This window comes from Corythoichthys intestinalis, chromosome 4 (genome assembly GCF_030265065.1).
Source record: "Corythoichthys intestinalis isolate RoL2023-P3 chromosome 4, ASM3026506v1, whole genome shotgun sequence".
In the NCBI taxonomy this organism is placed as follows: Eukaryota; Metazoa; Chordata; class Actinopteri; order Syngnathiformes; family Syngnathidae; genus Corythoichthys; species Corythoichthys intestinalis.
Genome location: NC_080398.1, coordinates 51345587 through 51633944, shown reverse-complemented (window position 1 = coordinate 51633944; position 288358 = coordinate 51345587). Strand labels below are relative to the sequence as shown.

At 39.6% G+C, this 288358-nt stretch overlaps 2 protein-coding genes across 4 annotated transcripts; one reads left to right on the top strand and one right to left on the bottom strand.

Annotated features, from left to right (window-relative positions):
• Positions 1–61160: 61160 nt before the first annotated feature.
• On the bottom strand, positions 61161–97640 carry emc2 (ER membrane protein complex subunit 2). Its single transcript, XM_057835003.1, has 11 exons — positions 97492–97640; positions 96827–96940; positions 93801–93865; positions 91889–91974; positions 90482–90539; positions 80379–80464; positions 74455–74514; positions 70104–70185; positions 69808–69918; positions 68120–68224; positions 61161–61669 (listed from the first exon to the last, which is right to left on the bottom strand). Exons 1-11 carry the CDS (start codon positions 97571–97573, stop codon positions 61583–61585), a joined length of 936 nt encoding a protein of 311 aa, XP_057690986.1. The 5' UTR covers positions 97574–97640; the 3' UTR covers positions 61161–61582.
• Positions 97641–133818: 36178 nt separating this feature from the next.
• Positions 133819–282819, top strand: rspo2 (R-spondin 2). 3 transcript variants are annotated; one of them, XM_057835528.1, is made up of 7 exons: positions 133819–134014; positions 134176–134229; positions 160553–160882; positions 199684–199872; positions 221795–221938; positions 222128–222316; positions 281375–282819. In XM_057835528.1, the coding sequence occupies exons 3-7, from the start codon at positions 160783–160785 to the stop codon at positions 281488–281490; spliced, it is 738 nt and encodes a 245-aa protein (XP_057691511.1). In that variant the 5' UTR covers positions 133819–134014; positions 134176–134229; positions 160553–160782; the 3' UTR covers positions 281491–282819. The 3 variants fall into 3 exon arrangements, with proteins under 3 accessions (XP_057691511.1, XP_057691512.1, XP_057691510.1); XM_057835529.1 differs by lacking the exons at positions 133819–134014; positions 134176–134229 and adding an exon at positions 158926–159180; XM_057835527.1 differs by lacking the exons at positions 133819–134014; positions 134176–134229 and adding an exon at positions 159930–160307.
• The last annotated feature ends 5539 nt before the right edge of the window (positions 282820–288358 follow it).

The window sequence follows — 288358 nt, the reverse complement described above, 5'->3', positions numbered from 1 at the left end:
CGACAATTTTTGGAGAGGCCGCTGATAAAAAAGGTTGAATCAGCATATGGTGAGTTACATTTTCCATGCACTTAATGTTTGTTTTTAGCCCCGTTGTGTTATTGTACATTTACTGTAATTTTCTGCCACACATTGCTGGTTCGTGAAAATAAAGCTCACATTACACTGGTCCATGGTGCAAAAAAGGTTAGGGTGTATAGTTCTCAAACTTTTTTCAGAAATGAAAAACAACAGACCTTTTAGGTCCATTATTAAGTCTTTTGTTCATTCAAACAATTCAAATTCAATTCAAAATCAATCAAAATTCAATTCATCATTTAAAGAGAGTCACCTCGCCACAAAGAATTACACCCTCTTTGATGTTTTTCATGTCCGCTAAAAGATGTTTAGCTATCAAAGGCTGGTCAAGGTTACAGAGAAAATATGTGTTGCAGTATCAAACCATCTTTCTATCTTTTGTTTTCTCTTTTCAATTCGTGTCACTGTAGTCAATGAACCAGGCCAATGGCCCACAGTCAATGATTGTTTCAAATTTTTACCCTGCGATATGCTGGTGACCAGTCCAGGGTAGGGTACAGCTTCGGTAGGCAGGAGTAGGCCTTTCCGTGACCCTGAGACGACAAGCTGCGAAGGGTGAAGCACGAAGGTGGCATTTTACATAAACAAAGAGAGAAGAAAGAGGAGCATATTGTCATAAGTGTTAACTAATGAACTAATTCACTAATATGAAATATTAGGGCCAAACAAGAAAGAAAAAAAATAGGACCATGAGAATAAAGTCATAATATTACGAGAATAACATCATACGTTGTAAAATTAAGAGGTTGACGTCGTAATTTTATGAGAATAATATTACGCGATATAAGTCATACATTTGATAGTGTTTAACCTTAGATGTTAGTTATTGCTAAATGGTATTATTGGTAAATAGTTATTGGTTCTGTATATACACACAGTGGTACCTCTACTTATGAAGTCATTCATCGTTCCAGGACCTTGTTTGTAAGCCGAAATGGTTGTATGTCAAGCAGGATTTTCCCATAAGAATACATTATAATTCCATTAATTCGTTCCAAAAGATGTGAATAACATCAAAAGCTGCCTCAAAGTCCTGAATAGGAATATGGTGACGATTAAGAAGTATTTAAGATGGATATTGATCCTGAATTTACTTGACATCTGATCAGGACCAAAATATGACAAAGCACACATCATTATCACAAACTGATGACACAGCATTAGAAGAAACTGGTAACTCAGCAGTTTGCTAAAAAAAAAAAAAAAAACACTACAACAGGGCTGCAAGAACCTGTGGATGAAGCTACAAGCTGACCACTCTGTTACACAGAGCCAAGCCACCCACCAGTTAACAACTTCACATTGTCCATGACCATCATGTAAAATGTATTATATTACTCTGTTAAAATAGGGGAGTGGATATAATCCAGATGAAGTTTTGAATGCTAAACCAGAGTGTTTCCCACATGAGTATCACTTAAGAAGTGTTGGCACCTGTATCAACAATTGTTCCGTAATAAAACAGTTTGAATTGGATATGATTGCTGTAAAAGAATCACCTGCAGGCTTTTGGAAACACTCATCAATCAAATCACTCCCATTAATCCTCAGATTTACCAGATTTGAACACCTCTTTGTGCTTTATTGGAAACTGATTTGCTAATAATACATTAAATCCATTAATCTTGCTCTCCACGCCCATCTATTCCAATAAACTCACTCAAATAAGTGGTATTCCCTTTACTTTGTAGATTTTTATGAACGATGGTACAGTTTTCTGCTTTATTGAAATATTTTCTTTCAAAACGGAAAAGAGAATGACATTTAAAATAAAGGAAGAAAAAGCCTCAGCGGTAATCCCTTTTGCAGCTTTCAACGGTAGCCTGAAGTCATGGGCTTAAACAGCTTCCTTCGAGTATTGTTAGAAATTACTACACAATTTAAAATGATCTGCCTGGATCATATCACCAATATTACAGATATTTTACAGGACCAGGGCCACACTCAGAAGGACTGTATAAACTTTAGGTAGCCACACCCACACAGCCCTACAGTAAATGTCTTTTTTACAATATGACAATATTGCAGTTTTATTCCAAAATGCAAAAGATAGTACAGTAATATAGAAATAGGTATAGGATTCCACACTGATTTGGAAAGTTTTCTTACTAAGAAATCAACTTTCCATCCATTTTTCAGTTATGAATGAGGAAGTTGCAGTTTAGTTTGGTTTACTTTATTAAATGTCCCTTGTAGGACGATATGTCGCAGCAGGTCACTGACACACCACAGAATTATATGCACATACATATAAAAATAACAAAAGTGAAAATAACGTACAGCAGTCTCCAGCATTGGATGTGCCAAACACACAGACACAAGCAATTGGGTCATATTGCAACTGAAGGCACAACATAGTGGGAGGAGTGGGCCAAAAACCCAGGTTCGAGATGCCCTGTTTAGGTCCGCCTCAGAAAATAATCCTGCCGGTTGATGAGGTGAAAAAACTTTATTGCTACTTTTCATGTTTTCATTTTCAAACAATATCTGATGTATTTAGAAACAAATTATGAAAATGACTTTACAGGACCTCTGATGCTGGCACCAACAGTTGCCCTTTTATTCCTAAACCAAAAGAGCCCTCCTGCTCTGGCAGACACTTCATAAGTGACAAGGAGAGACCATAGTTAAAATAAGAAGTATTTGTGCGGCTTCAGGGCTACTGACGTAATACGCCGGCTCATCTGAAAAACGACCTTCTTCTAGAATTAAAAGACTGATGTGAAAGGGAGGAGAGCTCTGACTTATGCTGAGGATTATCTGTCAAAATGGTGAGTCACGCCAACACACTGCAGTTATTCTAAATAAACTGCAGAGAATTACATTCTAATGTTGGCCCAGATTATTGCCTGTTGTTTTATTTTCAAAAGCGTATTACTATTTTAAATTCTGTGAGTCATTTCTAAGTGGTTGTAACTCCTTGCTGTCTTATACTGTTCCTGATTGCATAACAGCCATTTCCATTTGTAAACGGTAATGGATCTAGGTGCCGATTTCAGTTAATAGTTCCCTGAGTAGTGAAGAAGAAAAAAGTAGATTTTCTCTTTTAAAGGGTTCTTTAATTTTCTTAATAAACAGGAGATAACATTGCACAATTCAGGAACAAAATATAACAATAATACGGTCGTTTCGTAGCTTTGTCATTGCAAAGATGGGCAGTCATCGCTCCAAGTTGGTAAGCATTGTTTACATCATATTCGTGTTGCACATTTACAGTGGGGCAAATAAGTATTTAGTCGACCACCAATTGTGCAAGTTCTTCTACTTGAAAAGATTAGAGAGGCCTGTAATTGTCAACATGGGTAAACCTCAACAATGAGAGATAGAATGTGGGGAAAAAATTGAAAATCACACTGTTTGATTTTTAAAGAATTTATTTCCAAATTAGAGTGGAAAATAAGTATTTGATCACCTACAAACAAGCAAAATTTCTGTCTGTCAAAGAGGTCTAACTTCTTCTAACGAGGTCTAACGAGGCTCCACTCGTTACCTGTATTAATGGCACCTGTTTTAACTCATTATCAGTATATAAGACACCTGTCCACAGGCTCAGTCAGTCACACTCCAAACTCCACTATGGCCAAGACCAAAGAGCTGTCAAAGGACACCAGAGACAAAATTGTAGACCTGCACCAGGCTGGGAAGACTGAATCTGCAATAGGTAAAACGCTTGGTGTAAAAAAAATCAACTGTGGGAGCAATTATTAGAAAATGGAAGACATACAAGACCACTGATAATCTCCCTCGATCTGGGGCTCCATGCAAGATCTCACCCCGTGGCGTCAAAATGATAACAAGAACGGTGAGCAAAAATCCCAGAACCACACGGGGGGACCTAGTGAATGCCCTACAGAGAGCTGGGACCACAGTAACAAAGGCTACTATCAATAACACATGCGCCGCCAGGGACTCAAATTCTGCAGTGCCAGATGTGTCCCCCTGCTAAAGAAAGTACACGTCCATGCCCGTCTGCGTTTCCCTAGAGAGCATTTGGATGATCCAGAAGAGGACTGGGAGAATGTGTTATGGTCAGATGAGACCAAAATAGAACTTTTGGTGGAAACACAGGTTCTCGTGTTTGGAGGAGTAAGAATACTGAATTGCATCTGAAGAACACCATACCCACTGTGAAGCATGGGGGTAGAAACATCATGCTTTGGGGCTGTTTTTCTGCAAAGGGACCAGGACGATTGATCTGTGTAAAGGAAAGAATGAATGGCGCCATGTATCGAGAGATTTTGAGTGTAAATCTCCTTTCATCAGCAAGGGCATTGAAGATGAGACGTGACTGGGTCTTTCAGCATGACAATGATCCCAAACACACAACCAGGGCAACAAAGAAGTTGCTTCGTAAGAAGCATTTCAAGGTCCTGGAGTTGACTAGCCAGTCTCCAGATCTCAACCTCATAGAAAATCTGTGGAGGGAGTTGAAAGTCCGTGTTGCCCAACGACAGCCCCAAAACATCACTGCTCTAGAGGAGATCTGCATGGAGGAATGGGCCAAAATACCAGCAACAGTGTGTGAAAAGCTTGTGAAGAGTTACAGAAAACATTTGGCCTCCATTGTTGCCAACAAAGGGTACATAACAAAGTATTGAGATGAACTTTTGGTATTGACCAAATACTTATTTTCCACCATGATTTGCAAATAAATTCTTTAAAAATCAAACAATGTGATTTATTGTTTTTTTTTTTCCATATTCTGTCTCTCATGGTTGAGGTTTACCCATGTTGACAATTACAGGCCTCTCTGTTATTTTCAAGTGGGAAAACCTGCACAATTAATGGTTGACTAAATACATGTTTGCCCCACTGTATGCCTTGAGGTGATGTATTCGTTTAGCATCTTTGAGATGTGCTGTAAGTCCGATTGAGTGTAAACTGCTTAGCTGTCGCCACGTTTTGTGGCCAAATTGACTGCGTGTGTGTGAGGTGTACTTCTGGGTTGTGATGCGCACATCCGCGCCTGCCCCCACTTTTGTGTTAATTGCACTGTGCAAATCATTTGTCTGTTTTTGATTATTGTGCAGTAAATTTGCATTGTTTTACATGGGCACTGATATACTGGTAACCCTAACCCAGAATTCAGAATTTTTGATTAATTAGTCAGTGGAGTTGATTTCAACAAATCCCATGTCGTTTGTCAGTTATTTGTTAGTTTCAGGGCTCTGTAGTGGCTAAGCTAGCGCGAGTCAATGGTGGTTGAAATCAATTCCATGGACTAATTAAACCTCGCTAACTCGAAAATTAAGCCTTATGTGAAAAATTCTTCCCCTTTAGTTTCAGTTATCAGAAAGTTAATTAGATGCGATGACATTTTTCTGTTGTCAGTCTTATGTTGAGGCGGCAAAGGGAGAAATAGTGGTAAAAAGTAACTGATAAATTACTTTTAAAGTAACTTAGTTACTATGATAATACTACGTTACTTTTTTGAGCCGTAATCAGTAATTAAATGACTTTTTCAAGTAATATGTGACACATGACAAAGACCTATTCTATTCTATTCTATTCTATTCTATTCTATTCTATTCTATTCTATTCTATTCTATTCTATTCTATTCTATTCTATTCTATTCTATTCTATTCATATAAACCAGAGATACAATGTGTGCCAAATCATTTTTTATCTGTTTAATACTTTTTTTTTTTTTTTTAATGGTTATTTATTACTTCAAATTCACTTTCGTAGCTATTGCAAGTTACAGTCATTGTTAACAATATGAAGCTCATTTGTACATTTACATTACGATGGTGTTGAAGGTGTTGGATGAGACTCTCCTGGAAGCACAACTCTTGAGTCATGTGAAATGACTCTGAAGCGCAAATTGTGAGTATTTTGGGACCGATGAAATTGAACTCCTCCAAAAGCACAGTGTGCTGCGTTAATGCAACAGAGCTGCAATCTTTTTCATGGCTCAAACTTAATATGAGAAACATCTGTTTCAACATCTATCACTTCCCATAGTAATGTTCTTTGGTGGACTCTAACATTGTGATCCTCATTGTATTTGTTCTTCTGAATCTGTAGTCTGCAATTTGCCTTCTGTTGTTTCTGGGGGCAATTAATGTCTGGAGGTTTTACTGTTGTCAAGCAGTGACTGTTCAAATGTTTCCTTTTAATATGGCTAGATGCAGTTATATACTAACAATGAATAAGGTACAATATGTCTTGGTTGGAATTTTGTTCTTATTTCTGTTTTACAAGTAAGCAGTACATGTTAGTTTTTCTTTTTTACCCACATTCATCTTCTCTCAACACCCTTTGTTGTTTCTGGTCTCCTCTTTTGGGAGAAAAATGTTACATAAAAGCCAAAAGCTATCATAACTCAAAAATGGTAGTGTCTATCAAAGCTGACATCTTAGAAGCAGACAAAAGCAAAAATGAAAGTCTTCTCACCAAGGCCGGGCTACATAAGGCATGAGAAAGTTTTAGGAAATATATCTCACAGTCAGTTTTCCTATCTCTGTAGCTTTGACGGCAGACAGCAGGCCTCCCAATAGGAAGATATCACGGCTCATTCTATAATAAATTCATATTAATATAAGTGTTCTATATGCAAAATAAATGGATTCACGATACATATTTATGAGACAATTTGATTCGCACTACCTGCCAACTAGACAATGACCCTTAGCACACAACTAAAATAACAAAGGAGAGGCATCAGAACAATTCTATGACTGCTATTGAATGGCCCAGCCAGAGCTCTGATTCAAACTCAATTGAGCATCTGTGGAGAGACCAGAAAATGGCTGCTCACCCACATTTGCCATCCAAACTGTCAGAGCTGGAGGGGATCTAAAAGGATCCAAAAGACTCATGGCTGTATTAGCTCAAAGAGTTCTCTTTTTAGATTCTGAAAAAAGGGTTCGAATTCTTGTGTCTGAGTGATATTTCAATCCTTCTATTTTTAATAAATCTGCAAAAATGTAAAAACAATTCTAGTTTTCTATTCAAAAAAACATGTTGTTCATCCAAATAGCTATAATATAACAGAATGGACATTTTAAGGGATCTGAGTACCTTCTGTTTTCACTGTATAAGTCATAAACAGCTTGATTTGTGTCAGAAGCAGGCAAACCAACAGCAGATCCACTAAAATTTGTGAAAATGTTTAGATCAGATTACATAGGTATTTAAAAGTATAATTTACAAGAGAATTGTAAAACATCAGCAGCCAGTTTCATGGGAAATGGCTGGGGCTCCCTTGGCCCTTGAGGAGCATTTCCCTATTTCGTCAATCCACTAGGCTACATGTACCTCTTAGTAGACTCTCAGAGAGGTAACGATGTGTCGGCACTCCTCAAGGTGACCCTACCAGAATCCTTGTCTAAGAGAAAGTGACATGCACCAAAAGCCGTTTGCAGAGCTACAGCACACTTGGGGCACATGACCTTGGTGGATATGGTGGCAGTTCCTAGGGTAGACCATTGAAGCTGTTCTATATAAGCTATGCTACGACATGACCCACAACAAGGAGAAACTCCACCTGGTTGAAGATATGTGTATATGCGTAAATGCAGAGTTGGAGAAAGAAGATTCCAGCAAGTTGCTGCCTATGCAAGGGGCATGGTATGCAGAACCTCACAAACCCACCTGTCAAGAGCTCTGGAGAGTTGAACTGCTGCGCACAAAGTTCATCATACAGTCAGTGTTTGATGCTCTCCACCAACCTTTATCTTTCATCAGGCATGACTTTTTGGGCTCTCAAATTCCACTGTCACTTCATGAAGAGCAAGGTGCACGAAACATATGGCCTGGGTGGCTCCACCTGTCTTGGCTACTGCTCACACTTCCCTCTGGCTGGTAAAGGTTTCCCCTTTCAGCAAATATGCACAACGTCACACCATTTTCTTATTTGCTACTGGCCAAATGGGGAGAGAGCAATGCGGAAATTAATTCTAAAGACACCATTATTTTATTTCTCTTTGTGGTTGTTCACTCGGTTTAGGAGAGCTACAGTGAGGTCTCAGACTTCATGCGTACAAACCCACGTGGAAAATAATGTCACTGTTGAAAGTCACTGTTAAAGAGAAGTCATATTAGATCTTGAGTACAGTTTGCCAAAAAATGTTTGGAAAACTTCATAGTGGAATAAGATTCTTTGGTCTGATGAGATCAGCTTTTGGTCATTAGACAAGAATTTATGTTTGGCGGAAACCAAACACTGCACATTACCAAAAAGACACCATCCCCGCTGTGAAGCATGGCGGTGGCAGCATCATGCTGCGGGGATGTTTCTCAGCAACCGGATCGGGAAGGCTTGTAAAGATAAATGACAGAATGAATGCAGCAAAATACACAGAAATCCTGTGGGACAATTTTCTTCAGTTTGAAGAGAAATGCGGCTTGGGAGATTTAATTTCTAGCAACTTAATGATCCAAAGCATATTGAAAAAGCTACACAGGAATGGTTAAAAAAGAACCGAATAAATTATTATTGTGTAACCGATGGTATCAACCGATAAAAGCATTAAATAAATAAATTATAATATTAACATATATATATATATATATATATATATATATATATATATATATATATATATATATATATATATATATATATATATATATATATATATACACACAGTGGGGCAAATAAGTATTTAGTCAACCACTAATTGTGCAAGCTCTCCCACTTGAAAATATTAGAGAGGACTGTAACTGTCAACATGGGTAAACCTCAACCATGAGAGACAGAACGTGGGAAAAAAAACAGAAAGTCACATTGTTTGATTTTAAAGAATTAATTTTCAAATCATGGTGGAAAATAAGTATTTGGTCAATACCAATAGTTCATCTCAATACTTATGTACCCTTTGTTGGCAATAACGGAGGCCAAACGTTTTCTGTAACTCTTCACAAGCTTTTCACACACTGTTGCTGGTATTTTGGTCCATTCCTCCATGCAGATCTCCTCTAGAGCAGTGATGTTTTGGGGCTGTCGTTGGGCAACACGGACTTTCAACTCCCTCCTCACCCCATGGCGTCAAAATGATAACAAGAACAGTGAGCCAAAATCCAAGAACCACACGGGGGGACCTAGAGAATGACCTACAGAGAGCTGGGACCAGAGTAACAAAGGCTACCATCAGTAATACAATGCGCCGCCAGGGACTCAAATCCTGCACTGCCAGACGTGTCCACCTGCAGAAGAAAGTACACATCCAGGCCAGAACACATTCTCCCAGTCCTCTTCTGGATCATCCAAATGCTCTCGAGTGAACCGCAGACGGGCCTATATATATATATGTATGTGTGTATGTATATATATATATATATATATATATATATATATATATATATATATATATATATATATATATATAAAATTAGTGATGCACGATAATACATTTTTCAACCAATACCGATAACCGATAATTTCCTCCTCATTCCAACCGATAACCGATAATGTCAAGCCGATAATTCTATTAAAAGATTTATGTAAAATTTTAAAGTATACACAAACGAAAATATTACTGTGCAAAAATATCATATAATGCTCTTTTTTTCAACATAAAATATGAACAAGTCCAAGTTCCAACATCTAAATAATGACAGATTGTCTGACATTGTGTATTGGTAAACTTTTGGCAACAATTACTTACAGAGTAAATACCTAAATTGCACAAAAATGTCTTTAAAAGTAAGCCATTCCTAACATATATAACATTAATACACTGCAAAACACACCTTCTTAAAACTAGTCAGTTTTAAGTGTAAATCTATTGGAAATAAGTGAAATTATCTGCCAGCGCTTCAAGTGTATTTCAGATTTCTTGGAAGAAAAATAGCTAGCTGAAAATAATCTTAACAGCCTTATTTTAAGCAATACGTTATTATACTTAATCCTAAAAAAAACTTGGAAGAAGGAAAGATTTTGAATGATATTTGTGGCTACAGAATATCAATCTACCAATCAACTTTATTTGTATAGCACATTTAAAAAATCCGCCAAGGAGACCAGAGTGCTTTACATACCATAAAACAGCAAAATAAGTTAACTTTCAAAGATAAAACAAACACAAAAATAAAATAAACGGTCATTGCACATTAAAAGCTGAAGAAAAATAAAATGTTTTTAAGAATATTATTGTTATTTCATTACAACAGGAATGTGCATATAAAAACTGATGTGTTAATAAGTGCCAATAAGTTTTGATTATCTACTGTGACTGTAATTGAGCAGACAAATCAGTGAAATCAATTTGAAAAGTGATTGCTAATGTTATATGCTTTGCTGCACACTGTGAAAATGAATAACTCAAAAGAGCGAGATGTCATATACCCATTCTGCAGCGCTTTGTTTACATTTGCGGCACACACGACATTTGCTTTACAGCAGCTAAACTGATACACAGCGGACGGAGTAGGAGCTCGCATCCCAGTGCGTGTTGTTTTGTGCCTGAGTTTTGTTGAGCCGAAAATAAAGGCAGCATTACAAAGTCATCTGACCGCTCGTCATTTTACACACTGAATGCATTATTGACTGGCTGACTTCGTTTTCTCCATGTTTAAATTATCATCTAACCACTGTGCCGTCATGATAAGCTTGCTTACTGGACATCACTTTTCCAAATGTCCGTGGTGAAAATTTGATTGGCATGTTTTTCATGAAGAATGGTGGTCGTATAAACTGCATTATTTTTTTATCCAGGGCTTTGGCTCTCGGGTCATTTCGGGAAAAATAAAATCGCGTCTTGTCTCGGCAGCGGCAGCTTACGTTCGAACTGGACAATCCGCCCGCACCGGCCGGTTCGCCGCGGCATATTCGGGGCCTGGCTCTGCTCGCACGCCATGGGGGAATGCTCAAGAAACCGGAGTGTTCGCCGGAGGTCCCGAAGCCGAGGGGACCGGGCTCGGTCCGCCCCGCCAACGGCGAGGCGGCGGCGGCGACCTGCCGGACCGGCCAGAATGGTGGGCTCCGTCGTAGTTTAACTTAGTTTGTGTTTACAATAGCTTTAGCATTCCCGCTAGCAGCAGCCTCGTATTCATTCCAAAAATCTTATGAGGTACATGTTTCGCAGATAGCGAGAGCGTTGTTTTTTTTTTTTTTAGTAACAGCCGCCATAATACTCAACTACTTCTTGTCATGTAACTCCGCCTCCTCAACCCCTCCTCCCTCAGTGGCTTCAGAGAGGGGAAGGGTTGAGGAGGCGGCGTGCTGAATTCTTCGGTTGTGCACATTTGGAGGCTAAATCAAGTATATAATTATCGGGTTGCATTATCGGTTGAATTTTTTTATTATCTGGATTATCTGTGTGACGTCATAATTGCCATTATCAGCCGATAATTATCGGTGACCGATATTATCGTGTATCTTTAATATATATATATATACTGGACTGTCTCAGAAAATTAGAATACACAATATTCTAATTTTCTGAGACAGTCCTGTACATTAATCCACCATTTAAAGCAGGGGTGTCCAAACTTTTTGCAAAGGGGACCAGATTTGGCGTGGTAAAAATGTGGGGGGCTGACCTTGGCTGACGTCCTTTACATAGAACAATATACAGGACTGTCTCAGAAAATTAGAATATTGTGTATTCTAATTTCCTGAGACAGTCCAGTATATGTGTGTAATCACACACACATTGAAGACTGAATAAGGCTAGCTTCATACCGCAGGTCTTAATGCGCAAATACGATTTTCTCGTGTTTTTCCCACTCAAGTGAAGCATTAACTTGACAGTCAACGTTACAAGTCGCATAGAAGTGGACCATTTCAAATCCGATCTGGGTCACTTTCGTATGTGGTTTAAATCTGATTTGGGCCAAATTTGTCCAAAATGTGGCAGTGGTCTGAACTGTCAAGTCTCCCAAATTGGAATTCAAGCAGCAATTACATCAGCAAAGAGCAATAGCGGCAGGGAGGACGGCAGTCATGTAGCTGTGCATTAGCGTTAGCGCCTACCTTGAACTCGGCTTTTGCAGGCGGCTGGACCACACAAAAAAATAAAATGATGAAAAGGGCAAGCCTGATAATGCTCGAATTTCTTTCCGTTCGCCAATTGAGCAAAATTTCAGTAATGCTTACATGGCCGAGTCGGGGCAAACTGACGCACACACGCAAGGCTTATGTGCGTGCATCATGCACGCACAGTGCGTGTGCGTTCTATCAGTCGATATAAACTTTGAATATAAGACTAAACAGGGATTATTAATGTCTGTTATTTGTGTCCTCTTTTTGGAAATCAAAATATGACCAACCTGGAATGATATACAGCCAGCATGTGTAGTTACTTGTTTTGATGCTTCTACGCATGCGGCTCAGTTAGCTCAGCGCGTGTTGGACTGCGAATTATTGCGCATGCGTCATACTTGAATGGGCTCAATGGACAGAGGCAGTCTGAACGGGCACGCCAAAAAAACATATATTACAAAAAATCTGAATTGTGCATTAAGACCTGCAGTATGAACCTAGTCTAAGAGCCTCAATCGCACTTTTCACTTGATTAAAAAAATTGATCTTTGCACTATTTTGATTTCAACACGTAAATATTGGTGCCTATATTGTTGCAATATAGGCACTTTTTCCATAACTTTAGTTGAAGTTGTTCTCTTAATTTACACAAAAAGTTTATTTGGAAAACCTTGAAGTTGTTACATTTATCATTATTAAAGTATCCATTGGGGCATCAAAATACAATTAGCCTATATATGTTAAGTCAACGATCTCATATATTGGTATCAGTTTGATATTGGTATCGGATTTCTGGAGTTCCATAATATCAGGATATCGGTTATCAGTTAAAAAGTAATTATCAGACAACTTTACAATGTTCTGGAGTGGCAGAGTCAAAGCCCAGACCTCAATCTTTTAGAGAATTTGGGGTCAGACTTGAAAAGGGCTGTTCATGCTCGGTACCCGCGCAACTTGACAGAGCTTGAGCAGTTTTGCAAAGACGAATGAAGCTAAATTGCAGTGGGCAGATGTACATGGCCGATTGAGACTTATCCACAAAGATTGCTACCAAAGGTGCATCTGCGAAATACTGACTTGAAGGGGGTGAATAATTATGAAAACCATTATTTTCATTTCGTCAATTTATCTTTTTTTCCATTGACATTACTCTGTAGAAATCTGTTTGCACTTTGACATTGAAAAGCTTTTTCCAATAAATGTTTGTGTTAAAAATGCCAAATTGTTTTGACCATTGTTGGTTTATGAGTGCAATAAAAGGGGAAAACATCCAAGGGGGTGACTACTTATGACAGACACAGAATATTTTACATTTTAAATATACCAAATACAGGAGTGGACCAATCTGCTTATCTTACATAATTTAAACTGGAAAGAGTGGTTAGCACATCCGCCACACAGTTCTGGGGTTCAAGCCCGGGCTGGGGCCTTTCTGTGTGGAATTTGCATATTCTCCCTGTTCTCGTGTGGGTTTTTGTCTGGGTACTATGGTTTCCTCCCAAATCCCCAAAGCATGCATGGTAGGCTGGTTGAAGCCTTTAAATTCTCCTCAGGTATGAGTGTGAGCGTGAAATGCTGTCTGTCTCCTTGCGCCCTGCGATTGGCTGACAACCAATTGAGGGTGACATATATGTATTGATTGGTGACCATTATGAAATCAGATGGATGTCACAGCACCCACACAGCCACAATCACCAGCACCAAAGACAAAAGAAAGTTAGACTGAATTCGTGTTTAATTGTGACTCAAATACAGGTTTGCTGTCATCATGGTAGCTGGGTAAAATTTTGCCTGGCACGGCCAGACTGTTCTTCCTGTATTTTTCAAACATCGTGAGAAAATCTGGGACCCAGCTCCTCATTGGCCTCTCCAGCCCGACCGAAAGTAACCGCTCAATCAGATTCGTTTATTTGCGCGATGTATTCTTAACGAGCAACGTCACTCTTGCGCGTCAGAAGTCGTCTCCACAACAACACAGGTGGCGAACGGGAGAGCTGAGAATATGTTCCAATTCGCAGTAAATTCAGTTTTAAATGACCAAAAACACATCGAGTCGCTAAAACCCCAGCAACTGACAGCACTGGAAGCATTTCTTTTCAAAGAAGATGTGCTTCCTTGCGCTGAAGTTTCTTGTCGCTTTACCAGCGTCACGTCCGCCCATCGCTGATTGCTCCACTCCGCTGTCTGTTTGCTGTGGCTTGCTCCGCCCTGGGAATTTGATCGGCGGAATAGTCGCCAGACTCTATTGCTGGAAAAGCGGTGAGTCATGAGTTCCAAGCAAGGTAAAATTGTTGTTAACAACTGCCCTGAAAAAAAGGAAAAATAGAGTTGTTCAATTTACAAATATTAAACTGATTAAAATACCATGAATAATTTAGGTGCCCCATCAAAACACATGACTCTTGAAGATTGCACACAATTTTTAGAGGTGTTAGATCAACATGTCAAAATCATGTTGATCTTAAATTAAATTGTTACGTGTGTCCGTGCCCCTTTGGGAGAGGGACGGAAACCCCGTCTACAGAGCACATTTCCGCCCTAGGATAATTTTGAATCGGCCATTTTACTGTACCACCTGTGCTGAAAGTGCCTGGAGGCACCAGTCAACTGCCTAAGATAAATATAATTTCCTCTAACAAATTAACGTTTCCGAGTGGGAAACATCACTTGATAATTGGTGTTTGCACTTTGTTTAATCTATTGCCAAATCTAGTAACTATACTGGTGGTTTAAGCTAATGTTGGCCTCCTCTGTTGCCAGTGGTGGGAGGCAAGTAGGGTTGGGAATCTCTGGCATGAAGCTGATTCGATATATATCTAAACACACAGGTTACGATTCGATTAAAAAACGATATGTTTTTAAGACCGAGCAATTTGATATGATTCGATACAGTTTAAGAACGATACGGTTCGATACAGAGTGAAATCGATACAATAGTAAACATTTGTTGTGTGTGTTCGTACAGTATCTTAAACATATAAAAAAGAACACATTTCTAATAGCAAAATTAAGCAAAATTTCATACCAATGTTATGTTTTATTTTTTTTATGAAAAAAAAATAAAAATAAGGCTTACTATATGACCGTCATTTTGTTGGATGGGATTGATAATAGAATAAAACTCCAGTGACAGACAACAATAAAGTGCAATAATTCAATTACTGTACTTCCTGGTGTTTTGAACACAAGAGGTAAGTAATTTCAGTGCAAACTTTCAACGTAAACATCTTACAAACAAAAAATATTAATTATATGCAGCAGCTCCAGAAAAAAAGAAACCTGCAATGTTATCATGAATAAATAATAAATTACGCTTTACCACTGTTATAATGGCGTACCGCAAGCAACACGTCACTTCCGCTCATCAATATTCATGACATTAGCTACTGTTGCTAAGTAGGGACAAGCCACCGTTTGTTTGTCCCTAATAGGAAATGAATGGAAATCGTGTACGAAGGAGATGTTTACAGAGCTAAACCTACCAATTCTCTCCGAAAATGATGTGCCTGGTGCCAAATTCACTGGCAAAGATGTGGAAGAACATAAAAATGTTTAGTTAAAGAGATGGCTTGAGTGTCGAAGTCTTAAAAAGACGAAAAAAACGAGCCGACTAAAGCATAGCTTTAGCTTTTTTATCGACGCGACTGACAATGACATTCTCCTGTTTCAACAAGCTATCCTTTACCATCAGCCCTGTCTTTCTTATATATCCTCTGGTTGTCCTATGTCTCTTACCGTTCTTGGGGGTAATTTAGTTAGCTTTGTGTAGCGATCGCAAATGCTACTCAGTGACAGCCAACGAACACTTTTAATTTTTTCATTGATAACACATCTTAATTCTATAATGTATTTACACTTCCCCCTTGCTATATATATATATATATATATATATATATATATATATATATATATATATATATATATATATATATACATATACATATACATATATAAATATAACAGAAACAGTAACAGTGGCAGTCAGATACCATTGTAATTCTTTTCAGGTCATTCATTGTCAGACAGAAGCAGTACGTTACGCTAAAAGAATAAGTTAAAAATATAAAAATGGCTTACCTCTTTGTCCTCTGAAAGACCATGCCAACCCAACATAATGTTTACTGCATATGAAATGTGAATGGATTCACCCAGCTGGTGTTAAAGTCCGCACAAGTTGATTCGTTCTTCTCATTTTTTCCTCCCGAGTTTTTGGTTTCCGGAAACGTAAGAAGAAACATCCTTCATGTGTCGTAATGTCTAGAGTCGTTTCTACAAGTTCCAAAAAAGCAATGCGTGATCGGCATGTTCGTTTTTGAAAGATTTCCGGCGAAAAGTAGCACAAATTACGTTAAGTCTATGCGAGGGCGGGTCTATAATGTCCCACTTCGGCTTTACTTCCGCTTTACGATGCGACGTCACGGTCTAAAAATAGCAGCAGGGCCGAAAACCAAAATTGGTTTTTGCCATGTGGCAAAATGTTTTTGCCATGTGGCAATTTTTTTTTTGCCATGTGGCAAAATGTTTTTGCCATGTGGCAATTTTTTTTGCCATGTGGCAATTTTTTTGCCATGTGGCAAAATGTTTTTGCCATGTGGCAATTTTTTTTTTGCCATGTGGCAAAATGTTTTTGCCATGTGGCATTTTTTTGGCCATGTGGTAATTTTTTGGCCATGTAGCAATTTTTTTTGCCATGTGGCAAAATGGATTTTGCCATGTGGCATTTATTTGGGGTATGTGGCAAAATGCATTTTGGTTTGTGGGGGGTATATGGCATTTTTGGGGGTATATGGCTGTTTTGCAGGCCATACAAGTCCATGCCATTGACAGCTATGCACGTCCAAATTGTATTTTCATTTTAAATGGCAGAAAAACATGTGTGGCTGTGATTTTTGACCCTACACTTTACATTAGAGCTTATCGACATTCAACTGGCACCCCAAGTAAGTCCATGCCATTGAGGGCTATGGACGTCCAAGTTGTATTTTCATTTTAAATGGCAGAAAAACATGTGTGGCTGTGTTTTTTGACCCTACACTTTACATTAGAGCTTATCGACATTCAAGTGGCACCCCAAGTAAGTCCATGCCATTGACGGCTATGCACGTCCAAATTGTATTTTCATTTTAAATGGCAGAAAAACATGTGTGGCTGTGTTTTTTGATGATGCACTTGACATTACAGCTTATCAACATTCAACTGACACCCAAGTAAGGTTCTGCCATTGACGGCTATGCACGTCCAAATTTCGGTGTCAGCTGTCTTTCTGCACTGATGAATCTTGGTTATGCGGTCACTACGCTCACAGTTTGACCAGAGGCGTAGCAAGGGTCCCCGGGGGCCCCAGGCAACGAGCAACATGGGGCCATTTTGAGTCACGTGACACACATACATACTCACGCAGTATAATGAACACAAAGGTGAGGGGGTGCGATTGTGCGCTGCATGCACGTGCGGTCCATCTTGGCCATAAATGTGGCGAAAACTAGCACTTTACATTGACTCATATGGATGTACTTACATTCGTTCATGGACGCACACATTTTAACAGGTGGCCGTCCTCTGCTCGAAATGCGCACCTTACGCCTATTCTCGCTCCCAGAATACACAGCGCTTGTGACGTAGGACAATAACAGGACTGGTTGCTATGGGAACGTACGCATACCCAAGGAACCTTGCTAAAAGGAGTTTTGAAATTGCTAATAAAATGGGTTAGGATTATTCTAGATGCATATATGTTGTATTTTTCTTATAAAGTATTCAACGAGGAACACAATAGACCCATTAATAGACTTTTTGGGAAAATCACCATTTCATTTAGTAGTTACGAGTAATGAGTTGGCCTGTGAAAATCAACGTAAAACAACTCGGCAAGGACTTTCCAGAGAGTTTGGTGAGTCACTCTTTAAACAATCATGTGGTATTAATAGCTGATTGGACTTTCTTAAACATGTATAATCTACGTGACATAGTTAGTGCTGATTGGGATTGATAACAGAATCGTTAGATAATCTGCCAAATGATGGCAAAAAAATTGCCACATGGCAAAAAAAAAAAATGCCACATGGCAAAAAAATATGCCACATGGCAAAAAAAAAATGCCACATGGCAAATACCACTTTTGGTTCTCGCTGTCTCTCAACAATAGCCTGCGTGCGGTACGCCATTGGGGGAATACAAACATGGCATTTTAGACAGACAGGTCAATAATCATTACTTAACCTTATACACAGCAAAGTCTTTCACTTATGCCTGTGCTTCCACATTTTTTATTCCTCATCACTGTCCATATCTTTTTTGAAGGGCAGATTTTTTTCTTGAGGAAGAGCAACTAATCCACATGTTAATGTTTAAGTAGACTGCGTTTCGTGGAAAAAAAATCTCCAGAGGGTCGTGCTGCCCTTTCCACCATTGTAGTGGGTTATTTTTCAGGGTTAAAAACTCACGATCTCTGTACCGCTCCACACTTCACACTAGCTCTGTCCCATGTGAACAGATTTAGCTGCCTTCCTCACTTCAAAGTCCGACTTTTGTTTTTCCCGGATGCGTTGAAAATCAATCGCTGCACATCGCTGGCGTCGGTGCTCAAACTGTCCATTGTTTTAGCATGTTGCTTCGTTGCCACCAATAGTTTCGTTTTCGTTTTGGGCTGTGAAGAAAACGCTACGGAGCGTGCGTTACAGTGGTTTTGTCAGCTCTCGCGTTGTTATCACACGCCCGTGACGATCGGGTAATGACGGCGACTAGTAGCGGTTCTGCCGAAATGCATGGGAAGTTGAGGCAACCACGACCGTGAGTTGTGCTTGTCCATATTATATCATGCGTGCGGTCTCAATCTAAATGCGCTGTGGGGTGAATGACACAAGCGCAGCATGTGAAGTAAAAGCTAAATTATTATCCCATTAAGCAATGCATCGAACTAGGCATTAGAAGCCGATTCTTGTGCTCGCGATAGCCGAATTCTATCTCTACTATCGGTTCATTGAATATTTAATGGCTAATTACTGTCGAATGGTAGCTTTACTATTGATACAGGTGTATCTCTCACCTGTAAAACCGGATATCCGGTCGTATCGGTTTATCGTTCTCAAGCTTAGCGGCAAGGTGTTCGGGTTGTTGCTAGCTAAAGCTAACGCTTGTGAAACCTCTTAATATCAAGTAGCTTCTCTATTTTTGTTTAGACTCTGATGGACCCCTGAGTAATTTATTCATTTATTTCTTTATTCTCACAGGTTTTACCCTTACATTTCTTTCTGAGTTTTTATTTGTTCTGAAATGACAAATTATACTTTAAAACTTTTCTAAAGTACTCTGTACAGTTGTGCTATTTAGAGCACTATATACTAGTAGATAATCAAGTGTTTAAAAAAAACCCTAAGAAATCTGTCTGCTTCCCCTTCATGTGGTGATTGGCCATTTTCTGAAAAAATAAAACTTTAATGAAATTGTTTATGTTCTGTAGAATGAAGACTGCTGCAATCCAAGAGGCAATTGAGGACACAACGTTTGGAATTTTACTCATAGTTGGAAGTGGCAGTGGTGAGGAAGAGGACATCTGTGTCCTTTTTGCACTGTCAAAACTGAATATATTTGTCATTGAATCGAAATTAAAGGATTGAATCTTTCCTTTGTGTTCAATGTCCTGTGTTTGATTATTTGTAATATTGCATGTAGTTCTTTCAGAAAGTATTGGTATAATTTGCCTTTTTGAACATAAAAATTGGTATAATTTGCCTTTTTGAACATAAAAATAAACTGAAATTGAATATTAAAAATGCCATTTGCAATCCCTTAAAATTATGTATATTTCAATGAAATAATTGCGCTGTTAAAACATAATTGTTTGCTAAATGTAAACAAATTACAGATAACTACATAATAAAATCAGGTTTGTGTAACGTAAAATTCACAGGTGTAAAAAGGAAATATTTGTTACGGTATAACATGATTTTGTTATGTACAATATTCATGTTGGATAACATGATTTTATTGTGTGCAACCGATATCCATAGTTTTTTAATGTAAATCCAACAGATTTTTTTTTCAGTGTGTATGTACAGTATATAAACTACACTAATAACAATCATGACTTTAACATTGTCCTTGGTCAGTTATAATAATTAATATTTCATTTTAACTTAGTCAGACATTACTTTGTCTGACATTACATTACAGATTTAAAATATCTAATGCTGCATTGATATAAATGCATTTTCCCCTTGTGTCTGATTTGTGAAAATTTGATAGTCTTATATTCTTTGGAGGCTGGACCACCACACTAGACTGGACATTAATGCTTTACCAAGAAACCTAAATATTATTTGAATGGAGTCCTAGATGTGGGTACAAAGATTACAGATTATATGTTGCCTTAGAATTGGCCACCCACAGAGGAGTGGTCTCCAGAACAATAAATCCCTCCCTCTGTCTGAATAGCCTCACAATGAAATGAGTAAGTGTCACCAGAGTCCATTAAGCCTCGCCGTAAGAATTTGGTGAGGCCAGATCAGTGTGGGGTGTCTGGCGCCTCCAGTTATTGTTGCTTTTTCAGAGCAAATGTTGTATTTTATTGGTCAGTAAGAAAATCTTGTTCATTTTTGCAGTCAGTGGGTGATACAAAAAAAATGTGATCGTTTTTCCTACTGTTTTGTATTTAGTAAATGCCATTAACTGAGTTAGTAATATTAAAATCTTTATATATGACTTGGTTAAATCATTCTCTCAAATCCTTTTACATTTAGCTATTTAGGACATACTGGATACTGTAAAGCAGCCTGATTAAAAAGCAATTAAGATTACCAGAAATTCCCAGAGATTTTTTTTTTTTTTAGATTATATTAAATGTTTTATTGCTAAACACGACAGCAAATAAGCCACATCATTCTGCAAGCCTCAGGGGAAAGCACAGAGGAGAAAAAGTAGCACTTTATAGAGAATTTACAGTAATGTATGACAAAGCAGTCCCTGATGGCACAGTGCAGAGGTGTCCCAACATTTTTCTCCGCCCCCTAGTCAAATTGATTTGTCTTTCGCAGTCAATGGCAGTGAAACATCAGTCTTCCAAGTTGAAATGGATTTGATGTCTACAACGTTTCATGGCAGTGAATATATTAAGAGCTACAATCAAGAAAATAATCCACATTTATAAGGATATTGCAAAATACACAGTATATTTATATTTAAGCTACTGAAACAAACTTTGCAGAACATAGAAAAAATGTCCAGCGACAGCAGAAAAGTCAAGAAAATCACAACCCAATTAGTTCAACTTATCACATTGGATTATTTTTCATATTTTTGTAAAACAAAATACTGAAATTCTTCATTCTCTTACAGTGATTTCAACATGTTGTCAGGTTTTGACTAAAGATGCACCGATACCGATACTAGTATCAGCAGGGGGCGCCGATCCAGCCCGAAATGGTGGTATCGGTATCTGCGAGTACCAACATAGACGACGCCGATACCATTTACCGGTCCATTATTATAACATTTGACCGTAGCCTTTTTTTCCTCCTGGCGCTCACTACACTCTGTCTCTGTGTTGTGTGATGACACGTGAACACCAAGCAGCTATCGCTATTGGCCTGCTCCAGACCAATGAGAGCGGGCCAATAGCCACTCCTAACCAATGACAAGGCCGCTTTTTCATATGGAGGAAAAACAAACCAGGAGAAATGGCGGCGGTCGGGAAGTATTTTTAAATAGAAATCCCGTCGATGAAAATCAATGGCTGCATGCAAGATTTGCAGCCTGAAAGTTTCGAGATGTGGAGTTAAATCGGCCAATTTCAATACCTCGAACCTGATAAAACATTTGAAGACGAAATGTGAACGAACACAACGAGTTTGAGCCTGCAAGAGCAGGACTGCTATCCAGAGGAAGGGCGCTGGACCGGAGCGACAATCTCTGGTCAGTTCACTACGTCTACTTTACTTTTATTGTGTTTTACTGAAAGAAATGCCGCAGTAATTGTATACTGTTTCCAAAGTAGGGTTGCCACCTTTCAGAAATAGAAATAAGGGACTCCCCCCTCCCGAAAAAAAGGAGGCTAATAGAGAGACGGGATGCTGTGGTCAATTATTATTACTTATAATTGTTAGCGTCCACAAATGCGGAAACAAGGTTGGAACTCGAAGCAGACAACAAGCAGGGGATACGTACAAGGGTTTAATGATTGCAAACAAAAAATAACACACGATCGCGGGATAGAAGAAATAACAAAAGGAGTCCGTGACAGCAGGTCGATGGAGCTCAATACTACAAACTCGAAGGTTAACTAAGACGATAGGCAGCGAGCCAAAAAGCCAAAATAAAAACACTCAAATACCTGCACAGGGCAGAGGTTACAAACTAGAGCAGCACACTAACAGAAAAAAAACCCAATGCAGGGGCGTAACAAGCAAATGTAGCGAGACTCTAGTGCGAGATGTCAAATGGCGATCAGCCAGGCAAATATCTTTGAGATCACCCGTGCTTAAATTCTGCGCTGATGAGCCTGCATTGGATTCAGGTGCGACGTCTGAAACGCCCCCACGACCAGCCCAGCAACAAAACACAATCTAACCAGCAGCAGAATGTGACAATAATTTCATGAAATTTGCACCGTTTGGCCTTTGAGAGGTTTAAAAAAGTTTATTATTATGAATTTAGTTTTACTTTCTTACTGTTGGGCTAGCATTATACATGTTTTATTAATTTCACAAATGTAGCACTATTTTGGCCTTTGAGAGCCAAAGGTTTCAACTATTGTCTACTAGGGTTTAGTAGACTATTCACTGTGTACTCGTCTTTTTCCTATATATATATATATATATATATATATATGAACAGGGTGGTATCGGTATGGTATCTGTATCGGCCGATACTGCACAGCCAGGTATCGGTATCGGGGCCAAAAGATGGTATCGGTGCAACCCCAGTTTTGACCCCTGAGCTAATGGAAAGGCACTGTTTAAATAACTAGCTTCATCATTGAAGCTGAGAAGTGCAACAGAATGTACGCTAAACTTAAGTGTCTTGGACAGGCCATATTCAATGATATATTCATGATTTGCTGCAGGCCATAGTTGACCAGCGGGCAGGCCCGGCGTGGCTAATCGGGTGTACCGGGACACTTCCCGGTGGGCCGGCATGATGTTTGGGCCGGTTGTAATGTACATTTTTTAATGAAGCTGTCAGTTAAACTCGTTAATAAGAGCTATATAAGTGTAACGCCATTTACCATTTAATGACGGCATTAGCGCAACTCCCCTTTTATGGGGAGTAAATTATGGCCTTTCTAGCATCATCGCGCTCCTAATGCTGCCAGCTCAGGGAGAGAGTATAATCCTGTTAAAACCTAAATTTTGGTTTTATCGTCCAAAATGTGGCTCGTTGAGGCAGCGTGGCGAGCGTAAACCTGTCTGGCTGTTGGCGTGACCCATTGTGGTTGTTTTTTGAGCATGTTTGGATGAAAGTACACCGATGAACCTACTGGCGTGTTGGGAAGCTGTTGTGGCCGCCCGAGACGCCCTATAGGTGGGCAAAAGCACACGAAGGCTCGGGGTGAAATCCCCTTGGCCGGTGAAAGGTGATGTGGAATTCTTGTCATTTATTATTGCAATGTAGAGATACAGTGAACTGTGAATTAACGTGTAGAATGAAAGAATTTAAATGTTTTAGCATAGAATTTATAATATATTGACGGGACACGGGACATAAGGCCAATTAATAGGGGGTCTATCTCTGTCAAAGCTGACCGAGTGGAAACACAAAGAGCTTTTTACGTTGAAAATTCTTATGAATAAATGCTTACATCCCTGAATTCTTTATGGATATGGCCGTAAAACAGTCTCGAGTCTTTGTTAAAAGAGCAAAGAACCGAGCAGCTAGCATTTATATAAATATGACGAATGTGCTGCTAGTCTTTAAGCCACTGTGGCGCCGCCTTATCACCACAAAGAGCTTTTTACGTTGAAAATTCTTGTGATTAAATTCTTAAATCCCTTAATTTTTCATAGATATGAACGTAAAACAGTCTTGATTCTTGGTTAGAAGCAAAAAAACGAATTAGCATTTTAATTTACTTAACCCTCCTGTTGTCCTCGGGTCAAAATGACCCGCTGCTGTGTTAAAAACACAAAAAAAATCCACTAAACAATTTTTTTTTAACTTGAAATTTTATGACTTTTCCTAGATTGGCCCCAACAGCAGAAAAAGTGAAATGTTGCTTTTGTTCACATTTCCAACTAAGCTGTACAAAAAATTTTGCAAAGATGGTCTTCGGGTCAAAATGACCCATGAGGCAAATAGAGTTGAAATCAAGGTCACAGAGTCATTTACACACCACAGAATGTTACAATTTTTTGTTGTGTCTCAGATCAATCAGTAGCAGAAGTAAACAAGACAAATCAGGTGGTGTTCTCGCAGACTTCTGTGCCTTTGATCAGTCTCAGATCAATTAGTTGTAAATGTGAACAAGACAGTATCAGACGTAAACAACACAAGATAGGTGCCATTCTCGCAGACTGCAAAGCTTTTTTTCTGTGGATTTCCAAAGGATATAAAGGTGCTGCAGATGGCAGGACCCCACATTCTCTCTGTGCTGAAGCCATGAGTGTGCATTATAATGTTGAGGAGGCTCTAGAGCTGATTTTTTCAGATGTCCAGCAAGACAACTGTGATTCAGAAGAGGAAGTGGAGGATGTATCAGAAGAAGATGGGGAGGAATACAACCCAGAGCATGATAATTCATCTTCAGAAGAAGAAGAAAACCCTGATGCTGAAAGAGAGACTTTCCTTTCAAAAAATGGCAAAATAACATGGTCCTCAGCAGCATATGACCAACATGGCAGGCATGCAGAGCAAAACATCATAAAGATGACCCCAGGACCCACACGGTATGCTGTTTCTCATGCCCATGACATTGTCTCTACATTCTACCTGTTTATCACACCAGCAATAGAAAAAATAATCCTGGAAATGACAAATCTGGAGGGTTTTCGCAAATATGGAGACAGCTGGAAAAAAATGGATGACACTGACCTGCAGGCCTACTTTGGGCTGCTAATCTTAGCAGGTGTATACAGGTCCCGAGGTGAGGCTGCAGCTAGTCTATGGGATGCAGAGAGTGGAAGGCCAATTTTCCGAGCCACAATGCCACTCAAAGTCTTTCACACCTACTCAAGACTGCTACGATTTGATGACCATGAGTCAAGACCAGCAAGACGTGTGACAGACAAACTTGCAGCCATAAGAGACTTGAAATGTTGAAATGTTAATTAGTTGAATGGGTTAATGTTATTTTTCATATTTTTGTATTGTATATTGTCTAAAATTGTTCACTGGATAGAAAAAAAAAAAAAAAATTGATGTTGCCTATTTTCTTTTTCTTTTCTTAAGATATAGAAATACAAGTGAAGAGAGAAAAACTCAGGTATTCACACATTTTGTGGTGATGACAAGTTGTTTCTTCAAGAAAAATAAAATTTGGTGTTTAAAATTCAATTAAGCTGCTTATATTGGGGGTTCAGTGAAGACGGGTCATTTTGACCCGGAGGACACGGGGTGTATACAGAAAATGAGGACAACAGGAGGGTTAAATATTGTGAATTATGAGACCATGACGTTAATTTCTCCCATTGATTTTTTTTTCACGTTTCAAAATGCATGCATGGTACGAAAAATAATTACCTTGAATCCTCGAACAAATCACTCCTGAGAGAGAGACAATCCTTCCTGTTCGTATGTGGTACAGCTTTCGTACTTTTTCAACCTAAATCCGGCGTTAGATCGCTGCATGTGTTTGAGAATAACTGCGACCAACTTGGACCCACTGAAGCGGAGTGTGGGACGGCCCCCTACTTGAAGGCGTGGTGCAGTCATCATTATGAAGTCTATGGCTTTAGGGCTCTACTACAACCTCCAGCATGGAGGCTTCAGGCACTTCACGTTTCTATCGTGGCTGCCCGAAGCTCACTATTTTTAGGCATGAAGACAGAGGATTGGGGTGAAATCCACGTTCTCAGGCAAAACATAACTTTGGCATTTTTACCCAAAACATGGCACTTTGAGGTGGACTGATGGGCACGAACTACCCTGCAATGCACAGATGTTCAAACTGCGTAAGTGCTTGGGAGACAACTGTTTTTGTGAGTTCAATCATTTTATCTTTCACATTGAACATTTTTTGTAATTTTGTCATAAATAATATTAAACCACTGATGACTAATAATATGTTACATTTGCTATACAGTACTCCCCCAAAAATTTGAATATCAAGTAAAAGTTGTTTCATTTTGGCAATTTAACATAAAAGATTCAACCAACAAAATTGTATATGTCAATTTGCATAAAATGCCTTATCTCAAGCAGTTCCTCGTTATTCTTCTGATTCTTAAGATTTTTCAGCTTATTATATCAACAAACTTAAAAAAAAAAAAAAAAATTGACTGCGATGAAAAGCTTTAGTGTTGTACACAGTGCCCACATGTGTAATGCAAAACACCTGCAAAAGATTCCTGAGCCTTTAAAAAGTCAGTCAAATATATGAAATTGTAGATAGTACCCCAAATATAAAATTGTAACTCCACACAGAAGCTATGCTTGAGCCCTTGATCTCAGAACTGTCAGCAGAGATGCTAACCACTCTTCCTCCGTGCCTCCCTTTATACAAGTTATTTGGGGAAAATTAATGTTTAATCATCATTACAAGTGTAAAGCCTAATGAGGCTTAAAGTGCCTGTGACACGAAAAAGCATGTTAATTTCATAATACACACGGTATTTTATGCTCCTGAATGAAATGGACCGCTTGGATGTGTGTGGAAGCGATCGCTATATTTATTTAGTTTTTTTAATCCCGCGCCATGAAAATGAGTGACTTCCGGCAACAGTCTCGAGTTGAGAAAGAGGACGCTGTGACGTGTACGGAGGAAGGAGTCCTCTTCACTATACAGCCGTACTGTTGTATGAGAAGGACTAAGGATTCAGCTGATTTTGCGGATTAATACGTTTATTTTTCGCATCAAGCCAGCCAAACGGCTGCAGAAAAATCTTTCTGTAACGAGGGAGAGGTGTGTGCACCTTTTTGGGGTTTCAAAAAGTTACCATTCACTGGTGGATATTGGCCAAAACAAACCCTACTACTGTGGGACCATGGGACTTACGAGGAAGTGAGCAAACATCGTGTTTTGTATCATGTAAAATACCGGGATCATTTTAATATGTAGGTGGGTTGCATTTTGTGGCTGACACGCTCTTTGATCCCTCGCCCAATGACCGGCGGCTTGTCGCACATCCCCACGCCGGGAGAGCACTGTACTCGGCTTATTCCTCTCTTCATGTGCCCGGTGTTCTGTCAAATTTTCTGACCGATCAGAAATTTCAACTTTGAGTTAAAAATAGCAGCGAATACAGTGATTACAAAGTAAACACAACAAACCTTCTTTAAATAAAGGACTATGATCATGGATGGGCATGTACCATAAAAAGCTCACCTCATACACATTACCTGCATATGTTAGCTGCACAACAACTGCAGCCGCCCTCCTCTTAGAAGTGTCTCGCTGTTTACGGCTTTGACGTGTAGTAAAGCATTATTTTGCCGTATTCGTGTTGACCAATTGGCAGCTACATGCTCCTCCGACGTCGGCCGGTTTGTTCGGCTGTCAGTGTCCAGATGCTTCCCCGGCGAGCTCTCCTGTCCGTAGTAGCAGGGGAACGATCTGTAAATTGCTCAAACCGCCCGGCTAAGACAATCGACAACCCAGTCGTCATGTGAAATGAACCCGGGGTAGTTTTGTGTGATTTTCCGCTTCGGAGACTTTGAAACATCACTCGGTTTGGGTTAGCATGTCGGCTAGCTGGGAATTGACATAAGCCCAATTTAGGTGGCATAAAATATCGTTCGAGAGGTGTGACAGTAAAAGGTCAAGTCGACAGTTTTGACCATTATGGAGTAATTTTGCCGATGCATTTTTATTATTTCATATTCCATTTAGCACAAGACTGTTATTTGTCATGACCATGCCATTTATTTAGGTATTGGGGGAAAATACTTGGATAAAAAGAATATCTTGTAAAAAACATTGGAGTAGAGAGACTGAAACAATGACATTTTGCGGCTCTCTTCATCACGTTTTCCTCGTTCTGAATAATTACCCCTCAATGGGCTGCATACTAAATCAGATGAAATCGTGACTCCGCTGATGTCATCCACCTGTTGGGGATGCTAGAGCCCTATAATGGTAGGCGTGGCTAACCGGCAGATTAAGATACTAATTTCTCGTCATCAGTGCTTTGCTAAATTGTTGTATATAGTCGAATCGTCTCAAAATAATGATTCTAATTCACATAATAATGCTATTTAAGACTTTTTCTCTCCTGTTGTACGCACTTTAAATTTGAATGATGTAAGGTAAGCACATTGGTCATCTCCTGTGCTAATAGGTGTATTTAAAAATGTAAAATATATGTTAGGTCCTCTGCCCCTCCCTCCTGAGTCCTGGCCTACCTTGGGCAGGTGTGCGTGCTTTTATTCTGATTCAAGATTGGACGTCAGATGGGTGGAGCAGCCACAGGTGTTGTCTATCAGCCCCACAGGTGTTGTCTATCAGCCCTTTAAAAGCAGTGGACGCCGCCACCTCATCGCCCAATCACCGTGACTGTTGTCTAAGTCAGTTGTATCTCCCATTCTTTATTTACTTCTCTGATCACCGGCTCACGACATTTTTGCTGTCGTCATGGGTCCTGTTTTTTGTGCCCCTTGTCGGATTTCATGCTTGCCTCCTTCCCGAGCTTCATCGCCTCACGCCCGCTCAACTACCCTGATCAGAAAGCTCCAATGCATTTGTTTTGGACACAAATAAAGTATTTTGTTCATCGCTACACCGTGGCTGTGTCTGCATTGGGATCCTCTCCATTCCTCGAATCCTAACAAAATATAATTTTTGCTTACTATTAGTTTGGTTTACTATTGACAGCACGCGAATGAAATTGTTAATCACTTGACAGCCCATTTATTATTATAATATTTCAATACGGTAGGTAATGTATAGGTAATAATAAAAATTGGGCCAGTCCATGGCGTGAAACTCCCGAGGTGAAAATGAGTCCCATTACGGCCCTACCCGCAGGCCAAGGTATGGACACCCCTGGCGTTGTGGTAAATTCAGCGCAGGTAACGTGGATCGATTCCCACTCAGTGGCGATATGACTCCTAGTGCAAATGGTTGTCTGTCGATGTGTATGCCCTTTGACTGACAGTTGAGCGTCTAGTCTGCCTTTTGCCCGAAGTCAGCTGTATTAGGATTCAGTAATTTGTGACCCTGACAAGGATAAGTGATGTTAAAAAAGGAAGGATAGAATTTACAAATTCACATTTTTTTTTAATCCCGATGAGAGGGCTCTGCCTTTCGGGATGAAGCCCCAAAGGATGGGACCATAGAGTGCAATTAAAACAGTGCACGATTCCATCCAACAAGACGAGGGGCTGCAAGTAGACCGATGGGAGATCAGCCCCTCCTCTACTCCCAGGCAACCCACGTTCAATCTTGTCCTGGTCAGTTATTGCTGAGTCCATTCAACAGCTTTGGCCATCACTACCGAGCTCCTCTTGCAGCAACAACTAATTGGAATCATTCTAGTAAATGTTACAAAGTTGTTTATAAATCTTACAGACAGCAGTGTGTGACTGTCATACAAGAGATCACAGCGATAACACCATCAGGAGATCGCAAAGGAACTAAGGACAAAGTAATATAAACATCACTTTCAAATATAAGCATTTATTGCTAAATCGGAGAGGATTATGGGTTAATTGGAGGAGCAGTATCTTGAGATGTTGCTCACATGAGAGGGCACAAAGTGGGGGAACAACAGACAAATTGAGTTTGCCTCCACGATGAGTGAAGCCAGATGAGGTAGCGATGTCATCTGATTAGGATTAGGATGCCTCTTTCTGGTGAGGTTTTCGGGGAATTTTCCACTACCAGATTACTTTCCAGTGTCATATAGTTTTACCATTAGATACATGCACCTAATCTGGCATCCAGGATTGATTGAATGAGTAAAATTTGGCATCCCTATTTAGGCTGTTTCCCCCACGATAGGATACCCTGTTAAGTGGAAGAAAGTGGATGGATGGAAATGACGGAGGCTAATCCAAATTTTACTATATCCAAATTATGGAATCTTGGAATACAACCCCCAGTAAAATATTCAAAAGATAATTGTTTGAGGGATAATGCAACTCTTTGTTTATGTAATGCAATTTACAACAAAGATTTTGCTTCAGACAAACAGAAAAGCAAAGACTACATATCGAAAAATATCTGACCTGATGTAACTCTTGGTTGGAGCGTGAGATGCTGTGTTCAAGGCAAGAGTTCAAAGGGCCCGTATCAATAAAAGACAATGGGCCACATCCATATTTGCTGGATTGTTGTGGAATAAAAAGTGCTTGGCTGGAGTTGTGTTCCCATAAGAGCAAAGGTTTGTGCTGGAGGCCTGTCTTCCGAGTTTTGACTGGAAGCCATGGGAGCAGGCCATGGCAGAAAAACAGGTCAATACTGACTGTTAATGCCACAATGGGATGGTTTGTGGTTTGACCATTTGGAAGACTGAAGAGAATAATATTTTACTGGGGTTCATAAACCTCTCATGGATGTTCAAATGACTCCTTCATAAATCTGAATGTGTTGAAAGCAGGATATTAAAGTCAAAGCTACAGGAATAACAAAATGTAACTGAGCATTAGATGAGTCTGCAGCACATGCCTCAGAATTAAACTACGTAATATCTCGGGTATTTTAAACAACAACAATTTAAGCCAGTATTAACTGGTGAGCACTAAACAGTGTTGGTAATCTTACTTTGATTAAGTAATTAGTTAGTTACAAATTACTTCTCCCAAAAAGTATTTAAGGTATTAACTCCGTTACCTCATTGTAAGAGTAAGTAGTTACTCAGCAAAGTTACTGACATTACTTTTCAGATTCTACACATTATTACATTATACATTCTACAACATCTTTCACATAAACTATGTTTTTTATTAACTGATTGAAGTAAGCTGATTTTTTTCATTCAACAAAAAAATAATTAAAAATTTTAAAAAAACAGGTCACAGTTTTTACTTTTTTTGTTTTTTTTTCAAATTTTACCTATATAAGAGTGCAACAGTATACAAACTTTAACTTTCAAATGCTGTGAGGAAAAAAAAAAAGCCTTTTTATTTTTCCTGTTGTACTGAACCAGCACCGAACCGTGATATCCATACCATGGTACGCACTGAACCGTGACGATACAAACCCGTAAGACATATATAGATATATTTTTCAATACGCAGGGGAGGCTATGAATCTCCTGCCTCTCCTGTCTTTTCTCTAGTTGTTTTGTTTAAAAAACATCACACAAATTGCATGAATACATCATTAAAGAAAAGTTTAGGGCAAGTGACTATTTTTGGTATTGAAAAAACCAAATTATCATTATATTGTAGCGACTACAAGGAGAACGCCAACATGGTGATAATAATGCATACTAAGCAGGAAAATATATTCTTTTCAATTAATTGTAACCACCTAGATGCCACGCACTGTATGTAAAAAACAGTTGTCCGAGAGTTTAAGATGACGAAGGTTACGTCAGACCAGATAGATATACATGCGAATTACAATGTACAGAAGATGCATGTGTTCATATACAGTACTGCAACACTATGGGAACACCAACATTACATTGTGAGATTATGAATGGGACACTACACATGAAGGCAAAGCTACGGTAGCCCATACCGTACTTATTAGTTTTGATTTGTAGGTTTTAAAGGTGTTTTTAATACACAAATGTATCATAAATATGACACTACCTTTAGTATAGATTAGTGATAGGGGACGACAACAAGTTTTGAAATTAGTAAAAATATACCGTACCATTGTCATTGTAAAAAGGAATTCCATCTCAAACCAAGGACCCCCACTGTATACCGCACATACGGGTAGACATCCTTGAAATATGACCAGATGCTTAGTAAGAGTAATGAGTTGTAGATGTAACTTTTTCCAGAGGGATATTCTTAAGTCACCATTTCCAAGGTTTTGGAAGTCCAGCGATTCATGGTCAGAGCTATTATCCATCCACAAATGGAGAAAACTGGGCACTGTGGAACATCTCAAGAGTGGTTGGCCAACCAAAATGACTACAAGAGTGCAAGAACGACTCACCCAGGAGGTCACAAAAGAACCCAGAATGACATTCAAACCATTGCAATGGTCACTGGCGTCAATGCAGGTCAGTGTGCGTGACTCACCTACATGAAAAACATTGGGCAAAATGGCATGCTTACAAGGCAAAATCAACATCTGACTGAAAAAATAGAACACAAAGGCTGATACTAAACATAGCAGCAAACAGCTTTGTGATACCCAAGACCTTTGAACAAACATTGTCTAGAAACACAAGGAAAAAGATTTTTGGATGGTAGTATGAAAAAAAGACCACCGTTACAACATTGAAATATTGTGGTTGTTATGTGATGTTCAGGGGCTGCTTTGTTACTTCAGGGCCTGAAGGACTTGCTTTGGTTGATGTAACAATAAATTCCCTTTTCTACCCAAAAGGATTTACAGGGCTGTCATCTGGGCCCTTAAATTCAAGTGCTCTTGGTTTATACAACAGGACAATAACCACAAACAAAACAAAATTAAGTCTCCCTCTGACTTGTGGAAATAATGTTAAGGGGTGCCAATTGTAATGCTGTGGTATGACCTTAAACAGAAAGTTCATGCTTGAAAATCCTCCAGAATGGCAATCTGAAAAAAATTCTCTCTCCAGGAGAAGGCCAACATTCTCCACAGTGATACCAAAGCCACATCAAAGGTTGAACAATTGAGTTCACTTATTGCTGACAGAACTTGGCACAAGGACACATGGTTAAGGTAGGTTTGTATTTCTTTCCCTGAATGAATAAAAGCACCATTTAGAAATTGCATTAAATGCCCACTTGAACATTAATATCTAGGATATAATCTGAAAGATATAAGTGTGCTTAAAAAAAACCCCACTGAAAACAGAAAGATGGCAAATTCTTCTTTCTGGCTTTGAATATACTGTGTTAGGTCCATGTGTAACTCAGAACTATTGCACAAAAAACTGAGCAACAAATAAGTACAGTAATTGATAATCCTAAAAAGTCAACTGAATATTAAAAATGGTCAAAACTATAATTTTCTAAATATGCGAATATTGTGAAAAAGTGTAAAGTTGTGCATATTTATTTTGAGAAAATAGTATTTTGAACTGTTAGTTGTTAAATAAGTTTATTTTAATTAGCCCCTCCCCTACCCACGAGCCTCGGTCAGATGAGAGCTGATTGATGTTGAGGAAGCTACAAGCTACAAGGATAAGCAGTATTGAAAATTAATTAATATTCCAAGGTCATACAGGCAATGATACTTGTAGCCTTTTAAAAATAAATAAATAAATAAATATCAGGGCTTATTTTTGCCAGTAGGTTCTGAGCCAGTAGATGTCATGTTTGCCCATGTCCTGAATGTACTTGGTACCAATCTATTACAATCTACCAACATAGTAGGCTAATTGTCAGCACTGCTGTGATATGTCAGCGCGAGACTCCAATTGGTGCGTTCGAGTCGGCAACGCGGCTGGGACAATTGTCGGCGCCGCTGTGATGTGTCAGCACGACACTATGATCGGTGCGTTCGATACGGCAACGCGACACTCCTATTGATGCGTTCGATTCGGCAAGGCCACACTCTCATTGGTGGAGAAAAGTGAGCCTGATTCCTATGCTGATTTACTGGAGCACCATTCCACTGCCAATCTTTGCAAGCGTTACAGTATTAATAATTATCTCGTTTTATAACTGATATAATCTAGTTAATTAGACCAACAAAATTGTTTTCTGAACCATTTTGTAACGTAACTCAATGAGCGACAGGTGTTTAGCTAATAATATGACACAGTTCACTTCACTTGCGCTACGCAGCCAATCGTAGCACTGACAGTGTTGTGCATATGTGCCCTGCCCATACGCACCATGCAAGTTAGCTAGCTAACAACAGTGCAGGGGAGTTAAGAGACACAAATGCTAACCTCTCATCATGGAAATAGGATTGGGCCTCGATACTTAGGGATGGGAATTGATAAGATTTTTACAATTCCGATTCCATTATCGATATTGCTTAACGATTCTATTCTTTATCGATTCTAATTTGGACTAATGGACTGTATGAGGTTCTGGGTTCAATATGTTTTATGGTTCATTCGCCTCGGGGTGTCGGTTAGAACACAAGGAGCGGAGAGTGGAGTTGGTCTTTGGCACTTTTAATCCAACTTGGCAACAGGCACAACTATGTACAGGCAATGGCACTTGATATGAGAATCACTCAATAAGCAGATGAGAGCATGCGTGGAAAGATGTTGATGTATTTGTACATGTGTGGAAGAAGACTGGAATGTGTGGGTATATGTGGGGTTCTGAAAGGAAAGACAATTACATCATATTAGTGCTAATGCAATAAACAATGCAAATTGACTGTAAAGCAGTCAATAACACATACATGACCCGCACAATATAATGAACATAAAGGTGGGGGGGTGCGAGTGCGCGCGCACAACCCGGAAGCACGCTGCGTGTACGTGCAGTCATCTTGGTCATAAAAGTGGCAAAAACTAAGCACTTTACACTCATATGGATGTACAACATCATCTGAAGATGCTAAACTAACACATTGTTAGGTTTTGTGTTGGTTCCCTCCTAGTGCGTTCCTGTGATTGCCCATTGATTTCTCCTGTTGTCCCTGCTCCTAGTGTATCCTCCAACCTCCATCCTTCTGTGTCACCCACCTGTTCCTTGTTGTCTCTTTACCCCTTGTCTGTGTGTGTATATAAGCTCCCAGTTTCTTTGCACTCCTTGTTGCATCATTGTCAATGTCCATGCGCACATCCGGATCTGTTCTCGTCAGTTTTTCTCCAATCCTTCGTGCTCCCCTCAGTAAGTTTTTGATACCCAGCCTTTTGTTAGTAACCTGAGTTTTGTTTGCTACTGTGTTTTTTGGGATCACCTCAGTTTTGGTTTGTACTTTGTTTTTCTGTCGGCTTTAATTGAATTACTTTTGCACCGCCTTTTTGCCTCGCTTCCCTTTCCCTGCACTTTGGTCCACACTCCACTTGCCTGCCCGCATTCCTGACACACATTCCCTCTTGACACAAATGTGCAACGCGAATATAATGTAAACAACGCTCTCCTCGACGCAGCGAGGACGAGCGGGAGCAACCAGCCGACGTAACAGTAAAAACACGAAACGGTCGTGCTGATAAGGGCTCTAACTTACCATAAGAACTTTATGACATGAAGAGGAAATATTTACATTCGTTCATGGACGCACACCGATTAACACTTCCTCGCACACATCTTAACAGGTGGCCCTAACAATCTGCTCGAATGCGCACCGTACGCCTATTCTCGGTCCTAGAATACGCAGCGCGTGTGACGTAGGACAATAACAGGAAGTAACTGATTGGTTGCTATGGGAACGAATGCATACCCAAGGAAACTTTCTAACAGGAGTATTAAGATTGCAAATAAAATCGTTTAGGATTATTTCAGATGCATATATGTTTTATTTTATAGAGTATTCGAGGAGGAATACGATAGACCAATTAATAGACTTTTTAGGAAAAATCACCATTTCCTAAAGTAGTCTCATGAATAATGCCATGGCCTGTGAAAATCCATGCTAAATTACTCAGCGACGACTCTTCAGATTAAATTTATTTTAATTAATGATAATGAACAACGTCATAGCTTGCATAATCAATTTTGAAAAAAAGTGACATAAACTATTATTTATATATACATATATGTATATGTAGTTAGTAGCATTATTTGCTCTCATACGCACCAAATTGCAGCACCAAGCACTTAACAAATTATTAATTGATTAAATGTTTAAAAAAGAACTTGTGTGAACTTTACACTGTTTCAACAAACCCCTCAATCCTCAAGTTGACTAGTGCTGAGTTAGATAATAACCACGGGTGATGGCTTGAATCTGAACCTAAAAAATCATAACATATTCAAATTGTATTTTGAAATAAATTTTGTCTAAGTGTTCAGCCAAGACAAATGGTCATGAGTTCACATGGCTTGAAAGCAATGATGAAATGTTTTCGCACAGATTTTCAACAGCAGCTAAAGCTTTTTTTTTTTTTTTTTTTTTTTTTTTGCAGATTCCAAATCAACATAAAACTGATGCTAAATCAACTCTTGCACAATCACTCAGTCAAATTGTTTAGCGACATATAAAATGTCAGTCTGTAACGTCGATTAGAACAATTTTGTTCCAGCATCAAAACAAAAATTGCATAAGACACTAAATGATTTCATGACTATGTTTGTCAGATGTGAGATTGTTGGTCGAAGATAACAGGATTTACTCTCTTCCAAGGTTTTTAAATGTCACAGGTTAATTTGCCCCCTCCAACTCTACTTCAACCAGCAGACCATGTTCATTCTCCATGCATCCCAAACAAAATTTGACCCTTGCAGCATTGCCGCTTATCAGGCCCCTCTGACCAGCACAGTTCTGTTTAGTGAGTCAGAGTGTTGAGATGAATCCTGCACTAAAAAAGGTCAAAACATCATGATCCCCTTTCACCACTACACTTTTTATTCCCCAAGTGTGTGATGTCATAGAGTTCTTTTCTGTTTCAATGTGTTCTCAAGGTGCCTCAGTAATAAATTCTGGACACCTTTCAAGTGTGCAAGCTCATATTGAAGGTGTCTTTTGAATGTTTCCTGTCAACTTGAGCAAAGACAACAAAAACCTTGCAAGTGTTCCTATTAATCAAATGGTGTTGCCCAGTGTTATCATTGTGTGTCCATCCATCACAATCCATCTATTTACTAAAGCTCTTGTCTTCAATGTCACAGGCGAGCAGGCACCTTTACAAAAAACGTACAAGAAAGGGAAAATAAACTGTTTGTGCTGAGAGTCATCCCCATAGCCGCTTGCCTTTTAGGCAGAAATGTTATCCACTATCACAATGATGAGCTGTTTGTCCTCATATAATATTCAAATAATATATTGAAATTTTCAGAATTGATGGTGCAGCTTAAACTCTCAAAATCATTACAATCCTGATATAATGCAAACTTCACACATCTCACACTGTCAAACATTTGTCCTCAACCCAGCAATCTGAGGCAATGACCAGTCCCACACTTCCTAACCCCCTTTCCACAAAAAAACGAGGGCACTAGTTTGGTGCTAGTGCTGTGCTTTGTTGGTTTGAATCCTGTGCTGCCCAAGAACTGGTTTGGTTTTCCACTGGCAAGGAGTCGCATTGGAGTCACATAACAGCATCGTCTGGATGTCATTCACGTGGATGGGTTGAAGTTCAGAAATTTGTCTTAAGTGTGTTCCCTGACACACAGTAATAAAAAGTGGTGTTACCAAATCCAGTCTATTTATTAAGCATACATTGAACAGCTTCAACAGTTGAACACACAATAAGCAGAAAAAAGGTAGTAGCTTTCTGCTGGAGCTCCAGCGCCACACCAAATACTCGTTATGGTCTTGGCATGGGGTGTTCCTTGTTTGCGGGTAAAGATGCAATGGTGAACTTTTGACTGTGCTGAAGAGAAGCCACCACTACCAGGTCGAAACCAAGTGCTACATGTCTAATGTGACGCCGGGTATACTTGCACGACTATCGACACGTGGATGTCACTGTGACAATACCACTCGCAGTTTGCCTGGGGTAAGCTTCTGTACTGATCGCCAGCGACCAACCGATGCAGGGTGCGGCAGCCATGGAAAGTTTATCCGATGTCGACCAGTGCCCGCGTGGGACATGGTGCCAGGTGAGGTCGCACCAGCAGCCACACAAGTCCCAGTGTGGCGTGTCCGGGCCGAACTCTGGGGGGGCAACTTCACCAATTACAGTTGAGCTGCAGTACTTAACTCGATGTCAAATGGCAGCTGCAAATAGAGTTGAAGTCAGGGGTCCGGCAGTGCCACTGGCTCACACCAGCTCTCAACCGCCGTGTCGTCACTATAACCCGTGCCCTAACGCAGTTGGTGCTTCGCTGGCTCTTGTTTGGCCCAGCAACGTCTTGGTGTCTGCTCAGCACCCGTTTTTAGCACCCTATCGAGTGCTTGCCTGAGCACAAGCCTGGAACGAGCACGAGGTTTGGCTTAGTAGAAAAGTGGCCCCTGAGACTTGACTCTGTTAGAATTCATAGTGCCAGTACTTGCCAATGGGTGGCTATTAGGGTTGCGTGAGCAAGAGGGGATCCCAGAGCAGACACACAGAGGTGAGATGAGTAATCGTTTATTGGCGATCACGAGAATGTGGCTGGGGTGGATGACTTTGCTCGGGGTAGTTGAGCTGGTGTAAGACGAGGAGGCTCGGAAGGAAGGCATTTGGTCACGTACAAACAAGCAAGATTTCTGGCTGTCAAAGAGGTCTAACTTCTTCTAACGATGTCTAACAAGGTCTAACGAGGCTCCACTCGTTACCTGTATTAATGGCACCTGTTTTAACTCATTATTGGTATAAAAGAAACCTGTCCACAATCTCAGTCAGTCACACTCCAAACTCCACAATGGCCAAGAAAGAGCTGCTGAAGGACACCAGAGACAAAATTGTAGACCTTCACCAGGCTGGGAAGACTGAATTTGCAATAGGTAAAATGCTTGGTGTAAAGAAATCAACTGTGGGAGCAATTATTAGAAAATGGAAGACATACAAGACCACTGATAATCTCCCTCGATCTTGGGCTCCATGCAAGATCTTACCCCGTGGCTTTAAAATGATAACAAAAACGGTGAGGAAAAATCCTAGAACCACACGGGGGGACCTAGTGAATGACCTACAGAGAGCTGGGACCACAGTAACATAAGATACTATCAGTAACACAATGCGTCGCCAGGGACTCAAATCCTGCACTGCCAGACGTGTCCCCCTGCTGAAGCCAGTACACGTCCAGGCTCGTCTGCGGTTTGCTAGAGAGCATTTGGATGATCCAGAAGAGGACTGGGAGAATGTGTTATGGTCAGATGAAACCAAAATAGAACTTTTTGGTATAAACACAGGTTCTCGTGTTTGGAGCAGAAAGAATACTGAATTGCATCCGAAAAACACCTTACCCACTGTGAAGCATTGGGGTGGAAACATCATGCTTTGGGGCTGTTTTTCTGCAAAGGGACCAGGACGACTGATCTGTGTAAAGGAAAGAATGAATGGGGCCATATATCGAGAGATTTTGAGTGAAAATCTCCTTCCATCAGCAAAGGCATTGAAGATGAGACGTGTCTGGGTCTTTCAGCATGACAATGATCCCAAACACACAGCCAGGGCAACAAAGGAGTGGCTTTGTAGGAAGCATTTCAAGGTCCTGGAGTGGCCTAGCCAATCTCCAGATCTCAACCCCATAGAAAATCTGTGGAGGGAGTTGAAAGTCCGTATTGCCCAACGACAGCCCCAAAACATCACTGCTCTAGAGGAGATCTGCATGGAGGAATGGGCCAAAATACCAGCAACAGTGTGTGAAAAGCTTTTGAAGAGTTACAGAAAACATTTGGCCTCCGTTATTGCCAACAAAGGGTACATAACAAAGTATTGAGATGAACTTTTGGTATTGACCAAATACTTATTTTCCACATTTTGTCTCTCATGGTTGCGGTTTACCCATGTTGACAATTACAGGCCTATCTAATATTTTCAAGTGGGAGAACTTGCACAATTAGTGGTTGACTAAATACTTATTTGTACCACTGTACATATCCAAATGACAATATAAAATGTACGTAAACATTACGGAAGGACTTGCAAATCATTAAACCTTTAATCAATTGCATACACTACACCTGTTGCAACTGATGGAAGCTGAATTTAATATAGTTGCAGTGTTTCACAAAAGTGAGTACACCCCTCTTATTTCTGCAGATATTTAAGTATACAGTGGTACCTCTACATATGAAGTTAATTAGTTCCAGGAGCTTGTTTGTAAGTCGAAATGGTCGTATGTCGAGCAGGATCCTCCCATAAGAATACATTATAATTCCATTAATCGTTCCACAGCCCAAAAACCTATCCTAAATCTTTAATAAATACTGCCGTTACTATTGCAAATAGCAATTACAAGGAGCAAAACAAATAAATTATGAATAAAAATGAGAATAACAAAAATATAATAATAGCAATAATAATAATAATACCTGACAGTTGACATGTTTTATGTTAATATTGACAACTTTCACTAAGGGGTGAACTCACTTTTGTTGCCAGGGGTTTAGATATTAATGGCTATATTTTGACTTATTTTGAGGGGAAAATAAATTATTATATAAGCTGCACACAGACTACTTTTCATTGTGTCGAAGTGTCATTTTGTCAGTGTTGTCCTATGAAAAGATATACTTAAATATCTGCAGAAATGCGAGGGGTGTACTTACTTTTGTGATACACTGTAAAATGTTAAGGTTAAGGTTTTATAAGCTCGAACTGTTTTGCAGGGCAGGCACACACCGAATACCATTCATCGCACTACTATTATTTTGAAAACCCTCACATCAAGAATTTGTCACAGGGTAAATGGGTGAATGTGATAATTGAAAACCAAGTTCTGCAGATTGGCTGTCAGGATGGGTGAGTCTTGAAATACTGAGTTGAGAGCAACGCCGAGCGGCCTAGGAGATATGTGAGGCTTTTTCACAAGTTACGATGTTTATTCAAAATGGCTTTGCTGCTGAAACTTGTACCCATAAATTCAGGTGACTATTCCAAAAGTTCAACAGGTAAAAATATGAAAAGAACAACTTAAAAAGCCTCAAGTGAAAGCTTAAACTATAAAAATCACTAAATAAAAACTAAAAAATTACGAAAAATGTTGCTTATTAAAACAAGAAAATTACAACCAGGTTCATTTAAGGGGAAGAACTGGAAGTGGTTGTCGCAGTGGTGGAGTCCAAATGTATGTCGTGTGGACTGCAGCTCACGTTGACCTTCTCACCACTGAAAGCAGGGCCTGCGGCAACAAAATACTAACACCAGTACATGGTCAAGAGCACTGGTCACCACTATCGCGGTATTCAGCTCGCTCAGCTAGGTGTCGCAATTATATACTCACAGCCCAGACAGACCTTGTCGCCCTACGGCTGCAGCTGTCTTACACTGTGACACTCGTCGGAGAAGGCCTTGACATGGTCCGTTGTAGGTCTGCCTGGTTGTTGTTGCCTCATGCCTCTCATTGGCTTTTCATCTCCTGACATGTCCATCCATCTGTGCCTCTTATCATGTAGAGTCATTCCACCGTCCCGCCCCTGTCAGCCTCCAATTGGTTTAAATGATGCAGTCCTTCTTTTTCCATTGGATTGTTCATCTGCCTGTTTGAAATGGTCAGAGTCTTACAGGTGACATTATGCTTGAAGTCAAAAACTAAACACTACAAATAAAGCAAAAAATGCAAATAAAAGTCAGCACACAAAACTAAGGAACAATCTAAAATAAGATCACAATAAGCCACTATGTGACAAATCCTATAGATACGTTTCCGAGGTACTTCCGCTTTACTTCCTTATGTCTGCCTACCACTTCCGTTTCCGATTTTTTTACCATTGACTTCAATGATGCTGCAGTGGCATCATTCACTAAAAACCCTGAAAAAGCACAATTTGGAAATACCGCATCCTTCTGCCATCTCAACATGGGAAGACAACATCAAAAAGTGGCCGTGGGGGCCTACAAGTAAAATATTATCACATTTAATTGACTCTACGGCAGTCGATGGACACGCCATCAGGAAGCTCCGAGGCATTCCAGTACTAGTTGCACACACACAAAGTTGGATATGTCCTCATTCACGAACACGGGAATTTTGTCTTCATGAAGGCGGATGTAGAACCAAGCCAGTGCCTCAATGCTCCGTACCACAAACCATGGGTGCTCGTAAAACCGGAGGGAGGGAGACGTCCAGTCTGCAACTACTGCAGGCTCCCGCGGGTAAGGCCGTTTGTGTCTGACGCTGTCTTATGGAAGGTATGTGCTCCAAAAATCCTAACCTAAAATCTGGCGCATGAAACGACTTGTTGCCTTTGCTATTGATATTACAATGATGATTGTAATTATGAAGTTTAATCATTTTGACTGCAACTACGGCTGCTGCTAGCGTGTTGCTAATCAGTACGTGTTTGATGGCACCGCATGAATCCAAGTGTTACAAGTTTTTGTTTGTTTGTTTACAGCTGGAAAACGCTGTTAGGCAAGGGAAGACAACTTGACTTGTACTTTGATGGACATATATCGAGACTACGTGCGTTCTACTTTGATGATGGACGGCTCGACTTCCGGGAGCGGTCGAGAGGCAGGGGCTGGGACAGATGGTGGTTCGCTAAGATCCAACTACGAACTTTTTAACTGCAGCATCTTTAAGATATGCTATTGGAGCTGAAATTACCGAGGACAGCAGGAGAAAGCCCATCTGAATGCTGCCGAGGGTCTCGTAAAGTCGGGTGAAAGTTTGGCTTCCTTAAGCTCTGTTGTCTGATAATACATTCCTCGTATGCTTTACCGTCGTTAATATTTTTCTAAACATTTTATAAATTGTGATTTATTGACCTGTTTTGCACATGCACCAATTGTTTTAAATAAAACAAGAAATGGAATCATGTTCTCCAAATGTTTTTTATTGCGATCATTATCTGCATAAAAAAAGAATAACATACTACTTTTTCATTATATGTACGTAGCTTGTAGTATTTCCTTGTAACAACAAAATCCGTGTCAACCCTTCTGCATTCGGCAAATGCAATATAATGTGTAATTTCATCTCACTTTGGTCACTCAAGTGGCCGTTGTAGCAATCCATACCTTACGTCAACATAGGTTGACAGGTTGTTATAGTTTTGTCCACGAATGATCAACGAAGTGGTAAGAACAATCCTAAAATCGCATCCACGTCTCATCAACGTCGTGCTGAATCCATTTATGGAGATTCCGTGAGTTTCTCTGCTTTTATTTTGCAGTTTTAACTTTGACAAAACACTGCTTACTTGAACCGTAATTCATGTCGTTTTTTTCTGAACCGGAAGTTCGAAGCAGACATTGTCCAAGATGGGGCCGCCCATATTCCGCTCAGGAAACTATAAAATACACCATGGACCATTTGTAAGTCATGGGGCACTTTTGAATGAAACACGGGTTTTTACAATTTAAATGGTGTACGTTAAACAGATTTTTGTGAACCATTCCGCAGATTTGTCTCTTAGTTCGGGGTTGCACAATTTGCTACAAATTGGACTGAACTTCATACCTAATGCCAAAGGATTTTTTACAATGACAACATCATTGGTAATGTAAAGTAAAACTGTGAACATAATGAGATTGAGTGCATCATCAAGGGGTGTTATTTATTCAAACGACGTAGAACTAAAGTGCCACTGATAGATCTGACAGTTTGAATGATAGCAGTGTCTGTAGGATTGCGTCTGCTGGGTGGAGCCAGGCTCATTAATCTCGGCTCACTTATGAGTGAAAAAAGGCAAGAAAATGTCAGTCAGCTCATTTGACTCTGTACCATTGAGACATTGCCCTTGCTTTTGCTGGGGTTTTGGCAATCAAGTGTATCAAACTCGGCTGTTTTATGTTTGTCTGTCAAAGCTGATTCGAAAGCCATGCTCTTCACACCAAATGCACTTATTTTTTCCATTTTCAAATATGTATCATATTTTTTAAATAACCTTCATTTTGATAGAAGACACCAGTGTGTGTGGCAGAACACTGAACCCTGATTGACTGTATGCTCAATATGCTTGCTTTTTTGCAATGGTAATTCTGAATCTGAACGTTCCAAGTGTATAATACAACAATCGTCCTCATACCAAGACGCAAACACAAAATCTGTTGGGACTCTATCGCTGCCGCTCCTTAAGGGCACCAACATATACGACCTCCCATCAATTAAATCAGTAATCCCCAACCACCGGGCTGGGGACCGGTACCGGTCCGTGGCGCATTTGCTACCGGGCAGCAGAGAAATAATAAATTATTTGTTAATGACTGCAATCTGGCCTGTACTTCTTAACACATCAATATGCATGTTTACTCTATTGACTAATCCGAGATTTGTGTATTTCACTCTCTAGTGGCTGGCTGCCATTACTTGGGTGTTTGCACACCTATAGCAGCACAGCGTTGGTCAATGTAAACAGGAGCGTTAGCTGCTGTTGGGTGTGTGCTGCGGTCGGCGACGTCTTTGGACAGCTTTCTTACAGGGAAAAGGCTGACTGCTGAGCCTGAAGAGGAGCCTACAACCAAGTCCATTCTGCATAATACGTGGCTAAAAGCTAGCAAACGAGGTGACAAAAATGAATGCACTGAGAGCAACATACCCCATGGTGAACCGTATTGCTAAAGCAAAGAAACCCTTCACGATTGGAGAAGAACTCATTATGCCTGTGACCAAGGATATTTGTCGTCAAGTTTATGAAGAGGCCATTGTTAAAAAAAAAAAAAAAAAAAAAAAAAAAAAAAAAAAAAAGGTTGATTCAGCCTATAGTGAGTTACATTTTCCCTGCACCCTGCATGTTCATTTGTAGCCCCTTCGTGTTATTTTATATTTTCTGTAGTTTTCTGCAATACATTGCCGGTCCGTGAAAAAAATGCTCATATCACACTGGTCTGTGGTGCAAAAAAGATTAGGGGCCACGAATAGCGTACCGCACACAGGCTATTTTTAGACCGTGACATCGCATCGTAAAGCGGAAGTAGGACATTATATACAGGCCCTCGCATGCAAACCAATATATTTCGGCCTTCTTTCTCCAGTAATCTTTCAAAAACTGACATGCCGATTATTCACTACTACTATGGAACTTGTAGAAACGACTCTAGACATTACGAGATATAAATTACTATGTTACTATGGCGCAGACGTCTAAAAGACCAGCTTAACGCCAGCAAAGTGAAGCCGTTCAAATTTCATATGAAGTAAACATTTTGTTTGGGCCAAGAGGTAAACCATTTTGATATCTTGACTATATTTTTAGCGTGGCGTTTTGTCGTGCTGCTTCTGTCTGACAATGAATGACCTGAAAAAAAAATTAAAGTGGTATCTGGCTGCCACCGTTGTTACTTTTTCTGTTGTAAAGAAACAGCTCTAGTAAGGGGAAGTGTAAATAAACTAATAGAATCAAGATTTGTTATTAATGAAAAAATGAAGTGTTCGTTGGCTGTTAACGAGTAGCATTTGCGATCGCTACACAAAACAGCAATGTCCCCTAAAAGAACGGTCAGAGACGTAAGACAACCAGAGGATATAATATATAAGAAAGATGGGGCTTATGGTGTAAAGGATATATTGTTGGAACAGGAGAATGTCATTGTCAGTGGCGTAAGAAAAAGGTGTCGATAAAGAAAGCTAAGGGTAAGCTTAGGTCGGCTCGTTTTTTTCCATCTTTTTCAGCTGTTGACACTCAAGCCATCCCTTTAACTGAACATTTGTATGTTTTTCCACATCTTTACCAATGAATTTGGCACCAGGGACATGATTTTTGGACAGAATTGGTAGGTTTAGCTCTGTAAACATCTCATTCGTACACTATTCGTATTTCCTATTAGGGACAAACAAGAGCTTGTCCCCCCTTAGCTAACAGCAGAGCCACAGAGGCTAACATCATACATTTTAATGAGCGGAAGTGACGTGTAGCGTGCGGTACCCCATTTAAATGACTCCTCAAAATTCCTCTTCCACCCTACTTTTACCACCAGGCCATTGCCTCACTTCCTAATTTCACGATTTTACTGAAATTCCATGAAAGCATAAATACATGTTACCGACTTTTACTAGTATTGTCTTAATTTTTTTCACCCTCTTTTTAACCAGTGAAGTGTCTTCAAGGACAAGTGGTCTACAAACAAAAACGTAATTACATTATTATTATTTATTTGATGCTTTTATTATAAAGTGGCAGGACTGCAATGCACTTTAGAGTGCCTGTGACAGCATAAAAAGAAAAAGAAAATCTTAAATCGCATTATTATGTGAATTACACTCATATTTTGAGAAGATTGGACTATACAACAATTTGGCAGCGCAGATGACGAGAAATTAGTCCTTTAATCTGCAGTTTAGCCCTGCCTGTCATTATAGCGCTCTAGCGTCCCCAGCTGGAGGATGACGCCAGCAGGGTCACGTTTTTATCTGATTTAGAATTCAGCCCATTGATGGGGAAGATTCAGGAATGCAACAGAGAGCAGCAAAATGTCCCCTTTGTTTCAATCTTTCTACTCCAATATTTTTACAGGTTATTCTTTTTCCCCAATTGCTAAATAAATGGTATGGTCATGACAAATAAAAGTCTTGTGCGAAATGGAATATGAAATATTAAAAATGCATATTTTCAGTACGACAGGGCAAAATTACTGCATAATGGTCAAAACTGCTGACTTCTTCCTCTTCCTCTAAAACGGTATTTTATGCAACCGGAGTAAGTCCAGCTTTTGTCATTTCCCTGCCCTGGCTTCGGAGACTGAGAAAAGAGCGTGAACAATGGCGGGCTGGCAGTGCTGGTCGCCTGGAATGAACACCGAAAATAGCCCATTCTCGGTGGACAAACCGGCCGACGTCGGAGCAGAGAGCTGCTTGTTGCCAATCCGAGGAAATCGCATTTTCGGTGGGCCGGTCCTTGGTTGTGTGGCTTTCTCAGTGGTTTGTCACCCACATAATGCAAGAACAAAAAAATTCAAGCCACCTCCTTGTTAAAACGTTTGCCATGATCCCAGTATTTGACATAATATAAAACACGAAGCTTACTCACATCCTTGTCCATCCAATGGTTCCTCGTTTGTCGGACCTGTTTTGCCCATCGCGGTAAACATGAATCTTTTGGAAATCCAAAAAGCCTCACACCACTCTCCCTAGTGCAGCATCAAAAAGCCTGCAGCACATTGGCTGGCGTGATCTGAAAAATAAATGAATTAATCTGTAAAATCAGCTGAATCTGCAGTCCATATGCATGCAATAAAGCAATGGCTGTGTTGTGAGATGGTGACCTGGGTGACATCACATTCACATGCTTCCTCAACCCAAGACTGGACCCGGAAGTCACTCATTTTAATGGCGCGGGATTTAAAAAATTGAATAAATCGATCGCTTCCACTCACATCCAAGCGGTCCATTTTATTCAGGAGCATAAAATACATGGTGAAATATGAACTAAACATGCTTTTTGCTGTCATAGGCACTTGAAGTACTCAGCCAAACATCAATGGCCAAAATGTAGCCAGGTTAGACTGCTGATGCATGGCTCTAAACTGGCACAAAGGAACAGGAGCAAATCACTCAAATTTTAAAGTCATGTATAGAATTCCAGTATTTATTTTATTTATTTGCTTTTCCATTTTGAATCCATTCATGCTCTTGACCCACAGTAGTGGTCCCGTTTGCTTCATCTACATAACCGAAATTTTCCCTTATGTCATCAGATGGAATTTTGTATGTGTTCCAAAGTCAAAGTCAAAACTTACAGGCACTGCACGTTCTCAGTTGGGGCCTCAAAGATTGTGGAATGAGCTGTCGCTGCAGACACAAGCTAATTAATTTCCTGTTATAAAGCATGTGATTTTTTCCTTCTGGTTTTTAGGTTTGTTAATTTCAGAATGGTGACATGGAATTCTAGTACATATACATACTGTAAAATAACAAAAAAATGCATCCTCTAATTCCCATTAATTCAAACTGAATATGAAGATGAATCTGACACAGTTTCAGTGTTAAAGTTGACAAAAATAATTGCTGTCTGTGAGTCTGTACTGACTCTGTCAATAATATATTGCAGAAATTATTGGGGAGAAGAAAGAACAGAACTACAAAAATTCATTTATTTGAACCAGGTACTTTAGTTCAGAATTTTGAATTATAAACTATTATCTTGTTAATTAAGAATGGTGGTACAGAAACAGAAAACTGAATACTAATGCTGCCTAATGTCACTCATGTTGTCATCTTGATTTGACTACTCTAACCAGAGGACACCCTGTGAGGGGATACACCCAGCAACCGAAGGATACGAAGAAGGAGGACAGGTCAGATGGAAGTGTGACAGAGTAAAGTGAGTGAGTGAGCAGTGTTTGGAATGTGTAGTGGGAGACTAAGTATCAGGACAAATCAATTGTGAGTATGAGTGAGTGTTCACAGTTTTATACACTGGTCTAATGTATGTGTTAGTCTTTCCGAGAACTAAACCGCTGCATGGGAGCTATCGGATAGGTCCTGCACTGCTCAAACCAACCCAGAAGTCCTAGCCGATGGAACACCAACCACGCACCAAGTTTTAGGACAAGTTGCCGTCAGCCAGCCTTCGGGAATAGGAATTGGACAAGGGGGCGTATGGCCACTCACCCAATTCCCACACCAACCACCACCCGCCAGTCCGCACCCCCTGTCGCTGCCCCAACATGGAGCCGGAAACACAGCGGGACTCCCAAGACCCCAATGTTTAGGGCGGGACACCAGAGACCGTGACACCCCACCACTGGGGCCCCTAGCAAGACAACTGGCTAAAGTGGAAGAGGACGAAAGAGCCAAAAGAACGACAGATGGTCACTGCGGGACGCAGGGGGCTGGAACCCTGAACTCAACCACCACCGCAGCTTATGGTGCAAATGAGGCGGAGGCCTTGCCTGAGGAGCTCCGCCGTAAGAAAGTGGGACATAATTAGCATTCTGGTATTATGGTTGTTAGGTTCCCGACTTACAACCATTAACCCAACACCGTGATTGGATGCAAACGGCAGTATGCGTTGAAACAGAAGTGGAAAGAGTATAGAATAGGAGCAGCAGGACAAAAACAGTGAATTGTTTCCCCGCTGTCTGACCCTCCCGCCCATCGCCTTAGCTTCCCCTGTGGAATATGATGTGTGTGGTGCATTAAAAGAGGTGCAGGTGAGGTGGGGCAGGGATAGCTTTTCACTGGCATATTAAATCGCTTATTAGAATATAACACAATCATCACAAAGGTTAAGGTAACACAACCCTTCTGACTAGAATTAATCATTGTACAGCACAGCGAATTATATATGATGTACAGTATTACTTCCACATATATTTTGCAGCACTGTCTTGCATTGCCATGCAATAAATAGGAGCTAAATAGACACAGGCAGTGACAATTGAGAATATTGAACTGAACCACACAAGTGTCAATTTACACAAAGAAGGTAAACTTTACAGCCTCTTGCAGAATTTGATACATCACTGATGATACAGATCTTGTTTTGCTCGCTGTGGTGTCTACATTAACATGATAGGTGTGATATGTAATGTGTTCTAGAGGAAACTGTTGTGATATTACCATCAATAATTATGCTTGAATCTTGATTTACAGGTTGAAGCATATCCACTTGCATATGCACTTGTACCACACTTTTAATTACTAAATTATTAAATTCTCAACTGAAAACTTAAATCTTTGTGAGGGTGGAATCCACATGTATTTCTTACTTTTTTTGTCATCCAAAAGGCAGTGGTATCTTTCTTTGATGAAAGTAGTGGTAATTTAACAGTAAACAGTACTGTATATTATACTTTCCAATACCCACGAGGGCAAGCTTAAAAGATTGCATGTCCAATTTGTTACTTTATTATTGTATCATGTGCCATTAAAACTGGAAAAAATGCATTGGCAAGTATTACTAAAAAGAAAAAGGACAAGTAAAACTATACATATGAGCAGAGGCTGCAGCTGCGGCACTTGATTCAAGCTCCTGCAACACAGTCTAGATGTCATTGGGTCAAGGTAAAGAAGGAATCTAGGAACCCACAAACCGGTTAAATGAGGACTGCCAGATCTCATGCACAGACAGTAAATGGTTGGGACATTAAACATGTAAAGATCATTGCAGGTGAGTGTATGCAGCGCGCAAACCTGAGGCTTGCTGAAGCAGGTAGTGGGGGTAAATTGTTATATGGCGGGGCTGTTTCAGTGTCAAGGGTGAGCAAATGACAGCATGGCCAAGGAGGAGTATCAAGAGTGTTGATAGACTAGCAAGCAGAGTGTGTAACAATAAACTGAGGAGCAGATAAGTACTTCAAATTGCACTTACACACAGTACTTGGATGGAGGGTCTTGGCTGTAATCCACCTCTGATAATGTGGTGTGTGGCTAATCAAAATTGTGAGAAGGAAGTGTTCACACACCAGTGAATATGCAATGTAAAATAATCTCATTGCATTGTTTCCAGTTTCAATGAGATGATTGCATGGAATTATAAAGGCGTAAATATATCAGCATAGGAGATGTCGCCAAGGCAACCCCAAACCTCCTGTAAGTCCTCACTGTCCCATCTTTAGTTGAATCCCTTTCGGTGTATAAAATATCCCTCTGTGGTTGCCGTTAACATTCACCCAGGAAGTTCAATCAGTAGCCAATTCAGAACCCCCCCTTGTATAATTAGGCTCCAAGCAGTGTGGGATAAGGCCGAGCATTTTGGCTGAGAAGCCCCTGAGATGGGAATTTGCGGTTTGGAAAGTCTTGGCTGGAAGGAACAGCTGTATTTTGGAGCCAGCAACTTGCCTTTCTCAGATGTGAATCATGTCCTACATAGTGACAAAGTTCTAAGACAAGATGAGAATGCTGAGGAGTTCACAGACATGTACATGGCCAAAGATTCTGTCAGCTAGCCATGAGTTGTGAAGCCGGCAGAATAGTTACAATGGTCTCACATTTCTATCGGCTGGCTTCTTGAATGAGATTGCAACCTTCTAGAAGCTCCAGGACAAAATAAAAGGAAAACATGCTTTGCCCGATGTCAATTGCTTTAATTCCATGTTCTTTACGTCAGTGGTCCCCAACCTTTTTTTGCACCACGGACCGGTGTGAAGTGTGCCTTATTTATTTATTTTTTTTACGGGCCGGCAATGTGTTGCAGAAAATTACTGTTAATGTAAAATAACATGACGGGGCAAAAAACGACCATTAAGTGCAGGGGAAATTAACTCACCATACACTGAATCAACCTTTTTTAACAGCGGCCTCTCCTAAAACTTGACGGCAAATATCCTTGGTCGGAGGCATAATGAGTTCTCCCAATCGTGAAAGGTTTCTTGACTTTATCAATACGGTTTGCCATGAGGTATGATGCTCTCAGTGCATTCGCTTTTGCTGCCCCGTTTTGTAGTGTTTACCCACATATTATGCAGAATGGACTTGGTTGTAGGCTCCTGTTCGGGCACAGCAGGTGGCCTTCTACCCATAAAAAAGCTGTCCAACGACGTCTATTTTTCAGTCATCTTCACTAACGTGTGGGCTTATTATTTCCAGGAACGAATCTGATGCACCTACATAATTATCGAGGACAAGCGCACATAGATATAAAAAATAGAGGAGATGCCAAGAAAAACGACCGGAAGTACCTCATCCGCCATTGCTGAAGTGTGCCGCTTGCTGTACACAGTCAACAGCAGCTAAACCATGCTACCTGCTATAGGTGTGCAAACACCCCAGTAATGGTGGCCTACCACTGGAGGGCAAACTACGCAAATATCTACTCGGATTAGTCAATAGAGTAGACGGGCATATTGATGTGTCAAGAGACACATGCCAGATTGCGGTTGTTAACAAATGATTTATTATTTCTTTGCGGCCCGGTGGGCAAACGCGCCACAGACTGGAATCGGTCCCCGACCCGGTGGTTGGGGATCCCTGCTTTACATTGAAGAAAGATCTAACAACCAATGTCATGTACCCCACCCAAGCAAAGGCCTCCCTACATATGGTTTGCACTTTCATAATCACCAAGTGGCTTGGCAAATCTACTGTAAATATAAAAACAATGTAAAAAAAATAAAATAAAAACACCTACTGAGGACTGACCATGTTGTGTTACTACATGAACACAACTTGTTATATCCTTTATAAAAACATTGTGGAAAAAAATGCCAGTTCCTTTATTTTTATTATTTTTCAAAATGTTACATTTTTAATTAAACGAGCACTGATCTGAAGTGCAGTGTTTTCACGAAAACAGTGATCCTATTAGCTAAAACAAGTTCATATGAACAATGACCACCCAGTAACCGAAAAAATGCGATGCAGTATTGCTTTAATTTGGATAACTGGACTAGTTATATACTGGAACATGTCAGCAGTCAATTAATCAGCCCGGAGACACAAAAAAACAAACAAACAAACAAACAAACAAAAAATCAGGCTCCGAGAATACATGCCTAAAATTTACGAAACAAAAATCATTTTGATCAGTCCACGAATAACAGAGCAATAGGCATTTTGGTTAAGGTGCTCATGGGGAAGAACAACAGCACAACTGACCTTTTCAGCCATCCCTACAGCTAATTAAAAAAAAAAAACGTGATATGAGAAAAAAAAAAAGATGAATTTTAGAGTCTGCAACCAAAATTAGTCAAAAACAGGAGTAAGACCGAAAACAATGACAATAGCTTTTCCCACTGTATTTATTCATAGATAGGTTAAACCTGGGGTCGGCAACCCAAAATATTGACACAGCCACATTGGACCAAAAAAAAAAAAAAAAAAATCTGGAGCCACAAAAAAATTAAAAGGCTTTTATAAGCCTTATATTGTAGGCAGCACATGCTGTATGGATCTACAGTATATTAGATACATTAGCCTACTATCAAAAATGACTAAGTTGGCTACAAATACACACTCAATCAATCAACTTTATCTATATAGCCCTTCACAAAAACTCGAAAGCTCCATAAAACCAATGAGCCTTCATGATTAGTTTATTTTCCCTGCAGTGCATCTTACAGAGAATGACACACCACTCTGTTGTACGATGCCACCCCAGGTTTAACTTCATTACAATATAAATTAATTAGAAGAATGTTTGTGTCATGTTTGTCCTCCAACAAAAACCATATTAAACCAAAAAAATATTTTCCCTCCCCCATCTTTTTCCATTTTCAAACATTTTTCAAAAAGCTCCAGGGAGCCACTAGTCTAGGACAGCGCTAAAGAGCTGCATGAGGCTCTACAACCGCAGGTTGCTGACCCCCGGGTTAAGCTAAGAGGTGTTTTTGGTGTTAATAAATAAAGTCAATTTAGATTTACTCAAGATTATGGCAGAATTTCAACTCTCTGTCTCATTACAAAGAAATTATAATCACATTTTAAATCCCTGGCAATATGATTGAAAACGACAATTTTAGATTTGTATCTAGTATAGTTTATTCTTCTTCTATTAGATTACATTAAATGTAGTTATGTTCTCATTACGGTGGTTCGGGTTTTCTCTAGGTACTCCAGTTTCCTCCAATACATGTATGCTGGGGAAATGGAAAAAGCATAATAATTGCACATAAATGTGAATATGAGTGAAAATTTGCTGTTTGTTCATGTTTGTCTGCAGTAGGCTATGTGCCCTGTGATTTCATGGCAACCGGTGCTGGGTGTACCCTGCTTTTCCCTGTAAGTCAGTCAGCTGGATGAAGAATTGGAAATGCTGCTCTACTATAATAATATTGGCACTAGATGAAAACTAGAAACACTTTAAGTTTCATGATATCCTTACAAGATGATGAATGAGAGTATCACCATCCCAAGTTAATTAGCCAGTAGTTCTCACTGTTTTATAACTAAATATTGCTTTTCTGGACAAAGTTACCACCAAGCATGTCAGATGAATTGGAAAATATGACTCTACACAGACAAGTCAAATTTAGTAAGTAGATCAGAACTCAGTAGTAGAACTTAGTAGATCTAACGGTTTTAAGATGTTTAACCACATGCGACAATGTGTTTTGTAGGCTTTCACAAGGAGTCATTATCCTCAAAAAAGTTTGAATTCGCCGTTGCATCTTATAAAACGTATATCCTTTACATGAAAGGAGTGGGAGAACGAACCTATGCCGGCCAATTCTAGCTTCAACATGACCAAGTCCCCATCAGTAAGTTATTGTTTCCATTAAAATACTGTTACTTCTCAGAAAACAGTACTTAACTTTTATACTGTTATTTTTCCTTTAATTTGTTTTCCCATTCTCTTTGCAAGAAATATTGGCAGGTAGCAAAGTGTGTATCTGTACAGTACGATTATCGTCTTTGGCTATTGCTATATGGAAGCTATTGAAAGTGTACACTTTTTATCATTTCATACAGAAAACTTGGCCAGCAAAGAGGAATAAGGACAAGTTACCCTCTGCCAATGAAAATCTCTGGAAATCCAGGATTATAGTAAGCACTAACAGTATTTATTATACACAGTAAAATGAGCCAATGTCGTATGGGTGGTGGTGTCCAAACTACACTGCAACTTTATTACGTTTTAATCTGATAATTTTTCCTAAATCTAGTTAAATAATTTTCTCCATCTTGTTTTGAGTGTTAAAGTGTAGTTAACAGATGAATGCGTCAGATTATTCCACTTACTTTTAGTCAATATTACTATTTGTTCTTAATAACTCCATACATCTAAAAGTTGGTCATTTTTCACCGAAATCTAAGAAAAAAATTGCTTTCAAATAATGTTTTTAACAATATATATTCTTGAATTAAGAACATTTCTGTCAAACAAGTTTTTTTTAAAAGATTAAATATACTAATTTATTGCTTGAAATAAGTCTGTTGAGTTTATTTTGAGCTAACGAATTTTCTTATTTCCAGAAATTACAGTAAAATTTATTTGAAGCACTGGCAGATAATTTCACTCATTTTTTGTAGATTTACACTGAAAACAAGGGAATTTAACTAGTTTTAAGGAGGTGTGTTTTTGCTGTGTACAGCCGGAGGCCTAACTGAGGCCTGTGGCCCAGTTTTTATTGGCCTGCAACCAATTATGAAAATATCATGGAATATGGCTCAGACATGAGGCTTAAGTTCATTCTACATTCTGATGCGCTTGTAAGCTTCAACACTAGATGGGACATTTTATTATTTGATACAATATGAAAGTTACATTTACATCATTTTTCAACAACCCATCTTTTAAACACACTTCCATTGTCGCAAAAGCTTTCTGATACCTTCAGTAAAAATGTTTAGGTTGAGCAGCAAGCCACATACAGTGCTGGCCAAAAGTATTGGCACCCCTGCAATTCCGTCAGATAATGCTCAATTTCTCCCAGAAAATGATTGCAATTACAAATGTTTTTGTAGTAATGTCTTCATTTATTTCGCTGGCAATGAAGAAACACATAAGAGAAGGGGGGGGGGGGGGGGGAATCAAATCATTATCATTTTACACAAACTCCAAAAATGGGCCGCACAACAGTATTGGCACCCTTTGAAAAATCAGGTGATGCTTCTCTAATTTGTGTAATTACTAGTACCTGTTACTTACCTGTGGCACATAACAGGTGGTGGTGTCTACTAAATCACACTTGCAGCCAATTAAAATGGATTAAAGTTCACTCAACCTCTGTCCTGTGTCCTTGAGTGTACATCATTGAGCATGGAGAAAAGAAAGAAGACCAAAGAACTGTCAGAGGACTTGAGAAGCAAAATTGTGAGGAAGCATGGGCAATCTCAAGGCTACAAAAGTCCATCTCTAAAGACCTGAATGTTCCTGTGTCTACTGTGTAAAGTGTCATCAATAAGTGTAAAGCCCATGGCACTGTCCCACGTACTGTACTGAAAGACTTCTATGAATTTCAGCTCATGTTACACCTTCTGACCACAAAAAAATGTATTACAGAACGTTGCTCTTTTTTGGTGCAAATGGAGAGTGGTGCCACCACCTTAAATTCCCAGCAAAGCAGAGCACCCCATGGTTTATAATTATATATTTTTTTAGTCGATGATATTTGTTTCGGCCGTTTACAAGGAGCATGCCTGCGAGTGTTGTTGTATATTTTTATGATCTTTATTATTATTATGCATTTGTGGTGGTGTTTATATGTGTCTATACTGATTCTTTTGAGTTAAATAAGGCAAATCTGTGCTCATTTTCATTAGTGCATATTCCATTCTATTTTAGCATTGAGATAGAGGGCGCCATTGGAAAATATTGTACAATTTGTATTTTGACCCTCAATATCTAATTTTCTTTGTTGTGGATGTTTAATGTTGCAATTGACCTCAAATAGAATGTAATAAACATATATACTGTATAGATTTGATTAAAAAGAAAAACTGTTAAGATAAAACATAATCAGTGAACCAGCAATTGTGAAAACTGTGACAGAGATGCCGCGTTGCATTGCGCACAAACTTTTCTGTTGTTGTTGTAATTACTTAATTATGATTAACACATTGAAGTCCCACCCTTTATATACATACATACATGAATATACTAGTGTATAGGGGTTGGACAAAATAATGGAAACACCTAACATTTTGGCATCATAATTATTGAACTTAATTGTGAAACAATGGCATGAGTAACATTCTAATGAGGTTGAGCATCTCGTATGGCTGGCACAATCCCCAGACCTCAACGTTATTGAGCAGTCATGGTCAGTTTTTAAAAATTCAATTAGGACATCGATTTCCACCACCGTCGTCTCTAAAAGAGTTAGATGAAGGAGGTGTTTCCAATATTTTGTCCAACCCCTGTATACTTATACACACATTATATGTAAATATATGGGACATGGGGAAAAACATACCAGTGGCTGGAAAAGGCCGGACTGAAAGACAGCAGTGAGGCACTGATCATGGTAGCACAAGAACAGGCCCTAAACACAAGATCAATAGAGACCAGGGTCCATTACACCAGATAGGAACCCAGGTGCAGGCTATGCAAAGAGGCCCCTGAGATAGTCCAGCACATCACAGCAGGGTGTAAGATGCTGGCAGGCAAGGCATACATGGAACGACATAACCAGGTAGCAGGCAAAGTCTACAGGAACATCTGTGACGAGTACGGACTGGAGACCCCAGAGTCAAGGTGGTCGAAACAAAGTGATCGAGACACTAGGGGCAGTAACCCCCAAGCTGGGTGCATGGCTCCAACAGATAGCAGGAACAAAGTCCGACGTCTCCGTTCAGAAGAGCGCAATCCTAAGGACAGCTAAGATCCTGCGCAGAAGCCTCAAGCTCCCAGGCCTCTGGTAAAGGGCCCGAGTTTGAAAGACGAGACCATACTGCCCGGTGGGCGAGACGAAGATTTAAAAAAAAAAAATATATATATATATATATATATATACCTACACAGAATGTCTCTAGTGGAATCACATTATTTAAAAAATATTAGGGCTGTCAAACGATTGAAATTTTTAATCGAGTTAATTACAGCTTAAAAATTAATTAATCGTAATTAATTGCAATTCGAACCATCTATAAAATATGCCATATTTTTCTGTAAATTATTATTGGAATGGAAAGGTAAGACACAAGATGGATATATACATTCAACATACGGTACATAAGGACTGTATTTGTTTATTATAACAATAAATCAACAAGATGGCATTAACATTATTAACATTCTGTTAAAGCGATCCATGGAGAGAAAGACTTGTAGTTCTTAGATAAATGTTAGCACAAGTTATAGACATTTTATATTAAAACCCCTCTTAATGATTTCGTTTTAATAAAATTTGTAAAAATTTCAATCAAAAAATAAACTAGTAGCCTGCCATTGTTGATGTCAATAATTACTTACACGATGCTCATGGGTGCTGAAGCCTATAAAATCAGTCGCACCCAAGCGCCAGCAGAGGGCGGCGAAACTCCATAAAACACAATTAACAAGTGGGCATTTCACTGTACTGTCATTTAAATCTGTCTGAGTGGGGCATGTGCATTAATTGCGTTGAATATTTTAATGTGATTAATGAAAAAAATTAATTACCGCCCGTTAACGCGATTAAAAAAAAAAAAAAAAAAAAAATTATGGGGGGGGGGGGGGGGGGGGTCTCAGTCAAAAAGGTTCCTTACCCGTGCTCTACAGTTTGTCAGAGCATGGTCAAATCAATTTTTCTTTACTCTAAATTGTTTGGACAGCACAGAGGAAAGCAAAATAATGACCGCCCCATGTTTAGCGATGAAATTAAATCAGAGCTGGAGAAAAAGTTATTTTTTTGACAGCACGAGACAACTCTTTTCTTTTCAACTCTACTTTTCTCCAGTAATCTTTCAAAAACGAACATGGCGATCACACATTGCTTTTTTGGAACTTGTAGAAACGACTCTAGACATTACGACATATGAAGGATGTTTTCTTCATACATCCCGAAACCAAAAACTCGGAGGAAAAAATGTGAAGAATGAATCAACTTGCACGGTCTTTTAACGCCAGCTCGGCAGTAAACATTTATGCAGTAAACATTTTGTTGGGTTGGCACGGTCTTTCAGAGGACAAAGAGGTAAGCCATTTTGATATTTTTTTACTTATTTTTTAGCGTGACGTCCCGTGCTGCTTGTCTAACAATGAATGACCTGAAAAGATTTAAAATATCTGACTGACACTGTTAACATTTTCTGTTGTAAATAAAAAAAAAACACGTTAAAAAAAAAAAAAAAAAAAAAACACTTTCGTGAGGGGGAAGTGTAAATTAATTATAGAATTAAGATTTGTTATCAATAAAAAAATTAAAAGTGTTCGTTGGCTGTCACTGAGTAGCATTTGCGATCGCTACACAAAATATAAATTACCCCGAAGAACGGTCAAAGACGTAGGACAACCAGAAGATATAATATATATAGGAAAGACAGGGCTGGTGGTAAAGGGTAGCTTGTTGAATAAGGAGAATGTCATTGTTCGTCACGTAAGAAAGAGGTGTCGATAAAAAAGCTAAGGCTATTGCTTCGGTCGGCTCGTTTTTTCGTCTTTTTCAGCCCTCGACACTCAAGCTATCGCTTTAATTGAACATTTTTATGTTCTTCCACATCTTTGCCAGTGAATTTGGCACCAGGGACATCATATTTGGAGCGAATTGGTTGGTTTATCTCCATTTATTTCCTATCGGGGACAAGTCGCCTGCCCCCCCTTAGCAACATTATCTAACCTCATGAATATTAATGCGCGGAAGTGACGTATTGCTTGCGGTACGCCATTCGTTCTTTGCTCGAACTATAGATGGCACTATTGCTTCAGTATGTTAATCAAGTTAAGGCTAAATCAGAGTTTCATCATGTTTAATGATTAAATCTACAAATTCTATGTGAAATAGTCTTAGCCCATCCGCCTCACCTTACTGATGTTGCGGATTTGAATTGGACTATGGCATTCCTCTGGAGTTTGCATACTGTCCCTGTCCTTGCATTAAAATTCTCCTGGGTACTAATACTGTATATTCCAAAATATTGCTTGTAGGTATTTTAAGGCTACGTCTAAACTAGGAGAGATAACTTTCTCACGGTTATTTTGCAAACTATTTTAATACCTGTCCGCACTATGCATGTTTAAGACCCCCGCCCCCCCACTTCTGCAAGGTTCCCCTGCATTTGCGCAAAAGAGCAGCCTCATGTGTTACGTCATCGTCTGGGCGGTTTACCTCGGAAATTCATTTCTCATCGGCATGAAATTTTGAGAATACTACACTTTCTAGATCAGGGGTTAGGAACTCTGTTTTGTGAGCAGTTTTTTTTTTCCTTGAATCAACAAGCGGTGTGAGGGCGTGCTCGGATTTTACAAGCAGTCATCGACTTGTGATCGAAACAAATCTTTGGAAAACAACAACGAAAGCCTGACATCGTTACTGCGTATATTTCCTGGAAGTGGAACCAGTGAAAACCACAACCAGGGGACTAGTATTTAACAGTGGCTGAGACAGGTGGAGGCTCTCTCAGGGCATCCATTTCGTGAGTCTCACTCTCATGGTAGTGGAGACAATTTTGACAAGCGAAAAAGTCATGAAAGCGACACTGAACGCGACTCCATGACTCGGGGTACTGTTCAGTTTAATGGTCTAATTTTCCTCTACCCATTTTGTTATATACTCCAGTTTGGTCAGCACTGAGTTGGGGAGGCGACCAAGCCCGCTGCTGGCTTGAGCTGAGACTTAACGCGCAAGACGGGCTGTGTATGTCCATCTCCAATCAATCCACAACAGGAGGACCACAAATGGGCACTGAATTGAAGCATATTATTCCGACGCAAGTTTGAAGGTCCATGAAAAATGTGTGAACGTACCATCAGCTCATCACAGCTCGTTCATGTCAAGCGAGCCGGCCTGTTCCACATTTAAAGTGACGGGATGGCAGAGAGTCAGATATGGTTATTGAGGCATAGGTTCTCTACCCCTGTTCTTGACTCTCGAGGATAAACTGTAAACAATGGCTGTGGAAAAGAAGAGAGGAACAGGAATGCCACGTCCTAATCGATTGCTTTCATTATTTAAAAAGCCGAACTGAAAATGGCAATGGCGCACTCTCTGATGTCATTTTTGTCACTTCCTTTATATCCGATTATTACAGGTATACGGAGACACTAGTCTAGCGGTGGGTCCGTAGTTTACATTACACTACCTACCCCGTGCAAGAACACACAGAGAAGAGGTACATTAGTGTAGCCGACATGCCGCCGTATTGTCTAATTAACTACACACTTAAGGCCATTATCCGTTCTAGTGTAGACGTAGCCTAAGAATCTAAATTGTTGTGCAGTGTAAATGCTTGCCTATATGTGCCATGTGATTTGTTGGCGACCAGTTCAGGGCGCAACCTGCCTCTTGCCTGAAGTTAGCTGGGAAAAGCTCCAGATCAGCTATGAGTTGTGAAGATAACCAATTTAGAAGATGGATGGATGGATGGATGGATGGATGGATGGATGGATGGATGGATGGATGGTAGTTGGTAGATATTCTAATGTCCCAAAGTCCAGTACTTACAAATGTTTCCGAAATGTGTACCCAGCCGCACATACCAGAACTTGGATGTTTAGAGTGACAGGTTAAGATGGAAGATCATTTTGATAGCTTACTGGGTGTAAAGAATGGACCTAAAAACATTGTTAATGTTTACATAATGTTTTTGTTCTGCTTTCCAATACAGCGTAAAGCGTAAAATGATGTGAGACATTATACAGTGCGTAAAAGTTGATGCAGCTGCTGCCTCGGATAAGTCAAAGGAAGAATTTAAAAACTGAGTACACAAAAATATTTAAAATTCTGCTCCAGGACAGAATAGGTGCGGTTAAGTATCAGTGTGCCTCACCCATGTAAAACATTTCAACAAATGGAGACGAACCAAAAACCACAATAACTAAAACACCCCAAAAAATATAATCAGTTAAACTTTTATTAAGACATTTTGCTAGTTTTGACAAAAAGGCAAGTTTTGTTATTCATCAGTGCAGACAGGTCTCCGACATCTCGATAAATAGCATTGACTGCACATCTTACCCTATTTCTTGTGTACATTACTGTTGCTTATTAGGTCAAGACAACTGAATGTAAAATATATTAAAGCCAGTTTATATCAGCTTGGAGGACAAATGTTTTCTTTTGGGAGGAAGCAACATTTGGCCACTGCCGATATCAATTTCAGCCAATTACCAGACCCCAACTTGAAAGGGCACAAAACAAAACAAACCCATGTTAGATTAAGTTTCACTTCAGGTCATAGGGCTATTAGAGCTGCCATATGGCTCCAGAGTGTGTGGTCAGAGTGTGAGGAAGAAGGAAGGTCTAGGCAGAGGACACCTAGGACATAGTTATCTGCATGGATTCCAGCATCTCCTCCACTGCTTTTACAGAGCACTTGTTTTCCTTGGACCCACGACCAGCCAGCTGTATGTATGAGAAGGGGCGAGAGAAACCAAAAAGGTAAGGAAAAACGGAGGGTAAGAGCATAGCAGTTCAAGCTTTTCCCAACCAGTTTACAATAATGAATTGGCTTTTTAAAGTACAACACGACACAAACATTGCACGCTCACACTTAAAATAGCACTAAAATACTAAAATAGCACAAAACTATTTTACTATATACCCCCATTTCCTTTAAATGTTTAGTAAGCAATTTTCCTGGAGGAGGGTTCGTTGGTGGCCGGGCAGTGTACAGCCCAAAGAAGCAACATGGGTTCCCCTTCCAATGGGCTCAACACCTAATGGAAGGGCCAAGGGGATTGGGCGCAAAGACAGCTTGACGGTGACTCTTCTATTCTGGAGTTGCACACAACGAGAGTCGCCGCACAGGTGTGGGTATACTTATTTTTTCCAGGCTGAGTGACTGAAAATTAGGGTTCACCTCAGTAGAAGAGAGGGAAGCCTCCTAATTGTTGTGTTTTTGCACCAAATAGCAGCAGAGCGCTATATAAGTATAACACCAACACCAACCAACCAACCAACACCCTTTAGGAGTCCAGGAGGGGGTGCTGGAGAGCGCCCCTTCAGGGGATTCCCTTGTTTCGCTTGGGGACTTAAACGCTCACGTGGGAATTGACAGTGAGACCTGGAGGGGCGTAATTGGAAGGTACGCCCCCCTTGCCTGGTACATCAGACTCACCGCTGTTCCAGCTATTTCCAGGGCAGAGTAAGCCACAGCAAACAGACAGCGGAGTGGACCAATCAGCGACGGGCAGACGTGACGTTAGTAAAACGATGAGGGCAGGACGAGGGACTTGCGCGCGGAAGTAAACATACGAGGAGAGCGGAGTTTATTCAACATGGCTAGCGCGAGACAGACTGTTGTCAATAAGTCGTGTCGATGTGTTTTTGGTAATTTAAAACTGATTTTACCGTGGATTGGAACATATTCTCGGCTCACCTGTTCACCATCTGTGTTGTTGTGGAGACGACTTTTGACGCGCAAGAGTGACGTTGCTCGTTAAGAACACGTCACGCAAATAAACGAATCTGATTTGTCGACTGATTTTGTACCTGCTCGAGAGGCCGTTCATGGGCTCGGTCCCAGACTTTTCTCTCAGTGTTTGAAAAATACAGGGAGAACAGTCTGGCCGTGCCAGGCAAACACCCCCCCCCGCTCAGAACCCAAGTGGTGTTCTATTATTGGACATCTGCGCTCGTTGCAGATTTTGATAAAGAACACCATTTTCCAACATACGGATGTTCATATGTGCACTTGACACCTAGACACCCTTGCCCACAGTTTAATTGACTTTGTAGTTGTATCAAAATTATGGCAGCATTCTTTGGACACTCGGGTGAAGAGAGGGGAAGAGCTGTCAGGTGAGTTGGCTACGGTGGTGGGGGACGGAGACTGGTTCGTCCCGGCAGATCCAAACATTTTGTGAGGGTCTGCAGGGAAGGCCTAGCTGAGTCCCTCTGCCAGAATGAGCTTCAACTCCCACCTCCGGCAGAAATCTCCCATGTCTGGGGACAGTCCGAGTGGACCATGTTCTGTACCTCCACTGCAAAAATGGTCCTGCGGCCGTAAGGTAGTTGCTGCCTGTAGTGGCAGCAAACACGAAACCAGTTGGTAGATACCAGCATTGATGGATGCAGTCAGCCTTTTTGGCCAATGGAACTCCAGAGGCAGCTAATGGGTACCGGTTGGTCAAGCGGAACTTGGTTTTGGTGGTCACCGAGTCAAAAACCTGGGAATAGGAGGAATGTGGCGAGGCCATGGAGAATGACTTTCAGACGGCTTCGAAGAAATTCTGGTCCACTATCCGCTTTCTCAGGAAAGGAAAGCAGTGCACCAATTTGCAAAATTTTGCCCAACCAGTCTACATGTATTTTATGGACTTGGGTGTGCCGGAGTATGAGGTACTGGACCCCCTGTTATTGGCTGTTAGATACCTGTCCAACTGATGTCAGAGATTGGTCCGCATTGCCAAGGGTGCTCTTGACATCGATTATGTCTATAAATTTTATGGACAGAATGTCTAGGTGTACCCGAGGCTTGAGGCAATATAGTTTGGTTGCCTCAGTATGTATCTCTACTTTTTTGCAGTGTTGACTTCATGAAGCTGCAATCTTCAATTCTCACTGGATGTTTCTCACTAGAAAGTATTTGGGATGGTAATCGGCACCTCGAAATTTGGGACAATGGTCCTTGGTCTGAAAAAGGTGGAATGCCTTCTCTATTTCAGGGATAAGGTACTTCTCCAAATGGAGGAGTTTAAGTATCTCGGGGTTTTGTTCTGAGAGGGGGAGGGGGTGGAGGGATGGATGGATGAAGGAAGGGATGGATGGAAGGACAGCAATTCTATAAAGTAATACAATTGCAGCTATTGCAAAAATTGATTTATGTAATGAAATTATATTTGATCTGTGTGAGCTCCAAGGTACGATCATACCTCCTGTGAGGCCTCCATTATTAGTACACAAGATTCATTTTTGCACTCTCTCCAAAAGGATTCACAGGAAATGGTGCAGAATATAAACATTATCATTCTTCCAAAGGCATACTGTACATGAGCACACATTTTCAACCCAATTAAACTTGTCCTGTTGAATGAGCATGTCCTCACAGAATGGCAAAAGATTAAATCAACATCCTGAACCGCAGGCCATCCGTAACCTAGCAACGTAACCAAAGGGTCAGGCCAATTAAAATGAATTTGCTCACCATTCATTGTTCTATTTTTTTCTCCCTCTTATTTTCTTTTGATTAGGGAACCAATGAGTATTTTTTTCAAATTTACCTTGAAATAATTAAATGGCATTTAACTGATTTCCCATTGTCACCATTTTCCTACCTGTGGTTGCAGGCTTACTGTATGTACATTATTATACTCTGTCTACAGCTGTGTCTGTGCAAATAATGTAAACTACTGTAAACAGTTCAAGATTTTTTTTAAACTCCATGGTAAGCAATAACTTTGTTAAAAAAAAAAATCACTTTCAGAGGTCTCTGTTGTGTTGACCACAAAATGTAATCAAATTTCACAATTCGACTGTCATAAACAATTTTGACAACTGATTAATCAATGATTATTTTTGTGATTATTTGGATAATTGGCTTTTATATAACACTTTTTTTTTAACCAACTATTATTATTTAGCAAGACCTATGCACTGAGACGTTGGACATTGATTACTCTGTCTACTATGATTACTATACTGTATGACAACAAAATCAGATGTTTGCAAATTTTTTAATTTGATTACTTCAGGATAATCAGTCTGTTTTCATCGATTAAACAGGAATCTGAGAATGATCACTGTTAAAAGGCTCAAAGAAGAGATGTTGGACATTTTTGAGATGTCCCCCTCTCTAAATAAATCGACTATTGAAATAGTTGATTAGTTGATTAGTCATGGCAGCCCTTCAGCACAGTGACTACTTGTCACCCTTTAAATAGGTAGAGTGACTCATTAGTGACTTTGCAGAGACCAGTGATGGTGGTAGAATAACTGATCCCTAATTAAAAAAAAAAAATCTGTCCAGACCTGTTTTATTAGCATTATCTTGAAATGTTCAATTAAATTCAATTTTATTTGTACAGCCCTATATCACAACAAGGTTGTCTCAAAGGGCTTTGCAGAGGCAATATGATACACAGTCAGAAACAGTAGATGAATTAAATAGAGTTCTAGTCTAAGTCCTGGCCATCCCTGGGATGTTGTTCTTATTGAACCACAATAAAAAAACCTTCATAAGTATTTTAATTTTAAATTTCCAGTTTTTATTATTACTTTTGTCAGTGTTAAGTAATATATGTGACCCTTGTGGTGTTTTCTTTGATCAGCAACTGCACCAACAGCTCTGTTCAACTATAAAAAAACATACATTGCCAATGTAGAGACTGGACACACTTTGTTTTGCTACTGAATTTAGAAATTGTGACCAGATGTTTAACTGTGATCATATAATATAAAGTATTAAAAATTTGTCATTCAGATTAATTATGAAACTAAGGAGGTAATGAAAGCATTTGAATTAAAAGCACAATGAGTCTTTTAATTAATTTCTTAACTGTATATCAATACAGTATTTAAAATACATGTTATAAAAATTGAAAAGTGTTTCTACTGCTTGTATACAAGTCTAAAAATTGCATACACAAAACGCCTGTGAGACCTGTTCTAGATTTTGTTGGATTGTAATTGCAGTTAATTTACATATTACCAAACCAATCCTTATTTGTAGATCGTGAAAAAAAAAATTGCGCAATATTTTTGCCTTATGTATACTAAAATTTTGACCGTTCCTACCAAACTGTATTCATCAGTTCCAAGTGCTCTTTTTGATTGCCTCTGGCTCTGCACTATGATATTGACCATCACAATTTAGATCTTATTCCGTGACAACCACCTAAGCCCTCAGTTGTGCTCCATAGTTAGAAAACAGGAACTGTCACCAAAAGAACAATTTGCATGGCCCAAGGTTTTTTCCGCTCTGTTTTGCACAAAGTCCATCATAAACAGAGTACAAAAGTTAGCCAAGGTGGATTATTGGCTAAAATAATTCCATGTGTGATTAATTCAGCAGCATTTAGGGTGTCCAATAGCAATGTCATTTCATCGCCTTGCTCCGTAAGCGCCATTACTCCGGATGTGAGTCAATTATCTCCTCAGCCTGAGGTGTGAACACTATTTTCAAACAGGCAAAATGGACAAGACTACAGCCCTGCGTCTATTTAGCTCTTATTATAGAATCATGACGTAGCATGAGGTCATCGTCCCATGACAGTGAATCTAATACGATAATCTTCAGTTTGGGAGAGATGGAGCACATAGACAGATTTTTTGCAGATGATTTTAATACGCTGCACTGAGAGACCCCATCTACCCACGTCTTGACCATCTTTACCATGTCAATGGACCCCATCGCTAATTACCCGCCCCCTTTTAACATATGGGCTCCTGCTAACTTGACCTCTTGCTGACTTCTGCTCCCACTTGCACTCACCTGGCCACTTTTTTCTCGCTCCAGTGAATGACAATCACCAGGTACCGAAGCCTAATAAAAATAGCCAGCTGACATAAACACTTTAAATGAACCATCAGTCAACAAGCAAAAACCCACAGCAGCCTGTAGCTCTCTAACAGAAGTGCACATAGCAACTCCATTAAAAGAGCTCTGCAGTTCTTTTACAGGAGGGAAGGAGTTTTTTTTTTTTAACTTGTTTCAAATAAACATAAAAAAGAGAGAATGTTGCCTGAACATACCGTATTGGCCCGAATATAAGGCGGCCCTGATTATCAGACCACCCCCTCTTTTTCAAGACTCGTTTGAAAAAAAAAAAAAAAGACTTTTTGAACACCAAATTCTTTTTTTATACAAAAAATAATTACAGTACATCTGAAAAAAGTGATTATAACAATATATTTGAGAGAAAAAGCATTTTGCTTCATTCAAATCTTTATATCTGAACCTTTAAATATGTAAACTAAAGTGCACATTCGTAAATGAATGGCTTCTGGTTTTTGAAATGTAAATAAACCAATTTATTGCGATAAAACAACAAAATTGCAATAACCATCAAAGTGAGGTCTAACTGTAACTGTAGTCTTGAAACAAATCTGAATAAGGAAAAACATTGCAATAAAATAATGCAAACTGGTTAAACTTAAGAGTAGCTGAGATCTGTCATGACAGAACATTACTCCTCAAGTTCAGCATTCGCTTCAATGATATTTGGCGCCATCTAGGCGTCGTGAATGGGTATAACGTATAGACCGCGAATATAAGACGACCCCCCTTTATTCAGTCTTATTTCAATGCAAAAAAAAAAAACATCTTATATTCGGGCCAATACGGTATATTCTACATACACAATCACGAGGGAATCTGTTGAAAGCCAAATAAATTAATGATTACATAAAATAACAAAATATAGTAAAGCAGCAAGACTACCTCAGTCTATCGTCTCCTGAAATTTATCGCAGCATTAGAGTATTATTGCGTTTTAAATCGTTTGGGATGGTTGTAATAATGAAGGACTCCAAACATACTTGGCAAACCGAATAAAATGTGTTCATCTGCAATCACTTACTTAGAAGGATATTTCTCTCGACTTGCTCGAACTGCTCAATTGAAAATAACATTGAAGTCAAAACTGACATCAGAGGATGTAGTTAAATGCCCACACTTTGCTAAATACAAAAGAGCTGCATCTACTGATAACATGGATTTGTAAAGGCTGATGCATTCAGTACACATATCCCTTGAAAGCAAAGAGCCAACAACAAACAACTTAAAATGTGCAGTTAGTAGGAATCCTGTAACAAAAAAACATTTCCAGGACAAGACATCAGAACTGAAAACATCTCAAAAGGATATGTATCAATAATAGTGCAAATACTGCATATGATGTTGATGTCACTGACCTTATAAGCTCTATTTATTTGATTGGCAGCCCAGGCAGCATACTTCATGTTGTCCTTTTTGACCTTGGCACTAACCTTTGGGCTGGCAGCTATGTGACTTGCAGACTAAAAGAGTGGGGAAAGGAGACAAGGGATGCGGTGTTGTATCTTAACATGGTCAATAAACAGAAGTGTGACAGAATGTTTTTCAATTTGTTCCATTTACCCCATTTATCAGAGTAGCAGAATGAGGGAGTAAAAACTAAAACCATAAATATAAATACGGGGACCCTTTGTTGAGATGGGCATAATTGTCAACGCAAGTTTAAATGTTTCATATGCACAACATCAGTTCATAAGGACCGAATTCTCCAGCACAAATCTTCATGGAAATGAAATAACTATGTGCAAAATCTCTTGCCACAAAATTCTTTGTACTAGGCAACATGTGAATCATGATCTCTGCACGACCTAATGGCTCCCCTCCAACCCACAAAAGCAATGTCTATCCCATGTTCCTGCCATCATTTCTACACATCACAACAAGACGGCTTCCCCAGTCTGCAGTTTAAAACTGACCCAAACCGAATTCTAAAATGGTGACCACATACCAATCTACATGGCATTGTTTCCCCATGTTTTTTTTTTTTTTTCAACTTAACTGAAACCACAATTTAGATTATGTCAACCCAGACAGGCTATCCCTGCATGACAAAGAGCACTATTATGGTGGGGAATCCCCACACGTGTTGTAAATAACTTAGCCGCAGACCAACTGCGGTCAAAGCTACCAGTGTGTCTGCGAAATTGTCAAAGTTGGTGCAACCTGGTAAAGGTTCCATGCACTTCCAAAACTTTCTTGCACCTGTCAAGATCCGGACCAGCAGAACTAGGTGATGAAACACACTCAAACAGGACTGCAGATGATGAAGTACAAATCTCACCTGAAATATCACCTGAAGTACTCAGTTAAGACTCAACTGTTGCCGGATGACTTGTCAGGAAATCATAAAAAGGTCTGGTTTGTCTCAAGGCAAATATAAATGTTAAAGGAAGCGAATGTCTCCATTTAGCCCAACTCTGTTCCTCATATTTGTTGCTCAGCCTTCTGAGGAGTTTCTGAAGTATGCCGTTTTAAATTGTTTGGATTATATGAAGAATGCCAGTGCTCCACATGGAAAACAGAAGGGCTTTCTGTGTTAGAACTGCTTCCCCTATGCACCTTTAATTCCAAGCACCCTTCTCGTTTGTGTTCTTATGTCAGGTCTCACTTTCAGATGATGCATTTGCTATAGCAAACAACGTCCAGTTTAAACGAATGAAATTATGTGTGCGCTAGCACTACTATCAATGTGGCACCTGGAAGAATCGTTTTTCCAGAAATTCCTGCGCTCACTTTCAGCCCAGGACTACATTATTTATTTAAGTCATCATCATAAAAAAAAAAACTTTCCGACAAGGGGGTATTATTACTTAAAGAGCTCCAGTGAGGATGACTTTCCAATGCTTGAGTTCACCATCTGAGTCAGCAATAAGATGGCCTGTCTGACAGCTCCTTCTTCCCCACTAAAAAGGAATACACTTGATGTATTGACTTGCACGGTACTTGACACACCTATTGGCCCGCCTGAACACTTACAAACCAACGGGCAAAAAAATGTCCCATCTAGTTTTCTATCCCTTTTCTACACATGTGAGACACTACTCACCATATACAGCCCAAACAACGCTCTCATGTTTCTGTTGTTCAGCCTAAGAGCCTGGGCAAAATACTTTCTAGACAACTCCAGGTTTTCCAAGCCTCCCTGGGTGTACTTGACCTGTGAAGAATGAAACAATATCTTATATGCAATAAGCTTTGCATAGTGGTAGTATGTACAAATAATGGCAGTATGACACACAGTAAATATATTTTAAGTGTGTTTTTTTCTTGGTTGGGAGGGAAGCTATATTTAAAGAAGGTTAATGAGTATTTCGCTCTATTCTTAACCAGACTGTTACGTACCTCAGCATATTGCTCACAATATAAGTGATTGTGGGGATTAGTCATCATCAGCTCCTCAAGGCAAAATGCAGCTTTTCCATAGCTGTGAAACAAGATAAAAGAGTCAGGCAACAGGCTCCTGCACTGTCCAGATGCTTTAAGTTCTTTTACGGTCTAAAAAAGTGGTGTGATTCCTAATGCCGTGTTTACAGGACTTGCCTAAGCTAACCACCGAAGGCACACAATGTCGTAAAACCTGTGTCCTGTGCACAGAGCAGCAGTCTAGACAAAGTTTTGAGATGCAACCTCTTAAATAGTCAGAAATTGAAGTACAGTCTGTACGTTCTTTCAACAATTGTGCTAGCATTTGCTATATACTATTGTGGCAAAAGTATTTGCTCACTTGCCTTGACTCACTTATGAACTTAAGTGGCATCCCATTTCTAATCTACAGGCATTAGGATGGGAAGACATCATACAATTTAGCTACTACAACAACTTCAACTATTCTGGGAAGGCTTTCCACAATGTTTTGGACTGTTTATGTGAATTGTTTTCAGAAGCAAATCATGATGATCGGTGATATGCCGATCCCCCCCCAAAAAAAGGACATATTTTGTCTGTCTATCGCTTTTATATCCCCAGAGGTTCCCTCTTAATCTCACACTCTTGCCAGAGCAAGCATGGGAGGTGGGCACTTCTATCGATGTCAATTTGGGTAGAACCCCCCCCAAAAAAACTCTTTATTATTCAATTTAAAAAATTGCTTTAATCAAAATATATGTTTTAAATAAAGAAAAACTCAATTCAATAAAAATAAAAAGAACTCAATTCAATAAAAAAAAATACAAAACTTCCAAAAAACTGAAAGCAAAAATAAAGTTGAGATAAAAAAAAAAATTACATTTGAAAACTTTTTCTTTGATTCAAAATGTTTTCTCTGATAGACGCAAATGCAAAATTAAAACTAACCTCCCCAGAGAAACAAAAGAGATTCAAGAGTTTTCGTTTATTCCCCGGAATAAGCGGAAGATAATGGATGGATGGATGGAAAATATTTGTTTTCATTTGAAATATTTTTTTTATTGAAGTGAAAAAAGTTTTAATGCTATATTTTTGATTGAATCATTTTCACACAAATATTGCACTTCCCGAATTGGTTAGATATGTTTGAGTGACAAGTGTGTACCCCAACAGGATTGTGCTAAAAGCAATTGTTAGGGTGCCCTAATGGCAAGCTGATAACATTACCCGATGGGTAGCTATTATTTTGCTTTTCTTATTTTAGGGCCATATAATAGCTATTTGATTATCCCTCTCATGGGATCTCTTCACTCTCCACTGATAAGCAGCAGAAAGTAGGTTCTGTTAACTCTGAGACTGACAAGCACAGGGATGGCCTCTTTCATTCTCTGGGAAACTACCCAACTTCTGCCGTCAAGGATTGCAAACGGTCCCGTTTTGGTCGCTAGTGGATATAATACTTCCATGAGGGATTTCCATATTTAAATAATAATAATATCGTCCTGTACACTCTCAAAATAAAAGCAACTACAACAAATAGTACACTGTTGGGATAATTCAAAACATGAAAATAAGATGAAGTTGTTCTGTGCGCTGTAGATACCAGAAGTCATCATAGCACCTAGAATTCAGATTCACTGCAGATGACATATGGATGGATTCAAAAATTGCTTTTTCCGGGGGAGAAAAAGCAATGGCAAGATGGCATCATTGACTGACTTAAAAGTTTAATTCAAAGTTCGTTAGCTGTCTACCTATCTATTGGGTAGGCATTGGTGATTTTAAGATTCAGATAGTGGAACCCCAAAATATTTTAGTGATCAGCTATGACATATTTAGTGAATTATATGTGGTGGAAATGCAGGCGGACTATATTTTACAAATTCAATACATTAAATCTGGTACAAATGCAGCATTACTATTGTTTTGGCGTGATAGCGAAAAATCCCACAAAGAGTCCATTCAGTTCATTTAGTTTATTCCAATCCTACTGAGGCAAATTGAAAAACTAAAGATATTGTTTATTAAAATACAAAATACTGTACACTTCACATTCCTCCACTACAGATTTGTGGTATGGTATGGTTGTTGTATCGTACATGGTTATGTAAAATTCAGTGTGTAAGGACTTGGTGTTTGGAGTCGGATGACACAGGTTTGAATCCCACTATGAAAGAAGTGTCCCAAAAAAAAAAAAAAAATCCATAGTCGAGAATCTTTTTATAAGGCATTATTTCTGACGACTAAACTAATGTGGAACTGCAATTGCAACTATTTCACTCGCAATCTTTCCTTGGTTGAATGGTTCTATGTGTGGTAAGCAGCACAAAGTATACATTGGCGTGGGAGTTGAATTTTTATTTTAGCGACACCAATGAGTCTAATAAATTAAAATAATAAATCGTAATAAATGACAAAACATTATTGAGAACCTATAATTATGTATGCTCATGCTTTACATTATAGTGTGAAAAAAAGTTATACAATATACCGCCCAGCTTTAATTGCCCAAACAGTTATTAAAAGCCAGCAATAGCAACTGGCTGAAAGATTAACAGCATAGGAGGGAAAGGATGGTGGGGACAGAAAATGAAAGAAATAAACAGAGGGAGGGGGTTGCACAAGAAAAGGAGATCAGAGGGCTCAGAAAGTTGGGAGCTGCTTACAATTACCACTTCCTCTTCATAAATACTTTCAGATGTGAGCATGTAGTGGGCCTGGCTTGCAACAGGGTCTGTTCCATTAGCCCCAACAAGAACTTTGTAACACAGCCAGACTCTTACCTCTTCACTTCTTTCCAAGAAATCGCATCCTAACATCACTACGCATATTTCCATGGCTGCTCAGAAGCTCATGCAATATTAGTTTTTGAGCAAGTCTGTGGCTACAGTATTTGAGATACTACATAGTGTACAATTATTCTTGAGGTTTATTTTCCATTTTCACTCATTTAGGATATGTATTCAGATGGTGAGGGACATCTTCAATGGAAAAAAATATAGCGGTTTCCAAAACTATAAAATTATGAAAATACTGTTTAATTAGGGCTGAACGATATTGGGAAAAAACATTGCGACTTTTGATGGGTTTGCGATATATATTGAAATATTAAAACTAGAAACATTTTCACCAGATGACTGGAATAGCTCTGTTTGGGAAGACTTTGGTTGACTCACCATGTTTTGCATCGGTGTATTGCAATCAGTATTTTATAAGATTTTTGTCCTCTGTGTTTCCCCTTTGTTTTTCGTCATTTATCCTTGTATCCTTAATATTTTTTTTATTATATAGTCTTTAAGCAATTTAACATATTCATTATAAAAACGTTATCTTGGTTTCTTTTATATTTTAATGTTGCATTATAAATTTAAGGTGCTTCAAATTACTTTTATACTGTTTAATCCAGGCTAATGGGGTTCATCTGTGAATGATGAAGACTGCTGTAAATAAAAGGGATACAGAAAGCCATGTCTCGGCACACTTGCTGCTTTTATGAATCAAACCAAAAGTTGACGTGTTCAAAAAAATAATAATCACACATCCTGTGATTGTGCTTGTGCTCCATACGCTGCCAAATTGTGATTTGGGGAACGCCTTCACAATTCAATTTCATGTTTTAATGACCTAAAGGGGCACGCTGAGACAAGGTGAAAAGCATTAACCCACCTGGCTGTTCGGCGTGACCAATTATAGTAGTGTTTGGCCATTTTGGGATGAAAATACACCTTCAGATTTCAAGACAACACGTGTCGTTCTTGTAGCTGGGTTTTCGGCCACGCGGGACAAGAGAGTCGAGGTGAAATTCTGCTTATTTAAAGAAACTTAATTCTGATATATTTTATTGGCCAAAATGGGGGATGCTGAGGTGGGGTGACAAAAGTGAACATCCTTCTGCATTGTCTTCATATCAGAGCAACTAATACAACATTGAGCCAGATCATGTGTGCACCTGTCTTGTGTTACTTTGATAGAAATAGCCAAACGCTGTCAAATGACTAGAAACAAAACACCATCATTTCTCTCTAATAAAAATACATTAAAAGGAGAATTACGGTTTTGGGACTGTTGTTGCGTTTTCCTGTTATACGGACCCATAACTCTAAAACCACGGGACGTACTTTTCTGTGGAGTGTTACAGACTTAATACTTGGACATTTTAAATAAAATACAATTAAAATATCTGGTCTAAAGGCTTATACTATCTTCATTGTACTACAGTAAGGTGTGGCAATGCCACCACACGTAAGGCTGCGGTTTAAAAGAATTTTATGTTTTTTTTATGCTTCCCCATGAAATCCATGGCATTTGTGCACATCTATTTTTTTCAGCAAAATGCAAAAGTACTTACTCATGTTCATTTATGTAGAGTTCTGACAACTCATGCCACGCTTCCTGGTCCCCAACAAACCTGCACAAAAATAGTGACCACTGAAACATTCAAATACGAGACAAAATCCAACCGTGGCAGATTTTGTAATATCTGCAAATCAAAAGGTCAAAAGGACTTCTGATGCGCCCTGCCACTGGGTTTTCTTGTGTCAAAAGGCCTTTACACCGACTAAGTGCTTCATCCATTCACCTTCCTCAAATAAAGGTGTTTAGCGGTAACAGCCAAAACACCTGATGACCTACTACTGATGTGTAAAAATTTCAGTATTAAATGTGTTTAATTACACTGCTGGCCAAAAGGATTGGCACCCCTGCAATTCTGTCAGATAATGCTCCATTTCTTCCAGAAAATGATTGCAATTACAAATGCTGGTAGTAATATGTTCATTTATTTTCCTTGCAATGGAAAAACACAAAAGAGAATGGAAAAATAATCATTATCATATTACACAAAACTCCTAAAATGGGCTGGACAAAAGTATTGGGACCCTTTGAAAAACCAAGTGACGCTGCTCTAATTTGTGTAATTAACAGCACCTGTTACTTACCTGTGGTACATAACAGGTGGTGGCAATAACTAAATTACACTTGCAGCCAGTTAAAATATATTAAAGTTGACTCAACCTCTGTCCTTGTGAATACCACATTTAGCATGGAGAAAAAGACCAAAGAACTATCTGAGGACTTGAGAAGTAAATTGTGAGGAAGCATGGGCAATCTCAAGGCTACAAGTCCATCTCCAAACACCTGAATGTTCCTGTGTTTACCGCGCGCAGTGTCATCAATAAGTGTAAAGCCCATAGCACTGTGGCTAACCTCCCTAGATGTGGACGGAAAAGAAAAATTGACAAGAGATTTCAACGAAAGATTGTGAGGATGGGCGGCACGGTGGCTGAGTGGTTAGCACGTCTGCCTCACAGTTCTAAGATCAAGGGTTCAATCCCGGGCTCCTGCGTGGGTTTCCTCCGGGAACTCCGGTTTCCTCCCACATCCCAAAAACATGCATGGTAGGCTGATTGAACACTCTAAATTGTCCGTAGGTATGAGTGTGTGCGTGAATGGTTGTATGTCTCCTTGTGCCCTGCAATTGGCTGGCAACCAGTTCAGGGTGTCCCCTGAACTGTTAGCTGGGATGGACTCCAGCACCTCCGCGACCCTCGTGAGGAAAAAGCGGCATGGAAAATGAATGAATGAATGAATGAATTGTGAGGATGGTGGATAAAGAACCTCGACTAACATCCAAACAAGTTCAAACTGTCCTGCAGTCCGAGGGTACAACAGTGTCAACCATAGTCTGGCATGAAAATGGGTCAGGGGTTAGAAAGGTGAGAAGGGTGTGGAGGAAATATATTCCAGCACACTGTATTGTACACCCCAACAAAATATTGAGCTCTGTCGACCCACACTGTGTTTCAGCAGGGCCATGCAGAGACCGGTGGAGGGGTGGGTGCTCGTAGATCAAAAGGGGCACATGAACAAGTATTTAATACACCTTAAAACAACATAACTTCAATTTTAACCAGCTTTAGATAATAATTGGCTGCGACTGTGACATACTTTAATGGGGAGGGGGCAACAGTGAATAGAAATCAAAACTGTCATCAACACTTTCTGGCTGTGACTCAGTCAGTCTGCCTCTTTTCTTCCTTCAACCTCTGCATCAAAACTTCCTTCCTCAACTTGTTCATCTGAGAACAAACCACATCAGATGGTCACTGAGCCACCAACAGCACAGTTTTCTTAAAACTATTATTTCATTATTATCCATACTTAACAACTCTAGCACCTAATGATTAATAAAGCAATGACATAAAAATCTTATAGAAAAATAACATTGTAATTGTGTTTATAATTGGATTTAATACCCGACTATCCTTGCAAACTTGTTCTTACCAGGTCTGCTATTCACCCAGTTGATGAGGTATCCACTGCCTTTCGCAGCCTCATCTAACTCCTTTTTTTATCCCTCAATCTCCCTTCCCTACGACGCATGTCTATGTAATGAAATATAAATATTTTTTTTAAAAAAACAGACTCCCCGGTGGCTTTTAGTTTTAAAGCTTTCTTAATTTCTTTCTCACTCAATAACGATGGAGTTAGATTTGTGTTTTTATTATTCAATCAAAAAACAAAGTTACTTCTATCAAAAACAAAGTTGCTTCAATCAAAATACAGTATATACTTTTAATCCCAAAAAGTAGCTTCAATAAAAAAAAAAAATGTTTTTGATTGCAATAATAAATTTGAGACAAAAAAAGCATTTGAAAACTATTTTTCTTGATTGAAACAAATTTTTCCATTTAATGTTTTGCATTTGGGCCACATTTTGGCTAGGACATTTGTGTCTTTATTATTCAATCAAATAAGTTGCTTCAAACAAAAAAATATATATAAAAAGAAAAACTTTGCACATGTGCCAATCACCGTTTACCAAAGCCTGAGAGGGTTTGAGTAGACTCACTATGAAGCTTTTAATAAAGCCAAGCATTTTCTAACTACTTTATTCTTGTTTAAAAATAATTCGGTGGGGCAGTAACATGTTTAAAACTTATCATAATTCTTACATTTTGAAGTTCTTGAAAACCATTTATAAATGATACTTAGGTGAAAAAAGTGAAAAAACATGTCTTATATATATGTATCTTTTTTCCAATGTAAAATCTGAATAAATGCATTGAACACGCACAAAAAAATGGGGGGGGGGGGGGGGGGGCTACTTCGCGGTTTTCACTTATTGCGGCGGGTTCTGGTCCCCATTAACCGCGAAAAACGAGGGATCCCTGTATTTCTGAAAAGCTTTAAGAAGCAGGACTCATTCCCACCACTCGTCGGGCCGCTGTTGTGCTGACACCGGCCGTCAGCTCAAATCCAAGCCGAAAATAACGCGTCTCCGGCGGACGACGGGAGCGATGTGAGGCGCCCCCTCCATCCGAGAGAATGCCGCTTAATTTGACTCAACAGTGTGTTTCTTCGTTTATATTACCTCTAAATACACAAGCTTGACGCCAATTTAATGGGAGCTATTTTTTTTCATGGGAGATTTGGCTAGCTCTGGCAGTGTTCAATGCAAGCTGCAACGAATGGCAGTAACTTTTTTATATCGCAAAACGTGAAAACGATTGAACCCATTACTCACCAAATTCAGTCTGCTGGCAAATACAGGCAAGTGTGTATGCTGCGCTCTGGTCTGCCCCGATGTGGATAAGGCCTGCTTTTTGTTTTCGCAGCTTTGCAATGCAACCGAAGGCTCTCCGAGCACTCCATGTACACGCGTAAGGAGTGCGCGCGTTTGGAATAATGGAACGCAGCTTGGGCCGATGATTGGTTCTCGTCAGCGAAGCATCTAGAAGGATTTGATGACTGTGTTCTTAAGTGCTCAGTTTACGTACTAAGTTAATCACATGATGATAATAATAATTATTAAATAAAACCTCCCGACCCCCCCCCCCTCCTCCCAAAAAGAATTTCTCCTCGGATCTACGCAATTCACGTAGGTCGCCCTTTTTTACTTCAAAACGGCGAATTTCGCCGAAAGGTGAGAGATTTTCATGCCTGCATACTATCCGTCGCCGTCTGAATGAAAACGGACTCTATGGTGCGATACCTAGGAAGACCCCACGTCTGACCCAGAGACATAAAAAAGCCAGTCTGGAGTTTGCCAAAACTTACCTGAGAAAGCCAAAAACGTTTTGGAAGAATGTTCTCTGGTCAGATGAGACAAAAGTAGAGCTTTTTGGGAAAAGGCATCAACATAGAGTTCACGGAGGGAAAAAAACAAGGCCTTCAAAGAAAACAACACGGTCCCCATTAGGGATGGGAATTGATAGGATTTTTACGATTCCGATTCCACTATTGATATTGCTTAACGATTCAATTCTTTATCGATTCTCTTATCGATTCTAATTTGGGGAAAAAGAAGAACAAACGTTTTGATTGGCATCGAGTTTAATTAGAAGTCACAACCTTACAAACTCACAACGAGGTCAAAAGAGGCCCAAAGCCTCAATATTAACTGTGGAATAAGTGGCAAATGCACAAGAATGTGTAACATTTTACTGAAACATTTTTCTAATAGAAATAAAGAATATGAAAATGAATGAATGAATATTGGCATATTGGTCGTTGTTCTGCCGTTGGCAATATGTGTTAAAGTAGGGGTCCCCAAACTTTTTCCTGTGAGGGCCACATAACTTTTAACTGATGAGGGGCCGGGGTCAGTTTGAACAGAACACAGAAAAAGTGTGACGATTGCAGGAGTGCCGAAATGTAAAAAATGATTGCTTTTCAGAAAGCCGCAGTCAAATAACCCTTTCTGGATCCTTTACAGAACAAAAGTAAATAAAATAAAAATAATAATATTATATAATAATAATAAGAAATAACAATAACACTATTAATCAAATAGATAATAACCAAATAACCCTCTTTGAGTTCTTCACAGAAAAAGGCCAGAAAATTAACACTATGAAGAAAAAAAAAAAAAAAAAAAAAAACAATTAAAAATGCTCTCTGGTATTGTTCAGGGGCTGGACCAAATGTGGGGGCGGGCCGTATCCGGCCCGCGGGCCGTAGTTTGGAGACCCCTGTTAAAGTGTATTACTTACCAGTATATTGAAATGCATTAGTTTTTATGGCGCTTTCATGCTCAAGTGGGGGCGCCCTTGCGCTTCCTCGCGCGAAGAAGAACGCGTTAATTGAAGAAGAGCGCACTTACACGCGAAGAAGAAATGCCGCATCCAAGCGAGTGAGCGAGTTAGTGAGAGAGGGGAAACACTGCTACGAGCCTATGTTCTTTTTTAATGTTTGTAAAATATCTACAGAGGCAACGCTTGTATGTATCGTCTTTTGTGTTGTCGTTGTGTGCTTCCACTCGCGATCGGACACTTAAATCCAGTTGTGTAGTAGTTTGAACGATGTGCTAATGCTAGCGAACGCATGCTAACCGTTTAGCTGTATTAGCAGCTAATCATCGCTGATTTACGTTGATGCAAACCTGTTTGTTATTGGGGACGAAATTGACTAGTTTCATTTCTATTTTTAGTTTCACTCTTCAAGTGATGGTTGAATAAAGTCAGCAAATTATACCAACGTCTTCTGTATCCTCATTTGGGAGTTTAGCTAGCTATATAGCCAGAACTGAGCCTTAGTGTGAGGAGAGTACAGTCTTATTCCCTCCCGATGCAGTTATCTCCAACTTCCCTCCCGATGCAGTTATCTCCACCGTGTGCATGGCATTATGAAGTCTGAAGACTACCAAAAAATTTGCGGCATAATGTAGGGCCCAGTGTGAGAAAGCTGTGTCTCCCACAGAGGTCATGGGTCTTCCAGCAGGACAATGACCCGAAACACACTTAAAAAAGCACTAGAAAATGGTTTGAGAGAAAGCACTAGAGACTTCTAAAGTGGCCAACAATGAGTCCAGACCTGAATCTCATAGAACACCTATGGAGAGATCTGAAAATGCCACTCTTCAAATCTCAGAGACCTGGAGCAGTTGGCCAAAGAAGACTGGTCTAAAATTCCAGCAGAACATTGTAAGAAACTCATTGATGGATACCGGAAGCGGTTGTTTGCAATTATTTTGTCTAAGGTTGTGCTACCAAGTATTAGGCTGAGGGTGCCAATACTTTTGTCCGGCCCATTTTTGGAGTTTTGTGTAAAATGATAATGATTTGATTTTTTTCCCCATTCTCTTTTGTGTTTTTTCATTGCAAGCAAAATAAAGAATTAGTTTGAATTAACAGTATTGGCAATTACAGCTAGCACATTTTTTAAAAATTTCAATTAAATTAGGGGGTTTCAATTACGAAGAGAAATTTGCTAATCACAGCCTGGCTGATTCCCTATAGCTAGTTAATTTGATAGGAAGCTGAAGGGACTTACTGCTCTAAGTACTCATTGAGTTCTCTGATAGCTTCAGGGCTCTTTCCCTGGGCCTTCAATATAGAGATCTTGCGTTTCCGTGCAGCCTGAAGAGAAGAAAATAAACAGTATTTAGATCACAGTGTTTCTTTGCACAGGGGCCTTAACATTTCTTAATTGACTCCAACTTATCAAATTCGATCAATTGGTGCATTACAACAACAGCCATGAAGAGAAATGGAAAAGCCACAAACAACAGATTAATATTGTAAAGTGCATTTACGCCAATTATGGAGTTTTTACATTAAGAAGCCAAGACATTAGGGGAGATAGTGGCAATGTTTAATAAATGAGCTCACAGGCAATGACGAAGTGGTGAGTCATGACAGAACCATTTGGGGAAAATGGCACAATGGCCAAAACCCAAATGCAAGCCTTCCTGCTGGCACATGCTGCATCTAGGACTTTTGTCCAATTTACACGCGCTGAAAAATGCCTCACACTTTGTTTTGATGCTTAATTGACCTAGTAGGATGAGACCTTAACATATCACAATTATAAATGATCACTTCCAATGTTATGACTTTTCCCCTGCTTTACCCACCCCATCCCATGGTCCTGAGTGAAAAACTTAAGAAGCTGCTGTTCCATTCAAAGTGCACTGCCCTGCCACAGCTTACTTTATTTATGGATATCCACTTGATTGAGTGGAGCTTCCTCTGCTTCCCTCATTGCCAAAACCATTGGTAGCAATGTACGAGTTATGTCATGGGGGCTATAAATTTTGGCTTTCTTCTAACATGCTATCAAAAGGAATCCACTTATTAAGCAGGGATGTGGATCTTCAAGGGCACGGCAGTCCACACCAGATTTGGTCTCAACTGATTGTATAACACAACAACCTATCACCATGGTAGGAACTTTTGTTTTTGTACGAACATAAAAGGTTTAACATTCAGACAGTACATTTTTTAAAAGGATCCTTGTTGTGATGCACCACAAACAAATAAATTGATTATTAATCATTTAATGGTTTGGTGAGGTTACGTTCAATACGCACAATAATTGATATTTACATGGAAAGGAAGTGATATTTATTGGTGACGGGCTAAAATTCTGAGGATTTGGACAATTTTAAGCAATGAAAATAGTTATCAATTAATATGCTAAATAGATTCTTTATCAATTAATACATGCATCTGTAGTTTCAGAAACACGTAATTTTTGCCGGATGCTCTTTTTAAGTAGAAGTGTGTTTACCTATGCACATAAGGATTTTGCCAGGTTGTTGCTGTCAAAACCTGATAAAAGGCAATGGAATGCATAAGGTATTTTTTTTTGCTTTTTTTTAATTGGATACTGTCGTGGTAAAAAAAAAAAAAAAAACGAGCATTTTTGTTGATTCAACAATTTTGGTTAATGGGTACCACATCTACTCCACAGCCTGTAATTACAACAGCTCACTTTCCAATCTCTGCTTTGTATGCTGGCATGCTTTGCAAGTCTTCTTTGTGGTCACCAATTTTCCGTCATTTCTCAGGCCCATCCCCGGCTCACTCCTGAACCTGCAGGAGACTTTGCTAATGATAGTCTTGCACCAAGATAGTTGGCTAAATAATGAATCTGTGCAGCACTCTCCATCACTACTCCAAGTCACCAAAGAAAAGGGTGTTAGAAGAAGTCTTTCTTTAACACCTCACAATCAGAGGACCAATCAAAAAGCAGTCTGTGCTCATTAGCAGAGATGGGTAGTAACACATAACATTAACTTCAGTACCTTTTTTAGAAAAATGTACTTCTAAGAGTAGTTTTACTATGCCATACCTTTTAATAGCGTACCGCACGAATGCCATTTTTAGACTGTGACGTCGCATCGTAAAGCAGAAGTAAGCGGAAGTGGGACATTATAGACCCGCCCTCGCATAGAAACAATGTTATTTCTGCCAGTTTTCTCCGGTAATCTTTTGCTTTTTTGGAACTTGTAGAAACGACTCTAACCATTACGACATATGAAGGAATTTTTTTTTTTCATACGTTTCATGAAACCAAAAACTCTGAGGAAAAAATTAGAAGAATTTATCAACTTGCGCGGACATTTTAACGGCAACTAGGTGAAGACATTCACATTTCATATGCAGTAAACATTTTGTTGGGTTGGCATGCTCTTTCAGAGGACAAAGAGGTAAGCCATTTTGATATTTTTAACTTATTTTTTAGCGTGGCGTTGTACCGTGCTGCTTCTGTCTGACAATGAACGACCTGAAAAGAATTAAAATGGTATCTGACTTCCACAGTTACATTTTCTGTTGTAAAAATAAATAAATAAACAATAGTAAGGGGGAAGTAAAAATAAATTATAGAATAAAGATTTGTTATTAATGAAAAAATTAAGTGTTCGTTGATCTTTCAACGAGTAGCATTTGCGATTGCTACACAAAAATATCAATGTAAATTGCCCAAAAGAACGGTCACAGACGTAAGACAACCAGGATATAATATATAAAATAGAAAGGGCATGTGGTGGTAAAGGATAGATTGTTGAAACAGGAGAATGTCACTGTCAGTCGCTTAAGAAAAAGGTTTCGATAAAAAACGTAAAGCTTTGCTTAGAAGCCATCTCTTTAATTGAACATTTTTATGTTCTTCCACATCTTTACCAGTGAATATGGCACCAGCGACATAATTTTCGGACAAAATTGCTAGGTTTAGCTCTGTAAACATCTCCTTCGTACACGATTTCCATTCATTTCCTATAGGGGACAAACGGTAGCGTGTCCTCCCCTTAGCAACACTATCTAACGTCATGAATATCTATGAGCAGAAGTGATGTGCGTGTGGTGCACATGAGCAGATTTGTGACGAAGGAAAGCTACTCTTACTCCGCTACTTTGGGCTACACTAGATCCATTACATTTTTCCTTTGTTTGTGCCAGACATGCCAACAGTCGCGCTACCAGTTTCTCCAATGAGATTTCGCAACAATAATGCCATGAATCCCTTCCACCAATCAGAAATAACAATACAATCACATGATCACACACAAGCTTGCAGTCAGACGTTCTATGAATACACCAGCCTGTTCAATCATGCGCCGTCTTTAAAGTGCTGTAAATTTAATTATTTTTATTTTTTTTACCAGAAAGTGCAGATTCTACGGATTTCCACTTTAGACAGAACAACATGAAGTACAGTTGAAGTAGTATGTAGACAAAGTTAAAACTGCAAAATCCAACCAGAGGAACCCACGGAATCTCCAAAAATAGATTCAGCACGAGATAGATGAGGCTCCGAGACTTTCTCCGTTCTGCGTTTGTTCTTATAACTTCGTTGATGTTCCGTGGACAAAATTCTAACAATCTGTGCAGCCTGTGTTGAGATGAGGTGTAGATTGATACGCCGGGCACTTGAGTGACCAAAATGAGGCAAATATACAAATAATATTACAGTTGCCGAATGCAGAAGGGCTGACACGGATTTTGTTGTGACAAGGAAATACTACAAGGTATTTTTCATCTGGTTAGATTATAGTTATGGTATTATGAGCTCATCACACATGTACATACTGTATAAATAAATAGTATGTCAATTTTATCTAATTGCAGATATTGATTTCATATTGATTGCAATAAAACTTTTGGACAACATGATTCCATTCCTTGATTTATTTAATACGATTGATGCATGTGTAAAACAGGTCAATAAATCACAATTTATTGAATTATAAGAAAAATATTAAGGTGGAGCATGAGTCCATCATCAAAGTAGAATGCACGTAGTCTCGATATACACTATGTCCATCAACGTACAATAAGTATTGTTGTGAGGCACATCAAGTTGTCTTCCCTTGCCTAACAGCGTTTCCCATCTGTAAAACAAACGAACAAAAAATTGTAAGACTTGCATTTATGCATTTAGGGTAAGAAGCCCATGTATGACTTGAAGTAGATGAACGTTTTTTTTTTTCATTTCTTTATCATTGTATACCTAGGTTTAGCAACGCTAATGATGTCTCAGCTGTGAACCAAAACACAGAATTGTAGTCAAAATGAACATAATTGTGGCATCCTACACGTACTGATTAGCAACAGGCTAGCAGCAGATAGCATGTGTTGCAGCCACAGCAGTACATTACTTGAAATAAATAACAAATTTTCAACAGATAATAAGCATTATCATTATTACAATCATCATCGTAGTAGGAATATCAAAGACAACAAGTCGTTTCATGCGTAAGATTTTAGCTTTAGTATTTTTGGAGCTCTGGACACATGAAAATGCAGGGATAGAAAGAACATACCTTCCATAACACAGCGGCAACATGGCTACATAAACACCCGGTCTTTATGGTGACACGGGCTTGGTTCCACATCTGCATTCATGAACATGTTGTCCTCCCACGTCGTGATGATAGCAGATGGATGCGGTATTTCTCAATTGTCTTTTCTGAGGGATTTTTGATGAGTGATGCCACTCCAGCACCCCTTGTTGTTTTGGTTAGAGAACTTGGAAAACGGAAGTCGCGAGCAGAAATGACGAAGTGAAGCGGAAGTACCTCGGAAACTTATCTATAATTTAATGGTAGGAAATACGTTTTGTCTACTAAAGGGCACTCATGCTCTTTGGACATGTCTTGTTTTATAAATGTAGATTTTTCTAGTTTGAATGAGAATTTTATGAATTTTTTTTACCCAATATGGTCATTTAATAGCATATCGTGCAGTATAATAATAACAGTTCATATAAATGACGTGCTGAGAAAAAATACCATTGTCTAAAAGAAATATCAGACTTCGTAAGCAGTTACTCACGTTACTCATTCAGCATTTTTTCCACTGAATACTTGTACTTGAGTAAATTACTTAGATGACTACTTTTACTTGAGTAATATTTGAAGTAACGCTACTCAAGTAAAATATTTGGCTACTATACCCACCTCAGCTCATTAGGGTGGTAGTATTGTCATGCAAAGTAGTTGACCCTTCTCTTTTGCAAGGACAAGTCTGGAATTTCCCAAATTCCTTGTCACTTGACTTCCCAGCATGTTGAGAACATGAGGTAAAAATAAGAATTTTGAGGTTTGCCCCTGTTCTTTCTTGGCAAAGCCCACCCTGGCCTTCCTTTTCTTCCTGAAAATGAATGGTTTGCTTCTTCTAGTCAATCATCTTATTTGCTTGACCTCCACTTCTCCTCTTGTAGGGTTGGTGAATCACCAACCAGCACTTTTTTTTTTTTTTTCCATCTCTCAAAACTAGTGGTGTCAACAATAATCGATGCGGCGATGCATCCCGATGCAGGGCATGGACGATTCGATGCGGGCAACAAGCCGAATCGATTTAGCGCATTTTAAAATATATAAGTACGTTCAAAAATCTTCCTGCGCAATTCCGGTGATGCAACGGATTTGGTTTCCCCATTTGTATTATTATTCTCATGTTTCATTTTTCACACACTGCATAACTCTGGTCAAGTTTCCGACCAACCTCGTAGAAGCCAAAATGTCTCCAGATGTCTGCTTTCAATGTCTTAGGTGCATCAATAATCTTTCTCGCTCCCTCTTTCTCCGCTTCAGCCACTGTTATGTTATGTCCCATCTCTTAGAGGCTAGATCTTGTGCCCGAACCCGGGCCCAAAATGTTAAGCATTGATGTTCGGGTCGGGTCGGGCCCCCGCGCCGGACTAACAAATAATTTTTTTAAAAAATGGGATAAAACCGGGAGCAGGCTCTCTGTATTGTGCATTTGCTTGTGCATGCACATAAATGCAGTGGCGCCGCCCGCTTTTTCTTCTTCTCCTCCGCTGTGGCGCTTGCGATTCGTTACGAAAGACACTTTTATTTATGCACACAAAGGCAACACAAATGTGATCCTTTTGAATCTTCTCTGTGTGTCTGCAAAATCGCATGTTTTTTTTTTTTATATTAAACTTTCCCAGCATTATTTCGTTGTGTAAATGTTTTTATAATGATCATAAAAATATGTAGACTATTTAAACATTAAGAAAACTTGCGTTTTTTTTCTGCCAACTGAGAATTCGTTACTAAAGACACTTTTTTTATGCACACAAAGGCAACACAAATGTGATCCATTTGAATCTTCTATGTGTGTCTGCAAAATCGCATGTTTTTTTTTTTTTTTTTATATTAAACTTTCCCAGCGTTATTTCATTGTGTAAATGCTCTTATAATGATCATAAAAATATGTAGACTATTTAAACATTAAGAAAACTTGCGTTAATTTCTGCCAACTCGAAGAAATGAAAATAAATTGCTGCTGCTGCATTTTTTTTTTTCCGCATCAATCCAAGCCAGGTCGGGCTTCAATACCAGCGGGCCGTGTCGGGTCGGGCTGGATTTTTTAGGCCCGGTCTAACCTCTACTATCTTTCTGCCCTCTCGATTGCAAAAAACTGATATTTCCTCATGTTGAAACAGATTGTTATGGCCGCTAAAATGCTGCTGCACTTCATTTTAATTCATTATTTTTTTATTGTTATGTGGTAGTTACTGATTGCATTTCTAAGTTGATTGCACATATATAGTGGGCTAGGCCTACATTTTACTTTTGTCCTACATTGCAATTTAGTTGATGTTTTGTTTACAACTGAACTGATCCCTGGATTGATATTGCGATAAAGATGCTGCTGCACTACAATATTTTCTTTGTCGTTTTCTTTAATATTTATTTGAATATTTCTATTGATGGGTCGTTGTAACTAAAATACAGTGACTGTTATTACTGATTTTGCACAGGAGTTCAGATGTTGTGTGAAAGGCTGCTACTTTGTGTGTAAAAAAAAAAAAAGAGAAAGCCCTGGTCTCATTCAAAACACCAATTAAATGCTGATTTTTTTTTAATATATACATCTGAAAGTATTTTCATTTGACTTCAACCAGGAGTGACACAAGAGCCAATAAAAAGTTGTTTAATGTCTGACCGCTTGTGTTGCCTCATGATTCACGAAAAATATGCTTTGCTTTAGAATTTTAATGCATCCAAGGCTTTAATGCATCGCGATGCATTGCCGAATCGAACCGAATCGAATCGTGACCCTCTGAATCGAATCGAATCGTGGCCCTCCGAATCGTAATCGAATCGTGAGGGCAGTGCTGATGCACACCTCTACTCAAAACATCTTTGTCGTCACACAATATGTAGTATTCCTTGTCTTCCCCATCAACAAATGTTACTTAGTAAACCATAATTATTATTTGACTTTATTGTCTTCGGGTTATTTTAAATGTTGGCCTGGCTATGGTCAATGTTTGAATAATAACTTGACAGTTTTTTCGCTATGCAGTTCACCTGAAACAGTCATAAAAACATTACCGAAGATTTTTGATGGGTCAAAAATATACCACTAATGTCGCCGACGGTGTAATATGGCACAGCCTTATGTGATACTTTCCTTTTAAGGAGCCAACTTTACTTTGTGTTTATAAAACAGTACAGTACTTACTAAGGGTGTAACGGTACATGTAATAGTATTGAACCGTTTCGGTACGTGGTGCTCGGTTCGGAATGGACGCGTACCGAACGAGTTTCTGACGTAATATAACCCTTACTTTTCGAGGCTGTGAGTCGATCGGGTTACAGTTTCTTTGTGTAGATTATATTTACTCCACCTTCTCTACTATAATGAGGACCAACACGGTAGGACAGTATAACCCAGAAACGTTAACGGCGCGACATCGTGGCCTTCGCGAGAACGCGGTGAAACGCGGGCATTAGAGTCAATCAGCCAATGTACACCAGTCGCAGTGTGGCCGCGTGTTAGATGCGTCCCAGAAGCGGCTCAACGCAACGCACGCGAAAAGAACAGCAGAGTTTATTATTTAACGCGAGACGCGACCCTCCTGCGTCAGTTGTACTACCGGTAGCTAGGATCAGGCCGGAAGTCACTCGTGTAAAAATACGGTGGATCCGGTCGATTTTCAAACTAATATGCAATCCTAACCTACTCTTTGAGTCCATCAGATCTCTTGAGTGGTAGATCGGGGCACAGTTGACTTGTCTTTGTTGATTTACTGCTGTCTTCTCTGCTATAATAATAACCAACACGGCCCCGTGTTCAATACAAACCCTCCTACCACAACAAAACAAGTAGGAACTAATATTCACATAGGAACTAAAGTTATACAACATAAAATATACAATATAAATGAATACTACATCACATTTTTAAAATATAAACACATAATAAAATAAATAATAGCCCATTTAAATAAAATACATTGAAATGAGCTAAAACACCTGTAATTAAATAATAACACACACATCCTGCTTACACAATTAAATTTATTAATTTCTGTGTGGCGCTTTAACTTGAGAAAATCCAACAATAAAGCTTTTGAAAACCGTTCATAAGAAAAAAAAATGTTTAATTGAGGCATTTCATTTGTAAAATACATGTTAAAATCTTGGTCATTGGGATTGCTTTTCTCTTTAGCACAGGACTTCTTTTTTCTTCTTTCTTTCAGAAAGAAAGCTGACCAATACGCGGGGTCTGAAAGGCAATTTGTTATTGGATTATCTTTAAATACTCGCTACTTTTTGAGCAGAATTCTAGCTTTGTATAGGCTAATGTTCCTATTGTTGAAAACACAAAAGTGTGTAATAAACAACTAGCACATTTATATTTTGCATTTCGTTTTCTTACTGTACCGAAAATGAACCGAACCGTGACGTCAAAACCAAGGTACGTACCAAACCGAGATTTTTGTGTACCGTTACACCCCTAGTTCTTACAATTAAAAGAAACTATGATGAATGACAATAAGAAGAAAAAAGTTCTGTCTGGGTGTTACTAGGTGTAAATTGCCAATTTCGTGATGATACTATATTGATTCTTTGGAAAATCGAAACATTTACCGATTTAACTGTCTGGCAAGGATCTTTGATGTATTTAATACAACGTAAACACATTTAACGGGTCAGTTACATTTAAACTAAAGCAATAAAAATGAAAAAAAAAAAACATTTTAATGTTTGTGACAATGATGTTTCTGAAACGTTTCTGAAAAAGGCATTTGAATGAAAATCTTTTAAACAAAACAGGAAATTTAAAATATGGTGATGCATATAGATCTTTAGTGGATTGATCGATTGTGATTAGAATCTTGCCTAACTAATCAATATCCAAATGAATGTATCAATTGCCTCCCTCGTTGTAAAACTTGTCACCCAAACTTTGACCTAGAGCTCCTTATTTTCTTATCTATATTCACTGAAGCAGGGTTCTTGTACCATTTTAAAAGTGAAAGTTAATGCTTTTTAAGACGTTTTAAGACTTCAAAAATATAATTTAAGACCAAAACATTCGCAACAATTTCTAATGATTAAAAAAAAAGAAAAAAATTCACTTTAAACTGCTGCTACAGATCACTAGCGTTTTTCTCCTCTCGTGCGACTCGGCGGCTTTGACCCCCGATGTCCCTAGCGAAAAAGCACTTTTTCAAGACTTTGCAGTGGTCACTGTTGTTATTTTCACCGGGGGCCAGCAACCTCTTAAATAAACAATCTTCCATCCATTTTTGAGTAAATTTACACTTCCCCATCTCTGCATAGTCCCGATCACCTGTACAACAGCGAATAACCAGGAAATGGCGTCATGGCGACAACTCAAGTCACAGACGTCCACCGAAGTTGCAGATAACGTACCGTATAACATATATTATTCCCAAACTCTCGTATTTAGTGCACAACCATTAATAAAACAAATACATACCATTAGAGGTTTTACAGTGTACTACAGTGATTTCACTAGCTTTAAATGCACCGTCTGGAAATTTAATACTACTTTAATACTAATTAATTTAATACTAATTAATTTAATTGAACATAAAGCTATGGAAACCTGTGGTCAAATGTTTTGAGAGACTTCACCCTTCACTTGGATGAAAGTGTGTCTCAAAACCTTTGGCCAGGGGTGTATACTTGCAGGAAGCCATGACATGTTCTTAGAGCTGATACACAGGTTTACTGTGCACCCTTCTGCAAGCTAATTGCAGAGCATTTACCGTAAGTTCTACCTGCCACTTTAAGCCAGTGGCATTGAAGAACAAGTAAATATTTTTAATTAATGCACACAAACATGCCACGGGACCCTGGCTGAGAATCAATGTCTTACCGTATTTGTGGGGTCATCTTGAAGAATGGCATCATAGTGCTTGTTGGCCTCATCGTACCTTCAGTAAAAAAAGAAAAGACAATCTGAAGTTTTACACAATCCACCTTCAATCTTGTAAAATTAAGTGGTGGGGAAATCAGTGTTTGGGGAGAATCAAGTTTCTGTATACAGCAACATGGATATTTCTATGATTACAGCAAGGCTATACAGTAATCAGTGGTGATCTTAAGGATGAAATAAACACTCATTTAAGTGTAGGTTGCTGGTTACACAACCAACCTTGTGAGAGTCTTGTATCATTTCACAATGAGTCACGAAATCCATCCAAACAAAGCCCTTTCTTTTGAATATTCTATTTGTTTGATTGTACCCAATTTGATTCACCTTTAAACAATAACATTACTGCATACAATATTCTTAGATATTCCACGATATTATTGACTGTTTGTGTCTTGGCCCTTAACAACACATTACATGTCAACCTGGATACCTAAAATTGGTGTACATGATTATTTAAGAGCCAAAAATAAGTTTTATATGAGGAACCATACATCTGAGAAATAAAGTAGACACACCAAAATAAGATGTCACAGGTATTATCTTTCATATGTCATCAGACACATGACAATTGTGTCAATTATATGTTTTGTATGCAAATCTTAAACTGTGATATTTTAGCTGTCAAACCCAGTGTCCAGTAAGTGATCACAGAGTAGCCCAGCACAAGTACTACACCAGAGGAAAGCAACTCTGGTTTCCATTAGCGTTGAAAAGCTCCAAGTCCAGAACAGCTGCCTCTGTCACACTCACATTATAACTCAGCCACACTTTGGAATATTTCCAATGACAGTAGGAAGCAGGTCACTGATTTAGTGGGATAGGGGCGTTTTGGAATAATTGGTTAGCATTTACTTTAAGTGTACACTTATTGATACTAATGAACTAAGGTGTTAATAGTACTTAAAATCCATACAAAAGACTGAAATTACTATATTTATAGGTTTGTAAATAAACACTGACAGAAACGAAAACATGTAGAGTGACGTAAACAGTAACTTGTCCAAGACACACTCATTTGTGCCAGGACCAAAACCGGGCAAGACAAAAACAGAGATTGAAGAGCCCTGAGAATAACACTGGGATCTGACCACTTCCTTCCCGGGAATCCCGAACTCTGACTCGAGGGTTACCCAGTGTCAAAGCTTTCCCCCGTGTTTTCCAGTTTAGTAAATGAATGTTGAGTGATCCAACATAAATACCCTCAGCCCTCAAACCTTTCTGAACATGTACACACTCATATTGTTTCACAATCTGTAAATTGCTTTTGATTTTAAGCCCCCTCATATTTAATTCACAAAAATTATGTTATTGCCCCTTCTTCTCCAGATTTTGGTGCTCCATGCTTACCTTTCCAAAGCTTCCAACCTCATGCCCGATAATCGTTTCACTCTGTGGCTATCAGGAAACTGCTTCCTCAGTTCCTGTAGACAGGTCTACAAGGATGTGGGCAGACAAGAGACACCAATTATAGTTGGCTGTATCTACTAAACTATTTTATGCTTCATTCACGCAAGGGAAAGAAAGAAGTGTAATTTGGAGATTTTGGCTCATTTTGCGTTCATAAGACACTGTCCAACACAAACCACCCAAAATATATTGAGAGTTTATTTTTTACCTTAGTGTACGCGCTTACTGCCCCTTATTTCTTAATTTTGAAAAATAATAACATGGTTTCTACAGGGAAGGTTTTAAAGAGCTTTTCTAAATAATTTTGAATGACATTTAAGAGCTTTATCACAACAAAAATAACACAATGTTTCAATAAATTATTTCAGTACATTTATTTATATTGCATGCATTTAAGTAAGTTATGTACACAGTGGCACCTCTACTTACGAAATTAATTGGTTTTGTAAACTGAAAATTCCATAAGTAGAGATACGTTTCTTTGTAACTGCCCTAATCCTTTCCAAGAGGGGCAAATGAAGAGGACGCCGGGATACACAAATACAATAGAGGTCCCTCTTAGCAAATTGGATGCCAGGAAATGTAAGGCAAACGCCACTGGCATAGCAGCTATAAGTATGTTACATACAGTAAACTCTCCGCTGCGAGTAGCGGCCCTCACTGTATTTTTTGTCCTTTCGTATCCTAAAATTGATTTCGTAACAGAGGCAATATTTTCCCGTTGAGGCGTGTCTTAACCTGAAAATTCCTTATGTAGAGACGTTTGTAAGTGGAGATACCACTGTACCTTGAACTATTGAAATGCAGGAAAAAGGAAAGATCTTTCTGTGAGTTTGTAAAAGCATGAAGAAATTGTTGTAAATGAGTCAGTTGTCATTTACTTAGAATAAGCCGATTTCAGTTTAACTTTCTACAGAACTAAAATGGAATCATTGTACTGTAATTGTAATGAGTTTGTCACAAATATCATAATAATACTTGATTCCCAAGGAGCGCTTGACAATTACTCTAATTTTGATCGCGATTGGGTCATTCCATATGAGCTCAACCAGAGGTCTTCAGGTGATCGATAACAATTTCGCTCAAATTCCGGCAATACTTTAAATGATTAAGAAACAAGTGAAACATTTTAAACTCATACTCCAAGTGATTTTGGAAATATGTCCACCCCCCACCCCCCAAAATTAGTTGCCACACCAACTTTTTGGCCTCATGAAAGTAAATTTACAGGGATTTTGGAGGTCAATATTGGAAAAGAGACAAGAGTAAAGGCTGAAATTTCTTAACCAAGGTAAATCTGGCAGAAGCTTTCAGAATCTGGTGTCAGATTTTCCGCCCTGATGAACTCAGTATTTTGAGCAAGATACTGAACCCCACATTGCTCCTGGTGCTGCGTCACCAGTAGGTGAAGGGCGAGATAGTGAAAAGAGCTTCGAGGGCCTTGAAAGGCGGAAAGGCGCTATACAAGTATAACACCATTTACCACATCCATTCATTTACAGTAAAATGTGTCTAACCACCCATTGTTAGCCTTAGCTTTTTCTTCAGTAGTGGCAACAAGGGTTTTCTCTTGACAGCAAGACAACGTGTACCCGTAAATAACTCACCTTCTCACAAACTCAGCCTCGGGAATGCGATCCTTTCAACAATGCTAAACCATTGTTTGACAATGCACTCCAATTGTGCACTGCTACACACAAAAACTGAGTGCTGACACAGACAAACACTAAGCAAAATATATAAAGCATCCACTAACTGATCAGGTATGTATGAAGCCCATTTAGCTCTTAAAATTACATCTACAACTTGCTTTGTGAAGGAGTGTGTGTGAAGGAGCATAATAAAATCTTACCAGAGCCAAGTCATCCCGACTGCAGTCCAATGCTGCAATCATCACTTGCTCATAAATGATCCATACTGGGCAGAACAGAGACAAAAAAACAAGCAAAAAAGACTGATCACGCTTTCCACACCCGTTAGGTACGAGATGACAGGATATGTTAATCACAAGTCAAAACTTATTTTTACTTAGTTTTGTTTTTTCCACACAGTTTGATAGTATGGGTAAATTTGTGTGATTTAGCAAACTATCTTTAAATACAATGCATTATTGGAATGACCTTGAATAAGTAGGGGATATAGTGTTAACAAAATGATGCTACATAATTTGATAGAATTAGGTTTGAATGGTGGTTTTACAAAAAAGTTACTAAGAGTTACGTCTGAAAAAATAAGATGACTGCTCTATACAAATCTATAACACTTGTATTTTATTTTATATATCTTCATTTTATATACATGCATATCTTCATGAAATATAACATGTTTTGTCACTGGTTTAATATTATTTATGAAATAAAATTCCCAAAATAGTTGAAAAAATGAGAAAAATAAACTAACCAAAATGCGTGTCTCCCAAAGCATCAAAGTCAAAGGTGGGTGGTGTTAACGCCTTTATTAACATGCAAACTGACAGCACTAATCCCTACACAGTACATATATACATATACAGTTGTGGTCAAAAGTTTACATACACTTGTGGAGAACATAATGTCATGGCTCTCTTGAGTTTCCAGTTATTTCTACAACTCTGATTTTTCTCCGATAGAGTGATTGGAACAAATACTTCTTTGTCACAAAAAACATTCATGAAGTTTGGTTCTTTTATGACTTTATTATTGCCGGGCTCTGCCAGACTATTCTCCCTGTATTTTCAAACACTGAGAGAAATAGTCTGGGAACCATCCCATTAACGGCCTTTCGAGCAGGTACAAAATCAATCGGCAAATCAGATTCGTTTATTCGCGTGACGTGTTCTTCACGAGCAACGTCACTCTTGCGCGTCGAAAGTCGTCTCTTCAACAACACAGATGGTGAACGGGAGAGCCGAGAATATGTTCCAATCCACGGTAAAAACAGTTTTAAATTACCAAAAACACATCGACACGAGTCATTGACAACAGTCTGTCTCGCGCTAGCCATGTCGAATGACGATGACGAAGAAGTATCTGTTCCAATCACTCTATCAGAGAAAAATCAGAGTTGTAGAAATAACTGGAAACTCAAGAGAGCAATGACATTATGTTCTTCACAATCACAAGTGTCTGTAAACTTTTGACCACAACTGTACATACAGTGAGGAGCAGAAGTATTTGCACCCCTTGTGATTTTGCAAGTTCACCTACTTAGAAAATAGGTAGAGGTCTGAAATTTCGATCATAGATGCATTTTCACTTATACGGACATAATCTAAAAAAAAAAAAAAAAACGAATCCGCAACTCACATTGGATGATTTTTAAAATAATTTATTTGTAATTTACTGGAGTTCATAAGTATTTGTACCCATGAAAATCAGCAATAATTATGACACTGAAAGAGTTGTCAGTCTACCTTAATAAAAAGTCCACCTTTACCTCATGAGTAACCACCCACCCACCACCCGTTTGAGATCACAATTGTCGCCTGTGCACCCCACAGTCAGTCATAATCCAAATGCTACCATGGGCAAGACCAGAGAGCTTTCGAAAGACACCAGAGAAAATAAATGTTAAGCTCCACAAAGCTGGAAAAGGCTATGGGACAATTGGATAGCAGCTTGGTGAGAATAAATCAACAGTTGCAGCAGCTGTTAGAAAATGGAAAAGGCTAAACATGACTGACAATCTACCTCGGACTGGGGCTCAATGTAAAATCTCTCCTCGTGGGGTACCACTTATGATGAGAAAAGTGATGGCTCAGCCTAGAACTACACGGCAGGAGCTGGTCAATGACCTGAAGAGAGCTGGATGCACAGTATCAAGGCTACTGTCAGTACAACACTACGTTGCAATTGTTTAAAATCATGCATTGCTCAGAAGGTTGCCCTGTTGAAGCCAGTACATGTGAAGGCCTGTCTGAAGTTTTCCAGGGACCAATTGAATGATGCAGAGGAGTTATGGGAGAAAGTCATGTGGTCAGATGAGACCAAAGTAGAACTTTTTGGCGCAAACTTTACTCATCATGTGTGGAGGAAAAAGAAGGATGAATACAATCCCAAGAACACAATCCCCACTGTGAAGTATGAGGGTGGAAACCTCATGCTTTGGGGATGCTTTTCGGCAAAGCGGACAGGACGACTGGACTGTATAAAGTAGAAGATGCATGGTGAAAAATGTATCGTCAGATTTTGAGCCACAACCTCCTTCCCTCAGAGATTTGAAGATGAGTCGTGGCTGAATCTTCCAACATGAAAGTGATCCGAAGCACACGGCCAAACTGACAAAGGAGTGGCTGCGGAAAAAGCATATCAAGGTCCTGGAGTGGCCCAGCCAGTCTCTAGACCTCAAACAAATAGAAAATCTTTGGATGGAGCTGAAACTTCATGTTTCTCAAAGACAGTCCCGAAACATGACAGATCTACAGGCGATTTGTGTTGAGGAATGGGCCAAAATCCCCGTTTCCATAAGTGAAAACATGGTGAAGAAATACAGAAAGCGTCCGACCTCTGTAATTGCAAATAAAGGCTTTTGCACAAAATATTAGCACTGATTTTTTCAGGGGTATAAATACTTATAAATCCCAGTAAATTAAAAATAAATTATTTAAAAATCATACAATGTGAGTTCCGGATTTTTCTTTTAGATTATGTTCTGTAAGTGGAAATGCATCTATGATAGAGATTTCAGACCTCTACCTATTTTCTAAGTGAGTGAACTTGCAAAATCATGAGGGATGCAAATACTTCTGCTCCTCACATATATACACACATTCATACTGAATCACACTTATGACTGTGTTTCAATGTGCTTTGAATTACAATGGGGGTTTATTTTATGAGTATTCAACCTACTGTTCTGATCTACTTCCAATGAGCAATTAGTTATCAACAATGCACTTACTGTCATCTCCCAGTTTTGATGAATGATCGCAGATGAGCTCTTCGCCAACATCCACTATTTGTTCACTATTTCTGCAGTTGTCCTCTCTCCATTTGCGCAACTTATCTCGCATCTCTGTAGACACAGTACATAAAATACATTGAGACACCCTAAAAGGCTGCGTCTCAGGATAAACAAGCGATCAAAGTGTTGTGTAAGAAAATGTATGAAGGGTGAAAATAAATTCCAAAGACAGCTATTTCTTAACAATAACAGTTTGCGTCACGATACTGGTTTCTATATTTTAACTGGAAAAATTGGCATCACGTTACCAGTGACATTATAGTACAAAACTGTCATTAAATTACATAGAATAGATTTTCTGTAAAGGAATGGCTGATACGAAACAGAAAGTTTTATTTATTTATTACGTGTCTCGAAATTCAAATGAAATAATGAACCACATTTCAACAACATTTAAGTAAAACCGTATGTCATTTCCCTTCAATAAATTAATTTTGCGGATTACGACGCTAAAGCTAGTCTTGGTAATACTAGCAAGATAGCTCTCATCTTGGTTTGTTCTTACTTTAGTAAAAACAGTAAACGACCATCATACACAATGTGCACCGCAATACATCCAGAATCTCACACAATGATTCTGTGACAATAAACCATTTCCTTACCTTCCCAGCCTACATCGTACATTTCCGAAACAGACGCCATCTTTTCTTTACGGCACAACAACCCTCCATAGATAACACACATATGAAGCTAGATGGACGTGCGCGCTGTATACAACGAGGACGTGAGTCATCTCTCATCGGCCATTTTGCAACGGTGTTTTTGCCAAACATCAGTGTGTAGTCAATGAAGCATGGACTATGAAATAGCTCAAATTTTGCCCGATTTCCAAACGGCTTGTTTTGTCACAGACGTCCGAGATGCAGTAATTTTACTGCATACAGTACTTTGAAATATTTATTACAGTTTACAAAATCCAGCCTGAATCATTGCCACTTTAATACATTTTTTTTAACCAAACCATTTGGTAATTCGTTATGAATTCAGCAAGTTAAGAGTAAATTAGTGGGGGGAAATCATCACAGAAGCAGAATCTGCCATGTAAATTCTCAGACGCAACATGGCCGCCAACTGCTTACGCCGCGCACACCCCTTTTGCCCAAGAGCCTGATATCTATGACAGCGCCAGCCACCGTACCAAAGTCATGTGACTACCAGTGCAAGGCAACTCTTATATACTGGACTGTCTCAGGAAATTAGAATACACAATATTCTAATTTTCTGAGACAGTCCTGTACATTAATCCACCATTTAAAGCAGGGGTGTCCAAACTTTTTGCAAAGGGGACCAGATTTGGCGTGGTAAAAATGTGGGGGGCCGACCTTGGCTGACGTCCTTTACATAGAACAATATACAGGACTGTCTCAGAAAATTAGAATATTGTGTATTCTAATTTTCTGAGACAGTCCAGTACAAAGTTACAAGCTTATAAAAGTCCTTTCTTTAGTGTTCTTCGTTCATTTCCAATGGCATTTAAGTTTGTTTTTCGTTTTAGGTTATGCCACAAAATACCACATTGAAGTCCAGACCTTAATGTGAATCTTGGACTTGGATGTCCACAACCTTAATATTATTAATTAGAGCTTTCAAGTGATTAAAATTTTCAATCAAGATTAATCGCATTTTTCATTGTTAACTTGCACTTAAAAAAAAAAAAAAAAAAAAAAAAAAGATTTTGGGGAAATTCCATTATTCACAGCCATAACTTGATAGCGTACTGCACTGTAAACCGGAAGGGGGTCCAACATGCATAGAAGCGTGCTCGCATACAACCCAAGCTAGTGCTGCTTGTTTTCTGCCGGTAATCTTTCAAAAGAGAACATGCCGAGTAAACACTGCTGCTATGGAACTTGTAGAAACGACTCTAGACATTACGACATATGAAGGACTTTCCCGAAGCCAAAAACGCAGAGGAAAACGTGAACAATGGAAAAACTTGTGCGGACGTCCAAAAGACCAGTTTAACACTAGCGAGGTGAAGACATTCACCCTCATATGCAGTAAACATTTTGTTGGGGGCCATGGTCCTAGATGACAATGCTGATCCATTGCCTGCCACAGCCTGCCCCAAAGACCTAAGCCATTTTGATATATTTTAGCTTGGCGTTTTGCCGTGCTGCTTCTATCTGACAATGAATGTGTTAGGTTTTGTGTTGGTTTTCTCCTAGTGTGACTTGTCCCTGTGATTGACCATTGATTTCACCTGTTGTCTCCTAGTGTATCCTTTAACCTGCATCCTCACCTGTTTCTCGTTGTGTCATTAACCCTTTTCTGTGTGTGTATACTGGACTGTCTCAGGAAATTAGAATACACAATATTCTAATTTTCTGAGACAGTCCTGTACATTAATCCACCATTTAAAGCAGGGGTGTCCAAACTTTTTGCAAAGGGGACCAGATTTGGCGTGGTAAAAATGTGGGGGGCCGACCTTGGCTGACGTCCTTTACATAGAACAATATACAGGACTGTCTCAGAAAATTAGAATATTGTGTATTCTAATTTTCTGAGACAGTCCAGTATAAGCTCCCAGTTTCTTTTCCCTCCTTGTTGCGTCATTTTCAATTTGCATATCCACGTTCATGACAGCGTTCTCCCCAGTTCCTCGTGTTCCTCTTCCTGCTTCCAAAGTAAGTTGATTTGTTAGCCTGACTTTTGTTTGCTAAGACTTTGGATTCCCTGGTCATTTTGTTGGTACTTTGTTTTGTGTTGGCATTAATTAAAACATTATTGCACCGCCTTTTTTGCCTCGCTTCCCTTTTCCTACGTTTGGGTCCACACACTACCTGCCTAACCGTTTCCTGACATAATGACCTGAAAAAAATTAAAATGGTATCTGACTGCCAATGCTGTTACCTTTTCTGTTGTAAAGGAAGAACTTTAGTAAAAGGGGGAAGTGTAAATAAATTTATAGGATTAAGATTTGTTATTAATGAAAAAATTTAAAGTGTTCTTTGGCTGTCACTGAGTAGTATTTGCAATCGCTACACAAAAATAGCAGTATAAATTACCCCCCAAGAACGGTCAGAGACACAAGACAACCAGAGTATATAATGTGTAAGAAAGACGGGGCATATGGTGGTAAAGGATAGCTTGTTGAAACAGGAGAATGTCATTGTCAGTGGCGTAAGGCAACGCACACGAGAAAAACGCGTCAATAAAAAAGCTACCTCTGGATCAGGTCGGGTCTTTTTGCCGTCTTTTTCAGGCAAGGCAAGGCAAATTTATTTATATAGCACAATTCAACACAAGGCAATTCAAAGTGCTTTACATCACATGAAAGATGATTAAAATCACATTAAAATCAATAGAACGTAAAAACAAAGAATCGAAATAGGAAATAAAATTATACATAAAAATTGCATTCAATCACGAATAGAATAAAAAAATAAATAAAAAATAAAACAAATACTACTGCTACTGCTAATAATTGAAATCAGCAATGGAGATAAGCACAAGAGGAATAGAAAGCAAATAGATCGACATATACAGTATAGACAGTTATGGATATGCAGTGCTAAACAAAAGTGTTTTTAGCCCTGATTTAAAGGAGCTAACAGTTTGAGCATACTTCAGACCTTCAGGTAACTTGTTCCAGAGGTGAGGAGCATAATAACTAAATGCTGCCCTCGACACTCAAGCCATTTCTTTAGCTGAACATTTGCATGTCCTTCGACAACTTTACCAGTGAATTTGGCACCAGGGACATCATTTTCGGACAGAATAGGTAGGTTTAGCTCAGTAAACATCCCGTTCGTACACTATTTACATGCATCTACCATGAGGGACAAACGCAAGTTTGAACCCCCTAGCAACAGTTGCTAATTTCATGAATATTAATGAACAAAGGTGACGTGTTATGTGTGGTACTTAAGTAATAGAATTGTCTTTAAAAAAAAGCAAAAAAGGTTGGTAGGTGGGTCCCAATCTCCTATGGAATGGCTCCAGGGGCGTCGCCTCATTCTCAACCGGATTGTCAGTGCCGGTGGGGGAAGGAGGGGGTCCAGGGTTCTTGCCCCGCTCTATCCTGCGGTGGCCTTCTGTTGATCTGTCGTCCTCCTCTTCACCTCTAATCGGATGTTCTCCTTCAGCCCCGGTGGTGGTCGCCCCATGCTGTTAGCAGCCGTGGGGTGGCAGGGTGCTGCTTTATACAGGTGGAGGTACTCTCCTGCCCAAGGGTTTGGGGTCCGTGGGGGTCTCGCTCAGCAAGTCGCATGTGGTTGCATGTCTGTACGTCCCATTCTCAAAGGCAGGCTAGCGGAAATAGAAATGACCTTGGGAACCGCTCTGGGTTCTGAGGTGCTGATGTGAAGTGCTAGGATTGCGGGGGAGGGTCGTGCCGTACCTACTCCCCCCTCAGTTGAAGGGGTAGGCACCATGCCTACCTAATAGCTCATTTTCATTTTCTGCATGAGTAACACATATCAGAGTTGGTACATGCTTGATTAGTTGCATCCAAACACATTCAGGTATATAAAATTATTGGTTTAGATTAGAGATCACATAGCTGAAACGTAGGACGTCGATTCATCGGATATAGTCGTCAATGGAAATTTTCCATCATTGGAATTGACGCATATGAATGTCAATGGAATTGAGAAAATTGAGTGATTTTGAACCAAAGTACGCATGAAACGGTGGGAAAAAAGAATTTGAAGCATTGTGTTTAAGCTACAAATGGCCAAGGTGCAACTGAGGGTCCTGGCCCCATTAAATAATGGTTTGTATGTACTAAATACCTCAGTGCAGACATCACACGGTGGGTTACAAGATGATGGTAAAGTGCTCTGTGAAGAAATTGTCTATTACATATGGGTGTGATAAAGACAGAATTGAAGTGTAAATGACATGAGAATGACATCTTAAAAAGCATTAGTGTTGGAATTAAAAATGATATATTGAGACGATTCAATTATATAACACTTAGGTATAGCGTGGGTGACGAGAAATGCGTCTTTAAATCTGTCATTTAGCTCCTCCTGTTATCATAGCGCTCCGGCGCCTCCATCTTGGTGATGACGTCAGTAGGTCCCTATTTAGCACTGAGCGCAATTGAGGTAGAAACGTTTTTCATTCTGGTTTGGATTCTGGTTCAAGTGTGGATTTTCAAACGGTATTGTGGATCAAGAGGAAGTTTATGACTTATAGCCATATATGTTTAAATCATATTTGGAGGAGTAGGAAGATTCAGAACGAGAAGAAGGTGAGAGAGACAACAAATACGAGGCTGACGGCCAGCATAGACATGGCCAACACAATGCCATCATTGTTTTTATCTCTCTACTCCACTATTATAACAATATATCCTTTGTTTAACTGTTGATTCCCTGACTGCAATATAAATAGTATTTTTATGACAAATAACAGTCTTGTGCTAAATGGTAATATGAAAAATTAAATACGTATTTATTTAGTATGACAGGGCTAAATTACTACAGATTGGTCAAAACTCCCAACTTCTTGCACTGCTTTTATGCCACCATAGTTTCAGTGGACTACAACGGCGATTGTCACCGTCCTGCTGTGTCCTCGGCAAGCAGCCTCGCCGGACCCAGACCATTGTCGGCGAGCGTCCAGCGGGAGTACTCGCCGAGGTAACAGCAGGGGAATGGCAAGAGCCATAGCTCTCCCCTGCTGCGGCCTCGGCAAGCACTCCAGCATCCAAGCCGAAAATGACGCAATCTCAGCGGGCACGCGAGAACCGGTGGTGATGGCGGAGAGTACTCGACGGCTATTGTCATTCCCCTGCTGAGGCTTCGGCAAGCACTTCAGTATCCAGGCCAAAAAGAGCGCACACTAGGCGGTCCCTTGAGTATCGGTATAGGCGCCATGGGAAAGGCGTGAGCCCATGCCGAAAATAGAGTACTCTAGTCGGACACACCGGCCAGCGTCGAGCGAGCGCCTGACGACGGCCGATGATAGGAAGCACTCCCACTGCGCTCGCCTTCACCATTCAACGTCCAGCCGCAAACATGATCACCCACAGAATGCAAGCCTTTTATTAAAACATGTGACATGATGAAGTCTGTATTTGGCATAATATAAAACACTTAGGCTAGGTTCATACCAAAGGTCTTAATGCACAATTAGTTTTTTTGTCATATCTGTTTTTTTGGCGTGCTGGTTCAGACAGCCGTTGTCCATTGAGCCCATTCAAGTATTACGCATGTGCACTAATTCACAGTCCGAGACGCGCTGAGCAACTGACCCGCATGCGCAGGAGCATCAAAACAAATGACAATACATGACGTACACCCACAAACACATACGGACAGTTTGCCCCGACTCCCGGTGGTGTAATCTTAAAATATTGCTCATTTGGAGCAGAGAGAAAACCGAGCATTTTCATGGTTATCCTCAACCCATTTTATTTTTTATGACTGTTGTCAAGCCCGCTCTATCCCCAAAAGCCGCGTTCAAACTAGGAGCTAACGCTAATAATGCACAACTGCACCGCTACCGTAACACCCTATCTCTCTCGCGCTTTGCTGACGTACTTGCTGCATGAATTTGGGAGACTTGACAGTTCAGACCGCCACTACTTTTTTGGAAAAATGCGGCCCAGATCGGATTTTAAGCAAATATGAAAGTGACCCAGGTCGGATTGAAATGGTCCACTTCTAAGCGACTTGTCACGTTCAGACCGTCAAGTTAATGCCTTACTCGAGTTGGTAAAACACGAAAAAAACGGATTCGTGCATTAAGACCTGCGGAGTGAACTTCCACTGCCTGCCCTTCCGTCCATTGGTCCCTCTATTCTTGCACTTGTTTTGCCCATTCTTCGCAGTGAAAAGGAAACCCGAAAAGACTCACACCACTCTCCCTAGTGTAACAACAAAAGCCTGCAGCACATTGGGCTGGCGTGACATGAAAAATAAAGGGAAAACTTCAAAATCCACAAAGCTTAAGTAAAAGTAACGTGGCCACACGGTGAAGCACTCATCCACTAACATCACATCTGGCTTCTTCCTCAGTCTTAGACTCTAATTTTCATGGCGCGGAATTCAGTTGGATAAACATATCGATCGCGTCCCCACACTGCCAAGCGGTCTACTTTATTTAGGAGTACAATATACTGTGTGTACTAAATAAACAGGCTTTTTCAAGTTATATACACTTTAAGGCTCCTATCACAATGCACCCGTGTAGATTGGAGCTACAGATTTGTCACAATATGAAATATCAGTTACAGCCCTTTGAAAACCAAAATTGTGCCGCTTAAATGGTGCTTACAAAGGTTTCCCCACCTATCACACACAGGACAAGCGTAGAGTATATACAACATATATAGTATATTTTGCTTTGCAGTCTGTGTGTATAAAAAAATGTTCCAGTACAATCACTTCGCAGACATTATATTTTGATTTCTGACAGAAGCAATCAGAGCTGGCAATCTCTAAAATGAACAGTTATAGAGTAAAAATTGAGGTGAGGCTGAGGTGCTCTCTGTGGTTTTGAAATAGTTCCTGTTCCATCTAGATTTCATTTTCATTGGTGTTGTACAGTGAGTTGCGGAAAATGAAGACAGATGCAATTAGCCACCATGTTTGGACTAAGCCCTCTGGAGTCAGTGCCATGATGTTTACATTGGAATCTGATTGGTCCCCTGTCTGACCAAGTTGCTTTCAGCTCACCGCGAATAACTCTGTACAGATGACTTAAACACGCTTACAGTCTCCCACGAGTGCACCTTTGACCTATCCCGTATTCCAAGTGAGTGGCTCCGAGCAAGAATTGATGGAGCTATGCAGTTGGATTTCTTTACTGTCTTGCTCCTCTCTCTGCTGCTTTGGTGCCAAGAACAATATTCAGATTCATATCATGGTAACACTACATTAGTCATTTCTTTGGTGGAGAGCAACAACATTTTTTTTGCTGGATTTAATTTTATTGTACTGTTTGTAATCATATTTATTATTTAAAAAAAAAAAAAAATCAATTATTCGAAAGTTAAATATATATGTTAAATTTGTATTTTTACCGACCAACACAACTTCAGAGTGTAGATATTATAGTGGTCCCTCAGGACCTGAAGTTGGAGGCCAACATCAGCTCAATGCTCGCGCGGTTGCTGAGAAAGCACAACCTTTCTTATGTAGAGCCACTATTACAAAGAAGTCATTGAATGAATCCACCATGAACTGGCTTCGTGCTGCTACAAAGAAGATTCCATTCTATCGGACAATTAGGACTAGGGATGGGAATTGATACGATTCCGATTCCATTATCGATATTGCTTAACAATTCGATTCTTTATCGATTCTAATTTGGACTAATGGACTGTATGAGGTTCTGGGTTCAATATGTTTAATGGTTCATTCGCCTCGTAGTGTCGGTTAGAACACAAGGAGCGGAGAGTGGAGTTGGTCTTTGGCACTTTTAATCCAACTTGGCAACAGGCACAACTATATACAGGCAATGGCACTTGATATGAGAATCACTCAATGAGCAGGTGGGAGCATGCGTGGAATAATAATATTTGTATGTGTATGAAAGACTGGAATGTGTGGATATATGTGTGGTTCTGAAAGGGATGAAAATTACATCATATTAGTGCTGATGCAATAAACAATGCAAATTGACTGTAAAGCAGTCAATGACGCACATACATGACTCGCACAGTATAATGAACACAAAGGTGTGGGGGCTCGAGTGCGCGCGCACAACCCGGAAGCACGCTGCGTGCACGTTCAGCCATCTTGGCCATAAAAGTGGCGAAAACTAAGCACTTTACACTCATATTGATGTACAGCATAACTTTCAGATGCTAAACTAACACATTCCCTCTTAACATAAATGTGCAGCGCAAAATATAATGTAAACAACGCTCTGCTCGATGCAGCGAGGACGAGCGGGAGCAACCAGCCGACGTAACAGTAAAAACATGAAACGGTCGCGCTGATAACGACTCTAACTTATCATAAACAGAAGCGTAGCAAGGGTCCCCGGGGGCCCCAGGCAACAAGCAACATGGGGCACTTCGAGCGTGTGCAAGTAAGGGGGACAGTTGGACTTGGCGCGATAGAAGAAAGAGCAACACAAAAATACCACCATCGGATGCGGAGGTATATACCTTTGTGTGAAATCGGTAGTCAGATTGGCCCTACGACCCACTAAATTCAAATTATTCCGTAAAAACCACCTATTGGTGGACTACCGACCGAAATAAGTATTACATTTGCCAATAAAAATGTTTAGGATTATTTTAGATGCATATATGTTATATTTTTCTTATAGAGTATTCGACGAGGAATACGATAGACCCATTAATAGACTTTTTTGGAAAAATCACCATTTCTTTAAGTAGTCACATGAATAATGAGGTGGCGTGTGAAAATCAATCTAAACTTGGCAAGGACTTTCCAGAGAGTACTTGGCGAGTCACTCTTTAAACAACCATGAGGTATTAATAGCTGATTGGACTTTCTTAGAACTGTATAATCTACGTGACATGGTTAATGGTCATTGGGGATTGATAACAGAATCATTAAATAATCTGTCAAATGATTCCATGGTATTGAAACACTCCCTACACTTGTCGCTGCGACAGTGCAGTAAAGCTGCGTGTGCTAAATCTGTTGGCCTTCTAGGGGCCCCTGCTGGTTGGGGGCCCTAGGCAATTGCCTGGTTTGCCTAATGGGACGCGACGCCTCTGATCATAAGAACTTTATGACGATGAGGAAATACTTACATTTGTTCATGGACGCACACAGATAAACAGATCGCCGCATTCTGCTTGAAATGCGCACCTTACACCTATTCTCGGTCCCAGAATACGCAGCGCGTGTGACATAGGACAGTAACAGGAAGTAACTGACTGGTTGCTGTGGGAACGAACGCATACCCGAGGAACCTTTCTAACAGGCGTATTAAAATTGCTAATAAAACCGTTTAGGATTATTTTAGATGCATATAGTTATATTTTTCTCATAGAGTAGTCGACGAGGAATACGATAGACCCAATAAAAGACTTTTTTGGGAAAAATCACTATTTCTTTAAGTAGTCTCATGAATAATCACCTGGCCTGTGAAAATCAATGCAAAATCACTTAGCGACGGCACTTCAGATTATACTTGGTGAGTGGTCACTCTCACGTAATCATGTAGTCTTACTTGCTGATTCGACTGTGTGTAATATGCATAAATTACGTGACTAATATTAATAATTAATTCGCGCTAGTTAGAATCGATAAAAGAGTCGTTAGGTAAACCGCCAAATGATTTCAAGGCTTTGAAACACACAGAACCTGTTCTCTATAGGAATCGGTTCTTGATTCCCATCCCTAATTGGGACTGTTGAAGATGCCATGGGTGCCTACCTTCCTGTTACAAGAGATTTTCACGCTGCAAAAATTAGGACAAGGCAGCCAAATTCCCCGAGAAACGCCACATTTTAAGCTCCTTTCCTCAGGTTGACGGTATCGACCTATGCACACTAAAATTAGCAGTCACTTCAACAGTGTTTTCACTTTAGCAATTAACTTTTTAAACGTTACTATGCACCATGAGTGCCAATATGTCATTTTTTCATATCTCTGATCTGTTAGTACTATACTGTACTAGACACTCACTTATCGTCTGCATGAATTTCACATGAGGGCTGTTAACAGTATTCCACAAAACATTCACTTTATATTAAATTAATTAGCATTTCATACTATTGTCACTTTTTGTTGCATACCAACCGTATCAGTTTTCCTCCTTTCGCTACTATGAATTAATGTATGAATGTGTTTGTGAGTTTTTGAGAGTATTGTTGTTGTTGATGTTGTTTTTCCCACAAGACAAGATTGACTTTTTGTTAGACCTACTTCATAGGCAGACATGAAAAAGACAATATTGTTCTCATTTAGCAGCCAGTGCTTACCAATAACAAGGTGTATAATTTCACATTGATAATCCAAAAAATGAGTAGCACTGAATGATGCCCAGTATTTGGATTATTTTTTTATAGAACTAATTAATGAGAAACCACACCAGTTAGTATGTGCTAAAAACGCCCGATGTCCTGATTTAACAATTTGTTTGTATCATTATTGTATAAGAACACACAAAATCAATAAAATACAAACCTGTCAGTCACATATTACAAAACCTTTCCCCACGTAACAAAGGTACAACAGGTTCTCTCTTCTAAGTTGCAGAACTCCATTACATGGGGAGAAAGATTAAACATTCTGATGGTCAAATTTGACACCTTTTGATATCCAATTAAACAATTTTCCATCAACCACTGAACTAAAGGAATTTGTTTTACTGCTGTAGTACATTTGGATGGAAGTATACTTGTGTGAGGCATTTTTGCAAATGGATATATACTGGATAGATGTGCGACATTGAGTGGGGCAGTGATGAAGTAAACATGGACTTTAAAATAGCACTGTGGGCCACTTACTTGGATGCGACACACCGAATGTTAATTGCACAGAAAATGTCATCTAATTCCTTTAAGATGATCATTTTCAAAAAAACACAAAAACAAAAAAACCAACAACAAAAAAAACTTTGCAAAATGCAGCACAAAATTATCTGTTTTTCAGATCTTGGTTTATGGCTTGATACTGTATATGTATTATAAATAAAGCTAGTACTGTAGTGGGTGCTTTTAGCTGTGTCATCCCCTGATTTTCCTTTGGATGCATTTGTTGACCAGCAAAGCTTTCAGGGAACTGGAGAAGGGAGGCTTTTGTACAAGATGCAAGGTTGAGGTTTTGTTTCATGGAATATTTGCACTTAAGTGCCATCTATATTTGCAACGGTTATCATATCAAGTACTCAGGGTAAACAGTCAAAAGGTCAACTCATTTTAAGGACTCAGGTTACTCCTTTATTCTAAATACGGAACAAATATGAACAATGCCTGGGTGCGACGAGCATAAACGGTACCGTTAGTTTCAAATACCCCTTAATTGTGCCACATTTAATATTTCCTATGTGTATTTTTTACTTCAAGTATTTTTTCATTCTCACGATTTTGTTTATTTCTTGGCATCTTAACATGCCAAAAAAAAAAAAAAACAACCCGACAAAATAACACTGACACAATGAAAAGTAGTCTGTGTGCAGTTTATATAACAGAGTTCATTTATTTTCCCCTCAAAACAACTCAAAATATAGCCATTAATATCTAAACCCCTGGCAACAAAAGTGAGTACACCCCTTTGAAAAAACGTACATCCCTAAATGTCCAAATTGAGTACTGCTTGTCATTTCCCCTCCAAAATGTCATGTGACTCATTACCAGAGTGCTGTCAGCATTGCTGCAGAGATTGAAGACGTGGGGGGTCAGCTTGTTAGTGCTCAGACCATACGCTGCACCTTACATAAAATTGGTGTGCATGGCTGTCACCCCAAGAGGAAGCCTCTTCTGAAGACGGTACACAAGAAAGCCCGCCCATCTCATCAGACCATAGGACATGGTTCCAGTAATCCATGTGCTTTGTTGACATGTCTTCAACAAACTGTTTGCTGGCTTTCTTGTTCGACAATGTCCCTCGAGGAGTCTTGTGTGAGGGTTCTCTCGGATTATGACGTACCGGTCCTGATACAACTGATTTGGTCCGTGTATGACCGGTGTCAGAGTTTGGCCCTCTTAAGTTCTCTAAGTCTTATGCTATTCTATTAGCCCAACTTAATGTGCTAAATATACTTTGATTTAATCGTGTTCATCATAAAGACATGAAATTATTGCGTAGCAAGTACATATTATATTTAAATAAATCAGCCAGCCAACGTCCCTTTTTGAGTGTAACATTAGGGTACAGCCTGGACATTCGGTTGTGTTTTCCGTCAGTAGACTGTGGATTAGACATATGTGAGTCATGAATCCATGTTTAGAATTGTATTAAAAAAACAAAACAAAAACAAAAAAAACTAAGAAGGTTTTCTATCGATGCCCGGTATGATACAAAGATTTTTATTGAACTGAATCTGACTGATTTTTGCAAGTGAAAAATGGTGGACAAAATTTGTAATTAAACAATTAATTATGCTGATTTCAATGTAAAAGGTAAATCTACTGGTATGAAAATATTGCTATTTTTTGGGGAAAACCATCACTCATTTTCACCATCATCATTTTTCTCAGCAAACATCACGGACTCAAATATCCGATTTAAATGACTCTTAAATTTTCTTGGCATTCAAGATTTCTTTTGTTCTCTTTGTTATGTCTGAGAATACAGGCGGGGTCTTCCTCCGCCAGTGAATAGTTTTCCTGTTACAGTCTAATTCAATATTGAGTAATAACTATTATTGGCATGACAGAATTCAACCACTTCACTCACAATACAAGACAAATGTTTATACATTACTGAGCAATGATCCTTATGCACGATAGTAAGGGTAAAAGGACACTCCAGTTTAACGCCATGAAACAATGTGCAGTTGCAGAGACTAGTCTATTCACTACTCTGTCATAGAGTCTATGAGCATTAAATTTACAGTACTATTAATGCACTGCGATGTAATGAATGCATTGCAAATGGCTAGCGCAAGTAACAACAACACCACCAACAACAACAACAACAAAAACAGCTAAAAAATGAGTTGCAAGAAGAAGAAACGCATGCATGATAATGTTTACAATACAAAAAGTAACAATTACGCTTCTCCAACTCAAAATTTGAATAGGTCAGGAAGCAACCAGATGAGGGTATACCCCACCTCCTGCCCATAGTCAGCTGGGATATGCTTCAGAACACGCCATCATCCTTGTAAGGATAACCAGTACAGATAATGGAATGATAGAGGGCTATATTGGACTGGATTACTGAACTTGAACAAAGAGAAGAACATCTAAGAAGAAGAGTGACCGATCTCGACTATCCTCTATCAATCACAAGGCTGGTGCATATTTCAGACAGACACGTACATTCCAATAGCAAATGTAAAGTCCCATATATTGTTTATGGACTGTAGAAAGACAGGTTTGGAGAAGCCACACATAGCAAGGACATGCAAACTCCATAGAAACGTCCAATTTATTTTCTCAAACCTAGCTTTCTCACTGTGAGGCAATAGTGCTAAATACCATGCTGATGCTTCGGACACAAGAATACACAATATGATGATTCCATACTTCAATAACATAGTTGAGGCAAAGGCAGCAAGTTATCACATTGCGTTGACTGCCTGCAATCTCTGAAGAAAAATATGATGAATTCAAACAGCATTTTAGAAAGAAAACAGAGTAGAAACAAAATAAAATTGTGCGAAATCCCCCATTTTTATCAGAGGCCCACATATGGATTAAGTAAAAATATAAACACACCACCAAATACACCAGACCATTGTGATAAACATGAGAAAGTTCTTCCATTCTTGACCGATTGTTTTTATTTGTATTTGTTTCATAGGAGCTGGCATGAACCTTCAAATTATGTATTGATTGTACTCACTATAGTTTTTTCTGGTGGGAGGAGGTTTGTTTACCCTGAAAGTGTGAGATGTGATTTTTTTTTTTTTCCCGTTGGTGCCGTCTGGGGATGCTGGAAGTGGGATAGCCTGTACACCTGCTCCTAAAGGTAAGTAAGTTCCACTATCATGTCATGAATCACCCATGGGTGTACTTTTTAAACACCACTCTAAGATGTTAAACTTTTCCAGGCCTTTGGAAAAGGGCTTTTGCTGACTTCATTTAGAAACCGGGCTCAAAATTGGCCTGATATCGGTGGGGATCTATGTCTGGGAGGGTTTTTGGATGTTATGGGTTGCAAACAGTTTTTGAGTTGTATTTTCCCATGTTAAAGCTCTTCATGTTACGCCCATGGGGAATGTCATGGTGGATGAATCCCTCACAAAAAGAGAATGCACTTTCCTTGGCTTGGCCACAAGCAGCCCCCCGCTCCGACGTCGGCCGATTTGTTCACCAAGAATGAGTCGGGGTAGTTTTGTGTGATTTTTCGTTTTCGAAAGGCAAGAATAAGACTTGGACAAGCTGCTCAGTTCGGGTTAGCATGTCGGCTAGCTGTCATGCTTCCTGCTTTGTTTACGCTCTTTCCTCTGTCTCTGAAGCTGGGTCAGGGAAATGACAAAAGCCGGACAAACTCCGGTGGCATAAAATACCGTTCGGGAGTGGAAAAAGTCGGTAGTTTTGACCTTTATGCAGTCATTTTGCCCTGTCGTATTGAATAAATGCATTTTTAATATTTCATATTCCATTTAGCACAAGAGTTGTCATGACAATACCATTTATTTAGCAATTGGGGAAAATCCTAAAAAATACTACAAGAATATTCTGTAAAAATATTGGAGTAAAGAGATTGAAACAATCATGACATTTTGCTGCGCTCAGTCGTATTTTCCTTGTTCTGAATCTTCCACCTCAATGGGCTGAATTCTAAATGAGATGAAATTGTGACCCTGCCGACATCATCATCCAGCTGGGGATGCTAGAGCGCTATAATGACAGGCGGGTCAAAACCCCAGATTAAAAGACGAATATCTCGTCATCTGGGCTTTGCCAAATTGTTGTATACAGTATGGTCGAATCGTCTCAAAATATTATTCTAATTCACATAATAATGCTATTTAAGATTTTTTCTACGCTGTCACAGGCACTTTAAGGGGAGCATTTGGGATGCACGCACAATTATTACCCTATTCCTATATTCTGAAGAAGCCTATGGTATACTCCATTCATGCAGCATGCGGTCACCATGTTAATCATCACGTCCGAATTAGGTTTTCTGTTCCAAATTAGCTGAAAAAAATATGCGAAAAATGTTTTAAAAATAAAATACTAAAGTAACAAAAGAAAATTTGAACCCTGGACTAGGTGTCGTGTTGTTACCTCAGTTGCAAAGGCTTAGGTGATTGTGTATTAAATAGCACTTATGCAGTTGATGAATTTTGTCCCTTCTAAGAAGGGGGTAGAAAGGGGTGGTTTAACAGCTCTGTACTTGGAGTGGGCACAAGCATTTTTGGAAGGAGGGCACAACTCCCCATGACTAGCCCATGGTGATGGGTGTATCTCTGGGTACTGAGGTTTCTTCCCACATCCCCAACATATGCATGGTAGGTTGATTTACTGCTCTAAATTTTCTGGAGGTGTGAATCTGTGTAAATGGGTGTTTGTCTCTAAGCCCTGTGACTGGCTTGTAACCAGTTCAGGGTGCACAGTTAGGTTATGCTCTAGCACTCTGCGACCCTCGTGTGAATAAACGATCTCGATCATGAATGAATGAATGAATGATCTACAGTAGGGCAAATAAGTATTTAGTCAACCACTAAGCTCTGCTATTTGAAAATATTAGACAGGCCTGTAATTGTCAAAATGGGTAAACCTCAACCATGAGAGACAGAATATGAAAAAAATAAAACAGAAAATCACATTGTTTGATTTTTAAAGAATTTATTTGCAAATCATGGTGGAAAATAAGTATTTGGTCAATACCAAAAGTTCATCTCAATACTTTGTTATGTACCCTTTGTTGGCAATAACGGAGGCCAAACGTTTTCTGTAACTCTTCACAAGCTTTTCACACACTGTTGCTAGTATTTTGGCTCATTCCTCCATGCAGATCTCCTCTAGAGCGGTAATGTTTTGGGGCTGTCGTTGGGCAACACGGACTTTCAACTCCCTCCACAGATTTTCCATGGGGTTGAGATCTGAAGACTGACTAGGCCACTCCAGGACCTTAAAATGCTTCTTACGAAGCCACTCCTTTGTTGCCCTGGCTGTGTGTTTGGGATCACTGTCATGCTGAAAGACCCAGCCACGTCTCATCTTCAATGCCCTTGCTGATGGAAGGAGATTTTCACTCAAAATGTCTCGATACATGACCCCATTCATTCTTTCCTTTACACAGATCAGTCGTCCTGGTCACTTTGCAGAAAAAGAGCCCCAAAGCATGATGTTTCCACCCCAATGCTTCATGGTGGGTATGGTGTTCTTCGGATGCAATTCAGTGTTCTTTCTCCTCCAAACACGAGAACCTGTGTTTCTACCAAAAAGTTCTATTTTGTAGTGATGTTACGCTCGAAGCAGACGCTCGAGACAAGTGTCGAGCGCTCGCGACAGAAGTATCACGAATCAGTCGTCCCGATGTCTCGCTGGATCCGATGGAACAGCTCGTGACGTCACGCTCGAAGCAGACGCCCGACAAGTGTCGAGCGCTCGCGGCAACAAGTATTCCGATACGTTGTACTGATGTCTCGCTTCATTCAGTGGAAAAACACCTGGCCGCGGAAGCAAAGCGTTGTGATGTCACATGCGTGTCGGCCATGACCGTGGACGTGTCACTCAGGTAGCGAGGGGTCGAGTCAGTCAATTTGGTTCAGTCAAACTCACAATGCTTATAAAAAGGGGATATATCCCTCAAAATGTTGTGGGTTGTGAGGAGAGCTTTTGCGCGCATTACGTCATATTGAGAACGAGGGAGAGTAAAGTGAAATTAGATCAGATTACACATTAGATTAATTTGCAAATGCACATAGTATAGGCATTCATTGACACACTATACACTGATTTATATAATACGCACACAACACACGCGCACCCCCCCCCCCCTCCACAAGTTACTTTTTGTGTCTGTCAGTTAGTCAGTTTTTGTGTTTGTTTTTTGTGTCTGTCTGTTGGTCAGTTTTTGTGTTTGTTTGTCTATCTGCCAGTTTGTATATTTGTTCGTGCCACGTGAGAATATTCTCAAAAGCTGGAGAGGTCATTAGCAAAAAGAGGAACCGGCTGAAACCAAATGCTGCTGAGATGATTTTGTTTTTAAATAAAAATGTGTGAAACACCCAAATCCCCATCCCAGTGTCACTAGCATTCTATACACCTACCATCAAGAGTTCCCTATTCCACAAGCATTTCCGTTTTTCATTTAAAAGTAACAAAACAGCTTTTTTTTGTTTTTGTTATTATTATTATTATTATTATTAATATTAATTAATCTGGGGAAGAATAAAGAATACATTTCATGCTAGGGGTCGAACCCACTACTGCTTGCACGCTAGGCGAAGTATGTAATCACCATACGACCCACATATTTAGTTGCTCAGATGACACTTGGTTATATGAAAGTTCAGTATATATATATTTTTTCCAACAGATGTCATCAAACTGAATTGTGTCAAATGCCTCATAGCACTGAACCATTTCAACACATTTTCTTCAGTGATACAGAAAGCAGTGGTGAAGCAGTGTCGTGACTCACCACACTGATTCGTGGCAAATGCTTCATAACACTGAACCATTTTAACACATTTGCTTCAGGGATACAGAAAGCAGTGGTGAAGCAGTGTCATGACTCATCACACCGATTCATGGTAAATGCTTCATAACACTGAACCATTTCGACACATTGCTTGATATTGATTCACTGCTTCAGAAAGCTTCGGTTTCTCCATCACTACTATTTTGCTTTCATCTGACCATAACACATTCTCCCAGTCCTTTTCTGGATCATCCATATGCTCTCTAGCGAAACGCAGACGGGCCTGGACGTGTACTGGCTTCAGCAGGGGGACACGTCTGGCAGTGCAGGATTTGAGTCCCTGGGGGCACATTGTGTTACTGATAGTAGCCTTTGTTACTGTGGTCCCAGCTCTCTGTAGGTCATTCACTAGGTCCCCCCGTGTGATTCTGGGATTTTTGCTCACCGTTCTTGTTATCATTTTGACGTCACGGGGTGAGATCTTGCATGGAGCCCCAGATCAAGGGAGATTATCAGTGGTCTTGTATGTCTTCCATTTTCTAATAATTGCTCCCACAGTTGATTTCTTTACACCAAGCGTTTTATCTATTGCAGATTGAGTTTTCCCAGCCTGGTGCAGGTCTACAGTTTTGTCTCCGGTGACCTTCGACAGCTCTTTGGTCTTGGCCATAGTGGAGTTTGGAGTGTGACTGATTGAGATTGTGGACAGGTGTCTTTTATACCAATATTGAGTTAAAACAGGTGCCAATAATACAGGTAACGAGTGGCGCCCCGTTAGAAGTTATACAGTACCTCTTTGACAGCCAGAAATCTTGCTTGTTTGTAGGTGACCAAATACTTATTTTCCACTGTACTTTGGAAATAAATTCTTTAAAAAAAATCAAGCAATGTGACTTTCAGTTTTTTTTTTCCATATTCTGCCTCTCATGGTTGAGGTTTACCCATGTTGACAATTACAGGCCTCTCTAATCTTTTCAAGTAGGAGAACTTGCACAATTGGTGGCTGACTAAATACTTATTTGCCCCACTGTATATTTACTGCGTGATCTCTTGACATATTTAAATCTGAACAAAGGAATCCTCAGGAAAACCTGCCAATGAGCCAGCTAATGCCCTGCTTGCTCAAGACTTCTCCCTAGGGGTGAAAGTCACCAAATTATTGATATGATGGTGATTCTTTGGATAGCGATACAATATTTACAGATATTACAGATCTGTGACGATTCAATTCGATTTTAAGCAACACTTGGTAACTTTTCTGGTTTAGTCGATTTTAACACTGGTAGACAAAAGCAGTAGTGCTTTGCCTTAAAGGAAACCGCAGACTTGTAGGTTCTAATAAGCCACAATTGTTCTCTTTTACTAGAATATGTTGTTAGAAACAAAGTATTGCCACAGTTTTAAAAATCTATAATATTTAGTACATGTTTTGACCTACAGAGGGCGCTATGTTTCCTCCGTGAGTCATCACCTTATCGTGGTGGAGGGGTTTGCGTGTCCCAATGATCCTAGGAGCTATGTTGTCTGGGGCTTTAAGCCCCTGGCAGGGTCACCCATGGCAAACAGGTCCTAGGTGAGGGGCCAGACTAAGCATGGCTCAAACTGACCCCTTATGATGAGAAAAAGAAATGAACTCCAGTTTCCCTTGCCCGGACGCGGGTTACCGGGGCCCCCCTCTGGAGCCAGGCCTGGAGGTGGGGCTCGAAGGCAAGCGTCTGGTGGCCGGGCCTGTCCCCATGGGGCCCGGCCGGGCACAGCCCGAAAAGGCAACGTGGGTTCCCCTTCCCATGGGCTCACCACCTGTGGGAGGGGCCAAAGGGGTCGGGTGCGTAGAGAGTTGGGCAGCAGCCAAAGGCGGGGGCCTTGGCGGTCCAACCCCCAGCTGCAGAAGCTAATTCTTGGGACATGGAATGTCACCTCTCTGGCAGGGAAGGAGCCTGAGCTGGTGGGTGAGGCAGAGAAGTTCCGACTAGATATAGTCGGACTCTCCTCCACACACAGCTTGGGTTCTGGTACCAATCCTCTCGAGAGGGGTTGGACTCTCTTCCATTCTGGAGTTGCCCACGGTGAGAGGCGCCGAGCAGGTGTGGGCATACTTATTGCCCCCCGGCTTGGTGCCTGTACGTTGGGGTTTACCCCCGTAGACGAGAGGGTAGCCTCCCTCCGCCTTCGGGTGGGGGGACGGGTTCTGACTGTTGTTTGCGCTTATGCACCGAACAGCAGCTCAGAATACCCACCCTTTTTGGAGTCCTTGGAGGGTGTGCTGGAGAGCGCCCCCTCTGGGGACTCCTTCGTTCTACTGGGGGACTTCAACGCTCACGTGGGCAATGACAGTGAGACCTGGAGGGGCGTGATTGGGAGGAACGGCCCCCCCGATCAGAACCCGAGTGGTGTTCTGTTATTGGACTTCTGTGCTCGTCACAGTTTGTCCATAACGAACACCATGTTCAAACATAGGGGTGTCCACATGTGCACTTGGCACCAGGACACCCTAGGCCGTAGTTCAATGATCGACTTTGTAATCGTGTCATCGGACTTGCGGCCACATGTTTTGGACACTCAGGTGAAGAGAGGGGCGGAGCTGTCAACTGATCACCACCTGGTGGTGTGTTGGCTCCGATGGTGGGGTAAGTTGCTGGCCAGACCTGGCAGGCCCAAACGTATTGTGAGGGTCTGCTGGGAACGTCTGGCAGAATCCCCTGTCAGAAAGAGTTTCAACACCCACCTCCGGCAGAACTTCTCCCTTGTCCCGGGGGAGGTGGGGGACATTGAGTCCGAGTGGGCCATGTTCCGCACCTCCATTGTTGAGGCGGCCGATCGGAGCTGTGGCCGTAAGGTGGTTGGTGCCTGTCGTGGCGGCAATCCCCGAACCCGCTGGTGGACACCAGCGGTAAGGGATGCCGTCAAGCTGAAGAAGGAGGCCTATCAGGCCTTTTTGGCCTGTGGGACTCCGGAGGCAGCTGACAGGTACCGGCTGGCCAAGCGGACTGCGGCTTCGGCGGTTGCCGAGGCAAAAACTCGGACATGGGAGGAGTTCGGCGAGGCCATGGAAAACGACTTCCGGACAGCTTCGAGCTCCAACTCTCACTGGGGCGGTTCACGGCCGAGTGTGAAGCGGTTGGGATGAAGATCAGCACCTCCAAATCCGAGACCATGGTCCTCAGCCGGAAAAGGGTGGAGTGCCCTCTCCGGGTCGGGGATGAGATCCTGCCCCAAGTGGAGGAGTTCAAGTATCTTGGGGTCTTGTTCATGAGTGAGGGTAGGAGGGAGCGGGAGATTTACAGGCGGATCGGTGCAGCATCTGCAGTGATGCGGACTCTGCACCGGTCCGTTGTGGTGAAGAAGGAGCTGAGCCAAAAGGCGAAGCTCTCGATTTACCGGTCGATCTACGTTCCTACCCTCACCTATGGTCACGAGCTGTGGGTCGTGACCGAAAGAACAAGATCCCGGATACAAGCGGCCGAAATGAGTTTCCTCCGCAGGGTGTCCGGGCTCTCCCTTAGAGATAGGGTGAGAAGTTCGGTCATCCGGGAGGGGCTTGGTGTCGAGCCGCTACTCCTCCGCGTTGAGAGGAGCCAGTTGAGGTGGCTCGGGCAACTGGTTCGGATGCCTCCTGGACGCCTCCCTGGAGAGGTGTTCCGGGCATGTCCCACCGGCAGGAGGCCCCGGGGTCGACCCAGGACACGCTGGAGAGACTATGTCGCTCGGCTGGCCTGGGAACGCCTTGGAATCCTGCCGGAGGAGCTGGCTGAAGTGGCTGGGGAGAGGGAAGTCTGGGCTTCCCTGCTAAAGCTGCTGCCCCCGCGACCCGACCCCGGACCAAGCGGAAGATAATGGATGGATGGATGGATGTTTTGACCTACAGAGGGCGCTATGTTTTAAGCACGCAATGGACGCTCGGGGTGATGACGTCGATTGTCACTGTCACTGGACGAATACTACCGGGTTACTGCAATTCCGGGTTACTCCGCGGCGAAACGTCCAACACATGCGCTCATCGGTTAAAAGCGGCGAGTACTTACTATTTGTGTTTTTATTGAGTCTTTTATTACCTTTTCATTGGCTCAAAATACTTTTTGCATGCATTTCATTCTCATACTTTTAACCATTGTGTTTTCTTGTGGTAACTTTAAAGAAGATTGTTGATTTGTTGACAACATTAGTCACGTAGTATATTTAAACCACGGTTATTTGATATTACTACGTTTAAGTATTTTCTTAAGGCATCTTTAGTATGTTCTCCCTGTATGCATCTAAACAAAATAAGGTGAAAGCACACGGTAGTACTTTGGGTGTCAATTTGGCAGAATAATTTTTTTTTTCTATTCTATTCTCGTCTCGCCTCATCCCATTATCCCTGTTCATTTTGCTTTTGCTGCTCGTTTTTTGAAATATCGACAGCGCTGTCATGCTCATTAATGTTCCTCTCGGGTTCAGATTTAAAGGGTTGAATGGATGACATGTTTATGTCTCTAGAGTCACACTCTGGAAGCCTGGCAGTTTAACCATGTGATGTCACCGCCCTGCAACATCAACAGCAATGTTGACCTAATATTTAATGTAATTTTACAAATTGTATAAAAACGAAAACATCAAGAGGAGTTTCAATATCAAATTATTTTAACTAATAATAACGTTTATCTTTTAAGAACTTAAGTCTTTCTATCTGCGGATCCCTTTAAGGAAGACCAGTGGTGCATTTCCCATGAGGACCAGCGCACACCCGCATGGTGTTGTAAAATCATGATGGTTGCCTGCAGATGGATTAAACAACATTTTTGTTACCAGCGGCTGTGTGAAGGATGAAAAGTAATAAGGTAACGAATCTAGTTGTAGCTAAACAATACAATATGACTGTTAGGAACCGTGTGGCTTTGTGTGGCTGACGAGCATTGACAAGTTTGGTGGGGGGGCTTCACGCCATCGAGTGAAAGCCGGGCCAATGTTTATTCTGTATATCCTGGTAGCTGCCCTTTCTTTTTCCTCCTCAGACAAAACTTCGTCTCTGTTGCTCTGCCATCTTTGCAGAATTTGCGCGAAAGCTTAACCATCGACTTCTGTCTTAATAATGAACGAGGAAAAGGGGGAAGTGACGTATTCGTAAAACAGTCTGAACATTTGGAGTTTATTTTTGTGTGGCAGGGTTCCTGCCACATCAAAGTTAATTAGTGCCGGTGAAAGCGATACGGCCCCTCTCAAGATAGGGTAAGAAAGAGGTGTCATTCAACTAGTTGTCAGTCGACAGATCATCACAAATGTTACGAACATAATTTATAAAGGTTGAAAAGTTGCCAAGTTTTGCTTTAAGGGCCTTTGATCAATTTAAATATATAGTGTTCAAATCAAATCTGTACTGATCCAATTATGTCATGAGATGGAGTGTCGGGTGATATGGAAAAATATATCTGATACTATGTTAGCCATTTTATATCAGGACACGATACATTTTTAATTATTTAGGGTAAAATTGGACACAACAATAACGATAGCACCCCCACACACAAACTTCAATTTCTAATTGACACTAAATAGACCTGTCACAAATATGGATTACATCAAGTAGTGCTTCAGTAATTGTGTTGTCTATCTTCTGTGTGCGTTACATGTCTTGCACTGTTTTGTATAACACTGCTATTTCTAATAGAGATTGTTAATTAGAGATCATTTTAAATGAACAGCCCTAAATTCCTTGCACCTCATTCTTTTCTCTTGGTTTCCCCTAGCCAATCAACTTTTTACTCAAAGTACAGTGTTCATCTGAACAATGTCTTGAACGACCCATTTTTTCTTATGTTATGAACGGCAATCCATTGATGTGGATCCCAAACACAGACCAGGAGATCAGGTAGAGCGAATGTTTGTATTTAATAAGTACAACAAAGGGAGCACGCCAAAAAAGCGAGTATAACAAAGTACAACTAAGAGAACACGCCAACAAACACGAGTTTAACAAAGTACAACTAAGAGAACACGACAAAAAACGCGAGTTTAACATAGTACAACTAAGGGAGCACACTAGAATGCAAAAAATATAACAGAGTACAAGTACTCTAACTACAAAGTCCAAAAGAGCACAAAAGTAAAGATGACCAAGCCAGAATACGACCGTAGAACGTAAGGAAGCTCGGAGTATTACGATGAACACACAGGTGGTAAGCAAGGCAAATAGCAAGCAGTAGTCCGACACTTGCAGATGGTGACAGGCTTCCTTAAATACTGAGCTTTCCTAATCAAGCACAGGTGTGTCGCATTACCGCACCAATCTGGCTCAATCAGGTGCTGCATAAAGACAAAAGAACTGAGAACACACACAAATATGGCACCTTAGGCTTTCAAAGAGAAATGCTGTGGTCATACAACTCAATATTAGTTTAGTAATTCAAAGGAATGCTATAATACTAGAATCAGAAATGTTTTTACAGGAATCACACTCCTCAGTTTCCCCGGTAAAGTCTATTCAGGGTTGCTGGAGAGGAGGGTCCATCGGGAAATCGAGTCTCGGATTCAGGAGGAGCAGTATGGTTTTCGTCCCGGCCGTGGAACAGTGGACCAGCTCTACACCCTCGGCAGGGTCCTCGAGGGAGCATGGGAGTGCTCCGGGAGTATAGGGTACCAAGCCCCTTGTTAAGGGCTGTTCGGTCCCTGTACGACCGGTGTCAGAGTTTGGTCCGCATTGCCGGCAGCAAGTCGAATTCGTTCCCAGTGAGGGTGGGACTCCACCAAGGCTGCCCGTTGTCACCCATTCTGTTCATAATTTTAATGGGCAGAATTTCTAGGACCAGCCGAAGCATTGAGGCGGTCTGGTTTGGTGACCTCAGCATTGCATCTCTACTTTTTGCAGATGATATGGTGCTGTTGGCTCCATCAAGCCGTGAGCTCCAACTCTCACTTGAGCAGTTCGCAGCCGAGTGTGAAGCGGTTGAGATGAAGATCAGCACCTCCAAATCCAAGACCATGGTTCTCAGTCAGAAAAGGGTGGAGTGCCCTCTCCTGGTCGGGGATGAGATCCTGCCCCAAGTGGAGGAGTTCAAGTCTACGCCTCCCTGTAGAGGTGTTCCGGGTATGTCCTACTGGCGGGAGGCCCCGGGGACGACCCAGGACACACTGGAGAGACCATGTTTCTCGGCTGGCCTGGGAACACCTTGGGATCCCGCCGGGGGAGCTGGTTGAAGTGGCTGGGGAGAATGAAGTCTGGGCTCCCTGTTAAAGCTGCTGCCCCCGCGACCCGACCCCGGATCAAGCGGAAGATGATGGATGGATGGATGGATGGATGGATGGATGGATGGATGGATGGATGGATGGATGGATGGATGGATGGATGGATGGATGGATGGATGGAAATATGTTTTTACAAAATACAGAAGTTACAGAAGACAATTCTATTTTTTTAACAACCCCCTTTCAACTAAATGCCAAAAAAATTGTTTGATTTGTTTCATTAGTTTGAAACACTGGGTTGGTCTGAATAAACCGTCATTGCTGGTTTATGGTTGAGAGTTATTGTTATTTGCATCTAAAACTTTTGTGGACCTACTGTATGTTTTGAAGTCAAATTAGGTTATGTAATGATATATTTATGTTTCTAACTTTTTTTCTTTGTTGAAATGGTGTACAATGATGATCACTTTGGTGTACCTCACATTTTCACAGGGCCCTTATCTGTGTCACTCCCCCACATGAGAGAAGTTAGGCTCCATGAAGTCATTTAACGTGGGAAACCCAGTCAATTAAACGAAGGAAGGAAAGTTCATGCCATGGGTCTTGTTACAGTGTAGGCTACTACGAAGAGAGCTACTTATTCATATGTATCATCACCTAATGCAGGGATTGAATGTTAAGAATAAAGATTGAGTATCCTCAGGGAGTACAAGCACAGTAAATTTATTGTTGCTGGTCAGTCAGTGAAAATGTGCCCATTTCACAAACCAATGGAAACTTAAGGTAACTGGAAAAGCCAAGGTATTGAAACTTTTTCTAGCGTGGCAGCGTGAAAGCTACACTGTGTATGTGTAGAAAGTTGTTGTAAGGATCTAGGAATCACAACAAAGCACTGTATTGAAATTTGAAACAAGGAGAAAATAAAACACTTGTTGGCTACATCCATATGAAATATTCAGTTGCTGGTAGTGGACCTGCTATAGGTGTGATGGAATCCCTTTTTTCTGTCATGATTTAGCTAATTTGTGTGGATGCAATGAAAAGCTGTTCTTCTTTTGTCTTCCTTCCACATCTGCCATGTATCACAGTTGACTTATGTTGGTCGATGGGGGTGTATGGTTAGCATCTATGGATCTTTGGTCACTCAGTTGACACCCACTCTTACTTCCTGCTTGACTCATGTCACTGAGACTGGAATTTGCTGTTATCATGGTAGGTTTCCCAAGGGATCTTTGAGGGTAGTCCAATGTTCACTATGGTGATTGCCCTGGTAAACTTCAGAGGATTTCTCAACCTGTGTTTCATTACCAGAGTCATTTTTGTTTGTTTTGTCTGCTGAGAAATAAAAAACAGTACCCATCTAGAATGACTATCCCCACTAGCTCACAACTAGTTAGCCGTGGATCAAATTTCAGGCTAATTACACTCGGATTACAACAGAATTGTTGACATTTCTCCTACGTAATAGATTGAAATTAAAGGCAATTATCACTCTAAACCTACAACAAACTTATCCTTGAAAAAAATAAATGTTCTAACTTTACCTATGGGTTGAAAATAACGTTTCAAGACTGTATCTGTGCTTACAGCGAGGTTCATTGAGACGTTGAAATGAGTAATCGTGCCTCTATGCAGTTAGCATGTAAAATCACACAATCAAAGGCTTCAATTGTCATCTAGTCATGTAATTTTCCTCTGCTTATCTGTATTGCATAGCCACGTTAACACAGACCTTCCTGTAGCCAGATAAACGGCTCAAATTTGTTCAAAGATCGGCTAACAAAGACGCTCCATCATGCTGTAGATTTACTACGAGGCCTTCTCTTGTTTGGCAATACCATCAACAAGGAGGCATAAAAAAGGCAATCAAAGATGATGCTTGGCACCGCTCGATTAGGATTCCCTCTCAAATGACAGAGATCCTCACCGCATTTCTAAAGGGTCTTAGGCCACAGAAGCTTTTCCACATCACTTGTATTTACGGCCTTCTTCTTTCGGTGTCTTCTCAAAACTACGTTTGAGGGTTTGTCGTGGTGTTCTGCATCAAACTCTTAAAAAATAATTTATCCTCAACACGCAACAATACGTAACATTTAACTGTGGTCAGAAACAAAGTGAATCCAAATAACTAAATACTAAGGGGACTGCTGAGACAACAAGGCATACCTGGTTGTGCCTGGAGAGCTGATTGAATGACACACACATTTTTTTTTTTTTTTTAACCACAAAAGCAGACTTACATGATAGGACAGGAGTCTAAAACCGATTCCACAGAGGTGAAAAGGTGTGCTCTTGTTCGATTGGAATGAAAACCTGCACCCACTGCGGCCCCTTGTAGAATTGGTTTGAGACCCTTGTTATAGGAAATGAGAAACGATTGGTCTCCACTAGCAGTGCAACAGGTGACGACAAAAGAACAGACTGATAGATTTGATTCTATGATTTTTTCTTACTTTGTAATTTTAATGTGGATGATCCAGGATATGTGCCCAATAATTACTAGTGTTCATGAAATGCTCTGTCAACCATCTTTGTGGATAGACCGAGGTAGTTTGTGTTCTTTACAGTTTCACAATTGAGAAACCTCTTGTTATTCTTACCAAGGCTTGGCTCTGCTTTTGTTTCCCATCTCTTGATCAAAACTTCCTGCAGACACTCACCAGTGTCAGACCATCGGCTTCAACTTTTGATCACCCTTAACCAGACTCAGTAAATCCTAGCAAATGCCTTTTTGGTCTTATGAAAATACTGTGACTGCTGTGTTTTTGTTTGTTTTTGTTTTTTTTCCAGATATACTAGTATATATACAAGGCTGAAAAAGCAATTTCTGCTGTTGCACCACTCTTTAAAATAAACTGATGTATTTTAAGCCAAAAGAACTGTTATGTTTGATAGAACAATATGTCTATTTGCTGCCATAGCGGTTTCATGGCGCATTAAGCCCCTGAACTGTTTTTAATTTGTCAGGTTTACCCTGGAGACCCCCATTTACAGAGACCGCGCAACTGCTTTTGTTTTAACCCAGCCGTAAAAAAAAGGTAATTATATTTATTATTTGAAATGTCCATCATCTATAGCTTAGAATCATTAAATTATGTCTATTTTTTTCTCCACAATATTTTTATTGATTAAACACACTTTATACATAACGTGACAACACAAAACAAAAAACAAAACAAAACAGTCCACAAGTCAAATAATTTCACACAGTAGGATACCACAGGTGGTTGTACACTCTACTAGTCAATAAAGTCCTATAAAGTTTCCATATTTGGTCAAAATCCTCTGCCTTCCCTCTCACCACATATGTTAGTTTTTTCAGCATAACAGAGTTCCAAATTTCCTTTATCCATTGACTTTAGTCACTTGCATATTTTAAACATTTTAACAAATTACGTCACAATGAAAAAAATAGTGTCTTTAATCTGCCTCATAACTATCTCTTAATTGTAATTTTTTGGTTATTGTTGCATTTCCCCCAATATTTTAGATGATAATCGATCAAACAACGAAAAATTGAAAGAAAAAAATGTTTAAAATGGTAAATATTTGAAAAAGAAAATCTTGACCACTCCTTGATGTCTGCGATTTCTGCATCGCGACCCTTGTTATATTACCGTGTTTCACCCATGAAGTCCCCCAAAAGTCTGGCTGCGGCCATTTACAGCTGTGTATTGACACTTGGTGAGACATGCTACACAGAGTTTTTTCATCGAAACACGGTAAGAACGCGATCTCACCCTGCCTGCAGCTCCTACGCATGTAACACATAATGAGTCCAGTCTCAAGTGTATGTGTGTGACCCCTGAAGCCTCAGCTGCTAAACTATTTTCTCAAAAACTAGTTTTTGTCTCTGTGCAACTCTCTAAACGAATAATCCTAAATTTGCCGACTACTCAGCCCCACCCTTTAAACAAGATAGTCGCTCGCCATATATCAATTAGTAGATGTAACATAACATTCAGCACACGATCATTGTCAGTAGGAAAAATAAATAAAACTATGTATTATAACTCAATATTTAGTCTTGTGTTTGCATGTTTAATACTAGTAGCTACTGCTACTTGTTTAAAAAAAAACAAAAAAACTAATGAATATCAAAATAAACTCACACATTTTCTATCTATATATACTAAAAAAAAATATATATATATATATATTTATATATACACTAGTGTTGCACCGATACCATTTTTTTGGCCCCGATACCGATACCTGGCTGTGCAGTATCGGCCGATACCGATACCATACCGATACCACCCCGTTTATATATATATATATATTTTTTTTTTTTTTCTTAATTTTTTTTTTTTTTTTTTTCCAAAGAGCTACATAATTGGATGTGAAATCATTGTTATCAAGGCTTTGTCAGGCTGTTGCTTACCTTTGCAAAATAGGAAAAAGTACACTAAACTCTAGTAGACAATAGTTAAATAAACCTTTGGCTCTCAAAGGCCAAAATAGTGCTAAATTTGTGAAATTAATAAAACATGTATAATACTAGCCCAACAGTAAGAAAGTAAAAATAAATTCATAATAATAAACTCTGAATGAACTGAATAAACTTTTTTAAACCTCTCAAAGTCCAAACAGTGCAACTTTCATGAAATTATTGTCACATTCTGCTGCTGGTTGGATTGTGTTTTGTTGCTGGGCGTGGGGGCGTGGCACTTGAATCCAATGCAGGCTCATCAATGCAGCATTTAAGCACGGGTGATCTCAGAGAAGGCTGCCAAGATATTTGCCTTGCTGATCGCTATTTGACATCTGGCACAATAATCTAGCTACATTTGCTTGTTATGCCCCTGCATTGGGTTTTTCTGTTAGTGTGCTGCTCTCGTTTGTAACCGCTGCCTATCGTCTTAGTTTGTCCGTCGACCTGCTGTCACGGACTCCTTTTGTTATTTCTACTATCCCGCGATCGCGTGTTATTTTTTTGTTTGCAATCATTAAACCCTTATATGTATCCCCCGCTTGTTGTCTGCTTCGAGGTTCAACCTTGTTTCCGCATTTGCGGACGCTAACAATTATAAGTAATAATAACTGACCACAGCATCCCGTCTCTCCTTTTTTTCGGGAGGTGGGAGTCCTTATTTCTATTTCTGAAAGGTGGCAACAATACTTTGGAAACACTTCCCAAATTACTGCGGCATTTCTTTCAGTAAAAGATAATAAAAGTAAAGTAGACGAAGTGAACTGACCAGAGGTTGTTGCTCCAGTCCAGCGGCCTTCTTCCTCTGGATAGCAGTCCTGCTCTTGCAGGCTCAAACTCGTTGTGTTCGTTCACGTTTCGTCTTCAAATGTTTTATCAAGTTCGAGGTATTGAAACTGGCCGATTTAACTCCACATCTCCAAACTTTCAGGCCGCAAATCTTGCATGCAGCCATTGATTTTAATCGACGGGATTTCTATTTGGAAATATTTCCCGACCGCCGCCATATTTCCTGGTTGGTTTTTCGTCCATATGAAAAAGCCCCCTTTTGATTGGTCAGGAGTGGCTATTGGCCCGCTCTCATTGGTCTGGAGCAGGCCAATAGCGATAGCTGCTTGGTGTTCACATGTCATCACACAACACAGAGACAGAGTGTAGTGAGCGCCAGGAGGAGAAAAAGGCTGTGGTCAAATGTTATAATAATGGACGGGTAAATGGTATCGGCGCTGTCTTTGTTGGTACTCGCCGATACCGATACCACCATTTCGGGCCGGATCGGCGCCCCCTGCCGATACTAGTATCGGTATCGGTGCATCTTTAATATATATATATATATATATATATATATATATATATATATATATATATATATATATATACTGTATATATATACACACTCACCGGCCACTTTATTAGGTACACCTGTAAACTGCTCGTTAACACCTAATTTCTAATTAGCCAATCACATGGCGGCAACTCAGTGCATTTAGGCATGTAGAGATGGTTTAAAAGACAATCTCCCGCAGTTCAAACCGAGCATCAGTATGGGGAAGAAAGGTGATTTGAGTGACTTTGAACGTGGCATGGTTGTTGGTGCCAGAAGGGCTGGTCTGAGTATTTCAGAAACTGCTGATCTACTGGGATTTTCACGCACAACCATCTCTAGGGTTTACAGAGAATGGTCCGAATTAGAAAAAATATCCAGTGAGTGGCAGTTCTGTGGGCAGAAATGCCTTGTTGATGCCAGAGGTCAGAGGAGAATGGCCAAACTGGTTCGAGCTGATAGAAAGGCAACAGTGACTCAAATAACCACCCATTACAACCAAGGTAGGCAGAAGAGCATCTCTGAACGCACAGTACGTCGAACTTTGAGACAAATGAGCTACAGCATCAGAAGACCACACCGGGTGCCACTCCTTGCAGCTAAGAACAGGAAGCTGAGGCTACAATTTGCACAAGCTCATCGAAATTTGAACAATAGAAGATTGGAAAAACGTTGCCTGGTCTGATGAGTCTCGATTTCTGCTGCGACATTCGGATGGCAGGGTCAGAATTTGGCGTCAACAACAAGAACGCATGGATCCATCCTGCCTTGTATCAACGGTTCAGGCTGGTGGTGGTGGTGTAATGGAGTGGGGAATATTTTCTTGGCACTCTTTGGGGCCCTTGGTACCAATTGAGCATCGTTGGAACGCCCCAACCTACCTGAGTAATGTTGCTGACCATGTCCATCCCTTTATGACCACAATGTAACTCCCAACTTCTGATGGCTACTTTCAGCAGGATAATGCGCCATGTCATAAAGCTGGAATCATCTCAGACTGGTTTCTTGAGTTCACTGTACTCAAATGGCCTCCACAGTCACCAGATCTCAATCCAATAGAGCATCTTTGGGATGTGGTGGAACGGGAGATTCGCATCATGGATGTGCAGCCGACAAATCTGCACACAAATCTGTGTGATGCCATCATGTCAATATGGACCAAACTCTCTGAGGAATGCTTCCAACACCTTGTTGAATCTATGCCACGAAGAATTGAGGCAGTACCTAATAAAGTGGCCAGTTCCGGTCCGACTCCGGTAAAAAATAGCGCTGGAGCCAATCCGTTCCCATTATATCCTATTGTTCAAAGTATACCGGCCGCGTCAGTGCTCCAGATTGACTGCGAACCATCTCCGGCGTGCCGCAGCCCGCCGGATGGTATAGGCTATTTTCTATTTTTGCCGGACACGCATCCGACAAAATGGGCGGAGCTGGGCCTGGACGTAACAGTCCGGTTGCTTATTCACGGTTTAAACACCAGCGAACATGGACGTAGAACGTTTCATCATGGAGGTGGAAAGTCACAAAGTGATATACGATGCAGCAGATCGTTATTATAAGGACAGCATAAAGAGTGAAGCTGCAAGGTGTTTTTCTGGCAATGATATCAAACACACGACGTGCTGACAACTTTGAGCGAAAAAAAAAAAAAGCAGCAGCGTGTCTGGAAGTGGTTCAGCTGCAGAAATTCTCGTGCCTGGCGCACAAACAATCTCGGTTTGTATACAGAGTCCAGGGGGAAAAGAACGAAAGAGAAAAAAGAGACACCCACAAGTTTCGACCTGGTGGTTTATTCAAGACATTTCTCTTTCTTTCCTACATTTTACTTGACTTTTCATTGAAAAACCAACAGTTTGCGCTGGGCACAGGAATCTGCAGTGTTGAGACACCAATTCCAAGTACGCTGTTTTTTAGTTCATGTAGTATATAACTCGCTATCCATTTTATAAATATTACAGATTATTTAACAGTTGTTTATAACAGCTCTATCAGATGTTATGTGCCATAAATTCTTTATGTGCACAAAGATATAAACCCACCGACACAACCAAGGGCATAATAGGCCCCCGCCCCTCTACCCCCCCACACACCCAAACACGGAGCCCTGATCTCAACATGATGCAGTCAATCTGGAATTAAAAGACAGACACAACTAAAATATTGTAGCGACTGTCATCGGTGGGTTAATTTATGCACCAACACGGGGCTGTCATCGGTGTGCTCGTGCACCAGCACGATGCTCCGATTGATGGACTAGATAGCGTCAGTGTATATAGACCCCACTCACCAACGTCACACAATGACGTGTCGCTGTATTGTGCCGCCATATTGTCCGTCATTGTGTGTCCGTATTCTCAATGGTCTCAATTTATCGTTCAATTTATAGTGCAATTCCTGGAAGCCCCGGTGCTTTCAGACGCTGTAAACTCATTGGATGTGTTGCATAAAAGGCGTTATGTGGAAAAGCTTCGGTCGATCCATTCGCCAGATCCATATTTGATGCCTAAATCAATATTTTTCGACCCGCTGTCTTCGCCGTCTCTGCCTGACATCTGCTACCCTGATATCTGCAACTATCTTGTCCACAGAAACTCAGCCTATTCTCACGAAACTTTGAAAAACTTTAAGGGCAGCACTCTAAGCAACATTACCCCGTGTGACCCTTTACTTCCAATTTTCTAAAATGGCGACAATCAATTAAAAAAAAAAAAAGTTGACTGCGATGGCCGACACTTCAAGGATAGGTGGATATTGGACTATTTCTTCAATAAAATACGCAACAACTGTGTCTGCCTCATTTGCAAAGAGACAATCGCTGTTTTCACAGAGTTCGATGTGACGCGATATTACCAAACAAGACACGCTGACATGTACGACAACATTACAGGGAAGATACGCAGCGAGAAATGAAAGCAACTTGAAGCTAGTTTAATTTCACAGCAGCAGTATTTTGCAAGAGCCCGAGTGTTGAAAGAGAACGCCACAAAGGCGAGATTGTTGAAATGATGGATTAAAAAATTATAATAATAAAGCAAATGTGACACACAGAAGGGCTTGCTGAAATTTGTTTAAATATATTGTTCTACGTAAATCAGCCAAGGTAGACCCCCACATTTTTACCACACCAAATCTGGCCCCCTTTGCAAAAAGTTTGGACACCCCTGTTTAACTGATGAGCCATAGACGAGGCCAGCTTCTTTCACTTGTTACCAGCTAAATATTATTCAAAAAATAATGATGGTGGAAGAAATAAGCATCTTGAATTTGAAACTGCATGTTGTCGGCGATTAGCTTCGCAATGATCTTAATTGTGGTTGTCAGCCCAAAACCCTCTAAATATATATTAAATGCATCTTACTAGATACAAAATGACTACTACATAATCTGTGGTGATCGTTTGGTGCCCAGTTTTCTCGTCGAATTGCAGCAGTCCATCTCGCTCTCCTCTCCGTGTCTCTCGGAAAACGGTAGAACTTCGTCTCTCGGTCTATCTTCTCTGTTACTGCTACCAACCGCCACACACGCCTTCACCATTTTGATTATTAATGTTAACGAGCAGAAAAGCACGCCATAATAGGAGGAATTTACGTAGCGGTAATGCGTAAACACGACGAGCTGACGGACAATATGGCCGGAGGCGTGGTTGTGACGTCATGTGAGTGGGGTCTATACCGTATTTTTCGGACTACACGTCGCACCTGAGTATAAGTCGCACCAGCCATAAAATGCCCAACTAAGAGAAAAAAAAAAAAAAAACATATACAAGTCGCACCGGAGTATAAATTGCATTTTTTGGGGGAAATTTACTTGATAAAATCCAACACATAGAACAGATATATCATCTTGAAAGGCAATTTAATATAAAAATACAATAGAGAACAACATGCTGAATAAATGTACAGTGTACAGTGCATGAACAACGAAATGCGAATATACTGTCCTCACCAGGACGCTACCGCTCGGTCCTGGCTATATACAGCGAACTCCAAAAAGACAATGCTGGACATCCGCATAATTTGCTGAATCAATTTGGTCCTCGATAGCAAACAGGTTCGCATCAACGTAAATAAATGATAATTAGGTACTATTACAGCAATAACGTAACAGGTTAGCATGCGTTCGCTAGCATTAGCACACCGTTCAAACAACCACACAACTGGCTCTAAGTGTCCGATCGCGGGTGGAAAACACACAACAACAACAGAAAAGATGATACACGCAGGCGTTGCCTCTGTAGAGATATTTTAAAAGCATAAACAATGAACGTAGGTTCGCAGCCGTCTTTCTTTCTCGCTAACTCGCTGACTCACTCACTCAGAGCTACGTAGTTGTCCGTCTTCTTCTGGCGTGCGAACGCTCTTCTTCACGTAAACAAATGCGAGTGCGCTCCCAAGTGGGCGTGAAAGCGCCACAAACTAAATGCATCCATTTCAATATAAAAAAGTCAATAATACAATTGAACATACATTGCCAAAGGCAGAACGCGAACGTGGCCATAGCTATTAAGAGTTATTCAGATAACTATAGCATGCTAACAAGTTTACAAAACCATCAGTCCAAAACACCAAAAATAACATGTGAAATTATATCATAATGTGTTAATAATTTCACACATAAGTCGCTCCTGAGTATAAGTCGCACCCCCAACCAAAATATGAAAAAAAAACGCGACTTATAGTCCGAAAAATACGGTAGTTGTTGTTTTTGCATTGGTGAGGTGGCGGCAAGTTAATAAAGAAAAAGAGGAAAAAGGCGTTGAGGCTCGTGTGTTGTTTTCGCGGCCAAACTTGCGCTTAGCAAACGTTACAATATCAATATGCAAGGCAAAAAAATGTGCTCTCTCTCTGCTTCTCTGACTCCGTGTGTTTGTCGTTGTTTTAAATGCCACATTATCGCGCGCGATCACGCGAGAGCTCATGAGGGGACGGAGTTGGCGGACCGCAGCCGTGCGCATGTACTGCGTGGCACGCAGTCATCACTGAACCGCAACGATCATGCATCTGGTGTACTTGGGCCCTAAGTGTGTGTAGTAGAAAGTAAATAATATGCTCCAAGTTTACAGCAGGCTGTAAGCATCATTTGTTTGCTATATGCCTAACAGAAAGGTAGCTGTGTGGTGTGTGGGCCCTGTTGTGACGTCGGCAAGTACCGTAGGCTTATTCATACAGGGTGACCCAAAAAAAAGTTTACACTGCCATAATACAACTTAAATGCCATGTTTATTCAGTTTAGAATTAGAATTTAATCACAAATTATACATTATTGTAAAGAACATGTACAGTATACTCTATTTTTCAATGTGTCCTCCCTTAAGTGTCACAACAGCCTCCAGGCGCCTGCGGAACGCTTGATAGGTCTTCTTTATGTAAGGTGCTGTCATCTTTTCCCAAGATCTAACAATGGACCTCTCCAAGGCTGCCACAGAAGTTTGTGGCTTCTTACAGGCACTGTCCTCCACAGTTGCCCATACGCTATAATCCAGGCCAGGGGATTGAGATCTGGACTCTGGGGTGGCCACATATCACCTTGTCAATCAACTTTTTGGTCCGCACAGATCGGCACTTCCAGACCCAGGTTTTCGTGAGGCTGTTCCAGTATCCAGTTCAGCTTCTTTTTAACTTTGTAGACTGCACATCTGGATATTCTCAGATTTGCTGCAATCTCAGTAGGTGTCAGACCAGCATGCAGCAATTCAGGTACAGCTAAAGTTTTCTTCATTTTCAGCAGAAGCACAGGAATTGTAGAGACGAGAGATTACCAGCTGCATTGAGTGACCTTAATGAATCACTTAAGCATGACAACCTATTTAGATATGTTTCAATAGCATTTAAACAAGCAGTCAACTGAGTGTAAACTTTTTTTTGGGTCACCCTGTATTGTTGTTTTCATATATATATTTATTACTTGCAGCAGCAGCAATCGTGCCTCGAAAGACTGAGTAAATTAAGGAAAAAGAGCTACATCAAGGCGACCCAAGGAAGCAGCTGTTTTCTTACTTGGGTTATGCAGCCACGAACCAGCAAGGAGGACAAGGATGCAGATGATGAAGAGGAAAGGTCAGGAGAAAGGGTTTTATCATGTTTTTTTTAACCCTTTGCACCAGACATCACACTCTGTGGTTGCTAGTTTAGAATAGGTTGCTATTTATTTACATATTTAAATAAATACAGTATGTAATTACGTAACACATCTGTGATGTTTATTCTTTCTTTTTTAGATTCACATTCTTCTAACAAGGCAGCCGGGCTGGCAGTTACATACGCTGCAAAAGGTGACATTTTTCCCCCCTCTGCGCATCTGCCCCCAAATTATCTGTACAGGCCCCTGGCCTACGATATACGCTATTCTCGCAGCCAAAATCGTCACGTTAATTGTCACGTCCGAGGCAGTATTTCTATTCCCAATCAGCTACAAAAAAATATGTGAACATCATTTTAAAAATAAACTTGTAAAGTATCAAAAATGGAATCTGAACCCTGGATCAGATGGTCTTGAGCTTCTTTCAAACATTATTTGACTGTGCCAGAAGGTCTTAAATGGAAGAAAAAGCATCTTCAATGGGGATCACTAGTTATGTAAAAGTTCTGATTGAAATATGATAACAATTGCATTCATGTGACTGATGATTTTTGTTCCCCTAAAAACAAGGTATTTTAACACATACAAAACATTTATAGAACAAGATGCGGTCGGAGGTGTTGGTAACCAGTGGTTATCTTAAAGCAATGCACATCTCTGGCAACCGCTCAGGATGGGTGTCGAAAAAATTAAATAAGGATGCATTTATAACCTGCATCTCCGACGTTTTTGAAAAAAAAAAAAAAAAAAAATCTGTTGAAAATTGAGCAGTTTATAGCCATTTGAAAATATATGCACCATTGACTATACTGCTATGTTTATTGAATGGCACAAGCCTTTTGGGGGACTGACATAGCTGCTTACGGTCTGCCCATGGTCACAGGTCTGATCCTGCGCCGATATAAAGTTGAGCATTCCATGAATGACCTAATATAAATGTAACAGATATTGCAGTCTCTCATGCAAACTTACTGGTGATTGGAGGATAGAGCTTTGTGGGATTGCAAACATGCGAGACCATTACAAAACTGGGGGAGAAGAGCATTAAACTAAAACTAAACTGTTTATGTTGCTTTTAGTCTAAAAATCACAAATAGCACAATTTTTCTCCCATGTTGTCAGTGATATTTTCTGCAAAACTCAATAATTAGTAGACGCAAATTTGCAGATTATGAAATTTGAATTTGTTTTCCCATCTTGTAACTGTCATTTGAATAGCTAGGGAAATCTATGACAATGGGAGCATTTACATGGGTCCAAAAATCCTAATCATAATCCGACTGAAAGGCCAATATGATTACAAATGTCTCATATAAACACCTTACCCAATCGGATTCACCCGGATCATATTGCACTTTGGATCGGATTGGAAAAAGTAGTGTACAGTGATTGATAATCCGCTTCAGGCCCCATGTACTCTGCTCACCGGAGCGAATTGTGTTGATAGAGAATATTGTTCAGCTTGCGCATGCGCTCCTACTACATAAGAGCAAGCGAGTGAAGTACTGTACGTAAAAGACAGCGCAAACAGCTGGCAAATTAAATCAAACATGGCTGTGACCGCTGAAGCATATGGCAGAGTATTAGGGCCAAATAAATAAATGAATAAAGGACTAAAGGATTAAAGTCATATTATTGCTATTAGATAAATAGTCATATATTATTACGTTGGGGTAATGTAGCTGAGTAAACCGCTATGCACTGTACATACATGTACCTTTTATGTGGGAGCTACGTAAAGTGCGTAGCGGTTTATTCAGCTACATTTGACTTTTTTTTCTCATACTATTACTACAAGAATAAAAGTCGTATTATTACATAAGGATAATGTAGCTGAATGAAAACCTACGTACTTTACGTTGAGCGTTGCAGCCTCCGTTAAAATCCACAATATTGAAAGCATCTTGTGTTTGACGAATCGGTTTTACAAATAAGGGAATCCTTAATATTTTGGCTTATCAGCATCAAATTATTATCAATACAATGATATATACTAATACTTCGTCTTAGCTCCCAGCTATGTAGTAGCATTACGTAGTTTTACGTAAGTGACACAATCGTGGATTACTTAGTGTGGCTTTACATAGTTTTATGTAAGGGTAGTAATTGCCAATTGGAATAATATTGTGCATCTCCTGAGTATATTTTAGAATCTGCTTTGTAAATGAGGAAATCATTAATCTTTTGGCTCATCTACATCAAATCATAAGCGATAGAAGGATTTATACCAATGCTCCATCGCAACTCCCAGCTAAGGTACATCATGTACATAAAGTGTGTAGCGGATTATTCAGCTGCATTACACCTACCTAGTAATACTTTTTTCTCGTAGCAAAAGTACGACTTTAATCTTTTTTGGGTATGTTCTTTATTTGATTCTAACACTCCATCGTAGAAACGCAAATACACATTTCCATAACACAAAAAACATCTCCAACATAACTTGACATGGATCCAGGCAAACAGAAAGACAGATGTGCACTTTTTATTCTCTTACACATTACAGGTATTGGCAGAGAGTAACGTAATGTGCATGTGAAAGAGAACAATACAATCAGATTCAGCTGGGCCACGCAAACGCGTATTGAACGTGAATCCCTTTACTTAAACTTCACTTATACAGATCAAATCCGCTTAGAAACCAATTTACGTAATACGATTGATTTCAATCGGATTGAGGAAAAATTACCCATGTAAATGTACCTAATGTTATTTTTCATTGCAGAGTGTAGTTTCAGGAGTATGCGTTGTTTGAGAATCACGGTATAACAACAACTTGTCTCTTGTGTTTCAGCCCTTATCCACTTGACCTGTGACTGAAAATCAGTCCCCAACGGATTAGGTTTCAGCTACTGGGCAAGTCCTTGCCCACTGATGTATATCTTTCCTGGTTTCCTTTTACTGCTAGTAACCTAAAAGTAGGCAAACTGTTATGTGCTTGACAAGGTCTCATCTTTGGATGAGTTCCTGAAAGCCGTTTCAGGATAAATGTTTTAAGAGATCATTGTGTGTGTAGGTAATATTCAGCTTGAGAGTGCAGAGGTTGATGACATACTGTAGCTATTATGTGACTAAAGCACCCTGCACTACATTTAAATAACAAGATTTCACAAACACTAACCTAACAACTTATTAAATAAAGATGAACTAGATCCGACAAATGTTTGCCAATTTTAGGGCTTAGGAAGAGACTTAACTTTTAAATGGGACGGCGCAATGCTCGATAGACTGAGCAAATGCAATCCGGATGTTTTCCTATTACCGATATTACAAATATATATATATATATATATATATATAATTATAATAATAATTATTATTATTATTATTAATAAACATAGTGATTGATACACCTCTTTGTTCAGTCTGGTCTCTTACAAATACATAAATAGACACCAAACAAATCTACAGGAAAGCACTGCTCATTGCATTAGAAATGGCTAAAGCAGCAGTCTGATTCAATTCATTCTCCATGCTGCTTATCTATATCTTTGTTATGTTAAAATCACTTTACAGCAGGGGAGCCCAATCGGTTCTCAAGGGTGGCTGTGGTCCTGGTTTCTGTTCTTACCAATCGAGCAAAGACAGTTTAGCCAATGAGGTGTCTACTAAAACAAGCTCCACCTGACTGTAATCAGTTGATTGAGCCAGCAGGGAGTTTTAAAATTAGCATTTGTGAGAGCATTGTAATTCTCCTCCACCAATCAATTACTGTAATTTCTTGACTAATCGTTTAAATTCATAAACTTGTTTTTCCTTTGCCCAGGACGGACCCTCCCACCATGTTTGCTACTGTGTCAGTCATAGTCTCTACATACTGTAAATCCGGACATACACTGTGGAAGAGCCCTTTTCCCACAGCTTTAACTTACCGATTGATGTCTTCAGATGTTGCTTCATTGTTCCCACATAATGTTATTCCCTGACAATGCCATTTGCTATTCCCTCTGAAGCAAAGCAACTCTACAAGAGGATGCTGCCACCCTCTCCTTCATATTTGAGATGGTCATCTTCTGAAGTTTGCCAGCCTGAGATGGCCAAACAATTTAATTTTAGAGTAGACAGACAACTGGACATGTGTCCATTACGTAAAGTCTTAGTTAACTGTGTGAATCTAATTGATTTTACGTTTGTTTTACGTATTTTACATACGTATAATGGATCCCGGTAGAGTGGCCTTTCAGTCAGAACAATGTTGCTGTAATGACAAACCCTGACAAATTTTAGCAAACATTTCATTTTCTTCATAGCTTTTTGTGCACATTTCGGACCAAAGTACATTCATCACTCGGGTACAGAACAGATAAATGGCACCTTCAGTCATCTGGAAATTGCACCCATAGATGAAGCAGATTAGTGCAAATTAATGTCCATAGATGTCTTCCTGATATCTCGACTGATACTTTTAGAATATTCAATGAGGTTGCACAAAGAAGAAACACGTTTCAGATATTCCCCATAATACATGTAGGCTACAGGTGTCTTTACTCAAATCTTGTCAAAAAACCTATAGGAAGTTTCCCAAGACGTAGCAATCTTAATCTAATTGTAATCGTACTTTATGTCATATTTTGACTTTCAAAAAAATAATGAAAAACTGTCTCCAAAAATCGAATTATCCCTGCATTAACATATTTAAATAAAATAAATAAATAAATAAAATACTTTGTTAGACTCCAGCCCATTCACTTCATAAAACCCTACCAGTTCAATAAAAAACAGCCGAAATTACAACCTGCTGTTCAAGATAAGATGTTTGTCTTATACAACACTATGAGTATTTTCATATGCAGTGTATCACAAAAGTGAGTACACCCTTCACATTTCTGTAGATATTTAAGTATATCGTTTCATGGAACAACACTGACAAAATGACACTTTAACACAATGAAAAGTAGTCTGTGTGCAGCTTATATAATAGAGTTAATTTATTTTCCCCTCAAAATAACTCAAAATATAGCCAGTAATATCTAAACCCCTGGCAACAAAAGTGAGTACACCCCTTAACCATTAAACCTCATCAATCTCTGCAGCAATGCTGACAGCACTCCTGTAATGAATCACATGACATTTTGGAGGGAAAATGACAAGCAGTACTCAATTTGGACATTTAGGGATGTACGTAGTTTCTAAGGGGTGTACTCACTTTTGTTGCCAGGGGTTTTATTTTGAATTATTTTGATGGGAAAATAAATTAACTCTATTATAGAAGCTGCACACAGACTACTTTTCATTGTGTGAAAGTTTCATTTCGTCAGTGTTGTCCCATGAAAAGATATACTTAAATATCTGCAGAAATGTGAGGGGTGTACTCACTTTTGTGATACACTGTAATAATAAAAATAACAATAATAATATAACAAAGTCAAAAGTGACACATTGAAGTGGAATTATTGCTGTTTCGCCGATAAGTGTATGGGTGGATAGAAAGGTAAAAACTATTGTATTATTCTCGTTTCAATTAAAACAATAGTTAATAATTATATAATCATTAATAAATGTCAAAATTATATGGTTTTCAATAGAAATCACAGTGGAAGTACAACTTTAACAATATGTTCGGAAACTGATTCCAAAGTGCATTCTGGGAAAAGTGCTTCTATTGCGATAGGTGTCTAAAGCAGAAGCAAATCCACCTGTCATGGGAAAACTCATTCTCCCACATTTTAATGTTATGTAATTTTTAGGATAATTTTGTCAAATTTGACAGCGCACGTATCTACAAATTACATGCAGTTCACAGTTTACACAATGTGAATTGCTAGAATTTCCAAGTCTGTCAAAAGTTCAGTCATCTAAATACTTAAATTAATAATTGAATGCGAAGATTCTGCTTTACATAAGCAGCTTCAATGTATAAACATACATGTTTAACTGTTAAAAATGTAAAAAAGAAAAGAAAGTTTTTGTCTAAAGTTGCTGACACTTTATTAACCTACCCAATGCCTTTCTTTTCCCCCCTGAGTCTTTGAAAATGGCCCAATTGAGTGGGACTGGCAACACTGGCTGGTTAGGACATGTCTCCAAAAAGATGGATCACTGCCAATCTCATGTTATTTACCACTTTGCTTTTCAATTTTAACAGAGCATGTCTGGCAGTAGTACAAATGCCCCTTTGTTGACCTATAGCAAGATGGGTGGTTCCAAAAATATTTAAAAGCACCTTTAATACATTACCTGTAATGGTCTGCAAACATTTTCCACAAATTGGCCCATTTCAAGCCATAGTATTTAGTTTCTTTTTAAGATTCTCACACAGGCTTGTAAAAACTTTGTGGTAACAGAGGTAAAAGGATGTTTTACAGATCATAGAGGGTTTGATGTAAAGTGATACTCCATTGGGATGCGCTTGTCTTAATGAACCCTTGAAAAGAGTGGCACCCATCTATTTACTTATTACTGTAATGGCAAGATATGAGTATTTTATTCAAGCCTGCCGCTTTTAGTTCACTGGACACTTCAAAATGGTTTCAGCCAAGTTTAGATGTATCCATTCTTCTTTCCCACCAGTCTAGAATTGTTATCAGATGTTAGAGAGCCACATGTACTGTCTTTTTAAGGATAGGTCATCCATGTATCTGAAACTGAGCAAAATATTAAGTTAAGCAAGACATTTAATGAGGGTAGGCAAGAAATAAATGAGAAGTAGCAGAAAGTGAATTTGCTTTGTCAGTTCCGAGTAGGGAGAGCTGTTAACATTGACTGCTAACACTATGACATTCTACAGCTACACTTGTTATTAAAGGTAGTCGTTTACTGAGATATTTTTCCCCAACACATTTTGGATTAAAATTATACTATTGATAAAATACGACTGCGAGTCTGAATACATTTTTGGATCTCGAAGTTAAAAAATTGTGACTTAATCATTATGTAATTGGTCAGTATTACAGTTTAACATAGTTTAAACAAACGGCTGTTATGAATGATGATGAGGATTGTGTTGGCCCTTGATTTCCTGTTGTACACACACATATATATATAGCGGAAAACACAGACAAGGCTGAAAAAGAATGTTCTGCTCTTGCACCGCTCTTTAAAATAAACTGCTGTATTTTAAGCCAAAAGGACTGTTGTGTTTGATAGAACAATATGTCTATACTGCCATAGCAGTTTCATTTCACTTTGTCCGTTTTACCCTAAAGACTACCGTTTACAGACACCGCACAACCGCTTTTGTTTCAACCCAGCCATAAAAACAAGCTAAGTAATTATATTTATTATTTGAAATGTCTGTCATTTGTAGCTTAGAATCATTAATTGATGTCTAATATTTAGTTTTTTAAAAAGGCGTTAAAGAATTATTCACTCTCACATTTAAAATTTTAAACAAATTACGTCACAATAAAAAAAATAGTGTCTGTAAATAAGTAACAGATATCTACCTCATAAGTATCACTTAATTGTATTTTTTTGTTACTGTCGCATTTTCCCTAGTATTTTAGATGATAAATAATCAATCAAAACAAAGAAAAATTGAAAAAAAAAAATGTTTAAAAGGTAAATATATGAAAAAGAAAATCTCGACCACTCCTTGATGTCTGCGATTTCTGCATTGTGACCCTTGTTATATTACCATGTTTCACCCATAAAATCCCCCCACCATCTGGCTGTGGCCATTCACAGTGTGTCTTAACACTCAGTGATACATGCTACATGGAGTTTTTGGATCGAAACAAGGTAAATATGCGATAATATCTTATTAAAATCATGGCATCTTTAATTATGCTCTCTCATGCTCTCACCTTCAGTTAGGGTTTCTCTGTTTAAAAATTATTGATATTTGATATTGATATAATTGATATTTTAAGCTTTCTAATGATGTATCACACATGTATATAGGACAATTTTGAAATCTGGCCACATTGGGGGACTCAGAGTGGAACTTCAAGTCACCTAAGTGTTTTTCGCCATATATATACAGTGCCTTGCAAAAGTATTCGGCCCCCTTGAACCTTGCAACCTTTCGCCACATTTCAGGCTTCAAACATAAAGATATAAAATTTTAATTTTTTGTCAAGAATCAACAACAAGTGGGACACAATCATGAAGTGGAAGAAAATTTATTGGATAATTTAAACTTTTTTAACAAATAAAAAACTGAAAAGTGGGGCGTGCAATATTATTCGGCCCCCTTGCGTTAATACTTTGTAGCACCACCTTTTGCTCCAATTACAGCTGCAAGTCGCTTGGGGTATGTTTCTATCAGTTTTGCACATCGAGAGACTGACATTCTTGCCCATTCTTCCTTGCAAAACAGCTCGAGCTCAGTGAGGTTGGATGGAGAGTGTTTGTGAACAGCAGTCTTCAGCTCTTTCCACAGATTCTAGATTGGATTCAGGTCTGGACTTTGACTTGGCCATTCTAACACCTGGATACGTTTATTTTTGAACCATTCCATTGTAGATTTGGCTTTATGTTTTGGATCATTGTCCTGTTGGAAGATAAATCTCCGTCCCAGTCTCAGGTCTTGTGCAGATACCAACAGGTTTTCTTCCAGAATATTCCTGTATTTGGCTGCATCCATCTTCCCGTCAATTTTAACCATCTTCCCTGTCCCTGCTGAAGAAAAGCCGGCCCAAACCATGATGCTGCCACCACCATGTTTGACAGTGGGGATGGTGTGTTCAGGGTGATGAGCTGTGTTGCTTTTACGCCAAACATATCATTTTGCATTGTGGCCAAAAAGTTCAATTTTGGTTTCATCTGACCAGAGCACCTTCTTCCACATGTTTGGTGTGTCTCCCAGGTGGCTTGTGGCAAACTTTAAACGAGACTTTTTATGGATATCTTTGAGAAATGGCTTTCTTCTTGCCACTCTTCCATAAAGGCCAGATTTGTGCAGCGTACGACTGATTGTTGTCCTATGGACAGACTCTCCCACCTCAGCTGTAGATCTCTGCAGTTCATCCAGAGTGATCATGGGCCTCTTGGCTGCATCTCTGATCAGTTTTTTCCTTGTTTGAGAAGAAAGTTTGGAAGGACGGCCGGGTCTTGGTAGATTTGCAGTGGTCTGATGCTCCTTCCATTTCAATATGATGGCTTGCACAGTGCTCCTTGAGATGTTTAAAGCTTGGGAAATCTTTTTGTATCCATATCCGGCTTTAAACTTCTCCACAACAGTATCTCGGACCTGCCTGGTGTGTTCCTTGGTTTTCATAATGCTCTCTGCACTTTATATATACACATATATACATATATATATATACATATATATATATATATGTACACACACACACATATATATATATATATATATATATATATATATATATATACATACAGTGCCTTGCAAAAGTATTCGGCCCCCTTGAATCTTGCAACCTTTCGCCACATTTCAGGCTTCAAACATAAAGATATGAAATCTAATTTTTTTGTCAAAACTCAACAACAAGTGGGACACAATCGTGAAGTGGAACAACATTTATTGGATAATTTAAACTTTTTTAACAAATAAAAAACTGAAAAGTGGGGCGTGCAATATTATTCGGCCCCTTTCCTTTCAGTGCAGCAAACTCACTCCAGAGGTTCAGTGAGGATCTCTGAATGATCCAATGTTGTCCTAAATGACCGATGATGATAAATAGAGTCCACCTGTGTGTAATCAAGTCTCCGTATAAATGCACCTGCTCTGTGATAGTCTCAGAGTTCTGTTTAAAGTGCAGAGATTATTATGAAAACCAAGGAACACACCAGGCAGGTCCGAGATACTGTTGTGGAGAAGTTTAAAGCCGGATTTGGATACAAAAAGATTTCCCAAGCTTTAAACATCTCAAGGAGCACTGTGCAAGCCATCATATTGAAATGGAAGGAGCATCAGACCACTGCAAATCTACCAAGACCCGGCCGTCCTTCCAAACTTTCTTCTCATACAAGGAGAAAACTGATCAGAGATGCAGCCAAGAGGCTGTTTGGCGTAAAAGCAACACAGCTCATCACCCTGAACACACCATACCCACTGTCAAACATGGTGGTGGCAGCATCATGGTTTGGGCCTGCTTTTCTTCAGCAGGGACAGGGAAGATGGTTAAAATTGACGGGAAGATGGATGCAGCCAAATACAGGAACATTCTGGAAGAAAACCTGTTGGTATCTGCACAAGACCTGAGACTGGGACGGAGATTTATCTTTCAACAGGACAATGATCCAAAACATAAAGCCAAATCTACAGTGGAATGGTTAAAAAATAAACGTATCCAGGTGTTAGAATGGCCAAGTCAAAGTCCAGACCTGAATCCAATCGAGAATCTGTGGAAAGAGCTGAAGACTGCTGTTCACAAACACTCTCCATCCAACCTCACTGAGCTCGAGCTGTTTTGCAAGGAAGAATGGGCAAGATTGTCAGTCTCTCGATGTGCAAAACTGATAGAAACATACCCCAAGCGACTTGCAGCTGTAATTGGAGCAAAAGGTGGCGCTACAAAGTATTAACGCAAGGGGGCCGAATAATATTGCACGCCCCACTTTTCAGTTTTTTATTTGTTAAAAAAGTTTAAATTATCCAATAAATTTTGTTCCACTTCACGATTGTGTCCCACTTGTTGTTGATTCTTGACAAAAAATTAAAATTTTATATCTTTATGTTTGAAGCCTGAAATGTGGCGAAAGGTTGCAAGGTTCAAGGGGGCCGAATACTTTTGCAAGGCACTGTACATATATCTATACATATATATATATATACATACATACATATGTATATATATATATATATATATATATATATAGTGGGAGTTTGTGTTTACATTGTGTTTAAATTATTATACATTGGATGTTAGAGCACTTCTAGTATATCAAGAAATATTATTGTCGTTGATGCAGTCTTTGTTTGCAAAAGGGTGGTGAATTATTCTCTCTTGACATGTACATGATTCATTCATTCATTTGCTATTTCAGTGAAGGTTAAAGTATGGAACATGATCAGGGATGTTTAAAATCTTTAGTTGCAGATTGTATGGAATTGATTAGCAGTCCTAGTCATTTCTGGCACACTTATGAAATTTGATCCATTTACTTGTTGGGGGCCTCAAATGTTAGTGGTAAACATTGGAAGGGAAAGTGAATCTACAATTTTTGCTTTTTTCCCCCCACATCTTTTTAATGTTTTCATCACTGCGCCATTTTTTTTTAAGATTTGCAAAACAAGAGAATATCTAAGGTTTTGGGGCTTACTGTGTGTTGTTTATATAAGTGCTACAAGGATAGACGGACAGACGGATGGACATGTATTTCAGGACAACTAACATCTAAAGCCCCTTGCATCCAAGCAACTATTAATGACTTTGATGGTTGTTTCAATGTGGGTATTTTTTTGAAGCCGTTGACAGTAATGATTTCACAGATGTCTAGCTAGCCTTTTGCCTGCAGCTTGAGATATTGTAGACCAGAAGTTCACGTAAGGTTATTTTGTTCAGAAGAATACGGCATCCACAAATACTCTTTGTCTAGACTTTTTATTTATCACCATGTTTCAAATTGGGATTTGTATCCATGTTTGATTTCTAACATTTGTTGACGCCTATCATATTATTGACAAGAACTTACTATGACCTCAAAGTCAATTTGGTGCCCATTTGACACTTGGCTTTGAAAGAAAAAGAAAAGCTGTACAAAAACTCACTAGCAGTTTGAGTGGTTGTCTTGTGTATTTGGATGTAACTCCGAAGATATTTTTCCACCTAACATCAGAGTCATTAAAAAAAAAAGAAAAAAAAAGACCACACAATCATTTCAGATTCCCTGAAGAATCGATTGTAACCCAAGCTAAATGTGGGGTTGCTCCAAATGGTTTAAAATACTCTGAACCATATCATGTGTTAGTGTTTATCAGTGCATTAATTTCAAGCCAGGCTTGCTGAGGGGGGATTATTTTCAGATATGGACACTCCAAGTACTTCTCTCTTTTAACAGAATTAGATTCCTTTTTTTCTATGTGTGGGGCAGGCCTTGAGTCTCACTGGATTTCCCATGCTTGAAGTCAAAAGCTCAAGAGAGTTTAAGGGGTGAAAATAATAAGTATCTCCTCTCCCCTAAATACGAGGATCTTGGTTTTATAAAATAAAAGCAGTCATGGAGGCTGCTTGGCTAGGGCTAAGGACACAGAGATTTCAGTCGTAGGTATAGATTCTTGAGCATTGCCTGCGACTTCCAACAAGTAGTTCTCTTTCAGTTTTTAGTTTTTCCATTTTATGGTTAACAGGGGCTGTTGCTATGGCTTTGTATTTGACAATGAGATAAGGCAACCCTACTCTGAATACACACTACTCTGAAGTTTTTCCTCGGAGCAAAACATCACCAGCCTTCTTGAATTAGATTACAGTAATATGTTTTTGTATAGGTCAAAGCCTAAGGCACTTTTGGCCATTCTGTGTTTGAGTCTTATGCTTTACAGCTCACATTTAAAGAAGTTATGGTGAGCTTAGACTCCCCAGTGAGGGAACTAGATTGGGTTTGTTTTGATCATTGTATTTGACCTGGACATGACTGACATACTATATTTACCCACTTTACTAAATTGCAAAACACCCAGTACCACTGCTCGGCAATCACTTGAATCGGAATCAATAGAAAATATTGAATTGCATTAATTGAAATGTGTTGATGGCTAAAATAGATGAGAATCATGAAGGAGTTTTCATTAACTTCTATTGGTAGTGACGGGTCATTTTAACAGGTTTTGTCCTTGTATGTGCAAAAATAAACCAAGATAACTGTAACCTCCAGCCGCGAAACAATACAGTTAAGAGCTACAGTCAATAATATTTATTCATTCAACTTCTGAACCTGTGGGTGCCATTTTCCAAATTTCCAGCATTTAATTTAAACTTGCACAAGCTAGCAAACAGGTCTCAGTAGGACTTCAGCTGTTCAGTGTCAACTGAAATTAACTGACTATTGATGTCTTCTGTCCCATTTTTTTTTTTTTTTTTTTTGTCACACTCCTTGCTTTTGCATATCGTAGCTCTACTTAAGACCTCATTAAGATCCAAATGTGCAAAAGATAATTTCTAGCTATGTTTCAACTGGTCTTAAGATTTTGATCAGGTCATTAGAAAAGTGTAAACGTGACATGTGACAAAATATCTCCAGTTTTCTTGGTGTTAATCGGATCATTTTGTAATAGTCAAACATGTGCTACACATCACAGCTCAAATCTGAGTCATTTGAAAGCTGGCACGTTTTCCGTTCCTTTTTAAGTCTCTAACAATAACCCATTGTAGCTATTTTGTTGTCATATATCAGTTTCCACATGTTTTGATGACGTGTCATGACCAGCTGTGGGTCAGTACATAGGCGTCATATTGATCAGTCTCACTGTGACCTTTTTCTGTCTCCATTAGGGACACTAATGCTACATTTACATTATAGGCAATGAGGTTTTAGGCAAATATAGACAATACGGTCTTCACATGCAGAACACATGCTCCCTACACACGCATAACACACTCTGCGTAGGGCCCATGTGGTCACAACAAGCCGTTTCGAATGCATCGTGATTGTTTTATTGTTTTATTGCTTTATAGCAGCCAACCGGGAAATAAGCATCAGATAAGAAAGACAGAGACAGAAACGGAAAGACTGAGTGAGAAAAAGTGGAGAGCTCAAAAGAGAAAGGAACAAGAATCATATATGTAAAAGCACAGAAACAAAACAATCACCAAATATAACTACAGCTGTTGTTCACATCCATAGAGTTGGAATATATTGCTGTTTGTCTGAGATCCGGCATCACTTGTTGCCAGGGGTGAAAGTGGGCTGGAACGGTCAGGAATGCCGTTCCAGTAAAAGATTCAGGGCCAGGCCCGGGCGGAACGGTGCTTTAAACCCGAAAATATGACCCTATCAAAACCCCATGTTGAAAAAAATATATAAAATACTGCCAGGCTATCACACACGCATCTGTACATTTAAAGGTTATTATAATACTAAGGGCTATGAGATATCAATAGAACCGTTATGTGGCAAGATAACAAATATTAATAAAGTTAACAAAAAAAAAAAAAAATCACATTCATGAGCAGTTATCGAAAATAGATTGAAAATTACGAACATTTCCGAAAGTATTCCGGAAACAGCTGAACGGGGCGGAGACGTCACATCAAGGAAACAAAAGGGCGAGGCAGGGGCCATCGTTGTTTATCGACGAGAGAATTGCGTCCGTGTTTTATCAAAAATCGCTAAAATGGTTCAAACCTGTCATGCTATGTGGTGTACAAATAGCCATTTGTCGCAATGTAGTACCCATGAGTTCCCGAACGCGAGAAAAAGAGCTGGACTACGCAGACAATGAGTAAAGTTCATCCGTGCTAAGAGGGCTAATTTTGCAGACCCAGCCTCCGGCACGGTTTTGTGTGGTGCGCATTTTATACCTGAAAGCTTTTCGAACTATGGACAAATGAAATCAGGTTTTGCTAAGAAATTGCTGCTAACGGCAGATGCGGTGCCCACCTTACACACGCAGCCACCTAAATGTCCCGATATATCAAGAAAGAGGACGATGACTGGCTCTGATGAGACCACCCCACCACCCCAGGCTAACCAAAGAAGCGGAGCAGCCAAGCTCGAAATGGCCAGAGTGAGTACTTTTTTATAATAAAAAACATATCACGCATTGGATATAGGACTGGACACGTATAAATTATCGCTCGTAAAATATATACAACAAATCCTTTAATCCCTATATTTCCCTCATATTTGTGTCTGTTGGCAGAGCGAAAACCTATGATAGCACAATAAATGATAATTATTCTATACATTATTTTGCGGTCACGGTGTATCAGCTTCACAAAAAGAAATGCAAAACAAACCATTCGGTGTTTCCCACACGATCTTTTGCCGGTGTTTCATCAGTGTGATTGCTCCCCTCAATGATCCTTTCATTAGGCTGCATTGGCTTTCGTTTGGGCTCAAATTGATAACCCAAAACACCAAAGAAAGGTTCATAACTCTCCTCGTCACCATTAGAAGAACTTTCGTTACATCGGATTCGTCGCTGCAACTAGAAACAAAGTTGTCCGCCATCATCGCCGCCATTCAGTACTAAGCACTGAGCCGGTTGTTTCCTTGTTGTGACGTCACGCACACAGTATGCTAGATATCCGGGATCTCGGGCGCCGGTCGTTTTAGCTTGACAATCGATCCAAATTCCTATAATTTTCTTGGTGTTGCGATGTGTGTAATTACACGAAGTGGCATGATATGAATCCAAAAGGCATGTGTTTATGGATAAATGATGGAATATTAGCATGTCCCCAGGTGTTGTAATACCCTTTAAGATTACACTAAAAACGTTCCTATTTGACAAAGCTTATGGTCAGGATAGCTGAAATCGTTCTAGACTCACAGTTCAGTCTAAGCTGCAAAAGAAGCTATATTGCTGGTGGAAGTACAGCCACTGAGTCTTATCCCCTTTTTCTCACTCTACCTACCACTTGTCTTTACTTTATTTCTCTTTTCTAATTTTAATATCTAGTTGATTAGTCTCTTCATCACTATTCACCCGGCGTCCCCTTTCCCCACTCCCCTCTGGGGGAGGGGCTATTTTTCAGCCGCAGCCTCCTGACTATCCTGACCCCTGGCTGGATGGACGTCCTCGTTGCTCACCGTCTCATCTGGCTAGATGGACCCCGCCTTGTTTCTTCACTCCATTGCATCTCTACAAACTGGACCTCCTTCTGCTAATACCCACCATCAGTCCTGGTGCATCTATAGCCTGTCCGTCCTGGGAGTGGATCTCTCCTGACTGTGGTTGTCCCCAAGGTTTCACATTTTTCCAAAAGGGTTTTCGGAGTTTTTCCCTTGCCGACATGGAGGGTCTAAGGATGGGGGATGCGCAGGATATGAACTTCAGGACATGAACTTCATCTAATTCACCCACTGTTTCTGACTGTGTATCATATTGACTCTTCAAAGCCCTCTGAGACAACCTTGTTGTGATATAGGGCTATACCAGTGGTGTCCAAACTATTCCACATGGGGCCCCAGTGGGTGCGGGTTTTTGTTCAAACCCATCATGAGGACATCTTTTCACCAATCTGGTGTCTCAAAAGTGTAATCAGTTGATTGCAGTCAGGTGCTGCTTGTTTTAGCACAAACTTCATTGGTTAAACTGTCTGTGCTCGATTGGTAGGAACAAAAACCAGGACCCACAGCGGCCCTTGAGGACAGGTGTTTGACACCCATGGGCTATACAAATAAAATTGAATTGAATTGAATCTTCAAGAAGAAAAAAATCTACAAACATCACATTTACATGCACAAGTGGTAACAACAAGCCTAATAATGTGCTTGCGTAGTGTAATCCGTTTCCACATTTATTAATTCATTTATTCATTCCACAGAGCAAAGCCTAGTGTCCAGTGTATTGAGTCTGACGAGTCGCGTTGAGGCGCACATGCACATAAGCAAACCACCCTTGACTCAGTTGTCCGTTCAGTTGGCTGACAGACTAACATGTGATCAGCATGGATAGTTAGCTCTGATTACTTCAAATGCACGTTTTTGGAACAACAAATGGTTAATGTTAAATATATCTTTATTATTTCAAAAACGATAAGTCAATGTTTACATATCTTCCATTTCACTGTACATCCCATGTTCTTAAGTAGTTAAAATTTAGCTTTCTCGTTTAGATTTAAAGAAATGAGGGAAAATAAAAAATTACATGGACTTCTAGATTGAATTTTGCAAATTAGTGAAAAAATAGAATTTTGAATGAAAATCAGTTTCTCATTTATGCCTTGTTGTCCACGCCAACCTTTATGTCAGGGAGTTCCGGCAAGAAATTCTTACCACTTCACTTCGCTTGTTGCTATGTGGAACCACTTTTATAACACCTCAAAGGACAGAATCTCATAGTCACTTTGGTGTCATTGCATTATTAAGTCATAGTTGATCATATTGAGATCGTATGATGTAATTTAATGTGATGTTTGTAGATATTACTACATACTACATTATGAATGTTGCACTAAAGCTTGATATTAATACATTTTTAACACCCACCCCAACAAAAAATTAGCAATTACATTTTTTTGCCCAAATCATTCAGCCGTAGGTCAGACATACTGCACAAATAAAAGAATAAGCAAATCATTTCATGCACTACTGTTTTTTTGGCTCCTCTTTGTCATTAGTTTATGCAGAAATAGTTTTGAGTATAACCATCTGAATTTTCAGCTTACAGCTTCCAAAGGTTTAGCAGTGACTGTGTGCACATGAGACAATATGGTATAACTGATTGCTTTAGATGCCTGGACAAATTTTTTAACTCTTGAAACATTTATTACTGTAGTCACGATGCAGATGTGAAACTAAGCAGGCTGTGGTAAAACAGAACAATAAGCATCAGTGAATACATAATAGGTCATGACAAAGCTTTGGGCGGTTCCAAGTGGGACGGAAGCATATGCATTTCTCTGGCACCATACCGTTAAACTCTGTCACATTCAACTGCATTTTGCTGGTACTGTGTTTTGTTTCACTTTTTTTTAATGGTTTTCACCGTAAGCTACAATACATATATGGTAGTCAATCCATCAATCAATCATGGCAGCTCCCAAGCATGTGACTGTGAACAGGCTTGGCTTGATATACAGTAACATGTCAGGTAGGATCTACTACCCTCTTGCGTGCATGGACAGAGGTGCTTTGGTTTAGACTGCCATAGCCACAAACGTGCTCCATAGCTACCCAGGGTCCACTTTTTATCCATAGAAAGCTTTGAACTTGATAGAATGTGAGATATGTGAAGGATCCAATCAGAAAGTGACAGGCCAGGTGACAATGAAATGGCATCAGTGGTACACCAGGTCTCAAATTGTAGTGTACCTATGTGACTCAGCAACCCCTTTGCTCCACGGCCTGTTAAACAAAGTACATACAGAGAAATAAAATGACTGAAATCCCACAGGACACTACATTCAGGGTGATCTCGGTGGCTTTGATAAGGTATTTTCTTTTTATGTACCAATAATACTAAGTTATTGTAATTCAAGTCTTCTGTCATGGAAGAATATAGTACCATTTTTGTTATTGAAATATACAAACACAGTAGCCAAGTTACTGTGAAAGCAATATACAGTTACAGTACTGAAACATTTTAGCAATATATGAAATATCTAAAATTCAAAATAAATATATTTTAAAAAACCCATATTTTTAACCTGATTCCAATCCTCTAAAAATGAAAGTAAGAGGATTTCAAGTTGGCCCTTGCACTTTCGTATGTGGTTTAAATCCGATCTGGGCCACATTTTTCTAGAATATGCCGGCGGTCTGAACTGTGAAGTCTCCCAAATAGAAATTCATGCAGCAACTATGTCAGCAAAGAGCGAGAGCAACACGCAAGACGGCAACGTTGGCACCTAGCTTGAACTCAGCTTTTACTATGTAAATATTTCAGTATTGCTTACATGGCCGAGTCGGGTCAAACTGACGCACACACATAAGGGTTATGTGTGTGCATCATGCACGCGCAGTGAGTCGTTATTTTTTTTTAGGCTTCTGCGCATGCGGGTGGGACTGTGAATTAGTGCGCATGCGTAATACTTGAACGGGCACGCCTAAAAAACAGATATGACAAAAAAAATCAGAATTCTGCATTAAGACCTGCAGTATGACCCTAGCCTTAGTCATATTTTAGTCATTTCAAAATGTGTTTGTCTAGTTTTAGCCAACGAGAACTCAGACAAATTTTGTTTAGTTTTAGTCGACAATTCTCATAATGTTTTCATCCATAAATTGCGAAATTTTTAGTCCATGAATAAATAAGTAAATGTATAAATAAATAAATAAATAAAAGGTTTACAACAATTTCGAATGAACATGACAGACAAGCACATAACTGTAGAGTCTACAAGGACATCACCATTTTCATGAGGATAATACACACTCAGCAGGAAAACAGCACATTATTTGCAATTAATTAAACTCACCTGGACACTATGAACTGTATGTAAAATGTTTTCCAAGAGTTTAAGAAGACACCGAGTAACCGCGCGAAATGCTAATGCTAACGCGAACCCTATGCTAACACTGCAAGTTAGTTTAGTGTGTGATGATCACTCAGCACAGACCTTTAAAGGCTCAGGCAAGGAACATGGCATATCTAGACAAGATAAGAAAGCAAAACTTACCAATCAGCACCTGACACATATGTTTCACAAAATGAGCCTGGAATGGGCACAGGTTTACGATGAGTAAGTGTGTGTGTCGGACAGGGGGGGCGCGGGGAGGCGCAGCACGTCACATGAGTGACACGGCCAAACACTGCTAAATCTGCTGTAACTATACAATTAGAAAATATCACACATTGTGAGGTTATGACGGAAACTATGGCGAATTTTCATCTCGTTCTCGTGTCGTCAGACGACAACTGGCATCTATCTCGTTATGTTTTAGTCTCCCAAGACACATTTTCAGCGCGTCATCGTGACATCATCGTCATTAAAAAAATTGTTCGTTGACTAAATATTTTCGTTATCATCATCATTGACGAAAACAACACAGATGTGTATACAGTGGAGTCTTATAAAAGGATGAGTTTTTAAATCAAATATTTGTTAGTGAGAATACCAAGACATACAGTACTAATTTCAAAGCAATATAATGACTATGTACAACATTGAAAAAAATAAATATACAGCTAAAGATAAACGTAAAAATCTGCAACATACAGCACACATACGAAACACGCAAGATAATTCGCGGCTTTCAGTCGCTGAACGCCCTAACCATTCAAACAGCTATGTCAACATGAACCCAGTTCAAAGACTCTTAAATGATCAGGTCAGGAGAAGAAGGTTGAAGAATGCCGAAGACCCATCAACAACAGCGCTCTTAACACGAAATAAGCCAGTAAGAGCAAGTTTAACAGAGATAACGCTTTCATCCCTCTGTTGCTCTTAAAAGGCCTAATAACAAGGTAGAATTCAGGCAACCGTAAAACGGGACCTGAGCAGAATGACTCAGCTCAGAAACGTAAATAAGGTGGACCCTCACATTGGCTTTTGGCGAACATTACTCAATGCCCAGAGTCCCCTGCACTTAGGACTTTTTGCAGATGTGTAGCTCACAATCCAGTCATCCCATTGAAGTGTGTTTTTGATCTTGACCTTGTGATTTCTGGTGATAGATTGCTCGAATTACTGCAACTATGGAGACTATCATAATCATGCATGTGCTCTAAAATTGAGATGTGACTCGTTACTTCATACAGCTCCAACACTCTGAAAACATGCTTGTATGTCACAGTAGATTGATGGGTTGTTGTTTTAGCAGACAGCATCAAGGTCATGTAGTCTCAACAGACATCTTAAATTTTCAACTTTTAACTCTCCAGCATATGAATTTTAATGTGCCCAATTAACCTCCTCCCCAGTGTTCGAGTCACAATCATAGCACTGAGACCTCTGTCCTTTATATATATAAAAAATAAGTAACAGTATTACTGTAAGTGTACTCTCATTACAAAGATTGTGTAATTAGATAATAGAGGCTACACACAACACACAGTGCACCATTATATCCCTACGTCCTTAAGGCAACAAATCACTTACACACTGTATAGAAAACATTTACTGCCTACCATCTGGGCCAGCTGCTCAAGGTCCCTGTCAACTCACAGCCACCCAGATCTTACCAACAGAACACACACAAGGAAAACGTCAGGGTTTAACTGCTTGCACATTTTTTACTTATTCACATTTCTCACGGTCAACAATTAACAAAAACATTTGAGTTTGATCACCTCATGGTAACATTTGCAGATTTGTTTTCTTCTAGACACAAAGTTGGGCAGGTCAGGAAACCTTCAGTTGCACAAAGATACTGTAGATATTCCCTAATCATTGTGCTGCATTTGCCCCAACATGACACCAATGCACATGTCTCAAATATCTGATTTTATTAAACCAACAAAGCCAGTTAAGTAATGTCAAGTCAACCTCCCCAAAGATTGCCTTATTTCTGGACATTTCATTGCAGTTGAGGTTTGAGTGGTCAGACTTTATTGCAACAGTAATATCTTATGAGGTTTTAATGTGAATATAGAGTCATTGAGTGGTCCAGTTAAGTTCTCTGCTTAATATGCTTTGTGTGTGTGTGCAGCAATGATAAATGGCTGTTTAGTCTATTGGTTTTATGACGTTTAAGTGGTACACTTACCATCGGTGGCAGTCCCCTTGAGTTGTACTCCGGCTAAAGGGGCACACAGAGGTGATATACAGTTACCAGCGGTCACAATCTCTGCCAGTCATTCTACGCATTTGAGGACATGAGGGAGCCATAAAGAACCATTAGCCAGACGGACACAATCTTTTTAATGTCGCCCTCACCAACCCCTCTTTTCCCCCATACCTGACCTTTTCATAACTCAGTCTTCTGATACTCAAACCCTCCATTCTTATTGCAATTTACCTAAAACAGGCAATTCTTTCACCTTCTCCCTGGCTTTAAAATTCCTCCTCTTTTAGATAAAATCAAAATGAAGTGTAAATTCCACCTTCTTCACGGCCTTTGGAAATTGTAAATGATCTGTTTGACTGCTAAGCAAAAAAGACCAAAAGTATTTATTATATTTAGTCAAAGCCTGACAGTTATTTTCTTTTTATTGAGAAGACGGAACATTCTAATTGGCAAGCCCTTAATTTGAAAAACATCAACAACGTTTAGGAAAAAGACAATGGTTCATTGAGTGAGTATAAAAAGAAAATTTTCAGCATCAATGTTATTGGAATGAAAGTGTCAAATTTAAGACTTCTGCAGTACATTGGTCTTAGTAGCTACAGTAGAAAATGTCGAATTCACGAGTCAAAATGAAAAAAAAAAAAGAAACTTCCTAGACGAAAGAAGTCATACTGCACTTCTTCATGTCATTCATTACTGTTTAGTTTTATGCAGAGTCACGATCCACAGAGAATGAAGAGGCAGTCCGTCAACACTGACTTCTTTTCCTTACATTTTGTGAGCAAATTACTATAATTTCTTCACTGCTGACCGTTTTGCTTTTTATTGTCATGAAAGCATCATTAACTGTTATTTCTCGTGTAGCTATAGTTCACACTAATGTATTGCTCACAGCTTTCAAAAGCCGATTTTCTTATGTATTGTATTGTATTGTACACCATTAATATGCTAGTATCCGCATTTAAAAATTGTCAAATACATACGTTTCCCAAGTGAAACATGGGCTATCTTTGACATTTGCTGTAAATTTCAAACTGTTTAACAAAGAGTCAACATGACTAGAAAGTGCAGATTTCAACTTCTCTCCCAGTTTTTATTTGGCACCAACAGACCACAGAAAACCGGAGATATGATTGTGATTCAGTAAATCACAAATTATAAAATTATTGGAAAAATATTAACGAAGGTGGAGTATAAGTCCAGCCTTCCATCATCAAAGCAGAATGCACGTAGTCTCGATATATGTCCATCAACGTACAAGTGTTGTTGTGAGGCACATCAAGGTGTCTTCCCTTGGCTAACAACGTTTTCCACCTGTAAACAAACGAACAAAAACTTGCAACACTTGCATTTATGCATTTAGGGTTAGAAACCCATGTATAACTAGTAGTAGATGAGTGTTTATTTTCCATTTCTTTATTGTTGCATAACTAGTATTAGCAAACCTAATGATATCTTAGCTGTGACGCAAAACACAGAATTGTAGTCAAATTGAACATAATTGTGCCATCCTACACATACTGATTAGCAATAGGCTAGCAGCAAATAGCATATGTTGCAGCCGAAGCAGTACAGTAGTTGTGGTAAATAATAGAAAACATCATCACATATACCATCATCATTGTAATAACAATATCAAAGACAACGAGTCGTTTCATGCTCAAGATTTTAGCTTCAGTATTTTTGGAGCATTGGACACATGAAAATGCTGGGATAGGAAGAACATAGAGTACATTTCATAACACAGAGGCAACTTGGCTACATAAACACCTGGTCTTTCTGGTGGCACGGCCTTGGTTTCACATCTGTCTTCATGAACATGTTGTCCTCACATGTCGTGACGATGGCAAATGGATGCGGTATTTCCATATTGTCTTTTTTGAGGGATTTTGATGAGTGACACCGCTCCAGTTCCACTGTTGTTTTGTTTAGAGAAAGTGTAAAACGGAAGTCAAGAGCAGAAATGCAGAAGTAAAGTGGAATTTGATAGATCGCGATTCCTTGTGTTCAGACATGCATTTTTGTACAAAGAAATGTTCTCATTGATAACATTTTTGGCTTATCAAAACACGAGCCTTTGTCAGAGGAGTCAGTTCCTGGTGAAGCCCCTTCAAGAGATAGGGTTAGCTGAAGAACACTAGAATGCGTATACCAAGAGGCTACAGCAAAATGGCGATATCCTAGTATGTTATATAAATCATAAGACATTTTTGAACTTCAGTTTTACGGGCCTGAGTCTAAAATGAGAGTGTGTGTGTTCCATTACATTTCAATATTGATCCAACGTTTTCCAACTGGTCCAGAATGTAGCTGTGCACCTCAAAGTGATTTTCCAAAGTACAGTACTCCTTTTTCACATCTCCTACATCATAGTAATCATCAATAAGAAATTACATATACATTTAATTCTACATGTACCCAAGTATGCACCCTTAAATTATGATCGATTGATATAGCAAAATCTTTGTGTTTCAAACAAAAAAGTATAGGAAATTTGAATAGAGACACTTTTCCTAAGTTGTTTATTTTTACCTACTCTTTCTAAAACATTTTTCCCCTTTACATTGAATTATAAAGATATTGATGATACTGTATTTATGTATATAGGCAGACTTGCGGGCAAATGGATTGTGCCTGTTCTTTTTAATAACACAAAAAACAAGCTGAACAGGGTGTGTAGACTTTTTTCAGCTACATTAAATGCCTGAGTTCACAGAGGAGGTTGTTATAAATCTTTGCAAACAATTTGCTTTGGACGTTTGATGAAGTTTTATTGTCTTGAGTACAGCAATGTGTATATATTTACTATATATCTGCTGCATATTGTTATTTTAAGAATTAATTATGATCAACAAAACATTCTTTCAATTTCAGATTATTTGTAACTATGTTTTAGCATACAGATTTAGTAACAACAAGTGAAAAAAAAAACTTTTTTAGATGAAACTAGCAGCTTACCTCATTGCTGTTATGGCACTGAGGGCTTGGAGCCAGATCTTTCAAATGCTGACGTCATCTCCATTTATCTGTACACTGCAACAAGAGGGAGGGAGGATGGAGAGCAAAGAAGTGATGAGGAGAATAAAGTGATTGGTTTGCCGTCCCCCATTCTCGGTGACACATCATGAAAATAAAAAGTGCCCGAGGCATAAATTATCACGTTCACCTTAACAAAGCACTCTCAGATGTTATTTTAGTGAGGAAGCCAAACTAATTGCAGTGCCTGGAGCTAAGAGGCCTCTTGACCACAATGTCCGTTGCTGCTCTTTGGATAGATAAATAAATAAAAGATAGGACAAGGGTCAGTGTATGTTTTGGCAAGAAAATCTCTATGGGTCTTATGTATTTTTTTAAATATGTTCTTAGAAGGTTTCATGTTATTTTCATTAGTCCCGGTGATTAAATAGAAACTTTTATTGCCTGAGGGGTGAAATTTCAATTTACTGGGTTTTCTTGTTGTTTTAAGTGCAACTCAATTTTAATGTGGTGAAATTTAATTTCTCATCACTTGTTAAAATACCTCGTCAAGCAACATGTATTATGGTTATTATTATGATGATTTTGACATGAAACACTCTACAATGGATTGAGTGATGGTTTATAGTTATTAAAAACGCGTTGCACTCCTTTTAATGCTTGAAAGATTAAGTGCCACACCTAGTGGCTGCATTGGGTAAAGCATTATTTACCTGCAAGTGTACCTATCTTTGCTAACGCTGACGTGCAATCAGTTTTGGCGGTTTTGCTAAAAACACGATGGCATATTTGTTTACCTAGGTCTGCGCATTATCAAGTGACTTTTTAAAAGCCATGTGAAAGGTTCTGTTATGACCTTTCATTACACGAACCCCAATTATTCCTTGAAAGAGCTTTAAAGTTGACGAGGTGCCAGAATTTGAATGTCACTGGGAAGCAGATGAGTGCTAGCCAGCAGCCAGCGTCGTGTCTTTTCCTCAACTCGGTAGGTCTGACTGAAGGAGAAGCTGACCGGCCGAGCTTGTATCAATTTATGAGGTCACACAGGTCAGCCTTAAATACTTGAACCCGAGAAAACCCTTAAATTACTGAATGATTTATACACGAGCCGCAACTACTTGAGCCTCTCTGACGATTAACATTAATTTCGGGGACGGGTGGCGGATTTAGTCCTTGGCGCGCAATAAAACGACGTGGCGAGACTGGCAGACTCATCTTATTACGCACATTAGACACATCCTTCGTTTTTTTTTCCCCTTACCTCCAACTTCTAATTATTGAACTGTGCTATCTTCAGTGAAGCAACGCTTAGTCTGAAGACGGAAACGCACGTCATTATTTCATTTTTGATCCGTTTAAACTTGGGAGTTCAGTGGGAAAGCATTGGCTTGAAGTTAGCATTAAGGAAGTGGGAACTTTTTGGGGATATGGGTGATTGTACAGGAAGAATTTAAATTACTCCCGCAGTCACTACGCCAACATCTAGACAGCCCCCGAAACGATTTAATTCTTTCTCCCTCTCTCTTTTTTTTTTTTTTTTTTTTTTTTTTGCTCTTAAACTGTTTTACATCAACAGGCTCAAAAAGCTAGTTCACGCCCACCAGCACCCAGACGCAATTTCGCACCCACTAGTGTGTGAGCGCGCAAGGCAAGGGGTGGGTGGATGGAGGGGAGCGAATACACGACATGTCATCTTCAACATCATAAATAAGGAGAAACACGAAAAGTCTCCACGCGTGACATCAGCACGGCTCTATATGAGGAAGGAGGCAGAAAGCATCAGGACCAATCTGGAGTCAGTCACCGCTCAACCTCAGCAGCGCGCGCGGAAACGCACACGCCGCGCATTGACCGGCCACTCCGTCCAAATACAGCAACGCGTGGTTTTAACGAAACTTTGAGGAATCACGGAATCTAAGTATTTGACAGAATTCTGCCTCTCGTGAACGTCCACGCTGCAACGTCGTACTATCGGATCTCTGATTTCTTCTTGGAAAGTCAAGTTTTGTCACACAAGGAGTGATGCTGCGTGTTCTCGAGCCGCACTTGCGCATGAGGGGAACCTAAAATAATAGCGTGACCGGAACGGAGTAACAATTCATCAGATGAAAGGTAGTTTGATGTTTATTTCACCGGGCGTTTTGTTCATTTTTACGCACGATTGCGCTATAAGGTCCAGGAAGGGGCGTTTTTCCCCGATCGTCTACTTGTAATCGTTTTTACAAATTAACACCCAAACCACTCATTCTTTTAGTGGCTTTTCATCCAAATTGCATCACATCGCGCGTTTTTTCGGACTAGGTGTTGATTTTGTTACACTTAAATCACACTAATCCCCTCTGCGATTATCTCCACAGCGCACCGACTAGGAGGACACTCATACTCAGCGGAGGATCATCTCGCTCCATAAAATGATCCCAATTGGCGACTTAATACAATGTCGCATCTCGTCTGATGTGTGACAAATTTGCAGCTGGACTAAAAATAGCTCCAGGAGAACATTTACAGAGTCTAATACATCATCGCAGACCAGCTTGGCACCCACGCTTTTTTAAACCGGGGTCCGGACAACTTCCTCGCCGTCCAGATGCAGTTTCGACTCTTCTCATTTGCCCTGATAGTATTGAACTGTATGGAGTACAGCAACTGTCAGGCGCCGGTACAACGCTGGAAGAGAAACAAAAGAGGTAAAAGTTATGTCCATATCATTCTGCCTCACCAAGATTGTGACAACACAGAGTTCTTTGCACACGCGGTTAACTCATTGGCTGCCATTGACGGCGACAGACGTCCAATCCATTTGAAATGGGAGGACTGTTGGCATATGAGCAAATGTTGAATGGAATGTACCCCTCACACATTCGTGATAAAATAATCTAAATTCACAGCAGTAAAATGAAAATAGCAATATTCATTCATTCATTCATTTTCCATGCCGCTTTTCCTCACGAGGGTCGTGGAGGTGCTGGAGCCTATCCCAGCTAACTACGGGCAGTAGGCAGGGGACACCCTGAACTGGTTGCCAGCCAATTGCAGGGCACAAGGAGACATACAACCATTCACGCACACACTCATACCTACGGACAATTTAGAGTGTTCAATCAGCCTACCATGCATGTTTATATTATTGGACATATATCAGCGTCAATGGCAGTGAAAGAGTTAAGTCCCAAATTTTCATGGCAGCATTGTACAACATAAGACATGACGAAAAAAAAAAAATCAGACAAAACCAATTTCATACTTGAGATAACAGCAACATATAGTTAAGACAACAATAATAATGAATAATATCAGAATTTATTCATTGTGTCCAAAAAGCAGTAGGATGAAGCATTTGCTTATTAAAACTTAACCCCCTTTTCTATTCCTCAACTATATCAGTCCACACTATTTAACTAGTCCTCATATCAACGAAGAAATATACACTTTTAAAGAGTTCAAGAGTGAAGTGGCTTCGTAGACCCTATACGAGGAGTTGCAACAAATAAAAGCATGTTAAGTAAAGTTAGTGCAACTGTGTTAATCAATACAAATAATAGCAAAACTAAATGTGCCTTTTTATTGAGGATTATAAGTGAATTACCCCAAAAGCTTGTGATGCACATCACTCCATAATGTTACATCTCATTGGAGAGATGCGGCTGTTATGGTGAGAGGTGTTTAATGAATGGATACGGAATCCCTTTGCCCTGACTTATGAATTGCACATCTCCACTTAAGCCCCCTAAGCTGGTTTTAATTGATCTCATAACCACTTTGAACAGTTGGTAGGAAACCCGCATAACAATCGCTCAGCGGAGGCGTAGTTGAGGAGGGGATCAGCCTCTTTGTAAACACTGCTCTATGCTCTCAATGAACGAGGAGACAGTGGGATTAGGAGACTTGGCCCCAGCCAAGTCCTCTTTAGACTTGTGACATAACTCATCGGATCCTTTGGGCGCCCAATGGGTGTTGGCTGGGGCTGTGTTTTTTGCACCAACTTTTGAGCAACCGGTCCCTGCTGTGTGTTGGTATACTAGAGACCTCATTCAAAGTAAGGGGAGGGGGTGGGTTCTTGTAAATTGTATGGCTATCACAGATTTAATCATATGCACTGCGTGCCAGGGGGAACCTCGACACTCTGAAAGCCCTCCACTGTCCATCTGCAAATAATCAGGGAAGCACTGCGGGGTACTGGCACACACACAAGTTTTTTCACCCTTCTGTTTGTGTTCTTCTGTTCTTCTTTCATGAATGACTCCGTTAGATAAAGTCTAGGAATTATGCTTTTTTTTTTCCTTTCCAAACATTGGAATGTAGGATAACAACGCAAAACACTATTGTTTCAATTGTTACTTGTGAGTGCAGGGTTGCGACCATGCACGGACAACTTTAAGAACACTCTTTTTCAATACACCCCAAAGTCAAAATACTCTATGATAGGGGCCATGTCATTTTTGTGTGTGTGTGTTTGTATGTCTGTGAGTGATTGAAAGAAAAGGTTAGTGGCTGAGAGATTAGATGAGGTCAAGCCAGTTTAACTTTAAAAAGCCTTTCAACTACATACGTCAACTCAAGTTAAAAAGAAAAGAAAAAAATATTTAACTTATCAAAGTAATCCCATCGGGGTATCTTGGCAGAATAATTAGACACAAATGCCAATCGAGAAAGCCAACCCAAACATTTGGTATTTTCCTGCTGTTTTTTATTTATCATCACAGAGAGGTGTGTAAGACATCATTGTCCTGTCTAAAAATTCTAGAGTATTTTTGTAGCTTTTTCTTGACAGGTTTATACACAGTTCGTCTGGCATGTTCCAGGAGCTATCCAAATCGTTCAGCAATGTTGAGTACCAGACATGCTTGAAACTCAATTTGGCCACACTGTTCTTGCCCAGCACAACTGTTTTATAACAATAACAATAACACTCGTGCCTTTTTCAATATGCATGAAAATGTTTTGCCGCTGATGTGATGTGCTGTACGCATGTATCAGCATGACCAAGTGAGTTGTATGGGGTGTACTAAACATAGCAATTTTGTCAGGATTTCAAGGAGACCAACTCAATGTTTTTTAATTAGATAGACTGCGATTGAGATCTTTTCGATTTGGATTTTTTTGGAGCTCATATGCTGCATGAATCAAAGTTCTTGTTTGCTTCACACTTAAATTAGACAGGGAAAATCTCTAAAGCTCCAATTAAAACAGTGTGCAAAAGCATGCTCCTTAAATAATCCTTGATACTAGACAGCCACAATGCATCCCGTCGAGCCCTTTACAGATTTTCTCATGCATTCCAGTACAGGAAAAAAACATTTAGAATCTTCCTCGTAGGGGAGTTGGTATACTATAATTTAAATTCACTTTTTCACAAAAATGTAATTCATTGTACAAAATTGAAGGTGTGCTATTTTTGGCCCACCTGAAGATCTAATACATGGTTAATAAAACTAAATTGTTTAACAATTAATAATGCCAAAGCCTCGTGCTAGATTTGAGTAATTTGTGTTTTTTTTTTTTTTCGTTTTTCCTTTTTTTTTTTTTTTTTTTTTTTTTTTTTTGAATAGATTTAAACTGTTGGTCAGTATTGAGCAGGGTATGTAATATTTTTACAAACATATTGACCATTACAATGCACTGGACATGGCTTTCTCTTTTTGACAATGCAATGTTAGTAGCTCAGCAATTGGGACATTTTTTAAATTATTTGTTTTTAACTTTCACTAACTGTGATTTTGGAGAGGTAAGGTTCCCACCCGATGACAGCGAACTAAAAAACAAAACCAATCAAAACAACAACTTTGAAATCACTATACAGCTCATCCCCGGGTTACGAATGAGTTCCGTTCCTATGCTGGTGACGCAACCCAAGTCAAAATCAACCGTTTAAGCACCCTTAAATGCCCCCCAAATGTCAAAATAACTATCCAAAAAGATGTATTATACGTCATTGTACTGTCCTCCCCAAGACGTTGGAGTCCCAGCTAGAGAGCGAGCTAAGCTCCGAAATGACGATGTCAGATGTGTGGTTTGCTGACTTTATTCAGATGCTCATGACATCAAAACGTGCAGAATGAAACTAAAATAAAGATCAGATTAAATCAGTTTCACCTCAATGACAGCAATTCAAATTTTCCTTTATAACAAGTTGATGATACAGCAATAACAACCCACACAAACGATTAGCAGATAGCGTCCACACATCATCAAAAACAATCACATAAACTCGCCCTAAGTATTTGACCACAATTGAAAACACAATAAACAGTGCGAAAGGTGTTATATACAGGTGTTGCCTCTGTGTATGCTTCACAAGCAACAAAAGTGCGCACAGGGTTTCTTTCCCCTCTTTCTCTCACTCAGCTGTGCTCTTTCTCGTGTGTGCGCTTGTGCTCTTCTTTGTGTGCGCAAATACGTTTTTGTCCTGCTCTATGCTTGCAGCGCCAAAATAAAATCATGCATCACAAAAAAAAGACAACATTATTAGAAAATATATTTACCAATATTAAAAAAAAACAAAAAAACGACTAGAAACTAAAATGGCAGACAAGACTCCGGCGTCGTAAAGTCGAAATCACGTAAGTCGGGACCGTCGTAACCCGGGGACTACTTGTATTCTTTTTATCCAAAATGCAATAATGGAGTTGGCTGTACTGCCAAACTGTACTTTAGAATATTTAGAAACATTTTCATTAATATTGTACACGACATAAAACAAAATCCTTCGTCATGAAGTTCTACTGCACCGTATCGTACATCCACAAAGACATTTAGACATTAGATTTAAACCACTCATACACTCTCAATACTGAGCATGATTAACTTTTAATGCTAAATGTTTGATGCAGTGCATCTTTTTTCTGATCACATTTGGTTTTGTAGTGATGGTTTGTCATGTAGCTGGCATTGCACTGCTACTCAACCATTATTGCGCTCTCTAGAAAAGGGAGTTATAGACAAGACACAATGGTTTTTACCTGTTATTTCTATCCTCTGGCTAATGTTGCCACCTGCTGACTTCATAAAATCCCTCTTGAGTAGCATTGCCAGGAGCAAAATAGATACCCAAATGTTCAAACAGGTAATGAATATGTAGTAGCAGCTAGAGTGGTGAAAAATTGCCACGTGATACTGTTAACCTCTTCCAATCTGCAGCCAGGAGTGTGAATACCTAAATGTCTGCAGCTAATATACACTAGTGTTATGGTCAGTTCACAGTGATGTGTTACTAAACTGCATCTCCAGATGTTTTAAAAGGATGAAAGTGTTGGGATCAAACAACTGCGGCCTAGCAGGGTGCAGGGAGCGAAGTCAGAGATGCATGACATATTGTAGCGCTGATGACAGTCGGTTGGAGTATTGCGGCATGTGTTTCGAGGCCAAAATCCACAGAAAATACTGATGACGTGAAGCTAATTATGCCCTTATTTCAATAAAGAATAACAAGGTCAGACATTAGACAAGCAAGACAGTCAGAAACTGTTCCAACTTGATATACTTGAGTGTTTTACTCTTGTGTTTTTCATTTTGATGTTATGCCCATATAAGTGCTGATAAGAAGAGGTTGTAGACCCACATTAATTCAAATGTAAAATCTCAGATGGCTCTCTCGCAATCCAGGCTCTGAGAGGCAGGCCTACAGTATGTGTGCTGAAAGCTTCCACATAATCCCCAGTTTGTGGTTGGCAGTGTTAATGTTGGAACCCAGCATTTCTATGCAATATAATATGTTGATGAGAGAGCGAATGCTCCAAGTGGCTGCTTATATCCCGCCTTGCCACTGTAGCCTTTGGAAAAAGGGAAGGCAGCCTTACAGATGGCATGTCTGTTGACACTGCTCTCTCACATGATGCTCCTCTAATCCAGGTGATGTGATTCTTGCATCCTGACCTTCTTCTTTCCATAAAACTGTCAAGGTTTGTTGACTTTATTCTTGTGTGGCACCAGCTGACTGACACATTGATGGCTTTGCAGAAAGACTGAAAAATGATCTGAGGTTTTGATGGGCGAGAAAAAGCAGCAGGCCTCCGTCACTCTTAACATCCTTGCTTGTGAGAAAAGGGTGTGGGGGGTTTTAGAGGATGAGGAAGGCATATTTAAGCAGATCAGCTGGAACGAGCTGAATGTGAACAGCATCACCTGAGAGGGATTAAAGCAAACTAAGTCTTGACCCAGGCCTGAGACCCAGCAACACTACTCTTGTCTTTTTTTTCTTCCTCAGGCCCCTCCATTAATCCAAACTTGTGTGAGAATTCATAAATTCATCCTGCAGGTGCATGTTCTCGCTGGTCCAATCAGTGTATCAATTCCAGAACAATAATGCACATTCTTTCCGACAAGCGCCATATTCACCCTCCCCCGACACCTCCCCACTCATTGGGCAATGATGACCACGGCCTCTTGTGGATAATCACAGTCGATAAAACAGACAATGAACCAGTTTTGTGGTGTATTGATAAATCACATTAGTCTGACCCTGTCTCCAAACTCTGTCAAAAGACTAGCTCCTTGTTTGACCTACTAACCCGCACATGTTGACCTTGTCTGTAGCGTCAGCTCCTGCTTGGAGTCACAGCATATCAGATGAAATTGGTGAAAGGCTCCTCAGTGTGAACATGCCATACTACACTGGTGAAAGTCCCAGCAGAGGCGCACACATTCATGGTCATGAACTATCTATGACGGAGAGTGACACATAAGGCCATTTTTACAAAATTACAATTATCCACTGTGCTGGTTTTCTCATGAATACAATTAAATTAATCAAATTACACAGAGACAATATGTATGTACAAATTCATAGCAAAAGGAAATAAAGGATTCATATTGTATCACTTGCAGTTACTCCAAATTTAGAAGGCTTACAAGCCGTAACATAAGGTATATACGAAAAAAAAAAAAATCGTAAGTGGTGTTTTTCCAGTATTTGTCTTTTATGTAGTTGGAGAAAAAAATACCAACTACTGTGAACACCTATACATACAATTTAGAGCAGTTCTGTATCACAAAAATTATCAACACCATAATAGGTAAACACTGTATTTTCATAATATGCACTGCATATTTTTCTCAACACATCAATCCAAGCAAGACAATGTTATTAATATTTTTGTTTAGTGTGTACGATGAAGGAGGTACACAACAGGATCTTCTCTTCCACTCTCAATCATTATCATGACAGGATCACATGCTGGCAAATCTGAGTGCTGAACAGATGTTTTTGCTTTAAGTGACATTTTACCACAGTGTAAAACCAGATTTTTCGGAAATCTGAAATCAAATGAACATATTATGCAAAAGCCTATGTGGGCCACATACAAAACAAAATGTGGCTGTTGGAAACTGTAACTGCAGACCAAAAGATCAGTGTCCCTGCTGAATGCTAGGAAGATTTAATCCTCACCATACTGTATACTTGTACCCTCAAGTGCATGTTCCCTTGAGGCAATTACGCCTCAATATGTTTCCTCATAAAGCTACTAAGTATGACCAGCCAATTTGGTCCCAATGTCTCAAATTTATTGGGCTGTAAAATTTCTATTGCGTGGATCATTACTAACACATAAAACAACAACACAAAAGACGTACTTTTTTAAAAATATGACTCATACGAGGGCTTCACAGGTAGCAGAGCTACCCAGCTCCCCCCAACTTGGAGTGAACGCCACTTCCAGATTACTTTCCTCTCATATTACGAATACACAACTCAAAAAGAATTTAGAGAAGCGCTATGCAAGGATACAAAAGGCTGCCATTGATTTTCCCCCCATTTAATCTGGTTGTGGGAATTGTTGAAATCATCCCGTTTTCACCCCTTTGCTGTTCACAAAATATACACCTTGTCCAAACTAAGAACACACATTCTTGCCAAAGACAACTATGTGTCAAGATATGTTTGAATGGAAATAATGAGATACAGCTGTGGTATAGCTCCTATGTAAAGTTGAAAAAATAATGCCAACTATAAATGTGCTACCAGTTGACAGCACCAGGAAGGAACACCCATATATGGGCAACATTTTGGTTACAAGCTGACTACATTATATGTAATTCAATTATTGGATGTATATGTACATTAAATATCAGTCATCCTGCAATGACTACATAAAAAATTGACACACCTTTTAAAAATGGTTATATATTTGCCTATAATATATCAATAGTTTACATCATAATTACACTACAGGCTACGATCCCAAAATACTTAACTTTCATTTTTAAACTAATTTTAAAGCATTGACCTGAAAAATAAATGAGTTTTACAAATAGCAAGCAGAAAAAAAGTGTTTTCTACCATTGCTCATGGTGTTGGTTGTTTAGTCGAAAAGTAGTGAGGTATTTCACTTGTTGATGACGTATGGGTCACATTTATACAGATTTGCATTCATAGTGCAGAGGTGTCAGCTAGATTAACCCAGCTCAAGTGGAATTTGGCAAAAAATCAGCAATTGACTGTTAACTGAAAGAAAAATCAGATACATGTACATGTCGCATATGGTCAAAGTAGTAATCTCTTTCATTGAGATGTCTGACGTCATTTCTTTGACACAAATACTACTTCAGATCAATCTGGTGGCATTTTAACTCTGAAAGCAATTTTGTGAACATTTCGGCAAATAGCTGATGGTAGGTCTTTGTTAATGGCAATGGTTAATTTCCAAATAAACATCCATTATGGGGACCAGCATTTTCAACATGTAACTTTATTGTAATGTCTCATGTTTCGAGAAAATGCTGTGTAGGCTGTTTGCCATATCATTGTACTGTGTTCCATGTGCGTGCCGATTACTACCCATTTCCCATCGATCTGCAAGGCATGGAAATTCTAAACTTGATGAGGCCACTTGAGATAGTACGTCTACTGTACTTGTACAAAAACACGTAAGCATGTGTATGTATACACACACACACTTTGAGCATTATTTGCAAGAACAATAATATTCGTTGAGTGGCTTCTGCCCTAAAACTGTGAGCAATAGGACCCTGGTTGCTAAACCCCATGCCCACTTCCCTAACACTTGACAGATGGACATGACTCCCTTTAGCCCCCCTGCCTTTATGGGACCTCTAATTATGCTGACACACCACATCAAAATACAGCTCAGCATGAAATGCTTTTGTTATTGAGAGGAAGTAAGTTGGTCAGATGCAATAAAGCATTTCTCTGCAGAGCTTGCCTGTAATTTTGCGAACCAAATATGGTCATTAAAAAGGTAAGGGCGTTGTAACCCCTGCTGCTGCCCACTCACTCACTGTCTGATGTAGTAGTGTAGAGCTATTACAAACCTGTAGAATTAAGTGATACTGTAAGTTTCTCTCTGTGTGGCTTGCTATTGATGTGATCCTTCAATAATCTGAACCAAATGATAAAGAAATACAGACTCACCCTGATGCTCCAGTGAAGGATTGAAATCATCCTCTGTTGAGTCTATGATTGGGTTAAGATTGAGTTTGAGGTTAATTTTGGAAACAGGGCAACTTCAGACAAAATGAAGCATTGTCTATGGAATTAGTGTTGGACTAGTTGGTGCAAAAGTAATGAATGAATTAGTGGGAGAGGTTGACACACCTATCCAAGCTGTGTTCTCAAATCTCTTGTGCCTTGTGATTTGAGGAGGCCTCATGGCTGACTGCGGAGTGCAGAAGCACCCGGCATGTTTCTAATCAGGACTAAGGCTGGGAGTCATTACTGGGCCTTGATGCTGAGCTCATTGTCTCTCAGAGAGTAAGTGGGGGTGGGTGGGTAACAGAAAGGGGAAACGTAGCGTGCTTGTCATATGTAAAGAGGTCTTGGAGGGTCATTTGCTGCAGGTTTAAGTGGTCACAAAAAAGGGAACCCAACTAATTATGTACATGCTGTATTATTGGCAGAAGTCATTTGATAAGACATGTATCACTGTTTAATGCACAGGTATCAAACTCAAGGCACAGAGCCAGTTCTGGCCCGCTACATCATTTTATGTGGCCTACTATAGCAATTAATGTGTGTATACATTAATGTGTCTAAATATACGTGCATAAAATTCAAATAGTCTTTACTTTTTTTAACCTTTAAAAATGGTAAGCATTTATTTCTTTTATTAAAAATATTGTGCTTTCTCAACAGTTATCTATCAATTTGTTGTGTAGGCCTACATTCAGTAATCATGACTCTATCATGTAGTTACCGTGCTGAATATGGTTTCAGTCACAAAGAACCTATGAGGGAAACTCCAAATACAATGTGGATGAGTTTGAAAGAGCCAACCAATAAAGCTGTTAAATCAATCATCTCAAGAAAGTGAGCCAAGTATATTGTTCTGTTTGAAAGTGTTTCCTGTTGTCACTCATCATGTAGTATGTATTTGATTATTTGACACGAGAAAAGTTTATTTTTTCATAAATCCACTTTGAAACTGGCTTTCACTGTGGTGAATATATATTGAAGTGCATATTGTTCTTTTTCCTCCTTGCCAGATTCTCTCATAATTATTGCTTCATGATTTGAACTTTACGTTCTAAGCCAAACCCAGCTGACGTCTTGTCAAAAAATACTTATTATTAACAGGAGATTTGATGGTTGACTACCTGTCAAGAGTTGTCCCTCAAACTGGCAGGATTGCCAGTTAACTTGTGTCAATTGTTTTAGTTGTCATTAGTTAAAAAAAAAGGTGCCAATGTACTTACTGTCTGATGGAAACGAAACAAAAAGGAAAAAATCACAACCATCTGTTGAACATAAAATGGGTGAGTGGACTTGGGTGAAAAGATTTTTAGGTAGCCAGAGAGCTAAGTCAACCCAAAGTTATTTTAAGGTATTAAATATTAGATACATCTGTATGTGAGGGTTGTTTATACAGCCTGGGATAATGGCCAAAGCAAATTGTCTCACAAATTTTAGTAGTAGTGCAATAGTTGAAATAAGCAACAGCTGCACAGCAAACTAAAGGAAGCAACTGAGGAGATATGATGACTTAATGGGCATCAAAGTGATACATTATGCCCACGTGTCTTCTCTTGTTTTGACCAGTTTGCCAATGTTCCGTGTTCTGTATTGACTAACCCTAAAACAGCCTCCCTATCTGATAATATCTAATCCCTTAAGATGAGATGGACACATGGGAAAAACCTCTGAAGTAATTTCACAGCATGTTGCTTTAACACTCAATGCTAATTATTTGCTTCCTTAATGAATGAATTTGTACTCATTGTACCATATTGCATCCAGTTGCATTGTAGTTGTCTTCATCAATGAAGCACTGTACTGTATCATATGTTCGGTCTAGCTGTGTCCATAGGCATGTGGAAGACTTATCAAAATGTAAATGTGTAAATTGTACTTCGAAGGCAGCGCACTGTGATATTGTGCATACGAGAAACAATAATTGCAATGATTGTTGACCTTTCTTTCACTTGAAATAGTTCAGATATATAATTTGTTTTTTGTAGTATTATGTTAAACTGTTAGTCAAGTAATATTTCTGAAACACCTTAACTTTTTCCCCCACTCTACACTAGCGTTGCACAAATTGTTAAGTAAAAAGCTGTCACCTGTCTCAATGTTTGGCTATCTTCAAAAAGGGGTCACATGTAATTTACATGTTTACTGGCTAATAATTTTATAACTGGGTTCTGCTTTGTAGTGGTAAGAGACAGCAGCAAAGTACAGCTGACAATATGGGGCTGGTTAGCAAGTGCGTGCATGCATCCATATGCATGAGTAGAGAGGACTGTCTACTCTTACGGGTGATGATGTGAGAATAATCAAGTGTGGTCTGAAGGCACAAGGGCGGCACAGTTTGTATCCGATTTTGTTAGAGCTTTGTAACAATACACTTAGTCACCTCATTCAAGACAGACACGCAAACGCTCCATGCAACATCCTGCAATTGATATATACATCACTCTAACCAAGACTTAAGCACTAAAACTCAAATCAACGACTTTTTGAGATTTAAAATATCATTTTCATACACCCAACCGCTCATCAAATACCCTAACCCAAACACTCTAACCTGAACCAAAGAAAAACGTATTCCTTAAGTTTTACAAAATTTAAAATGACAGTCTCCCAAAAACATGCTCTAACTACACACACCTTATGGAGCATAAATTCAATTTTTTACTGTGGCAGTTTTTTACATTTTGTCAACCTCAATCAAAGTACTTTTACTAAGAGGAAATTAACTTTGCACAGACATTATTGCTTTCATTTTGCTTGATGGGATCCATCCGGACTTTTTTGGACACTACTGTTTAATGGCATTTGTTCCAAGATTTTATTTCCACATGGCACAGATGAAAAACATAATAATAACACAGTCTTCAGGGCAATGCTTTGAGTGCCAACACAGTTCATTTGCTGGTACAATGCCTGGGTAGTGCTAGCCGTTATGGACCAGTTTTGTTGTGATGATATAACAGGGAGGCCAGATGACAGAGCACCAGGCACCTGCTCGATGTCTGGATACAATTTATCTGTTTATCACATGTGTTAAACCACAAATGAACATCTCCCTTACAGTAAGTCATTTGTTTGTGCTGCTACTTAGTATGGCCAGTCTTGTATGAAGCACTTGGTAATGATATGTAAGTAAAAGTACAAGTATTTTAATGTAATTCATACCTCCACATTATAGTGTGCGTGCAGCACATGTAACAAGCACCAACTGATCATAACAAAATTAGAATGACTAGAGTTGCTTACAGCAATAAATGACCCTTGCAACACTTTTGGGGAACTAGCACATTATATATATATATATATATATATATATATATATATATATATATATATATATATATATATATATATATATATATATATATATATATATATATATATATATACACACATATATAAATATATATACAGTATATTAGGGCTGTCAGACGATTAAAATTTTTAATCGAGTTAATTACTGCTTAAAAATTAATTAATCGTAATTTATCACAATTAATCGTAATTCAAACCATCTCTAAAATATGCCATATTTTTATGTAAATTATTGTTGGAATGGAAAAATAAGACACACGACGGATATATACATACAACATACTGTACATCAGTACTGTGTTTGTTTATTGTAACAATAAATCCACAAATGGCATTATTAACATTCTTTCTGTTAAAGTGATCCACGGATAGAAAGACTTGTAGTTCTTAAACGATAAATGTTATAGTTACAAGTTATAGTAATTTTATATTAAAACCCCTCTTCATGTTTTCGTTTTAATAAAATTTGTAAAATTTTCAATCAAAAGTAGAGTTAATATAATAATAAGAAGAATAAAAATAACAATAATAAAAATAGAGTGAAAAGTTTTACGTGTATTTTGCATAGATATTTTGATATGGAATGCCAGTTCATTTTGCATTGTAGTTTAACTGTGTGTCAGAATAGGGCCTCATTACTATAGACCAGTGCTTCTCAATTATTTTCTGTTACGCTCCCCCCAAGCAAGACGTAAATGTTTCGCGCCCCCCCCAAACTCTCTGCCGCCACTGTAAATAGTATTGTCTATAAGATTACTATTATAAATACGCATCTGCCTAACATTGTGTCCTTTTTTTCTAATAAAGAAAAAAAGTAACAGATCAACTAAGCCTGTCGCAATATGCAATAATTCCATTTATCGTGCGATATATAAAAATGGAAGCGATAACTTTTCCGCTGCGATTTATCGCCTCGCGTGCACGTGTGTGTGCGCGTGCGGCAGACGTGCTGTTAAAAGTTCGTTACCAACTGCGCAAAATGCATCTTCGTTCCAGGTCCGCCAAAAACTAGCGCCAGAGCCAATTGTTCCCATTATATCCTATTGTTCAACGTATACCGGCCGCGTCAGTGCTCCGGAGTGACTGTGGACCATCTATGGCGCGCCGGTGTTCGGCCATTCCTTACTACGCGGCGAAACATCCTACACAATGCTCAGGGCGCTTGCGCATGCATTCACACGCATGCGCACATCTGTTAGAGGCGGCGATTACTCACTATTTTTGTTTTTATTTAGTTATTTAGAACCTTTTCACAGCCTCAAAGATACTTTTTGCATGTATTACCCTCTCATACTTTTAACCATTGTGTTTTTTTGTGTTAGCTTTGAAGCAGTTGACCACATTAGTCACGTAGCGTGTTTAAACCGTCCTTATTTGATATAACTACATTTAAGTATTTTCTGCAGTCATTTTTTTAGTACCTTATTCCTGTATGCATCTGAACAAAACAAGTTTAGAGCGCACGGTAGTACTTTAGGTCTCAAATTCGACTAATGTAGGACGTTTCGCCGATGTAGATATTTTGGCAGAACACCGGTGTTGTTGACGTGCGGGCGCTCCCGTCAGGAGTGACATTTCACGCGGGGCGGCTATTTTTCGGCACAACGCTGGATATTTACAATTAAGTCCGCCAAAACATTGTTACCGACTTGGCTGCTACGAATAACCTCACTTTGACAAAGAACAGCTGAATGAAATTACCGGTAAGAGCGCTGTGCTTCAAACTCGTCCTGTATATGAAAGCCCTCATATGCTGGTGTTGTGTAGTAATGAGCAGACGTGACTTCAGCGGCGCTTGCTAACTTTTTTAATGCGCGCACACACTAGATATCATGAAATGGCAAACTAGATGTGCTACTTCCCATGCCATTGGCTACGTGAGCCCAGAGTGATTATGGGACATGTAGTCCATATACTACATCGATGAATTCTAAACTGTCATTTGTCACATGAGATTAAGAAGGCCAAATCAATCCATACCAGTGCCTATAGATAATGTTGCAAGTATTGTTAATTCAGTACGTGACACAAATGGATTCGGACCATAAATAGGATGTCTTGCTCATGTAGTAAACCTAGCTACTAAGAGAGCTGTAGCAATCAACGGTGTGCCCTGCCTCACTTTACAAACAGTAAAGATTGTTCTCAGCACTTTTATGCAATTTTTTTTCATATCAGTAAGAAGTAAGCACATAAATATTATGCACTAAAATGCATGTTTATATGATGGCAATTTAATTTTTGCTCGTTAGCAAAAAAAAAACCAAAAATACAATTGTTTTTTGTTTTTTTACAGAGCATTAAATGTATTGAATCGGATCGAAAATCATGTCCCTCGTATCAAAATTCGTACCGAACCATGACTTAACTGTATCATTGCATCCCTATGGAACACCATTGCAGAAGCTATGACGGGAAATTTTTTTCTAAATGCTGAAGTTGTTAAGTGCATTTCTTTTTTTTTTAAACACATTTTATTTATTCTGTGTTTCTGTGCGGTATAAATATTGTTGTTTTTTACTTAAGAGGTATGGTCTATTGTTTTTAGTTGTGATTTCTTAAAAAGTAGATTTGAATTTAAGAGTAAATATCGCGTTTAAATGGGTGTACTTCATCTATTAATATATACTGTATTCGCACTGTGTTATTGTAAATTGGTTTAAAAAATTGGGGGGGGCGCAATAATATCGCATATCGCAATAATTTATGAGAATAATTATCGCACACTAAAATTTGTTATCGCGACAGGCCTAAGATCAACTCATAATAAAGTATAACTTTATTAGCATTGTTTTGTTTGTAACAGAGAAGACTTGACATGCTAAATTTGCCTGAATTAAAAAAAAAAAAAAAAAGTCACATTCAAACTGTAAAAATACACTCAAGGTACATTTTTGACCATGATACAGAAAAATAAAATGTAATAAAATCCGTAAATAATAACAAATTCAAATTGATTAGAAACATTTACTCATGAGGACAATATGCCAAAAAATTTGTCCGAAAAAACAAAAATGAATAAAGGAAAAAAAAGAGTGTCTTTGGACAGAAGGACAGTTTTTATTTTTGCTGCTCACACTCAGTATTACCTCCTTTGCAATGGTGTGGAGTCATTTTGCAATGAGCATGCTAACAATGCTCACTGGTTTACTGATATAACACTGACAAAGCAGGACTATTGTTGGCAATATTCGGCACGTTTTCGCTGAAAAACAATAAAGCGGCTTATCAATGAGATTGGGGTCGAATGTCTTTAAGTGGCGTCTTAATTGATTTGGCTTCTGGCAGTCCGCTATAATTATTTTCAGACACAGTAAACAGTAGTCTTTCCTCATCACCCCACTGTATTAAAAGTCAAAGCTAAAAGGCAAACAGCACGAAAAAAGTGCATTCTCGGCGGCCGAGGTAGAACCGTATGTGAGGGCGGTCGTCGTGACGATCCCAAGCCGAAAATGGCACTTCTCGGGCGGCGACGTGAGAACCGGACAAGACAGTGGGTCGCTGCGTGAATGAGTCCGGTCGGAAAACGGCTTTCGAAAACGGCAGCGGCGCACTGCTCTTCATATCTGTTTTCTGTGTGATGAGTGCTCTTCCTTAGTTCAAAAATACTGCACGCACTCTGAAAATGAGAGCGCCACTGCCACCCACTGAGTGGATGTGCAAGTACACTTTATTCCAGTCCGGCAAAAAAAAAAAAAAAAAAAGAAAAAAGCATGTTCCCCGAGGACACATGCGCCCCCCCTGGCATCGCTCTGCGCCCCCCCAGGGGGGTGCGCCCCACTATTTGAGAAGTACTGCTATAGACTGAAGTGCTTTTCTTTTTGTGAACATTATTTTTTTTTTTGAGAGATAAGAATATTATTTTTGTTGTGCTTTCACTAAACGATACTTATGTTTGTTGTGAAAGAGTTGCCGAAGCTTATGCCAATAAACGGCGCGGTTCAAAGAACGCCTGTGTCCACTCGCCTATACTGTATAACATACTGTATAATGGGAAAACCCATTGGCAGTGTATCAAATACTTGTTCTCCCCACTGTATCTGTACATATCTTACCCAAAATACAACAAGAGACACATAATTGCCACTCATAGTGAGAAAACTTACCCAAATATGTGTGGAGCACAAATAGCAATTTGCATTGCATTGTGAATACAGCATAAACGTCTCACAACTACTAATTCTCCCCATTTAGAAGAAATAACATGAGTATGGAATGGCGCTGCCCCCAAGCGCCCAGTGGCATTCTCTTCACTCTTAATGTCCATAAACGGCCTCATTGTAATGTGTTTGAGGCAATATGCCAGCGGGTCATTCATTGCATGTGTTAATTGCGTCAAACATTTTAACATGATTAATTAAAAAATTTAATTAACGCTCGTTAACGCGATAATTTTGACAGCCCCACTATGTGTGTGTGTATATATATATATATATATATGTATATATATATATATATATATATATATATATATATGTATATATGTATATGTATATATGTATATATGTATATGTATATATGTATATATGTATATGTATATATATGTATATATATGTATATATGTATATATATGTATATATATATATATATATATATATATATATATATATATATATATATATATATATATATATATATATATATATATATATATATATATATATATATACACAGGGGTATATATATGTATGTATGGGACACACAGAAATCATGTGTGTGAAAGTGAGAGCAATACCATTCGTCCCCTGTGGTGTGCTCCACTTTTGACCCTTGGTGATCACCTCAGATCTCCTACCTAGCCTTGGTGTTCAAGATAGGGTGTTAGATTGTGTCTTGTTAAAAGGTTAATGAGGTAAAAGCCATCATGTTGGGCCTCATTGCCATATGTGTGAGGGAAAACTGTTGTTGCCCACAAGAATATCTTTTTTTATTTCTTCATCTTATCTTTTAGTTTTTGTGAAAACGTTTCTTTTACTTAATTCATTTTTTTGTTCCCTTCATCACTTTGCTTTTCATTCTATAATTTTAGTCATTTTATTTTGGGAAGCCAATTCTCACTCCTAAAATTCATTCATCATTTTAGAAACAAACAAATCTGAAACAAAGTAATGTACATGGCTCAAACATGAATAAAAATCAAACCTAAGAATAAATGAGGAAAACAAAAACACACCATGTACAGTGGGGCAAATAAGTATTTAGTCAACCACCAATTGTGCAAATTCTCCTACTTGAAAAGATTAGAGAGGCGTGTAATTGTCAACATGGGTAAACCTCAACCATGAGAGACAGAATGTGGAAAAAAAAAAAAACAGAAAATCACATTGTTTGATTTTTTTTAAGTATTTATTTCCAAATTAGAGTGGAAAATAAATATTTGGTCACCTACAAACAAGCAAGATTTCTGGCTATCAAAGAGGTCTAACTTCTTCTAACGAGGTCTAACGAGGCTCTACTCGTTATCTGTATTAATGGCACCTATTTTAACTAATTATTGGTATAAAAGACACCTGTCCACAAGCTCAGTCAATCACACTCCAAACTCTACTATGGCCAAGACCAAAGACCTGTCGAAGCACATCAGAGACAAAATTGTAGACCTGCACCAGGCTGGGAAGACAGACCTGCAATAGGTAAAACGCTCGGTGTAAAGAAATCAACTGTGGGAGAAATTATTAGAAAATGGAAGACATCCAAGACCACTGATAATCTCCCTCGATGTGGGACTCCATGCAAGATCACACTCCGTGGCGTCAAAATAATAACAAGAACGGTGAGCAAAAATCCCAGAACTACACGGGGAGACCTAGTGAATGACCTACAGAGAGCTGGGACCACAGTAACAAAGGCTACTATCAGTAAAACAGTGCGCCGCCAGGGACTCAAATCCAGCACTGCCAGACGTGTCCCCCTGCTGAAGCCAGTACACGTCCAGTCCCATCTGAAGTTCGCTAGAGAGCATTTGGATGATCCAGAAGACGACTGGGAGAATGTGTTATGGTCAGATGAAACCAAAATAGAACTTGTTGATAGAAACACAGGTTCTCGTGCTTGGAGGAGAAAGAATACTGAATTGCATATGAAGAACACCATAACCACTGTGAAGCATGGGGGTGGAAACATCATGCTTTGGGGCTGTTTTTCTGCAAAGGGACCAGGACGACTGATCTGTGTAAAGGAAAGAATGAATGGGGCCATGTATCGAGAGATTTTGAGTGAAAATCTCCTTCCATCAGCAAGGCCATTGAAGATGAGACGTGGCTGGGTCTTTCAGCATGACAATGATCCCAAACACACAGCCAGGGCGACAAAGGAGTGGCTTCGTAAGAATTATTCAGGGTCCTGGAGTGGCCGAGCCAGTCTCCAGATCTCAACCCCATAGAAAATATGTGGAGGGAGTTGAAAGTCCGTGTTGCCCAACGACAGCCCCAAAACATCACTGCTCTAGAGGAGATCTGCATGGAGGAATGGGCCAAGATACCAGCAACAGTGTGTGAAAAGCTTGTGAAGAGTTACAGAAAACGTTTGGCCTCCGTTATTGCCAACAAAGGGTACATAACAAAGTATTGAGATGAACTTTTGGTATTGACCAAATACTTATTTTCCACCATGATTTGCAAATAAATTCTTTAAAAATCAAACAGTGTGATTTTCTGTTTTTTTCCCTCCACATTCTGTCACTCATGGTTGAGGTTTATCCATGTTGACAATTACAGGGCTCCCTATTATTTTCATGTGGGAGAACTTGCACAATTAGTGGTTGACTAAATACTTATTTGCCCCACTGTATCCTCGTTGATGGGTGCTAAAGCATATCACGTCTGACTTTGTGCAAGAGGTGGGGTACACCTTGGCGTGTCAGGTGCAGTGCAGTTACAGTATAGACAAATTACCATTGACACCCACATTCACATTTTGAGTCGGAATAGAGCCTTCAATTAACCTATGTATGTTTTGGAATGGGGAAGGAAACATACGGAATATTTCAGAATTCCGACTTTAAAGTGAGAGTTCTGACCAATGGTTTTGTTTTGTATTTTTATTCTTCATTGGCCCTAATCCTCTTCCATATCTACCAAACATTTCTTTTCATTCCTGGAAGAGCGTAATTTTCATTGTTGACTTGTGATCCGCTTGTAGTGATGCGGAGAACGTACACATTTCATACAAGGTCCAGATTTGAAAACATGACCTCTGAACTACGAAGTGGATGTGCCAACTAGTTGGCTATTGTGCCAACCATAAAATAAGTTCAAAACATTAAAACACTAAAACAGATGCAAAGTCCTATGTTGAGTTTGCAGCCTTTGAATTAAAATGGATTTTAGAGTTTCAAAACAAAACAGAAAAAAAAACATTAAGTACAGATTTTAACCATACGTATAATGAGTTAAAGCCATAACATAACTTGTTTTGGTTCTGCTACTATTAAACCAGGTTGTTATAAAAGTATGAACTTATGACAAAATTATTAAGATCATTACTGTTGAAATCTTGCATTGACTTTTGTTGGTCTTTGTTAGTAAGTCTGTTTTGTATTGCAGTATTAAATGCATTTATCTTACCAGTAATTTAATGGTCAATGAAATGATTCACAGTCTGATTTTGCGAGTTACCTGGTCAAGACATGCACAGTGGTATGAAAAAGTATCTGAACCTTTTGGAATTGCTCACATAGGGTTAGGGTTAGCATAAAGTCACCGTCAAGTGTGATCTGATCTTTGTCAAAATCACACAGATGAAAAAACAGTGACTGCTTTAACTAAAACCACCTAAACCTCATATTTTAATGACGATAGCATGCAAACAATGACAGAAAGGGGAAAAAAAGCTAAGTGAACCATCTGCCGAAGGACACTTAAAGAGCAATTGAAACCAATTTTTACAAAATAATTAGTCAGGTGCGTTCCGAATCACTGATGAGTGGTTTAAAGCTGCCCTGCCCACTATAAAACACACACCTGGTAAGATGTGCCAGACTGATCTGCAGCTACAGGAAGTATCTGGTTGAAGTTATTGCTACCAAAGGTAGGGGGGCACAAAATATTAAATGTAATGGTTCACTTACGTACTTTTCCCCCTTCTCATCATTGTTTGCATACTATCCTCATTAAAATATGAAAACCTATAAACGTTTGGGTGGTTTTAGTTCAAGCAGACTGTTTTTTCATCTGTGTGGTTTTGACAAAGATCCGATCACGTTTGATGGTGATTTTAAGCAGAAATGTGGACAATTTCCAAAGGTTCAGATACTTTTTCATACCACTGTATCTCTGGAACTTTGGCTTTTAGCATGTAGGAAAAATCCAAATCCAGCTCCGTTCGGTGATCAAATGTAAGAGTTGGAAGCAGGGCTTTTGTCAGCGTGATGACAAATGGTACAAAGCGTGTGATCAGCACTATGGGTGAGAAACACAAAGCAAAGCTTGACTGAGTGCAAATATTCATAGCATGCCCACTAGCTTACTGATTTTCTGTTGTGATGTCCTCGTTAATGTCCAGGACTGAAGCTGAGTGAGTGAGTGAGTGAGTGAGTGAGTGAGTGAGTGAGTGAGTGAGTGAGTGAGTGAGTGAGTGAGTGAGTGAGTGAGTGAGTGAGTGAGTGAGTGAGTGAGTGAGTGAGTGAGTGAGTGAGTGAGTGAGTGAGTGAGTGACTAGACTCATAGTGAGTTACTAGACTCATAGCATGTTGAGCAACAGGTGTGAAAATTAGGTGTGAGTTTTATGTGTTGTGAATTACCAACATGTGTCCTAATAAGAGCCACTCCACCCACCCATTTCTTCTCTGTCTCTTGTGATGAAAACACATTTCTCTCACAGCATTAATGGATTTCAGGGAGCATACTGGATGTAATAAAGCATTTAAAACCAAAACTTCCCCTATTTCCTTTTGGGTCCCATTTATTTCCCAGCAGCCATTGATTAGCTACTGACATCATGTTTTGGAACAGACTCAAGTTTTGCCTGTGAAATTTAAAACAGAACACTCACCTGTGTTTCTTTGCTGTGCTCTCTTAAGGGAGTCACATGTCTCCACAGTTTAGGAAGATTTCATGCCTGTAAAAAGTTTTGTAAAGACTTTCAAAAGTATAGCTAGACCATGCATAATTTTTTCTCGAGGTTTGAAGCTACTGAATGATACAGGAGTCAGTCACAAGAAGGAGGTCTTTCAACACTGCATACCCTTGCATTTGGGTCAATTCAGTGCAATGTGATGATTGATACTGGCCTCCCCCAGGGTAGTTTTCTGATGTGTGGTCGACACATTTTCAACACAGTAGTATACAGGATTGGTGATCTCCAACTTTTTGAAAACAATCAAAAAATATGCAGAGCTGCCTAATGTGGAAAGCCCTTTTTTTTCCCAAATGACACTTTTACACCTGTTGCAAACAACATGTACAATCTTTTAGAGTGAACGAACACGCTATTTTGTATCAGCTATTTGTAAACCAGACCCTCAAGCTTTGGTGTGCGAGATATTGTAAATGTAGTTCCACATCCAATCGAATTTCCTTGCAATTTTACTGTATTTTGTACACACCTACTACACAGCTGAACTAATAATTTCCAAACGTTGCTTTCAAGAGCTGTGTACTTGCCTAAAGGTGTTTCAGACACATTTGTGATTGAGTCGTAATGTAAGATTTTATACAGCAATAACTTACATTTGAAATGTATCATCTTTATTGACGAAAATGTGTTTTTTGTATTGACTCAATAGCTGATTTATCGCTCTTGTGGGGTTTCAACTGGGGCAAATTGCTGTAACATCTGTTTTCTTTTCTATAAGAAAGATTGAATAAAGATGTATGGGCAAGCGAAGGGACGAGTTGGCAAGAAGCAAACCACATGTTAGCTTCTACCCAGAGAGACACAGTCTGCCATCGTAAGTCATCAGATAACTCCAACTGTGCTTCAATTCTTCAGTGTCATAAAATGCTCCTCCACCTGCTCTGTCCAAGCACAATATATGTCGTGGATATCACAATTGCAAGGATGAAAAGCACATGCCGATTGATGGCATGTGCCTCTTGACAGGAAGATGTCGTAAACTAAAAGATGAATGAAAAGGAAGACATTTTGGGCTGATGGAAGCTACTGGTAGTTTATCTCTTAACTTGACTCACACATTTGTCACAAGTTGCTAAAATACTCTACGTGATGAGAGAATATCCTCACAACCACATTTTTAATACCAGAAAGCAGAATTTCATTTATTGAAATGGGATTCAATTGTAACCTCTAATACAGGGGTCCCCAAACTTTTTCCTGTGAGGGCCACATAACCCTTCTCTTCTCTGATGAGGGGCCGGGGTCAGTTTGTAACAGAAAAAGTGTGACGATTGCAGGAGTGCCTAAATGTAAAAATGTATTGTTTTTCAGAAAGCCACAATCAAATAACCCTTTCTGGATTCTTCACGGAACCAAAGTAAATAAAATAAAAATGATATAATATAATATAGTATAATATAATATAATATAATTAAGGCTGTCAAACGATTAACATTTTTAAGCGAGTTAATCACAGCTTAAAAATTAATCGATTTAATCGCAATTCAAACATCTCTAAAATATGCCTTATTTTTCTGTAAATTATTGTTGGAATGGAAAGATAAGACACAAGACGGATATATACATTCAACATACTGTACATAAGTACTGTATTTGTTTATTATAACAATAAATTAACAAGATGGCATTAACATTAATATTCTGTCAAAGCAATCCCTGGATAGAAAGACTTGTAGTTCTTAAAAGATAGATTTTAGTACAAATTATAGAAATTTTATGTTAAAACCCCTCTTAATGTTTTCGTTTTAATAAAATTGGTAAAATTTTCAATCAAAAAAATAAACTAGTAGCTCACCATTGTTGATGTCAAGAATTACACAATGCTCATGGTGCATAAAATCAGTCGCACCCAAGCGCCAGCAGAGGGAGACAAAAAACACAAGTAACAAGTGGACATGACACTGCTGTCATTTTAATCTGTTTGAGCGGGGCATATGCGTTAATTGCGTCAAATATTTTAACGTGATTAATGAAAAAAATTAATTACCGCCCGTTAACGCGATAACTTTGACAGCCCTTAATATAATATAATATAATATAATATAATATAATATAATATAATATAATATAATATAATATAATATAATATAATATAATATAATATAATATAATATAATCAGGGGTGCACATAATTTTTTTGCCCAGGTTCTCAGAGGAGGACCTGGAGATGTGACTTGGTCCTCATTGAGCTTGAGAGCCGACCCACCTGATGCGATAAATTTATGACAAGCTTTACTTAGAGCCAATTAACTTTGATTAATTATATTAACAGTTAATGCTTGATTAACATCAACTGGCACAACAAAATTGCCATTACTTTGAAGTGAAATGTAAAGAAATAAACATAAAAGCACCAATTCAAAATAAAGGGCATTATGCGGCTCCCACATTAACTCCAAGCCTTTTTAAAAGTGGGATGTCCTCCTCATAAGACCTCATTGAACGTGCATGTTTAGCTTTGTAAAATGCAAGCAAAAACACGTTTGTCAGTGCATGTCGCTGTTCATTACCTTTATTCCGCCCTATTCCGCCACATGTCCATAGGGCGAGTGGGGTCCTGTTTGACATCGATAGTTTGCTTAATTGCCACATGCTCTCTGTTTTTTTCGTGCTTTTCAAAGTTTGGATGGCTGAAATTCTTTGACCCTACATAAAATGCGTTGCTCTAATCGGCGACATTGGGATTCTCACGGCACATTTTGTACCGCATTTCCGTGCGAGCATCATTCGCTTCTAGCCATGGTACCTCCTGTAGCAACTTTTCAGCAAAAGTCCTTTTTTTCGGTAGCTCCGGTGACGTCTCTGTCGTCTGTCTGTCTTTTGACGGGGGTGGTGGAACACGGAAGTAATTACTCAGTGTGGCCTGCTTCATCGACATTTTGAGAAGTTATTTTCTCGTGTCCGCCGCAAATAGAGTGGTCAGCCATCGGTACGCAAAAGCGTATGGAAGCCGTTGAGGGCCAGCGCGTTTGTCTACGTCCAGTACGCATGTGCGGACCACTTATGTGCACCCCTGAATATAATATAATATAATATCATGTAATATAATATAATATAATAATACTGTATTAATTAAATAGATAATAACCAAATAACCATTGCTCAGTTCTTCACAGAAAAAAGCCAGGACATAAATAACTCTATTGAAAAAAAAAAAAAAAAAAATGTTTTTTTTTTTTTTTTACAATTTTTTTTTTTCCTTTGTTCAGGGGGCCGGACCAAATGTGGCTGCGGGCCGTATCCGGCCCGCGGGCCGTAGTTTGGGGACCCCTGCTCTAATACATCCCATGTCAAATGTATGGATAGTGTCGAAATTGTTGGTCATGACTAGCTACAAAACACTCCATGATTAGGTCACCAAGGTCACGTTCATTTACAATTTTCAGCAGCCCCAGATGCGGTTTGACCTCGGACATGGGATTATAAATTATAATCCATCTTTATGATGAAACAACAGGAATGAACTAACCCCAGGTTTTAACTTTGAATTGGACCGAGTAAAGGGACATGCCACATGGGTGGTAGTGGACAGCTGTCTAGAAAGTGTAGAACATGTTTTCAGATGGATGATTACTCAGAAATGTGGTCAAACTGTATGTATTGCAATATATATTCCTAAAATTTAGGAAATTGTGACATAATTTACAGTTTGACATGGGAATTACTCCCTCTACAGAAGCACTAAAGTCATCTGAGTGAACCACTACACTCACAGTGTTGCTTGGAGACCCACCCAAAATTGTACACCTGTTTGCGATTGGTAACAACCTGCTTAATAAAACCAACTAATGTCCCTTCTGCTTCTATTATAACACGCTCTATAAATTGTAATTCAGCCCACATTTTGCAGTTGTGTGCTTCCTTCAGCTGCTTGTTCTCAAGTCTCACCCGGTGGATAACAGGACTCTGTTGGCCTGGCTAATATTTCTGACACCAAACGTGTTTTCTCAATTTGATCTTTTGCAAAACTATTATAAGCAACAGAACAGTCTAAAATTATAAACATGTGCTTACAATATGATAAGTTAAACGTAAACCGGGGGAAAAGCCTTAGATTGTAGAACCTGACTATTTCCAGCTGGGAAGGAGTCCAACATATTTTCTGCTAAATTGGAAAATAAATGTGCCTTCATCACACATGCCTCACTCCTACAACTGCTTTCTTCACCATTTTTACCGTTACTTATCCTCTATATGGCTTCCTTTGCTGCTACTACCATGTTATTTTTCCTTTTTCTTTTCATAAGTTTGCAACAGAATGATTTGGATCAGTCCATCTTCAGTGGCTGGTAGGTGTGTAGTTGTACCCTTATTCTATAACTGTTGCACCAGTGAATTTATACCATAATATAAGGCACAGAAGAGAGTTGGACAAACAATAAAAGAGTCTAATCAAGCGTATAGTTCACTTTTGGATATAATCCTTTTCAAAGAGAACATTGGTCGTGCCTTGTGAAAAGTGAAATTATTCTATCTGATAAGATGCTTAATCAAGGTTTTGAGTGAATGTTGATAATGTTTCAGAATCAGATTAATTTTCATATCATTGCAGAGCAACGAAATGTGACTTCTTAGGTACAGCTCGACTGAGACAATTACGCTACGGAAGGCGCTCAGGTGTAGAAATGAAGCCATGAGGGGAGAGGGAGGATAAGAGGATAGGAATCCTGATCTCTCACTCAACTTCAAGAGGAAGAAGAATGAGAGACCTAAAAAAAATACCCAAACATAAATAAGCCCTGTTAAAAAAAAAAAACACACAATGAAGGGTAAAGATGGACCTATGTTGAACTTCCTTGTTGCAACTTGTAACTATTTTGATTTAATTAAGCTGAAGCTTTTGTTATTGGATAGCTTGTTTCTTTCAGATTTCTGGAATCATCACTCTCCTTAATGCAATTTAATAACTCTCATGATGTGTTTACAAGTAAAAAGGTGGCAACTGAAGAACATCCACAAATGTGAAATGAAATTTTCTTTAATTCAAAGTACAAACCATGAATATTATTTTAATAGTTTCATATATTGAAGTGAATACTTTTGTCATTGCATGTAAAATACAACAAAAGACATGGGCCAGTAAAGTGCTTAAGCCACACATTCGTCATTCAACAACCCCATTCATCCAACAAAAAATAAAAATAAATAAATGAAGAAACAACATTCCAATTGAAAAAGAAAGCATTGAGGTCAGAGCACAACAAACATTTCTCTTTATTTTGAAAATCAAGTGTATATTTCACTCTGCAGCACAATAGAACTTCCACTGCCGCTTGTGCTATGCTGAATATTTGCATTTTCCTTACAACGTTTGGCAAAAATAGAAATCCTGGATGAAGCTTGTTTCTGCTGCACGGATGCAGAGCTCACACGTCCTGTTGCACTACACACGGTGGTTATAATGGTTGCGAACCAGATCATGCTGCCGTTCAGCATGCGGTATAATTGAGCCTTAAGGGTTTCAGGTTGAGGCAAGTTAGAATTTGTCAATTTAAAGCTATTTCAGTAGAACAAATATGAAGTATGAACTGCACAATAGTAAAACCACCCAAAAACATACCTACCAAAAATCCCTCTCACTTTGGGCCTGAAGCATTCAAAACATGTTCGTAACTCCTTTCATTCCAGAATTTGATTAATTCTTCCTTACTTTTCACCATTGAGTTTGACAATCTAGGCGTGAGAAATCATTTGACATAACGTTGAATTATGCCGCAAATACCCGTGCTGGCCATGGCGACATGGAACCTGATAGGAATCACTTGAGATTCAACATAAGGAATCAGAGCCAAACCAGTTGCAGATGGTTGGCAACTCGTGGAAAGTTTTCGCAGAACCACGCACGGTGCATGTTGCTACTGAATAGTTCTGTTGCATTTCATTGAATTGCTCGGAGTGCGACTGGTCTGAATGAATAAATGAGTAACAGTTGTTAAGTGGAAAACAGATATTAATCTGTCTTTGGGTAGAACTTTATATGGTAAGTTTTTCCTAAAATCAGTTTAATCATACTTCCTTTGTGCTCATAAAAATAGTATACCTGAAAAGAAGTTTAGGTTTCAGCAGGTTATTATTGCAACCTTAATTGCTCTTGACTGGCATTCAAAGCAAACCTGGAAGCTGTAGAATGTGGTGGTTCAAACATGCTGTTATGTTTAATTTGCGGGTCAACAGTGATGCGTGAGCGTAACACCAGATATTTATAAACTAATGACTGAATGCAAACCTCAGGAACTACCTTACATTAAATTCTCAATAAAATGCTTAGTCCATATGGTTCAGATGTATAGAAATCTAGAAAATAATAACTTTGATGCTGATTGTCATGTAGTTCAAAGTCATGTATACCTAAATTACTGTAACAAATTTTCAACCTTCCGGTATGCACTGCACCAGCAAAGCTGGACAGTGGAAAGACCTGGTGAGACACAGGTTCTTACTGTATGTAATCTAGGTTCATATGAAGAGTTAGATCAAAAGCTTAAATTGGGTTAGAAGGTTTCTAATTAAGGAAATTATATGTGATGTTATGACTGTTATGCAAGGGTATTAAAAAATCCTTAAAAAAGTCAATATTAGCACCTAAAAATTTTAACCAGAATTAAGGGGCTTCTGACTCAACAAGACATGGAAAAACTTATGCATGCATTCATTTTCAGCAGATTGGACTATTGCAACGGTATACTTACGGGTCTTGATAAAAAATCAGTCAGGAAGCTGCAGCTAGTACAGAATGCTGCAGCCAGAATCCTCACAAATACAAGGAAGCTGGACCACATTACGCTGGTTTTGAAATCGCTACACTGGCTTCCAGTGAGTCAAAGGATAGACTATAAAATACTACTGCTCTTCTACAAAACACTTAATGACCTTGGACCAAAATACATGCTTGATTTGTTAGATTCCTATGAGACATCTAGACCCCTAAGGTCGTCTGGAACCGGTCTTCTGCATGTTCCAAGAACAAGAACCAAGCAGGGTGAGGCAGCATTTAGTTATTATGCTCCTCACCTCTGGAAAAAGTTACCTGAACGTCTGAAGTATGCTCAAACTGTTAGCTCTTTTAAATCAGGGCTAAAAACGCTTTTGTTTAGCACTGCATATCCATAACTGTCTATATATTTCAATCTACTTGCTTTCTATTCCTCTTGTGCTTATCTCCATTGCTGATTTCAATTATTATTAGTAGTAGTAGTTTTTGTTTTATTTTTATTTATTTATTTTTATTCTGTTTGTTATTAAATGCGATTTTTATGTATAATTTTATTTCCGATTTTGATTGTCTTAAATGTGATTTTTATGATCTTCATGTGATGTAAAGCACTTTGAATTGCCTTGTGTTGAATTGTGCTATATAAATAAATTTGCCTTACCTTGCCTTGCCTTGCCTTGCCTTGCCTTTGTGACGGGTACACAGAAAGTGTATCCGTTGTAGCACGTGGAAACCTCCCCGCCGATTCCTTCATGTAAGGACGCTAACGGCTGCGCCGTTGGCTCGAGCTTTATTGGCGCAGTGGTTACCGAACTTGCCTGCCGACTAGATTTGTCGCGGCGCGCGGGTTCGTGTCCCAGCCTAGTCAGAGGTGGGAGCGGAACGCGGGGCGGCACAGAACGGACTCGGGTTACAAATGGGGGCTCGTCCGGGATCGGCAGCGAAGGTTTCGGGGGGAGAGTGTGACGGGTACACAGAAAGTGTATCCGTTGTAGCACGTGGAAACCTCCCCGCCGATTGCTTCATGTAATGACGCTAACGGCTGCGCCGTTGGCTCGAGCTTTATTGGCGCAGTGGTTACCGAACTTGCCTGCCGACTAGATTTGTCGAGGCGCGCGGGTTCGCGTCCCAGCCTAGTCAGAGGTGGGAGCGGAACGCGGGGCGGCACAGAACGGACTCGGGTTACGCCTTGCCTTGCCTTGCCTTGCCTTGCCTTGCCTTGCCTTGCCTATGGGGACATTTACATGGTGATGTTCCAAGAATACGATTTCATGTTTGCGTTTACATGGTTCCGTCTTGGTTCCATTTCAATTCGAATGATGTCGCAATTCTGCGTAAAAACGATGTAGTATTCATGCCAGGCCATGAGGGGCAGTGCAGTTTTACAAGGTGATGGCCAATGATGCACTTCCTTGACAACAACCTCCTCAGCCTGGAAAACAACATACCCACCCACTCCAAGCAATGCCGTCCACGCGTTTTTTTCTTTTGCTTCAAAAGGCACAAAAACGCAAACATAGAATATATTTAAATTTAAAATATCATAAAAACAGTAAATTAAAGCCAACATTCCACCTTGTTTGCTGTTTTGAATGTTTAGTACCAACGACTGTGCACGCCCAAAGTGACGTGTGCGAGTGCTGACATCATCAAAGTGAGAGCGTTCCAGTCATATGGTTGCGGAGAAATCCCTGGAATCAAATCATTCCACTTTGGTGGCAAAAGTTTGCGTCTTAGCCTTCCGTTTTCACCGTCACTGTATAAAGGCTAGGCTATTCCGCAACACAATCGCTGCGTTTTGGTGTTGCAGCTTCACCATGTAAACGACCCCTACTGCTCTTACTTTTTCACTAGGACTGGCTTGCTGGAGTCCTTCAAAATACCATCCAACAAATTGTACATAAAATTACATTGCCACTAAATACGTATTCCTTTAGTTTGTTTTAAAATGGAGGACAACACTATTGATATTGAGGCGTATATGAAACAATATAAACATTTACAAACATTTGAGAACTGGAAAGAACATCGGTGACATCAGCAAAACCCTCCAGAGGGTAGACGTGAACATGTACATATATTTCATACATACGTACATACTGTATGCACATACAGTACCTAACCAGTGGATTCAAACCTACTAATTAATCAACAACTGAAATATGTGTAGATGAAGAATGGAAGTGTTTGGTTATATCAATGTGTCGAAGGCTTGATGAGTATATTTTCACAACCTAAAACTTTTCTAACAAATTTAAATTCTAGGTTAATCATTACAAAGAAATGTGTACTGTATTTCATGTATTGAAATTCCTATTTTAAAAAAAAAAAAATTTCATCTATAAAACTTAAGGGCTGAAAATATGATGAGTAAAAATGCTGAATGGTTCTCTTTAAACATATCGTGCACGTTGAAGTTAAGTATAATGGTTGTGTAGCACACCACATTAATTCATAATCTAGCTGTCACAATAGATTGTTGACGGGAGAGACAGAGGATATTTGCTAACTTTTTCATGTGGTTGCTAAAGAAGACCAGTGGCCTTATACAAGTTATGTGCCTTGCAGGCCTGTCACACTGAGTCACGTATTAGGCCTTTTTGTTAAGAACTCCACACTAGGGGTTCTTCACTGATGTCTGCCCTGATTTTTGCATGGATCCTGTCTTTCATAAATACAGCGCTTTAGGCTCAGTGGACTTTTCACTGAGAATGTTAGAAGTGGCAAATCTGGAATTGTTTTGCTTCACATCATATGTGTCCTGTGGCTGAAACCTAAAACGATCTAGTTTATCAAATGCAAGGAGGGCCGTTCTTCAAATTGCATGTATGCCGCTATTGAGTTTTGAACATACTCAAAATGGTCAACCTCAAATGCATAATCTCACAACAGCTTTATTTACACACATACTGTAGATCTGAGTTTCAACATAACTGACAGAGTTACACAAAAGCAAAAGAGAAACAAAAGATGTATGGTATTACATGATGGGAGGAGAGAGATGCATACTGTATGTTTCCAAATGCAAAAGACATTGGAAAAGATGGACTTCAATATGTGTGCTATACCAAAAGAAATAATAAAATGCCATAATGAATAGTCAGAACAAGGCCCCAAACTACAAATTTAATGAAGTATTCAAATTTAGGTCACTCGTGTATGTTAGATAGTATTAACAACAACACCTTGTTTGCCTGAGTTTCATTAAGTATCTTATTTTAAGTATTTTATTTTCCACAGTTTTCAGATTTTCAGATTACTGTTCACTATAAATCAGGGGTCGGGAACCTATGGCTCGCGAGCCAGATCTGGCTCTTTTGACGGCTGCATCTGGCTTGCAGACAAATCTTTAATTATTAAAAAAAAAAAAAAATAAGTTTTGTTATACTCCTTTGCGCTGTTACCGGCAACCCCAAGGGACCGCTGTCCCGTTTCTATATGACCAGCATTGCCAATTTAGTGTAGAAGAAGACATGGGTGAGTGTTAGGGGGGAGAGAGAGACAGGTACAGAGACAGAGAGTTGCGCTGGAGCGTTGTGTTGAGTGGCTGAGTGTTTTCCACTGGTTTTTGTTTGTGTTCATAAAGTCTCTAATAAAAAGCCATCCGACACGTCTATGTGTTTTCATACACTACGCCACTTACCCGAAGGAGGAACTGGACGTAGGAGCAATGACGAACGAGCCACGGAAATCGCCCGCCCCACTATTTGAGAAGTACTGCTCTAGGCTCACGCATCTAATGGCATGGGATCTAATGTAGTTCATCTAGGTTGCTATTTGATGATATCTAGTGTGTGCGCGCGAGAGTTGGCATGGGATCTAACGTAGGACATCTAGGTTGCTATTTGATGATATCTAGTGTGCGCGCTGCGCCGCTTGAGTGTTGTCTGGTCACAGAAGTCACTTCTGCTCTTTACTTCACAACACAAATGACAATCGACTTTCATAAACAGGACGAGTTTGAAGTACGGCTCTTTTAATTTGCCACTCAATGGTTCATCATGATACCATGAGTTTGCTTAGTCTCCCACGGTTTTAAAGTTTCTGATCCCATCGGCGCTATAATAGCAGGTGTTAGCTTACGCATGCTAATCGTTTGTGAATGCCATGTTAGATGAGCAGCGTAACATCGCGGATATGCGTTGTAGTTTACATCCTTAAAATAGAAGACGAAGGAGTTAATTTCGTTTGGGAATTTCGAGACAAAGACATACAGATGTCATGCAACGGGATTTGGGAAGTTAGCTCACGTGGGGAGGTACATTTGCGTTCAAGTGATGCCAGTAGTTGGTATTGGCGCCCTAAATGTTGGTACTCGTCGATCCCGATACCACCAATTCGGGCCGGATTGGCGCCCCCTGCCGATACTGGTATCGGTATCGGTGCAACTTTAGTAAGAAATACTCATCATTGATTAGCAACAGCATAACAATGTTATTAAAAAGAATTCAAAAACTTACTGTACTTTAAAAGTGTTGAAATTACATAAAATGCACACATTACTTGTATTTTTAGTTTCAAACATATTGTATGGCTCTCACGGAATTACATTAAAAAATATGTGGTGTTCATCACTCTCTCAGCCAAAAAGGTTCCTGAACCCCGCTTTAAGTATTCTGAAACATCAGCCTCACCAGTAGTCTGTATTTTACAGTTACTGTAACCTGCTGGTGGATTTTTGTGCACTAGCTGGAATTGTTTTAAGCGGGGACAGTGCAGCTCCAGACACTGTGAAATATAGCCTGCTTTCTGACATACCTGTGGCCTGAACCTCAAAACCTTTCCACAGACAAATACAAGCTAATCTCCCAAGATCAGCATGAGAGGTTGTCTCCACTCGATCCAGCCATTCTTTTTCTTTTTTGCCCCAGTTATATGCTCAATGCAGGACATGGGATGTGATGCACAATATTAATGACATTATCCATTTTATGCATGTTTGTCCCACCAGTTTTTTTAAAAAAAAAAACAAGTGAAAATAAATAATGAAAAATACTTCACTGTATCCATCCAAAACAAGATATACAGTATTCTATTTAGTTTGCTTTCTTTGTTGCCTGACCAGGCAAGGATATAAAATGACCGCAGCTTCAGTGTTTGTTTTTGTATTATTTCAAACCTACTGTACTCTTGATAGCATACAGACGATATTTGCTTGGTTGAGCCAGCAAGAAGCTGGAGATTTAGCTTTCCAGCCACACAAGTCCATTACTTTTGCCAAGATGTCTTTCCTTTTCTGTCAGTGCAGTATTTTTTTTTTTGCAAGTAATGTTGTAGATTCAATGCTATTCATGCAGATTTAGAACATTAGAGAAGGAAATTTGTCAAAAGGTAAGGCTGCTGTAGAAAAAGCAATAGAAACAGCTGAATAGACACACCGGCCACAAGAGTACAAAACACCTGCACAATATGATGAATTTCAATAATTCATCCATAAAAGTTCTCAGTCTTGACATTTTTACTGCGGTTTAATGTAACAATAACATAATGTAAGCTATCCACGAACACAACATCTCGATTACTTTGACATTGGACTCCAAATGTTTTGTTGGAGCCAAATGACCAATGAACATTAATTTACAGTTACATAGTTTAACAAGTATCACCATTTGTTCTCTGAACTCTCCTCCAAATTCTGTACCTCATTTGGCCACATCTACTTTATTTACATTATGCAGTGGTACCTCGACATACAATCACATCGACATACGATCCTTTCAACATCCAACGTAAAATCTGACTCGTCATTTGTCTTGACATACGACAACATGCTCGAAATACGACGAATCATGACAGCGTCGCAATTTCATTGTTTTCCCGCAAGACGGACACAAGGCGGATTTTCTTGTGAGAGAAATCAACATGGGTCCCAAGAAGGTTAGTGCAGGTGGTGAAAAAAGGAAAAAGGTGACACTTAGCATTCAAATGAAGTTGGAAATGATGGAAAAATATGAGGGGGTGTGCGTGCGCGTCAGTGAACTGGCCGGTTGGTTGGCAATGCGGTCGGAATATGTCTACGATCCTGACGGTCCTCCTCCGACCTACATTCGCCAGTCTTTATAAGTTAAGGTGACAATTATTATTGTAACATCGCCAAGGAAGTCGCCATCTTCGTCAGGTTTTTTTAATCATTTATTTCAGATCTTGTGCAACACAACACGGCTTTCTGTCTGTCGTATCCGACACCGATGATAACAGAAAATGAAATGTGAAAGTAAAAACTTACCTCTCTCACTCTTGTCGTCAGTTACACAGTGCATTCAGGAACAGCATGCAAAACACAACAGCCACATTAGAACCCAATTTGTGACATTATTATTTTATGTTATTGTGATGATTTGTATTTATAATTTATTTGATTTGCTATGTGTAACTGCGATTTGTAATTTTACTAGAAGTAGTTATTAAGGATTTAGCGTAGGTTTTTGTGCGTAGAACGAATTAATCGAATTATAATATGTTCCTATGGGAAAATCCAACTCGTCATACAGCCATTTCGACTCACAAACCATGTCCTGAAATGAATTCAATTCGTATTTTGAGGTACCACTGCATTAGATATTACCACAACCAATTCCACACTCTAAATTACTTTTGTTATAACAGTCAAAGTTTCAGCAACTGTGGATAATGAACATAACCTTCTGAGCAGATGACAAACATCTAAGTATATTTTTTGTCACACTTGGACGGAATGGAGTGGACTCAAATGCAGTATTTAGTTTTTTATTAAGATAAATGGTCAGATGCAGGAATAAACTGAGGGCGTTCCAGAAGGAGGAAATAATGGGCTATGAAACAAAATGATACAAACAAGAAACAAGAGAGCTAGGCTAAATGCTCTGGAGTAGACAACTACAACAAGGGGCTAGGCATGAGGCAGAAAATAACAAGGACCATGGCAGAACACTATGAACAAACTTACAATGTTGAATATCTTTGGCTATGGATACTGGCTGTAGTGGCAACGAAAGGCAAAGACACTTTGGCATGAGACTAGGGCAGAATTGTCCAAAGTCCGGCCCAGGGGCCAAATGCGACCCATGGTCAAATTTCATCCGGCCCCCAGCCTCTGTCATAAAATCAATAACGTCTGGCCCGCACACAGACTTAATGAATTGGTCAGCAGTACTGCTACCAGCATATGAAGTAGCTTAGACACTAAATGCTGCTCCTCATTTACCCACTAAAAGGCAGCAGCACTCCAAGCAACATTACCCCGTGTAAGGGCCCAAGTACACCGCATGCGTGATTGTTGTGGTTCCGGTCCGACTCCGGTAAAAATTAGCGCCGGAGCCAATCCGTTCCCATTATATCCTATTGTTCAACGTATACCGGCCGTGTCAGTGCTCCGGATTGACTGCGAACCACCTCCGGCGTGCCGCATGCCTGCCGGATGGTATAGGCTATTTTCTATTTTTGCCGGACACGCATCCGACAAAATGGGCGGAGCTGGGCCTGACGTCAAAAGCCCAGGTGCCTAATCACGGTTTAAAAACGAGCGAAGATGGATGATGAGCGCTTCATCATTTCATCATGGAGGTGGAAAGTCACAAAGTGATATACGATGCAGCAGATCGTTACTATAAGGACAGCATTAAAAGCGAAACTGCAAAGTGTCCTATTATGTGTGTTTTTCTGGCAATGATATCAAACACACGACGTGCTAAGCCAAAAAAAAAAAAAAAAAAGAAAAAAAAAAAGGCAGCGTATCTGGAAGTGGTTCCACTGCAGAAATTCTTCGCAGAACACCGGCGCACAAACAATCTCGGTTTTTATACAGAGTCGAGGGGGAAAAGTACGAAAGAGAAAAAAGAGACACCCACAAGTTTCGACCTGGTGGTCTATTCAAGAAGTTTCTCTTTCTTTCCTACATTTCACTTGACTCTTCATAGAAAAAACAACAGTTTGCGCTGGGCACATGAATCTGCAATGTTGAGACACCAATTCCAAGTACGCTGTTTTTTTAGTTCGTGTCGTATATAATCGCTATCCATTTTATAAATATGACAGATTATTTATCAGTTGTTTATAACAGCTCTATGAGATGTTATGTGCCATAAATTTTAAATGTGCACAAAGATATAAACGCACCGACACAACCAAGGGCATAATAGCCCCCCCTTCCCTCCACACACGGAGCCCAGATCTCAACATGATGCAGTCAATCTGGAATTAAGAGACAGACACAACTAAAATATTGTAGCGTCGCCGGTGTTGTGCCGACCGGGGCTGTCATCGGTGGGTTAATTTATGCACCAACGCGAGGCTGTCATTGGTGTGCTGGTGCACCAGCGCGACGCTCCGATTGGTGGACTAGATAGCGTCAGTGTAAATACAGTAGTTGTTGTTTTTGCATTGGTGAGGTGGCGGGAAGTTAAGAAAAAGAGGAAGAAGGCGTTGAAGCTCGTGTGTTGTTTTTGCGGCCAAACGTCCGCTTAGCAAACGTTACAATATCAATATGCAAGGAAAAAAATGTGCTCTCACTCTGCTTCTCTGATGAGTACATACTACAGACTCTGTGTGTTTGTCGTTGTTTTAAATGGCACATTATCGCGCGCGATCACGCGAGAGCTCACGAGGGGACGGAGTTGGCGGACCGCAGCCGTGCAGCAGCCTGTATGATTTGCCTGTTTTTGACGGACTGTGTGGCACGCAGTCAACACTGAACCGGACCGGAACCGCAACGATCACGCATGCAGTGTACTTGGGCTTTAACCCTTCACTCCCAAGTTTCTAAAATGGTGACAATCAACAAAAAAAAAAAAAAAAAAAAGTTTACTGCGACAGCCGACGCTTCAAGGATAGGTAGAAATTGGACTATTTCTTCACTAAAATACGCAACAACTGTGTCTGCCTCATTTGCAAAGAGACAGTCGCTGTTTTTAAAGAGTTCAATGTATGGCAATATTACTAAACAAGACACGCTTGACATGTACGACAACATTACAGGGAAGATACGCAGCGAGAAATTGAAGCAACTTGAAGCTAGTTTAATTTCACAGCAGCAGTATTTCACAAGAGCCCGAGAGTCAAAAGAACGCCATAAAAGGCTAGTTGCGAGATTGCTGAAATTATTAATTAAAAAAATATGAAAGCAAATGTGACACAAAGAAGGGCTTGCTAAAATTTGCTTAAATATTATTGTTCTATGTAAAGGACGTCAGCCTAGGTTGGCCCCCCACATTTTTACCACACCAAATCTGGTCCCCTTTGCAAAAAGTTTGGACACCCCTGGACTAGGGAGTGACAAACAATTTAAGCACGTGAGGAATGGGGCACAGGTGGGAACAATAGGTTATCACAATCAGAGACAGGTGAGGCAACAGGAAGGTGAGGCTTAAAAAAAAAAAAAAAAACAGGAAGAGATATGACAATAAACCTAGACTGGACAACCCTCACCCAGGCCTGACATTTTTCTGCTAAACTGTGTCTTATTGATCTGCACAGATCAAAATCAGGTGGCCAAATTAAACAACGAACTGCAAATTATGCTGATTTCCCTAGGGCTCATCCTTGAAGACCACTTTAGTGACACATAATATTAGTTTCCTACTCTTATGCTGGAGGATACTTTGTGTATATTGGTAATTAGTATGATCCTCAAAGGCTCTCACTAATTTACTCACTAAAATATTTAGTTTTGAAGTACTGAGATCACAGAAGCATCAAGTGGCAGGTGTTCTCAATTTTAAACCATGCATTGCAATGGGCCATCTTCGGTCTCTTTCATTTGGGTGAATCTGCCCACTGAAATCTAATATCTTCATCCATGGCCAGTAAAGAAAGCGTGTTCTGCTCTCTCTGTCTTTTAAGCTTTGTCCAGTTTCTATGTGTTTTATTAAGCACTGCGGTAGTGCGCTGAATTGGACCGGCACTGTAGCGTGGTCACTGCTTGAGATATTTAGGACTTGGCGAGGATCAACTGACATTTCCCATATTTGAAGAGACTGGATTTGCCCAAGGACTTTTTCCGGCGAATGCAATGCTAAGAACATTACACAGAAAGTCACATACTGTGGAAAACGGCTGTCTTTATATTGGATTCTTTGTCTTCCACAGGCAACTTGAGCCGAGAGAAGTCATTGTGGCTTTTTGGGTTTTTGACAGTTTCTAAACTGAATTATTGTGGATGCCAGCTCTGACCAGAATTATCACATTCATAACTATTCAACATTTAGAAGGGGAAACAGGGTTTGTGAGAGTGACACATTCCTGAAATTGGTGTTTGACTTGAGCTGATACTGGTTTTGTTTTACTTGTTTTGTTTTGTTTATTGAACACTTGTAACCTGATTATACAGATTTGAATATACAAGCCATTGTTATTGTGCGTTCCTCATTACTTTCATCATCATATATGTATGCAAGATGCTAAACACAAAATATAGTTTCAACCTTTGAAAACACCAATGGTTCATGAAAAAACACACAAATTGCTTTGTTCAGTGAGGCAGCACGTAATGGTTAGCACATAGTTAGCCAAGTTATTCTTGTTTAGTCCTGTGCATGTTTTTGCCACATTCTCCACAAAAGAAAAATCCCATAGAAGTGAATGCATAACTGTCTGAGTGGCTGTTTGTTTTAAACAAGTGCCCTGTGATTGACTGGCATCCAGTTCAGCATCCACAGTATCTCGCCCATGACACTAATGAGGTCAAGTGGCATAGATAACGGATGGATGGGTTGTTTAGTTTGGTGTGAACGCCGTAATCACAAGAGCACACAGTAAGCACCAAGGAGTTGAGAAGAAATAAAGGATACTGTATACTGTATACTGTATATACACACAGTCACAAACACGCACACACACATTTTTTTTCTTCACAAAATCAAACCTTTTAAATGATTTAGACCAGAGACTGGTTTTGATCTCAAATTAATGAATTATGATAATTTATAGTATATAAAGTGTTTAGGATTTGTTCCCCTTTTTGCTGATTGCCTCTCCTTTATGTCCTGCAGCTAGCTATGGAGCGTACCCCATCTGTAAAGGCTGCTCGGTTTGCTCCAGAGACAATGGCTGTGTAAACTGTCAGCCCAAACTCTTCCTGTTTCTGCGGAGAGAAAGGATGAGACAGTATGGCGAGTGTCTTCATGACTGTCCAGCTGGTTATTACGGCATGCGTAGCCCCGAACTCAACATGTGTTCCAGTAAGTGATCGTTTGCTGTCCATTGTCATTTCACCTGCATGTCAACTCTTCAGTTTACCATCACATGTTTTCCACACACAAACTTGATTTCTTATATCCAAGAAAAACAGTTTACATTATGTACGTACAGTATGTGATCACAATTTGCCTCACGCAATACAGTGCATCTCCTTCACCTAGAGTTGATAGGCTTTCAGTGGGTGTGTGAAGTTGCCGGATATTATTAGGAAGTGTCACATGCTGTTCTGATCTGCACGCCAGTCCAAAACATCGCAAACATCATCACTGGGTTACATGTCTAGTGAGTATGGTGGCCGTGCAAGAACTGAGATTTTCTCAATTGCTAAGAAAGTACCTCTACGCTTTCAAAATGCCACCAACAACCCCAACCCCACCCATGTGCCCCTGTTTGTTGTCCATTTCTTATGCATGCTCATGCCATAGACCCAGTACACTACAAATTAGTGTAGAAATGAGTCTTAATCAGATTTTTTTTAAATCGAGTCAAATAATTTTCTCCATCTTGTTTTGAGTATTAAAGACTAGTTAACAGATTAATGCGTCAGATTATTCCACTTACTTTAAGTGAATGTCACTATTTGTTCTAATGAAGCTCATACATCTAATATACTAGTTTATTGCCTAAAATAAGTCTGTTAAGCTAACAGCACGTGTTGTTAAGTTACCAACATTTTGAGCTTGCTATTTGTCTTATTTCAAGAAATCTAAGTGAGGAAAATTGCCTTGAAGCACTGGCAGATCTGGCACTTATTTCTAGTAGATTTAAACTGAAAACAATGGAATTTAACTGGTTTTAAGGAGGTGTGTTTTTGCAGTGCACCAATTTAGGACAGAGCAGCTCTCTATGCACAATACAAAATGGAAACGAGGATTTTACTGCAAAGATAATACATCTCCAAAATGCCAGACAACATTGAATATTAGTATTTTTCCACGTAAGTTAGTTTTAACTAAGAACTGTATTCAGGTTGAGATCAGGCTGACGGGGAAGCAGATGAGCTTCCCTAAAATGGTTTCTGGTTATACAACAAGCACCTATTTCAGCAGCATTAAGGCCTTTTCACACTAGTGTCAGCCCAGTGTGAAGAGTGGTCCACAGCAAGCGCAAAACAGGAGGAACCGCGTAGCGTGATGTAGACGCTGTCAGAAAATGAAAAGTGGCCGGCATATTTACTACAGGCCCAGATCTAGGTTTACCCACCAGAGTGGGCACTAAGAAATCTTGAGGGGGCACCCCCAGTGCAGGCTTTTTCCCCCCTCTGCATTTCTCCGGGCTTGAGACCGGTGTTGTGCCGAAAAATAGCCGCCCCGCGTGAAATGTCCCCCCTGACGGGAGCGCTTATTTATAACGCTTTATTGAGGTGAAAATATCAAATGTTTCATGGACGCATTTCAGTAATGGATTCACAACTGTAAAATCAGTTTTAAATAAATAAATTACACAAAATAGTTGTACTGTATTTTAGTAACAAATCGTGGACTGGGCCACATAAACATCTTTGAATAGAAATGTATTAGTCTATGGGTTTTCACGACCATATCCCAATGCCAGTCACACAGGTATGACATTTATTAGTTCAAGCAGAGTAAAATAATACATATTCGCAGTACAAGATTTATTAGTTTAAGCAGAGTAAAAAAATACATATTCACAGTACAAGATTTATTAGTTCAAGCAGGGTAAAATAATACATATTCACGGTAGAAGGAAGTGGTTTCCGTGTCCATCGATTGGTAAGAAAAAGCTGTTTGTCCGAGTGACGTGTGGGCACTCCCGTCAGGGGGGACATTTCACGCGGGGCGGCTATTTTTCGGCACAACAACGGCGCAAGTAGGACACTGGCTTGTGTCCCGTTGAGGCTGCATTAATTTTTGGGGGGTTTATTTATTTATTTATTTTTTGTTTTTGTTTTTTTTCATTCATCTTTCTACTTATTCTCGCAGTCAGCGTGATGTCACGATGACGTCATCTCGCATAGCAACGTGTCGCCATTTTGAGATGGGGGCACTCACAGGTAAACATCCGTAGACAAACGTTGTCTGAAATTCGTATATTTCAGCTGTGTTTTGCGTTTTTTTTTTTTTTTTTTCAATAAAAACGTCTTAAACATGACTTATTATTTTCACGAGTCACTGCCGACAGACGGGAGGAGGCGATACAACTTAAAATTAGCGTGTATTGGCCTGCAAAACTGCCCATACAAAGTTGCAGCTGATAGCTGGATAAATAATTCAAAGGAATTGCCTGCAGTGGAGTTCGGAAACATCTGTACTACCTCATAAATTCACCCAGTAAGTTGACCTTTATCAATTACGTGGAATATGTACTGTGAGGAAATAAGAAAACTGGTAGTATATACGGAGTGATTATTTCTGCCGTAACCGGTACTTCGCCTCCAAGCGTTATTTAGCCGTGAACACGTCACGGCAAAATAACCAATTCCCACCAGGCCAATAATATACCGATTGACCGATCAGAGCAGTTCACGGCAAAAGAAAAATAACACTTTGCGAGTTGTCGGTTACGGTAATAATAACCACTGCCTAGTCAATTGAATCCTAGCAGCTAAATGGGGCAAAAAAATCGATTAAAGTTTATTCACCAGTAATAAAATGTCGGCTGCAAACATAAATGTGCCTGGATTTAGGTTCCCACTGGCGGGAATGGTCCACGGAACCGTCTTCTTTTACTGTTCCTCGATTGATTGCTTTCAGCCATTTGCTTGTCCTTTTCTTCTCACGAGGAAGAATGAAGAACTTCAAATGCGGCTCCGAACACTTCCTTGTGTTACAACTCGCAACACGGCAACTTTTAGTCATTCCGACGGAAAAAAAGACCGCAAATAAGGCAAAAGTTCAACGCGTTGGTACTACAATGCAATGCAACTGCTTGTGACTCGTGTTTTGCCCCCATTTCAATACGGCGACGCTTTGTTGTGGCTGGTGACGTCATTAATGCCCAGATGTCCGACTGCGAGAATGTGTCTGGAGGAGAGAGAGGAAACGTGCAGATAAAAAACGAGGTTTGAAAAACAGCTTGTTTTGGTGATTGCTTGTTCGGCGTGGGTGCGGCCAACAGTAACCGTTAATACTGCAATAAAAAAGTAGGTGAGACCAACTCTCCGTGCGTTCTCTATATCCAGTGCCATGCTACAATAGATATTCCCGACATTTTGATTGGGTGGGCACGACTCACATCTGGGTGGGCCGTGCCCACCCCGGCCCCCCCATACCCCGATTTACTATAGTCTCAAGAACAAATGCGTTTATTTTTCATTGTTGCACAAGAAAACAGCGACTTTTACTATTTCAAGGAGTAGGGGGCATTATAATAGCCGTGTAAAGAGTTTTACTAGTTTCGGGGAGAAGGTGAGTAGTTTTTTTGTTGCTCGTGAACTACATTTCAACACAAATGCACATCGAGGTGCAATTTAGCTAAGCAAGGAGGGGTATGAGAGTATATTTTTTGAGTGTCCCAGAGGTCGCAAAACTTTAAAGAAGCACATTTTATCAAGGTTTCATCGGCCGTGGTATGTGCATATCCATCTGCCGAAACAGCCTGATAGCACATACTGTATATTAGTACGCCTGCCCCTCTGCTATTGGATGCGTTGTTGACGTCAACGTGGCGGCGCTCTGAAAAAAGAGCAAGGCTCTATTTTGGGCCAAGCCTCACGGCACAGATTCATTCAAGCTTGCCGTTCCGCACAAAACGGCTGCCCACCGCTCACTTTTGCCGAGAAGTTCCTTCCCACATACACAATGAATGGGTTGCTGCTGAACTCTTCACACTTGGCTGCTGCTAGATTGAAATGACCTTTAGGCGATTTTGACGGTGTAGATGTCGGTGTGGTCTGCAGGTGGAAGTCCAGTTGGTTTCACTGTCAAATTTACTGAAGCGCCCTTGAAAATGGATATGGAAGAGAAATGAACATTAGATTTGTCGTCAACAGCTCAGGTAGATATTTCTGTCAACAGCATGTCAACTGCTGACGACAGAAATATTATAGAAAATGGTTCCCTCAAAACTTATGACAGCTGTGGCGGAATGCCGTCAAACCAGTATTTTGATATGCAATACAGTACAATACAATACATCAGAAGAATAGTTTTTTAGTTTTATAGAATAGTTTATAGAATTCAGCTCATCAAAAGTGAGACCAGAAAGAAAAGTATTAAATTCATATTTTTGTTTAGCATATAATTAAATTTGTGCACGTTACTTTATCACACTGATCCATTAAAAAAAAATATGTTCGCCATGTCACTGAGTAGCGTTTGAGCTACTAAGATGATGGCATTCTAGCATTAAGGCATGAAGTTAATGTCTCTTGGCAATTTTTTTGCGAGCTTGCGGATTTGACTTTCACCAGACTGTGTAATTGATTGGCAGTCAAAGTCATTTTTTTACTTTGAACATGTAGCCAGTTACAGCTGAATTTTCCAGATTCCACACCATCATGTGTACTTTGACTGCGGTATGATAAAGCATTAACCTTTAGGAGTAATACAGTTTAAATGTGAAGAATCTCCATGACTCTATTAATGTAACACAATTAAACTAATTTATTTACCTAATATGTTTATTTTGTACATCTTATTTTAGTTGAATATTGAATATATGGTAATCGTGATGAATGTTGTCATTATTTTTTATTTTGTTTGTAGGAAGCTATTTTACCAACAAAAAAAAATCAAGGTTTCCACATAACGCATTGCTTTGTTAATCCTTTAAAACCATAACAATAAGAGAAGACATCTGAAATGGTAGTAGTAGTTGTGTTTAGAGCTGTCCCGACTAGTCGACATTGTCGACGTCATCGATGACGTAAATGCGTCGACGGGCAAAACATACCGTCAACGGGTAATGACGGGTTAAAAAAAAAAATACACGCGGATAAAGTTACAATAAAGTAAAGTAAAGTAGATGGCGGGCACTCGCGATGCAAGCGGCTGTTACTGGCACCCCCAAGGGGGCCGCTGTTATTTCAATGTGACCGGCACTGTCAGATTGAGCAAAGAGGAAGAAAGTGGGCGAGCGAGAGAGAGGGAGCGAGATCGGTGAGTTGGGAAAGTGTACGGGTAGCCCAGAGTTCAGGGGCTGCATGCCCCACGTTTTTGTTTTGGTCAATAAAAGTATTCATAAAGAGCCATCCTACGCCTCTCGGTGTTTTTATGCACGCCGCCGCCTTCCTGAGGGGGAAATCGGACAAACCGACGACAACGAGCCAAGTGAATCATCGGTTCACTCTTCATTATGGGGAGGAGTTGAAAACACCGCCAATTACCAAAAAGGGCAGAACTGGTGACACGTGAAAGTGGCATAAAGCCAAAAAGCGGACCACAATAGCCAGAGCCTGGAATTATTTTAAGGAAAATATGGAGGGCGCCACTGTGTGTACTCTTTGCTAAGCTGAGCTCGCATACCACGGTAGCACGTCGGCTATGAACGAACACTTGAAGCGCCGTCTCCCAAGTATAATTTTCGAGGACAACAAGAAACAACAAGCTAGCGGATTGTAAATCCATACAACTTTCTAACGATTTTTTAAAATGGAAGTTACCTTTATGTACGTCGTATCAACGTGCATTTTTATTTGATAAAATAATTAATATATTATATATATATATATATATATATATATTTTTTTTTAAATTATTATTTAATTTATTAGGGTGATGGAAGCTCCCGCTTGGGAAAAATATATACATATATCCCGTATAAATATATAATATAATAAAAAGATATATGGAAACAGCACTGGCCTGCTTACTCTAATCCATGACTGCACTAATGTTAATTACTTTACATTATAAAGTATCATTATGTATACACATATAGTAGTCTACTATAAAATTAATACTATATATTTAATTTTTGTTACTGTGAGTATGTGTGCCTCTCATTCAAAATAATTGTGGTAATATTTCAGTGTGCCCTCTACTTTATCTATTTTCAGGTTAAAACAAACAAAAGTTGAACAGTTTTTCTCCTCCCCCAAAAATGCGGAATGCACACCAGAAAAAGCATCTGAACTCACACAAAGTATTCTGAAAATGGTTGTACAGGACATTGCAATTCATTTTAACATTTAGAACAATATCGACAATAGCCACGTTTACATGCTGACTTTTATTCATACCGATTCAAATCATTCCGAATGGAAATTTCAGATCAGCTGTTTACATGTCACTTCATCTATTCCGATCCAGCGTTTACATGTGACTGCCTTTATTCCGTAAGGACGTTTGACAACTGCCGTCTGACATGCGCAGATTAATCAAAACAAAGTGTCACGTTGCAAAACATGGAGATCGATCGTCGGAGTGCTGCTGTTTTAACTTTAACCCACTTGTTGTGCTTGTGGGGTCGTATCCGCTTCTGCTGTTTTGCTCTTTTGCCTTGTAGTAGCTGGTTTTCCACCGGTTTCTAATCTGGTCAACGCTCCGGTCTATTCCGGCTTCGTGTAACCTCTCGTGAACTTTTTTAAATAGTTCACTGTTCCTCGTTTTACGCCCGTCTAAGCGAGCAATTATATTCAATTCTTTTAAAGTTTGAATTAAATACAATCTTTCCGCCGGACTCCAATTAGGTGCGCTGTGCTTGGAAGCCATGTTGCAAGTGACGTTACTTACGTCACAAAGTGACGTCACCACGTCAGTACGGAGCATATGCAGAAAGAACGCAACCAGACACCATTCCGCTTCCCTGTTTACATGATATAATTTTACTTCTAATCGGTTTGGGAAAAGGAATATTCCACCCCTGTGAATCGGAATGAAATTCCATTCGGTTTGGGCCTGTTCATTCCGAATGAGGTGTTTATATGGAACACATTTATTCGGTTTGAACAAATATTCCGATTGTAATTGGAATATTTGGCTCCATGTAAACTTGGCAAATGACATACCACAAAAAGAGTAAGAATTGTTTTGACTCCTGTTAAACAGATGAAGTCTCAGTAGCCACGTTTACATGCTGACTTTTATTCATACCGATTCAAATAATTCCGAATGGAAATTTCAGATCAGCTGTTTACATGTCACTTCATCTATTCCGATCCAGCGTTTACATGTGTCTGCCTTTATTCCGAAAGGACGTTTGACAACTGCCGTCTGACATGCGCAGATTAATCAAAACAAAGCGTCATGTTGCAAAACGTGGAGATCGATCGTCAGATCAGCTGCTGTTTTAACTTTTCGAGTGGAAACAAAACTTCAGAATGACACGCCGTTCATTTAAAAAGTTGTGTGGGTGCGCTGTGCGTGTGCTTGGAAGCCATGTTGCAAATGACGTTACTTACGTCACCAAGTGACGTCACCACGTCAGTACGGAGCATGTGCAGAAAGAACGCAACCAGACACCATTCCGCTTCCCTGTTTACATGATATAATTTTACTTCTAATCGGTTTGAGAAAAGGAATATTCCACCCCTGTGAAACGGAATGAAATTCCATTCGGTTTGGGCCTGTTCATTCCGAATGAGGTGTTTATATGGAACACATTTATTCGGTTTGAACAAATATTCCGATTGTAATTGGAATATTTAGCTCCATGTAAACGTGTCAAGTGTTTCCGATTACTTTTTTTTTTTTGCACTAGTTCATGCCAGCAGCATTTGACCTCATTGTTTGTGATTTTTTAATTGATATTTTTTATTTATCTATACATTAATAAAGAATTTAGGTGTTCCAAAATGTTTTTAGTAAATTAATAAGCTTCAACAAAAATTTCATTTTTAAAGTAATTTTTAAAAAATTATTAGATTAGTCGACTAATCGTAAAAATAGTCGGCTGACTAATTGGGAGGAAATTAGTCGTTTGGGACAGCCCTAGTTGTGTTTATCCAACCATCCATGCTCTTGACGCCTTTTCCTAACTTTTTGTCATGGGTATGCGGAAGTTCATCATAGCTGACTTAGGGTGGAGGTTACACCCTTGACTTGTCTCCAGCCAATCGCAGACTGTCATTTGTAAATAATGGAACGTATCCAAAACGTCCTCATGTAGCGCCCTGTTCTAATAACAAATTTAACTTTAAAAGAAAAAATAGGAAAGAGAGAAATAGCTAGAGTGTGAGAAAGATCATTTATGGGTTTACATAGGGCAGGAGGTGTTGGCTGAGTGTTTCTTATGTAAACAGAGAAGAACTTGAACTTGTGGGTCTTTGAGCCAAACTCCTAGCGGACGTATGAAGATGGAGCCATAGAGGAGGTTGCCAAAACCACTAGGCACAATAATATGTATAAACATGAAGGAACTATTGGAAGGTTCATTGATGTGTTCGCCTAAAAGTTGTGACTTAAATGCAAATCCTGACAAAAACAAAGAAAAGTAGGTTTGTATAACAAAATATAACTTTGATAATGGCAGAGGAAGGACAAGAAAACAACATGGAATGCGTGTTTGCACTGCAAAACACATTTCCTTAATTTTTTTCAAATTCCCTCGTTTTCAGTTTAAATCTACTAGAAATGAATGAAATTATTTGCCAGTGCTTCAAGTAGATTTTACTCAGATTTCTTGAAATAAGAAAAATACTGAGCTGAAAATAAGCTTAAAAGACTTATTTTAAGCAATAAATTAATACATTTAATCTTGTAAAAAGCTTTTTTGTCAGATATGCTCTTAATTCAAAATTAGATATTGTTCAAAATATTGTTTGAAAGCATTTTTTCTGGATTTAGGTGAAAAATCAGCAACTTCTACATGTATGAGCTTAATAAGAACAAATAGTAATATTCACTTAAAGCAAGTGGAATAGTCAGACGCATTAATCTGTTAACATTAGAAGTCTCAGAGAATTCTGGAGCATGAGTATTGATAAGCCTTTAACATTCAAAACAAGAGGGAGTTAATTACACTAGATTTAAGAAAACTATTCTAATTAAGAAGTTATAAATTAGCAGTGTACAATTACTAAAGCATTAAAAACCTTTTATCAGTCTTAAATAATAACATTTGTATATGTGTATAGGTGAGTGTGTTAATTTTTATACATGGACAGTGAGGCCAATTTATTGTTAGCTATACACTAAACATTTGAATTTACATCAAAAGATTAATATTACAGTTCATGTTATGATTTCAACCTTTCAGTTTCCAGATATTTACATATTGACCTTATCCCAAACTTAGATAGTACCGATCCATTTTTCATTAGAGCAAAAATATTGGACATTTGACAGATAGGTGTCTTTGGTTTCCTCCAGATATATTCATTTCAATGACTATTAAAAAATAATGTACGATTTCTACGCTCACTTCTAATTTGTGTTTTGCCTGTGAAGACTACACTAATGCTAATTATAGGTGTCATCAACATGAAAACCATCGGTGCTTTCGAGTTAAAAACCATTTTTAAGATGACAGCAGATTTTTAATTTTTGTTTCAATGTTGTCATTGCAAGAACAGTGCCCATAGCTGATAACCACTTGGTAACATACTGTATGTGTTGGGTAAACCTTTTCAGAGCTGTAAGAGAAAAAAAAAAAAAAAAAAAGGTAAAATAAAATCAATAGAGAGACCTCTAGCAACTTTTATGAAATAAACAGCAATATCTAGTGGGAAGGAGTGACTGTATAATGATTTACTGTTGACAGAAGACTGTATGGAGAAAAGTAAAAACATTTTAATTATGATTTTTTTTTTTTAGGCAACATATAAAATTGCTTGAAAATAATGTGTCGGTGCATGTTGTAGGACTTGCCTTTAAGCACTCTATTGCTTACTCTGGACAGTGAAATTATAATTTAATTCATAAATGTGTAATTTTTACTTGCGAGGCTGGCGAATGTTTTTAGAATCGATTACTCGTATCAATCATTATATCGATGAATCAAATAATCGGATAACGATCTGGTTAATGTTAAAGTTGAATACACGTACATAATCCTTGCTGTTCATGAACCAAGTATTGTTGTTTATTTGTTATTTCATGATTAAATGCCAACAAGGTAAAAGCGACATCACATAAGAAGCAATAATGCATGAGAAGGAGTGATGTTGTACTCACTAACCTTTTTGAAACCGAAAACTTCTTGGATTTGATGTTAATTCAACTAGCTTTGAGTTAGATAAACACTTTTAAAGCGGCTTCATGTTAAACTAAAGTGTATATTAATTGCAGGTTATTAATACTACAGTTAAATTCATGTGATTTTTCATTTATTTATATATTAAATAGACTGTTATGATCATTTTCCTTGAGCTGATTGTGATTCAGTTACTGGTTTAATCTTTAGCTAGCCCCAAAATTGGGAAAAATATTGATCATTGTTTTCCAAAGCGAAAGCAGATGTTTGCAAATGTCCTATTTTGTTTAATAACCAAGATAATCAGTCGGCTTTCACTGAGGACCACAGAAATCAGAGAAGCATTCATTTTTGAGAGGCTGAAATAAGAGCATTTTCACAATTAGTTGGAAAATGATTCTAAATAAGTTGGCCATTGATATATTTATCAATTAATTGTTAATTAATTGATGAATTTTGATAGCCCTAAAGGAGGCAGAACATGAGAAGATGAAAGTATGAAAACTTTGGCAATTCTAAAATCTTATCCACAAGCTTTCTCAAGTTCCAAAAACATGTCACTCTAAATATAAATAAAACTGCAGAGGCTACACACGAAAATGCAAACCACTAATTAACAAGAAAAATAGGAAGGTCAGGCTGGAATTTGTCGAAAAGTAGAGTACTGAGACAAACTCCAAGAATCAGGCAGAAGATTTTTTGGGGGACTCACACAAAGATTAACCTTGACCATAGGCGTGTATTTGGAGAATGAAATGAACTGCTTAGGAACTGATCCCAACGATACAAGCTCACATTTTAAAATAGCGTTGGTTATATGGAATTGCTTATTCTTACCAATCTTGTTTTCTGACACAGCACATCCCGTTATGTCAGCCGTGGATTGAACTTGGAAGTCACCTTATGTCTGCCAAATAAAAGAAACGTGACCAAACTGATTGGAAGGTCATTCTGCATTTCGCCTGATGTGACCCAAAACACTCTGCCAAAACAACAAAGAAGATTATAATGAGAAAAAAAAAAGTGGAAGGATTTCGATTGGCCAAATCCTTCTCCAGATCTTATAGAACACGTATTTTCCTGCTGAAGAGAAGACTTAAAGGACAAAATATACGACAACTGAGGGTCGTGATTCTGTAAAAAGCCTTTATAGGTATCACAAAAGGAGAATGCAAATATTTGGTGATGCCAAAGGGTCAGGGCCCACTGCATTATTAAAATCAAACGCTTTGCAACTTTGTAAGTGTATCTGTTCCAATACTTAATAAGTCATTCACTAGAAATGCGGTTTTCATTTCATTTTAGAAAGCGTGTCATCTTCTAAGTTTTGAAGAGATCTACATGTAAACAAGTGAATACCTAGAAATAAATTTTGAAATGTTTTTCGCATATTGTTTTTTTTTTTTGTTTTTTGTTTTTTGTTTGTTTTTTTTTGTTTTGTTTTTTTTTTTTTTAAACACAAGATACTATAATATTTGAAATATTTTCAGTCTACTAGGAAATAAAGCTATGGCCTAAAGTTTCCAGGACGAGTAGGGGCGTGTAGAGTATAGTATAATAGAATAAAGTTATTAACCTTTACCACCACTCCCCATATTTTCTTATAGATCACCACTTATAGCAAGTTTTTCAGTTTGCTACGACATATATATAACACAGACCTATGTGCTACACTGTATAGCCATTAGCGATCATGAAGGTCTAATGATTAAGACCATGTTTGCTGTGATCATGACTGTAGTCATGCCTATCTAATGTATTTTCCGTAGTTTCCTTCACTCATCATAAACTGCTCGATGGCTGCACTTCATACAGCAAATGCATATTGTATTTCTTCTAACACTCAGAGTTGGGTCAGTGAATATTACACGTGGAACGGCAGCGGGTTGCAAGTAAGCATGGTTCCAAACACAGTGTGCAAATAACAGATGTTGTCCAGTGACGTGGGGAAACTGCTGTGTTTCTGGCTTTCAAGGAAGCCTTAAACGCTGCATTTATGTCTCTGTTATCATGAGCTTTTTGCTTATTAATACACCATAGTGTTTTTCCCGCATGATCTTATATCATTGTGGACTTCCTGGATATGGATAGGAAGCTAGAAAAGAAAGTAGTTTATACGATTATTGGTAGAATCATTTTTATGACTGGAACGTGCAGACATTGGGATGCTCTTTATATATGTATCTGGATTCATAAAACATTATGAGGTCAGTTACAAGAAGGATATAGACCTTCATAATATAGTGAATAATTTCTCGAGCTCTTAGATTTTATTCAATCAAGTTTTTTTTTTTTTAAACTTTAAGATAGATTTTCACATTGTTGACTTTGAGAAAATTCAAGTTGAGCCCCTGGTTTCAAAACTGTGATTTAGAGGGGATGCTGACACATTGTTTTTGTGGTAACATGGTTGTGGCTTTAAAAACATAATATTATTTGCTACTGTGTCCTCTTGAATTACAGTATTAGGATTCCGGCCACAATTAAAACTGTACAAATATAACATTATCTGCTACTGTGTCCTCTTGAATTACGCTATTAGGACTCCGGTCACAATCAAAACTGTACATACAGGGGTTGGACAAAATAATGTAAACGCCTTACATTTTGCATCATAATCATGGAACATAATTGTTAACAAATTGCATTAGGAACATTCTAATGAAGTTGAGCATCTCGTATGGCCGGCACAATCCCCAGACCTCAACATTATTGAGCATTTATGGTCAGTTTTAGAGATTCAATTAAGACACCTACCGTATTGGCCCGAATATAAGACGGTGTTTTTTTGCATTGAAATAAGACTGGAAAAGTGGGAGTCGTCATATATTTGGGGTCTAGATATTATACCAATTCACGACGCTAGATGGCGCCAAATATCATTGAAACGAATGCTGAACTTGAGGAGTAATGTTCTGTCATGACAGATCTCAGCTACTCTCAAGTTTAACCAGATTGCATTATTTTATTACAATGTTTTTCCTTATTCAGATTTGTTTCAAGACTACAGTTACAGTTAGACCTCAATTTGATGGTTAATGCAGTTATTGCAATTTTGTTATTTTATCACAATAGATTGGTTTATACATTTAAAAAAACAGAAACCATTCATTTACGAATGTGATTGCACTTTAGTTTACACATTTAAATGTTCAGATATTAAGATTTGGATGAGGCAAAATAACATGCTTTTTCTCTCAAATATATTGTTATAATCATTTGTTTCAGATGTACTGCAATTATTTTCTGTATAAAAATTAATTTGGTGTTTAAAAAGTCTTTTTTTAAACTTGAGTCTTGAAAAAGATGGGGTCGTCTCATAATCAGGGCCATCTTATATTTGGGCCAATATGGTATTTTCACCGCCATCGTCTCTAAAAGAGTTAGTGGGTATTCTAACTGAAGAACGGCTTAAAATTCCTTTGGAAACAATTCACAAGTTGTATGAATCCATACCTCGGAGAATTTAGGCTCTAATTGTCGCAAAAGGTGGACCTACACCACATTAAATTAGTTTTTGTTGATATTTTAAGGTGTTTCCATTATTTTGCCCAACCCCTGTAGGTAGGCAACTTTTTTTTTCTTTTTTTTTTTTTTTAAAGAACTGTTTTCTGCCTGCTTAGCATTAGCAGAGATAACGGTACGGTCACCCACGACTGCATTCTATCAGATGCCCAAATTTCATTTATGTGTTTGCATTGTTCTTTCCAAGGTTTAGTAGGGTATTAGTTAAAAAGCACATTGTTATTTGTAAATGGCATATTTGCTTAACCCAAACCAGTTTGCATTCTAAGAGGCCCAAAATGTATTCCTACAAAATTACATTTGATGTGTAATACATAGCTCTGTGTCTACCAGTATTTATTATGGGGTGCTTGCCTTGAATATATGTCTTTTAACAACTTAGGGATAGGTTTACATATGATACTGTTATAGGTTTTATCCAAGGGGATGATTATCATCCACCTACTAGTGCACCCATACTAATAATTAGTGATGCACGATAATGCATTTTTCAGCCGATACCGATAACCGATAATTTCCTCCTCGTTCCAACCGATAACCGATAATGTCAAGCCGATAATTTTATTAAAGATTTATGTAAAATTTTAAAGTATACACAAGAGAAAATATTGCTGTGCAAAAATAATATTGCTCTTTTTTTTTCAACATCAAATGTGAACAAGTAGTAGTAGTAGTAAACTCCAACATCTAAATAATGACAGATTGTCTGACATTTTGTAATGGTAAACTTTTGGCAACAATTACTTACAGAGTAAATACATAAATTGCACAAAAATGGCTTTAAAAGTATGCCATTCCTAAAGTATAACATTACTACACAGCAAAAACACAGCTCCTTAAGACTAGTTAAAGTCCCTTGTTTTCAGTGTAAATCTATTGGAAATAAATTAAATTAACTGCCAGCACTTCAAGTATATTTCACTCAGATTTCTTGAAGAAAAATGGCCAGCTAAAAATAAGATTAACAGCCTTATTTTAAGCAATAAATTATTATACATAATCCTAAAAAAAAAAAAAAAAAAAAAAAAACGTCAGAAATATTCTTTATTCAAGAATATGTATGGTTCAAAACATTATTTGAAAGCAATTTTTTCTTGATTTAGGTGAAAATGACCTTATTTTTTTTAGATGTTTGGGCTTAATAAGAACAAATTGCAATATTTAGTTCAAGTAAGTGGAATAATCTGGCGCATTCAACTAGTCTTCAACACTCAAACAAGATGGGGAAAATTATTTGACTAGATTTAAGAAGAATGATCTGATTAAGACGTCATAAATTTAAAGCGTACTGAATGCATTACTGACTGGATGACTTCTTTGTGTCGTTTGGTGCATGTTACAATTATCAACTAACCACTGTGCCGTCATGATAAACATGGTTTGTTGACATCACCTGTGTAAATGTCCGTGGTAAAACTGATGTGATCGGCATGTCTTTCACGAAGAATCGTGGTTGTATAAACTGCATTATTTTTTCATCCAGGGATTTGGCTATCGGGTCATTTCGGGAATTTCCTCCCGCCTGTGCCCTTCAGTCCGCCCGGCTGCCAAATTAGCACCCGCGCCAGGCCTCTGTCTTGAACCGGAGTGGCGGCGGCAGCTAAGTTCGTACCGGATATCCGCCCGCCCCGGCCGGCTCGCTGCGGCGCATTCGGTGCATGGCTCTGCGCTCATCCTCTACCCGCCTAGGGCGAGGCGGCGGCCTGCCGGACCGGCGGGCTCCGTCGGAAGACAGCTACTTGTCAACTATCGATCTCGTGAGGTGTTTAGCCATAGATGGGAGTTTACCACTCGCTTTGGGCTGCATTCCCAAACCCCCCGACTCCGGGAGGACCGCAGCGTCTCTGTATCGTCACAAGCCCCGTAGCTTCCTTTATAGTTTATTTGTTAACAATAGCTTTAGCATTCATGCTAGCAGCAGCCTCATATTCGTTCCAAAAATCATTGTGATGCAGTTTTAAATGGCTGCTGGGTTAGTGCTAGTGGTGTTCAATGAGGACGCTTTCTTTAGGCCTTCAGGAACTGTTTTGTAGATGGCGAGAGCATCGTTTATTTCATTTCACACACGGGAAAAGCAATGCACGCTAGTGAGAGCGCCTCAACAGAGTCAACACTGATGTGTAACACCGCCTCCTCTATGACGCCGTACTCCTAAACCCCTCCTCCCACAGGGGCTTCAGAGAGGGGAGGGGTTGAGCAGGCGGCAGTGAAGAAGTGGAGAAAACTGCTTGGTTGCGCACATTTGGAGGCTGAATCAAGTATATAATTATCGGATTGCATTATCGGTTGATTTTTTTTTTATTATCTGTATTATCTGTGTGACGTCATAATTACCATTATCGGCCGATAATTATCGGTAGCCGATATTATCGTGTATCTTTACTAATAATGTTTATTGGGTTCAATTCACAAGAAGACAGGGGTTTTTGTAGCAATAGTCACACAATGAGTAGCACAATGAGTCCATAAAAGGTTGTGTCACATTTAACAACACTTTGGTTTTACATACAATATATTTCCATGTCTGAGTACTATGTTCCATATCAAACAAGCTCTTTAATTGATAGAAAGTCAGCAATTATTTTTTTTCTACAATGAAAAAATTGTTAAGATGGTCAGCGTGATGAAATGAATGGCCACCTCGCTCACTTGTTGTCAACCAAACACACATATACGTCGACTGCGAAAATAGTTGCTCTTATCCCTCCGCAGTGTTCTGTAACAAAACGAAAACCTCATATACAGTATATACTGTATATTCATTGCCAACCAGCATTCAGCCTGATCAAGGTACAGCATTGATCACATCTTGGAAACATGGCTGTTTGTGAAAGTATGCGGTAACGTGTGATGTAAAGCAGATTTTGATTAAGACCTACGACTGAAAAAGGTGTTTATTTTGTGTATCAATCACTACTTTTCGAAATCATTTTGGGACAACTTGTTTTGTTTGCAGTGAATGCTAGCCATGCTTGATCAGGCATCAGTCAAATGCGTAGATGTAGAGGACAGGATTCTTTTTTTCGGAATCTTTCTCATTCAAGACCGCTCTTTTATAGTTCAATTTTGAAGTTTGCTGGTATTTCCATTGCGTTGCCTGACCAATGAAGTGAGCAGTTGCTTTTGGCTTCGTAACTTTATCAAAGGACATTTAATCATCATAGCTTTACTAACCACATTTTTCAGAGCTGGCAGATGTAAAATGACAAAACCAAGCCCTGTCCCTTGGATATAACAGCAAGAAGGAGAGCTACATGCCTTTTGAATTGTCAAAAATGACCAGCGTTGTGTGACTATAAAAATATTGTATGTTCTTGAGCACTTTCTGAACTTAAGACATGCCTGCGTGTTCTGCAGCAGACTGTAAAGAAGCTGAAGTAGATCATGGTATATTCATGACTGTTTCTCTTTGACAAAGAAACAAGCAGAGCTACTAAAATGTCTTCTATTGTCATTCCCTCTCAAGGACATTGTGATTGACAAGAAAACCACCCCTGCTTCACCTAGTTTGACATTGGCAAGTAGAGGTGCACCCATGTGGAAAAGAAAGCATGGAAATAGTTGGGATGAACATGGCAGCTCTGGCCTCTGCCGTGAACTCTTGCCATCCATAGCTCCGCATGTCATGGCTGAGTGGCAGCAAGCAAAGCCAAAGCTTCCATGTCAGCCAAACCCCAGGCCTAGAGAGTAGGTCGGAACTGCTTTACTCAGCTTGGATGCAAAAGAATGGAAAAAAATAGGGCTTGTTTTCCTTTTCACATTGCCAGGCCTTTTAGGAAATGGACACTCCTGCTATGCAACATCAAGTCTGGTTGGCTTTCAGGAGGGGTCTGAGATGAGTGCTCTGACAAACCATATCCTGCTCAGATATGTAAAAGACCCGGTTTGGAAGACAGGAGATTAATCAATCTTTTCCAATATATTTTAGCACCCTTTTCTCTAGGCAGTGAGTATTCGTATAAATAAACTGCATGATTGCACTTGACGCTATTGGTCTGCAAAGAAAAAATTGCCTGTATCTGACATGAGGTTTTGCGTGTCCTTGATACAATTGGTACACTTCCTCTTCAAACCCATGCATCTGCCAAGCAAGTACAATCCTATGGCAAGTGACTCTTGATCACTCAAGTTGAAATGCATCTGAATTTAAAAGTCGTGCAGTATGACATCGCAATAATCACATTGCCTCAGCAGTAGCTTTTGAATTTCCTCTTACAGTGCCAACATATTCCTGCCTTCACGCTTTAACTCACAGGCAGAACCAGGCTAGAAGATAATGATGATAATATGTTTAAGTCCCAGGAACACCGGGCCATCAGTGAAATCTAATGACCTCATTATTTCTCATTAGTTTCCCAGAGGCACCTAGATGAAGCCTTTAAAGGTGGTCAAAAGGTTAATCCCGTTGGGAAAATGAACCCGCTCCCCTGTATCTGTTTTGGAACCACCAGACTTCCTAGTGGTCAATGTGGGAGAGTTTCTAGTGTCATAGATAGCCTACACTGTCCTGGATAGCCTTTTGCCTGATAATTGGACGGAATGATAGTTGCCTGTCAAATAGAACTCTTTCCTACTCATTCCTTTCTCTGATGACCTCAACTTCCATCTACATTGTAACTCTCAAGGAGCCACATCAGTGATACAATGCCATCCACCTCATCAATCTCACAGGAGAGAGATCCTCATTTATCTTTTATTTAAAAACAAACGTCTTAATCATTTTATTAATTGCCTGGCAAAACATGTATATATAATTTGCTACATACTTTTATCTTGCTTGTATTGTCTGTCGATACCTGAGGATTGCACAACAGCCAGTGAGTGTCGGAGAGTACTGCCAGATGTTCTCTCCCTTATTATTCTTTGTCTTTTTTTTTGTTTTAGGGAGTTGAAAGTCTTGCTGATGATGACAGGGAGGTGTAAAGGGTAGAAGACAGTGTTGTGCTTTCTAATTTGCTTAGTGATTTATTCACTTTGCAAATGGCCCCTGATTTGTGCTCTGTTTACATCAAACCTCCCCAGATTAGAATCATATGGGCAGAAGGTGATGTGTAGCAGAGAAGGAGAGATGTATTCTTTCCTACTTAAATGTTCCTCTGCACTTCTCTTTGTTACAATGTGGTCACTCATTGTTTAAAATAATAATAATAACATCATCAATAATAATGTCCCCTCATTCCGTGGGGGCGCGGATGGCTGAGGGGACCACCCTGGATCCCGGGCGGATGACGGCGGCCCTCTTGCTGGGGGCTGCGGAGGAGGAATGGGCTGCGCTGGCTCGTCATCCCACCCAGATTGGCTGGGGAAGGGCCGCGGCCCTGGGGCGGCTCCCGCCGGCATTTCCACTGGTCTGCAGGACTATCACATGTCTGATGGGATTCACGCATGACTTGATGCACTTAGACACAATCAATTAGAAAAACTTGGTGTCAGGATTAGCGATCAGATAGCATAGAATAGGATGCCAGCATACTCACACTGACAAGGAATTCACACAAATACTGGGTTCTACACCCCACATGGCTGATTTGTGTCACTCTACCCCTCCCAATCACTTATCTTTCTGACTCCCCCCTATTCTTTTTTTTCTTGGTCATCAGGCCCCCCACATGGGGTCTACTGGAAATACAACTGGCTAACAAACTAGCACCAACATAATCATAGTGTAGGCGTTCAATGTATTTCTTGTTGTTTGTACTTCTTCTGTCTCTTTCTCCTTCTTTTCTTCTGTCCATTCCTAACCCCTTCTTGTTCGGAGCTTTCAACTAATAAACAAGGCATGTGATCACAATGGGAATATGTCATACACCCATGTGATACATTAAAACTGTTCAGACCAATCGGACACTCAGATTTCCATTATCATAGTCAAGCAGCTGAAGAGAACAGGTTAAAAAAAAATATTATAACATTAAAAATAATTTAACCACAGTGATTGGAATTTTAATGAAAGCTAGCAATTATGAGAATGTGAAGTAACCAAATATGTTATTGAGTTATGCTCAGTGTTCAGTGCAACATTTTCCACTGTTTTGAACCTTTATTACACATTAGGCCTATCTCGAACCATATCTGATTCTAATGTGTGTTTGTGAATATGTGTGTGTCCATGGTTTGTTTACACAGCTCTGGAAAGCGTGAGACCAGAGTCATTGGGCTGAGGCCATACTTTAGGGTTCAAAGTAATGTGGGAAGGGACCCCCTTGTTTTGGAGGAATGTTGAGGAGGAGGCCTGATGGTTAGCTGGAGATGTTGTAATTAAGGGGTGTAATTGTAAGAGCCTTTCCTTTTATGGGCTCTGTAAGGGTCACAGATAAAAGTACAACCGCTTGCCTCTATCACTTTCACGTTGTGGAAAATCACGTTAACAATGTTTGAGTTCCCAAAAACTCAAAAGTTGAAGCCCAATGGCACTGACTTACAAGACACAAGCACCGGATGACACTGTACCTGAGAGGTCTCTAGAGAAGACAGATGATGGCTGTGCAAATTAGAAACTTTGTTTTGCCCAAGCAACACAGATTGGTCCAGTTAGATATGGAGCAGAATGTTTTGGGTTACCATTATCAAAAGATGCAAAGAACTAGTATGAATACGATATCTCGTTTGATGTTAGACCTAAGTCAATTAATGAATTTATTGACATTGTCATTTCTATGTGACATTTATGAAAATATGAACATCAGTGCATACAATTAAAAACATAGTGAGCTGTTAAAACACAAGGCAGAACAGGATTTAGTCTTTCAAAGTACCTCTTAGAAATGTGGAATTATGCTACTGTGTTTCCAACTAAGAAAGGATTTGGGAAACAGATATTGGAGGCCCCAATTCTTAAGGGGTTGTTGGTATTTAGCCCTTCCTTTGTTTATACGAATGCAGTAAAGAGCTTTGGTTTTGTGTGTCAAATGCAGACAGCAATTGTAGAATGTTGCGTGAGATGCTGTATTTGCTGTTAAATATATCAAGTTGTCATCAATGTACTCTGCCCCAAATTCAACCAGGGGAATTTAAGATGGAGAGGCCCCCAGTGCACATTACTTAAGGCCCTCACTTTTTTGCTTTCTCTTGTTGCGCCATGAGGCCCCAAATACTTACCAATGAGGGGTACCAGCGATTTTGGGTCTCATTCTTTTTGTTTTATGAGCTAAAGACAGTCTAATGCTGTTTCAACCATCAACCATTAGTTATTAGCATGTTTCAGTTGCAATTCCAGTGCCTCAAATACCTGTTTATATTGGAATTAGGGCCTACTTAAAATATATCACACACCACCTGGTCGGCTTATAAGGGACCGACCATTTGGGAGCCATCTCAAATTTCCCAATATCCACCCTGTGTCTGATTTTATTGCTCTCAATGTTTTCCCACCCCCTGCCGAACTCTTTTTTTTTTTTTGTATCAATAAATCCTAAAAGATCCACCATAGAGCCATATTAGATGAAACAGAGCATCAGTAATACAAACTTGACATAGTTCACCAGCAGAGTCACATCATTTGCTGCCCTAAGGCAAGTATTACTGCACCATACCATTAAAGGAAAACTTCTTGTTAAACGTTCTTTCAGCGGCATGGTTGTATTCACTTCAATGTGGCGCACAATTTTTTACTTTTCCATTTTCAGAAACTGGGAATCAAAACAACAGATATTGTGTTACTTACGGTCACGTCGGTAAATTCTTGACCACAAACACTACATTTCCAAAGAGGTGGATGGAGACACTGCATTTCTTGGTTGGTTGACAGCAGAGACAGAATAATGACTTGCTCGACATACAATCAAACGCAGTTAATGGGAGGGAGTTAAATGTGCCTTTACAGTATCTAGACAGAGCCTGACTTTCTAACCGATGGTCCTTGTCCAGTACCTCGTGTTAAATCCACTGGAAGTTGACACATTTTTTTGGTTTGATGTTGCACTATTTTATTTAATCACAAACTGGCTTAGACTCTCAATGGAGGAAATGTAAGGCAGTTTAATGTTTACTTTTTCAAATTAAATACTGTTGTGAGCTGAACTGCACTGTGCTGCTTCATGGATACTTGACATTTATGTATGTTCAGATAGTTAGTTGGTTGCCGGTGCACCCTGCTGATGCACAGTAGGTCAGTCTGACATGCAGGACATCATCGTAATTCCTGCTTGTCTCTGAATCATTTGTTTACTCTTTCAAAAAAAAGAAAAATGTCTTAAAATTCACAGTACTTTATTAGGAAATGATTCACAGGGCACTGGCAGCTGTTTTGAGAGGCATAGTCTCTCAAACCCATCTTCGCAATGCCCAAAACTCTTGATAAACTCCAGATGATAGGGCTGACGTCTCTCATTCTCTCTTTAGGGTGCAGGATAGAGAACTGTGAGTCTTGCTTCAGTAAAGACTTCTGCACCAAATGCAAGTCAGGCTTTTACCTACACAAAGGACGATGTTTTGACAAGTGCCCCGAGGGCTTTGCCCCACTAGAGGATTCCATGGAATGCGGAGGTAACAACATACATGAAAAACCTTGTTTATTTTTTTCCTTTACTGTACATTATTTTTTTCTTTTCACATATACTGAAAAAGCACACCCCACACAACAAGGTTATAACATCAAAGCAAATACCTGGTGTCTGTGAGTTCAAAATGACTTTCCGGTTTTATCCCTGAACATCCTTGCATGTATGTATACAGATGGCTGCGAGGTTGGGCAGTGGAGTGAATGGGGAGCTTGTACCAGAAGAAACAAAACCTGCGGTTATAGGTGGGGTCTTGAGACCCGGACGCGGCACATTGTGAAGAAACCACCCAAGGACACAATACCGTGTCCCACTATTGCTGAGTCTCGCAGATGCAAAATGGCCATGAGGCACTGCAGGAGAGGTATGGATTCCACACAGTACTGTTGAAATGATTGATACACAAATCCATATTTAATGTAAAGTTGCACTGTGGATATAATGGAGAATAGCCCACTTCCAATTCCACAGACCTCACAGTTCCACCTGTCCCACAAAACCTTGACACACCACATTTTTTTTCTTCGTCTGATTTTGAGGCTTTCTGTGGTGTCTCTGTGCAGAATACTGTATCAGTCATTTTCCATTGTGGGCTTGCTCAAGGCAGTACTTTCTCTGAGGTACATTTTCCCCCAACTCTCCCTCCCCCCATATTAACAGCAGGTTACCTCAATGGTCGCCTCTGTTTCCTCCAGTCAGTTTGAAAGATATTTGTGGTGCACACTGTAAACGTGTCAGGTCATTAAGTGAGGAGTCAAATCTGTAGTAGTCATTTTTAATGGCTTAATACACTATTTGGGGTGATGGCTTCATTTTACAGTGCTTTAAAAATAAATGTTCTAAACCTTAATGTACTCACTTGTAAACTTTGCATTAAGAAAGGCCAAGTATAAATATTTTATTCCTCAAATAAGGAGGCAATTACAGTGGCAGATATCATTTAGGCTGCCAAATAAAGAAAGTAAAATGCCAAACCGAGAGAGGAAAATACCCCTGCACATGAAGGAAAAGCATGATTAAGTGAAGCGTTGAAAGAGTTAATAAACTTCAATAAACTCTGTTAGGTTCATATTTCAATGATACAGAAGCTGCTGCCGTTGCTACTGGAAAGTGTGATTCCACCACACATTTATTTCTTAAAGCCTGTCCTGTTTGTCAGGAACTTCTCCCCCAACACCCACACCTCCAAATGCCTTTGACCTTTTTTAAGATACTGTACTACTATCTTTAATTAAAATATTCTTTTGTATGCATGTTTACTGGGGTAAATGATCTCTGGCATAAATGTGCTGATAAAAATACGATTGTGAAATCTGAATTGCAGAACTATATATTTTCATTTTAATTCAGTTCTTAGAAATGATCTGCACACTCCATGCGTTCACCCCTCCTAATACTACTGTTCCCCACTAATGTGGTCACTGTAAATCTCTCAGTACGATTCCTCACTAAGAACAACATCTCTGTTGTGTGGGTTTAAAGCTCTATGTAAAAGTGTCACTGTATGTACATCACAGCAGTTCCTAACCTTGTGACATGCTTTAATAGAGGTACATTTCAGACTCGGGCATGTGTTATTAATTCCCCACTGCTTAACTGCCTGTGAAAATCCCCACTTGACAAAAGCCAATGAAACGTAACACTCTTTGCTTTAAATAAATACAATGTAGCAAAACGTAGGCTGGTAAAGCTGAATAGGATTACGAAGTTAAAAAAAAACAAAAGACATTGACTTGATTTGGGTAAAAGAAATCACTTTCCTAAAGACTTACAATTTATAGTCACATTGCACAAGATCCCACCTTCTGAAATGCAGGTGATGGAGACATTTTGCAGAGTGTTTGACAAGATAAAATACTACTCCATTCATCCCCAGACCTGCAGTACTTGAACTATAACCTTTGGAATCTATAAAAGGGATTTATATCGGTCAAATGTGGAATATAATCTAAAAATGAACATTTGTATGTGCATAATTCCCTCGACGCAATACACAAATGTGTTTGTTAAGCACAGGATTACTTCTATAACCCCATATGGATTCTGTGGATTAAACAGAGAGGAATTAAAACAAAGCATCAGAAGTAAGTATATATTACTTACGGGAATGCTCATCCGATCACCCTAGCTTGCATTTCTAAGCAGTTGAATTACACTGGACATTATTGATGGATCTCTGTTTTCAAGCTTAGCCGACTCGAGACGTACAGGAACGATGTGGCTGATCATATTCTTTTCCTTGTGTCTGGAATGATCTAATTCCTCTGAGGAACAAGACACAAGCATGGAAACTAAAGTGCATATAATGTCAAGAGGCAACTTGTTTTTACAGCAAATGTTAAAAGTGGTGTAAACCGTGTCTGATGTGTTCCATATAAGTTACAGGTCAGTGTAAACAGCATACATTGCTCACACTGCTGGGATTCATTAGTTGTTCTCAGCTGGTGTTGCCACAATAACACTGTCTTGATTCTTCACTGCCCTAAAGAAGAGGGTTCATCCTTTATGTGGAGGGTGTATAAAGTATGTGGTGGTATCGTCCATATGTTGTTTTCATCCAACTGTCAAGCTGCATTTAAGTAAACTTTTGATGTTTGGCAATTTATTGTGCTCCCACCAGCTGGCTTATACTTATCTAGGGAATATCTAGTACATATGATTGTAACTTTCCACCTGTATGACAATACAGACCAGCTTTTGAGGATTCGGTTGGGGAAAAAAGAGAAACCTTAAAAGTACTGAAAACGTAAGTGATGTACAAGTTTGATCTGCTTGCCAGAATCTTTGAGTCACATAACAACTGAGAGCACAGTTTTTATAATAGGGCTGAGACATAAATGCATTAGTTTACAATAATTACAGACAAAGAACTTACTGGTACATTAAATAAGAGAAAGGCTGTGTACAAACCGTGGGACAAAACTGCTAAGCACTGAAGCACTAATGGAATATCATTGACTTCACGCACGCACATATACGTAGATATGGACACACCCCTAAGATTTACCGACTCCGAGCCAGTCCCCTTCCCCCACATCACAGTGAGAAACAGCCCCTACCCCAAAACCGCCTCACACTCCTAAATATTTTTCTCGAGATTTGGTTTTGTGGTTATTAATTTTCGTAGCTCTAAACTTGTAATTTGCAATGACAATAGTTTTTTAAACTGTTGGCAGAGATAACTATAGCATACGTTTCAGTTCGGGAAAAGCTAGTTGTTCTCGGTGATTGACTGAAAGGCCAGTATAAAAAGGGTTTTATTGTCACTAAAGCACACAAAAAATAGCCATGAAGTACATCAGCGGTATTTTTTGTGTGTATTTGAAAGGGCTGGGAATATTTGGCCAAGAGGCCAATTCGATTCAAATTTAGCTGCCATGGTTAGATACGATACATATATGAAAAAGACTCAGGTGACATGAAGTTCCGCTCTGAGACCCCCAATTTGGCCAAATTTCAAAATTGTCTTTTTTATGCAATTTTTAAACCCCTAACCTTTAACGCGAGGTGAAAGCATAATTAAAGATACAATGATTTTAATGAGACATTATTGCGTACACCGCTGTTCCAGCTACAGAGTCTGGAACCCAGCTCCTAATTGGCCTCTCGAGCCAAAACAAAATCGTCCGTGCAATCAGATTTGTTTATTTGCGTGGCGTGTTCTTAACGAACAACGTCACTCTTGCGTATTGGAAGTCATCTCCACAACAACACAGATGGTGGACGGGAGAGCCGAGAATATGTTCCTATCCGCGGTAAATTCGGTTTTAAATGACCAAAAACACATTGAGTTGCTAAAACCAACTGTCTGTCTCGTGCTAGCCATATTGAAAAACTTCTCTGTTCTCCGCTCTCCTCGTATGTTTACGTCCTCGCACTAGAGTTTCTTGTCGCTTTACCAACGTAAAGTTGTCTGCCCGTCGCTGATTGGTCCACTCCACTGTCTGTTTGCTGTGGCTAGCTCCGGCCTGGGAATTTGATCCGCGGAACAGTTGCCAGACTCTATAGCTGGAACAGCAATGAGTGTGGAGTTCCAGGCTAGGCTTAATGTGCCATGAAACTGCTATGGCAGCATATGGACATATTGTTCAATCAAACACAACAGTTCTTTTGGTTTAAAATACAGCAGTTTATTTTAAAGAGGGGTGCAAGAGCAGAAATAGCTTTTTCAGCCTTGCCTAAGTTTTCTGACATATATATAATTATGTATATATATGTATATATACATATGTATGTATAAAAAAAAATATATATATATATATATCATTAATCATAATTAATCACATTTACCTTGGGATAAATAAGTTTGCTCTTCAGGAAAATAAAAAACTAGGAAAATACTGTAATTGACTTAAAATTTGTTTTAAGATGAAATGTATGATGTGTGAATGAATTAATACTTAACCAAATGGAGTTTTAAAATTTTATATAACAACTCAGCCCGTATAAAATAATAAATAAAATAAATTGTATGATACAGCAAAGAGCTTTAACAGATTAAAGTGCTTCAGACTAACAATGTACGGTGGCTGAGAGGTGTCAGGCAAAATACAAAGTCCAAACACTTTGCAAATAGAAAAAGCACGAACCCCAATTGCAAACGCTTTGCAAAAGAAGAAAAGCACGAATGCAAACAGCCACAACACGATCCCCAATTCCTAAACCGCGATCGCAAATTGGCAAAAGCACGAACCCCAATTGCCACAACACGGCAACAAATGGCTCACAGCACGAATGCAAATTGCCACAACACAATCCCCAATTCCTAAACCACAATTGCAAATTGGCAAAAGCATGAACCCCAATTGCCACAACACGACAGCAAATGGCTCGCAGCATGACCGCAAAAGGCTCGCAAGACCATTGCAAAGACGATGACCCAGAAGTTAAAAAAAAATAAGATAACAATAATAATAAAAAATACGTCACTTTGTATATTGCTAAATGTGCTTTGTGAACATCTCTACGGGCCTCCGTAAAGTTGCCCACCCCCCATCAGACGCAAATTTATATAAAAATGATGGTAATCGTTTGTGCTGCAACGGTTTTGTAGATACAGTATTATGCTTTTATTGAGATATTAATTTCGAGTGGGGACATCACTCGTAGCTTTTTCTTAGCTCACGCAGCTAACAACTAGCACAAATGAATAGCACCAATTCGGAACCATTTTGCAGTAAATGAGGGGCTTAGATGGACGTCATCACTTGAAATTAATATCTTAAGCCCCCCAATTTACCGCAAAATGGACCCGAATTTGTTGTGCTCTGTTCGTGCTAGTTGTTAAGACACTCCTCTGTTATTGAGAGAGTTGGTACGCTCCATTAGCTGCGGGAGCTAAGCTATGAAAAAGCTACGAGTGACGTCCCCACTCGAAATTAATATCTCAATAAAAGCATAATACTGTATCTACAAAACCGTTACAGCACAAACGAATAACATCATTTTTATAGAAATTTGCGTCTGATGGGGGGGGGGGGGGGTCAACTTTACGGAGGCCCGTAGAGATGGTCACAAAGCACATATAGCAAAGTGTCGTCTTATTTATTATTTTTTAATTTTTTTTTTTTTACTTCTGGGTCATCGTCTTTGCAATTGTCTTGCAAGCCTTTTGCGGTCGTGCTGCGAGCCATTTGCTGTCGTGTTGTGGCAACTGTGCATTTGTGCTTTTTTTCTTTTGCAAAGCGTTTGCAATTGGGGCTCGTGCTTTTTCTATTTGCAAAGTGTTTGGACTTTGCATTTCGCCTGACACCTCTCGGCCACCGTAACAATGTGGCTCAAGTACCGTTTGGCATATTACCCAAAATTAACTGCCAATTTAAAGAGCAGACAAGCACAATACAGTAACAATAGCTAGTGTTTCAAGAAATGTGTAAACAACTTGTGTGTTAAATTGAATATTTCACACAAATAAATGCAGCATTTGCAGTTTTACACTAAATGGCCTGAAAGCTGTGTGAGATATAAAAAAATAAATTGTCAATTTTCACACACTTACTGAAAAACATTACACTAAACTGTGTGTAAAGGTGTTTAGAAACACTGCTTAAGTTAGCCAGTCATACTCTATTTTTTTTTAACCAACTGCTCAGGCAAACTAGCTTGTTGACATTTTCAGATAACAGAGCAGACCTTTTCTTTTGAACAATGTGCCCTGTCAAAGAAAACAGTCTCTCGCAAGGAACGGTTGTGGCAGGTGTGACCAGATCCTTTTTTTTTTTGCATGGGCCAGCTTACTGTGAGCACCACTGGATGAGACCACCACTGTAGGGGACTTGAGTCCATGCTGGCACTGCCTTGTACCTGTCTAGTAGTTTGTCATTGGTTGTTGTTCTTTGTTGTCATTGGATTTTCAACGCCCTCGTCTTCGACTATGTTAAAGGGATCCTCTCTTTTTAAGACAAGTAATTCTTAAAACATAAATGTTAGTATGAGTTATAACAATTTGATATTAAAACCCCTCTTAATGTTTTTGTTTTAATAAAGTTTGTAAACTTATTTTTAGTGATAGGTCGCCATTCTTGTTACGTCGCAGTGCGTGACGTCACTGGCCCGGAATGCCGAAATTCCAGCTTGTCACTCATTAGCTTTCCCAACATGTCGTCAGTTCTACCCTTCCTATTTGAACCAGATCTGAAAAGTGAAGAGCAGGACAGCACTGTCGGTTGTTCACAAGACGAGTTTCAGGGAAAAATGCGTGCAGCAAATACCTGATAAGACAAAAGTTGGGCAAAACTGGTGATGCGAGAGTCCTGTTGGTAACTCCGGTTGGGAGCGAGAGTGCATGCTGTTGGGATTCGGGAACCCCGGTTTTATTCGCAGATATTCAAGGTAAGCATATTGCATTTTCAAACGTTTTCCCAATATAATTATGTAGATTGTTAGCATCCAGAGCTGTCGTATGCTTTACATACAGTACAGGCCAAAGAGCACACCTTGTGTAATCCAGGTCTTGTACATTGTAACGCGTGGTAGCTAGGATACATGTATAAAAGTACCAGAAAGGGGAGAAGCTTCCACTTATGCACATTTATTCACAAAAAATAATATTTCCACCTTGACGACTCTTCACTCGGGAGCTCAGCAGTACGCAAACATGCATTCCCTGACGAACTCCAACGTTGTAAGGTCCACGTCAGAGTCACTGTCGTCACTGTAGCGTGCCATAGTGCTTTAATTATTTAGTATGATTTGGGGAAAACTCCCACATAGAATAGTCAACAAAAAAGATAGCAATACTAATCCAAATCCGCGTTTTTTACTCATCGAAGAACCAGGAATTAGACCGATCCCATGGCAATATCGTAGCCGCGATTAGGCCGTTGATTCCACAAAATAGACTGATCTGAAAAGCCGCTGTGGGACCGACGAATAAAAATAAATGGACAGATCCAAAACCATTATTGCAGACGCGATGGGACCCTTACTTAACTGAGGATCCAGGAAAAATGTTCGGGCGTCAGTTGTAACGCGTGGTGGGTAGGATACATGCATACAGGGACCAAAAAGGCGGAGAAGCTTCCACTTATGCACATTTATTCACTAAAAATAAGTATTCCACCTTGACCACTCACTTCACTCCCCTTTTTTCCATTTGACTGGAAATTGCATCCAAAAGCAGCACATCGTGGCATTTTACTTCGCGAGTTTAGGCAGCAGTAAGCAATTGTTGAACACGCTACACATTCGGAAAGATGCCAATTACGTCATCACTGCGAGCCCGCAAACCATGGCGCCAACTAACGGTCAAAATATGGACCAAATATTATAAAATATTACCATTGATTTAACATTTTATGTGTTTCTAACAACATATTTTAGTACAAGAGAACAATTGTGGTTTATTAGAGCCTACATGTATTTAAATCAGAGGATCACTTTAATGGGTCTACACTCTACAGTCTCTGTCTACCCATGTAGCGATAGCAGTGGTCAACCTACTTGTTGTCTTTTGTTGACAAGTCCGAGTCCGCACTCTGCCAGTGTAGCTTGATGACTGCGGCTTGTTTCCCGCAGTGTTAGTGTCATTGCTAACACTAGCTGTGCCGGAAGGTGGTACTTTAGACTGGTTGAGCTTCGATCGAACGACAGTTCATTACATCAGTATGTGCACACAACTTTGGTTTTATCCAGATTTCCATTAGGCAGCTTTTTAAAACGGAATTTGGTCATCATCCTCACTCATTGTGGCTGGCTGCATTATGTCCTGCATTGCCGCGCAGAGAATGTAAACATCAGCGTGTGGGACTACGGGAGGCAGTTGTGGCCAAACTTAGTGTGAGCGGTAAATTGCGTTATTTTTTTTTATATGCGTTAATATTTCCAGATTAATCATGGTCGTTAACGCGTTATTGTTGACAGGCCTAATATATAAATCGTCGTCTCGCTCACCCGGGCGGTATGATCTCTCCTTTCAAGCTCGGGTCCTCTACCAGAGGCCTGGGAGCTTGACGGTCCTGCGCAGGATCTTAGCTGTCCCTAGGATTGCGCTCTTCTGAATGGAGACGTGGGACGTTGTTCCTGGTATCTGTTGGAGCCATGCACCCAGCTTGGGGGTTACTGCCCCTAGTGTCCCGATCACTACTGGCACCACTCTTGCCTTCACTCCCCACATTTTCTCCAACTCTTCCTTCAACCCTTGATATTTCCCCAGCTTTTCATGTTCTTTTCTCCTGATACTGCTATCGCTTGGGATTGCTACATCTATCACTACTGCTGTCTTCTGATGTTTATCCACCACCACTATGTCAGGCTGGTTGGCCATCACCAGTTTGTCTGTCTGGATCTGGAAGTCCGACAGGATCTTGGCTCGGTTGTTCTCGACCACCTTCGGAGGTGTCGCCCACCTTGAATCTGGGGTCTCCAGTCCGTACTCGGCACAGATGTTCCTGTACACTATGCCTGCTACCTGGTTATGCCGTTCCATGTATGCCTTCCCTGCTAGCATCTTACACCCTGCTGTGATGTGCTGGACTGTCTCAGGGGCCTCTTTGCATAGCCTGCACCTTGGGTCCTGTCTGGTGTGATAGACCCCAGCCTCTATTGCTCTTGTGTTAAGGGCCTGTTCTTGTGCTGCCATGATCAGTGCCTCCATGTTGTCTTTCAGTCCGTTGTTTTCCAGCCACTGGTATGTTTTTTCCCATATCAGCTACCTCCTCAATTTGTCGGTGGTACACACCATGCAGGGGCTTGTCCATCCATGATAGCTCCTCAGGGTCCTCCTCCTTATTGGGCTTCTGTTGCCTGAGGCATTCACTGAGCAGGTCATCACTGGGGGCCATTTTCATGATGTATTCTTGGAGGGATGTAGTTTCCTCCTGGATCGTGGCTCTGATGCTCACTAGTCCTCGGCCTCCCTCTTTCCCCAGGATCCCCAGGTACTTGTAGCTGTCCTGCACATCTGTTATGTTGCCTTCAGGTAGTTCAGCCCCTTCAGTTGAGATCACCTTCCCTCTTCTGGATACCATTCGCCCACACTTATCTAGTCCGAATGACATCCCGATGTCATTGCTGTATATTCTCGTGAGGTGGATCAGGGAGTCGATATCACGCTCGTTCTTGGCATACAGCTTGATGTCATCCATGTAGAGGAGGTGACTGATGGTTGTTCCACTTCGGAACCGGAACCCGAAACCACTCTTGGTGATGATCTGACTGAGGGGGTTTAGGCCTATGCAGAACAGCAGGGGTAACAGAGCATCTCCTTGGTAGATACCGCATTTGATGCTCACATGTGCAATTGGCTTCGAGTTGGCTTCTAGAGTTGTCTTCCACAGCCCCATCGAGTTCTGGAGGAAGGTCTTTAGTGCATATATATATATATATATATATATATATATATATATATATATATATATATATATATATACATGCTGAAACTGCAGCCCCTGTGACTAGAGGTGTGCAAAATTTCCGATTCTTAGATTATTCGCGATTCGGCCGTGGAAGATTCGAGAACGATTCACAAACATCCAAATTCCGATTATTGAAATATGCCAAGTAAAGCGGAAGTACAACACACTCAGCGCGCCACGCGGTCCTCGGGACGGAACGGAGCGGGAGTAGCTAAACATCATGCTTCTCATTAACCGGCCCCTCGGGTAATGCCAACGCTCAACTCACGGCTCTAGCTCAACTCATGCCACGAGATAAAAAAACACAACAACATACCTGACTGCTGCCGAAAAGCTGCTACAAGTACAGCTACATAATGTTACGGTAGATATCATTTATATAGGACTAGATGCAATATAGACTCGGTAGCGGTAGCAGCACATCTGCAAAAAGCTAGATGCGGGCGTTAGTAAACGGCCGCCATCTTAAAGCAGTAAACTTCCCTGCAATGCTGTTGTAGCGAACCTTCCAAGCAAACCTAATTAACTTTTTATCTAAAATACTCCTAAATCGGTAAAATATTCACTTGAATCTATCTTTAAAATAGTTTTAAAACGTTCACATGTCAAAAGTAGACAAAAGGTAAATTATGGAATAACGGGAGCAATTTTAACAACTTTAACGGTTGATTCACAACATTAAATTAATTGAATGTAGTTTAAAGCTGCTGATACAGAATGGGGACTGGAGTTTTTTTATTTAATGTTATTTTTGTATATTTGTTTACTGCTATATGTTAACTTGATACTGAAATAGTAGTTTGGTTTAGCCTGAGAGTATTTTTGAACAATTTTGGAACTAATGTACAAAACTTTAAAAAAAAAAAAAAAAAAAAAAAAAAAGGAGGGGGGTGCATCAATAATCGTTTTATAATCGTATCGGAGCCTCTGAATCGTAATCGAATCGTTAGGTGCCCAAAGATTCCCAGCTCTACCAGTGACCTTACTTTGGATAAGCAGTTGAAGATGGAAGGATGGATCAGCAAAAAAAAAAAAAAAAAAAAAAAAAAATGACAGACTTTCCGCAATGCTATATGGCAGTGGGGGTGGAATAACTAAAAACATTTTAATTCAACATTCACTTCTCAGATTAAACAATTTTGATTTTATATTTTGATTTAAGTCTCAGAATATACACAATTTCTTTGCATTCCATTCATTGCATTGGTTGATTTTAGTGTGTTAATTTATATTTAATATACAGTGGGGCAAATAAGTATTTAGTCAACCACTAATTGTGCAAGTTCTCCCACTTGAAAATATTAGAGAGGCCTGTAATTGTCAGCATGGGTAAACCTCAACCATGAGAGATAGAATGTGGGGGGGGGGGGGGGGGGGGGGAGACAGAAAATCACATTGTTTGATTTTTAAAGAATTTATTTGCAAATCATGGTGGAAAATAAGTATTTGGTCAATACCAAAAGTTCATCTCAATACTTTGTTATGTGCCCTTTGTTGGCAATAACGGAGGCCAAACGTTTTCTGTAACTCTTCACAAGCTTTTCACACACTGTTGCTGGTATTTTGGCCAACTCTTTCATGCAGATCTCGTCTAGAGCAGTGATGTTTTGGGGCTGTCGTTGGGCAACACAGACTTTCAACTCCCTCCACAGATGTTCTATGGGGTTAAGATCTGGAGACTGGCTGGGCCACTCCAGGACCTTGAAATGCTTCTTACGAAGCCACTCCTTTGTTGCCCTAGCTGTGTTTTTGGGATCATTGTCATGCTCAACGACCCAGCCACGTTTCATCTTCAATGCCCTTACTGATGGAAGGAGATTTTCACTCAAAATCTCTCGATACATGGCCCCATTCATTCTTTTGTTTACACAGATCAGTTGTCCTGGTCTCTTTGCAGAAAAACAGCCCCAAAGCATGATGTTTCCACCCCCATGCTTCACAGTGGGTATGGTGTTCTTCAGATGCAATTCAGTATTCTTTCTCCTCCAAACACGAGAACCTGTGTTTCCACCAAAAAGTTCTATTTTGGTTTCATCTGGGCATAACACATTCTCCCAGTCCTCTTCAGGATCATCCAAATGCGCTCTAGCGAACCACAGATGGGCATGGACGTGTACTGGCTTCAGCAGGGGGACACGTCTGGCAGTGCAGGATTTGAGTTCCTGGCGGCGCATTGTGTTACTGATAGTAGCCTTTGTTACTGTGGTCCCAGCTCTCTGTAGGTCATTCACTAGGTCCCCCCGTGTGGTTCTGGGATTTTTGCTCACCGTTCTTGTTATCATTTTGACGCCACGGGGTGAGACACCATATTACATTTTTAAATTATATTCATTTTGTTTGTACATATTCCAATTGCTATTTTATGTATTATTATTTGTATCTATTATTATTATTTCTTTATTATTTTATGCTCTGTGTTTTTATACGCATGTTTGCACGTGGGTTAGACCTCGTTAGAAGAAGTTAGACCTCTTTGACAGCCAGAAATCTTGCTTGTTTGTATGTGACCAAATACATATTTTCCACTCTAATTTGGAAATAAATTCTTTAAAAATCAAACAATGTGATTTTCTGTTTTTTTTTTCCACATTCTGTCTCTCATGGTTGAGGTTTACCCATGTTGACGATTACAGGCCTCTCTAATCTTTTCAAGTAGGAGAACTTGCACGATTGGTGGTTGACTAAATACTTATTTTCCCCACTGTAAATTCACAAGTTGTGTGTTTGATTATTTTATTTGATTCACATTGCTAATCCATGAGGATAAATATTTGTGGACAATCTCAAAATACAAATTCTAAATTCTCATTTGCATTTCACGCTTAGTACAGTCTTCTGTGTCCCATGTGGTATTGTGAAATGCTAAACTTGGAAAGCCTACATTAATAGATGCTACACTGCTTTGTGTTGTGATATGATGGGAAGCAACAGAGGAAAGGTGAGATGAGTAATAGTGATCTTCCGTATAGATGGCATTAATGCATTGCCTGCAAATATTTCCCAGCAACCATTGTCTTGAGATTGATGGCATTAAATTCCAATAATCGCTTTCCGACATTAAGTTTTTTGACAGATAAGAGATATATTGTTTTCATCCATCACTCAATTGATCCATCCATCTATGCATCCATTTTCCACTGCTTATCTGAGTTCAGGTCGCAAAGGCAGCAGCTTCAGAAGTAAGCCCATAATTCTCTCCTGAGCAGCTTCTCCAGGGGGATCCCGGGTCTTTCCCAGGCCAGCCAGCCAGCCATGAGATTATAGTTTACCCAGCGTGTGCCCAGGTCCTCCTACCATTGGGATGGGCCCAGAACACCCCAACAGGGGTATCTTAATCAGATGCCTGAGCCACGTCATCTGGCTCTTAATGCGGAGGAGCAACGGCTGTATTCTGAGGCCTTCCCGGACGAATGACCTTCTCACTCTATCTCTAAGGGACAGCCCGGACACCCTGCAGAGGAAACTCATTCTGGCCGCTTTTATCCAGGTTCTTGTTCTGTCAGTCACGACCTACATCTCGTGACCATAGCTGAAGTAGTAACGTACATAATTCAATCGGGCAATAGAAAGCTTTACCCTTCCGTGCTGCTGCTTTATTTACTACAATGGACCGGTAGAGAGTGCATCACTACAGGTGCGGCATCAAGCCGCCCTCTCGATGTTGCACTCAATTCTCTACTCTCGCGGCCGGATGAAACCAACAGAACCAGGTCATCTGCAAAAAGCAGAGATGTAATACTGAAGTCACCAAAGTGGACCAGCTCAATTCCTTGGCTGCACCTAAATATTCTGTCCATAAAAGTTGGGAAGAGAATCAGTGACAAAGGGCAACCTTGGCGGAGTCCAGCAGTCACTGGAAACAAATCCAATCCAACATACTCAATGCGGACCAAACTCTGAGACCAGTGGTACAGGGACAGAATTGCCAATTTTACGGGGTCCAGGACTAGAGGTTAGATTTTGTGCCCGAACCCGACCCGACCCGGTCGGGCCCATATTTTAAGCATTCACGTTCGGGTCAGTTCGGGTCGGGCCGCCATGCCGGACTAATAAATTATTTAAAAAAAAAAAAAAATGGAGAGCAGGCTCTCTGTATTGCGCTTCTGCTTCTGCGTGTGCACGAACGCCGTGGCGCCGGCCGCTTTTTATTCTTGTCCTCCCGCTGTACCGTTTGCGCACGGCCGAGGCGCCGCCCTCTCCTGTTCCCTCTCCTTGACAGAGAGGCGCGTCCATGTGAGAACAATATCCCACACACTCAGAAATATGTTTAACAAACTTTCCCAGCGTTATTTCGTTGTGTGAATGCTTTGATAATTCTCAAATAAATATGTAGATTATTTAAACATTAAGAAAACGTGCGTTTTTTTCTGCCAACTCGAAGAAATGAAAATAAATTGCTGCTGCTGCGTTTTTTTCCGCGTCACTCAAAAAAAAAAAAAAAAAAAAATGGAGAGCAGGCTCTCTGTATTGCGCTTTTGCTTGTGCGTGTGCACGAACGCCGTGGCGCCGGCCGCTCTTTATTCTTGTCCTCCCGTGTACCGTTTGCGCACGGCCGAGGCGCCGCCCTCATTTTCATTTCCTTGTCAGAGAGGCGCGTCCATGTGAGAACAATATCCCACACACTCAGAAATATGTTTAACAAACTTTCCCAGCGTTATTTCGTTGTGTGAATGCTTTGATAATTCTCAAAAAAATATGTAGATTATTTAAACATTAAGAAAACTTGCGTTTTTTTTCTGCCAACTCGAAGAAATGAAAATAAATTGCTGCTGCTGCGTTTTTTGCGCGTCACTCAAAAAAAAAAAAAAATTGGGTTTTTCGGGCTCGGGCCTGCAAATCTAGTTAAGTGATCGAGCTCGGGCCGGGTCGGGCCTCAATACCAGCGGGCCGTGTCGGGTCGGGCTGGATTTTTTAGGCCCGAACTAGGCTCTGTCCAGGACCCCATACTCCCGGAGCTCCCTACACAGGACTTCCCGAGGGGCTTGGTTTCATGCCTTATCCAAGTCCACGAAACACATGTAGACTGGCTAGGTGAACGATGATGCCCCCTCGAGTACCCCACTGAGGGTGTAGAGCTGTCCTACCATATCACAGCCTGGACAAAAACACCATTGCTCTTCCTAAATCTGAAGTTCGACTTTCCGACGGACCCTCTTCTCCAGTACTCCAGAGTAGACCTTTCCAGAGAGGCTGAAGAGTTTGATTCCTCTGTAGTTGGAACACACCCTGTGGTCCCCCTTCTTAAAAAGGGGGCCCTACAACCCTTGTTTGCCTATCCAAAGGCACCATCTCTGATGTCCATGGGATCTTGCATCGACAGGTCAGCCGTGACAACCCCACAACATGTATTTTTATCTCCAATATTTTATAAATAACGAATATCTGGACACCAAAATGCAATCAAAGAGATTTTTGCTAAAAAAGGAGCTATAAATAATAATAAAGGTCCAGTGATCCCTCGCCACTTCACCCTTCAAACTTCGCGCCCTCAGTCCATCGCGGATTTTTTTTAATTTAAAAAAATTAAAAAATAAATAAATAATTCAGTTGAGCTGTCCCGAGCTGATAGCTCAGTCTCACGCTCACTCACTCCCTCCCTCTCCCTGCTCTTTGTTCGTCAGAGAGTGAACTGGAGTTGCTTATGCGTCAATCATCGTTTAACTAGTTAAACAGTTGCTGTGGCAACTCATTGTGTGTAAGTGAGCAGCTGGAGTGGATTTAAGTAGACACTCAATGACGCACTTTTTAAAGAGAAGGAATTTTTTTATTTTAAATGATTGGCGTCTACTCTTTTTTTGTGTTTAAAAATAATTGTCTGGGACAGTAACATGTTTAAAACCTATCATAATTTTTACCTTTAAAGTGCTTAAAAACCATTCATTATATACAGTATATATATACATACATATATATATATATATATATATATATATATATATATATATATGTTTTTTTTTTTAATTATACTTTGGGGAAAAAGGTAAAGGTAAGGTCTTATATGTATCTTTCCAATGACAGATCTGAATAAATACATTAAACATTTTTTGGGTGGGGGGGTGCTACAATGAGGTTTTGCACTTATCACGGAGAGTTCTGGTCCCCATTAACTGTGAAAAACGAGGGATCAATGTAATAATAAAAAACAAATAATAAACTACAATGACAAAAACTCCATACGCTTAATAATTAATAAATAGTTTTTAATGTAGTTGAAGTAAATCTTAGCATGACATAGCAATCTTTAATCCGTCATCCATTAGCCATGCTGCTTATCCACACGAGGGTTGCGGAGGTGATCTGTCCTGTCTTTAATCATACATTTGAGCATAATTATCAAACAACACAATTTTGTCCAGTGAAAACACTGATCAGTCGTTACTCTGGGATAGTACTCACCACAGTAGCTAGCATCAAAATTCATGTCAAGCCCTTCATTCTTAACAATTGCATTTTTCATAGATAGTTAAAATTATGTTGCTGTTATGCGTGGTATGAAATGATACAGCCCAATACAAGGATTAAATACTTATTGTTAACAGTGTGCTGATGCACAGATCCTGAATCCTATTTCAACATAACCACACAAAGGTTTGAGAGAAATCATGTTAAATATGGTTAGATTTATCTAATGGATTTGATACCTGTACCTAAGCATCAGGCTTTTGCGAGGGGTTTGATTTCACAGATATGTAACCAGAAACACTCCTCTTGCTGTGTGCATCAAAGGATGCCAATCCTCTCCATGTCCAATCCTTTCACCCCCCAGATGCTGTCCGCACAAACGTTTTCTGTTATTCCATGCGTGTGTGTTAATAAACAGGATAATAACTATTTACTACTTTCATCACAGCATTTCATTCTTTCTGCCACAACTGTCCCGTCTATCCTAGGGTTGATAGTAGAAGATAGAATAGACTGAATTCAGCACAGGCGGTGTGGGGTGTGGGATCAATTCCCACTCAGTTGCAGTGCGATTGTGAACGCAAATTCAACTTCTCGATGTCAGATCTATGTGTGCCCTATGACTAACTGGCAACCAGTTTTGGGTGTAGTCCACCTTTCTCCCAATGTCAGCTGGGATGGGTTCTCGCACCCCATGACAATGACAAGGAAAAGTGGTGTTGAAAATGAATGTATGGACTTTGACTACTACCTCATCACTCCTCCAGAGGGCAACATAGAAAAACATTTTTACCCATGTTGACACACTTTAGACCAGGGGTGGACAGTTAGTCCACAAAGCCCTGCAGTGGGTGAAGATTTTTATTCCGGTTGAGCAGTCGGACACCTTTTCACCAATCAAATGTCCTTCAAGTGTAATCAGTTGATTACAGTCAGGTGTTGCTTGCTTTAGCAGAAAACACATCTGTTAATTGTGCTGCATCAGTTGGAACAAAAAAACCTGTATCTACTTTGTCCCTTTGTGGAATAATTGCCCACCCTTGCTTTAAATAAAGGTCAGGTTTTATTTACTTTAGTGGCTAATATCTAGCTAGAGGCTAATGTAAATCCAGATCCTGACTCTGTGAGGATTCATTTGACTTGTGGGATCCACGCCGAGTAGGGTTGCCACCTGTCCCTTAAAATAAGGAACGATCCAAAATTGGGAATTAAATGGTGCGTTCCGTATTGAACTAATACGGAATATACCTTTTCTCTGCCTGTACAGCTTTGGGCGCGAGGGGGGCGTCCCATATTTCTTATTTCTGAAAGGTGGCAACCCTAACGCCGAGACCGGTCTGAAGCCAGTTTGGTTCTGGGATCAATCTGCCGCGCCGTTGTCCTCCGTGGTCATCACTGTCTGTGGATCATAATTTTAAGTGGGATAAGATTTTTTTTTAATCACAGGAATATTGAATGGTCTCAAATAATCCATATTCAGTGAAAATAGACAGCTCATACACCAAATTCATACAAAACTTAAAATCGCAAGATAATGCATGACCAGCTGATGGGTGATATTTATACTGCCAGGAAAAAAAACAACATCTTGCTCGGTATGCTTGCAGCCAATATAGCCAGGTAAAATTTGCATAACAAGGAAACCTATCCTCTTTCTTGTTCCCCCATAGAAATGGGTCCCGCGTGGTGGGAATTTGAGGTCTTAGCAGATAATAATGGACCTTGTCATGTGCAATGGCATAATTCCCTCCTCTCCTTAGCTTTTTAAAGTGTGTGTCATCGCAATAGGTTTAAACACAGTTGTTCTGTAAATATCCACGCCTTCTTTTGACTGCTCTTTTGATAAAATGTCCGCTTTTGAAAGTTGACTGCGGGCGAGCGTTCGAGTCCAAGCGGCTCTGTGGGGCGACTTGAATCTTACCAATATGGTAAAATTGGGCAGTTTTACTAACTGTGACTTTTAAAACCACCGTAAAATTTCGACCCGGTACCGTATTTTTCGGACTATAAGTCGCAGTTTGGCTGTGGGTGCGACTTATACTCAGGAGTGACTTATGTGTGAAATTATTAACACATTATGATATCATTTCACGTGTTATTTTGGTGTTTTGGAGTGACACTGAAGGTTTGGTAAACTTGTTAGCATGTTCTATATGCGATAGTTATCTGAATAACTTAATAGCTATGGCCATGTTCGCGTTCTGCCTTTGGCAATGTGTGTTCAATTGTATTATTGACTTTTTTATATTGAAATGCATGCTTTTAGTTTGTGGCGTTTTCACGCCCACGTGGGGGCGCACTTGCACTTGTTTACGTGAAGAAGAGCGCTCACACGCCAGAAGAAGACCAACAACTACGTAGCTCTGACTGAGTGGGCGAGTTAGCAAGAGAGAAACACGGCTGCGAACCTACGTTCATTGTTTATGCTTGTAAAATATCTCTACAGAGGCAACGCCTGTGTGTATCATATTTTCTGTTGTTGTGTGTTTTCCACCCGCGATCGGACAACCGCGAGCCAGTTGTGTGGTTGTTTAAACGATGCGCTAATGCTAGCGAACGCATGCTAACCGTTTGTGTCATGTCATTGCTGTAACAGCACCTAATTATCATTTATTAACGTCAATGCGAACCTGTTTTGTATCGAGGACGAAATTGATTCAGCAAATTATACGGACGTCCAGCATCGTCATTTGGGAGATTAGCCCGCTGAATAGCCAGAACTGAGCCGTAGCGTCCCGGTGAGGACAGGATATTCGCATTTCGTTGTTCATGCACTGTACACTTATTCAGCATGTTGTTCTCTATTGTATTTTTATATTAAATTGCCTTTCAAGATGACATGTCTGTTCTATGTGTTGGATTTTATCAAGTAAATTTCCCCCAAAAATGCGACTTATACTCCGGAGCGACTTGTATATGTTTTTTTTTTTTTTTTTTTCTCTCTCTTCGTTGGGCATTTTATGGCTGGTGCAACTTATACTCAGGTGCGACTTGTAGTCTGAAAAATACGGTACATGTCTGGTCTGTACAGAACCTCATATTAACAAGTTTATAAACTGTTCTGTGGTCACTGTTCTAATATTAATACTACATATTTTTTGTACTAGTGATGCACGATCATATTACATTTTCAACACACCTCCTTAAAGCTAAATTATCTTCTTTTCAGTGTAAATCTATTGGAAATAAGTTAAATTATCTGCCAGTGCATCAATTATATTTCTCTCAGATTTCTTGAAGAAAAATAGCTACAGTGGGGCAAATAAGTATTTAGTCAACCATTAATTGTTCAAGTTCTCCCACTTGAAAATAATAGAGAGACCTGGAATCGTCAACATGGGTAAACCTCAACCATGACAGACAGAATGTGGAAAAAAAAAACAGAAAATCGCATTGTTTGATTTTTAAAGAATGTTTTTGCAAATCATGGTGGAAAATAAGTATTTGGTCAATACCAAAAGTTCATCTCAATACTTCGTTATGTACCCTATTGTTGGCAATAAAGGAGGCCAAACGTTTTCTGTAACTCTTCACAAGCTTTTCACACACTGTTGCTGGTATTTTGGCCCATTCCTCCATGCAGATCTCCTCGAGAGAAGTGATGTTTTGGGGCTGTCGTTGGGCAACGCGGACTTTCAACTCTCTCCACAGATTTTCTATGGGGTTGAGATCTGGAGACTGGCGAGGTCACTCCAGGACCTTGAAATGCTTCTTAGGAAGCCACTCCTTTGTTGCCCTGGCTGTGTGCTTGGGATCATTGTCATGCTGAAAGACCCAGCCACGTCTCATCTTAAATGCCCTTGCTGATGGAAGGAGATTTTCACTCAAAATCTCTTGATACATGGCCCCATTCATTTTTTTCTTTTACACAGAACAGTCGTCCTGGTCCCTTTGCAGAGTAAAAGCCCCAAAGCATGATGTTTCCACCCCCATGCTTCACAGTGGGTTTGGTGTTTTTTGGATACAATTCAAGTATTCTTTCTCCTCCAAACACGAGAACCTGTGTTTCTGCCAAAAAGTTCTATTTTGGTTTCATCTGACCATAACACATTCTCCCAGTCCTCTTCTGGATCATCCAAATGCGCTCTAGCGAACCGCAGACAGGCCTGGATGTGTACTGGCTTCAGCAGGGGGACACGTCTGGCAGTGCAGGATTTGAGTTCCTGGCGGCGCATTGTGTTACTGATAGTAGCCTTTGTTACTTTGGTCCCAACTTTCTCTAGGTCATTCACTAGGTCCCCCTGTGTGGATCTGGGATTTTTGCTCCCCGTTCTTGTTATCATTTTGACGCCACGGGGTGAGATCTTGCATGGAGCCCCAGATTAAGGGAGATTATCAGTGGTCTTGTATGTCTTCCATTTTCTAAAAATTGCTCCCACAGTTGATTTCTTTACACCAAGCGTTTTACCTATTGCAGATTCAGTCTTCCCAGCCTGGTGCAGGTCTTGTGGACAGCTGTCTTTTATACTGATAATGAGTTAAAACAGGTGCCATTAATACAGGTAACGAGTGGAGCCTCGTTAGACCTCGGTAAAGATGTTAGACCTCTTTGACAGCCAGAAATATTGCTTGTTTGTACTTATGTTCCACTCTATTTTAGAAATAAATTCTTTAAAAATCAAACAATGTGATTTTCAGTTTTTTTTCCCACATTTTGTCTCTCATGGTTGAGGTTGACCCATGTTGACAATTACAGGCCACTCTAATCTTTTCAAGTAGGAGAACTTGCACAATTGGTGGTTGACTAAATACTTATTTGCCCCACTGCAGCTGAAAATAAGCTTAACAGCCCTTTTCAAGCAATAAATTATTATACATAATCCTAAAAAAAACTTGTCAGAAATGATCTTTATTCAAGAATAGGTATGGTTCAAAACATTATTTTAAAGCGGATTTTTCTTGCTTTAGGTGAAAAATGACAATTTTTTAAAGATGTCATAAATTTACAGCGTACTGAATGCATTAGTGACTGGCTGACTTCTTTGTGTGGTTTGGTGCTTGTTACAATTATCATCTAACCACTGCGCCGTCATGATAAGCATGATTACTTGACATCACTTGTCCAAATGTCCGTGGTGAAACTGATGTGATCGGCATGTTTTTCACGAAGAATGGTGGTCATGTAAACTGCATTATTTTTTCATCCGGGGCTTGGGCTCTCCGGTCACTTCGGTAAAAAACGTCTCTCGTCCGGCATCCCTTCCCACCTGTGCCCTTCAGTCCGTCCGGCTGCCGTGGTGCTCGATGAGTTGAACCGGAGAGGAGTGGCGGTGGTAGCTACGTTGATACCAGATATGTGGCCGGCTCGCCGCGGCATATTCGGGGCATGGCTCTGCTCCGGACGGAGGCGCGCGCCTCACGTCCCGCACGCCATGCGGGAACGTTCGAGAAACCGGGGTGTTCGCCGGAGGTCCCGCCGCCGGGGAACCGGGCTCGGTCCGCCTGCCCGCGAGGCGGCAGCCTGCCGACCAGCCAGAGCGGCGGGCTCCATCAGAAGACGGCTACTCGTCGACTATCAGTCTGGTACCGTTGTATAGCCTTAGATGGAATTTACCACCCGCTTTGGGCTGCATTTCAACATCCCGACTCCGGGAAGGCCGCAGCGTCTCTCTATCGTCACAAGTCCCGTAGTTTAGTTAATGTTTGTTTAGCTTTAGCATTCGCGCTAGTAGCAGCCTCGTATTCGTTCCAAAAATCTTTGTGATGCAGTTTTAAATGGCTGCTGGGTTAGTTGTGTTGAATGAGGACGCTTTCTTTCTGCCTCGTGGAACTTCTTCAGTGCATGTTTTGCAGATGGCGAGAGCGTCGTTTGTTTCACGCACGGAAAAATCAACCCACTCTAGTGAGAGTTGCCATGATATCGCCTCAAACCTGTTGTGTAACGCCGCCTCCTCATTGACGCCATACTCCTCAATCCGTCCTCCCTCAGGGGCTTCAGAGAGAGGAGGGGTTCAGGAGGCGGCAGTGGAGGAGTGGACAAAACTGCTTCGGTTGCGCACATTTGGAGGCTAAATTAAGTATATAATAGTCGGATTGCATTATCGGTTGAATTTTTTTATCTGGATTATCCATGTGATGTCATAATTGTCATTATCGGCCAATAATTATCAGTAACCGATATTATCGTGCTTCTGTAGTTTGTATTTACCTTTATATTCAGATCATTTACCCTTTGGTGTACGCTACAGAACTCTGAGACTTGTGTGAGAAATGTGAATAACAATTCCTGCTCTGATTTCTACCACGGTGGAATGATAGTTTGTGATTAAGAGTTATCTCTGGCCAGGCTAATATCATGGACAATATGAATCTTTTCTTCTCTCCAGCGGGAACCAAGTAAAAAATCCTTTCCCAGGACAGAAACAGAGAACTAATTGGCAGTTGCCCTGTCATAATGATTATGCATGGCTTACACTGTGGCCTGTTTTGACTGAGAAAGCCATGGCTTAAACTTCATTTAATAAAGCTGTTTCATATGGGCAGACACGCGCTACTGTAGTTACTGTAGAAGGCCTCAAAAGTATGCTTCTCTTGTCAGGCCAATTTGGATTTGGATATAGGCAGCCGGTTTAAAACCCCTTGCTAGTTATGTCCGCCGTTATGTCCGTTTGGAAAATGGATTATTTAGATTAAATCACCATTAAAACTGGCTGTAAAGAGAAACAAGAAATATACATCATGCTTATGCATTACTCAAGGTAAAGCTGTTCTTAGTGACTTGTTATACAGTACCTTTGCAGTAATCAGGATGCAGACGCTTTAACTAATTACAATGTAATTACTCCATAGTATAACTTAAACAGTCACCGTCCAGTTCCAGTGTTTACACAGCTATCGTGACTTGTTTTGTTATCTTATAGAATCTTTGTGTTGCTATTCACATTAGTCCCAGTGCTACAATGCCTAAATGGATAGCTTGAGAAATGCGATAAATGACACAACCCCTTGTCATGACTCCTTTTGAGTGTCCATCTTCATAGCAGTGGGATGGAGGGTTTCCTTTATCATGTTTGTATTTATTTCCTCATTTTACAAAGATTTCGGTAGAAGAGATGTAACACGGGAGTTGAACTGGTTAGAATGCTCTTAGGACCTTACCCTACATTATTGTCAGCGTAAGGGTGCGTTGGGTGTTTTTTCACAAAAGTCATACACCAGTTGAGTTTGGATTCTTGCTCATTTTTTTCTTTAACTTTTATATTTTGAGGGGCAGAAACTTTTCTTATGATAACATTTTATACTGTATATTGTGATTTTTAAAGTACAACTCTCAACATCTCCTATTTTTAGATACAGTGGGGCAAATAGGTATTTAGTCAACCACTAATTGTGCAAGTTCTCCCACTTGAAAATATTAGAGAGGCCTGTAATTGTCAACATGGTTAAACCTCAACCATGAGAGACAGAATGTGGGGGGAAAAAAACCCAGAAAATCACATTGTTTGATTTTTAAATAATTTATTCGCAAATCATGGTGGAAAATAAGTATTTGGTCAATACCAAAAGTTCATCTCAATACTTTGTTATGTACCCTTTGTTGGCCATAACCGAGGCCAAACGTTTTCTGTAACTCTGCACAAGCTTTTCACACACTTTTGCTGGTGTTTTGGCCCATTCCTCCATGCAGATCTCTTCTCGAGCAGTGATGTTTTGGGGCTGTCGTTAGGCATCTCGGACTTCCAACTCCCTCCGCAGATTTTCTATGGGGTTGAGACCTGGAGACTGGCTAGGCCACTCCAGGACCTTGAAATGCTTCTTCGGAAGCCACTCCTTTGTTGCCCTGGCTGTGTGTTTGGGATCATTGTCATGCTGAAAGACCCAGCCATGTCTCATCTTCAATGCCCTTGCTGATGGAAGGAGATTTTCACTCAAAATCTCTCGATACATGGCCCCATTCATTCTTTCCTTTACACAGATCAGTCGTCCTGGTCCCTTTGCAGAAAAACAGCCCCAAAGCATGATGTTTCCACCCCCATGCTTCACAATGGGTATGGTGCAATTCAGTATTCTTTTTCCTCCAAACAAGAGAACCTGTGTTTTTACCAAAAAGTTCTATTTTGGTTTCATCTGACCATAACACATTCTCCCAGTCCTCTTCTGTATCATCCAAATGCTCTCTACCGGACCGCAGACGGACCTGGATGTGTACTTTCTTCAGCAGGGGGACATGTCTGGCAATGCAGGATTTGAGTCCCTGGCGGCGCATTGTGTTACTGATAGTAGCCTTTGTTACTGTGGTCCCAGCTCTCTGTAGGTCATTCACTAGGTCCCCCCGTGTGGTTCTGGGATTTTTGCTCCCCGTTCTTGTTATCATTTTGACGCCACGGGGTAAGGAGAGAGTTGAAAGTCCGTGTTGCCTAACGACAGCCCCAAAACATCACTGCTCTAGAGGAGATCTGCATGGAAGAATGGGCCAAAATACCCGCAACAGTGTGTGAAAAGCTTGTGAAGAGTTACAGAAAACGTTTGGCCTCCGTTATTGCCAACAAAGGGTACATAACAAAGTATTGAGATGAATAAATTCTTTAAAAATCAAACAATGCTATTTTCTGTTTTTTTTTTCACATTCTGTCTCTCATGGTTGAGGTTTACCCATGTTGACAATTACAGGCCTTTCTAATATTTTCAAGTGGAAGAACTTGTACAATTAGTGGTTGACTAAATACTTATTTGCCCCACTGTACATGGTCAGTGTTTCCCCTAGGATTTCTTGAAGCTACGGTGGTGGGCTGCATTGGAGTCTGGTTGCCTCACCATGTCGTGCCACGGCAAAAATTGTCATGTCATTTGACATTTTTTTTCACATTTTGCTTCTCAAAAAGAACCATCACAAAGATCAGACAGCTATTTTTAACACACTTATTTTAAGCAAAAAAAAAAAAGCTTTTTTTCATCAGGAATGTTCTTAATTCAACAAGTGATATTGTTCGAAGCATTGCTTGAAAGCATTTTCCCCCTTGATTTTTGTGAAAAATGACCAACCTTTAGATAGTATAGGCTTAATAAGAACAAATGATAATATTTACCTAAAGTAAATTGAATAATCTGACCCATTAACCTGTTAACTAGTCTTTAACACTGAAAACAAGATGGAGAAAATTATTCGAATAGATTTCAGAAAAATCATCGTATTAAAACATTCTAAATTTGCAGTGTGAAAGTTGGTACGTCAATACAGATTTATTTTTGCATTCATCATTTAGCCTATCAATTAATTAGGTTCAAATTGGTGGTGAGAAATGTAGCCCTGACCTCCGTTCACCCAATCTGTTGAGTCTTATTACGGTAATGTCCGTCCCCAACAAAAAGTGTACATTCAGGTTATGCTGTTATATTGTCCCTACCAATATTGAGACCAAACCTACGCCCTTGTAATGGATCCATTTCAAGGAGTAAGGGGAAATTCTACTTGCCGTGTAAAGAGAAGGTGAATATATTTTTTTGTTGTTGTTCGTGAACTCCATTTCCACACAAATGCACATTGAGGTACCAATTAGCTCAGCAAAGAGAAGTATGAAAGTATTTTGCGAGTGTCCCAGTGCTTGCGAAACTTGGATAAAAAGAGCGCATTTATCAAGGTTTCGTCAGCCGTGGTTGCGTATATCCGTCCGCCGAAACAGCGTGGTAGCAGATATAATAAGTATGCCTGCCCTTCTGCTATTGAACGAATTGTTGATATTAGCGCGGTGGCGCTCTCCCTGCCTCTCGACGCAATTTCATTCATTCTTGGCGTTCTGTCCAAGACGGCCGTCCACGGCTTACTTTTGCCAAAAAGTCAGATCCAAAATATTGTAGTGCCCCGGATGGGGGGAAGAAGGAAAGGAGTCTGTATTGGCTTACCCACTTTATTGTGGCAACAATAAAAAAGAAAAAGAATAACAAAATAACAGCGGGCTTCCGTGACATGCGACTGCTATCCCGCTTCCCTCTACGTCACAGCTCCTCGTCTGAATGTCTCTTAAGGGGGCCTCGCCGAGTTACGGACATCACAATACACAATGAATAGGTTGCCGCTGAACCCTTCACACTAGGCTGCCGCTAGTTTTAAACCGCCTTAATTTTTATTTTTTTTTAAACATCTCTTTTGCACGGCTTGGCAGCTTTTATTTTGGTGTGGCGGTGCGCCACAATAATTAATATGTAGGGGAAACCCTGATGGTTCCGTGGTACAACGTGTGACAGAGACAACCATATTCTTATTATTATGAATCTCTCACCGGGAGATGAAGAAATTAGTGATGCCTTCAACATCTCTGTGTACTGCAAAGTAGGAACAAACTGAAGGAAAGGAGAAGGCAGCAAGGAATGCTGTGCGCAAGTAGAATGTTTCCCATGATCCCATGGTCCATAAATGAGGCTGGACAGTATATGATCTGATATTTTGCATGAAATGTATAAAGCTGTGAAGCAAATGCTAAGGAGTGTCACTGCTGGGCAGTTCACACTGTTTTTTATTTCCCACCTTGTGACACGACACATACTGTATGTTAAACTCAAGCCCCCTGGGTATATACTGCCCTCAATGTTTTCGCCAACACGTTACTAAGGTACGCGTTACTGTTTTCTGATTACTGTCTTTCACTTACAAGCAATCAAACGCATTAATTTTTCCAAACCAGTAATCTGATTAGTTTCCTTTGTATTTGTTTATTTTGTTATTGCCTCATAATGTATGTAGAATGAAGAATATTTGTAGTCATGTACAAAGAGTATTTTGAATAGAAAATGTTAGAAAAGTTTGTTTCCATGGTAACCGCTCATAGTTACTTCCTGTTTTGGTCTTGAGTCACACGCGCTAAGTGTTTTGGGACTAACGAAAGGCGTGATGATCGGGGGGGAACATTCGAGCCGAGTGCAGCTACCTGTTGGATTGTGTGAGGGAAAGTTGATCTGTGTGCGTCCATGAATATACAGTATTTTTCCTTCATTCTGGAGGGTTTCAGCGATGGGTTGGAGCCGTTACATGCACAGCCATTTCGTAACTTTGCCATTGCAACGGCAGGTAGTCATCGCCCCTCGCAAAGTCATATTGGTGCTGCAAATTTATGTGTTTGTTAAGCATCTTTGGAATGTCTGGTAATTTCGTTAGAGTGTCAAGTGCTTAGATGCCGCCACGTTTTGTGGCCAAATTGACCATGTGTTTGTACGGCGTACTTCCGGGTTGTGCGCGTGCATTGGCGCCCGTCCCCATCTTTGTGTTTATTGCAGTGTGCAATTCATTTGTGTTTGTTGATTATTGTGCAGTCAATTTGCATTGTTGTACATTGACACTAATATGCTGTTAATCCTAACCTGAAGTTCAGATTTTTTTACATTAAAGTTTAACCTTAGAGTTAGTGGGGGTTTAATTAGTCGGTGAAGTTAATTTCAACAAATTTCATACAATTTGTCAGTTATTTGTTAGTTACAGGGCTGTGGAGTGGCTAAGCTAGCGTGAGACAATGGTGGTTGAAATCAACTCCATCGACTAATTAAACCCCCGCTAACTCGAAGATTAAGCCTTATGTGAACAATTCTGATCTTCCGCTTAAATATAATTATCGGAAAGTCAATGACATGCGATGACATTTTTCTGTAGTCATTTTATGTTGAGGCAGCAAAGGGAGAAAAATGGTAAAAAGTAACAAGTAAATGACTTTTAAAGTAACTTAGTTACTTTTGTAATAAAGTAATCAGTAAAGTAACTAGATTCCTTTTTTTGAGGCGTAATCAGTAATCAGTTTTTGAATAATTTTTTTCAGTCATCTGTGAGAACTGACTGCCCTTTATGATTTGCTCTGATGGAAAAGACAAAATTGTTATTTTTGATTACAGTTATCTGATGCTTTTTACAGAGGACATAATGTATGTACATCCCCCAATAAAACTCAGAGAAATTTATTGTACATTATGCAATGACAATATGGATTGCACTTCTCATTCATTGTTGTAATCATTGTTGTTTTCGTCAACGATGACGATAACAAAAACATTTTGTCGACGAACAATTTTTTTCCTAAAATGTGACATTTTCTTATCGTGTGTTTAGTTTGCCTGCTAGTTAGCCTGCATCATAGCAGTTTATACAATACCCAGGGGTGCAACAATAGATATAGTACGTGAGGTGAGTGGAGTTTAAGTCAACAGCAGTTAACATCAGCTCAAATAAGGACTGTTAATGTAAGATTTTCTTTGCCAAACTGGCCAAGAGCAGTGACAATGCTTTGGATGTGCTGCATACATTTCTCACAGCGATGTCTGCATGCAACATATGCACCACATTTATAGGGAATGAGAGGAGCTACTTTGATAGGTGTTGAATGGAGTCTCTTTGTTCATGCTTTCAACAGCACAAACAGCCCCCTTTCTAATGTCCCTACTACCAACACCCAGTCAAACCAAATTTCGTGTCTGTGCCTCCTGCTGGCCTTGTCACAAAAAATTGAGCTCTTAATGTTGGGTGGGAACCTTTAAAAATGTTGAAATCAGAATTTCTTAAATATGAAAATGTGATGATCATTAAAGAGTAAGATTATTCAATGCACAAATGAAATATGTTTTGTTAATACATCATTCAATATGTGTACTGTAGATTTTGCTAATTTATCAAAGTGCTGCTCACAACAACAACAAATAAATGCAGACCGAATTATATCATCAAAACACACACAAACACATATATTACATTTACAATTCACTCCTAACCCACAGGCTGTATAAAGGTTGACCACCCTACTGGTGACAAAGTGTTAAATGTGAATAATTAGTACAGAAACAGAAACAGATGTTTTGAAATGGAACAGAGAGCACTTGATGGTTAATGGTGAATTTGAACTGTTTGAACTGTTTAATTTGGGATATTTTTGATCAGGTTTAGAGACATTATACCTCTCCACCAAATAAGGGAATATCTTTGTATAACTGGTTTTGTATTGCTCCCATGGTGAGCCAGAAACACAATGCCAAATCACATTGAAGCTGTTCTGGCTGCTTGCTTCAGTGTGTCACCTGTCTGTTCATCGATCTAACCCTTGTTTTACGTAAGGCTCATTTAAAGTTTATTACCTAATATTTAGATAACCCAAGCTGGTCAGAGTCTGCCAGACCTCCACTACAGTACTGCTGACAACTCTCCTGTTGGCCACAAAACTTTCATCATATCCCTCACCATGCAGATGACGAATCATATGCATACGTTCTCAAACAGTCCGTGAGAAGCAAATAAAAGTCACTAAGAAACAATAAAATAGACCTCACATGCCGAGCAAGTCACCACATTGGCAATGATTTTATTTGGTCTCCTATCCACCGTTTTCCTGTCTCAGATAGGAATGACACTGGCTTACTTGTTACATTTCACTCAGCGAGGCTGTCTGAGAAACAACGCATATGTCATAGAGGAGGATGTGGCTCACATAGTTAAGAGGAGCCCTGTATGCTGCTGGCTTCCACTGATCTAACTTGTGGAGAAAAGAAAGAACTCTGAACAAGGATGCTCGAAAACATCTGGTGCGCAGTTGCAGTAACTCAGGCTCCGCCACCAGAAGCTCATTCTCAGTTCTCCACCTCTTTCCACCCTCCTTTCCTGTCTATCGCTATATCTGGCCGTCTGTTTTATAGAGACATTACAGCTTTTAATTACTTTTACTGATTCAGAGTGAGACTTTGGCTTATGACCCAAACTTATCCATGAGCAATGAGCCAGGTTGGAGAAATTGAGACACAACAAAGTGACAAGTATAGACCTGTCCTCTTTCGTTGTGTGTGCATCTTTGTGATTTAGTGTGTTTGTGCATGTGTCTGTTTCAACTATATAGCGACAAAGACAAGGGTTGGGTCTTGGGGGGGTCAACTAAAAGTAGAACCTTTATGGTGTAAGTAGAGGCCATGAAGCAGAACCCTGCATTTGCACTCCTACAATCACAGAAAATATCAACACTTGACTTAGATGATGTCACACGAGTAATTTTACCCTAAAAACGTGACTTTAACATGTTTCTTTTTTATTGATGTCTCCGCGGGCCATCCCTCAGATGGAGGAGGATGGATGGATGGACAAAAAAAAAAATATGAAAGGTAATCTTTTAAGCTTGAAAGACCTTAACTTACTCATTTTTACATTATCATATTTGTGAACACCAACCGACTGTTATTTGGAACTGTTTATAATACCTTCCACCTTGACGAAGGCACTTACAGCTGACGGGGTCCAAAATGTTAACTCTACCACCACCATGTTTTACTGTAGGTGTTGTGTTGTTCTGGCAATAAGTAATGCAGTATTTGTGTCAAATATATCTTTTGAAATTTGGCCAAATATGTCGACCTTGTTGTCATCAAACACACTTTCTCACATGTGGTACATAAACAGTAATGGAAAATTGTTGTCACGTGGATTCAAATTCCACTACATCAAAAAATTACTGTTTTCTTATGTGGATGTCGGCTTCTTGGCAATGTTCCTATATTATTTTTTTTAAATAGAGGGGTGTCTAATTCTTGTTAATATCAATGTTGATCTGCATTTTTCCACTCAATGATGACTGTCTTCACTGTGTTCTTTGGCGTACTGTATGTAATGCCTTGGAAATTACTGTTTTTAGCATTCTCCTTGGCAAATACATTTGACCAATGAGAGCCTCTGATGTTGTGTTTTCTATGGTACATATCCAGTGTTATATAGTAAACCAACAACAACAACAAAAAAAGTCGGGAAAAGCCTACTGAAACCGCTGATTTTTTTTTTTTTTTTTTTTTTTTTTTTTTATAATCAAAGGATCTTTACATAGTGGTTGGGGTGTGCCGACTCACACTGAACATGATTTAGATTGTGACATGCATGGTGGAAAAAGTTTGTAGAAGGGTTTTATTTGGTCTCTTTTTGTATATTATATGTTGTATGTGAAAAACCTGTCTTTTGGACAAGGCTGTGTCTATGGCTTTACATATGGTGAAGAATGCCCATGGCTTGTATCCTTTCGTAGATACTGGTGGTCCATAGATGTAGGAGGACTGCATAACTGAATGATAAGCAAAATCCCAGCCTTAATTGTGTGGTTTCTGTCAGGAAGCTTCACTCCTCCCAGGTACCATATCAAACCTCTTTAGAAAAATAAATATCCTTTCTTGTTGGTTGAAAAGGTTCAGATCCGTGATCCTAATAGACCTTGGACAGCTCTGTTGGATTAGTGGGAGCTAAGGTCTCTCTTTGATTTGATTCCTATTGCCTTCCTGTGCTGTATCTGTGACAGATGCTGCTGCATTTTGGGGTACACAAACCTGAGTGAGGTGAGACCCTGAAATGACCGTTGAAATTGCACTGTAATCATACACATCTAAAACCAACAAGAAAATGTATGCCATATGGCTTAAAGCCCTCTGTTTGTGTTTGAGTGAGATGGATAGGGATTATTGACAAGAGTTTTGAGAGCCGTGTCTGGATAGATGAGCTGAGCAGCAGTGATTCTTGTTGGCCCGTTTCTGTGATCCGATCTGTCGTAGCCACTCAGCTGTCCATCTGCCTGGTGTTTGACAAGTGTTTGATGCAGCACAGGCCTTAAAGAGGATCAGATCCTTCCTGGATAGGCTTTTCCTTTTACCCCATGCAGCAGCAGCTCTGCTAATACATCAAACACACGCTCCCCCTTGTTCCACATCTCTGTGAACTAATGAGCTATTTTTATCGAACAACAATGTGTCGGATAACCAAAGGAGACTGAACAGTGCCGGTACCAGAGTTAGTACAGCAATCAGAGGGGAAAAAAATTAAAAGTATTTCCTCCTTTTGCTCCTGATGGCCTCTGTTTCGACGCCTAAGCTCCCTGACTTAGTATGGCTCCCACCTCGTTAGAGTCTGGTCCTGTTTTGGGACAGTTGCGCTCCATGTCCAAACATGTGAGGGATTTCCTCATGAAATTTCCCAGTAGAGAAAAAAGAAGGGATGAAAGGCCTTGTACAGAAATTACAGTGAATCATGCTGGACACTTTCCTCCTGTATTGTGGTCCATTATGTTAAAGGCCCAAGGAGGCCAGAGAGATGTAGTCCAGTTGAAATTAGGGAACCAATTCTGGCATGAAAACAAATTCTGCAGTGCATATGGAGGGAAAATCTATGGTTGCTGTGTCATTTCTAGATATATTTATTTGGGTAGTTTACATGAACAGCACTAAATCTGTAAACTAAAATTAATAGAGCATAACGCATTACTCTTAATTGGCCCACCTCAAAGTTTGGTAAATGACGCCAAACTGTCATGTGTATATCTTACCTTCAAAAACCACAGTTGCAGCCAATATACACAATTATAGGAAGAGGTAAAATTTCAAGTGGAGGAGGGAGACATTGGGAATTATTCTGCACCCGTTCTCTGCATTGGTAGTTAGGCACAATATCTTAAAGGTGTTCTCATTACACATGACTGCACTAACCGGAGATTACTGGATTTGTCTTAGTAATCAGTTATCTTAGAGTCACAGCACATTATTTTGGCAAAAAGGTAGGCAGGGTGTCTCATTCAATATGGTGATTCACCATGTGGTTTATGACTGGTGAAGCACTTAGCTCAGGGGTCGGCAACCCAAAATGTTGAAAGAGCCATATTGGACCAAAAAAAAAAAAAAAAAAGAACAAACAAATATGTCTGGGGCTGCAAAAAATAAAAGCCTTAAATAACCCTAATAATGAAGGCAACACATGCTGGATGTACTGTATCTGTATTAGCTATATTAGCCTACTATCAAAATGACTAAGTTGGTTAAAAATACATAATGGGCCTTCATGATGTTTATTTTCCCTGCAGTGCATTTATTGCACCATGTGTCTACTCTGCTGTACCTCAAGTTTAACTTCATTACAATATTATTGAATTGTTTCATTGCTTTTATGAAATTAAAGAAATGCAATGAAGAAATCCAATTGTTGATGTCATTTTTATTTTGAGGTTTCGAAAACTATCAAAATCGAAAGTGCATAACATGCCTTTTACCTGGGCACGTCTTTGATTTTCTTTATTATCTCGGTTTTGTTTTTGAAGTCTGTAAATAGGTGTTCTGATATTTTTATGAATGTCTCCTTCATGTACTCACCGTCTGTGAACGGTTTTTCACACTTTATTATTTCCCGGGTTGCAACAAAACTTGCAGCAGTAGTGGAGTTTGGCAATGCAATCCACTTCTTTAATCTATTTTTGCGGTCTTCAGAAGTAATGGAATCACACTTTTTCTGTCACTCCCAAATGGGTACTTGGCTTCAAATGTAGCATGCCTTCCCTGGAAAGAACACCGGTTGGTTTACAATAGCCACCTGGCTGGCATCCCGCCCTGCTGATAGAAGCGTATGTCGCAGGCTATGACGCAAATCTTCGTTGACAGAACTGTTGAAATTTAATATTCATTCTACACATTTTTACAGCATTGTAAAACGTTAAGAATGTTTGTGTCATTTTGTCCTCCTGCAGAAACCAGATCAAAACCAAAAACATATTTCCCTCCCCCATCTTTTTCCATTTTCAAACATTTTTGAAAATGCTCCAGGGAGCCACTAGGGCAGCGCTAAAGAGCAGCATGCGGCTCTCAGAACACGGGTTGTTGACCCCGGACTTTGCTCCTCTGTGAAGTCGGATATAAAAAAATATGAACCCAAAACAAATTTAGATTTAAACTCTGGCCTTAATTGAAAGCTGTAGTCGCCTTGAGTAATGGGATGATTCCAAACTTTACATCTTTGCTTTGCCTTGGAATTTTGTGTGTTCCTGAAGACTACTTCAGTAGTACTTCATTTTCATTTCTTCCCACAAACATTTTTATAAGGCTATTAATCATCCTTAAATTAATTACTCTCTCTTTTGCCAATGTAATTAATATATAGAGTATATATACTGTGTGTATATATATATATATATATATATATATATATATATATATATATATATATATATATATATGTATATATATATAATATTAGGCATGTGCCGGTTACCGGTTTCAAGGTTTACCGTGGTATGAAAACGTCACGGTTTCAAAACCACTAAAATTTTCCGTCATACCGTAGTACGGTATTCACTATTTTACAAGTCTCAAAAATGCAGCCAGAAGTATCTTGGAGCGGCAGCGCTCACCCCTCCCTCTCCGGTTGTTGATGTGTGTGTGTCAGTGACGCCATTCTGCTAAACACCAAAAAAAAGGCGTACTTTTCTTGAATTTATGGAGGTCTCAAATCATGGTAACTGAAATATACAGCTGTAAAACGTTGTACAATAGTATTTTACACGCGTGAGCAGCTTCATTAGCACAAACACAACAGAATGTGAGGAAGTCATCCATGAAAAAGTTCGCCAAAAACAAAACACACGTTTTCCTTTCAAATTCAAAACACAAATTAACTAAAAACTTACAAAGACAAATGTTAGCCTAGTCTTAGCTGGGAGAGCAACTTCGTCGAGGTTATAAATCTCACCGCCACTGAGAAACAAGCTTGAATGAAGGAAAAGGCATAACATCAAAGATCACTAATTGCAACAGATGATCTTGCCCTAAGCACAAATGTACGCTCGCTGGACAAGGAGAGGTCTCACTCCCAGTGTTTTTAGATTAAACCTTTACACAACAACATTCACATTTTAACGAACTTATCCATTTTTAAATTATTAACTTAAGAATTCTGCGTCTTTTTAACACAAAGGTATGACATGTAGACTAGAGTTGACACAGTGGCTGAAAATGGCGAAACTTCAGTTGAGCTTTTGCCCCCTCAAAAAAAAAAAAAAGTACAGTCAATATTTTTCAATTTTATTTAGATGTGTTTTTACTTTTTTATAAAAATTTATTTATTTCTTGCTCCAATCTTGAGCAACCTGAGCTGTGGCTGTGGGTAGTCTATAAGTTCTATTTATTTTAATGTAAATATTTTTTGGTTTATTTATTTTAACATAATATTCATGTTCCAATTTGCAAATATTTTCTGAAAAAAAAAAAAAAAAAAATCCCGGAATTTATTTATTTATTTTTTTAACCCATACCTTTCAAAATAACACATTTTGGAGCTATAATTGCAATACCGTGATACCGTAAAACGGCGGTATTTTTGCTCACGGTTATCGTACCGTCAAAATCTCATACCGGCACATGCCTAATATATATATATGGCAGAAAACACAGACAAGACTGAAAAAGCAGTTTCTGCTCTTGCAACCCTCTATAAAATAAACTACTGTATTTTAAGCCAAAAGAACTGTTGTGTTTGATAGAACAATATGTCTATATGCTGCCATAGCAGATTCATGAATCATTAAGCCTCCGAACTATTTTTAATTTGTCCGTTTTACCCTGGAAACCCCCTTTTACAGACGTCGCGCAACCGCTTTTGTTTCAACCTAGCCATAAAAAGAAGGCAAGTAATTATACTTCTTATTCAAAATGTCTGTCATTTTTAGCTTAGAATCATTATTCGATGTCCAATATTTCGTTTAAAAAAAGAAACGACTTTAAAAAAATTACTTACTTGCATATTTTAAACTTTTACACGGATTACGTCACAATGAAAAATTTGGCATCTGTAAAAAAGTCACGGATATCTACCTCACAACTATCGCTTAATTGTATTTTTTTTTGTTACTTTCGCATTTTCCCCGATATGTTAGATGATAAATAATCGATCCAAACAAAGAAAAAAATTTAAAAAACGTTTAAAAGGGTAAATGTATGAAATAGAACATCTTGACCACTCCTTGATGTCTGCGATTTCTGCGTAGCGACCCTTGTTATATTACCATGTTTCACCCATAAAATTCCCCAAAAATCCAGCTGTGGCTATTCACAGCTGTGTTTCGACACTCAGTGATACATGCTACATGGAGTTTTTGGATCGAAACAACGGAAGTACGCGATAATATCTGGTTAAAGTCATGGCGTATGTAATTCTGCTCTCGCGTGCTCTCACCTCCAGATAAGGTTTTGCTGTTTAAAAAACATATATATTTTTTTAAATGCCCTCCTGTTCAAAATTTTTCTTCCCCCAGAAAATAGAGATTTTAAGCTTTCCAATGATGTATCACACATGCATATCGGACAATTTTGAAATTTGGCCAAATCGGGGGTCTCAGAGCGGAACCTCAAGTCACCCGAGTGTTTTCCGCCATATATATATATATATATATATATATATATATATATATTTTTTTTTTTTATTGGGCATATTTAATTGAAATAGTGGGAAGATTTAATCTGTGTTTGATTTTGTTTTTTAAACACAATGTTCCATTCTGTGTGAATTGAATTCGGTGCGCTCTACTGTTTAGTAGAGTTATGCTGTAATTGGTGTCAACTCGGTGGTGGAATGGTTAGCACGTCCGCTTCATAGTTCTGTGATCAACGGTTCAATCGCGGGCTCTGGCCTTTTTTTGTGGAGTTTGCATTTTTTCCCTGTGCCTGCGTGGGTTTTCTCTGGGTACTCGGGTTTCCTCCCACACCCAAAAATATGCATGGTAGGCTGATTGGACATTCCAAATTGTTAGTAGGAATCAGTGCGTGCTTGAATCTTGTCTGTCTTGTTGTGCCCTGTGATTGGCTGGCAACCAATTACGGGTGTACCCTACCTATTGCTCGTAGTTAGTTAGGATAGGCTCCAGCACCTCCATGTCTTTAGTGAGCTTAAGTGGCACAGAAGTTGAATGAAAAAACATGAACAATTAGTCTCAATGAAAAATCTGAATTGAAAGCCCAAATCACATGACTGTGTGCAGGCAGTGTGGGTTCTGCTCCCACTTGGTGACAATGTAGATGTGACTTGCTGGCAACCAGTTCATGGTGTAGTTCACCTTTCGCCTGATGTCAGCTGGCATAAGCACCAGACTAGCCTGTATGACCCTAAACAGGATAAGTGGTATTGAAAATACAGTATATGAGTATATAAACAGTATGTTTTTCAAAATTCACTCGCAAATAAAGAAAAAAACATACATTATGTGACACTCGTGTTACAGTAGTAACATGTAGAATTGTCAAAATAAACTGAAGCAGAGCAGAGAAACAAGATCTAAGCAGAAATGCATGCCGCAATACAGAGGAAGAGTGCATGCCAATGATGAAATAATAAATTCCCAGGTGTATTTGAAACAACTTGTGGTTTCAAATTATTTAAATTAACAACAAAAATGCGACAAAGTAGTGAGTTTCTGCATGCTTTTTGCATGCTCACAAAAAGCCTTAAAAGGAAAAAAAAGCCTTTCAGCCTAATTTGGTCAAACCTGTTATATATTTTACACTAAATCAGCTCATTTTACAACCTCGGGGTTTGAATTCTGCACATGTTCATTGTAGGGGGAAAAAAACTAGAAAACGGTTTAAATAACACTGACAGAGACGGGTCGCTGTTTCAGAATTAAGGTACAGTCAAATGTTGTGAAATCCCATCTGCCCTCCAACATACACATACACACACACACAAATAGAGCAAGATGGATCCAAATCAGTATATGTTGATTGTCATTGCACATTGCCATACAAGATTGCAACACATTAAATTAGTGCAATGATGTAAAAATTTAAAATAAGCAGAAATAAAAATATATTTAAATAAAATTATAAATATGCAGTGAGTGCTAAATTATAGGATATATTTTTACTATGTGAATGAGTATTTTACCAAATACTGTTAAAAAAGTTTAATGTCAATGTAGGCTTACTTTATTTTTTAAAATACAGCAAAATCGTGAATTTCCAAGTAGAAAAATACCAAGAAATGAAGCATCAGCCGCCCTCTGTTAAAAAGTAAAAAATTTTATGCCACTTTAAAGACACCACATGATTGATCACACAGGCGTGATCATAGGACTGACGTGTTTAAGGTCTTTTCTCACTACCTGTTTACGAGCCAAGTGTGTCCTTAGTAATGTTACTTCTGGTTCATGAAGGTCAGGTCAGTGATGTTTAAGAACATGTATAATTACATATTTTAACATTATGTCAGTTGCACACCCATTCAAACTATGAAAAAAAGTTCAATTTGTAGTCTTGAATATACGGTAATAAGAATCAAAATTATTATTGTTAACGAAGTTGGAACAGCTATTTACTACAGCAAACAAGCCACTATAACCATGTATAAAATTAGGACAAACACACTGGTGCAGTCAGCCAAACAGCAATATAAAATGCTAATTAATGAAGTAATATGGATACAACCACAAATGTGGAGATGATTTCCTAACATTAATCTGTATAAGAAATCCCAATTGATGTGCTGTAACTTACTCTGTCCTTGAGTAATGAGTTCACATCTGTAGTAACTTTCCAGTTAGCATGATCAATTTGCTACCGTGTATCCCAGCGTGTTCCCAATCTTTCAGTCTGCGGTCACAATGTAACCACTCCCTTGTGTGCTGCTGCTATCTTAAGCTCACTTTGCCTTGACCCCATCTAGACAACAAATGCAAAACTATCAGTCCACAAGAGCAACACGCCTTTGGGAGCATCACCACGGCCCACCCTTTGATAAGTGCTGAGCTTTATGTTTTTCTCATCTGAAATAAAACACAACATTAAGCCATTCATTAAAGTCAACTAAGCCTAATTATCCCTCATTTACTCAAGTGCCAGTGCAGCATGAGAGGCACATGTACTTAGGTCCAGATGTGTCGATGAGTCAGTCGGGAGATAGCAAACCGCAGAGGGGGCTTCGCTCGTCTCATCAGTCCTGTGGTTTGCAGGCGTATCAGGCTGAGCGGCCTTTCGTTAATGGCTGTTCACTGGCTGCCTGCTTATCCTCATGACACCATTGGCTATGTGAAATCCCTGTTCTGCAGTTGGGGGAAAAAATGAATGCAAAGTGGAAAACAAAAAAGGAGCTTTATGCATTCACCAGCTAGTGTATACTACGGAAACAGACAAAGAACAAATATTGAGGGTACCGTACATTGCATTTATAGAATTTCTGCCTTGAATTAGAAAGCTGGAAAATATCTTAACTGAAGAGTGTCTTTGAGCATCTGTAAAATCGCTCTACAAATAAAAAATATTATTACAGTGATCCCTCGATCAGTGAGAAGTAAAAAAAACCGCAAAGTAGGGTTTAATTACAGTACCTGCGTGATGCGTGGGGGAACTTGGCACACCTCCTGGATGTCATGTGGGTCAGAGCTTGTCGTGGGGATATGATGTTTCATTTGCGGGTAAAAATGAAGTTCAAATTTCTCCGGAGATGTTAGAGGTTTGTAGCAGGCTTTGGGTGCTCTCAGAGCGGGTAAAAATGGTGAAAAGTACCATTAAAAATTACCCTGGATGTGTTTGGGGGGAGCCAAATTGTCCATTTGTGGGTAAAAGTTGTTGAAACTCATGGTGAGGTGGAAGTTTGTAGCGAGCTTAGGGTGTGATTAAAGCGGATAAAAATGTTGAAAAGTAAGGCTGAACATCCCCGTAGAGGTCCTGGAGGTGTTTGGTGGCAATATAGTGCTTTTGGGTAAAAGAATGGTAACAAAAAGGATAGAATTCCCCCGGAGGTTGTGGAGGTTTGGAGCGGGATTTGGGTGCTCTCAATGTGGGTAAAAACGGTGAAAAGTACCGCAGAAATGACCTGGGAGGTCCTCTTGTGTTTTTTTTCCCACGTGAGACTGGAGATGACTGCGATGTGTGCGGCCATTAAGCTCACGAGATTAATCTTCTCTTTATTCTATGGTTTGTCAATCAGCATATCAACATGCGCAACAACATACCACAACATAAGCAGCAAATAAGCTCATGGGATAAGGCGACTTTTATTTGTGGACTCATCTGTCAATCATATTCGGAGAGGCTATGATGGTGCACAGCCAATCAGCTCACTCTTACAGGCATTCTCATCGGTTGATCATAATGGGAGAGACTGCAATATTGCTCATTGGTGCTGTAATGTGTCAATCTTGCAGCAGGAACCAATCACATGCCTCGTATGAGTGCCCATGGGAATGTACAAAGCCCTTGAGTCATGTTTGCCTTTCTGCGAAACAATGTCTCCTGCGCCTCAAATAAAACAATGCATATTTTTTCCATTTTTATTTTCTGATGAATACTTTTTAAAACCAGCGATACACTAAATCAGCAAAACGCAAATCACGAAGTCGCGAGGGATCACTGTATTATCTTTCATGGTGATCAATATTGCGTGTCATCATACAATTTACTAATCATATCTTAAGATCCTCTTATATAGGAGGGATTACATTTGAATCATTTTCCATTCAATCATGACTTTTTTGTAACTCTTGAGTTGATTTAGATTTGGGCAAAAAGTATACTGTAAAAACAAACTTGCTGTGCATATGACAAGCATGTCTGCCTTTACAGTAATAAACTGTGTTCGAATCCCAATTTGGACCTTTCAGTGTAGCCTTTCATTTTTCAGTGAGCTACTTTGTATGATAATACTCTACAAATTCTACTGAGGTTAAGTCCAGCCTATAAACTGTCAATATGTGTGATTCTGATAGTGAATAATAAACAAGCTGTGAATGACTGGATGGACAGCTCTTTTTACCTTTAGTAAAATGGCTACTGTGTAAAGTAGACTATTGCGTAGTAATTTTACCAGGCTGCTGTGGAAGTGTTTTTTTTTTTTTGATCGAAAAGCAAGTGCATTTTTCCATATAGTATAAATCATGCCAAAAGTAGTTTTACACTGATAAACCTTGCATGGGTTGGTAAGAAACCATCTGGTCCTGTGTGGGGCCCTTGTTAACTTCCTCCAACCCAGTAAGAATTACAATGGGTGACAGCACATGGTGCAGCTGAAGTCAATATATTTTTCTTTTTCAAACTTGACTTTCAACTGATGCAATGAAAGACTTATACACATTCATCATATTAGTCAACACGCTCTGTCATTTGTTTGTTGTTAAAGACCATTTGATGTCAGCAAAACAGACATACTTTTTAATGCAAGATGTTGAAAATGTGTCCCAGGGCAGCTCATCAGTTGAGGTAAATGGCTACGTTAACACCCCAAGTCAGTTCCAATTTATTTGCCCATATGCAACACAAAGCCTATCTGACATTTTCATGCAGTTTTCGAATCTGACCTGTGTCTTTTTCATATGTGGATATAAGCATGTATCCGATGCCTCTGCACTATGAATTCTCATCCGTACACATGTGATTGATTCAGTATGTCATCAACAAGTGAAATAAGTGGACTGTTCAAGAAAACAAACAGCAGACGCAAAAGAGCCATGGTGGACAAAGGCAAAAAAAAAACGATAACCTTTTGCTTCTTGATAACGCACGTGCAATTATCAGTTTAAAACGACGTGTCATAGTGCGCATACGTGTAACGTCACAGAAGCATTCCCTTCACACTGCATTATTGCATATGTTGGTGCAATATGAACGACTACACAAAAAAAAAATCTGAATTAACAAAAAACAACTCATTGGAATTGACCTGGAGTGTGAACCTAGTAGGTTCACAACACAGGGCATGTTGCCCAGTTTCTTTGCCCATATGTGACACGTTTGTAATATTTTCATGCAGCATGAATAGTCCAATTTGGATCTTTGCAAATCAGATATATGTAATATGTGTGTGTGAATCTATACGTCATCAACACGTGAAATACGTTACCACTCACCACTGTTCGACAAAAACTATTGTAAGCTAGAAAAAAACCTAACCTCCATCATTTCAAAACAAAACTAAGGGATGATCTGTAATAAAAATGCTATTGTCCAATAAAATTAAATATATTTGTTTTACTTACAGATCTCTAGACAAAAAAAATCTGGATTCCTCCAGTATGGTCACAATTAACCCAAAAGTATTTAGCTGTGAAAGTATTATACTGTGGCTTCACAGTTATTCTCCAAAATGTACAGTCATGTCAAAAAATTAGGACACCCCATTAATTATTCAGTTCTTTGTTAAGAAATGTTCACATATCAATGTCTGATCTTATTTTTCTTTATCTCTGGGAAAGAAAGGTTTAATTGTAGGTGAACAAAAAAAAAAACTTAACATTGTTTTACTCATTAAACCAAATATATCAACAAAAATGCATATTCCAACTGAGGAAAAAGTTAGGACACCCTACCACCTAATCGCTAGTGTTACCCCTTTGGCTGAAATAACCTCAGTGAGACGTTTTTGTAGCCATATACTAGTCTTTGACATCAGTATGAAGAAAGTTTGCCCCACTCCTCAACGCAGAATACTTTCAACAGTGACTGAATGTTGAAGTGAGAGAAAACACCATGGTGAGATCAAAGGATCTGTCTGAGGCCTTCAGAAAGAAGATTGTAGACACTTATGAGTCTGGTAAGGGATTTCAAAAGATCGCAAAAGAATATAAAATCAGTCATTCCACTGTCTGGAAAATAGTCTACAAGTGGAGGACATTCATAACAACTGCCAACATGCCCAGGTCCTGCCATCCAAGCGAGTTGACCCCGAGAGCAGACTGCAAGATGCTAAAAGAAGTCTCCAGAAACCCTAAAATGTAATCACGGGACCTGCAGCAGGGTCTTGCTCCTGTTGATGTGACAGTGCATGCCTCTACAATCAGAAAGAGACTTCACAAGTTTAAACTTCATGGGAAGTGTGCAAGAAGGAAACCTTTGCTCTCCAAAAAGAACATGAAGGCCAGACTGAAGTTTGCCAGAGTGAATGTAGACAAAGACCAAGACTTCTAGAATAATGTTCTTTGGACAGATTAATCTAAAATTGAATTATTTGGACACTAGAACAGAGGATCTGTTTGGAGTAAACCCAATACAGCATTCCAGGAAAAGAACCTCATACAAACTGTGAAGCATGGAGGTGGAAGTGTCATGGTTTGGGGATGCCGGGATGCTTTGCTGCAGCAGGACTTGGCCAGCTCACCGTCATAGAATCCACCGTGAATTCTATCCTGTATTAGAGGGGCTTGAGGAACATGTGAGATCATCCGTGGAAAAATTTAAGCTGAAGCAAAACTGGACTCTGCAACATGACAATGACCCAAAACATACCAGTAAATCCACCAAGGACTGGCTGAAAAGGAAGAAAGTCCTGGAATGGCAGAGTCAAAGCCCAGCTCTTAATCCCATTGAGATGCTGTGGAGTGACTTGAAACGGGCTGTACATGCAAGAAACCCTTCAAGCATCTCATAGCTGAAAGTATTCTACGTTGAGGAGTGGGGCAAATTTTCTTCAGACCAATGTCAAAGACTGGTAGATGGCTTCAAAAAGCGTCTGACTGAGGTTATTTCAGCCAAAGGGGGTAACACTAGCTATTAGGTGGTGGAGCGTGCTTTTTCCCCTCGTAGAATATGCATTTTTGTTGAATGTTAAATTTGATTGTTTTCCTGCAATTAAACCACTTTCTTTCCCAGAGATAAAGAAAAACAAGATCAGACATTGATTTGTGAATGTTTCTTAATAAAGAACTGAATATTAAATGGGGTATCCTAATTTTTTCACATGACTGTACCTTGAAAGGCTGAGTAAGCATGTCCCTGTGTTTCCAGAATTAATGATATCAATTTCGAGAACACAAATCATTAAATGACAGCTTTCGTTGTAAAGTTGAAAGCAATACTTGAGCAATTGGCAAATTGTTGTAGTCTATCATTTACAGTATAATGAAGGTTTTTCCACCATACCTCTTAATCCATCTCTGGTGCCAGAGGTGTTAACCCAAACATCGCAATGGAACAATTAACACATTGTGAATTGCAGTAAACTATCACACTAAACTTGCAGACTGATACTTTCACGTGCAGGGACATCTATAGTTATTTGGACTACTAGAGCATTTGTATCTGATTCTTGCTTCAATAATACACCCTCACAGAGTGGGGGAAAAAAACATGCTGTCCGTACTGACCATCGGCCATATTAATCACCTTGTCATTCATGCATTCATTCAAGTCGGGACTTTTCCTCTTAGAGAATTTAATCTCCAAGTTGGTTTTCACTTAAATTTATTGTCAGTAAAAAAGCATCAAAGAACGAACGGGTGAGCTAACATGTCTTAATCCCTCGAAATATCCAGTACCAGGTTTTAGATGAGGAAATAATGACCAAACTAATCCCAACATTAGCTTTTTGAATTGGAATGTGTATGTTTTAAATCATTTTTAGCCCAGCAACACGGTGAGAGGAAGCAGAGGCTGGAGGGGCAAGAGAAGGACAAAGTGTAAGACTGAATGAAAGATTGCGACACACAGTAACCCTGTTAGTGCTTTGTGACACTGTGCAGATTACCTCTTGTCAGTTGGTTGGCAAGATGAGCGTTTTGTAAATGATTCTTCTCTCTCTCATTTCTTTTTTCCCACCATGTGTTTCTAAAATATTGACTTTCTTGCATGATTTTATCAGGAAATAATCTCCAAACTTCACTTTATCTGAGCCTTTCAACCTAGGTTTTGACAATATATCTCAGTGAACTTCAACCTACCTGATGTCATCCGGCCGTGTGCCACCTATAAATCAGATGAAATCTTAGTAGCAGTTTGGAGAAGTGTCAACGTATGTAACCTTTTCCCAGACAGTCGTCAGTGCGTAAGTCAAGAGAACACTCCCCGACTGTGTCTCCTTTTGCCTTCACAGCGTTACAGATGTATGTGTGAGGAGGCTCTTAATGGCTGATAATCCAATTCCTGCCACTGAAATCAAATCTCTCTGGCGCCAGTAGTTCTCTTTTTTCCCCTCACAAATGATGGCCTCCACTACTGCCTGCTTATATAAGCAAAAGATGAGCCACTGAATATGAATTTACCTTTCGTCAGTCCACCACTTCAAATTTGTTGATTTACAACATGGTACCTCCTTCCTTTGTTCTGTGAAGGATACAGTATTAATTGGCAGCCTGCACCAAGTGGTAGGATAACAGTAGGGGGTGAGGGGTTTTACAGCAGAATGAGATACCATTTACCGTATGTCTTAATGCCTTCTTGAGGTCAGGCATTGATTTTTTTCAAACCACAAGCAATGGAGATAAGATTAGGCCTTCGATTTGTGCTTTGCTCCCAGCGCTTTCAGTGGATGTAAGTGATCATTTGACCTGTACCTATAATAAGTGCATTGCTATTTGTTCACACGTAAATTTCAGAGTCACAGCATTATCTTCTCAGATTAATTAACAAGAAATTCAGGACATTGTAAATCACTTACTATACCGTAATATGTTATTGATTTCTTTTGCTTGGGTCCCCCACTAAAATTTATAAAGAAGTCTTAATTGACAAGAATGGAAAACTTCTCCATGTCGGAAAATATTCGAAAATACTCCATGACTCCAAAACATGCTTAATGTACCCGTTTCCAAAGTGTGCGAATCTACGCGATATAGAATTATTTCAATTTATTCTGAGTGTTGTTTTATTCAACACTCAGTGTTTATGTTGTTAAGCATAAGTATGGAAAACATTTTTTACGAGGAGTTCAGGGGCCACTAACTTAAAATCTGAGGGGTGCAAGCAGAAAATTCAGGGGCACATACTTTAAATTGACAAGTTTTCCTCTAATTTTCAGTTTAACCAATAAATATGTTTATGATGAATGCAGAAAACTACACATTTATGAATGTATATTTTATTCTATACCATTTTTGACATCAACCAGTATACTGCTTAGAAATGAGGTTAACATGGGAATTTTGTTCCATTTCTGTCACTGTCACCCAGCACTACAACCAATGAGTAACGGATTTATTGATCGACAAATAACCTGCGAGGACACTGGCCAACCCGGAAATTGATATTGAAACGCCACACTTTGTCAACATGGAGGATCGTATCATTTTAGTAGTTTGCGACTAGCACAAAGTTTATGATACCTCTCAGCATGATTTCCGGGACATAAATAAAAAAGCAGCAGTATGTTAAGTTGTTGGTGCTCGGAATAGACCAGAAATTTTAAATGGCCTCCAAATTCATAGCTAATCAGAGACGAGCGATGACGCACATGCAGCAGTCGCACTGATCCCCATGCGTTGGCTTTCAGCTCAACGGCGATGACTTTCACATTTCGCCGTCGCTCATCACCTCCCGTTGTGATGAACGGCATGCGTTTATGTGGATCTTAATGACAGATTCAGAGACCACAAATAGTGAATAGTAGAGATGTCATCCCGATCGATCGGGCCCGATCACGTCAGTTTCAGAGCATCGGAATCGGTAAAAAAATATTGGCCATGCCTTTTTTTTAATATACAGTATATACAGTATATTTTAATTTAATTGTTTTCTAATTGTATTTAACATTACAGACATATTATGTCTGTAACATAATATGTTACACTCATCCAGAATCTTTAATGTAGGTTTAAGGTAGGGTTATCAAAAATAACCCGATAACGGTGTCAATTAATTTATTAAAAAGTGTGTCACGTGAAGCTATTAATATATGCGCTGCACGATCCTCTCACTCATTGTCGCGCTCAATGTGCAATGACGCCGCTTTTCCTATATAGAGAGATAAAAGGCAGCACTAAACGAGTAGAGTGAATTTTGGCAGCCTTTGGAGCCTTCCTTCAAACGGCTATAACCTTGCATTCCCTCTCCCTATGATTAGAATTATCATGGGAAGGAATGTGGGGAAGCAAGGTGGCAATTGATCTTTGTCTTAACACCTTAAGTTATTCCCTAAAGCAGAGGAGATATATCCATTGGTAGCACGACGCACAGTCATGGTTTTACTTCCCATATGGTTCCACTTCCCATCATGCATTGGGGCATGACTGCAGTATCGTTTACTGAAAGCTCAACAAATACACACAATAGACAAAGTGACAAATATTTCTAGCCGTGGATCCCTCTCACAGAAAGAATGTTATTAATGTAAATGCCATCTTGAGGATTTATTGTCATCAAACAAATACAGTACTTATGTACTGTATGTTGAATGTATATATTCGTCCGAGTTTTATTCATTTTTTTCTTAATGCATTGCCAAAATGTACTGTATATGATCGGAAAAAATTATCGGGAATGATTGGAATTGAATCGGGAGCAAAAAAAAATTATCGGATCGGGAAATATCGGGATCGGCAGATACTCAAACTAAAACGATCGGGATCGGATCGAGAGCAAAAAAACATGATCGGAACAATCCTAGTGAATAAGTTTGTTTTTAATAAAAAGTACAATGAAGGAAGCATGCCAAACAGTACGCAAAATTATTTCACTTGTGGATTGTTTTGTTTTTTGTTTTGTGTTGTCACATTGTTATTAAGTTTGTATAATCAATAAAAATACTGTGGGAAAAAATGAAATTAAAAAAAAAAAAAAGTCCTATAGTAAATAGAGTAAGGAAGGAGCTGAGCCGAAAGGCAAAGCTCTCGATTTACCAGTCGATCTACTTTCCTACCCTCACCTATGGTCACGAGCTTTGGGTCGTGACCGAAAGAACAAGATCCCGGATACAAGCGGCCGAAATGAGTTTCCTCCGCAGGGTGTCCGGGCTCTCCCTTAGAGATAGGGTGAGAAGCTCGGTCATCCGGGAGGGACTCGGCGTCGAGCCGCTACTCCTCCGCGTAGAGACGAGCCAGCTGAGGTGGCTCGGGCATCTGGTTCGGATGCCTCCCGGACGCCTCCCTGGAGAGGTGTTCCGGGCATGTCCCACCGGTGGGAGGCCCCGGGGACGACCCAGGACACGCTGGAGAGACTATGTCTCTCGGCTGGCCTGGGAACGCCTTGGGATCCCGCCGGAGGAGCTGGTTGAAGTGGCTGGGGAGAGGGAAGTCTGGGCTTCCCTGTTAAAGCTGCTGCCCCCGCGACCCGACCCCGGAACAAGCGGAAGATAATGGATGGATGGATGGATGGATGGATGGATGGATGGATGGATGGATGGATGGATGGATGGATGGATGGATGGATGGATGGATGGATGGATGGATGGATGGATAGTAAATAGAGCACAAAAAAACAAATTGATCAAAATAGGATACAACCGGAGGTAACGTGGAGAGCACGAATATGAGGGAACACAACTGATTGACACAGGCATCCTTAAATACAGTTCGCTCCCAATCGTCACAAAGACGGTGTGCTCCTTAATATGTGATAAAGAACAATTGAGAACATAAACATGTCACAAAGAACAACTGAGAACAAAAACATGACAGCACATTACACCCGTGTGTCAAGCCCCTGAGTCACACTTATTCCCCCCACCGGCCTCCTTTGAAACAGTGCCTGCGGGTTTGTTAGAAAGAAAGTAGTCACTTCTTGTCCTTTTCACCATTGTTCAGAATTGCTTTCAAGTTAAGTCCTGCTACCCCAATTATAACCCGCTCCACATGTCACACACCTCCACCATCTTATTCTTCTGCTGTATTTTCCCTTGGCACAGCAACTCATTACATTACTGCCAACTTGTGGCTTTAACAGTTTGCCAGCAAGAAAAACTACCAAAAAAACCTGCAATGTTACTGTGCATGTGCGAGTAGAAGAAAAAAATACTCATACTGGCTCGAATTTTAGTCACAAAATGCGACCATTTGGTCACAGTTTAGAGCCTGATCTTAGTAAAAATGCAACCTTCCACATTTATTTCCTAATGATACCGTTGCTGACCTCTGCACAGTCCCAAGATTTAATACAGTATATTTCTCAAGCAAATGTCACTGATCAAGTGTTCATTTGCAGTGGCATTGTTAGGCACTGATTTGGAGATGCCAGTATTCATTCACTGTGGGAAACAATAGCTTAATTTCCATTCATATTTTTTGAACCACTGTGGTATTTAAAAGGCACCCTTCGGTGGAACTCAAAATGAATAAATCATTTGATTGGGTCAAAGATAGTTGTGTTGTTAAGTACAAGCTTGCCAAGTTTGAATTTAAAAAAATACAAGCTACATTATTACAGAATTGGCCCGAATATAAGACGGTGTTTTTTGCATTAAAATAAGATTGAAAAAGAGGGGGGTCGTCTTATATTCGCGTACCCATTGACGACGCTAGGTGGCGCCAGATATCATTGAAGCGATGTTCTGTAATGATTGTTCTCAGCTACTCCCCCCATTCACAATGCTAGATGGCGCCAGATATCATTGAAGCGATGATCTCAGCTAATCTGACGTTTAACCATTTTGCATTATTTTATTGCAATTTTTTTCCTTATTCAGATTTGTTTCAAGACTCCAGTTACAGTTAGACTTCACTTTGATGGTTAATGCAGTTATTGCAATTTTGTTGTTTTATCACAATAGATTTGTTTATTTACATTTCATAAACCATAAGCCATTCATTTACGAATGTGATTGCACTTTAGTTTAAATATTTAAATGTTCAGATATTAAGATTTGAATGAGGCAAAATAACATGCTTTTTCTCTCAAATATACTTTTATAATCATTTGTTTCGAATGTACTGTAATTATTTTCTGTATAAAAATTAATTTGGTGTTCAAAAAGTCTTTTTTCAAACTTGAGTCTTGAAAAAGAGGGGGTCGTCTTATAATCAGGCCATATATATATATACATACAGTAAATATAGCTTCAAATGGGAAAAATAAGACCTGCTCATCAGGTCTTCGACGCTGTAGGCGTGTCAGCTGAGTGTGCTCAAACCACACCCCGCTCTAATGCCAAATATCTACTTGTTATCATAGCTTGTGTGGTTGACACTTTGTTTAGACGTTTCCCATGTCGACAGAACTCATTCGCACTGTCAGCGAGGATTTGTAATGACAAAAAGAAACATCGCCCAAAATAGCAAATTTTGAGGTTTAGTGAGAGCAACCGAGTCGATCGCTTAAAACACGCAAGCAGTCAAGTTACCTCGTGCAGAAGTTTCCGTGAGTAAATGAGTAAGGTTGGATAAAATTCGCTTGAAATTTAGACTTTACAACGCCTGTGTTTCCTCGTTTTTTTGTTTTTTTTTTAATGTTGACTTTTGTTTTGTGATCCATGCTTTTATTTTGGCGCCGGAAGCATAGAACAGGAAGCGAACACATGTACAGACGTGCCCGCCCACCACCCAGTCCACACACACACACACACACACATAGAGCAGCCAAATAAAAACGGTGACAGCTTGAGCGCACATTTGTTGCTTGTGAAGCATCTAGAGGTGATGGCTGTATATAACCCCGTTTGTACTGTTGATTGTGCTTTTTCAATTGGGGTTGAATATTTGGGATGAATTTTTGTGATTGTTTTTGATGATGTGCGGACGCTAATTGATATGTGCTAATCATTTGTTATTGCTGTATCAGCAGCTACTTGTAAACGCAAATTTTAATTGTTGTTATTGAAGATGAGACTGATTTAATTTCATTTAATTTTAGTTTCATTCTGCAAGCGTTGGATAAAGTCAGCAAAACACACGGACGTCTGACATTGTCATTTTGGAGCTTTGGCTCACTGTCTAGCTAGGACACACACAGTAGCTCTAACGTCTTGGCGAGGAGAGTACAATCCATGTTTTTGGATAGTTTTTTTTCTTACTTTAGAGGATGTTTTGAGGTATTTAAAGGGATCATTCCAATTTACACGAAAATCCAGATTACATCGCCAGCGCAGGAACAGAACTCGTCCGTAAACTGGGGATACCGGGGACTACCTGTACAGTGGTACCTCGTTATATGATTGCATCGACATACAATGCTTTCGACATCTGACTTAAAGATGTGTAACTTCTATTTGTAATTGTACCTGCAGTATTTATCAAGATTTAGCCTAGGTTTTTGGGCTGCGGAACTAATTAATCGAATTATTATGTATTCTTATGTCCCACTCGACCATTTCGATTTACAAACCAGGTCTTGGAACAAATTGAATTCATATGTAGAGGTACCACTGTAGATGGGAGAGATGATGTATTTGAGGGATAAGGGACTGTAACTTTGCGGCAAAGCTTGATGGGTATGTCAATGAGGAAGATTCAATTGCGCCGGGCGGAAAGCCACTGACGGTTCTACCCATGTTCCACTGTTGTGACTTATACAAGATTTTATAAACCACTGATATAAACCATGTAGGACCATAGACTCATTGGGATACAATGAATTACATTACAATCGGATGTGATTGTTTTGTACAGACACAAGCATATAAAAATTAAAGAATTCCACGAAAGCCCATTCCTGACAGCAGTAAACAACTGTCCCACCGCAAGCTCTGCTTCTGATTTCGAATAAAAAAACATTTTGATTTGCACTTGAGATCTTTTTGTATATTTGTTTGATTTACATCCATTTGCAGCTTAGATACAAATGTCAAGCTGGTAGAAAAAGATTGTATCTGTAAAGGAAAACTAAACATTTGCGAGTTATGCTTCTGCTTGGGAATATAAATACAGCCAGAACGGAAATAAATAGCATGTGAGGGATCATAATTTACTGAGAAAAAAAACATTGTTTGAATTCATTCCTTTATGTTCCACTTACAATGTAAAAATGAAGACAGAAAACGGGTTTAAACTTTCCGTGTTCCCGGAGATAAAATCATCTTTACATCCCATAAGATCTATTATTATGTTGCAAGTCTTAATAGGAATGATAATCTTGACATTATATTTTTTTCCAGGTAAATGAATGAGCCTCCTCTGTTACAGGGGTAATTAGTTAAAGTAATTGCTTAAATATAATATGATGAAAGTGTAAACGATGCAAGATGCATTGAGGAAAATAATAAACGGGGTTCTTGGGCAGATATGATTATCTCTGATTATGGGTGAATCCCATTTCATCCCTTGGCCCTCCCCCTTACCCCTTCCCCCTACCACTTGGCCCTTCAAACGGAGCAATAAGGGGTAGGGGCTTGAAACGTTAGCCCTACGAATTGGGACACCCCTTCACACTCACGTACGTCATAAGTCCATTCCGCCAGTTATGACGTCATCAAAAAGCGACAGAACCAAACAGACACGCCTACATCAGTTATCACAACTTAAAACTGTTAAAATAGTTAAATTAGGGATAAACAGAGCTACTTACATTTGTGTACTTCTTTCCTTGGCTCCGCCATTTTGGAAATGATTCTCGGGGTAATCGCTTTGCACCCTGGGAAATTTCGCGTAACCCTCCGTTTGGAGTGAGGGTAGTCATGGCCCTCCGTTTGGAGGGGTGGAAAGCCCTCCCCCTTACCCCTACCCCTGCACATTAGCGTGAATTGGGACAGCCCTACCCCTACACGTGAACGCGCAAAACGGAGGGGAAGGGGTAAGGGGTAGGGCCAAGGGGTGAAATGGGATTCACCCTATATCAGGAGCTGCAGGAAGAGTTTTACGTGGTAATTGGTTGCCCTCTAGCTGCCAACAATGAGATGTTTGAGTTTTAACATGAGGCCTAAAATGGCACTGCTGACAACGCAGTCAAATTGTAGTGTTTGAACCTTTAATATAGCACAAAAATACCCTTTATGTAATAGGACTGGTTGTACTGTGTGAATATAGTACAAATGGAGGTAAGGTTAAACTTAAGCATAAAAATGTGATTGTGTTATTATTTAAATGTAATAACTGGAAACCATCAAAGATCTCACGAGTTGCATTTGGTCTGCATTTACTTCCATAACTGGTCTGATCAGAATGCTTTCTATTCCCTGTGAAAGTTTAACTTATCCACCGCAACGGAGCTGTCTACTTGTTCATGACTCTGACACTATAATAGTTGAGAAATGAAAATAAAAGGGTAGCAAACTGCTGTAGCAATGTTTGGAAAACCAACTTTTTAACTCTAGCAAAGGGTTTTTGGCAATTGTTCAATGTTTATATGAAATGAGCAGCACATAACACCTCTGCAAGGCAGAGGCTTGATGGGCATATTAAATACAAGTAGTCTTATAAACATATAATGCTTTATTGTAGAAGTTCTCAGCCCCGAACAAGAGAAATATTTTGAAACTTTGATCTTTATGTACATTTCAAACAGTTATTGTAAATGCTTAAGTGTAACCTTGTGTCCGAGGAATCCAGCTTTTCGTGTTACAGGAGTTTAATAGTGTACCAGTTTCTTTATAGCTGTCAAATATAATTTATGTTGACTTCATTCACTGAAAGTGTTGTTTATCAGGCACCTAGCAACACTGTTTTGAATGAAAATAGCCTCTTTAAATGACTAGGAAAACTCTGCCACAAGCCAAATATCTTTCAGGCCAGGTTTGCTTTAACAAATATTCTTGCACTGTAAGCCATGCTAAAAATCTAAAGTGGCATCAGTTAAGCAAGTGTACAAAGTTTTCCGCTCACATTCTTCCATGTCAGGGCATACAATTTCGATGGAAGTGATGTGAAAGTTGTTCTCACAGGCTAAGAAGCTGTGTGTGAGAAGCTTTATAGCCATGGCCTAAATTGGCAATGTGGCTCAAAATAACCAATTGAGATTAATTGCAGGAAATAGCTCTGAGATGGTTTGATGTTTGCATGCATCTGTATTATTCATTGAGAGAGCCTATTAGCAGAGCAATATCTTGCCTTCTCAAGCATGTCAGCTGAAACAAGTGCAAAATTTACCCCAGGAATGGGCACAGGGTGTGTTCTCAGGGTGCTTTAAAGGCCAAGTGTAAGCACAAATGAGAAGGCAATTAGAGATAATGTCATTTCACACACAGTTACCTATTTTTCCGTGAGAAAAAGCTTGGACAAGTGCAATAATGAAAGCCAGAAGCTAGTGAAAGTGTTCCCAAAACATTTTTTTTTTTTCTCAACCATCCTTCCCAACACCCACCCAACCCGTCTTCCACTTGATCCACAGCCAGGGAATTGACTGTTTTCTACATAAGGACCCAGATTTGATCTTATCATCCAAGTTTCACTGTTCTTTTTTCCCCCCGTTTGATTTTCTTTACCTTAAATTACCTCGCACTCACTCCGTTTTACATAAATCACACGCACGCATACACACACACACCTCGTTATCTTATTTGTGGCCTTGGCAGCCAGATTGTTGGCTTGTGGTTCAGTAGCCAGCGTTTTCCCTGTCATAGAGAGTTGAGGGTGCAAAACCTACACCACACATGCTTCCATGAGAGCAGCATGTCAGTTTCCAGAATGTCTCGTCTCAGCGGGGAAAGCTGGGATGGATTAACCTCAGGCTGAGGGACGAATTTGCGAAGAGTTGAGTTTCACAAGTTTCTGCACTTTTCTCCCCTCTCTGTTCTATTGGCATTAGAAAATTTTGGGGTGAATGGATAGTTCAAACCTCATGTTCAAACCTAAATACTGGAGCTATCAACAGATATGACTGCCTCGTTCAAACCCCCATGCGTGTTTGGTATCATGTCAGAGTGAGTGAATAACTTGACTAAAGAGTCCATGGAAACTCTTTGAAAGGGCAAGTCCTCTGAATTTTGGAAGATGATTGGACACAAGCTGGTCCACAAATTGCCTCGTCCTGTTGGATGCCACTGACAACTTGATTAGAACAAATGACACAAATGTCAATAAAGGAAAAAGATAAATGTTGCCTCGCATTTATGAATGCCAAATTGAAATACAAAATCAATGGAATGAACAAGCCTTCACACAGTCAATTGATTCCATTCATTGAGTTGCTGCCTAATTGTGAAAAAAAATGGCTGTATCTGTAAGGCATGCCTCTCAAAGTATTACAAATTGGAGTAACAGGTGGTATCAAAACATGTACGTTTCTCTCTGCTCGTGCAATAGTAATTCTTTTCAAATGAAAACAAACTTTTTAAAGGGAATCTTTTTCTTTTTTTTTTTTTTTTTTTTTACAGACCAACATAATAAACAACTGCCCCAAACAGAGAATGTCCTTCATTTAAAACCACCTATAAAATAAACAGTCCCTGCCATGGATTTGGAAAATAATGTGTGTAGAAGAAACATGTATTCAATCCAACATTTTTTTTCCTGGCAGCAAACCGGCCGTACCCTGAAATTTTCAGAGCACAATTAGGAACTTGTGGCGACATGGCTCATTGGTAAAGCAGCTGTTCGCTAACCAAGAGGTTGTCGGTTTGATTATCGCACCCTGCTGGTGACCATGTACTAAACACAACCTTGCTCCTGCAGGATGCTGCGTTTATCCATAGGTGAATGATTACTTTGAAGATAGAAAAGCGTTCTACAAAAGTAAGCCATTTAGCAAAATCTAGGAGTACACAATGTAAACCAATATGAAAAGTACCCAATGATAATGCACATGATAAACATAGGCAGCATAGGCTTGAGGGGTTTGCTCTGCATCCATATCAATGGAAAGCTCCCACGCCAATGACGTCAGCACTCGCACACGTCACACTGGGCGTGCGCAGCGGTGCTACTAAAAATTATAAACAGCAAATATGCCGGAACGTCAGCTTGAATTTACTGTTTTTATGATTTTTTAAATTTAAATGTGTTGAATGTTTCCATTTTTGTGCCTTTTGGAGCAAAACAAAAATGCCATTGTTGTAGTGGGCGGGTATGCTGTCTTCCTGGCTGAGGAGGTTGTTGGTGTCAAAGTGCATCATTGGCTGTCATATTGTAAATCTGCACTGCCCGGTAGGGCCTGGCATGAACATAGAATTGCGACATTGTTCGAATGGGGAGGGAACCGTATAAAGGGAAATTTGAGATTTGTCATATTCTCGGAGCGTCACCTTGTAAACTGCCCCTTAATCAATCCACAAATCCATCAAAGTCCTCATCTTCTGGATTGAACTGCTGAGCTAGGTCTCCATCAAACATGGCAGCTCAACTTTTCTTTAGGCAGTGTCTTCCTCTTAAAAATCACCACAAGCGGCAGTTTCTTTTCGTTTCGCTTAGGTGGTAGCTTTGAGTCTCTTCACAGTAGATTACAGTTTCGAGGGTCCTGCGCCAAACCAATGGTGTCTAGCCGTCGCGTCTGCAAGTCCGGTCCTCGAGAGCTTCTATCCAGCTTGTTTTCCATGTCTCCCTCCTTTAACACACCTGAATCAAATGATCAGCTAATGCGCTCCTTAAACACACCTGAATCAAATGATCAACTCATGTTCATGCTGATCATTTGAAACAGGTACAGTGGGGCAAATAAGTATTTAGTCAACCACTAATTGTGCAAGTTCTCCCACTTGAAAATATTAGAGAGGCCTGTAATTGTCAACATGGGTAAACCTCAACCATGAGAGACAGAATGTGGGAAAAAAAACAAAATCATATTGTTTGATTTTTAAAGAATTTATATGCAAATCATGGTGGAAAAAAAGTATTTGGTCAATACCAAAAGTTCATCTCAATACTTTATGTACCCTTTGTTGGCAATAACTGAGGCCAAACGTTTTCTGTAACTCTTCACAAGCTTTTCACACACTGTTGCTTGTATTTTGGCCCATTCCTCCATGCAGATCTCCTCTAGAGCAGTGATGTTTTGGGGCTGTCATTGGGCAACACGGACTTTCAACTCCCTTCACAGATGTTCTATGAGGTTGAGATCTGGAGACTGGCTAGGCCATTCCAGGACCTTGAAATGCTTCTTGTGAAGCCACCCTTTTGTTGCCCTGGCTGTGTGTTTGGGATCATTGTCATGCTGAAAGACCCAGCCACATCTCATCTTCAATGCCCTTGCTGATGGAAGGAGATTTTCACTCAAAATCTCTCGATACATGGCCGCATTCATTCTTTCCTTTACACAGATCAGTCGTCCTGGTCCCTTTGCAGAAAAACTGCCCCAAAGCATGATGGTTCCGACCCCATGCTTCAATGTGGGTATGGTGTTCTTCGGATGCAAATCAGTATTCTTTTTCCTCCAAACACGGGAACCTGTGTTTCTACCAAAATGTTCTATTTTGGTTTCATCTGACCATAACACATTCTCCCAGTCCTCTTCTGGATCATCCAAATGCTCTCTAGCGAACCGCAAATGGGCATGGACGTGTACTGGCTTCAGCAGGGGGACACGTCTGGCAGTGCAGGATTTGAGTCCCTGGCGGCGCATTGTGTTACTGACTTTGTTACTGTGGTCCCAGCTCTCTGTAGGTCATTCACTAGGTCCGCCCGTGTGGTACTGGGATTTTTGCTCACGGTTCTTGTTATCATTTTGACACCACGAGGTGAGATCTTGCATGGAGCCCCAGATCGAGGGAGATTATCAGTGGTCTTGTATGTCTTCCATTTTTTAATTGCTCCCACGGTTGATTTCTTTACACCAAGCGTTTTACCTATTGCAGATTCAGTCTTCCTAGCCTGGTGCAGGTATACAATTTTGTCTTTGGTGTCCTTCGACAGCTCTTTGGTCTTGGCCATAGTGGAGTTTGGAGTGTGATTCACTGAGTTGTGGACAGGTGTCTTTTATACCGATAATAAGTTAAAACAGGTGCCATTAATACAGGTAACGATTGGAGCCTCATTAGACCTCGTTAGAAGAAGTTAGACCTCTTTGACAGCCAGAAATCTTGCTTGTTTGTTGGTGACCAAATACTTATTTTCCACTCCAATTTGGAATTCTTTCAAATTCAAACAATGTGATTTTCTGTTTTTTTTTTTTTTTTCACATTCTGCCTCTCATGATCTAGGTTTACCCATGTTGACAATTACAGGCCTCTCTAATCTTTTCAAGTAGGAGAACTTGCACAATTGGTGGTTGACTAAATATTTATTTGCCCCACTGTATGTTAAAGGAGGGCGACATGGAAAACAAGCTGGATAGCAGCTCTCGGGGACCGGACTGGTACACCCCTGGTCTAGCCTAACGCACATACTCGAATGTTACACCTACTGGGGGCACGCCCCCTATCACAGGCAACCTTCTCCCTTTAAGGTTCTCATGCGGCTCTCACTTTTCACAGGCAACCTTCTCCCTTTAAGGTTCTCATGCGGCTCTCACTTTTCAAAGATAGCTCAGTCAGGCTACGGCTACACTATAGACAGATAATTTTCCCTAGGGTATTTTTGCGACTATTTTTATACCTGTCCACACTTCGTTTAAAGTGCGTTTAAGGCGTCCCCGTTTCTGTAAGCTATGCCTGCATTTGCACAAACTACACATACGTAGAAAGGAGAAGCCTCATGTGTTACGTCCTCGCTCGTGCAGTTTACCTCTAAATTGGAAACTCATTACTCGCCCGCAGCAAATTTCGAAATTACTATCTAGACTGTCATTAATTTGTGATCACTGTTTTTTTTCGTGATCTCAATTGAACGCATCACACAGGAGCGAGAGTGAAGGGAGAGCAGGCTCAGCTTTTACGAGCAGGCGCCGAGTTGTGATTGAAATAAATCTTTACAAAACAATGAAAGCCTGACATCATTACCTGGGATGCTACAATCGATGCTCAGTTGCACTCTCACCACTTGGAAAATAACAAATAGAAGCATATGGTGTGGCGTTGCGTATATTTCCTGGAAGCCGCAACCAAGACTGCTTGTGCATAAAAGTGACGATCCTGGAAGTAGCGACAGTTTTGACAAGCAGAAATGTCTTGGGAAAAAAACTGATCGCGCTTTGACTGGGGTACCACGCCGGTCACTTTTCGGGGTTTCATTTTCCTTTACGCCTTTTTATATACAGTACTCATGTTCGGTCGGCATTGAGTTGGGTGGGGCCAGCCCAGCAGCTGGCTGATCGAAGACAACTCGGGAGATGAGCTCTGTAAAAAATGCTCATCTCCACCTCGTGCAGTGTGATTTTGCTGTTGTGTTGCGTGATTTTGCTGTTGTGCTGCGAGACGTTTGCATTCGTGCAGCGAGCCTTTTGCATTCGTACTGCGAGCCCTTTGCTGTTGTGTTGTGGCAGTTGGGGTTCTTGCTTTTGCCAATTTGCAATCGCGCTTCAGGAATTGGGGATCGTGTTGTGGCAGTTTTCATTCATGCTTTTTTCTTTTGCAAAGCATTTGCAATTGGGGTTCGTGCTTTTTTCTATTTGCAAAGTGTTTGGACTTTGCATTTCGCCTGACACCTCTCGGCCACCGTAGGTTTGCACTGAAAAAGAGAAAATGTTAAAATGAAAGCCTTATGATGTTCAAACATAAAAACCAACATATTTTTAGTTGAGTGCTGGATGATGTTTCAGGAATAAATTGATATAGATGTACCTTTATGTCAATTTTGATTTGGGGGTTTTTCTGAAGTGATATAAAAACATTGCAATCATCGTCTTTAAGTGTAGTATCGGGAATAATCAGGATCAAATTGAATCGTGACCTGTGAATCGCAAAACGAATCGTATCACCAGATATGAGGCAATTCACCCCTTTAGTCCTCGGGTATTACTTTTCAACATTAACACTAAAGTACAAGCTTCATGGTTGTTAATTGTCTTTACAAAATCAGGTGGGATCTGGGATCTGATGTTCCTTTTTGTTTTCTTTCCCTCAGGAGGTTCAGGGAAGCATCGATCCAAAGACGCAAAGAAGAAGAACAAGCAGAGACTGCGATTTTGGGCCCAAAACCAGCACAGTGACCACTTGGCCTCTGCACGCTCCAGCCAGTGAGGCCTGAAAAAATGGACTCACCGATGAACAAAGAACTTACGCAAAGCTGCTAGCTGCAACCATGCTCTGATCGACAAATATCACCAAACACCGTCAACCTCTACTGCCTCTAAGACCTGTAATAACATCCCACCCACCTCACCTACTAGAACATCACCATGATTTGAAAATGTTACTGCAAATGTGTGTCTACTATACATTATCAGTAAAATCATACTTCACGCACCTGCCTCTTGCTGCTTCACCATGGGCTGCACTTTTCAGCTCGGTGACTTATTCCCACAACCCCACCTATGCCTTGTCTTGCAGACCATTCCAGTTGAAATTGTTGAATTTCCCCTCAATAACGATTTCATGATGACAGAAAATGGAAGGGCAACCACAGACTGGCAAACAAAAATAGGGGGAGGGAGAAGAGAAAGGTCATGAAAGAGTTGGCAAACTATATTGTTCAATGGGGGTATAGTTGAGGGAGTTGAGTAAACAGCCCCGAAATAGGAGAGGAAATGAGGGGGTAAGGAAAATATGAAGGAGGATACATTTGTATGAGATTGGGCTGACGGCCAAGAAGATGGCACCTTGAGCTGAAAGAGACTGTTTTTTTGTATCTATATTTATGTCAAAGCTACCCTCACCTTTCTGTCTGTACAGATATGGACTGTTCCCATGTGTGGCCTTTATGTTCTGTACATTTTTGAGAGTAATATTAAATAAATTACCAAGTATTTTATTCTCAGCACAAACTGTTTACGTTCAGTTCGCTGTATGCTCTAAATGTATAGTGTGCATAAGAAAGAAAAATTAAGAACTTTAGCTCTTTGGCTAGCATGGCAAAAGACACACATGTACATAGTTTAATTCTAACTATACTTTAAGTCTAATTAAGAAAGCTAATTGCTGTATTTTCAGTATTGACCTGTTCATCATTCTAAATGTTGTAGAGATAAAAAGCTGCAAAATGATTGCAAACAATTACATAGCCATCACATAGCTATTTCATTTATGTGGTATCTATTTGATTTATTTATTAATTGTATTTCATACTTTTTTGTTCAACGACAATTTCTATTTGCCTCATACTGTTACTCTTATATGTTTAATATTCTTTGAGTTTGACATAACAATGTGCATATCTGCAAGAATTTGTTTTTTATTGTCATGCTTCGTGTTGTATCCATCCATCCATCTACTGATTTCACTGTGTCAAAGAAGCAAAATGACGTACAGAAAACAACTCTGCTTTGATATATTCTGAGTTTAAGAATTAGAAGCCAGCAAATGTATGGTCATAGGACTGCATATGTGTACATTGTGTTTTATTAAACAACATTTCTTGTGACTACAATATTTGATGATTTGTTATTGTTTATAGCTCTATGTGGCTACCCTCTGAAATTCTTTCACAATTGTAGGACTTCAAAAATATTTGCGGAATCCATCACGCTGCACCGCAAAACACCGCATCAAGCCAAAGAATTCGATATGCACAATTTGTTCCAAACAGTGTAACAGTTGAGAAGATTCAATAATTCACAATTATGCTTTTGAACATGTGATAATTTATATGGGCAGCATTTTGCACTAAATAAATTATTATGGTTCTAAAGATATCCAAAAAATGATAAAGTCACATTGTTATTGTACACCATTGTTGGTAACACTGTTACAGTAGGTAAGGCTAATATGAGTTTACAGCAGCTGTGTCAACCTTCAGTTTTTATATAATAGTACTTCAGCAAACGTGTCAAAGTCACTCTTTTGCTATTAAACTTCAACTAGTCAAGCTGAAATGTAGTGCGAGAGTGGTTACTATCTTATTTAATGCCACTATACTGTGACAGTGAGCTGGAATTTTACTCACAGTTTCAGGAATTTGCAGAAAACAATATATTTTCTTGGTAGATTAATTTGATGATGTGACTCAACCATTTGTATACAAACAATGAAAAATAAATTTTTCATATTTCCCAATTAAATTCAAGGTTATGTGAATATGAAGTAAATACATTTTGTAGCTTAAAACAATTATATTTGTTAATTGATTGGAAACAAAATAGCCAGGCTCACGAGCAGCATGGAGGTCGTACGATCTACGATGGTATAGTATGTATGTGGTTGTGCTTGTTTCAGCAGAAACGTCATTGGTTGCCTGTGTTTATCGGTTGGAACAAAATATACCTAACCTAACTGTTAATACCTGTTATAAAGTAGATAATAGAACGGAATGCAAAGAAAAATACATCTCACTCTTTGTGACACAAAAACGTGAGGAGATCAATGTTCCAATGTGCTACTAACGTAATTAACCATCTGTAAGCTTAAAAAATTGTGAGGCAAAAACACGAGGAGCCTTGTGCTTATTTGGCTCAGACGTCGACCCGCTATATCCACAATAACAGTGTCGCGCCTGTGCAAGTCATCATTCTGCGACACACAAATTGAAACGTCATCAACAATGAGCCAATAAGAGAGCAGCATACTGAAGGAAAGATTAAGACCAATAGGGCAGCAGGATCTTATGGTAAGAAATTTTAAAGCAGAAAGCAGGAAGTACATACAGTGGTACCTCTACATACGAAATTAATTCGTTCCAGGACCTTGTTTGTAAGTCAAAATGGTCGTATGTCAAGCGGGATTTTCCCATAAAAATACATGATAATTCCATTAATTCGTTCTAAAGCCCAAAAACCTACACTAAATCCTTAATAAATACTGCTGTTACTATTGAAAATAGCAATTATAAAGAGCAAACCTTAACTTATAAAGACTGGCGAACGGAGGAGGACTGCCGGCCGAGATCGACATGCTACGGCTCTATTGTCGACCCAGTTCATGGATGCACACACCATGCTTATATTTTGCTATCATTCAGATCATCATTTCAATGGTAAGCTTCACCTTTTCTTTTTTTTTTTTCTCCACATGCCCCAACCGTTTTGGATCCAGTGTTTATTTCTCTCACAAGAAAATCAGCCGTGCATCCGTCTTCTGGCAAAACAAAGAAACTGCGGCGCTGTCAAAAATCGTCGTATTTCAAGCATGTCGTAGGATGTGGAACCAACTGGCGAGTCAAATGTTACGTCGGATGTCGAAAAGATCGTACCACTGTACGTAACTTTTACTGTATGGACAAGTTTCCGAGGTATTTACGCATTTCTGCTTGCGACTTCCGTTTTACACTTTCTCCATCCAAAACAACAGTGGAGCTGGAGTAACATTACTCATCAAAATCCTGAAAAAAACAATTTGGAAATACCGGATCCATCTGCCATCATCACGACACGGGAGTACAACATGTTCATGAAGGCAGATATAGAACCAGGCCCGTACCACCACAAAGACCGGGTGTTTATGTAGCTAAGTTGGCGCTAGTGTTATTCAAGGTATGTTCTTCCTGTCCCTGCAATTTCATTTGTCCGGTGCTCAAAAATACTAAAGTTAAAATCTTGCGCATCAAACGACTTGTTATCCTTGATGTTGTTATTACAATGAAGATTGTAATTATGATGATGTTTAATATTATATACTACAACTACTGTCCTGTTGTGGCTACAACGCATGCTATCTGCTGCTAGCCTGTTGCTAATTAGTACGTGTAGGATGGCACAATTATGTAAATGCTTGAATGCAAATGTAACAAGTTTTTTGTTCGTTTGTTTACAAATGGAAAACGCTGTTAGGCAGGGGAAGACAAATTGTCATTACAACAAAATCCATGGCAGCCCTTCTGCATTCGGCAACTGTAATATTATTTGTGGTTTCACCTCATTTTGGTCACTCAAGTGGCCGGCGTATCAATCTACACCTCACGTCAACACAGGCTGCTATAATTTTGTCCACGAATGATCAACGAAGTAATAAGAACAATCATACAATCTTTTAGGTATATCCTTAGGTTTAAAGCACATCCTAAACGTATTGTCTGCAGATGGTTTCGATTTAAGGCATATGGCGAGGTAGATCCACACTGGCGCTTTGAAGCTGGACACTGTTCAAAACATTCCACTTCCAACCATACTGTATATAAAGGCACTCCTAGGAGTTTACGCACAGCACAGAAAGTCTCGGCGACTCATCTACATTGTGGTGAATCCATTTTTGGAGATTCCGTGGGTTCCTCTGGTTTTATTTTGCAGTTTTAACTTTGTCAACACACTGCTTACTTCAACCGCACTTCTTGTTGTTCTGTCTAAACCGGAAGATCGGAGCAGAAATGATCAAAGATGGCTCTGCCCATGTTTCGCTCAGGAAACATGTCAATAGTATAGTATTTTTGCCTCTCGTAACCTGAAATTTCTTTCTTAACAAAAGGCAATATTTTCCCGTTTAAACGTGCCATAACCTGAAAAGTACATTGTAGATGTTGAGAGAAATGGTGGAGGAAATGTTTTGTATTCATAAATGTGTCCTCAGTTGATGTTGAAATAATGTTCCTATTGCTTGTTATTATTGACATATTATCTTTTCGCCACAAGATGGCAGGATGGGACTTAATTGTCTAAAGTGCTACATTTATTACTTCTTTGTGTTTGACTTTGATGACTTTGATTTGTGGGATTGCCTGTGAAGACAACAATGAGAGAGGATGTATCCGCATGTCAGTAGAAATTAAACACGCCAAGTTTTGGCTAAAAGACAACTTATTCTCCGTCAATTCTTCCTACGAATGCAACGTTGAGCTGCAACCACCTCAACAGTAGAGACATTTGTAAACATCACTGTGCTGTCAAATGAATTAAAGTCATATCTCAAGACACTATTCATTCATTTTCCATGAATTTCCAGGCTGCTTTTCCTCACGAGGGTCGCAGAGGTGCTGGAGCCTATCCCAGCTGACTACGGGCAGTAGGCAGGGGACACTCTGAACTGGTTGCCAGCCAATCGCAGGGCACAAGGAGACATAACCATTCATGCACACACTCATACCTATGGACAATTTAGAGCACAGGTGTCAAACCGATTCCAGAAAGGGCCGAGTGGGTGCAGGTTTGCTTTCCAACCAATGAAGAGGACACCTTTTCACCAATTAGATCTTTTACATGTGTAATCAGTTAAACTTTGTCAGGAACTGCTTGTTTCAGCAGGAAGTTAATTGGTTAAACTCTCTGCGCGGTATCGGTTGGAACAAAATCCAGCACCCACTTGGCCCTTTCTGGAATCGGTTTGACACCTGTGATTTAGAGTGTTCAATCAGCCTACCATGCATGTTTTTGGGAGGAAACTCGGGCAGGAAAGCATGGGGAGAACATGCAAACACCACACAGGAAGGCCAAAGCCCGGGATTGAACCCTTCATCTCCAAACTGTGGGGCAGACGTGCTAACCACTCAGTCACCGTGCCGCCTCTCAAGGTACTAGTTAATCTTTAATGTAAGTATCTTTCATGTTGACCCAACAATATATGTTAGGACCTCTTCCCCCTGAACCCTACTCCTCCTCCTTGTGTGTGTGTGAGTGTGTCTGCCTTAATTTCTTGATTGGACAGATGGTTGAGCCTGGGACCAGGTGCAGGTGATCATCATTAACAGTGTACTTAAACCAGTCCTTGGCCTTGCGTTATTGCCAGATCAACAGTTGTACTCCATGAGTTTGTAACTCTAGCTTTCGCTTTGATTGAGAATTCTGTACTGCCTCTATTCAGCTGATTTTGCCTTTATTTTAAGCTCCTGCACTGCTCCCCTGCCTTGACATCTCACCTTGCTCACCAACAGCCCGCCCGATATTTTTGGCACAGGCTGCCTTCAATTGCTGCAATAAACATTTGTCACCACTGTCACCTTGTCTCCCTTCTATGTGCTTGGGTCTCCCGCTCACCCAGAAACATAACAATGTCTTGCAGTGATGGATATCAAAATGTAACAAACTTTGGAAGTTATATTTGTTAATTGTTATGTCTAAAAAAATTAGCTCCAGATCTAGTCTGTGATTTTCCAACACAAAAAAAAAAAAAAAAAAAATGGATATACAAGTTGTAATTTTTAAGTTCTCAAATGCTTCCTATGACTTCTGGGGGGAAGTTTTCTAAGTGTTATTTTGAGGTCCTAAGAAGCAGCATAGTGGCTTTATGTGGAAACTTTGATAACCCAAAGCTTTAACTTGACCTTACCTAATTTTAGTAACTCAGGATTTGACTACCTTGACTATGGCATTACTATTCTGATAAAAAATTATAACACAACCGTTTTGCTGGCAGAACAGTATTTGCTGTGACTATGAGTCATTTGATATTGGCCATTTAAAGAGGCGGGCCAAGCTTTCACCAGTTCCTCACGCTTCACAGCCCAGCAGGAAATGTTGCTTGTGGAAATGTTCAATTAGTTCTCTGCCAAACCCCCAAAAATGTAAAAATGATGGAAGCGAAAATCTAAATGAGGTTGTAAAAATACACTGACTTTAATTATTGGTAAAACAGAAAATGCCTTGCATTCTATTCTGATTTTTTTTGTGGTTTTTTATCAGTTTAAATCCTCAATATCCATCCATTTTCTACACAACTTGTCCACATAAGGATCTGCCTCATCTCACGGTGGTGATGGTATTACAGACTATAGGTACAGCCTGGACTGCTTCTCAGTGAAGTGGACATCACTTATACCCCTTTCCCACTGAAACTAGTGGGTCAACGCGCGTTTTTCCAAGCCGACGCAACCCACTAGCAATTGGCATTTGGCACCTTTCCCACTGACGAAAAAAGCCGTGTCTTTTTTTTTCTTTTTCACCCGTCTAACCCCCGACCCCTCCTCAGCCATGCGTAAGGTTCGTGACATCACCACGCTAAGATGCGCTTCGACAAGCGCGACCGAATTCATTCAGTTCAAGGAAGTTAACAACGCAAAGCAACATGGAAGCCTCCTTTCCGTTTGTGTTCT

What these genes read in the sequence shown, in the direction of transcription:
- emc2 (XM_057835003.1), bottom strand. Translation starts at nt 97,573, where the DNA reads ATGTGTGTTATCTATGGAGGGTTGTTGTGCCGTAAAGAAAAGATGGCG. An exon ending in GTACGATGTAGGCTGGGAAG is followed by an intron (nt 96,941 to 97,491) that starts GTAAGGAAATGG and finishes CTGTGTCTACAG; the next exon opens with AGATGCGAGATAAGTTGCGC. An exon ending in AAATAAATAGAGCTTATAAG is followed by an intron (nt 61,670 to 68,119) that starts GTCAGTGACATC and finishes TCATACATACAG; the next exon opens with CTGGCTGGTCGTGGGTCCAA.
- rspo2 (XM_057835528.1), top strand. Translation starts at nt 160,783, where the DNA reads ATGCAGTTTCGACTCTTCTCATTTGCCCTGATAGTATTGAACTGTATG. An exon ending in CGAACTCAACATGTGTTCCA is followed by an intron (nt 199,873 to 221,794) that starts GTAAGTGATCGT and finishes TTCTCTCTTTAG; the next exon opens with GGTGCAGGATAGAGAACTGT. An exon ending in CATGAGGCACTGCAGGAGAG is followed by an intron (nt 222,317 to 281,374) that starts GTATGGATTCCA and finishes TCTTTCCCTCAG; the next exon opens with GAGGTTCAGGGAAGCATCGA.